At 42.5% G+C, this 288,358-nt stretch overlaps 1 protein-coding gene, 2 long non-coding RNA genes and 2 pseudogenes across 18 annotated transcripts; 4 read left to right on the forward strand and 1 right to left on the reverse strand.

The window, feature by feature from the left end:
• Positions 1-14,031: 14,031 nt before the first annotated feature.
• RBPMS (RNA binding protein, mRNA processing factor) lies at positions 14,032-190,380 on the reverse strand. Of its 14 annotated transcripts, XR_014137637.1 has the most exons (12): positions 190,362-190,378; positions 189,238-189,574; positions 111,944-112,021; positions 108,923-108,961; positions 107,605-107,667; positions 80,367-80,517; positions 40,590-40,720; positions 29,573-29,706; positions 27,666-27,735; positions 20,426-20,529; positions 17,640-17,716; positions 14,271-14,381 (listed from the first exon to the last, which is right to left on the reverse strand). XR_014137637.1 is itself a non-coding variant. In XM_081795631.1 (10 exons), the coding sequence occupies exons 1-10, from the start codon at positions 190,373-190,375 to the stop codon at positions 14,376-14,378; spliced, it is 1,023 nt and encodes a 340-aa protein (XP_081651757.1). In that variant the 5' UTR covers positions 190,376-190,378; the 3' UTR covers positions 14,271-14,375. The 14 variants fall into 14 exon arrangements, 6 of the variants coding, with proteins under 6 accessions (XP_060509136.1, XP_081651757.1, XP_060509135.1 ...); XR_014137636.1 differs by lacking the exon at positions 17,640-17,716; XR_014137639.1 differs by lacking the exons at positions 17,640-17,716; positions 189,238-189,574; positions 190,362-190,378 and adding exons at positions 121,435-121,489; positions 121,652-121,686.
• LOC132691637 (hypoxanthine-guanine phosphoribosyltransferase pseudogene) lies at positions 133,359-134,334 on the forward strand (annotated as a pseudogene).
• Positions 159,679-165,961, forward strand: LOC132691640 (uncharacterized). 2 transcript variants are annotated; one of them, XR_009615919.3, is made up of 3 exons: positions 159,679-159,845; positions 163,123-163,196; positions 164,440-165,961. It is a non-coding gene; the product is annotated as an uncharacterized LOC132691640 (long non-coding RNA). The 2 variants fall into 2 exon arrangements; XR_009615918.3 differs by lacking the exon at positions 159,679-159,845 and adding an exon at positions 160,845-161,225.
• On the forward strand, positions 189,811-203,419 carry LOC132691639 (uncharacterized). 2 transcript variants are annotated; one of them, XR_009615914.3, is made up of 4 exons: positions 189,811-190,099; positions 190,359-190,971; positions 200,236-200,393; positions 202,776-203,419. It is a non-coding gene; the product is annotated as an uncharacterized LOC132691639 (long non-coding RNA). The 2 variants fall into 2 exon arrangements; XR_009615913.3 differs by lacking the exons at positions 200,236-200,393; positions 202,776-203,419 and having other exon boundaries at positions 190,359-194,380.
• Positions 203,420-264,967: 61,548 nt separating this feature from the next.
• Positions 264,968-265,273, forward strand: LOC132693188 (large ribosomal subunit protein eL31 pseudogene; annotated as a pseudogene).
• The last annotated feature ends 23,085 nt before the right edge of the window (positions 265,274-288,358 follow it).

Raw genomic sequence — 288,358 nt, forward strand, 5'->3', positions numbered from 1 at the left:
TGGGCTCATGCCATCTCCATCGAAGGTGGATCCAGTCTTCTGGCCAACGTGAACATCACCTTTACCCTGTCCCGATCCTCCTCATCGGATATGACCGTGATGTTTTTCGGGGGGAGGCTCCCTCTATCTCCTCTCCCTGTCACTGGCCGAGCTCATGAGAGCCGTTATCTAATCCGTGGGTTCGTAACAGTTATGGTAATTTATAGGAAGTCTGCGTGGTTGTTCCAGCCTTCAGTGGCGGACTACCTGTTTCCTTCCCTCTCCTTGTTACATGGTGTGGGAGTCCTTAGGGTTGATCCATACAGTCCGCATATCATAAATTGAAATTGCAGTGGATTATAAAAATCAGGTTCAGTGCTCTCAAAAAAGGTGTGATGGCAAACCCAGAGTGGCAAGTACTCTGTGCAGATGATGAGGGGTTTTTTTCTGTTTTAGTTTTTATCCTTTCTATTTATTTCTCATCCATTTACATAGTCCTCTTACTGCTTACGTCTTTCTTACGTGCCAGCCCCAAAACGTGGCCCCAGAAGATGTAAAACTAAGGCTCCCCATGGTAATTTACTTGTTTATTTAAAAGCTTATTTTTTTATTTTTGAGAGAGAAAGAGCACGCAGGAGAAGGTGAGAGAGAGAGAGAGAGAGAGAGAGAGAGAGAGAGAGAACACCCCAAGCAGGTTTTGCACTGTCAACGCAGAGCCTGACACTGAGATCATGACCTGAGCTGAAATCAAGAGTTGGACGCTTACCCAACTGAACCACCCAGGTGCCCCTCCCCACGGTAATTTAGAACATGGGAAACTCAACATGCCTTTGTTTCAGTTCTTTTTTTTGGGAGGGGTGGGGTGGGGGGGGGTGGTTTTGCCAGTAAGGAGAAACTTTTCAAACATTAAATGTCTTATGACACAAAACTAGTTTTCTTGTGAAAATTCTGGTGCAAGCTTATCTCCAAGTATACCTACTTTTTTGTGGTCTATATACATCAGCCTGTTTTATTTTCCAGTCTTATTGAGATGTAACTGACATAAAGCATGAGTTTAAGGTGTACAGTATAATGATTTGACTTACATATATTATGAAATAACCACAAGAGATAATATCCACCATCTCATATAGATACAAAAAAATAGAAACAAATTATTTTTCCTTGTGGTGAGAACTCTTAGATTTACTCTCTTAATATATATCATATATACCTTTCATATATACCATACAGCAGTGTTAACTATAGTATATTACATCCCAATACTTACTTATCTTGAAACTGGAAGTTTGTACCTTTTGACCACCTCCATCCAATTTCCTCTGCCTGACTCCTGCCTGTGATACAAGTCTGATCTCTTTGCCTTTGAGATTTTATTCGTTTGGTTTCACATATAAGTGAGATCACATAGAATTTGCCTTTGTTTATCTGTCATACTTCACTTAGCATAATGCTGTCAAGGTTCATCGATGTTTCAAATGGCAGATTTCATCCTTATTACGGCTGAATAGTATTCCGTTAATATTATTTCATTCCATCCACAATTTTTATTCACTTCTCTGTTGATAGAAACTTAGGTTGTTTCCATGGAGATGCAGACAGCTCTTCCATATAGTTGTTTTTTTTTTGTTTTGTTTTGTTTTACTTTGGATGTATTCCCAGAAGTGGGATTGCTAGATTACATGGTAATTCTATTTTTTACTTTTTTGAGGAACCTCAATATTTTCTCTAGTGGCTGTATCAGTTTATAGTCTCACCAGTAGTGCACAACGGTTCCCTGTTCTCTACATGTCAGCATTTGTTATTTCTTGTCTTTTTGATGGTAGCCATTTTAATAGCATTAAAATGCCTCACTGTGGTTTTAGTTTCCATTCCCCTAATTATTAGCGATGTTGAACACCTGTTCATGTGCCTGTTGGTCATTTGTATATTTTCTTGAAAAGAATGTCTGTGTGGTCTTTTGCCTACTTTTTAGTTGGATTTTTTTTTCTTGTATCAGTTTTTTTGGTATTTTTGAATATTAACCTCTTATCAGATACATGGTTTACAAATATTTTTTTCCCAATTTGTAGGTCTTTTTTTCAATTTGTAGATTGTTTCTTTGCTGTGTAAAAGCTTTTTGGTTATATATATATATATATATATATATATATATATATATATATAGTCCCATTTGTTTATTTCTAATTTTGTTGCTTGTGTGTAGTATTCAAAAGATCATCATCTACCCATGTCAAGGAGCTTTTTTCCTATCTTTTCTTCTAGCAGTTTTATGGTTTCCACTCTTATATTTAAGTCTTTAATCCATTTTGAGTTAATTTCTGGGACTGGTATAATATTGAGGTCTAGTTTCATTCTTATATGTATGAATGTCCAATTTTTCCAGCACCATTTTCTGAAGAGACTCTTTTCTTTAATTGACTGTTCTTGGCTCCCTTGTCAAATACTAGTTGATACTATTTGATACTGTTTTAATTACTATAGCATTATAGTGTAGCTTGAAATTAGGAAGTGTGATGCCTCTGACTTTGTTGTTTTTTCTCAGGATTGCTCTAGCTATTTGGGGTCTTTTGTGGCTCCATATAAATTTTAGGAGTGTTTTTTCTGCCTCAGTAGAAAATGCCATTGGAATCTTGATAAGGATTGCATTGAATCTGTTAGTGTATAGGAAAGCTGCTGATTTTCGCATGTTAATTTTGTATCCTGCAACTTTACTGAATTTGTTGATTAGATCCAGCAATTTTTTGGTGGAGTCTTTAGGATTTTCTCTATTTAAAATCATGTCATCTGCAAATAGAGACAGTTTTACTTCCTTTCCAGTTCTGATGCCTTTTATTTTTCTTGCCTGATTGCTCTGGCTAGCACTGCCAGTACTATGTTGAGTAGGAGTGGTGAGATTGGGCACCCTTGTCTTGTTCCTGGTCTTCAAGGAAAAGCTTTTAACCTTTCACTATTAAATATGATGTTAGCTGTAGGCTTGTCGTATATGACCTTTATCATGTTGGTATGTTCCTTCTGTATCTGATTTGTTGAGTTTTTATCATAAATGGATGTTGAATTTTGTTAAATGCTTTTTCTGTATCGATTTTTTATATCATTCTGTTGATATGGTGTATCACATTGATTGATTTGCATACGTTAAAGTGTTGTGGCATCCTAAGGATAAATCCCACTTGATCGTTATGAAAGGTCTATTTAATGTGTTGTCAAATTTGGTTTGCCAGTATTTTATTGAGATTTTTTTGCATCTGTGTTCATCAGGGATATTGGCCTGCAGTTATTTCTAGTAGTGTTCTTTTTGGCTTTGGTACCATCGAAATGCTAGCCTTATAAAATGATTTTGGGATGTTCTCTTTGAGTTTTTGGAAGTTTGAGAAGCATTGGCATTAATTCTTTAAATGTTTGGTGAAATTCAACTTGAAGCCATCCTGGGTCCTGGGTTTTCTTTGTTGGGGGATATTTGCTTATTCAGTTTCCTACTAGTAATTGGTCTGTTTAGATTTTCTGCTTATTCCAGATTTAGACTTGGTAGGTTGTATTCTCTTGGTAGGTTGTATTCCTGGGGCACTTGGGTGGCTCAGTCTATTGAGCGTCGACTTTGGATCAGGTCATGATCTCACAGTTCACGAGTTCAAGCCCTGCATTGGGCTCTGTACTGACAGCTCTGAGTCTGGAGCCTGCTTCTGATTTTGTGTCTCCCTCTCTTTCTGCCCCTCTCCCACTTGTGCTCTCTCTCTCAAAAATAAATAATAAAAACATTTTAATAAAAAAAATTTTTTTTTAAGTTTTCCATTTTGGGGTACCTGGCTGGCTCAGTGGAACATGTGATTCTTGATCTTGAGGTAGTGAGTTCAAGCCCCATGTTGAGCATAGAGCTTACTTAAACAAAAACTTATTTTCCATTTCTTCTAGGTTGTCTAGTTTGTTCGTATACGGTTCATAAGAGCCTCTTATCCTCTGTATTTCTGTGGTATTTGTTGTAATGTTTCCTTTCTCATTTATAATTGTGTTGATTTGGATCCTCTCTTTTTCTTGGTTAGTCTAGCAAAATGTCAATTTTATCTTTTCAAAGAACCATCTCGTTGACTCCTCTTTTCTATTGTTTATCTGTTCTGTATCATATTTCTTTTTGCTCTAATCTTTATTATATCTTTCCTCCTGTTCACTTTTGGCTGAGTTCTTCTTCTGGTTCCTTAATGCTTGGAGTTATTTGCAGTCTTACGTTTTTTCTAAAGGTGTTTATTGCTGTGAATTTCGTTTAAGAACTGCTTTTGCTGCATCTCAAGTTTTGGTAGATTGTGTTTGCATTTTTGTCTCAAGATACTTTTTAATTACCTGTTTAATTTCTTCTTTGATCCATTGGTGGTTCAGGAGAGTGTTTAATTTCTATATATTTGTGAATTTTCCAGTTTTCCTTCTTTTATTAATTTCTGGTTTCATACCATTGTGGTCAGAGAACACACTTGGCATGATTTTAACCTTGTTAAATGAAATGTCCTGAGACTTAATTTTTGGCCTACCATATGGGTTATCCTAGAAAATGTTCATGCGTGCCTGAGAATGTTCTGTATATGTTTGTTAGGCCAATTTGGTCTGTAAGTATTGTTCAGATCTGCTGTTTCCTGCTGGTTCTTTGGATGATCCATCCATGTTGAGTGGGGTATTAAAGCCCCCAGCTACTAATGTTTCACTGTTTATTTTTCCTTTTAGCTCTGTTTTTGCTCTATATATTTAGATATTCTGATATTGGTGCATAAGTATTTATAACTGTCAGATCTTCTTGAAGAATTGACCCTCTTATCAATATATGATGATCTTTGTATCTTTTTATCATTTAAGAAAATTTTATTTATTTATTTTGAGAGAGAGAGAATCTCAATCAGACTCCACACTGTCAGTGCACAGCCTGACCCGGGGCTTGAACTCACAAACCATGAGATCATGACCTGAGCCAAAATCAAGAGTTGGACACTTAACCAACTGAGCCACCCAGACACTCCTTTACCAATTTTATAAGCCTATTTTGTCTGATAATATGTGCAGCTACTCTTGCTTTTTCTTTTTTTTTCCATATCATTTCCTTGAAATATCTTTCACCATCCCTTCATTTTTAGTATATGTGTATCTCTTTTTTTTTCTTTTTTTTTCTTTTTAAGTAGGCTTCATGCTCAGCCTGGAGCCCAGTGTGGGGCTTGAACTCACAACCCTGAGATAAGACCTGGATGCTTAGCTGACTGAGCGACTGAGGAGCTCCATTCTGTGTGTGCCTTAAGGCTAAAGTCAATGTCTCGTAGACAGCACTTCATTGGATCTTGTTTTTTTAAATTTTTTTTTTTTTTTTTTTTTTAACATTTATTTATTTTTGAGACAGAGAGAGACAGAGCATGAACAGGGGAGGGGCAGAGAGACAGGGAGACACAGAATCTGAAACAGGCTCCAGGCTCTGAGCTGTCAGCACAGAGCCCGACGTGGGGCTCGAACTCACAGACTGTGAGATCATGACCTGAGCCGAAGTCGGACGCCCAACCGACCGAGCCACCCAGGTGCCCCGGATCTTGTTTTTTAATAGGTGTTCTGTGTGTATCAGTTGCAGAATTCACTTAGGCTTAAAGGAATTATTGATGGGCAGACTTATAGTTGCTATTTTGTTAAATTTTTTAGACTCATTTTTGTAGTTTTATAGATCCATTATTCCTTGTGTCAAATTTTATTTTTGTGTCTTTTTTAAAGACACAAAATTTTTATTTTGTTAAATTTTTATTTATCTTGAGAGAGAGCACGGGAAGGGGACAGAGGGAGAGAGAGAATCCCAAGCACGCTCTGCACTAATAGCCACAACCAGCACGATGGGGCTTGATCTCACAAACTGGGAGATCGTGACCTGAGCCAAAGTCAAGAGTTGGCCACTTAACTGACAGAGCCACTCAGGTGCTCCTGTATTTTTGTGGTTTTTTTTTTTTTTTTGATGTCTTTTGGTATCAATATGTTTTGACTTGGTTATCATGCTCCTTTGTGTAATTACTATAGGTTTTTCCCTGTGATTGCCATAAAGTTTATATAAAATATCTTAAAATTGTAACACCTTATTTTAACCTGATAACTTCAATAGATTTCTCAACCTTACCTTTTACTTTTCCTCCTGCTCACACTTTGTTACTGATATTAAAGTTTATGTATTTTTAATACTGTGTAACTAATAACAGATTATTGTTATTGTTCTTTTTCCTGTTTATTTTTTAACTTTTAAACTAGAGTTCTAAGTGAACTGTGCACTGTTATTATCATGTTACAGAATCTGACCTTGACTATATTACCATTACCAGTGAGTTTTACTCTTTCTGTGGTTTTTCAATGTTAATTGGTGTCTTTTTACTTCCAAGAACTCCCTTTAGCATTTCTTGTAAGGCAGGTCTAGTGGTGTTGACTTCCCTCAGCTTTTGTTTTTTGGGGAAAGTCTTTATTTCACCATTTCTAAAGGCCAGCTTTTCCAAGTATAGAATTCTTGGTTGACAGGTTTATTTTTCTTTTGACATTTTGAATAGGTCATCCTATTCTCCCCTGGCTTGAAATGTTTCTGATTAGAAATCCTCCGGTGGTCTTATGTGGGTTCTTTGTAAATCATTTCCTTTTCTCTTGCTTTCAAAATTCTTTGACTTTTGACAATTTTTTTTAACGTGTCTTGGTGTATCCCTATTCAGGTTCAACCTATTTGGGGTCCTCTGGGCCTCGGGGTCTGGATGTATCTCTCTCCTAGGTTTGGGAAGTCTTTTGCCATTATTGCTTTAAATACACTCTCTCTTCTCCTTCTGGAATTCCCATAATGTGAATATTGTTTCTTTTGATTGTGTCCAGTAAATCCTGTAGGTTTTCTAACTCCTTTTCATTCTTTTTTTCTTTTTGCCCCTCTGACTGGATAATTTCTAGTGTCCTTTCCCCCAGTTTGCTGATTCTTCTACATGGGTGAGTGCTTTTCAAACTTAAGTTCTTCAGTGGGGTCACTTTATTTTCAGTTCTAGCATTTTTTAACGGTTTCTATTTCACTATTGAACTTACAGTTTTGTTCTTTGATTGTTTTTTGACGTTGTCTGTGTGTTCTTGTAATTCACTACATCTCAAAAGGAGTATCTGGAATTCTTTGGCAGTTCATAGATCTCCATTTGTCTCAAGACTGTACATGTTTACTTTGGCACAGACAGTTTGGTTTTCTGGACGTGTCTGCTGGTAATGTCATTGGGCAGGTAGGGCTTGCTGTCAGGTCTATTTCTTGAAGTCACTGCCCAGGCTCTGAGCTCAGGGGTGCTGGGGGTGTTACTGGCTGAGATCAGTCGGGTAGGACTGCTGGCTCAGTTCCCTGGCAGTGAGTCTATAGGATGGGCTCCACGGTTGCCTGGGTTCTGTGGTCAGGCTTTCTAGATGGTCAGGACTGGGTACTGTACTCAGTAGGCGGGGCTATGAATTAGCTTCTCTGCACTGGGAGGGCAGCAGGACAGGCCCCAGGGCCTGCCTGCACGGCTCAGTTTGCGTCCCCAAATCAGGCATGGCTGAACATTGAATTCCCTGGCTAGTTGGGGCCCATGGTTCTGCTCTGCAGATGGGGATCACGCTCTGTGCTCTCTGTCCAAGTGCTACTGTAAGCGGGTCTGTTGGATGGTCCATACAGCCCCCTGTGTGCTCTGGTGAGGTTCCCTGGCTGGGTGGGCTGAATGCTGTATTCAGCAATGGCTGAGGCTATGACTTAGTTTCCCTGTGCAGGCTTAGCAGGAGAACTAACTAGCTTAAAGGCCGGTAAGACTTTTTTTTAAGTGTATTTATTTACTTAGAGTGCATGTGAGCAGGGGAGAAGCAGGGAGAGAATCCCAAGCAGGCTCCGTGCTGTCAGCCCAGAGCCCAGCATGGGCCTCGAAGTCCTGAACAGTAAGATCATGACCTGAGCAGAAATAAAGAATTAGCCGCTTAACCAACTGAGCCACCCAGGTACCCCAAGACTCTGTTGACTCAAGCCAACCCACATGCCATGTTCTCTGGCTGAACAGGGCTACTGGCTTTGCTCTGCAAACTACTGAGGTCTGCCTGCCAGACTGAGCGCTGTGGGCTACGTGGCTTTCTAGCTATTCTGGCCAGGCTCTCTGGTCTGGCAGGGCCGAGAGCTACACTCACCATTGGCTAGGCTTATGACTCCACTCCCTCTAGGGCTGTAAAGTCTCTTCATTTGAGGACCCAAATCAGGCAGATCTGCACCCCACCGACTTCCCTGGTCATACTGTGTCACTGACTTTTGCAGATGAACAACAAAGCCGCCGCTAGAACTGCTCCTTGGGCGCTACAAGTGGGAATGTGGGCTGCTGAGATCCAAGTGCTGGTTGTTGCAAGCCCTTCCTCCCTGCTCTGTCATCATCAGAGTCTCCTGGTCAAGCTCCATAGATTCCCCTGAAATCTCTGTGTAGCCAGACTGGCATTGGGGCTCCTAAGAAGTGACCCATGACTGGGGAGCTTGATGGCCACCCTGGGCTGTTTTTCCCCTGGAGGAACCACAGGTCTAGGGGAGGGCAGTGCAGTCTGTGGGTAGCCGCTCCTTTATTCTTCTGATACGGTCTGTCTTGGACTCCGGGGTACAGGCGGGTGCTTCAGCCTTGCCTTTGTTGTGTTCCAGAATTCTCTGTGGTATTTTGTCCTCGTGTAGTTGTTCTCGTGAGGGGAAGCAAAGTCAGGAATGACCTATGTCGCCATCTTGGTGATATGGCCTGGAAATGCATTTTGGACATCTCAAGCACTTCAGCTTGTTTGGCAAGGAGACAGACACAAAGGCCCTCATCCCGGATTCTCAAGGTAAGATATTTTATTTCCAGGTATGTATTGCTAGTACTTTCTAGCCAAGCCTGTGCTCACCAGTATTGTAAACCAGGTTGATAACTGATTTCTGTTCTCTTGTCTAAATTCATTTCAGAACTGAGGAAATTGAGGTCTAGAGAAATGCAGTGTTTTGCTAAATTGTCACATGTGCAAATTCTGTAGCTTTACCTCATTCACTTGCATTTTGTGTGTGTGTGTGAAGCCTTGATCCGCTTTGCCTGCTGTGCAGCAGAGAATTTTCTCCATATACCCCTTCTTGTGGTACAGGGATCAGGTCACAGCCTTTGTGGGAAATTGTGACAGGGTCCCAGTTGTGTCTCACTAAGAAGAAATATTTTACATGGGCTTCTGGGCGTCTAAAACCATATCCACCAGAAATTCAAGTTAGAGTTGAAGTCCCATTCTTGCCTCTGCCCATTTCTGTGGCAGCTGCTGGGCGTTTAGAAGCAACTGGGAAGAGGGAAAAAAAAAAAAGCAACTGGGAAGGAAAAAAAAAGCAACTGGGAAGGGGTGTGGCTGGGTGAGTGAAATGGTGAAGACCATACTGATCTTCAACAGAGGACAGTCACCGGAGCTCTTAGGGGATAGCTGAGACAGATGCAGCCGTGCCCGGACAAGACATAAACCTTGAACCTGTGGCTGTCGCCATCACAGCCTGGAAGCATGGCCAGATGCTGGTGGGAGCTGGGACCCCTGGAGCAGGGTATCGACAAGAAGGCGGTGTGGGGCCTCCCACGGTTTCCAGTCAGTGTTCGTAGGGAGGGCGCAGCGAATGTGCAGTCCTTGACCCGTTTTGTGAGCCGTTTGAAATCACAAGCAGAGAAGACATGTTCTGGACATGGGATTATGGCATTTGGATTTATAAACTCCCCCTTTCCTACCAGCTAATGACTTTCCGAGGCAAAGGGGGTGAGGCTCCACCTCCCCTCTTCCCTGTAGCCACTGTTTTTATAGGTTTCATTTGTCAGGAAGATTTTGGGTTTCCTAGGGCTTCTTTGGATTGTTCTTAGCAAGCCGACCAGCACTGTCCCCGTGCGGCAAGGCTGGTGTGTGGACAGCGGCAATGGCTGGTCATCAATGCATTGCTGTCCTTGGGCGGGACGTTCCGTTCTTTCCCAGTGTGTGTTTTGGGAGCTTGTCCTGAGCTTGTCCTGCTAGGTGTTCTGTGGGCAGAGGGGGGACAGGTTCAAGGGCCTCTAAGTCACTTCTTACACTAATGGGATCCCTGCCCTGTTGCGGTGGTGTCGTGGTGGGGGAGTGCACCCTATGTGGGACTCAAACTCGTGACCCCGAGATCAAGAGTCACCTGCTCCACCGACTCAGCCAGCCAGGTGCCCCGAATGAGTGCACTTTGGAAACACAGAGCCAGAATAGGCCCTGGCATTGCCTGTTGACCTACCTTCTGGCTATAGTGAAGAAGAAGAAAGAAGAGCATTTCACAGAAGGACTTCAATTAGAAATAAATGTGGCTGGTGCCTGGCAAGAGTCTCCGCGGGGAGGGGGCTGGGCCTGCATGCTCCCTGGGACTCAGACCATGTGGTTTCAAGCAAGACCTTGTGAGAACCCAGTGACTTTCAACCACCTGGAACTGTGCAGCACTCATACTTCAAAAGATATCTAATGCAAAGACTTAAGCAGTTTTTAAAAGTAAAAATACAGGATGCCAAGGATAGCCTGAATTTGGCAAGACCAGCTCCGGAAACACCAACAGCAGGTTTACCTTGCACTTGACTTTTGTCAGGTTTGGCTTTCTTGCTGAGCCCCTCCCTCCCAAGGCCTGTGTTCTAGTTTTAGGGGAAAGCGGTCCTTGTTCAGGTAATTGTTGTAACGTGAGCATTTCTCCAAGTTTGATTGAGTTTAAGCATCTGCCCTGGTGCCGAGTCTGCTGGGGATTCTGTCTCCTCTCCCTGCCACTCCCCTCCCCTCTCAGAAATAAACATTAAAAAAGAAAAATCTGCCCTAATTTTCTAATTTAGTGCTACTTAGCCTGGTCAGAGCTTCAGGTGGATTTTAAGCAAGAGAGACGTGTGAGCAATGGAGGATGGAAAGCTCACTGTCATGTTTATGGGCAAAGTAAATTCTCATTTGTGGGGACGGGGCCACTTTCCTTCCTTACAGAGCGAGAGGTAGTGTGGTTTTGACTCTGGAAGTAGCAGGAAAATAGCACCTGTGCGTGGTGCTGTGGAAAAGGACAAAGGAAGAGGAGGAATTCTTGTGGCATTGCTGGTATCTTTGGGGACTTGGGCAGTTACAGATCCTGGCCAGTTTAGGGAGGCATGACTGCCACTTCAGTACTTCTAGAAGGTTCCGCAGCAGAGCTTAATCGTGGCAGTGTTCAATTTTTCCTAATTTGGGGCCTTAAGCAGTTAGCCACCTGCATATGGTTTTTCAACATCACAGCATTTTAGTGTAGGTGTCTTGACTACAGTTTCAGGTAACACTTCACCAGTGGCCAGTATTCTTGTGCCTTCTAAGAATGTTGGAGTGTGTGATGTCAAGAGAAAGTGTGGGACTTAGAGTTGAAGGTTAAGAGGAAACTGGGTAGGAAAGCTCCTTTTACCCAAAATCTGCATGTCCCTGTTGGTATGGGACACAGGGAATCCGAACGTGTTCCTCCTGCTACATGCACCGAGCCCAGAGCCCTCAGAGATAGCTAGTGGATTCCTGTTGCCCTGATACCGGCTGTGAAGAGAGACAGAATTCAAAGATGTCAGACATGCCTGCCTCATTCTCCAGAAGGTTCCATATGCCACACAACTCAGGACCCAAAGATGCCCGGATTTGTGGGGAACTCACAGATGACGGTGGTGATTGCCAGCTGGTCTAACATCTATGCGAGCACTGGGTCCGGTGAATATGAAGCCCAGAGATGATTACCTGGAAAATATGACTGTCATTTTGTAAGTTTTAAGGTTCTTGTTCAAATTTCTTTGAATTTGCAGTTTTACCACAGAGGCAGAGGCCTAGTATTTAATTTCAGGTGTCAGTTTGATAGCTAGTCTTGTGCTCACAAGTGGTACAAGTGAACACTTGTTTGGGAGCACTTGTTTGGGGAACAAAACAAACAGATGGCTGGCCGAGTTCTAGGAGCCTGCAGCCTGGGACGCTATGCACACGCACCAGAGGGAACAGACGTTTTTCTTCTCCCAAGTTCCCAACTCCAAAAGAATGATGGGATTCCTGCTCACCAGGTGACAGAAAAGGCAGTTTTTCAGACTGTCACTGGTCAGTGGGTATGTATCCGGCGCTCACGTTAGATCGGGAAATATCCTCCATTCTTGTTGCTTGCACGTCACCTGCGGCCATCAGCACAGTGCTGACTGGGGCGCTGGTCCACCCATCCTAAGGCCCCTTGTGAAAAAGCGGCGGACGTGGTGGTGACGTCCAGGGCAGGGTGGCCCGAGGCAGGCTGCAGAGGGACTCTCCTTCGGGGCGAGCCGCCCTCTGTTCCTAGGCTGCCTGGCCGGTGTGGTGGTCGAGGGGGGCTGAGGGGGGCTGTGTATTGGTTTCCTATGGTCCTACCGGGGCTCTGGGACATTGGGGGGCGTGCCTGGCCCCTGCTTCTGGTGGACAGTCCCTCTGCAAAAGGGAGGCAATCAGCGCCCACCAAGACTACCGAATAGTTACTGCTCGCTGTTGCCGTTACTCAGAATTGAGCACTGCGGATTTTCCCCTCCCTTTGGGGGGGGGGGGGGGCGAGTGATGCAAATCACTTCATTGTCATCGCTGTCGATTCCTGGCTCATCACTTAGTATATTTAAGTTGGCAGAAAACCAACCAGACCCTTCATCGGCTTCAGATCCTCTTGAGCTAAAGCTCTGCAGGCCGAGGTGGATGCGGAGGCTGCTGGGTGCAGCAACAGGCACGGGAAGGGTGGGATCTACCGGGAGCCTTCCTGCCGGCTCGGGAGGGCGGCCGCAAGGGGCGGGGGTCTCAGGCGTCAGCGTGTCACCGCATGCCCCCAGTCGTCGTCTCCGGCTGTCCCATCCCTAGACTCTTTCTTAGTCTGTTCTCAGCTTTCTCGGCGCCGAGAACGAGAAAGGAATCCGCTGGGCCGCAGCGGGGCGACGCGCTTGAGCTTGCAGAAAGGAATTTGCCAAGCAACGGTGCGACAGCTGGGAGAAGCACTTCATTTTTAAAAATGACGCTGGTGAGGTACCTTTAAACAGTGTATGAAAGTATAGTGGACTGGGTTGAATTTGTCTTCCTTAGAAACAAGCGTATGTCCGTCTCCCCCAAGGGCCAGGCGGTGCTGAAGTCCTAGCAGGGCTTGAACCACCTCAACCCTGGCTCTTCTTGTCCACTGATTTTGTAATGACCTTTAAAAGCTTCTTGGTATCTTTATTTCTAATGGAAAAGAAACGACCCCACACATCCCAGAACCAACCACATAATCATTAAAACATTTAAGGCTTCATGTTGTGAGCAAGCAGGCTTGTGTGATGTTTAGCTGTATTAGCAGCAGAGGATTTATTTTTACACACGGCTCTTTGGCCACAAGGGGGAGAGACAGAGTGGTCACAGGCTCCGCACCAGACTGGTTTTGAGGCTGCGAAGCTAGCTCCACAGTGTTCACTGCAGACGCCCACCGGCCGCGCCCTCTCTCCGTGGGCACAGGGGCGGCTGGCGTCACAGTGAGCACACAGGCTTTGGGAGAACATTCTAAGTGCTTCATCCGGCACGGTGCTGCCCAGACTCAGGAACGCCAGCTCAGTTCAACCAATGTTTTGCAAAATCACTTGGGAGATCAGAGCTGCCGCTGGCAGCCAGGCAGGTTGGGCAAGGCCACCTCCCTTCCCCCATGCCTGCTGGGGGAGGCGCGCGCCAGTGGGGGTCACACCCTGGGGAGCAGGATCAATGTAAGGAAACAGAACCCAAACCTGGGCCCCCCGTTTGCGTGGGCTCCTCCGGAGCTGCTGGGGCTGATGGCCCGCTCGGATCAGGAGTGCGGACCAAAGCCAGGTCTCTTTGTCCAGCAGTCGGCATGCCATCATGTAGAAGCTCCTGGACGCTTCTGACCGTCCTGGGGAAGGGTCCTACTACAATGGGGGAGTTTCGCCTAGGGCTGCAGGATGCAGCTCTGTCCCTCACACCACGGTCCTAACGTCCCCTGGACTCGAGCCAGGCAAGCAGATGGCTATACATTCACAATACGATTCCGGAAATTTTGTAACGTTTAAAAACATGCCTCAAACATGCGGCTTGGAAGAAAAAAATAGATATTTTTAATAACAAGCATTCAAAAGTCAAGCACAAAAAACTGATCCAACCCAGTGTATGATCACCCGTCCTCTCATACTTAAAATGTTTAGTATAAAAATACTCACTCTCTTGGTTTTATTGACATCTTTTATGTTTCGTTTGAAAATATCTCCAAACTGTACAGAAAGGTCAGACCATGCATTCACAAATAACACACTATTTCTTAAAATTATACAGTGTAAAAGAGTAAAACATTTTTATTATATTTTTTTCTTCGAGAAAAACAGATGTGTGATAGAGGCTGTGGCAAAGTCTTGAAGGGCTCAAAACTGGGCAAGGTTTGTTCAAGCCTGAAACAGAAAGAACACATGTGAGGGGAGACCTCGCCCTCCTCCAAGCTTGTGGGACCGCGCAGGGGAGAGTACTCAGGGCAGAGACCCCCGGGACATTCGTGGGGGCGTCTCTGCAGCAGCCTGTGTGCACAGATTTCCTGACCCTCCAAAGATCCCTCACGAGAGCAGCGACCTTCTCACCTTAGATACACGGGCAACGTATTTATCTCTTACCAGAAAACTTTCAAGACCTTCTTCCCCTGCACTTGCAAGGAAATGCTCACATGTGGTTTGCTTTGTGGCAAAAAAAAAAAAAAAGGTGGGGGGAGGGGGCAGTCTTGGATCATCACTGAGACTTTGCTGAGTCCCATCGCGGTCCTGTGTTTGCTTCACCTAGGTGAAGACTGCAGAACCTCTAACTCTGTCCAACTCCATTTTCTCGCCATTCTACCAACACGTCAAGACTCCTAAATTTATGGTTGTGGAAAAGGTACGTAAAGGGGCACCTGGGTGGTTCAGTCAGTTAAGCATCCAGCTTCAGCTCAGGTCATGATCTCAGTTTGTGAGTTCGAGCCCTGTGTCAGGCTCCATGCTGACACTGAGGAGCCTGCGTGGAATTTTCTCTCTCTCAAAAATAAATACAAAGGCACACAAAGGTCTATGCAGAAGTAGCTCTGCATACACTAGAATTTTGAACAGGGAAATGCTTCTGTGTGTGGGGGGGAGGAAGCTATAAAGAAAATGGCATTATTAGTAACCACCCATCTAACTTTCTGAAGTTAAACTGATGTAAGAGGATGTGTATTTAGCAGTAAATCCTGAAGTGAGAAGCATTCTGTGAACAAACATCACTAACCGGACGAGCTAATACTCCTATGCAGACCAGACCCGCCCAGTGCTGGCTGCACGTGCACTGCGACCCGGCAAACCCTGGCACGGCCTGGTTTGTAGATGACGGCAGAAGCAATGGGCCGCAAGTCAGAAGATCCAGCATAATTACCACAGACCTATGGATCACGGATCTGGACACTCGGAGCCTCAACTGTAATATGCGGGTGACACTCACCAGTCTCTCGAGCCCGCTGCCACTATTCAGTTGGTGCCAGTACATCAGTTAACTGTGCTTTTCACAGGCCCAGCCAGACAGCCCTGGGGTTGGAGATGCTCCCAGGTCAAGCTCTGCAAGGCTTGACCTCCATGACCCTCCACCCTTGCCTCATCTTCTCAGCACAGCTCTCTGAAATGGCAGGAGCACAGGAGATAGACTCCTTCTGGAAATCTCACTTTGACCGTTCTGCCTCCCCCAGGGGCCCAGCACAGGCAGGGGGATCACCGGTCACTCGGCAGATGGTCGGTGATGGAGAAAGCAGAGTGGGCCGGGACTGTGCACACCCCATCTTAGGTACACGTCACAAGACCTGTGACACTTGGCAGGGGCCGCTCTTGAGAGCTACATCCCATTGCCACACCCTGACTTGAACCCGGCTGGGGCACCAGGGTCCCACACTCCAGGCGTGTGCGGCACAGAGCAGCCCCGGGCAGGTGGCAGGGGCCATGGCGCCAAGCATGATCTCTGGGGCTGGAGCAGCTGACCTTCCCAATGACCCCGTGACCTCACAGTCCCTCAAATGCCTGACCTGCTGCCCTTGAACTACACTGAAGGAGCCTCCCCACCAGACTGGGAGGAGGCAGTGCCCCCTTGTGTCCCCGGGTCTGGGCGGCCACAGAAACGGAAACATGCTTCGAGGAAGTGGACACGAGATGCTCTCTCCCCTGCTCTCCCGCGGCTTGTCAGGTCTGGAATGACAAGTTCCACGTCATCCCAAACTTGATCATGGGCCAGCAGTCCGAGCTGTCTGTTGATTCCAGGAAGCCGTTTCTTAGGAACAGCAGTCACCCTATGGCTGTTCCTACTTTGGAACAATTCACAGGGGACGGCGCTTGGCAGCCCCTGGATGCTGGGAACCTGTGGGGCCTGCATGTGGGGCTCGCAGAGCGCCATCTTGGGAAGGCAGCCCAGACCCCACGTGGGGACACGGCAAAAAAAAAAGGGAGGGGGCGGTCTTGAATCATTACTGAGACTTTGCTGAAACCCAAGCTGCCACACTGCCTTCAGGGACAGAGAGGAAGGACTGAACGGACAGGCAGAGGAGCACAGGCCATGTTCCATGTGTGTGCACACCTGCCCGCGGGCTTAGGCTGGAACAGGTGCCCACGGTGTCCACCAGCCCTAGGCAGGGGCCCAGCGGGTCTGCCTTCTCTGCTCAACAACCATCCTTGGGTAAGTGCACGTTGCTACTGCTGGCCTTTCTGGTTCCACAGCCAGTTCCCAGACAATTGTCCCCATCGCTGTCAGCTGTGCCTTGGACATTGCTGCGGTGACCTCAAAGGCATCACCTCTGAACCCAGACTCACCATAACACAGCTCCAGCTCCCGCCCCCACCACTTGTGTCACTGTCCCTCCACCCGGCCCCTGGTGACACGGACGACTGCTAATTCCCGACACCACCATCACCGTCTTGGGTTTGCCTCTCCCGGTATGTGTTTCTAACTTGACTCTTGCCCTCAAAGCTTGGTCAGAACCCACTTTTGACAAGAACCTGTGGGACATATGCTTACATCCCCCTTCTTCTGTCCTCACAAACTCCTCTCAGAACTCGGAGGGAGTGCCACCTCTCTGGCCTTCCCTGGGCACTTCAGCCTGCAGGCCTTTCTCCTCGGCGTCCTCACGAGGAGTCCTCCCTGTCCAGGCCATTGGTTTGGCCTCCTGAAGGATAATTTTCCTAAGACTATGTCCTTGTTTCTCCACCCCAGACATCATTACCTGCGTGTAGCAAAACTTCCGACACTTGCACTCTGGGGCAGCAAAGGAGACAAGAACGATGGGTAATAAATGGCATGTGACCCTAAGACTTGATCACACCCCCCTCTGAGAAGCCTGTGCCTGGGGTGCCTGAGAAGCACCCTCAGCACCTGCATGGGGCAGCTCTGGCCCTGACGGGGGGCTGCCCCAGGAAGCAGTTTGGGGGGCGGAGGGGGTGGGAGGGTGCTTCTGGCTTCCCCAGACAATAAGCAGCCCACCCTGACCTCCCATCACTCTGTCCCCTTCCTCCTGCGCAGGAAGCAAGGTGTGTGGGGCTGGGTAATTTTGGCTGATTAGCAAGGCTTTGAGGTGAAAACCCATGGAAGGGAGGAGGGAAGAGAGAAGAGAGGGGAGGAGAGCTGATAGTTTCCCGAGCTTTTCCATAACTGTGCCGTGTAGATGTAATTCTCACATGGGAAAAGAATGCGTCCACATTGCCATAGATGTTCCCAGACTGAACAGAAGGTCAGAATGTGGCTATTTCAGTCCCTGTAAACAAGGAAGGGGTTTAGCTAAGAACGGAGTTCAAACCTTGGAATGTATTAACAAGGACATTTTAAACAGAACACAGAGACATCCGGGAACACAGCGCACCACGGAGGGGTGGGGGCTGGGGGGGGGGGGGGTCAGGCTCCGTTTGCAGGGCAGCCTCTCCCCACAGAGCCTTTCCTGAAGGGGTGGGGGCTGAACCACGCCGCGCACGTGACAGGACACACAGGGAGGAAAATGCACGTAGACAATCTAGTCTGGGGTCAGGCACAACAGTCTCCATTGAAGAGCACGGAGAATGCTGCTCTCTGAAAGAATATTCTACAATTCGGAAACATTTCGTGTCAGTTGTCCTCAATCAAAAAGGTCGGCCTGTGGCCCTCGGTGCAGGGGTTGCTGCTGGGTTTGGGGCCAAGGCACTTGCCGGCAGCTCAGGAGCGACGCCAGCCCTGGCCGTGGCTGCTCCTCCCGGACTCAACTGAAGCTCTTTCTCCCGACAGTGAGACTGTTTCCCCCATCCTTCTACATGCACTTGACCTATTTACTGGTGATTCTTCCCCAAGAGTCTCTCCAGCATGTATTCATTTCTCCCCAAAGTCAGGTAAGGAATATCCCCCCCAACCCAACTCCCAATGAACATGGGACACAGTTTTCATTTTATACCTGTTGGCCTAAAAAAATCAATTACCAATATTAATTTGTAATAAAAAGCCTAGCTACTAACATTTAAAAAGGCTCATAGTCTCGAGTCTCCAGAACAGTCTTCTGGAGTTGGAAACTCCTCCCCCACATTCTATATACACACCCCCAGCCACCTCTCCCCATGTGCACCCGTCAGCCCCAGAAACCAGCACAAAGCATGGGCCAGTAAGCTGCTTCCCCGTGTGGGTTCCAGCTCCACACTTAGCCAGAGAAGGCTCCAGCCTCCTCACGGTCCAGGCCCTCCGAGGGCTCATGAGGGCAGGCCAGAAGCAGTGCTAATGTCAGGCCTCCTCCAAACTCGATCTTCCACAGACGGCCCCAGAACTGGCAAGCCCCAAGGTGAACATGGCTAGTGCCGATGACACCTTGCACCCTGTCTAGCCCATGCTGGCCAGCAGCCCGCAACCCAACTCGGCTCCTTCCCGAGTCCCGGATCCACCCCCACCTCTTGTCTGCTCTGGGTCACCCCCACCTCTTGTCTGCTCTGGGTCACCAGGCCCTTCCGCTGTCTAAATGAAGTCACCCTGTGCTCCAGCTGCCGCTTCCTGATGGGGCTGATCCGCATTTGCCCTGAATTGCTGATGTTTGGGTCAATTTATTGCATTTAAAAAAAAATCATTCTAACTTGCTTCCAAAAAATTGTATGGGTCCTTAAAGTTTGCCAGAGCAGAGGGAGAAAAGACCCCAACAAAACTTGACTTTTAAGAAAGTTTTACCAGGTGATAATATCGGTAAGAACAGCATGGGCGTGGCTATTAAAAGAACCATGGCAAAAGGAGAATCTAATGTGTTAGAAAGCTCTGGAATTAGTGGGATAAATATTAGCCACCCTACATGACATGGAAAACGTTTACCTGTTGTAAGTTTGGTCAGTGGGAGAAACCCATCAGTGGGGGGAAAAGACCCCAAGTACAGGTTGCTGGGTTCCTGTCCAGGCAGGAGGAGGTAGGATCCGAAACCTGGCACCCGAGGTGTGTCTGCCAATGGACGGGCGCTATTCTGAGCAAGAAATTACCTAAGTCCCAAAAATGTGCTAACGACCTCCTTGGCTTGATCTGCTTGATTCTCTGTCCTTAGCAGGAATCTTGCCCTCTTTCTGACTCATCTTTTCTTGACAGGCCCCTTTTAGGGATGAAATTTGCTGCCTTATTTGGGCCGAGACATACCGCCGTTGGCCTGCCCTTGGCATGGCTGTTGTTCAAGGCCAAGTTTTCCAGAGAGACTAGAAGCCCCTCGTGTCGCACCCGGCAGGCCGGTCACCTCTGGGAACGCTACGTTATTGTTTTAAGACAACACATGCTGCTAGAAGCTGACGAATTAAGGAGGAACAGCTGATATCAACTGAAGAGATGAACAGATCACCAAATCACCAAAATCACCCTCATCACCCAGAAGGAAAGTCCAGAGTCGGGAGGAATTCAGTAAGAATCCTACCTCAGTTGTGCCCAAGGGCAATCACTTCGTTCCAAAGAGGGTCACAAGAATGTCTGAGTCATCGGGAAAGGGTTGCATTATGTTCAATATAAGTGGATTCATAAGTCAGAAGGAATATATACATACTACATCTAAAAAAGAGTCTCACCAAAATGGTTAATTTCCAAAAACGGTTTAAGGGCTCGAAGGGCAAAGTGTCGTTGATCTGTAAACCCCCTCAGGTGGAAAAGCTCCTTCCACAGGCTGTGGGCCAAGGCGGTGTGGACAGCCTTGCCAGGCATCGGCCCCACGAGGGAAGGGTGAGGTGCTGCGAGAGCCTGCTCTCCCGGGGTGCCCTTCCCTACGCAGGCTGGGGCTGGAGGAGCTAATGGAGAGCAAAGCCCTGACCCCGGCGCTCCCCACCAGCATGTCTCCGCCCAGAGCACCCATCAGAACCATCTGGGGGTGGGAACACCCAGACCGCTGGGCCCCGTCACCCAGGGCCTGGGACTACCTCCCACCCTGGTCCGGCACCCTGCCCGGGACATGCCACTTCCCCAGAGGACCTGCTCGGCCTCTGACCGTGGAACTCACCGGCACGCTCCAGTTTCGTAGAACAGCTCGAGTACGGTCGCCACCGCTGAAGATGGCATTAACACCCACAAGACAGATCGCAGCCACCATCACACACCTGGAACCTGCGATGGGGGAAGAGATCAGCCATTCACAGGGTGCAGTGACCTCCAGCCCGGGGCCGGCCCACTCTTCGGGTTCCCTGAGGCCTGACGGCCAGCCTGTTCTGAGGGCAAAGAGCAGAGAGCCAATGCCAAAGGGACCAAAGGCCTCTGATGCGGAGCTGGGAACAGGTACCACGTGAGAACGGCCTTACGCCAGCGGCACGGAAGCTCTTGGCTCGAAGTCTCAGGACGTGGTCAGAGGGGAAGGACTCTGGCAGTTGAGTGTGGCTCCCAGGGGGAAGGGCACCTGGAGAGAAGCGTGCCATGGGGGACGTGGTCTTCACACGCTCACTCAAGGGCACGAGCGTGTCCACCATGTGGTGGGGCAGAGCAAAGCTGCACACACAGTCCCGAGACCCGGGTCCCCGGGACCGCTCAGAAGCCCCATCGGGGAGAGGGCTCAGGACCTGAAGGCCCTCCCCCAGCCCGCAAAGAAAGGAAGCGCCCCAAACCCAAACAACTCCAGGAGCTGCCTCAGACCACAACTTTGGTCAGCCCAAGGCCATAAAAGCAATTCTCCAGGAGGATCCTGTGCGGTCACATGCACCAATGAGCTCGATTTTGCTCTAAGCACCTTCTGGAAAACACAAACTAAAACGAAACATTTGTGACTATATCCCATTCCCTAGGGTTTGAGAATTTTGAAATACGAAGGTGCTGAGATCCAGCAAATCATAAATTCTTAATATTCTTCTGCAGGCATGACTGCCTCTGAGCCAGCTGGTTTTCACGAGAATTCCAGGGCCGATGCAGGAAGCTGACTCCCGGCACAAGGACGCCAGAGGCTGTGTTCCCCGTAACAGGCCTGAATGTCGGGCCCCGGGCGGTGCTACTCTCCTTCCCGCAGAGGGGCCGATTCAGACACGCAGCGCTTCGTGAACGGGGGCGCACAGGGTGCTGCTGCAAACCTCAGGTTCCCCTTATGGTCTCACTGGTTTGCCGGCACGGGATGCAGCTCCCCCACACCCCACCGGGGTTCGGATGGAGACTGGACCGGGGCTGAACTGTCCTCTGGGATCACAAGTGAGGCTGATGGAAAGCCTGCCTTCCCAGGACAGCTCTCTTCACAGAACTAAGGAAAAAAGAAAGTTTTCCCCAGAATTTCACTTTAAAAACATTAAAAGAGAAGTAAATGAAATTCCAGTTTCCTAGGAAAGGTTGGGTCACTTGAGGACAGGAAAATAAATATGCGTCTTTGCAAACAAAACCCATCAGCGCACCGCACGTCCTCCACCTGATCCGCACGCGCCAAGAACTTTCGAGGGAGGGCGCCTCGGGTGCCTCCCAGGAAGGCCAGACCAGCACTGCACTTTCAGGAGGTCCCACCGCCAGCCACATCCCCCCAGGGTCTGGCAGCACAGGGCAGCACCACAGCAGCACCTGTTGCCGCGCCAGCTCCCCCATCCGCCATGGGCAGGGACAGTGCACGCGCCTGTCTGTTCTACAGGGACCCCGTGAGAGGGCGCCCCAAAGCATAAAACACCAGAGGCAAGTCCAAATTGTATTCATTTTCAACTTTACAGTGAACACGCAGGCCTTCTGAACTTCCCCTTCCAGCCGAGAAGGAGGGAAGGTTGGGTGGGGGGTGGGGCAAGGCCCTCGTAGGTGGCCCTGACCTTTTCTGTGAAGGCACCGGGACCCTATATCCTGGTCTTCAGACACAGCTGCCCTCTTTTGACTTCTCCCAGGGACCGTCAGGCAATTCTCCCGAAGCACGTGCTCAGGGGTGTTGAAGCTCTCCCCGCCAAACTCACAGAAAATAGGTAACGGGCAAAAGCAGGGAGATCACAGCTTTGGCCACACTTCCTGACAGGGGTGCTTCGTAGATGAGCTCAGTGGGTGCTTCTGAGGCTAGCAGATGTCTGTGGTGCCGTAGCTTAGGGCACTTTCGAATGCATGGCAGTGGCTGGAAGGAGTGCCCCGCACACAGTCCCGGACCTGGTACAGGATTTCAGGCCCGGCCCTGCCTTTACAACTCACGCAGGAACCTACCAGACCCCGGGCTCAGGAAATCAGAACCAGGGCACGTGGCTCCTCACTGGGAAAACGGAGACGCCGCTCAGGGAAAGCAAATCGGCACCCAGGGCTAAACTGCAAGCTGCCTGGGCATATTCTCTGCTCCAGCGTAAGCCTGCTGAGGCACAGGCCTGGGTGGCTTGGCAAAGGGGAAGGCAACAAGACTGGAGAAGTTAAATTCTTCTCTAAACTTGAGTTAAGTGAGTCTGTTCTGAAAAGGGCACCCACATAGCTCTGGGGAAGCTCTGGGTCTCCGCTTGAATGCTAAGTGCCAGGCTGACCCTGGCCCCTCTGCTCTCCTGTGACATACGGCGCCTGCCGGCCCATAACATTTACCTTCCTCCCTCGCTTGGCTTGTTTTCCCCTTAGCACTTCTTACCGCCTGACGACTTATGTTTAATTGTAGCGTATCAGCCATCTTGGCCCTGTTACAGAAAGCGAGCTCCATGCAGGCAAGGATTTTGTCTGCTTTCGTTGCTCCTGTAACCTCAGCAGCCAGAATACTACCTTGCTTGCTGCAGATGTTCACTGGATAAGTTACTGCATTAATGAATTTAAGTGAGACAGGAGATGCAGTTAACAGGAGGAAGGGGAGAGGCAACTCAGGCACAAGCACCGCCCTGGTTCCTGGGCACGTGTGCTGTGGCAGAAAGCATGGCACCTGGGACTCTTCTAGGGAGAAGGCAGGGGTCCCTGCAGGAGCCACAGTGCTGAGTTCCAAGCTCTGTCGTGACCTCCAGTGCCTGGGGCTCCCTGGACAATGGCAGCATCCCCAAGACCCTTGTGCTCATGGCCAGAGACAAACTAGCCCATTCCTCCCAAAACAAAACATAAGGAATACATACACACAGCTTTACATTCCAGTCTTATTTCTTGCCATGTCCTTCGCTCCTTTGTTGGTGCTGTAACTAACTACATGTGCTTATAATTTCTGTGCTATGGTCTTGGTCCATGGCCAGGGAAATTATAGGAGTTCTTAAAGAGCACCCTCCCATATCCACCCCAGCTCCTAATTTATTATTATTATTATTATTATTATTATTATTATTATTATTTAACTATATTTGGATACCCAACAAGAAAAGCTGTGTAACTTGCATTCTCCGTAAAAAGTTACTAAAAACCTGCTCATGCTGGGGGTGCCTGGCTGGCTCAGTCAGAAGAGCATGCGACTCTTGATCTCAGGGTTGTGAGCTCGAGCCCCACGTTTTGTGTAGAGATTACTAAAAAAAAAAACAACCCAAATTTTAAAATAAACAGGGGCGCCTGGGTGGCTCAGTCGATTGGGCGTCCGACTTCAGCTCAGGTCATGATCTCACTGTTCGTGGGTTCGAGCCCTGCATCGGGCTCTGTGCCCACAGCTCAGAGCCTAGAGCCTGCTTCGGATTCTGTGTCTCCCTCTCTCTCTGTCCCTCCCCCACTCTTTCTCTCTCAAAAATAAAAAAAAACTTGCCCATGCTTTCCTGTTCTCAACATATCTGGAAAATGGATCATTTTCAATGATTAGCACATAATCTGGGGTTGTCCACTTCATGGCTGGACCATTAGCAGAACTCTAGTGCTGTGCAGACATAGCTTGTAGCCAGACTAAACACCATCAAGCAAGATGATGAACAAACCAAAACACCAATTACACTTACACCTCTGATGGCCTTATTTATGCCACCAATGACAGTAAACACACGCACACCCACACGTGCCTCTGGGACCTTCCTAACAGGTTCATCCTGGAGCAGCCTGAGTGCTAACTCTCTTTAAAACGTGTATCCATGACGCCCAGCCGTTAGAACTCGAGTTCCTTAGGGGCACAGGCCTTGTTTACGTTTTTATATTTAGTACATAGCAGACACATAATATATGCTTATTTATAACATAAATAAATAAAGCTTGCTTACTTTTCTCGTCTAGTCACTGATTTCCCTTTAGAAATAGGTCAAAGTGAGTAAATGAAAACTCCCTGGGGGGCCCCTACGAAACAGGCCCTGACTGTTGAGGACCTGGAAGTGCGGCATCCCAGTGCTCCACACATTGGACGTGACGGCCATCTGAGTCTGCTTACTGGTCGTCCTATCTGACACCAGACGTCACTCCTGCTCTAGTTTTCTATTCGGGTGCCATCTCTCCACAGACGAAGGAAGTCTCCTCTGATGAACGGAGGAAGGCCACGTGGCCTAGTGGTGCCTCTGGTGGCACCTATCCCACATTTGGCCTTTTTGAAAGATTCATTTTATACTAAAACGTTTATTATTTCATCAGAACCATGGTTTTCAATTCTAATTTACATTTCCCTAAAATTACATGGCCTGGATTATTAGCTGTCTTGGAAAGGACTTGATCCAAGAGACTAGAAGGAACCTGAGTAATGGATCCACCCTGAACTGGTCTAACTTCAGGCAGGATGGGAGAGTGGAGTCCTGACCCCCAAGCGTGGTGGTAATGAGTACAATTATCCATCCTCTTTGCTAATACCTCTCCTCTGCTCCCTCTAGACCCCGAGGAAGGAGTCAGGCCCGTGGCCCAAGTTTAGCTCAGAACAAACGATGCATCCACAGGAGACGTCCCATCTGCACACAGACCCGACAGTTTCACCAGCCACACATCTGAAGGGGGAAACTGCTAGCTCGCCCTTCTTCAGCAGCCACTGCTGCCTCTAGATCTCTGGTAAGATAGGTCTGTGGGGAAGGATGATCTGGAACTTGGTGGGTGGGTATAAACAAAGTGCAGATCTTATTGGCTGGAACCATGCAACTGTTTAATGATCGTTCTTCCCTTGGCCTATATAAATGCTTAAAAAAATCCTTCCTCAGGCCAAATGCCACCACTATACTTTGCCAACTGAAACCGCCAAATTCAAGGATATTCTCCTCTCTTACTCAACTCTCCTACACCATTCGATACTGCTCACCGAGCAGCTCCCTGCTGCCAAACTTCCGGGCTCCAGCCCTCCTCTGCAACTCTGGTCACTTCATTCTCGATGAGCTGCTCATCCTCTGCTGACCTTCTACATCTTGGTGAGCCTCGAGGTTCCGTCCTGCCCACCTCTCTTCCAGTTTCCACAACTTCTTCAACCAGCCACTTACACTGAATGCCAGACCTATTTCAACGCATCAACTCTTTTGTGAGCTTCAGAATCTCCGGTTACCTAACCCACGCCACCTCCAGGTGGACACCTACCAGCCTCTGAAAACTGAGAGAGGAGCACAGTCGTGGGACACAGAGGTGCACACAAGCAGTGCCTTCTGGAGCCACATGACAGCGCTGTACCAGCATCATCCTGGGAATGGAGGGAAGGTCCCTCATGATGAAATGACTGAGGCTTTTCTAAGTGAAGAAGCAAGTGCTGGGGACACGCCATTTAAAAAATTAATTATGGGTATACGGATGTGGAACACGGACTCGGGAAGTCCTGGATGTAATGGACCCTAGAATACACCTCAAAGCTTAAAAATGGTTTTTTCAGGAAAAGTCTTCCCTAAACACTAAGTTTTTAGATTTCAAAAAACAGTAACACGTTTAAATTCTTTTTTAAATTTTTAAATGGACTGCTGACTTTTTTCTAAGAAACTACATTTAAAATATAATTGCCATTCACTAACATTACCATTTCATATAAAACAGATAACGGACCATAATTTCAGAATAAGGGACAAATATAAGTAGTTTTAGAAAAGGAATCTAGGGGTGGCTGGGTGGCTCAGTTGGTTAAGCATCTGACTCTTGATTTTGGCTCAGGTCATAATCTGACAGTTTCTTTCTTTCTTTTTTTTTTTTTTTTTTAAGTTTATCTTGAGACACAGAATGTGAGTGGGGGAGGAGCAAAGAGAGAGGAAGACAGAATCCCAAGCAGGCTCCATACTGTCAGAGCAGAGCCCGATGCAGAGCTCAAACCCATAAAACTGTGAGATCATGACCTGAGCTGAAACCAAGAGTTGGATACTTAATCGACTGAGGCAGCCAGGCACCCTTCATCATCTATTTCTTAGAGTTCAAGCCCCAGGTCGGGCTCTGTGCTGACCCTGCATTAGGTAGAGGTATGTACATAATTTTACAAGAACTCTTAAGCATTTCTAAATGGCTGAAGGTCTAGTTCATGAAAAGTTTCGTGAAAGTTTTTCTTCTGTTTTGTGAAGATATGATATAAACTAAGAGAACCGTAGACCATAGAACTGTAACATTACATAGACTTTCCTCAATTTAAGGCAGACTCCCCAAATGTACACACCATATTAGAGTTCAGAATAATGGTGCTTTGTATTTAACCGAAATTCAGTCAAGATACTGAATTAAAGAAGGCATCTGGAATCTTATACAAATGATATGTTTACAGGAAAAGAATTTATTTGGGGGCGCCTGGCTGCCTCAGTCAGTGGAGCATGCAACTCTTGACCTAGGGGTTGTGAGCTTGAGCCCTATGTTGAGCATACGGTTTACTTAAAATCTTAAAAAAAAAAAAAAAAAAGAAACCCCTCATTTGGTGGTTCTCGGAAAAGGCCTAAAATAAAATGGCACAAAGATGCCATTTTAGCATAGTGCTTCCTTCAGGATAAGAAACTTTAAGGAAAGCCTACTGGAAACAGCACACTGTTGGCCTTCAGTCAAAAGATTAGGTATTACAGAAAGATTAGAACTTACTCAAAGTTCTACTGTGCATGCATGCAGGGAAAGGTAATTCTGATAAATCGCTAAGACTCCCACGACACAGTACTACATGCACGGGGGGATGAGGCGCGCCTGTAACCGGACGAAGGTGGCTGTTCAATGCCAGCAGCAGGTGTGTCCTAGCCAGACGTGCGGACACCTGACGGGAACACTAGCACCGGCTGCTGATTTATGAAGTGGAAGGCCAGGCCTCGGTGTCTTAAGCTAGAGTACCACCTGTCCCTCTCCCTCGATCCCAGGAGAAATCTCCCAGAGAGACGCGGCACCACAGAGGAGGTCCGCGAGTTTACGGATGGCGGGAGGATGGCGGGCAGCCGGCGGGCAGCGCAGGTAGTGAGGCGGCTGTGGGCACAGGGCAGCGTCTGCTTTGTACGGGGTGCGTTTAGGCGCCTGACGGGCTGTTACTCAAGCCAAGTACTTACATAGTATTCAGCAGAACTGACGGGACTTCCAGCCCTGAGAAGTAGCCTCGGAGGGAGGGAGCCAGCGCATCTGGAAAGACATGTGGGGAGAAGGCAGTGAACCGGGGCTCCCAGTGGACATTCTCGTTCCTCACAGGGCATCCTGTCGGATGGCCACCCCTTCACTGTTCAAAGATGGTGCCCTTTTACATTTACCAGTGGGCAGGACCCCCCCCCCCCCCCCGGGGGCTGAAAAGTATCAGAACAGGGCCCTGAGAAACCTTCCACATCCCCTGATGAACACAGGGGCCGAGCTCTCAGCGAGGATCCAGCTCTGGAGCACGCCGGGTCCAGCAGCTCCCATGCTCCCACTGCTGGGCTAAAGTCTGGCCAGTGAGTCCGTTTCTGCACTCACTCAGCAAGGCCTGGGCTAGGAGGCAGGCTGCCTAATGGTTTTCTAGGCAGGGTGTGGAAACATCTACCTGCTTTGACAAGGAAGGGGTGGTTCACGACCCATCCATGCCAGTTGTCTGGCCAAGACATTTTTGAGATTCTGCTCCTGGTTCTTTTAGAAAAGGGTTTCTGGCCTCTCGGTACTGTGGGGTACCTGGTACCCCATGCCCTCTGCTCACTCTGCTGAGAAGGACCTGTAGCCCTTTCTCTTCCATTAGGTTTAGAAAGTGGAAGGCCAGCAACAAAACAAACGGATCAAGTGACGCTCTGTCCACTTAGCAGAATGTTCCCGGTCTTATGCTGAGGAAAACGTGAAGAAACAAACAGAAGGGCAAGTGCACTTTTGCTTTAACAGATATCCATCTGTTGGCAACGTCCGTTTTGCACCTAAGTCTTTGGACAGAGGCAAAAAAAGCCCATTCACCATGGCTCCTCTGTCCTGGAGGAGAGAACAAATCACACCAAAGAGATACTCAGGAGGGCTGGGTGGCTCCCTCCCAGTGTGACAGGAGGCGAAAGATGGATCTATGACCTGGGTCTGGCCCATGTTTCTAGAGTAGAATGCAATGCTGGAAGGAACTTCGCCCTGACAAACCTACTTCAATGGTTTAATAAAACAGACTTTGCCGGAGAACCCTCTTTTCACATGGCATCTTACATCTCCAAAGCATAAACAATAAAGCAGCATTCTGGGGGAGGTGGATAAATCAACTGATATCTGGGTATTCTGAAGGACATCCCCATGTGCACAGAACCCAGTGGGGTCAGGATCTGGGTTCAGGCTCCACTAGCTCTCATAACTTGACTCTAAAGGCTGGGCTGTGCAGGAGTGGGCCCCAGACAAAGCTGACACAGGATCCCTGGCCTTCTGTCCTGGCACACATGCGCAAGTCCTTAGCGTTTCCTTCTACCCCAGGACCTCTTCACAGGGTGGCTCTCTCCTCTCTGGTTCTGAGTCAGGGCGAAGGGCCATACCGGGAGACTCCATCCCAACCTGGGGCAGCAGCATCTGGCCTCACTTATTCAGGAAATGGGAACCTAAAAGGACCACAGATGCATTTTGAGCTTCTGCCCATACCAGGAATCATTCAAGGGATCTCCTGAGGGACTGTATCAGACATTCCCAGAAATCAGGTTACCAGCTCCAGAGGGCCCCCCCGCCCTCACTGTGAGGGGGCAAAGCTGTGTTCCCTGGGAGGCACCAGCAGGCACTAAAGCTCATTAAGGCAGGGCCAGGGTTGTCCAACACTCAGTAACAATTAAGAGAAGGGACCAGAAACTCTTTGCACGCAGGTACGCTAAAAAAGAGGTCACTTTAGGAATTTAGGAGCACATGGAGGATAAAGGAGAGAGAAATAAAGAAGGGAAGTGCGGAAGGACGGGAAGGAAGGGGGAGGGAGGAGTATAGGGGTGCAGGGGAAAAGGCAGAAGGGAGGAAAGGAAGACAGAAAGATAAAGACAAATTTCATACCTACCCATGGCTTATGGCTTTGTGCATCTGAATCCACTTGCTCACTAAGCAAAGGGCAGAGTTGGAGCTGCCTTCCTGAGACAGGTGGTAAAGGACAGGACTGGGACACAGCCCCGGGGCAGGTGGGGGGCTGGGAACCTAAACACACAGCGGGAGGGGATGGGTCTGTGCACGCTGGAGCCGGAGGGAGCACAGTGGTGGCGACTGGTGCTGCCTGGGTGTGGGGCTGGGGCTCTGAGCCCCATGAGGCCAAGACATGTTGGTGTTTCAGAGACACAGGAAGAGGGAGGTCTGACCAGGGGGTGGGGGCGCAGTGGATGGCATGACTGTTGGTGACAGTGACTGCAAGAAGGAAGCCCTTCATCTCCCACACACCCACCCAGCTTCAGCTAACCTGTCACGCATGCTGGGCCTTCTCCACCCACACAAGCCTCGCACGTGAGCACCGCAGTCAGCCTGGCCTAGAACCCCCAAGTACTCCAGGGTGATAAGCAGGCGGACTCTGGGCTGTGGGGTCCAGGATAGACGGTACTCAGCTCAGCTCAGTCCATTGGCTGATTCTCAGGGAGGATGTGGTGGTGATGGAGTCAGCAGAGGCCCTGAAATTCATGACTCTCGTGCACCATGGCTTGGACACCACTGCCCTTGCCAACAAGGTGGGCCCTTCTCACTGCACTACTTACTCCACAGACATCCAAGCCTGCCCCTCTTTCAGGTCCGAGGTGCAGTGGCACCCATTTGCCCGCAGAGGGCAGTGTCCCGTCCCGTCCCCCCCCACCAGGCAAGGATGAGTTTCTCCCCAACATTCCTGGGCAGCAGGGCAGGTAGGGAAGTTCAGGAGCAAACTGAGCAAATGGAGTTCCCAGCAGGCAGCTGGTCCAGGTGAATAAGCTGTTTTGTGCTAACCACTGCTGTCCTCCAGGGGGTGGGGAGGACACCCACTCGAGCTCCTTGTTCTGCTGTGGCTTTTGGCCCCAGATCACTAGTAGCCACTCCTGCCCATCGCCTAGCGGCTGCTTTCGTACATCATAAATGCTGGGGAAACTCGTGGTTCCCTGGACTCCCTCTCCATGGGCAATTCAGCAGGAATGAGTCTATGCAGTTGACCTTCCACGTAAGACAACGATCCTGTCGTGTGCGCACATGCTTGTGCACACACAGCCCACTCACAATCCTGCCTACAATCCCAGCAGCTTCTCAAGTCCCTGTAAGAACCTGTAATGACATATATGATCCAAACTAACACTGACTCTGTGCCAGAAACTGCTAAACACGCCATCAGATTATGACCTGTAAGTCAAGAAGCAACAAGACCCTGGGATGCTTCTCCACGAGAATTTAGCGATTACCACGAGTTCATTACCCAGTAAAGCTAAGGGATTACCACTAGAATTTACTATTGGCGGGGGGCACTGTTTGGGGTTCTACCATCACTCTTCTTTAGGCAGGCTTTTCTGAAACACGGTGCCCCCGAAGGATAACACTGAAGTCTCTGACACCTCAGCACGGCACCAGCTCCTGTGACTACTGAGAGGTTGGACAGGAGAGGAGAGCACCAGAAACAGAAATAACTCAGAGCAAAAATAAAATGGAATGCTAGAAAAAGTAGTGAGTATCCATAAGAGTAATTTCTATCCTCTTCCACTTACAGATGAGGAAACTAAGGCCCAGACAATTAAAACACATACAGAATTCCCATTTCCAATCATGTTGCCAAGGACAGGAGGACCTGGACTGGTCTCTACAGACCAGTCTTTCTGCAGTGATTTGCAAACAGCACAGTGTAATTATTTGCACTGTACTACCTCCTTCTGGTGACTGACTGCCATCCTCACACTTGCCTTTAGAAACAGTTGTGAGCAGTGCTTACCAAGGTGCCTGGCTCAATTAAAGGTAGTGACCATTAGTAAATGGTCCAAATAAAAAACTCCAAATAAATTGGTTTAGCTGTTTCCTTCTCCATGAAAGAAAGGGGTAAGTCTATGACCAGTGTTTCTGAGTGTGGTCCCTGGCCCACCAGCATCACCTGGGAACTTGTCAGAAATGCAGAAACCCTAGGAGAGAAACCAAAGCACCTGCATGTACCAAGCCCTTCAGGAGATGATGACGCGCACACCCAAGTTGAGACTCACACTGTTCCTGAGTGAGGTTTCCAAAGTGTGGCTGGAAGCAGGCCGCCTAGAGATGCTCTGTGGTCAAGTAAGTTTGAGAGAAATGCAGTCTCTGCCCCTTCGGCAGATTCGAGATACACATTAAGCACATTACAGACTCTGAGAAGTTCCACAATGAAGAAACTTATTAAACTTGATTTAACCCTGGGTTTCCCAAATTTATCTGACCACAGAATCTTTTTATTACGTAGCACCCGCGAGTGCTGAGAAGGCCCCTTCCAGTGGTGACTTTTGGTGGATCAAGGAGCTGAGGCATGCCAATATGGCATCCAAGTTTCTAGCTCTTAACACAGCTGATTACAGCGGGAAGACCACCAGCCCAGCTGGTGTTCTGGATGTCTAACCTAGTCTGTAAGACACAGCGAAGACTTTCTCACCTTTCCTGATGGAGATGCTGTATGTGAATACAGGTTTCCCTAGCACCGTATATTCAGAGCCAGGCTCTCCTTCTGAAGGCATGGAAATTCACGTTTCTACACTGTCTGCAAGATGGACCCTGTCTACCCTGCTGGGGCTTTCCCCACACTGAACCAACTGCAGCCAGACACTCACATTCTTTAGTTCTAACCAACCTTGGCCCACTCGCTCTAGGCCTAAGGATCCACTCTGAGCAGCATCACCAAATAAAGCAGGTCAGATCCTACAGCACACCGTGCTGAAGGCTTCCAGGCTAAGGAGAGGCAGCCAAGCCAGAAGCACGCGTGGTCCAAGAAACTACAAATCCATCAAAGAGACTGGATTGATCTGCTATACAAAAAAACCGATCATTTTTATGGAATTATAGGGTTCTTTAAAACTGCACTCCTGCCCCCTGCCATACCTAATAAAGTGTTCACCAAAATTGGAAAAACACTTTTCAGGAATTTCTGCTTCATGAAATGAGGCCCACTGAGGATCACTCTGAAGGAACATCCTTCCCCCATTCCACCCCACCCCACCGCCCTCCCCCCACACCAAACTGCCAGCCCATCCTCTTTCTCAGCAGACATAGAGGGCAAAAAACGCACTCACCATTCTTTACTACTTGTCTGGCATCTAATATTCCTTGCCTAGGGCCACTGAACAAGTTGCCATTATCTAGGCAAAGTGTCAACATCTACGGTGAATCGGTCCAGAGGTGAAGTCGGCCGTCTGACCTACCCTGACCTCCAGAAAGGAAGTGAGCAAATAAGCTCTGGCTGGAGAAGGTCACGATGCTCCAGCCCAGCCCAGAGCCCTGTAAGATCTCCCCATCTGAATGGGGGGACATTGCTGGGGCTTGGACCCAGGCAGCGACGAGGTCTAGACCTCCTGCTAAGACCAGTCAAGGCTGGGCTTAATTAAACGTAAGGCTTCAGAGATAATTTTCCCTCCTGAGCTTTTAGACTCTTTCCCCGTCTGTCCTAAGCACAAGCCAGGTTCTTGCTTCCAAAGAGGCATGTGAAATGTGCTCAGACATCCCAGAAGTTCACTCAAGACGCCACTCGGGTCGAGGGCACCCAAGCATGTAACATCCTGTGTCAGATTAAGTCCACAGCAGCTGCTTGTCATCCATATTTAATTCTGTCAGTCTGTTAATTTTTAACTATGTTTGCTATCGAGGGCCATTAGAGGTCCCAGGAGCCGAGCCCGGTGAAGCGAGAAGTACTTCATGGCAGAGTGGATGAGGCTTGAAGTTGGGGTGTCCCACTTTCCCATCCTGTCACGGAGTTCTGGCCTTCCCCCACTGGCAGCACAAATCCTGAATAAAACATGATCCCATTTGGAGTAGATTTTCTTTTATCCCCCGTCAGAATTGGTTTTCTTCAAGGAAAAGTTCACTTTCTTTTTACGAAGGCTACATTTTATATTTCCAAAGTTTCTTCGTAGCCCTGGTTTTGTTTCCAAAGCAGTTAGAATTCCCGTACTTCTGGATGGTACATGGGTGCCCTTTCCTAGGAAAGGAGGCCAAAAATCAGCCCCTGCCTCCCTCAGTGCCACAGCCACAGGCTGCCATTCTTGCTCTGGTAGCGAGGCCCGGGCCCTTAGGGTTCTCTTGCTAGGGTGCTCGTCTTGAGTCCCGATATCCTAACTGCTTCTAATGCTACAAAGGGAGGGCTCAGGAGCCTCTGGGCCATGGCAGATCAAGTTCTGACAAAAAGAAGGAAATAGAAGAGCTATCTTAATAATTACAACTCCATGCCAAGCATTTCACTCTTTCCCTTAAAATGACCCCATGAAGTAGGTACTTACTGATTCTTCCCACTTAAAGATGAGGAAGCTGAGGTTCAGTGAGGTTAAAATGAGCTTGCTTAAAATCCCAAAGTTAGCAGAGTGGGTGGAAATTATCATTAAAATCAGCCTGTCTGTCGGAGCCTCTGCACCATGGTACTGCGGTGGTCAGACCACATTATTTGTGAAGGGGCTCTCACTGCTGATGAGGTTGGGGAAGAAGACGCAGGCTCTAGAAAGCTGAGCCTTAACAAAGGACAAAATGAAACATGCTTTGTAAGAAACCCGTAAAACAGTGCACCAAATGAAGGTAACCCTGCTGCCCCCTAGCCAAGAAGAGGCCCACTTTGAGCCACGCTCTCAACCATAGCCATGGTGAATTCGAGGACTCTTGTTGGGATCCACAACCATGGCCAGGGCCATAGAGCACTAGGGGACTGATTCAGGTTTCTGAACAGCTGCTTGCAGTGTGGTGAGGTTTGGGTCTCAGTAGCAACAGCTCTGGCTAAAGGAACATCTACCCCATTAACTCTGGCAAACTGACTTTGGCCTGCTTCTGAAGAGGCTGGTGAGGACAGGCCAGATGTTTATGTCTCTCACTGCTTTGGTGAGGTGAGGGCTCCCGAGTTCTCCAAATACCAGACAGCAGAGGGGATGAGATGGACAGAAAAGGTAAGGAAGGAGAGGGAACCTGCTTGGTCAGGGTGGGATCCCCTGGGGGTTCAGCAACAGGCCATGGTTCAGCCAAGGCACGAGAGGTAACTAAGTCTGCCACCTGGAAATGAGGCTGGGTAGAATCCTACCGGATGGACTGTGGGAAGAATGAGCCAGAGAATCCGGGAGGAATGGGCAGGATGAGCTGTGGGTCTTTCTCTTCTCTAGTTTCTCTGATAGGAAAGCAAGATAAGACAACAGCTGGAAAGTTCAGGGACAACGGGTCTGAGTAAAGCCACATACAGGAACCATTTGGTCTCTCTGGGAGTTCAGCTGTTTCCCACTCTTGATCTATTTCCTGTCAGGGAGAGGTTTTCTCCCAGCAGGCGTGTCCGGACCCAGCTTCGGGGGGAGACTTCCTATGGGGACAAGTCCTCCCGGTGCTGACACAAGCTCCAGGACTCCGCTGCCGGATGGAGGGCAGGTGTGGTCACTCTGGTGGCTGTCCCTCGAGGTCTCGTTTATTCTTTCCGACCTCTGGCCTTCCGTTTGGCTGAAGCCATGAGGACTCTGCAGCATCAAGTGTTGTCAAGACGCGCTAGATGCCCTTCGTGCTTGAACTATCACAGCTTCACCAGTAGCCAGTCCTGGGATTCATTCTCCTTGTTGAAATTTCCTTGAAAGACTAACCTTTATGAAGCCCTTCCCATGTGCCAGGCACTCTTGTTCTACATGAGGGATTACTAGCCCTACTTTACTGAAGCCCAGAGAGGTTAAGGAACTTGTTCAGTCAAAGTCACGCAGCTCGTAAACGGCAGAGCCAGTGTCTGACCATGAAGCTCCATAGCCTTCACTTCCAACCCTTCCAAGGCCAGGCCCAGAAACAGTCCAGAAGCAGTGCTGGCCAAAGAAAGGGGGCTCTGTGCTCCTAAGTGGGAGACGCATTCCCGGAGCTCACAGCAGGCCAGCCTGCCTGCCCTAGCCTGGCCTCCGGGGGGAGTTAAGCCAGGTGCTCCTAGACCAGAAAGCTAACCAAATCAAGAAGCAGACAAGGCTAGCACACTCAGGAGACAGAGCACCCAGGGGCAGTTTCTCCTCACAGTGTGGCCTTCGTGGAGCTGTAGGTTGAAAGGGAAATGTCAGAGGATTAATAGTTTCATCGATGTCTACAAACAATTTAAAGCCTTGGGCTGATCAGCCCCCAAAAGCAATCTCTGCAGTCCTTCAAAGCTGTGGTCTCCCAGACACTCACAAGCCCTGGACTGCAGGAAGACAGTAGCTGTTGGAGAAAGCCAGGCCTCGAGGGACCAGGGTCTCAGGTGAGAAGTGCTGGTGCCATCCGGGAGGCACAGAAGCAAACGCCCCGAATCTCCCGACTCTTCCCTTACCTTTGGGAGGTTGGCCAGCCGGGTACGGTGCTGCAGGCCCTCCCATGGGTTTTGCTCACCAGTCCCACTACAGGACCAACCACCGTTCCGGCACTGGCTACTGCCTTCTGAGCAGGAGGGCAGAGGCTGAAAAATAAAGTGCCCTTCCTGTGGGAGTCCCGCCACGTGCCTGGGCAGGGCACGCCGCCGCCATGCTGCTGGGGCCGTGTGCTCACCGGAGTGCACACTCACACCTGCCCGGCTTCCTAGCTCCCTCGAGACGCTCCCTCTCTCATGGGCCACGCATTTTAAATCATACCCCATGCCACACCAGATGCCCTGGTGTCATCTCCACAGGGCACAGTGACAGAGGAGGTGCCTAACAAAATTTGTCTTCATTAAAAAGTTTCAAGATTCAGTTCTCAGAAGCTGCCTGTTGCTGCGGAGTCAATGCCTGGATACGGCGGTGGGCGGGCAGCTCTGGAGTTAGTGCCCGCACACCATCCTTGGCTCCCGTCTCCGCCCGTGATCTTTCTTCCGTTTGCCTGGGTCACTTTCCCACGGTCCATTTTCACATTGATTTTGGGTCTAACCTTTAAAGTATTTCCAATGTGTCGCAAGGCACCTCCCTAGGGGCGTGTCTTACCCTGGGAGGTTTGTGTTGGGATGTTAAAACCTTTTGTTTACGTGCAGGTGACGGGTTCCAGTCGTAAGCCCTGTAAGATCTGCCGTTAGGGCGAATGAGGCCTCTGAAGGAGAAACAGGTAACCGGGACCTGCTCTCTCAGCCCTACTTACCTGTAGAAGTTTCTGGCCCAACAACGTGGCTCTGGTCAAGGGTAAATGGTATTGTTTCTAGAATGTAATGAGAACAGTGCACTTTATTGGCTTCCTCTCTGCCCTGTCAGCAACAAGACCCAATGATTGCTAACAAGCAAAACCGAACCCAGACTGATAAAGCGGAGATGTGTGAGTATGACGTGACAGGAACCACTATGTTCTTTTGAGAGTCTAACTTTCCTAAAAGCCATGGATGAAACCTCCCCTCCTGTTCACAGTGACTTACATAATATATTTAATACATTTCAAATACCAAGGACAGGGTGATCATGTCTAAAAATGTTAATGATCTTAGAAATCACTTGTTGGCTGCATCATCTCTACAACGAATAAGGCAGTACTGCAGCTTACAGTCCCATTGCCTTATGCAATAATGCTTCAAAACTGGGATTTGGTGTCAAATAAGCTCTTCAATTTAGACCCGGAGGCACCAGACCACAGATGGAAGCTGGAGTAGAACTAGAAGGCGCAACTCGTTTTCAATGACACTTTCTGTCCCCTGGGTCCTCCTTCCTCTGGATCAGGGCGGACAGACTGGAAAGCACATCTATTTGCTTCAAACAGGCTTCCGATAGCCAACACACCATCCCCGTTGAAGCAAGATCTCCAGGTAGAGGCGACCCACAGATGCTAGAAAGAGAATCTTCCAATGCGCAGCTCTTGATGGTTCGGGAACCCAAGAAGAGACTGGCTGCGGCAGCAAGCCCTTGACTCTGGGCCAAGTCTCCCTGGGTGCTCTGAGGCCCTCTCCCACGAAGTGTGTGATCAGTGCCACGGCGGCCCAATTCTCCCACCATCTCAGAGATAACATCTTAGCTCCAAACTCGCATCATCATGAAAACAAAACGCTGCAGTCTACGTGAGATAATTTTTGCTCGGATTAAAATTTTTATTGAAATCTCTCAAATGTTACCAAGAAATAATTTTTGCAAAATGGGGAAAAGTAGCTAACAAGCAAATTCAACATGGGAGCTCCCTCTGCTGGTCTGCAGTAGGTTGGTATGTTACAAACACATTCCCAGAGACAAATCTAATTTGCTGGAGAAGTGGACAAAAGACAGGTGTGTTGGGCTTTGCCTCAGGAGAGAAACACTAGAAGAAAAAAAAAATCCAAGTCTCAAAACAGAGCACAACATTGCTAAGAAAAACAAAATAATATAAAAGCTTCTCCAAAGACATACAAGTAAGATCTCCAAACAAAACCAGAATCATCCACTAAGGGCATTGCTCCATTTGGTCTTCCCCACTGCTCTACCTCCAGTTAATAAAAATTCCCTCAGACCCTTTGGGTGAAGGTTAAGTTCTGATTCCCTTGTCTTTGCCTCCAAGTCTCTTCTTACAGGCTTCTCATCTACTGAGAGAAGAAAGATCCAAGGAGTCACTGGAGTGAGGCCTTTCCAAAATTGCATCAAAGAGTTAAGCTTTTGGTGAGCCAGCACTGAGGCGTGGAAAGAGCAAGGCCTGGGAGTCAGGTGACCTGGCTCCAGTCATGGCAGAGCCATTCGCAACTCTGGAGAACTCTCTCCATCTTCTCCAGTCTGTTTCCTCAACTGTAAAACAGGCCAGACCTGCTCATCGGTAAAGCCCCTACCAGTTCATTCCACGATTCTCATATTGGACAAAGAAATTTAAATAACCACATCTGTTCACGAGCCTTTAGGATACAGAACCCAAGCGTCACTGGGAATGACTCCAAACAAGTTGTGGGGTTGAGCACAAGGATCTCACTGATATCAGATGAGAGTTCCACCAACTCTAGGACCGATGTGGCAGAGCCAAGTGGATTCCAGGTTGGGAAAATCTTGAGATCGAGGAAGAACTCACAGGGGAGGGTGCCACCATGGGCAACACATCCCGTTTAGTCAAATGGTCGAGTCACTGAATCTTAGCACTGTCTCTCCCTAACCTTTGTCACAACGGCATGGGCTTTCTAATCTCTTAAGACTCTTTAGTTCCTTCTCCCACAACCCCAGATATACTTTGGATTTCATCCGTTACATAAAGGGCAAGTTACCCAGATGTTAGGGCCCCAAAACTACCATTCCCAGTCCTTTCTGGCCAATGTCAATTCTTGCCTTTCCAAGGTAACGGTGAAAGGCTTTGTTGCTGATTAACCAAAGCCATCAATATTCAGATGACTCCACAAACTTGGCACCATTTCATAGTATTAACATTTGCCTCAACTGTCCACCTGTATTTAAGCACTCTAGCAAGAGGAACGAAGACTTATCCATGGATGATGGGGGCGGGCCCACAAACAGAGGGGCCTCTTTGAGTTGCTCCCAGTCATCGACAAAGTTATCCCTGAGGCCACTACGAACATTTCGAGGACTCAGCAGAAGATGTGTCCACTGGCTTAAGTTTTATCCGTTCTCGCTCCCCTGCTACCTGCCAGGAGACCAAGCACTGACACAGACAAAGGTGGAAGCAATGGCAGGAAGGGAAGAGAAGGGAAGGGAAGGGGAAGCAGAGAGCACAGCTGATCTGGATGGAACCTGGGTCATCAGTCTTAGGACTGCTGCTACCAGAAGTGACGCTCTGTGCCCGGTGCTCTCACCACCACCATCTACTTTTCCCTCACTACTGGTACTGCTTGCTACCTCCCCTTCCCACACCGAGGGTCACCACACCGGGTGGTGCCTGGGTCCTCTCTCCGCAGTCTGCTTGTACGGGCCTGGGCAGCTGGGTCGTCAGCATGTGCACAAAGCACTGGTAACCCTGCTGGAAGAGAATGGGAGCATAGGCAGCCACCAACACTCCTGACCCCGTGGCCTGTGAGGATGTCAGCTGGGGGACCGCCCGTGCGTGTTTTATACAACACGGTGAATTCTGTACAACATGAAAGAGCTGTAAGTCAGAAGGAAGAGTATTCTGGGAAGCTGTGTATTTCATCCAGCCTTGTAAATAAACACAAAACAAAAAAACCCCACCTGTCTGTCTAGGCCAAAGCTTTTCAGAAACCAGGCTTTCCTGCTTTTAGAAAGAGTTCCACGTGCGCTAAGACAAATGAAATCTATATTCTCTCTTGCTGTTGATCGTCACTCTGAACACGAACATTCATTACTATTCCTTGCACTAGAAGCAAAACTACGAGCAACATTTTTTTTCCAGGGGAAGAGGAAGGTTGGTATGTAGATAGTAATCTTTGTGAAGAAACAAGGGAGTTTATAAAACTCAGGCTACTCTTCACTGAGAAGGAGTGGGTCAGATCAGAGACCTTCACCTTGACTTGTAATTACATTCTCAAAACTACACTGGTACCTCCTTTTATACAGGGTTTCCTAAAAGTGGAAAGAGGAACCCTTAATCTTTCCTGTAACACATATAAGACAGCACGCGGTCTTCCTGGAAGCTCCCAGCTTTCCCCTTTGGTCACTAGATCTGAGGGAACACGACAGCAGCGATCTCTCAATACACAGGTTCACACACAGACACGTAAGTCCTGCGACAAGTGGACACCTCCCTCTGCAGCCCTTCCGCGCAACCAGGCACACACGACCACGGTCTGGTGACGCCCTCTAGCTGGCTGGGCCCAGTCTCTCGTGTGTGATAGGAGGGTGAGATCATTAAGGAAGAGAGAGGTGTCATTTGGGGCAAACATCAGGCAGTGGGTGATATCATTGCTGTCAGACGATCCCCAAGTCCTGGAGTGTCAGCTTGATTGAGAGGGAATCATTAATCTCCTGCAGGTGGGTCTGTTAGCTTGGATAGGTGTTAGTTGTACGGTGTGCTCTGGGGAACCGGGTTTGAAAGGACCAGTGGTGGAGTGAGTGAAGTCGTGGCCGATGGGTATAAATTACCTGGGCATGCAGTGAAGCGGGATAGGTGAAAGCAGGAGGAGGTAGAGCAGGCGCTAGCTCCGCTGGGTACAGAGGGTACGGGGCCCACACTTCAGGGCTACTGGGGTAAAGTGCAGGCACTGTGAGCTCATCTGCAAGAAAAGAATAAGGGAAGAGTTAGTGGTTACCAAACAGCTGCTTTCAAATCAGAAACAAAACACCAAACAACCCCGAGCCCCAATCGATGTCAGGAGTCAAATTACTCTCATTCCTTTAATAACCTGCTGGTTTTGGTCCCCAAACTCTAAGCAAGGGAATGGTAAATACAAAGTGAAAAAAGGCAACAGGCATCTGCTGCCTGTCTGGCCTGCTGAGATGTCGGGCCTGGGCTCTGCCCCGGACACTCTGATGTCTTTCCAACTGGAGCTGGGGGAACACAAGAACAGTGGGGATTTCCTGCACAAAACCGCACACGTGGCCCTCCGAGGAAAAGAGGAAGAAAGACAACTGGTAGGAGATATCCCATGAAAACCCACTGCAGAGTCTCTGAGAGAATAATGGCTTACTGGCAGGACCCAAACAGACCTGAACTGTAGGACTTCTCTGCTTAGAAGTGTAATTACTGCTAACCGATAAGTCATGATCACCAAGCATTACCCATTTAACACTCAGAAGCACAGAGCCAGACGTTGTGCCTACAAGACATTTAAAATGTTAAAAATTCAGAGAATAGAAGTGAAAAAGGCTGGAGTATCCTGATTAAAGTTAAGCTCCACAAAGATGCAAATTAGAACATTCACAGTCACTGCTTACACAAACTATATTTTCTAGGAAAAAAAAGTGAGTCATGTTGCCAACTGACTGGTCTCAATCTGATTCCATTCAGGTCAAGCTGCAGTTTGCCAGATTGAAGGGCAAGTGCCCGGGGCTCAGAATGTATCAGGAAGCAATCCATTAAAGTAACAGCAAACACATGAGGGAGCGTCTCAGCAAAGGCAAAAATAACATCAGTCAATAGTTATGAATCTGGACTCTGTAAAGCAGCAATCTCAGTATGTGCTTTTATCACCTGTCAAAATCTGAAATCAAGTAGGCCAAGGATGCTACCCAGGACTGCTGAAGGAGTCAGGAAAAGGTGACTTATAAAGCCATTAGAGACTCTGCCATTCAGGACTTTCCAGAAGTCTAGAGTGCACGTGACCCAAGGTCAATCAAGTCATTTCACTCCTTCCCACACGGAAGAAGTCACCTTAGGCCTGCTTATTCCAGGTCTCACTCATTCTCGCCATCTGCCAAAACTCTGGCTCTGGGCAGGGTTTTTAGTGTGGGAAGGGGGCTGGAGACAGAACTTCCCTGAATGTGATGTGGCAACTGCTGTACGGAGCAACCGGAAAGCAGCAGAGCCTGTAGGTGCATGTGAAGCTGGGGAGTTTTTCCACAGCTGGCCAGCATGGCAAGAACTTCTGAAAAGATGGAGACTCCAGAGCTTACTAGGGACTATCCCTTCAGAAGGCAGCCTGTGGATCTCGACAATGTGGAGTGCTGTAACCATGGCTGGCCGGACTCCCCGAGTCCCCTTCTCAACAAGGCAGTTTAAAAAAAAAAAAAAAAAAAGGTCCTCCTCAGGACTTAGTGATGGGAATACAGACTGTTTGCATATCCAGGCTGGAAAGCCTAGCTCAAAGAGTAGACTGATATTATTTGACGGGGATAACAGTAGCATCATAAGCCTCTTTAAAATGATCAGGTCTACACCACCGATTTCCAGTTCTAGGGTATGTAGGTGTCTGAAGCTTCTGTAAGAAAATTCCTAACAGAGGGATTGGGAGAATGCTTAACAGACCTCTGTGTTTCCGGTCATGATGAGACCATATGATTTCCATTAGAGCAACTCTTGTGGGAGCCCCGCTTGTGGAAACTGTTGCCAGAACCCATGCCTCGGATTTCAAACAAACAACCATTCTCAGGAATGGCAAGCTATTATTGTTGTTGTTGTTACTGTTATTTCAGCTACCATGCTATTTTAAGACATTCTGAGCCTTTAAAAAAAGAAAAAGAAAAAAAAAGTCAAGAAAGTCTCAGGACCCAGCACACTAATGTCTTAGCCCATGCTTGCTCAGTCCTACTGTGACAGCAGGAGACTCTAAATGCCAGCAGAGAGGACTACGCAGGGCCTGCAGCCTGATGGCAGCCCTTCCTCATCCTGTTGCCTAATAGGAACTGGCCAAGTTGGGGGTGAAAGTTTTAAAAATGAAATGTCTTTTATGATATCTGATCCTAGAAATGGGGCATAAATTCAAGCACTCCCACGGAATTAAATAAAACTTTTTTGGCAAAAGCTACCTGATCCTAGAGAGAGAGATAGTGGAGATAGGGGGAGTCAGGGTTTCAATCTCAGCCTTGACAGATGGAATTTATGATTTCCAGACATTTCTACATTTTTATCCTACAGCATTACTTCCCACTGGGTCTAGACTGATGCTCGGAGACTATTCACTGACCTGCATCTGCACTAAACCTAGCCCAGAATGGGACATTTGGAAACAAAGTCCCCAACCCAAAGCTGCTGACGGTACAAGTCAGGTAGTGGAGTGAAGGCCTAAGAGAGACTGGAGCGAACTCACATTGGATAAATCCCGTCACACATCTCACCACCCTTCCCTTCTCCCCTTGTGACGCAATCTGGAGTTACCATAAATGTCAAGAGATGTGCAGCAGAGTGGGCTGGTCGGGAGGAAGATGAGCTCAAAACGTGCCAGTGGAAACGCTCTGAGCTGGAGGGCACTGGGGAGAGGAGGAGTCCTCAAAACCAAGTGCCCACCGGTTGGCCAGTGAGAGCTCAGGAAGGCAGGATCCAGCCTGCACCCCTGGCGCCAGCTCTGAGACTAGCACTTAGTGTGTAATAATGCTTGGTAGACTTAATGGGGCCTGGTGGAAAACTTTAAAAGCTGCTTAAAGATACACCACTGTTTTCTTTATTAAAGGAAAACTTAGGAAATATCCATAGGAACTAGATCTAAAATTCCCCAATCCTTCCAGTATTTGCCACACTAAAACAAAAACCATGAGCAAAAAGGAGACTTGAACCGGAACACATGTTACAGAACAGTAATTTTCAAAGTTCAAAATAAAAGCAGTTGGAACCCTTTCTTCAAACTAACTTTCCCCAGAATCCCTTTTTAAATAAAGTGTAGTGAATTTTGGTTGCCTTGATGGTGGGGTAGCTGGAGGACTTCAACCCCCATGTTTGTCTCCCAGGTACACCAGGGTTCCAGAGAACAATGAAAACTGCTGTTATAGCTGTGCTCACCCATGGAACGGTTTTTAATGCAAGTTCCTCTTGGGGCACCTGGGTGGCTTAGTCAGTTAATCATCCAACTTCGGCTCAGGGCATGATCTCGCGATTCGTGAGTTCGAGCCCCACATTGGGCTCTGTGTTGACAGCTCGGAGCCTGGAGCCTGCTTTGGATTCTGTGTCTCCCTCTCTCTCTGCCCCTTCCCTGCTCACACTCTGTCTCTTGCATTCTCTCAAAAATAAACTTTAAAAAAAAAAAGAAAAAGTAAGCTCCTCTTCCAAGTCTGAAGACTGAACTCATTCCTGCAGCTCCTGAAAAAAACCCACTGGAGGGAGGGAGGGCCATGAGCAGCCAGAGCAGGGGAGGAAACAAAGAACACTGGGATGACTTTGGGAATGACTGGGACAGAACCAAACAGGCTCTCCTAACACAGACTTCAGTGCCTGAAGTACTTTGGAATGCTGAGGGAGTCCTCAAGTGAGCGTTTAGGGCCTCACAAAGCGCAGAAAAATCTGACCCAGGAAGTACAGGTGAAATGAAAGGAAGAAAGGTGAATAAGCCAAGTCAAACTATTTACTCCTTCCTCTGCGCTCCCAAACTTTATCTTCATAGCTGCACTACGGCACCCACAGTGCACCCAGTCCTGTGAGTCAGTATTTCTCAAAGTATGGTGGCATCACCTGGGAGCTTGGCAGAAATGCAAATTCTTGGCTCCAGTACAGACCTACTGAATCAGAATTCTTCCCCCCCCCCCCCCCCCCCCCCCCCCCCCCGGTGAATCTGATGGATGCCTAACTTTGAGAACCACTGATACAAGTTGCCTTCTTGTCTTTCTTAATGGATCAAGATGCTTGAGCCAAGTGTTATGCATGTTGCTCTCAAAGAGCTTAGCACAGTACCTGCTACACAGCAGTTTGTTTAATGAATGGATGAAATACTTCGAGAGAGAAAATGCAAATGAGAGCAATGATTGTGGACTTGTTCTGTGAGAGAAACTGGAGGGTCAAAGCAGATCCAGCCTGACAGCACCTGCTTGGCCCAGAGCCACCACTAGTGACAGAGCAATATAGGCACAGTGGGGACAGCTGGACCAGGCTACGGTCACACCTGTGGCAAAGCAAGCCCTCACAGACACGTACATTTCACTAGGATGCTGAGGAATCTCTGAAAATCCACATACTCTCTCTTGGCAGAAGAGGGTAGTAAGCTGAATTTTGTATATTCTTTTTGGTTGCTAATGTGTGGTCTTGAGAAAATTAAAACAACTGAAGAGACAGGTTTTCCATAGCACAAGCCCTTCACACACACAGATGAACCAACAAAGGTGCGGGCAGCAGCAGGGGAGCAGATGGGCTGGCTCCAGTGGGTTTCACCTTCCTGAGTCACTGCTGATCCTGTTCAACTTAATAGGATGGGAAGGCTGAAAAAAAGAGAAGATTTGCTGCCCTGAGCCCGTTAGGATGACCACAGTTTGGCGGGGTGGGGGGTAGGGTTGGGGGTGGGGGGGAGAGAGACTCCCCTTGACTACATAGGCTCTTGACCCCCCAGTGAGGGGAGGGATCAGGGCCAGGGCTTTGTGTCTGGGCCTAATCCGACCCTCTGCTGAGAGGGTGATGGGTCAGTCCTCTCCCATTAGTCCAGATCCAGCAACATCCTTTCTCCTATCCTTTCTCCTTTCGCACCTCTGAAGGATACAGTTGTTGAGGGCTCACAATATACATCTGAATAAGCCTTTTTTTTTTTAGCATAAGAATATACAACCGTAAAAGCTCAAATTGTATTCTGGCAAACAAGGACTAGAAACTTCCCCAACTCCATCTTCCAATCCCTTTGAAAAGAAAAAAAGAGCAGTGTCTGACAGAGGTTTAAACAAAAACAGCTAATGAAGATCATCTTGTCTGCCTTTTCATTTTGGATGCGGAAACAAACATGCAGAAGGGCGAAGCTTCCGGTGTGAAGTCACACTGAAACAGATAAAGATGAACTGACTCTCAAAAGCAACAGAGAGCAAGAGGGACACGGATAATCTTTAATGGACTTAACCTGAACGCAGTTGAGAACACAAGGTCCAGGAACTTTAGGTCAGTATTTACTCTGCCTCTTGGATATTTTTACTTGGAAATATTCCACGGCAATCTCATACTCAACACGTCTGAAACTAAACACAGTCCCTCCCTCCCACTGCCTGTCCCCTTCGGTTCCAGATTTCAGTGAAAGATGCCAGTCAGATGCCCAAGCCATGGTGACCTGGTGGTCTTTCACCAAGGCCCCACTGAACCCGTCCCATCAGCCACTCTCATCTTAACTACCACCACCGGGTTACCGAAAAGGCCTCCTCACAGTCCTCCTGGCAGTCACGCTGCAGCCAGGACAACTTTGAAAACACAATTCTGCAATGTCACTCTCCTGATTAAAACCTTTCTGTGATTTCTCCTTGCTCCCAGGACAGTGTCTGATCTCCAGATACCACGGCCTAGAAGACTGCATATGATCTTGCCCTCATCTGCCTTAGCAGACCCGGCTCTCACCTGCCACCTCATCACGGTCTAGGATCATTCTCATTGCTGGACCATGCCCGTTCCTCCCCCACCTCCAGGCCTCGTACACACTAGCTCCCTCTGCCAGGGCATTCTCTCCTTTCAACTGCCTTAACCTGTATTCTTTCTTTAAAGGACTCTACTAAGATGTCACTTCCTTGGGTGGCAGGGAAGGAGCACCTTTTCTGTGTTCTGCTGCATCCTCTGTCTCCCAGGCACAGCACTTACCTCTAGGACTGCATGTTCTCACTCTCTGCTCACCCAGAGCCTAGCACAGTGGATCACAAAGTATCAAGAAGTCAACCACTTGCTCTATACTCGATAAAAACAACAGAGAAAAGAGGATATAACTTCTACCTTGCCCTTCAGAAGAGGAAACGATCAAACTGTAGGTTAATTCAATTCTATGTGGGAGACAAATATACACAGAAGAGAGACACGAGAGGATATAAATGTGACTTCTTAAATAAGATTATATTTCAACCCTGTTTTAATAACATGTTGTATTTGCATACATTTTCATACACAGCTAAGAGGGTGTATATCCATTATCATTCTGGATACTCATCCAAAGCTCTGGAGAAAAGGGCAGGAACTCTATTCAAGGTCTTACAGCTAACTCATAGTGTCTGAACTGGGACCAGAATCCCAGTCTCTTTGTCTTATGGTTCAGGCTCCCTTCCATACAGCATCCTGCCCACGTCCCCCCACATACCACCAGTGGTGGTGGTGACAGGCCTTAGAGCAGGGGTGGTCCTCATCTCTAGTTTTTGGCATACTCCGTTTACTAGAACAAACCTAAGCAGAGTCCTTAAGGAGAGCTTGCCTGATAAATGAAGCCTTGACCAGAAAAAACCAAAGGCTAAATATAATGACAAATTCCATTTTTGATGAAAAAAAATCAAATTTGAAAGAAAAAATAGATCAAGGACTCCCATTCACACGTATCTCACAAGTAGTTGGTCCATGTCTGTTAAGTAAACCCCTCAAAAATCAGTCTTCCAAGGCTGACTCTTTTGTAGACTATCCTATCAGGACACACTCTTCTCGTGTCAGGGTTAAGAATGCAGCATATGCCAGCTTCGGTGGCCCGGCACACTAACTAGCTCTGGCAGTGGGTTGAACAGTGTCCTCCCAAAATTAGCATTTACCTGGAAACTTTTTTGAAAACAGGAATTTTGCAGGTGTAGTTATTTAAGGACCTTGAGATGAAATCATACTGGATTTGGGGAGGGTGCTAAATCCAACGACTGATGTTCCTATTAGAGGAGAGGACACAGAGAAGATGGTGACGTGAAGCCGGAGACAGAGACTGGAATCACGTGTCTACAAGGCAAGGAATGCCGAGGACTGCCAGCAGCCACCACAGTTAGGAGAGGCATGAGAGGGTCTGTCGCTTAGAGCCCTCCAGGAGGAATCAGCACTGCTGACACCTTGATTGCAGACTTCTGTCCTCCTAAACTGCAAGAGAATTAATTTGTTTTCAGCCACCCACTGGTGGTAACTTACCGTGGTAGCCCTAGGAAACAGACAGTTCCCAGAAAAGGTCACATACTTTCACTGGCTCCCTAAGAATTACAGAAGTGTAAAGGAGGAATCAAAAGATTTGGTGAGAAGCTGAAAGGATGTCTTCAGCACCACCCAGCACAAATCACAACTGTAATTCTTCTGTTCTGCACACGGAGCTAACTGTACTAAATGCTCGAGACACCAAGAGTAATCAAGTGTGTGCTCAGGTCTCTTCTACTTCTATCTACTCTCTGTCATGGCCCTTGGCAACTTCCATTGTTTCAATTGTGAGTTCTGTTTAGGATAACCCATTAATCGGCAGCTTTGATGCCCACTCCAATGTAAACATTCCAAAGTCATCTAGCTCAACTCATCCAAAGGTGAACTGTCACTCGCAACCCATTTCTCTTCTCACCTCCCCACATTTTCCTTTATCCCATTTATTCAGCTTCAAGGTCTCCTTCATTTCCATGTCCAGACAACTGCTGAGTCCTAATAACAGTAAAGATGACAAAGATACCAGCAACAGCGACAACGGTAGTAACAGAGTAGTAGCTAATGCTCACCAAGCACATTTCGTGCCACACACCGTGCTCCTTGTGGAAGGTAGGAATATTCGCCCGTTTTACATGGCAAGGAAGCAGAGGTACACAGAACCACCACGTGACTCATAGCAGTTGACAGACCCAGGATGTGAATCGTGAATCAGTCATCTTTGTCCAGAATCCAACCCTTCACTTCCCGCCTCTCTATGTTGATTGCATTTCCACTACGCCTTACTTTTTTTTTTTTTTTTTTTTAAAGTTTATTTTGAGAGAGCAAGCGAGCGTGAGCACGCGCAGAGAAGGGGCAGAGAGAAAGGGAGAGAGAATCTCAAGCAGGCTCCAATTCTGAGGCTGAGCTCTGATGCGGGGCTAGATCTCAGGAACCATGAAATCATGACTTGAGCACAGATCAAGAGTCAGCCGCTCAACTGACCGAGCCACCCCGGAGCTGCTACCATCTCACCTCTCCCCTTCCACCCCTGCTTCTACTACCGAACTGCAGGTTCTCACCTACACTGATTTAGTAGCCTTTTGACTTTTAAACTGGCTTCCTGCTAACTTCCAGTCTCCCCACTCCACTTTTTTCTCTCGTAACACATATTCCTGCAGCAACTCTTCAAACCTGCAGGAAGGCCAACCTAGACCCACAAAATAAGGATGCCAAGGAAATTCCAAAATCAAGTTGGTCTTGATTCAGCTGGCCCAGCGTCCCTTCTCCTCCACTTAATGATTTTCTGTCATGCCTCTGAGCGGTCACTGCTCTCAACAGTCCTGTTCTTTTATTACTGCCCAGCTGTTCTACGCCAAAAAACTATCCAATATAATCCGTGGCTTTAAAAAGATGTGATGCCTGATCTGAGAGGTGGAGGGAACCCAGAGCAGAAGCAGGAAGAAAAACTGTTCCTCTGGGGACTTGCTTTAAGTCACTATTGTTATCTACTCCCGCTCACCACCGCTGGATACTTTCATTCGTCTTCCTTCTTGAGCGGTGCAACTGCAGGGATGAGGGTGCCCCAGCTCTTCCCCAGGCAATTCCCTTCCCAGACACGGGCAACTGAACTTGGAGGGTATTTTGCCAGCCTCTCTGAGACCATGGATTTCTTAACAACTGCAATCAAATCTAGAGTGTAACAGGAGGTGCACTTCCAGAAAGTGTTGGTTTTATACTAACAATACAAAAACATTTGCCCAGCTCCACTCTGCTAGAGACTTCGCTAAGCTCGGCGAGGCTGGACCACTGCAGCTGTACTCGCTAGTGTACCCTTTCAGTGTCTGACACAAAGTAGCCATTCAATGAACACTTGCTGAATGAATATACTCTCCCTTTTGCATAACATACCCACTCCCCCTCTTTCTGTACTGTCAGTTGAAGTGAGTCTGCTCCCTCTTTTGTTGCTGAAACAAGAGCCTCTTCCATCTATGGCAGATAATTTAGATTATAAAGGGATTTCAGTATCGTACACATGAGTGGTAGTGTGGCTAGTCAATGGGGTTGTTTGCATATCAAACAGGAATAAGGATATTTATACAGCACGTACTTTGTGCAAAATAGTTCACAGACTTGAACCTACTTCTTCTCCACAACATCTTTCTGAGGTAGGTACTGCTATTATTATCTCCATGTCACAAATGGAGGATGCTAAGTGATTAAGTGACAGGCCCAAGGCCACGCAGCTGGGAGTGAAGCCATAATTTGAACACAGACCATGTGGCTCCAGAGCTCCTGCTCTTAACCACTGTGCTAAAATGGTATGGGGCCCCTGGGTGGCTCAGTCGGTTGAGCGCCAGACTTCGGCTCAGGTCACGATCTCACCTCATGGTTCGTGGGTTCAAGTCCCGAATCGGGCTCTGTGCTGACGGCTTGGAGCCTGGAGCCTGCTTCGGATTCTGTGTCTCCCCTCTCTCTGCCCCTTCTCGGCTCACTCTCTTTTTCTCTCTCTCAAAAATAAGTAAATGTTTAAAAAAAAAATAAAGAAAAGAAAAAGAAAAAAAGAAAAAAAAAAAAAAGATGGTGGTTTTGCCTAGCCAAACACCTTCCCCCAAAACCATAAAGCTTAAACTCTTAACCAAGTTAGAAAAGACAGGTCACTACCCTGAAAAACAAAAGAGAAAATATTACTTCAGGGTGGATGAATATCTTAAGAGGTTAATTTTGAAAACATGGTAATTCTGATCTGCTTTTCTGGGCCATGACAATTATGTAATTAATACTTAAATTTATAAGAAAAGCATACCCCTGAGGTGATTTTCACTTGTTTTTACAAAAACTAGCTTAGAGACATGTGTATATGTCTATGTGTACATGAGTACCGAGTAAAGGAGAAAGAAGCCAGGAGAAACTGCAGGTCTGGATCACAGAGAGGGTGTATGAGAACCATCAACAACCTGTGCTGTACGGAGAATCCTGGAGGGCGTAAGAAGGAAGAAAAAGAAACTTCTTCCTTCATCTAAACAACAGCTAGCCTTTTACTAAAACTTCCAGTTGCTACTCACCACTTTTGGTAAGGGAAGAAAGTTGAAAAGGGAGAAGTATTTTCAAGAACATGGGGAGGGACAGGTGTTTTTTTAATGAAACAGCTACTTGGACAGAGGTCCACTTAGTCTGTGAAAACAGACCACCTACAAAACTATCTTACTAAACCATAATAAGCTCCTTGAGTGCAGGGCCTGGGTCTGTGCTGCTCACCACTGTATCCCCAGTGCCTAGCACAGTACATGTTCTAGAGCAGACGTTCAGTTTTTAATTAGTGCTGTTAGGCGTAAATCTTTGAGATAATTCTTAGAAAAACTAGGTCTAGGGGCACCTGGGTGGCTACGTGTCTGTGTGTTAAGCGTCCATGTCTGCTCTCAGCACAGAGCCTGCTTCAGGTCCTCTGTCTCCCTTTCTCTCTGCCCCCCTCCAGCTTATGCTTGCTCTCTCTAAAGAAAGAAAAAAAACCAAAAAACAAAAAAAAAAAACAAAAAGAACCTATGTCTAAGGTGATAAGCATTTTTAAGAACCTTGATAAATCTTACTCTGCTGGACTGTTTCCATATTATCTTCCCAATAAAAACAGATACATTTATACCAACTTTTAATATGACAACATTGGGAATTATCATTAAATACAAAACTAAACAAAACCCAACAATCTTATAAGCAAAACATCTCTCCATTATTTTGATGTGTATTTCTTTGACAGTTAACAAAGCCGAACTGATTCTCAGCTGGAACAGGTACTGCCTAAAGAAGTCTTCATTAAGGCATGTTGCACTCTTGAAAACCCAGGATGGACCACATATCCTTCCGATAGCTCCCTTAATAGTACGTGTGTACCTTGATCACTGCCCTCTATCACTCACACCGAAAATGAACTTTCTGTACCTTTCTTATTCCCCAAATTGTAATCTCCTACCCCCAGCACCTAGGTTTAGCACACAAAAGATATTCAATGACGTTTCTTAAATTTAACTGATATTACCAAGTGGCTGCAACTTCTTACACTATTCAGGAGCATGTAAAATTGAGAAACGTATAATCAACCCAATGATTTCTAGTTTAGCGGCACTGACTTTTAAGAAAACGTCAGTTTATATCTGTACAGGTTCCAGTCTAGATAAAAAGGCAGAAACTTGAATAACTTGTCACAGCTATCGGTCTTAAAGAGACTGAAATTGACTTAGGGAATGGAGTCAGAACTTCAAAACCTACCTTGGGGTACAAATAACACAAATCCAGACACACAGAAGCATTGTGGCCCATGGGCCGTGTGAGGGATTTCTCAATGGAATGTGTGTCTGAACTGAGCTCCTGCTCTATGAGCCAAGCAACTCTTTTGGTTCCCGCCATCTGTGTTCGCTGGCTGGCCTCAGCTATTTACCCTTGATTTATGCACAGCGAATGTCGACAATATTCACAAACCATTGGTAGAGCATAATGTACTGGGCTGCAGAGACTGCATAGAGATGGGTGGGCCGCACTAGCAAACCTGTCATCCCTGCTTCCACCTTCTTGGTTTCCTCATGTCAGAGCAATCCTGCTCTACAGCCTGTTCTGAAAAGAACTGTGAGTTAAATAGTGGTGGCTATGTCAAAAAATTACAAGCATAAATTTTACAACACATGAAAATGTGCCCATCTTTATGGGAACGACAACAAAAAATGGGCACTAGCTTATGCTAACATTCTGTATTCCCAAGAGGCCTCTCCAATCACCAAAAAGAGCGAGCCCATAGACTAAAAGGTGTCAGTCCCACGTGGATGATAAAGACCCACTGAGGTAAAATGCCATCATCTCTAGATATGGATAGCTGAAAAGTTCTACTGCTCCTCCTAGCTTCTCATGTGGTACTAAAATTTTGACTCCTAGAAATTCAAACTGAAATTACAAGTATAAAATCAAACAAATCAATTAACATAGAGAAGTTATGTATATCATTTATCATCTTCCTGACTGTGGTGGTAGGAGCACTCTACTATAATCACCACCAGCACGGCCACCCTAGCCATCCCACTGTCCTGGCTGTCAGTGCACTGAGAATTATGCAGCCAGAGAATCCGACATGGCCACAAGCCAGGGCCATCGAAGCCAAGAGGAGTATCGTAGCCAAACTGCATGTGTACCAAATGTAAAAAGTCCAAGGCATAAACATGTTTTCCCAAACTATTCCTGCCCCAGCCTCTAAATGGTATTTGGAGGATATAAGGAAGACACAAAATAACGAGGACACCTATTGCTCATGGCATCATAGTGATTGCTATTTGAAAGATTTTAAAAGTGACCTGAATGCCCAATCATCACCACCATTCTAAAGTAAGTCTTCCTTACTCAGTATCAGATGCCCGAGCACCACAATGCTGATGGCTATGGCGGAGGCTGCTAAGTGTTGCTCTGTGCCATGGTGTTTTAAACATCTCTTTCAGGGAGGCTAAAAATCCATCACTTAAATCTAGAAAGTCACATATTGCCAATTACTGTGAACTATGCAAAGCCTATAGGAACAAAGCCATCAGTAGACCTAGAACTTCCTGCCTACAGGTAACAACACTGCTAGCACACAGAAAACTCAGAAACGTGTCCTTTTCCATCTTCTCCAAAATCCTCCCTTCCTTTATTCTTGGTTTTATAATCTGGTGCGTCAGATCAAATCCTGAGTACAAAGCAAAACTTCACTTGTAGAAACATCTGTTGCTGTCTAAGAACTGCTTCTCCTCATCATCCCCTAGGCTTTCCGAGGTGACACGGGTTCCAGGGAGGACGATTCAACCTGACACTCTGTGATAGAAATGAACAATGTTTCCTGACAGTACTGAACCATGAGCCCGTGGATGGATGAAGAAACTGGACAGTCATTACTTAAAAAACAACAAAGAGAGACTAAGCAGGGCGCCTGGGTAGCTCAGTGGGTTGAGCATTGGACTTTGGCTCAGGTCATGATCTCACAGTTGATGAGTTCGAGACCTGTGTTGGACTCTGTGCTAACAGCTCAGAGCCTGGAGCCTGCTTTGGATTCTGTGTATGTCTCTCTCTCTGCACCCCCACCCCCGCTCATGCTCTGTCTCAAAAATATATAAACATTAAAAACAAAGACAGACTAAACTAGTTCTTAAACGCAGTTCAGGGCCAGCATGGATGAATAAAGTCCACTCTATCCAAAAATTTAGTCAGGGCTACTTTCTCTCAAATTATACCACCTCTTTGCAAAGAGTATTTACTAATAAGTACCTACTGTGGGTCAGATGCTGGATGAATACCATCATCTTTTATTTCTCCAGCCCAAATTCGAGGCACTGATGCTGAGCCACAGAAGGACCTCATTCTCTACAAACCTGAAACGTACTTCTTACTTAATTGAATATATCCAGTGATCGCAGGGTAGGGTGGGGTGGGGAGCAGAAGTTATACTTGAGGAACACTATGTAGAGATGGAACTCCTTATTAATTTCATAGTGCAGGCTATTAGGAAGATGTGATTTGTCATGCAGAAAGTGCTGGAAGAGCTGTAAACTTCAGGGAGTCAGCAGATGGTCACTGAAAAGAAAATTTGACAAGAGAAGAACAAATGACCTTTTTGTGTCAGAATGTGTCACATGAGGTAATTCCGGAAACGTGGTGAGTAGTGACTCAGTAAAGTCTCACCTGAAAGTCAAACCAGTGTTTCTCCTCTTTAAGGAAGTCTTTCAGTTGTAAATGTTGCTGGCTGCACAACTTTGAGCAATTTACCTAATTTCTCTGATAAAAATACAGACCATCACAAAGGTTCATCATAAAAAGTCACTGAGAACCTGAGAGGCACAGAGTAAGTGCACAGTATCATACAGTGTTTGTTAGCAAATAGCAGTGGCAGTAATCAACACGAACATAGGAAAGGAGGGGAGGACACATTCTGGGGGTGTAAATAATGTTATCTATGCAATAGGTAATCTATCCTTATTACAAGAAAATTCCTTGGTTCATCAAATTGTCTGGGGCCGTACCTGCAGGAGGAGGCAGCAGGGAGTGGTGCTTTGGAATGTGTGCCCTCAGCCACTTCTGTTTAACTCTGTTTTCTTCCTCATTCTTTGTGCCTCGTATTTACTGTTCAGCTCATTTTACTAGGAATGAGTTGATGACCACTGGAACCTAAAGGTTTAACTATAAGGCATTTCCTTTTTAATTTTTTAAATAACAAGTGCTCTTTTTTCAAGAGCAGAAGGCTTCTTTTAAAAAGAAGTCTCATTGTCCTTCAGCTTCTCTAAAGAAATCTCATCTGTTCAAAAGACCCACTTAACCTGGTAAGTAAAAGCAAACGCAGCCAGGCCAAGTACCTTTGCAGACCGATCTAGACTTCCCTGACCACTCAGTGCCACTGGCTGCCAGACCTGCAAGTTCCAACAGCAGCTCCAGGTGTTGATCCCTCTCAGCCCCCTGAATGGCCAGATTTTCCCTTTTTCTCCCCATCTCTCTCTGCCTCATAAAAATCAGATTTAGTGACATGTTTAAGAACAACATAACAAAAAGCCTACGTCTTAATTGTGCAGGAGGTTAATAGTCACACTGTTGACTTTCCAGTAAGATAAACAGTGCAAACTTGGCCAGCACTAATGTATACAACCCACCCTCTCATTCCTGAAGACCGTACTCATTCTTGGGATGTGAATGACAGCAAGAGTTCACTGGGGAGAACGGAGCATCCTAACCTGTCAGAAGCACTGAAATACCAAAAGAAAACTGGAGGAGTTTAGGCTGAGCTTCTTTATTTCGGGGAGTAAGTAATTCTATGTCATGAGGATCTTGAGTCTGTGATAAACAAATTACCCTCAAACTCTAAAAGGCTGCCTGTCAGTGTTAAGTCTTTTTCCAGTTCTACTCTGCCATGAAACTCAGGGAGATTTGGTGTGAGGCTCAGTAGGAAGGCTGGCTGGCTCTGGCCTGACTTCTGAGCCTTGGTGGATGATCTGCATAGGAGCTAAGGGGTTCATGGGGGTGCTTCACCTCCCCAGAGCCAGAAACCAGAACATCTTAGAGTGGAAAAGACATGCCCAAGCCATCCTGGTGCCTGCAAGATCTCTGGCAAATCTAGAAGTGGCAGCTGGTCAAGCATTAAGAGGATGGTCATACAAGGTTTTTAAAAAAGAATCAAGGAGGAGAATCTTACAGTTCAACTCTAGAGGCTGGTTAAATAACTATAAAATGGCATGAATTACAGCCACCAAAAGGGATGATGTGAGAGACCTGTATTTACAAATATGGACACATGTTAACAAAATACTCAGTGACAAAGTAAATAGATTACTGAACATTATGTATAATACAATCCCATTAATAGGAAGACACACACACACACACACACACACACATAGAAAGAGAAAGGAAGAGAGGGAGAAAGACACACACACACACACACACACACACACACACACACACACACACACACATATATAAATGCTTTGCATGAGGGATGGGCATAATGCTTTGGTATGTCGCCCTAGGTTTAAGCCAATTATCAGCTTTGTGACCTGGGGTAAGTTAGCAACTTAAGGCCAAGTTTCTTCATCTGGGAACTATTAAAGAGGAAGAAGGGGAAGGGAGGGGAGGGAGGGAAGTACCTGTTCTCATAGGCTGTCATGAAAATTAAATGATATGTAAAAGATTTCAACAGCTCTTTGTGATAGAATACATTTAATAGTATCACTATGATTTATCTCTGGATGGTAGATTCTGTGGATAAATAGATGCTTGAGTTCTTTTTTGCTCGTTATGCTTCCTGAGTTTCTACTACGACCACGTATTTTTACCACATAGTGTTTTGTTCTTGTTTCTTAAAGGCTTTGTAAAAATACAAAGAGACACAAGGACCATTTGGGGCGTGAAAAAAAGAGAACACTTATGGTTCCAATGTTACAAGAACACACTGGAAACGAAGTATGAAAACTGATTTCCTTCATGTGATAGTTGTTAAATGTCAGTAAAAGCACACAGAAGAAAAAATGTATAAACCCAGCACGAGCCATTAAAAAATCCCAACACGTTATACAACATGGGTCAATTCTGAAAATATAAAGAGAAAAAACCTAGACATTAAAGGACACATATATGGTTCTACTTAAATGAAATATCTAGAAGACACAAATTCAGAGAGACAAAACCAATTAAAGACTATGGGGGAGCATAGCAGAGAGGGAACAGGGAGCCTAATGGTTAGTGTCTTCGAAGCAATGAAAAAGTTTTGGGAATAGATAGATAGTGGTAATGGCTGCAAAACATCACAGATATAATTACTGCCACTGAACTGCACAACTCAAAATGGTTAAAATGTCAAGATTTATGTCACATACATTTTACAACAGACAAATAAGAGAGACTGATAATGTAATATAGGAAACCACACTGAACTGTGCACTTTAAATTGGTGAATTGTGGGGCACCTCGGTGGCGCAGTTGGTTGAGCATCCGACTTGGGCTCAGGTCATGATCTCACAGTTTGTAAGTTCGAGCCCCGCATCGGGCTCTGTGCTGACAGCTCAGAGCCTAGAGCCTGCTTCGGATTCTATGTCTCCCCCTCTCTGTACCCCTCCCCCTGCTCACGCTCTGTGTCTGTCTCTCAATAATAAATAAATGTTAAAAAAAAAAAATTAAATTGGTGAATTGTAAAAAATGTAAATTATTTTTTAAAATTATACTTTAATAAAGTTGTTAAAAACCCAAAACGACCTTAGGCTCTGGGGCCAGAGAGACTGACCTGGCTTTTGAACCCCAGATAGGCAACTTACCAACTGTGACCCTGAACATATTTTTAAAACTCTCTGAGCCTGACCCCTCATTTGTAAAATGAGGATAATAACTGTACCTTCACAACAGACTGTTTTGAGGAGTAAGGAGATAATATAAAGAGTTTAGTCAAGTGCCCTGGGAGCACCTGGGTGGCTTATAAGTGTCTGACTTTGGCTCAGGTTTTGATCTCCTGATTTGTGAGTTCGAGTCCCGCATCAGGCTCTGCACTGACTGTGCAGATCTTCTGTCCTCCCCCACTCTCTGCCCCTCCCTTGCTCACATGCCTATTCTCTCTCTCAAAAATAAATACATACCAAAAAAACAGCCCTGAATGAATAGCTGCTAATTATCATAATTATTTTTAAACTTCTCATACCTGAAGATTCCCCAGGGTCAAACGTGCTCTACTTACGGACTCCAGGTTTTACCAGCTCTCAGAACTACCACCATGGTAACAAGAAAGAATCCATACATACATCCTGGTTCCCCATTCGGGGACCATTAGGCAAACATACTTGCAGAAGCTCCACCGTCCTCATCGTACATGTTCCCATGCAATGCCAGCTACCCCTGTTCACAATCAAAATCTCACAGCAAATCAGAGGAGGGTCAGAAAACACACAGAGCAATACCTTACTCCAGGGCCTGAGCACCTCAGACAACCTGTCCTAAGCACTGGAACATCTTGCACAAGGACAGTCCATCACTAGACAAGGATTAAAAAAATTACAAGTATCTTTAGGGGTGCCTGGGTGGCTCAGTCAGTTGAGCATCCAACTTTGGTTCAGGTCAGGATTTCACGGCTCATGAGTTCGAGCCCTGCCTTGGGCTCTGTGCTGACAGCTTGGAGCTTGAAGCCTGCTTTGGATTCTGTGTCTCCCTCTCTCTCTGCCCTTATCCCACTCATGCTGTCTCTCTCTCTCTCTCTCTCTCTCTCAAAAATAAACAAAAAAAATTCTTTTTTTTTTTTTCAACATATCTTATTATCTCTCACTGTTCCCTCTCTTCCCAGAGCTAAACCTACCCTGTTCCTTTATCCTTTTCTCATAGCAACGCCTCTTTCTGATCTTTCAATCATTTTCCTCATGCTGGATCCCATCCAAGTTTTTCTTTTCTCACACAGTGCTGAGGCCCAGCATGGGATGCAGGGCTGGGAACAGTCTGGTAAGCAGGTCATAGAGCCCACAGTACATCCCGTGTGGGGCTTGGATGGTAAATTCTGAAAAGATCAGGCTGTGTGTGTAACCAGTGGCTGTAGACCAGTTGGTGGGTAATGTGACAGTAGTTTACAAACATCCCAGAGGGAAGAGAAACTGTTTGAAGAGCTGCCTCTGGGCCTTTCCTGAGAACTGATGAAAAAGACAAGCACGGAAGTTTGTTCGGAGACCTGGAGAGCTGGTGGTTGGGGTGAAGAAGAACAAATCTCATCCAGAATGAGGGAGGGAGCCCCCAAAAAGGTGTCTCAGGGCAGCTGTGAGATCACGGCTGGGGCCAGGCTTCCATGGTGTGGAGACTCCACACTGGCTCCCAGGGCTGTTCCTTATGTTAATTCCTCTGTCCTGGCTACAAGAACAGAATGAGAAGCCTGCCTGAGGGCTTACAGAAACTTATCTCAAGGTTTGTTGGAGAAGTTACTTTTCCCACACTCACTCACTCACTCACTCTTGAGAGGAGAATCAGGTTCAAAGGGGCAAATGGAGCTGGAAATAAATAAGAGAATAGAGATGGGGGTAGTACTGGGCAAGTTTTTTGGGAGAATGTGTCAGAAAGACAGGCTAACGTGTCCTTTTTAGGGTGGAGCCGCACAGCACTATCTGAATCATCACCCTGGCACTTTGGGTGATGCATCTGTAATCAGTCATTTAATTTTTACAGGATGAGAAAATACCTAAAAGCCACATCTCCTTCAAAACGCACGGCTAAGTTCTTTCTGATAATTCCTCTTCTTATAAATCTCTAATAGTTCCCAATTCGTTCTGAATCAAGGACAGCATAACTGATGAGGGTTTCCATTTATACCTTCCTTCCTTCTTCTCATACCTACCACACACCATCATTTCTCTGCCGCTTATCATTTCATGAACGAAGTTAATTCTTGCCACTAAATTTTAAGACTCATTCCCTCCACTAGCCTGGAATGCAATTCGCCTAAATAGAGGGACAGCTATACAGCTCAGAACAGTTTCCCCAAGGCTGTGTGTGCTTAAGAGCCAACTTCACAGTTTCCTAGCCTTCAAAGTCATTAACATAAAATCAAGCCCAAAACTCTGATCTCTGCAGAATGTCTTCACTTTAAGGACATCTTACACTCACCAACGCACCTGGGAAGCTCAGCTGGTTGAGTGTCCGACTCTGTATTTTGCCTCAGGTCACGATTCCAGGGTTGTGGGATCGAGCCTCATGTTGTGTTCATGTATAAGAACTCACTCATTCTGGAACAGTCTCATTCTTTCTGAGAACTATCCCCCAGAAATCTAGATTCTGAAGGGCTATCATATAAAAATGGGATTAGACTTGTTCCATGAGGTCCAGGGAGTAAAAATAGGTGAGTGGAAGTTTCAGGGTATACAGATTTGGGCCAGTTAGTAGCAGAACTGGAGCAGGACTTTAGCAAGTATTTATCAAACACTATGTACCTAACATTATGCAAAGCTCAGTCTTATTATTCAAGAAGCTGACAGACTACAGAGGGAGAAGGAGAGGTAACCGGAAATTTCTATACCGTGTGGCAAGGAAAAAAAACACAGTTTTCTACAGCAGCTACCAGCCCAGAAGGGCAATTAATCCACCTCTGGAGAGTCAGACAAGCTTTCTAAAGGATGAGACAGCTAAGGTGACTTCTGAAGGACAAGCAGCTAATTTACACAAAGACTGAATTTACAGCCAGGGAATGGGCACTAGGAGTGGGAAGGTCAGAGGCAGAGAGGACACAAGTGGCAGCATAGACTGCCAGAGCACAGCTGTGAGGGGACCAGTGTCTGGAGAAGAGGCTCGCGAAGGGCCTGTACAACACGCTAGGGAAGGGAGACTCTATCCAGAGGGCAGTGGAGCTCTTCTCATCACTAAAGCCATCTGCATCAATTAAAGACATCCTTTTGTCAAAAGGTCTGTTATCATAACTGCTACTAACCTGGGATTTAAACGCATCAAATATTTTAAAATATCAGTACATTTTGCACAAGTGGTAAGGAACTCTTTCACAGAAGTGTATGATGGTATTTGGGAGAGGACTCGAGAGCCAGAGGCTGGGAAGCCCTAGGCAGGGTTGTGAGGACCAGCTGGAGGGGCTGTCCCCAGTGGCAGAGGTGGGAGCTCTCCATGGGTTGGTCCTGAACTAGCAGCCAAGCTGGCCTTAGGGTCTGTGCCCCATCAAACACCTTTCTCTCTATATGCCAGGATTCACCTCCACACAGTCCCCTCAAGGAGTTTCCATTCTCCTAAACTAAAATCTTGTTAACAGATCCACTTAAGGGAGTAACACAATTCTTTCTAGAAACTGGGGGAAAAAAATGCTCTTCTGGTTCCACTTAATCATTTTAAGTCACTTAATGTTTCTCAAGTAGAAAGTCTCACACTTTATCTGATGGTTTGTATTATGGCTCCAGAATTTTAGATGACTTCAGAGAGGAAGCCAGTGAACTTTGAAAGGACATCATTTACATTTGTTTGCCGTATCAGGTAGCACTTAAAATATATAAATGGGAAGATGTGGGCAAGAAAAACAAAAAGATTTCTAAAGTTTCCACAGGATTACTGTAGATCTTTTTATTTGTGTGGGGGGGGGGGGTGGGGGGGCTAAATGGAAAAATGATTATAGGACTTACAACATTTTAAAAAGAGTCACAGAGTTTCCTGTTTGCACATCTCTTTTGGCATTTGTTAATATCAGAGTCTAGGTCTTGGGAGAGGCCAATATATTTTAGACTTTTAAAAGTTCACTTGGACTTAAACTAGAAGTGGGAGATGGCTAATAGCTAAATTTAGCTTCTATGCAAAGTTACTACATTCAAAACTTAGCTCAACCTTTGAGGGTAACTATTTGCCAGAAGTCAAATTAAACTGCTATTTTAGGAAAAGAACTTAAATGAAACAGGCTTGAGAAACATTGACTATATAATAAAATGGCTTTTGAAATACCTTTTAATGACAAGATTTATCAAACACATCTAGATCGAATTTCTTCAGAAATATAGCTACTGATAAATGAAGAGAGAAGTGTTAGAAAAAATGTTTAGGTGAATGATGGACTAAACTTGGAATGTTCCCACAGGATCCCAGCTTTGGTACTTTTTATAGTGTTAAATAAAAGGTCTTTAAAGGGCATGGATGAAGGTGCTACGAAAAAGTCTTTGTGGCAAAGTCTGAAATTAGGATTCTAAGGCCATTGATGTTTTTGGTCAGTGTATTTTGAAAAACACGTAAGATCATGCAATGCCCTAAGTAATGATAATCAATGGTGGATCATTATAAGCATCAGGGAATCAAAATGAGAGGAGAAACTGGGAAATATCCTGGAAGTCATTTTTGCATGTTTAAGTCTCTGAACTGTTCACTTTCTTTCTTTAATCTCTCACCTTGTCTTTATTTCTTCCCTTCTACCATTTATAAGTGGAGATGAGAAACTACCTAGGGCTGCGAAAGAGAAGGAAGCTGATGTCCTGTACAAGATTGAGAAATGACTCCTATACTCAACTCTAGCTACTCTATATGACCTTAGGGGAAACTAGGACTCTCAAGTCCCAGACGCCATGTGTATAAACTAAGAGAATTGTGGTACTCCAGTACACGGCTGTTGGCTACATAAGTTGGTATAATCTTTATACAAGCTCTTTGGCAAATGTATGGCGGGGGGGGGGGGGGGGGGGGGGGGGTTTGTTTTTTGTTTTTTTTTTTAAATTTCATGAAGGGGCGCCTGAGTGGCTCAGTCAGTTAAGCGTCTGACTCTTGATTTCGGTTCAAGTCATGATCTCACGGTTCCTGAGTTGGAGCCCTGCGTTGAGCCCTGCATCGGGACCCCGCACTCTTGGCTTGGAGCCTGCTTGGGATTCTCTCTCTCCCTCACTTGTGGGCTCTCTCTCAAATAAATTAAAAAATAAATAAATTTCATGAAATACAATTAAAGGGAGTAAATAACTACACACAAAAAGGGCTGGCAATTAACCAGCAGATGTAGGTAGAGATCTTCGACGGCTGTTACCATTACATAGGGGGAGACAACTAATCACTGTGTGCCTTCTGATGGAAGTGCATATTGCCCTCGACCCCCAATCCTAACCTGAATCTGATCAAGCCTCTGTAACTACTAACTTAAAGAAAATGCAGAAAACAGAACCATGCTAAACACCACCACAGAGATGCAGTGAGCATCATTCACACTGTAAGAAATTAAAGGATAAACAGTCTGGGTTCCTCAGCAAACATACTGTAAGGGAAAAAAAAAAAGATTTTTATAAGGGACCGGCCCAATGTCAAAATGGTATAGATTTGGACCTTGATTCAATAAACTGTTAAAAACAACAAAACATCAGGCTAAGAATCTACTTTTGTATGTTTGAAATTTTCTGTAAAAGTTAAAAATAAAAAATTAGGAGATTATTAAAAATGGTTAACACTGAAAGCAAGATAACAATCAACTTGTAAATGTGAACTCTCTCTTGTCTATCCTCTTGGTTATTGGTTATTCCTCCACTCACCAGAACGTAACAGACCAAGACACGGTTATGATATCACAATTTGTGTCTCTATTAAGTGTTAACACAATTTCTGGGCTTTATAAGAGCCCAGGAACCAAGAAAAGAAAAAGGTATTTCTGGAGGAACCACATTCCAAATGACAATCCAAATGATGCTATGCTTAAGCCTTGAGCTTCATGCCCTCCTGGTGTAGCAATGTGCCATTATGAAGCACTTAATACATTTCAAAGCACATTATCTCATTTTATTCCCACTATAGCTCAGTGAGGTCAAGCAGAACACAAATTCATCATTATTTTAAAGAGAAACCACCAGCTGTGAGGGATGCTCACATTATTAATTTTGAGGGGGAGGGGAAAAAAGAAAACACAGAGCTACCTACCATCTTCTCCTTCAACCAAATGACAAAGAAAAAATTATCCACTGAAAATTAACTACAGTAGTCAAGGAAGCACTGCTCTTCTTACATAGACAACCAATAAAGAAAATTAGAAATAGACAAATGAGGGGCACCTAGCTGGCTCAATCGGTAGAGCATGAGACTCGATCTCAGGGTTGTAAGTTCGCTCCCCACTGTGGGTACAGAGGATACTTAAAAATAAAAATCTTAAAAAAGAGGAATAGACGAATGGAAAAATAACTCTCTCAAATTAAATGACCATTCAGTATCTGACAAGAAACTAATTTTATTAATAAACCATTAAAACGCCATGCCATTTTGCCTATCAGACAGAATGAATTCATTTATATATGATAATATCCCCAGCTGAGGGGGAGACAGGAAAATAGGCATTGTCATATAAAGTGCCTACTAAGTTTCCATCTCTGTGCTAGGCACCATACTTACTGATGCAAGCAGTCCACTCTTCACAAACATAAGATGAAAAACTCAAGTAAGTTCAGCCTCAGACTCAAGTGTGTAGCCTTTGTGGGGAAAAAGTCAGTGAACCCAAATAGATCATAATGGAATCATAGATCCATACTGTCTTGATTCTAGAAAGCCACCCCATTTTCAGTGGTATTAAAGAGACTGCAAAGAAACAACTAAAGGGCTTATACAAACAAAGAAAAAAATGTCAAACCCTCCCATATCACTGCGTATCTTCCCATCTATACATTTCATCCCAGGGACCAAGGTCAGGTGTTAAAACAAGCATAGGAGACATGTTCCAGGACTATTCCCATCAATGACACACAGCTACAAAACTAACATTTCACACTAATCTAAATATTTAACTTTCTGTCCCCTGAGCTTATTTTTAAGGCGTCTAGTCAAAAACACTGGTCAGTCTGTTTTATGTTTATATGCATAATTCAAAAACACTTCTTATGAAATAAATTTCATTTCTTTTTGATGAACATTCTATTATATGTCCCACCTTTCCATTTTTAGTTTAATTTAATGGGGGGAAATTATTGGGCATGTAGAACTTTTTTTCATTACTCTTCTGTTCACATATTTTTTAAAATTAAGAAGGAAATTCCCAATCCTATCTAACTACTAGTAATCTCAGTGTTCTACTACAGTTCTTAATTAAGGAATCTGAATTTAAAACAATACAAAACAACATCAATCTATTTTCTAAAAATCTTAACCTCAACAAAGTTGTAATAGTGGCCATTTCTGTAGATAGAAAAGTTGCTTTGATCCAATAGCCAAAGAAACTCATTATAATCCAAGAATGATAGGTCCTACTCAAGCACTTGGAAAACACACAAAGGTGCAATGCACCAGTCCTGAATCACCAGCCAGAAAGACTCTATCATTCATAATGATGATGGAGATTACAAAGCCCCGCCTGAGGCGGAATTTCCTTCCTTCAAAAAGATGCTATGATTCCCTGCCCCCATGCAGAAGTAATGAATGCAATCCACTGAAACACCCTGAAAATACAGAAACCCAGGTTCATTAAGACACTCAAAAACAGGGAAAGTGAAAGAAAAAGAAAAGTCATACACCCCCCCCTCCCAAAACAGATAAATGGGCACCAATCCCTTATGTTCAAAACTGGCAATAAAAGGAAAGAATTAAGCATTTATTTTGCTCCTCAACTTTTTTTCTGATGAACAAACTAACTTTATTTCAGGGAAAATGAACATAATTAGGAAAATCACTCTTTTCAACCCCTAATCAAGTAACGCAGTAAAGATCAATGGATAAAGCCATGAAAATGAAGTTGACAGTCACTTTTACAATGAAGGCATCATCCGATTACTACTTGAACACAGGCCCATTTTGACATCACCACAGAATGACCCAAACACTGGTTACTTCATAATGTAGTACCACATGAATGAAAGCACACAGCACCACCTAGGACTCCTTAACCAAACCTTTCAAATCTAATCAAGACTTTTAATTTGCAGTAAATAAAGGGGACACAGACACCTAAAGGAAGCAAACAGAAAAACCCAGGACTTTTTTTCTCAATATGGCTGATACTTTTTTCAACAAAACAATGGCATAAGAAAGGGGGAGGTGGGGGAAGGGAACTACTCTAGATGAAAAGACCTTTAAGAGACATAACTAAATGCAACATATGGATATACTTTGAACAATTCAACTAGAAAGACTAGGAGGAGGAGAAAGAGAGAAGGGATATAAAAAGCAAGTTGTGGTGTAATCTTGATAAAGCTTAAATATGAATGTAGATGGGTTTCTGGGGTTGATTCTCTCTACATTTTGGTATGTTGAAAACAAGAGAAATAAACAGAAATAAATCTACAAGACCCCAATCTCCTCTGTATTGTGGCCCAAAAAACAAGTTTCTTCTGTAAAGTAGCCAAGGAGACACGAGAAGGGTCCTAAGCTGTAGGTGATTCAAGTCACCAGGGAATGTTTTCATCAGTCCTGTTATGCAAACACGCACACCCCTGTACTTAAGTCACAGGGTAATGAGATTTTTTAATAAAGGTTTTCCTTTCCAAGTAAATTCAGCCTCCTAGGTGAGGAACAATAGGCATGCAGAACCACCACAGAATCTTTCTCTGCCCATGAGGAAAGGAAAAAACCAAACCAAAAGAGCATTCCACTTACTCTCTGCAGGCTTTTCTCCATCTGTCAAATAGAGACAATACTGCCTTACAGTTTTTATGAAGGATTAGCACTAATATGTGTATGTGCCTGTAACTGGCCCCTGGCAGTGGCTCAAGTAAATGACAGCTTATAAAAAATCACTTGTAGCCAGTTACCTACAATCTCAAGATCCTGAAATTTGCAACCACGTGGGCACAGAAGATGACACTGCCCAGCCCAACACATTTATTTCAGCTTTGTGAGACTATGACTAAAGGACCCATCCAGTAAACCTGTGCCTGGAATTCTAACCTACAGAATCGGTGAGACAACAGATGTCATTTTAACCCTCACCCCCAATCCAGCCTCCTTTATCAGCTTGCTTAGTCCATAAATGCTTATCAGAGATGCCTAAAGCACTGTGCTGGTGCGACGTGCTCTGTGAAGGAATAAAATACCTGAAAGGGTCCCGTGCTGTTCTTCTGGTATCTACGGATGCCCTGGATTCGGCACCACCTTCCAATCCAGCGTGGTCACCCTCTATTTCCTTCTGTGCATCTCTCCAGCCTCACTAGACCACAAGCTCTTCTTTGATCCTTTCCTTCCTACACTTTCACACAAGCCACCCCCTCAAGTCTGTAGATCACTTCTGCATATTCTCTGCTTACTGAAATGTTTCTCACCTTCAGATACTAGGTCTAGAGACCTCCAGGAGATCTTTTCCCATTCTCCCTAATTACCAGCATTATCATCTGCACACGGCATTATCTACGATTTCACTTTAGCACTTGCTCTGCCTTCTACTGCAGCCATCTACAGGCTGGTTTCCCCTACAAAAGTGTAAAACACCTCAAGAACAGAGCTGTACCTCACTCAGCTTTTTATCTCTCACCTCCCCTCAAATGTTTGCTAAACTCAAGTGAGAAAACTTAACCGGGAACTCAGCATAATTTCCTGCACAGAGCTGTTAATGTTTGACCAGGTTGATCTCCTTGACCTCGAGACAGATATTTAATTAATTAATTAACGTTCCTTCACCCTCAGCCACTAATTAGATTATTCTGTTCAAACCAAGATGGTGCTTCTGGCTCCAACTCCACCGTTTCTCAGGACAGCTAAAACCCTAGCAGCTAATGAAGAGGAGGATGATGAAGAACCCGTATTTGCACCAGCTACACACATTACACAGGAGCTTGAGATTTTCAGTTCACTTAACTCTCCAAGCAACCATCACTTTTGCTAGGCTTTTCCCCAAGGAAAAGAGCCTTGATTACATGATATTCTATTGTTACAAATCACCTATATATTTATGATATGTAAAATGAGGCCTAGAGCAGAGAATGAAAACAGGCATCAGAGCTGCATGTAATAATATATAATCCCACTCAAATATAAAGATGTGTATCTTTGTATGGCTATTCATCACAAACATTAAAACGGTTATCTCTGGATGGGAGTGGGGATAATTTTCTGCATTCAGTTATAAAATACAGATATTACATGACAAAGATGTTATACTATTAGAAAACCAGTGACTTTCAAGATGCCTCAAACCTCTGTATTTAAAAGTATAGCTCATTTGTAAAATTGTATGTTAAAAAATACAAAGTAAATACAACAGAATTTAATAGCATGTGTCTTTAGGTTTAGGAACTTAAAAACATTAATCCCCCTCCCTTAATCTTTTCCAAGGTTCTTCGGTGAACCTGTATTACATCAGGTAATGGGGGTGTGGTGGGGGTGATTAAATAGTTTGGAAAGGTACTCAGTCCAGATCCATTCCCCCAAGGAAGTTCTCCCAGAATGAATGGGAAACATATTATCCAGCTCTTAAAACCACCACATATGCAGCTATTCTTGGGAGGGTCTCTAGAGAGTAAGTGGCATAAATAGAAGCCCCTAGTCAAATGGGAGGCTGGCATGTGAGCCTGCAGACCTCCAGGCACTAGAGGGGCACTGTTTTCCTCCAGTCTAGCTCTGCAGGGCTTATGCTGCTGCAAACTTTTTTTTTTTTTTTTTTTAAATCAATCAACATTTAGCACTTGCTGTGTTTTTTTTTTTTTCCTTTAAAGTTTACTTATTTTGAGATAGAGAAGGGGAGGGTAAGAGAGGGATAAAGAGAGGGGTTGAACAGGGGAGGGAGAGAGAGTCACAGACAGAATGAATTCTAAGCAGCCTCCACACACTGTCAGTGCAGAGCCTGATGTGGGGCTCAATCTCATGAACCTCGAGACGCAAGATCATGACCTGTGTTGAAATCAAGGGTTGGAAACTTAACCAACTGAGTCACCCGGGTCCCCAGCTGCTACAAACTTAATCACCTGCCCCAAATCTGTAATAGCTATCTGGTAAATGCAGGTTTCCATGCCCCCAAACTATGGTTCTATCATATTAAAAATTAAAACTTAAATTTTAAAAACATTTATCAACTCATTTAAAAAACCAAGCCCATTACATATTAAAATAATATGTTTTACGAAAAACAACTACATATACCAAAACAAGTAAGGATAAAACTTCAATATCTGGTGCAACAGAAGACAACTTATTATCTGCTTATTATTCTTATTATCTGCTTTTAATTCAATCTATTGCAATCTATTGCAATGTACTGATTGTAGTATATGAAAAAGAAAACATAGCCTCACCGGTGAAATCAGTGATTATTAATGAAATTCTTTTAATGAATAAAACGAGTTGACATTTGGAAGATCAGTATAATTCAGTGACCCAGTATTTTCCAAAAGATCAATGTGTCATCATAAAATCATGCATGAAATGGAATTTAACAACATAAAAAGCTCATGGATAAAGTTTGATTCCACAATGCAACAAATCTTTTGGTGTAATATAAACAAGGAATATCCACAATTACCTGTAAAAGATATTGAAATACTTCTTCCTTCACAAGCTACCTATCTCTGGGAGGCCATATTTTTAAATGGATTAAAATTTTTTTAATTTCAAATTTCTTTAAAAAATAATTTTTTTTAATGTTTTATTTTTGAGAGAGACAGAGACAGAGTATGAGAGGGGGAGGGGCAGAGAGAAAGGGAGACAGAATCCAGAGCAGGCTCCAGGCTCTGAGCAAGCTGTCAGCACAGAGCATGATGCAGGGCTTGAACTCAGAAAACGCGAGATCATGACCTGAGCCAAAGTCAGGCACTTAACTGACTGAGCCACTCAGGCGCCCCTAAAAAAATTTTTTTGAGAGAGTAACCAGGCAGCAAGCAAGCACAAGTAGGGGAGAGGGTCAAAGGGAGGGAGTGGAGGGTAGGGGTGTGTGTGGGGGATCCCAAGCAGGCTCCACACTCAGTGCAGAACCGGAGGAAGAGCCTGGAATCATGACCTGAACTGAAATCAAGAGTCAGATGCTCAACCCACTGAGCCAGGCATCCGTTTTAATTTTTAATATGGTAATATGTACCTTCCCCATTTTGTCAAAAATATTGTCAAGTGATGTGTAATCAAGAATGGAGATGGAATAAAAATATTTTTTACCTCTTCATCAAGGACATTCTTAGATGAAACTGGTTTCTTTTTTTAAACAAAGCATGGGACAGTACAGAATACAATGATGACTAGTGCAGTTTGGTGCCACTGTCTTGACATGTACTAAGGTGCCAGTAATTACGCCCACTGCTACACAGGGAGAAAAACAAACCACTCTCGTGAAAATAGTTTAGACTTCGGGGACTCCTTGAAAGGGTCTTGGAGACCAACCTGGGGTTGGCAGAAAAATACTTTGAGAACTGCTGTACAAGAAAAGGCACCTCTTTAAGGATTTACAAGTGTGTGAAAAGGAAGAAGGGAAGAAAGAAACAGGGAGACTGAATCAAACTTTAACTGAGAAATGCTCTCTTTTTAATGAGTGAGGAGAGTACATGGCCTTAAAAGAATTAAGTCTATGTTAGCTGTTCCTTCTGGAATGTCCCACTAAATTAACTCCTTTATTCTTTCATTTCTCTGCAGATATAATGAATAATTTAAGTTTACAAAACATGAAAGTTGGGGCAGTTATTTGCATTATAAAAGAATCCTGTGATTTCCAAGGAGATTTGACTTCCTGAGTTCTTAAGGCCTTTGTTTATAGCTAATCAATGATTAAACAAGAAACAAATTCAAAGCATAATGTTAACAGCCATTGCTAATCAAAGATAGGCTACTCATTAAATTGTATCATAAGTAAATTGGATAAGATTTGCTGATCTACACAGTGCTGCAATAACTCACCTCCCACATAAAACAAGATATATATGGAAACCACTTATCACATCCATTACCTAATATTACTTTAATATTGTTAAACTTAGTTATTAAAATTTACACACATTAAGCAAAAACTAGGAATGTGTGCAGGTTTGAGATGACAGAGGCAGAGACGGGCTGTAAACACTGGTGTGGTGTTGTGAATTTGGTTTTTTTTAACGCAAACAGTATTTCTGATTTGTCAAAGTGGGACATACGTGGAAATAAGCATTAATTAGGATATCTTGGTTTCTAAGAGTATTTTGCTGTCCTCACTGACTGCAGTTTTGTTTCATGTTTTTATTTTTCAGAATGTCCAGGGGCCTAAGCACCTGGTGCCCTCACACATATCCTGAGTGCCAAATCCATGTCCTGCCTGATTCTTGACAATGGGCCTTTCTCTGTGATGTGAGAATCCGGCCCACAAATACCTGGCATTACTGGGGGTGAGAGGCTCGGCAGGTCAATCATTATAAAGTCTCAATACCCAGAATGGAAATCATTGGCATGTTTCTGTGAACATCACTTCTGGTAGCTTCAAACTGGTCCACAACAAGGACAGAATTCCTAGACACTCCCACTGTGGAGTTGCTTTGTAGGGAACGGGGGGCACATGATCCAAGTAAGCACAATCCTGCAAGCTCACCTTCCATACTTTGATGTCCTGGTCTCCTTTCCACCGGGAAGCCAGCTGCCTTCTGTCTCCTCCTGGTGTCCATCTCCTGGCCCCTCTCCTATATCGCTTCCCAATGGCTCTGACTGCCCAAAGACTCCCCATTACTGCTGTTGTCCACAACTTCCGCATCACATCCGGGCTCCCCCTCCCATCAAAACCCTTATCAGCAAGGACAGAGGTAAGAAAAACGGGTGAAAGAATAATCTGTGGTCTCACCACCACCAATTTCTTTTCCCAAAACTTAGTGTTAGTGAAAGTGGGGTGGAGGTCTGGGGAGGAGGGAAGCTTCCTTCCTAGGAGCACCACCTCCCCAGCAGGGTATTTCCTAGTGGCATTTCAAGGCATATTAAGAAAAAAATTCAGGCAAGGGCCCTCCTCACCACCACTGAATTTCTTCCTCTATGTTAAGACATTTTATGGTGTCCTTCCATTCCTGTCTCCCCAGTGCAGCTTCCAACAGCTTAAGGAAGGAGTGTCTTCCTTAAAACATGAGGCTGCCATGCTCAACAATCTCCATTCTCTCCCCACCAATTATTTAGAAAAAATTTCTCGCCGGGGGGCGCCTGGGTGGCTCAGTTGGTTAAGCCGGCGACTTCAGCTCAGGTCATGATCTTGCAGTCTGTGGGTTCGAGCCCCGCGTTGGGCTCTTTGCTAGCAGCTCAGAGCCTGGAGCCTGCTTCTGATTCTATGTCTCCCTCTCTCTCTGCCCCTCCCCTGCTTGCTCTCTGTCCCTCTCTCTCTCAAATGATAAACATTTTTTAAATGAAAGAAGAAATTTCTCGCCAGGCACTGAAGACCTTCACCACCACCTCCACACCTTCAACATGAAAAGCCCTTAAAAATAATGCTTCGGGTACACAGTCCTGGATGGAAAACTGGTCACGAGTAAGTAAGAAATGAGGACGCTGGGATTATATGCTATAACCAAACAAAACCAGAAAACCTGACACACCATTTTTTATACATATATGCATAAAATGTATGTAGAAACGTATACAACGTAACGTTAACAGTGGTTATTCCTGGATGGTAGGGAAACGTATTTTTAACCTTTTAAATTTCATTTATGGTTTCCTTCTCTAACAATAAAATGAATCAGGCATGGTCATTTTACAAAATGAAACTTAACTATTATTTTATAAAGAGAAGAATTAAGAAAAAAAATATATTGGGGCTTATTTCTCAAATGCAGAAGAGCCCAAATTGTGATCATGTGGTTAACATACCTATCTCCAACTCAAATCTTTTATCTCCCTAAATAACAGACCCAATATCCAGTTAAACAACTCCTCCTATTTCTGTGTTATTTTTATTTTCAAACAATTGCAGGACTAGGTCTCTCAAACCCTTCCTTTATGTCAGGAGCAGGCAAGGTTTTCAATCTCCTTGAAAAGTAATATTGAAGGGGTGCCTGGGTGGCTCAATTGGTCAAGCATCTGATTCTCAATTCTGACCCAGGTTATGATTTCACAGTTCGTGAGTCTGAGCCCCACATCAGGCTCCATGCCGATGGTGCAGAGCCTGCTTATGATTCTCTCTGCCCCTTCAGCACTGTCTCTCAAAATAAACTCAAAAAAGAAAAAGTAATAGTGAAAATTTTTCTGCAGATTGCTCATCAATCAGCCTTTTGGGACTTTACAAACAGGGATCACCTAGAGATCACGGAGTCTGCTTAACTAAATTGGTGAGTATGCTGTTTTCATACTATCATGATTCCAAGAGGAGTGTACAGATGAAGTCTAAGGATCTGAAACTATCAATGTAAAACAGAGCTGTAGTATTGCCTCTTGCCATTCATGCTCATTTCCATTTCCATCTGAATGATGGGAAACACTTAAGTAAACTGCCTGCATATCCTCCAGTATAAATCAAAGAAGTCAAATACCCTCCTCTTTGCTGATGATGCCATTATTCATTGAATTGAAATACTTAAACTGTTGAAAGGAGTCACTCTTATTTTCTGAAATAACTCAGAATGAAGTACACCAAAACTAAATAAAAACCCTACGGTTCAATTTGGTCAACTATATAAGAAAACATTTTACAGTTAATGCATCCTGATCATCAAAATCTGATGCTTTAGGGGCGCCTGGGTGGCGCAGTCGGTTAAGCGTCCGACTTCAGCCAGGTCACGATCTCACGGTCCGTGAGTTCGAGCCCCGCGTCAGGCTCTGGGCTGATGGCTCAGAGCCTGGAGCCTGTTTCCGATTCTGTGTCTCCCTCTCTCTCTGTCCCTCCCCCGTTCATGCTCTGTCTCTCTCTGTCCCAAAAATAAATAAACGTTGAAAAAAAAAAAAAAATTAAAAAAAAAAAAAAAAATCTGATGCTTTATAGAATTATACGGAAGCCTGACTTTCACTGAGCAGTGACCTGCCCTGAAATCTCCTTAGATGCAGGCATCTGGGGTCTCTAATAAGATCATATTTAGGAGCACCTGGGTGGCTTAGTTGAGCATCTGACTCTTGATTTTGCTTCAGGTCATGATCCCAGGGTCTTGGGATCAGACCCTGTGTTGGACTCTGAGCTGAGTGTGGAGCCTGCTTAAGATTCATATTCTCTCTCTTCCCGCCCCCCACCTCCCTCTCTCTAAATTTAAGAGATTAAAAAAAAAAAAAATCATCTTTAAAGGCTTAAATGAGTTTAAAGCACCCCTAAGGAATACCTTAAAAACAACTCAAGCCAAAGCTCCTGGTGGGCTGTAAGTTAGCAGTGTGACACAGTGAGGCCTAAAATGAGCTGTGAGACTCCGGGCTTTCTTAGGTGGAAAAGAGGTATTTTGGCCACACTGTTCCGAAGGATTAGAATAGTAGGTCAGTAAATGGCTGCTTGCTTTCTTCCCTATCCGTTTAATAAGAGGCTGCAGATCATTCCTTCAACAACCTGAATTCCAGCAGCAGGCTGTGCTCACTTGGGACACCAGGCCTTCCACCAGGGTCTCCCACCACTCCTCCTGCTCTAATTCTAGCGAGGGATCTGTGTCACTATGAACTAGTACCCTACAGCAACGGCAACACAGAGGCTGTGGCAAAGGATTATGAGAGCCCAGATGTCATTTTTGGCCCTACAGGCCATTTAATCTCCCTGGGCATCAGAATTTTACCTTAAAGGTAAAAGGGGAAGTTGAAGGATGCTGAAATTCAAAAACTGGATAGAGATACTATACACCAAAATGTTAATGGTGGTTATCTCCGGTGGACCTGGATGACTTTTATTTTCTTCTTTATATTTTCCTGGACTGCTGGAATTTTCCTCTGAGAAGCAGAGGAAACCAAAACTTTCCTCTTATCAGAGTAAACTGGAACTATTTGTTTTTATGAAATATAAAACACAAAAATCTAAGGAAGTTTTTTTTTTTTTTTTTTTTTTAATTTATTTATTTTGAGAGATGCAGAGACAGAGCGAGTAGGGGAGGGGCACAGACAGGGAGAGAATCTCAAGCAGGCTCCTCAGTGTCAGGGTGGAGTCCAATGCAGTGCTTGAACCCATAAAACCGTGAGATCACGATCTGACCCCGAAACCAAGAGTCAGATGCTTAACAGACTGAGACACCCAATGCCCCTACGGAAGTTGCTTTCCATAGCAAAACAGTCTTGCCCTTATCCCTACAGAACACCTGCAACTTTGTCTTTGCCTTCCCTCCCTCTGAACGGCTTGATTAGGTCTTCCTTAGGCATAGTCACTGGCTTTCTAAATGACCCCACTTGTGGAGAGCAGTGTGGGATACACAGCACCTTGTACTTGGAGGCACCTGCATATTTTCAGAGCAGAGCTGGGAACTGAACAGCACTTTCAAACAGCACATGCTGTGTATGCTGCCTTGGAAAATGCAGGTACCCTGGCTCTGTTCCATGGGCACATGGAGCTTCAGATCAAGCCCTGGGTGGCCCCATCCCACAGAGGCAAAAATTAACAGATTTTAGGCTTGTGGAGTGTTGTCCCCAGAAGCAGAAGGGCACTTGCTAGGCATTTTAGAAGTTTTCTGAACTTTCCTAGGATCTTTTCAGACATGAAACAGAAAATTCACTTCCACACAGCCAGGGTCAGTATTGGATGAATGGGAAATTCCAGTGGTATGGCAGAAATCAAGGAAGTGGTCTGATTATTCACCAAGGGATTATGTGCTTACCAGGTATTTAACAAGAGTATCAGTTCAATAGAGCATTTTTCTTTTTTTTGGCAGGGAGGGGGGTGTGGAGGAGAGGGAAACAGAGGAGTGAGCGGTAGAATTTAACTTTACAATTCCTTGCTCTGCTGGGGATTCTCAAATCTGTGCATCAGAATCACCCAAAGAGTTTTTAAAAATGCAGAGCATAAGTCCTAGACCAGACCCACAGAATCAGAATCCCTGGGGTTGGACTATGGGAATCTGAATTATTGCAAAGTTCTAGAGCCTTTTGATACTTACTCCCTAAAATTAAAGTTGAATGGGTAAAATCTGAGCAAATGCTCTGTACGTATTGGCTGCCTCCACCTTTAAAGCCACTATGATAATACGGTATGCCACAAGCAGTGCAAACAGACCAAGAGCATGGAGTCAACTATATTCCCTATGTATTGTGACAAAACTTATCAAAATAGAATTTAAATATGTGCATTTTATTGTTTCCCTGTCATGCCTCAATAACACCATAATTTTTTAAAGTTCCAAATGAAAAAGCACAAAATAAAAAATCTGTAGCATCTTGATTTTACATGTATTCCTAGGTGCTAGATGCAGAGTATACAAATGCAGAAAAACTACAGTCTCAACTATGAGGAACAGAAGGCACAACATATATGTTCTTACACGCACATATTAAACAGTCATGGAGTAGTCACTCTTGTGAATGGGGCCCTCTTATGTTAATTAATCCTCACAACCCTATGGGTAGGTATAACTATTACTGCCATTTTAGAGATGACACAACAGAGAGAGGTTAAGTAACTAGACCAAAGGTACAAAACTAAAAAGTAACAGGTCAGAATTTAAATCCAGGCTCTATCACTTGATGTGCTAGCCTGTTCGAGCTGCCGTAACACAATACCACAGACTGGGTGGTATGGATTTTCTCACAGTTCTAGAGACTACGAATTCTAAGACTAAGGTGGGGACACATTTGGCTTCTCCTGAGGCCTCTGTAACTTGGCTTGCAGATGGCCTCTTTCTTACTATGTCCTCACCGGCCTTTTCCTCTGTGTGAACACATCCCCAGCGTCTCTTTTTCTTCAAGGAACCCAGTCATATCGAATTAGGGCCCACCCTAATGGCCCCATTTAATCAGGTCTTTAAAGACTTTATCTCCAAGTACACTTGCATCTAGAGCCACTGAGGGTTGGAGTTTCAACATAAGAATTTTGGCAGAACGCAATTCAACCCATAATGCCTGATGACGGTGTAACCTCAAAATTACTGGATCTCCCTAAGGCCTGTTTCTTCAAGTGTCCAATAGCGCTAATGAGAATCCAAGGAGATAATTCATGTGAAATGCTTAGCAGTGTCTGGCACATCATTTTACAGATGAGAACAACACTCAAGAGACGGTGATTTGCCCTGTTTTCGGCTCTAAAGTGGAGTTCTTACCCTATAGAACCCTACTTTCCTGTACAAGCAAATGTATAATCCAGCAGAATTTTATATAATTTATAAAATTTTTGTATCTCTTACTTCTTGCTTTCTCACGGTACTTTTCTTACTTTATTATAAACAAGGGAATAAGTTAAAACTTCATTAGGGAATTATTTCGTTAGTAAAGTATACTACACTTTCCTGGAACCGTATAGGACTTTCATTCATCGTCTCTCCTAATTTACAAAGACAGTCAGCTATAGTCACAGTGATGATGCCTCAGAAGATCAATATTTATTTTTAACTATTAAGAAAGAAAAGCAACTCAATGCTTTTTTTAAAAAAAATTAAGATTGTACTTTATGTTTGCCTGGTACTCTACATAGTATATCCATTTAATCCTCAACACAATCTTAGGATCTTGTTTTATTGAGCTCTCCTAACAAGCACGTGAGGAAGGTATTATTCCCATTTATAGCTGAGGGAACAGGAGGAGCAGAGCAAGGTTCAATGTTTTTCTTTAAGGTCACAGAGCTTCACAACGACAGGCAGAACCAGAACTCTTACTGACATCTTTGAGTTTAAGACCAAGGTTCTCCATTTCAGGCCACTATCTGCCTTGGCAAGTACAGTAGCTGGTTTTCTCATTTCCCATTCTCTACACAGAGCAGGTGCTCAGCAAATAAGGCAGTCTGATTTGGGGCAATCTAGACTAAGCTGTAAAAAATCTTTGACGTCCTTTATATGGGCCAAGTTTCCTGACAACTTTGACCACCACCAATCCCTTGGACTAATAGCTCTTTTAAGGAACCAACCAGTCTCCTTCTTCCCCAATATTCAGCACACTGAGTGCTCATTAAAGTTCAACAGGTATCTGAGAAATGAGCGTTCAAGTAAACTGTTGTGTAATAGAATCTTGCATGTTCTTCCTTTAGTGATGACAAAGGGCACTTTTCAGCCACAACTATATAAAAACATCAACAAAAAGAAACATTAAAAAACCTCTCTGTTGGGGCACCTGGATGACTCGGTTAAGCGTCTGACTCTTGATTTCAGCTCAGGTCATGATCTCATGCTTCATGAGCTTGAGCCCCAGGTTGAGCTCCACGCTGACAGTGCAAAACCTTCTTGGGATTCTCTCTTGCGCTCGCCCGCCCTCTATCTCTCTCTCTCTCTCTCTCTCTCTCGCAAAATAAATAAACAAACAAAAAACCTCTCTCACAGTCTATAACAGAGAAGCCTACAGGGTTTTTCTAGGCCCGCAATTCAAAGATTCCACTGCAGTCTACTCCTAACAGTGGTTGAACTGACCACCACACCTTGAACACCAATTACAGGCACAGTGCAATTGGGAATCACCAGTGAAGAACCACACCATGGTGTTTTTAGTCTACAGCATGCTCTCAGGGAAAACAATTTGGCATATGTGAGAGGGAAGTTCACGATTCCCAGAGGGAATTGCAATGGATGATAAGGTCAATCTGAGTCAGAGTGGAATTGCTGTTCATCAAGGCCCCTATGCTGTAAAAGGGAGCTATATTAAGAGGTATCATGACAACTTTTATTTTCTCAAGAATATACTGGTGTGTGGATTTTTTTTTTTTTTTTTTTTTTAGCTTCAAGTTTGTTTTGCCATAGCAGCCCAGGCAAGTTTTGCCTGTGCCATGGAAACTATCTGACCACTTCTGAGCTGTTCTGGATACAGGGAAGGGAGGTGGGCAGAGCTGGCCAGAGTGGTGTCCTGAACTCCACTTCAAGCTCTCTTTCAACTTCAGAGACTTGTGGATGTCCACTTTTTCACCTCTGTTGCTTCTGTGTACCCTGTCGTGAACTATCACCTCCCTGGCTACCAATTTCACAGAGCTTTTATAAGCAGATTAAAAAAAAAAAAAAACTGAGGTCCCAGAACAAAAGCATTCAATGAAGAATTGAAAGGGTAAGTATTGCCAGCATTACATTTGCTGTCTGAATTCATCTTTTCAAAGCAGTCTTAGATCTGAAGCAGCAAATTTACTAGAAAACTAAAGAGGTACTCCAGGTTTTCTCTTCTAAATCAAGGTATCTCACAAATACTTTTCCCTGACATCTAAGGAGAGAAGAAATCTCAGAGGGAAATAAAGAGGCATACAAATAGAAAACTCTATAAATGGCCAAACTAAAATACTAATCTATCCACTTATAACTGCAATTAACATTTATTAAATACATGCAATATACAAAAGGTACTGAACTAAATGCTGTAAGGACACAGAATCATTTAAGAAATGTCTGCTCATCTTCCTGTAGTGCATCTGTGCCATAAGATGAAACTTGTTTAGAAAAGGTTTCAGGTTTCCCTAGGACATGGAAGAACAAAACTTTTTCTCTATTATGACTTCTGGCCTCACAGAAAAATTTTAGAACACACTAGGGAGAGAAAACTCTTACCTGTTAGTTTCCACTGACAAGCGGCAGCACTCAAGAGTTACATGGCTACAGAATGACTATAACTTCCATAATAACCTAATTAAATCTGACACACACATGACATGGGGGGGAGAAAGAAACTCACGTGCCCTTCAATTTCAGTAAGAAAATTTGAAACGTACCGACAAGGAAAGCAGGAGGAAGATCAAGATCATGTGGTTTGGAAAGAAGATCAAGAACGATAGGGCAAAAATATTCCAAATAACAGCAAGTCACTTGGGATTGCTTGAATGCCCTGCCATATTAAATCACATATGGCTACAAAATGAAAGGAAAAGTTAAGGCCTATCTCACGCCTCACTTATGCTACTGATTGAGTTTGAGAAAGAAAATTAAGACAATCTTTTCAAGTTACTCAATCAAAGGCAAAACTGTAGGCTGGCCATTTAAGGGAATAAGCTCATTAGGTGGGGTAAAACACTTGTTTAGCAATTAGTGTCCTTACCCAATTAATTTACAACAGGAAGCCCTAAATTTCCTTAAATTTATCAGTATTGGTTTGCCAGAACTGACTGTTCCAATATATAAATTCTTTGTGTTTACTTTTCCCTCTGGATTTATGGGCTCAACTGTTCTCAAAAACAGAACTTTTTAATATCTGCTTCTTTCACTTTTAATATTCTACTTTCCCAAGCCACAGAACTGATGTTCTTCAACAAATGAAGTAAAATGCCGAGAACCAACTCTCATATCCAGGGATGGGGGAATAAAGAAGGGTTTATACCCTCAGGCAAACAGAAACACCCTTACAATAAGGTCGAGATGACATTAAGGAAATATACAGCACATCAAATGAAATTTTGTAGTAGTTACAGTTCTCATCCAGCTGAACCACCTTTTAGGGCAGCCAATCATGAACAAGATTCCTGTATTTGGAATTAAGACAGCAAGAATAGACAGCCTCTCCACAGAATTAGAAAATGACACTCAGCCAGCTCTATGTCCTGTGGTGTAATTTCACATGCAGCACACCAACAATTCTTGGTTATTCTTTTTTTTTTTTTTTTTTTTTTAATGAAAAGTAGATTGACTTACATGGCTCTCTGGCAATGAACTGAGGTACAGTGTTGGGCAGAGGAGTACTGGGGTTTGGAGTCCCTACTAGTTTGTTCTTGGCCATCTTCGTGTTTGCCTTAGCAAACTCTAGTCGTAGTGTTTGCGGAATTTCAGGATCGAAGCGGATGCCCTTTGGAAATAAAGAACAAATGGAAGATGTTTTCATTTCCTTAGAGTCAAACCGGAATGGTGACAAAATAAACACACCAGTAAACCCTGGCCTATCAGGAAAAAAAGGTCAGTAAGAACTCATTCTCACTACTTACACATAATATGTGAAAATCTGTAATACAACATGTCTAGAAAGTCAGGGGAGATTTTGTTTACTTAATTCAAAAATTTAGTTACATGTTTTTTCAACTATTTCTTCTTGAACAAAAACCTTCAGGATCAAGTTTTTGGCTTTTTTTTTCTTCTCCTTAAAGTTTGTTTATTTTTGAGAGAGAGAGAGAGAGAGAGAGAGAGAGAGAGAGAGAGAGAGAGAACACGAACACAAACGGGGGAGAACCAGAGAGAGGGAGACAGAGGATCCAAAGCAGGGTCTGCACTGCCAGCACAGAGCTCAACGCGAGGCTCGAACTCACGAACCATGAGATCATGACCTGAGCTGAAGTCAGATGCTTAACTGACTGAGCCACCCAGGTGCCCCAGGTTCGAGTTCTAAATATGGACCAGCAAAGTCCTAGTAGAGTTAAAAACCTCAATTAATGGCTACCAATAAGAATAATTAACGTAAAGCTCTGTACAATACTGGAAATCACGGAGACCCAGGCCCTGACAAGTGTTCTGATACTGATGTAAAACAGTATTATCCTTCAATGCCTTAGTTTAATCACCTATAAAGAAAATTCCCCTCCCTTTCTAACTAGAGGGCTTTCATAATGGTGATACATGTAGTACTGAGTTATTAAAACAGAAACTGAGATTAAAGATTTCAATGTAACTAGTATCATTTAATTCCAATTAGCTAATAAATTTATATAAAGCCTTACTGTCTTGAGGTGGTAACATCCCAGTTTGGATTATAGCTGGCTTACTAGCTACATGGCTAGAGACAACAGATTATATGGGCCAAAGAGAGGGTAGTAATTTCAATTACCCTTGACCCTATTATTACAGTTAACCTAAAACAAAACATTCAATAAATCATAAACATTATAAAACACAAGATTTAGGGCAAGATAAATCTCTTTTGAAACCCTCCTACTATTCAAGAATGCCTCTGTTACTAATCATAATAAATAATCTCCTATTTTCCAGTGCTATGCATTCTGGATCCCAACAACAGTAACAAAAAGATATCCCAGTATAGTATATAAATGTGCATCCAAAACAGGCTCAGGTCCCACATCTGTCTGCATGGTATGCCCTGGAAAGGGGGTGGATTTCTGAAAATGAGTATCCTAAGAACACAGGTTTTCCATTTAGTGTACATGTGAGCTTGTGGGTCCCAAAGGCCCCTTTCTACATAATTAGCTTGACAAAAGAGCAATTTCCACAAGAAATTAGTAAGAATCTTTGACTCTGTAGACCAGGATGAACAACTCTGAGCTTTACAGGTTCAGCTCCAAAGATGAGACAAAGAGCCTGTGACTGGACAGTTAACTGCAGTAAGAGAAATAAGGGGGGAGGAAGAAAGAGAGCTCCTCAGGGAGATACAACAAAAGCCACAGAGCCCTGACCTACAGACATCCTGGAGTGGGTGGAATTTCTTTGTGAGCCTGATTTGTCCATTCTCTGAGAAGAAACCAACCGAAGGTAGCAACAGGGGTGGGCGGGAAGAGAAGGAATCCACTCTGCACAGCCCTAACCAACAACAAAAAGCAAAAAGGGGGGGTGCCAGTTGTAAGAAAGGTAAAAAGAAATTCTTTCCCTAACAGTTCTGTTTTTATTTCATTTTAACTTAGGAAACCTCAGTATTATCTTGCCAAACACATAAATGAGGAAAAAGAGTAAGGCCACATTCTGAAGCAGAGTTTGCTTTCATCCGCTTCCACGTAAGAGCATTTCACTCTATCAAAGCTAGTATCACAACAGAATAAATATTTCCAAATATGGACCCAAAGAGCTGTGGTCTTTGCTGAGACAAGTGCAGTCCCTGGCTAACGGTATGCTGTGCCTATTTACACAACACCCCATCAGCTACACATAGTAGCAATCTGCCAATCTGCCATCAATTTCAGGGTGTCCTCCCTGGCACTCCACTCCACCAACCTTCCCGTGAAGAAGGATTTTTTTTTTTTTTAAGCCAACTTTTATTGTACTTGCTGCTTCCCGAAGAAGGAACTTTCCTAAACCTGAGCACTGTGGTCCAGGCCATTGTAGCACGAGAAGAGCATCCTGGGACCTCTCAGCGGTCCTGTGGAACTTCTAGCCTCAGATAATGAGGCTGCACATCTGAATTCCATGCCTCAGCTCTTCCACTGGTGCTCCAGAGTCAACAGAGGCTCTGCACAACATGCTTGCCTTTTACACCGCTTGGACTGATGGCTCGTGTCCTAAAACATGCTGAATTAAGCCTCCCCAACTCCCTCTTCATACCCCTCCTCTCTGCGAGCTAAAATAACACCACCATCATGTTCCAAATCAAAGTTCCAACTCCTTATTTAAAAAAAAAAAAAAAAAAAAAAAAGGCAAGCTCAGAAGTTAAAATGACCTAATTTGTTTGGCAGCTTATTCAGAGGCCGGAGGCTTAGAATACAAGCCACATTCCTCTAACATCTTTAGCAGCAATACCATATTTGGTAATCAATATCCTGCTCGGCTCAGTTTCTATCCAGAGGGATCAGCCAAGCCAAAAACATTTTAAATGTTAAAGGATGATGGGGGGTTGTGGGGGTGGGCAGGGGTAGGGAGAGCATGGAAATGGAAGGAAACAGGGGAGAAAGATAAAAAAAGAAGAAGATAGATAAGGAGACCTGAAAAAATAAAAACACCTTGTGCTTTTAATTAAAGCCTAATAAGATTATTCTCTGGCCAGAGTGATTTCACATTAAATGCTGTAGGTGAAGATTACTGCCAAGTCAAGAGGGGACTCGGTGCCTTTCAAAATCAACTTTTTCCTTTCTTGCCTATACTCTGCCAAAACTCTTCTCATAACGAAGAGAAATCTTCTTCTTACACCTGTAAATGGTATCTTATTTACATGGTCACCAGAAGAGTTTCTGGATAGCAATATGATATCAATTTGAGAATAAAGCTACTCAGAAGCCACCCAATCTGATGGACTACACGGACAGCCAAAAATCTCTTCAAGGACAGTGACCAAACCAACACAGGTTCACCATGAACTACAAAGGTTGAAATCCCTACCTAGGAGGTACAAAGACAGTGCTGACAAATAACATATCCTTAATAGTCTCGTATTCTTAAGAGTCTACCAGGGCAGTTTCAAATCCTATACTTTGGTGTCCCAGACCGAATGTTGAGGTCCTGCCAGGATTCATATATTGAGGCCCTAACCCCCAATGTGATGGTATTGGGAAGTAGGGTCTTGGGAGGTAATTAAGTTTAGAGAAGATCTTAAGAGTGGGCCCCTAAGATGGGGTCAGTAGTATACCCTTAGAAGAGGAGGAAGATACACCAGAGATCTGTCTCCAAAAGCACACACCAAATAAAGGCCACACAAGTACACACACAGTGAGAACTACAACCAAGGAAGAGGATTCTCACCAGATACAGAATCTGCTGGTTAACATGATCTTGGATGTTCTAGCCTCCAGAACTGAGAGAATTAAATGTCTGTTGTTTAAACCATCCCAGTCTATGGTATTTTGTTATGGCAGCCCCAGCTAGTCTTGCTAACATGCTAACAGTTTTCTTTCCTGTGCCATAGTTTCTAAAATGTTTCACAGTATTCTTTCTGAACACTCTGTGGCCTCATATAGATAAATTTCCCCTTTCCCATCAGCCAATCTCCAATTCCACCTTTTCCATCATCACAGGTGATTCAACCCACAGGAACAGTCTTCTTCAACTGGTGTATGGCCTGGTATTTGATCACTAGAAGTCCTAAGAATTCAATCTCAAAAGCTACAGAGAGCAATTAGCAACTCCTAAAGAAAATTCAGATTCTGCATTTACACACTGTAATGCTTTAAATTCAAACTCAGTTATTGCATTCAGGACTATGTTGAAGGAATTATTTTAAAATACCCTTTTCCTCTTTCTCTTAAATGTAAATAAAACTTAACTATTTGTAAACAAAAGTTAAAAGGTTTTTCTGAATTGTGGGCTTAAACCTCCCAATGCAAATTTGTGTTTCCTATTTAAATTGGATTAAGATTATAAGCAAATCAAAGAGCTTAAAAATGCCATTTATTGCTCAAAAACTCTATCAAAGCCCATAATCCTAAAAGGATAAGGAAAAGGCTAGTATATAATACACAGAAGGAAATGGGCAAGGTGAAGTTACCAAATCCTGAAGACTCAAGCCTCTAGGGATAAAGAGAGTCACTGTTAAATGAATTTCTAGGTCTTCCAGTGACTTGAAGACAAAATGGAGAAAATATTAATTGAATATGCACAAAGCCCACATCCTAAGTAGCTCCCCTATTTCTCTAGCTATTGTGATACTGGCTTCTTGTGTATACTGCCTGGTACTGGAATGATTTATTGGCTGCAAATCATGGATTTGGGACCATATAGGTACAACATCTTCCAACTCCTTAGTACTGTCACTGGTCTTGGACTAACGTTATCCCACATGAGTGAGGATAAAGGTTAGGAGTTTAGGGGCGTGTGGGTGGCTCAGTCAGTTAAGTGTCTTACTCTTGGTTTCAGCTCAGATCATGATCTCACAGTTCGTGAGTTCAAGCACTGCGGCGGGCTCTGTGCTAACAGTACAGAGCCTGCTTGGGATTCTCTCTCTCCTCTCTCTGCCCTTCACCTCTCAAATTAATAAACTTTAATTTAAAAAAGAAAAGGTAGGATGTATTCACTAAATAATGGGAAGAAAGAGGAAAAGAGCGATTCTAGAATGATTAGGCTATCCTTAGAGACCTTCCTTCATATATGCAATGTGTGGTCCTTGATAGAACGAAACAGATGTAAAAGACCTTTTGTGGAAAAATGGAGAAAACCAAATACAGAATGGGCATAGGTGGTATTTAGGAATTGTCAATATGTGATATTATAGTAACTTAGGAAAATGTCTCTAGCTTTTAGTACTAAAATACAAAGACTATAATGACAAAATGTAATGATCCAACATGCATTTACTTAGAAACACTTAGGAAAAAAAGATGAAGGAAATGTGGCAAAATGGTAAGTTGGTAAATTCTGGTGATGGGTTAAGAGATGTTCATTACTATATTCTTTACCTTTTGGTATGCTTAAAGTTTCATGATAAAGAGTAAAAAACAAAACAAAACAAAATTTGACCAAGCACATAAACCTTGTTATGTGTGAGACAAAAGAATAAATGAAATTAAGTTTCTACCTTGAGGGAGTTCAGAGGTCACACTCGGTGGAGCTGTATAGGTAAACTAATGGTTAAACAGATAAACACAATGTCTACGGCCTTGTGAGAAACACAGCCAAGGCAGAAAGTGACTGGGAACAGGGGAGGCAAAGGCATCATAGAGGAAGTGATGGAAGAGCAGAAATTTACCGGGTGGCAGTCCAGGAAAGGGCTCAGCAAAGTTGTGTGTGACAGGATGTAGAGAAGGGTTGAGTATGTGCATGTACATGCATGCGGGGCAGGGAGATAAATGACTGTACAAGCAGGCTAGGGTGAGACCACAGGACCTTTTGTGCCATGAGGAAGAACTCTGGAATATGAGCATAGCCGAGATGCTAAAATTTTTTAAACTGAGTAACTAATACAATGAGGTTTAGTAGATCCATGATTCTCAAATGTTAGCATGACTCAGAATCATCTAGTTGACTTCCTAACAACAGAGTCCCACACCTCCAGAGTTTGATTCAATAGGTTTAGGATGGGACCTGAGAATCTGCATTTCTAACAAGTTCCCAAGCTGATGCTAATGCTGCTTGTATAGGACTATTTGAGAATCACTGTAGTGGAGGGTAACTCCAGTAGTGAAAGGGCAGCTGAAGTGAAAGCAGACACTGGAACAGACCAGACATGAAGCAGTTAGAACAGACCTGGAAAGAGAGGGTCTCTGGGATGGCTGCTTGGCTTGCTGGTCCTTCTCTGGGAGGGCACCCAGAGGCCAATGTCTGCTGAGCCCTTACATCCTTAGCAACAGCTCTGACTATTCAAGGGACAGATGCTGTCCAAAGTGACCATATGTGTTTTTTTCTTCTGAGGATTTCAACCTTACATATTAGAAACATAGAAAATGGAGGTGGGCTGGCATTAAGTCACCATAACGGTCTCTTCCTCCAGAAAAAGTCTCCAAATTCCCGTCACTGAGTGAGGTCTTCAGAGCCCTCCTGATGCCTGACAGAGTCTTATTTGGTACAACCTTCAAATCTGTAAGCTACCAGCTATCCCAGTATCTTTACAAATAGTACTATTAAAGTAAGTCAGTTTGTCAGTTCTTGACGAAGAGTTTAAGGGACAATGAAAACACTCATTATTTAGAAAAAATACTGGTAAATAATGAGGCAAAGCTGTACGTACGTGTACACACACACACAGATGTCCAGAGCAACAGAAGGTTAAAAAAAAAAAAAAAAAGATTGTCAACAATGTTTAATGGATCTGGGGGTGGGGAGAGGAGATTATATATTTGTATGTGAACACTTTATCTGTGTAAGCCCATGAATGTTCATGGTGAAACCAACTAACCTGTTAATAGTGGTAACTCTGGTGGTGACAGCGGGAAGAAAACATCTGTTTTGTACTGTTTAAGTTTCTTACAAATACGTTTAAAGTTATACATCTGATAGATTAAAAAGAAGAAAGGGAAAGAGCTCACAGAAGGGATTTTCCAGGGAGTGCTACAAGAGGCAGAGCAGAACCAATACAAGACATCCTAGCACACAGCACTCAACCAGCTATATTAGTGTGTTATTTTTTTAAAAATATTTTCAAGTAACTTCAGATTTATAGAAAAGTTGCAGATGTAGTACAAAGAATTCCCATATGCTCTTTGCCTAGATTTCCTCCACATAATTTTGTTTCCTCCCTGAACTGTAGAAGAGTAAATTGAAGCACGATGTCCCTTTACCCTTTACAGTTAGATTTCCCAAAAGCAAAGATTATCTGTTTTCCTGATCCAGGACCTAGTCCAGAATCATACACAGCATTTAGCGGTCATCTCTTTAACTCTCCTGGAATATCTTCCTCTGTCCTTGTCTTCTGAGACCTTGACATTTTTTTTTTTTTTTTTTTTTTTTTTAGGAGTACAGGCTATTTTGTTGAATGTCCCTCAATTTGGGCTTATCTGATTTGTTTCTTGATTAGATTCAGGTTATGCATTTTTGGCAGGAATATCACAGAAGAGATGTGTCATCTCAGTGCACCATATCAGGAGGTACATGATGTCATTTTTGTCCCATTACTAGTGATAACTCTGATCACTTGCCAAGTTTCTCCACTAGTAAGGTTACTTTTTTTTTTTTTTATAAAGATCTCATAAGGAGATACTTGAGACTATATAAATATCAGGTTTCTATTAAACTTTCACCTACTAGTTTTAACATCTATTGAAAACTCTTACCTGGGGCAATCATTACTATTGCAGTTGCCAAATGGTGATTTGCTAATCTCATCATTCCTTCAATATTTATTTTCTACTCTAAGGAAAAGCTCTTATGCTCCATTTATTATTCATTCATTTATTTGTTCACTCATATCAGTACTGATTCATAGCTTATTTGATTTTATAATTTATAATTACTATTCGTTTTGGTACTCAGATTGTCCCAGATTTGTATGTACGTACACATACTCACACACACAATTTTCACATCTGTATCTATTTCTCTACATCTATTCAGATATATTAAAAAGACAAGTTTGTACTGATAGCACCAATCCCAACCTAACACCACTGGGTTAATTCTAGTCTCCCCTTTCCATATTTCTAACTCCTCCACTGCATCCTAGAGAGATTGTCCACTATACATTTACTTATTTGCTCAATACAGGAAGGCACACTAAGTATTGTCAGAATTGCTATAATAGTATTAACATAAAAACAAACCTGTTATAACTAAAGTTCAATATTTACAGTTCTTTTTGACCTTTAGTCTAAAAGTATATGGCCAGTACGTATATTCAAGAATTATTTGGGTAAGTTCTCTCCATTCCCTCCCACCTTCAGTGTGATTATATTACTCATCTGAAATACAGTCAGATTCACTTATTTTGGTATTTTATCTATGTATTCATAGCAGGTTAACTGTTTTTACCACTTAAGTTAAAGTTGATTCAACAACCCACTCATCAATTTTATATATGCAGGCCAAAAAGCAGAGGACCTAGCATTTTAACATCCCCCTGCCACCTGTTATGACTTCCTGATATACTGAACCTTTAAAAGAAAGCATTTAAATAACCAAACATTTCTAATCAAATTTATTGTAGTTAATTTTTAGTTTTCAACTTCTAACTGAAATATGTTGAATGTTTTTATTTATTTTTTTTTTTTAATTTTTTTTTCAACGTTTATTTATTTTTGGGACAGAGAGAGACAGAGCATGAACGGGGGAGGGACAGAGAGAGAGGGAGACACAGAATCGGAAACAGGCTCCAGGCTCTGAGCCATCAGCCCAGAGCCTGACGCGGGGCTCGAACTCACGGACCGTGAGATCGTGACCTGGCTGAAGTCGGACGCTTAACCGACTGCGCCACCCAGGCGCCCCTGTTGAATGTTTTTAAAAGGGGGCAAGAGAAAGGAAGGGTAAAGATAACTGGAGCTAAAATTGCTGTAATCAACACCGCTGCTTTTATAAAAGGTCGGTGAAGTTCATGGCCTGAAGCCGGGGGAGGGAACATTCTCAAGGCTGAACTGTGTTCAATGCCTGGTTTCTCCTGGTGAGTCGCAGCCTGAAAGCCTTTACAAAGTCCCAATACAGACAAATTCATCAAGTGTTTTAAGATTATTCCATTCAGTGAATGATATGAAAACCACTGGCAAGTAACAGGCCCCCTCTACCACTCATTCCATGGTCAGTGGATGCTGCTCTCCTCTGGAGGACAGTCACAAGTAACCCAGTTATTTAAAAAAAAAAAAAAAAAAGGTCATTTCCTATCAGAATCTCCTAGGCATTTCACATATACCCCTTTCAGACCAAGTAATCCAGTGGATCGGATCGGATCTGTATTGGATGTATTAGATCAGATAAAACGTCTTTGTGTTTTTGTTTTTTTTTGGTCAAAGACAAGTAATAAAGTAGCAGCAATTTAGTAAGATTCAACTTCATATGCTCAAAAGAGATTCCTGGTTGATTCTAGTAAGTTTTTTACTGCTCCTTTCTCCACACCCAACTCCAAATGAAGACCCACTTCTGCTCTAAAGGAATGTGGGGCATCAAGAAAACCCTGCCCAGCCAGGCGTCTATGCAGAAAAGGAGAAATAAATGCCTGTTAAGTTACAGGTTTTAACCAATTCATTCAGACTTGCTAATACAGAAGGAGAATAATCTGTCACCAGAAACTATACATACAATAAAACCTCAGTGCCTAAAAATCCATTTTCTTTTGTAACAATCTGCTCAGTTCTTCCTTAGCCTTGAGAAACTTCTGACCTTCACAAACGAAGTCAGTGAAACCCCCATCTTGTGTCCAGGAAATAAGAAACCAGAGGAAAGGAGCTCAAATTAAGGTCAAACTTAGTAGTTACCGCTCTCTGACCTCATAATCTAATCTCGGTACCTGGATCTTGTCGTCTTCTCCCCACTCCACACCTCCCTCCTTATCTTGGTTTCTGGTACCAAACCACAGATCTGAGAGCTGGAGTTCTGATGTTCCTCTTCAGGTTTACCCAAGCAGTGACCCCAATAAATCTTCAGAGCTACGTCATAACCTGCTGTAATAAACTCTGAGACTCAGAGCTCCACCAGGTGGTAGCTGATCTACCTGGTCTCCACTGCTGGCCATCCTCACTGAGCCTCAGTTATACCTCTTTATGCTTTCATTTCTCTTTTTGAGGGTAGTGATTATTATACCACAAGCCAGAGGAAATGAGTATGGTGGGACCAGGGCATGGGGTGGTGGGGATGGCGGGGGGCATGGGGAGGGGGGGGATTGAGTTCCTTCGAAATTTTCAAGATCAAACAGAGAAGCTGAAGATTGCTCATGTCTGTAAACAGCAGTACATTAAACAGTATCTATGGAGAAGAAGAACCAATTTAATTCTCAGGAGTAACGAGAGACTGGCATACACCATAATAGAGATGAGGTATAAGCTTTGTAAAGCATTCATATTCTAATTTATTGAGATCACAGATGTGGTAGAGTATTAGTAACTATCCATTTTCTCAGCAATCTTTTGGCTTCTTCCAAAATTTAGTGCTCCAAAACCAGTTTCCACTGCTACAAGAACAAGCTGATAAAGAAGCTAATAAGTAGGACAAGCTGATAAATAAATGAGAGAATGATTCTTATTACCTAAACGTTGTACTCCAAAGATTTCCAGTCATCATGGTATGTGGGGGAAGATATGGCCAAGAGATGGACAAGCTGGAAGTGGCTTAATTATACTATACTACATTAGAACGATTTTTCATCCCACCACAAAATGTATTCGAGTCCTTTCTTTCTAAATAACCCAATATTGGAATCTATTTTATTTATGACTTCGGTTTCTATTTAATGTTAATTTAACTAAAAATTAAATGCTATTCTGAAACTTATTAGAATATCATATGCTATTCTTAATAGCTTTATGAAATATAACTTACAACCCTAAATTCACCCTCTTGGGTACAATTCAATGGGTTTTCATATAGTCACAGACTTGGACAACCATCATCACTACAGAGCTTAGTACATTTTCATAGCCCCCAAAAGAAACTCTGTATCCATCATCAGTCACTCATTCCTCTCTCCCCTCAACCCTCCAACCAGGAATCTACTTTCAGTATCTGAATGTGCCTACATTCAGAGCATTTCATATAAATGGAACCGCACAATACATGGTCCTTTGGGACTGGCTTCTTTCACACAGAATAACGTTTTCCAAAGTTCATCCATATTATACCACGTGAGGTATATTATACCACATGAAGGAGAACTTCATTTTTACTGTTTCATAATAATCTATCGTACGAATAAACTGTATTTTGTTTATCCTTTTATCGGTTGATGCACACTGGGTTGTTTCCACTTTTTTGGCTGCTATAAACACTTGTGTATAAGTTTTTGTGTGGATACAATTCTTTAAGAGTAGAATTGCTGAATCATGTGGTGACTCTATGTTAACATTTTTGAAGAACTGTGGAGCTGTTTTTCGAAGTGGCTATACCATTTCAACCCCATGACCAATGATGGAGTGGCCCAACTTTCTCACACCTTCCTCTACACTGGTTATTGCCTTTTTATTTTAGGCATCCTAATAGATGTGAAGTGGTATCTCACTGCATTTATCCATGCTGTTACATTTTAAAACATTTTATAAAGAGGGCTAAGAATAAAAGCCTCCTATTTTCAAAGAGCATTTGGCTACAGGAAATAATCTGAGGACCACAAATCTTTCAACATAAAAAAAAAAAAAAATGAAGTTGAAAGAATTAACTTTTACCTTTTAGAAGTTAAAAACAAAAGTTAGAAATACAAACTGTTTTCTAAAAATTGACAGGTCATTCCTGCCAGATAGGAGGAGGTAAATACATACTTTAAAGATATTCTGAAGTCTGAGGGAACCAAAATATATTTACAGTTTTCTGAGTATTGTCAGTTTTCTCTTCTACAAGCAGCATAAAATACTCAGATTAGAAACAGACTCGAGGCAAGGGACATGCAAAAGTTTCCCTAGGAGTCTGAAAACAATACATTCAGCTGGAGCCTTAAAATGACTTAAGATAAGCCAAAAAGAAACATTCATCTATCTAGGTAATCTGTTCTGGGGACGAAGCTCAGAAAAAAAGTGTGGAGGGAAGTTCAAGAGTTGCATGTAATAAATATAAATAGAAAAGATGACTGGAAAAAGGAAATAGGAGTGTGGGGGAAAAATGAATGTCACAATTTCAAAAATTTCTTCCAACATATCATTTCTGAAAACTACGAATTTTTTTTTTTACCATTTATAAAATGTAATTACCATTTATAAAATGTAATTACCATTTATAAAATGTAATTACCATTTATAAAATATAAAAAGACCACAATTGTCTGAGTAAAGATCACAGGAAGCAGGTTGCTAGAAGAGGTCTGGGTCAGGTTCTCTGATGCTTAGTGGAGAGCTATCTACATAAAGCATGAAATTCATAAAATTTTATGACTTAATTTTTGGGACCACCTAATCTAGTAGTTTTCAATCATGGGTAATGCTCCTCACTGCCCCTGTCCCCCACCCACTCCCCAGCTCTTTAGGGAGACTTGGTAACGTGTGAGAGTGTTTTGGGGCTGTTACGAGACTTAAGACCATACTGGAATTCAGTGGGAAGGAGGCAAGGATGTTAGAATTCTACTACAAGGGCAGTCTGATACAATATAAATACAGTCTCAACCAAAATGCCAGTATCTTCCAGATGAAGAAATTCTTCTGCCAGATGAAGAAATTAAGATCCAGAAAGGTCATGTAATCCACCTAAATTCATAGCTGACTGGGAGAATCCAGAATTCAATTTTCTGATCCCCATGATTGTGTACACGTGTACATTACAGTTCTGTGAAGTTCTTTATCTTACAAAGACTGCATTATTTTCTGAAAATAATGGAGGTTGTTGTTCAGTTTCCACTGTGTTGAAATTTAGGTAGATGTGGGATCCCACAAGGAATGAACAAGCGAGGAGAAGAATCTATCACATGTGAACCATATTTCATACTTTCCCTAAATAGGGCATTGCTTGCAGAAACATCAGGACTGTTAACACAACAGCCCATGCTGCTGGGTCACTGCCTATTGAGAAACTGAGCAATTATGCCTTGTTCTTTTTCTTAATCCAACTACCTCAAAATCTTTGCTGTGGATTTACCTTAGAATACACTGACTTATTACTCACTGTCCTCCTTGCCTAAACACTCATTTGAAAAGAAGGGGTCCCTCTCCATTGGCAATATATCTGGATCATACCTGAATAAAGCGACCCCTCTCCCAGGGCTCTCTGTAGGTATATGTGGCCCTTGGGTTGAAGCTGAGCTATGCATCCAGGTACAGACAATTCCCTGCTCCATGCCTACTAGAACAGTCTTCCAAGTGAATATGAGGTTTTTAGAGGCCATTTATCCTTGTTTTTAGCGCCTTGGGAAAAAAATTTTTTTTTGTATAATTTTGTTTCTAAACCAGATGTTCCATAAAACACAATGACACTAACCTGTTTTGAAAGTCTTAGTGACAAAGGAATACGTGTCCACACCCAGTCTGGAATGTCTCTAGAGGTTTATCCTTGATTTTTAGCCTATGTAATTTCTCCCCAGATAACATGTGACAAGCTCAGTTCTTGGTGTTCTAACAGAATCAGTCAGCCTGGCCACAGGAGAGAAACCCAGTATCATCCTTCAGTAGGCATCCTGGGTCTGGAATAAAAGGATTTTAATAGTATTTCCTAGTTGACTAGGCCACTTCCTAGAATACAGGTTTTATTGTTGGCATCATTTTTATTCATTTCAATAAAGTGCAGCATGCAAACTCACACTCTCTCACTAAGCCAGACTCCTATGGCAAAATGCACAAAGTAAAGGATGGACATGCCCCAACAACAAAAGGAGGAAAACCTTGTTTCTATTCCCTCAAATCCAGGACTAGATAAGAACTAGGAGAAGATGGTCCTGGTGGGCCCCCTTCCCTTTACTGGTGAAGGAAGCCAAGAAAAAAAAAAAAAAAAGGTTCCCAGAAATATCAGCTATAGTTATAGTGACAAATACAAAAGAGCACCCCAAATGAAGGTCATAACCAATTTTGGGTGGAATCTCCTCCCAAGTAAGAGGCTTAAATTGCTACAGTTAGGAGTATGCTTTGGAGTCGGCCTGCATTCAAATCTACCTCCATTGCTGATCTTGGTTATGTTGCTGAACCCTTCTGTACCTCAGTTTCCTCAGCTATCACAACTGGAAATGAAAACTGTCCTCATCTCATAGAGTTGCTTTTAAGAAAATAGCTGTGTTGGCGCGCCTGGGTGGGTCCGTCAGTTAAGCATCTGACTTTGGTTCAGGTCATGATCTCAGGTTTGTGAATTCAAGCCCTGCACTGGGCTCTGTGTTGACAGCCTGGAGCCTGCTTCAGATTCTGTCTCTGCTCGCTCTCTCTCAAAAATAAACATTTAAAAGAGAAAAAAAGAAAAAAGTTGTGTCAATGGTTAAGGTTTAGCATATGATAAACACTCCTGTGGCCCAGTGCTCACCAGCTAAGGAGCTACCACTATGGATTGATAAGGATTTCTTCTCCTTTGTTATTTCTGGAAAGGTGCTTCCCCCACTCTTAAAAGAGGAGATTCATACACAACTGTGGGATTCTCACAACTGGACAAAACAGGATTATCTGAGCTCTTGTCCAAGCTAGTACTATGTAATTTTGAATTATTCTTTTATTCCACCTGGTTTCATTTCCCCCAACCACCCTTCCCCCCCTCCCGCCCCCAGCAGGGAGCTGATGCCTGTCCTCTTCCTCTTGCCCATTTCTGTTAGTTCACATAATGTGAGTACCTTTTGGGGGACTGACTGCTAACTGCAGAGACTGGATCTACTTTCTGAGAGAAGCAGGTAGAAGTACTTCAGAGGTATCTGGGACTCCATCTGGACCATCCACCCCAGCTAAATTTATTTCTTTTCCACTAATGCACACTTTTTGTTAGCCAGCCACCCCCTGTGTACATAACCATGCCCTAGGAGAATCTGCTTTGTATAGGATGACTGTAAAGTCATGACAGGGTCTTTGAAGAAGCTATAAACTCCATCTTAAATATGTCAACAGAATCAGAGTCAAACAGAGTTTATTTTCCAAAGGGTTGAGAGGGCATGATTGTTTGAACTTTTGCCACTATGTTCTCAAACTGTCCTAAAAAGGATGATCGAAAGACCTGGGCCCTGACAATGTTAGGAAGGGGAGGTCTCCACTTCAAGCACAGTTACCCACTAAAGCAGTATTTTACAGTGATGCTTTGAAATAGATAATGTTATGTGGAAAGAAACATAGGCCAGAGTGCAGAAGGTATCCTTTCCTTCAGGAATCCTGACATTAATATTTTCACTCTGAGGACTTTGAAGGTAAACAGAGGTCAACTGCTCTGGTAGAGAAAAAGGCACTTTTTAGAACCCTTCACACACGAACACCAGATGCGGCTGGTGCTGCTAGCTGTCCCCGTCACCGTATAGTCCTAATACCACACCGCCCCAAGTTCTCATGATCGGGATGACTACACCGGTAAACCATCCCCTCTCCTCCCTTTGCAGGGGGAAAGGCAGCAGCTACAGGACCATCTTTTACTCTCACTACCTGCTGAACGAAGCCACTCAACAAATGACACTACCAGTGAAAGCTTGAAAGGAAGCAGATCCTAGGTAGTATCTTCATCTAGTTAAGGGTTTGACCCGGACAGTATCTTGAAAGAATATCAAAACAAACTTGTGATGGTCCACATCTGCTTCACGTTGGCCTGTTACAATCCAGTCTGATGTTTGTTGCTCCACTCCTCAGATTTTTAATGGTTAGCTTCACTCATTTGGGAAATAAAGACGTTCTGCCTCAACCAAGTCCGTCCCACAAGCACTTCCCACAAGTACTTGTCCAGAGCCTTATGGCTATCATAACAAAAACTTGAGTCATAAAACATAATGTGCGTCAGTGTACAGGATTTCTAGGTAATATGGTTTCTGTAAAGTCCAGATCATAGGCTTCAATCAGTGAGTTTGGCATGGAGGAAAAAACCTAAACAATAAAGCCAATAAAAGAAATCACAACCCTATTCTTAGCCATAGTCTGTATTACTAAACCAGGTCAGTTTAGGAAAAGGCAATCATACTAATTACAAACTAATCTTCTAATCATTGAAAAGAAGGAGACCACCCTGCTTCTCTAACACATATTAGGCACATGCCAGGCAAAATGAGACAATAGATGTGTGTGGGTTTGTATCAAAATACCTTATGAACTCTTAGATGATTAACACTGCAATATAATGAATCTTAGAGTTCTAAAAACCAAGTATTCTTCGTCTATATACAAAAGCATATGAAGAGTAAGTCCTACTTGTAAGGTAGGCAGACTAAGAAAATACATTTAACACATTCTTCTTTTAGGTTGACCTGAAGTGCTTGTTGGATCATTTGAAGAGCCAGCTTAACATTCTGTATCTTCTTTAAGGATCATTCTGCAAAGTTTACTTTGAACCTTTATTAGTGGCTGATGCAGAAGAAACAAAAGAGATGGAGGGAGGAGAGGGAAAACAAGTGCCGATATATAAACAAACTCTACAACTGAAAAGACCATTGCCTCAACTTTCCAAAACCATTTTGGAAAGACTTCCATTTAAAGATCAGACACAACAGCCCACAACAGGCCTCCAAGTATATTTTTATAGCCTTGTTCCTACTTTCCAGTTTTTCATCAATGAACACTCCTCCCGTCAACAAGATCCAGGGGCATTTCCTACATGATGTATGCATAACCTATGCACAACCAAGTTTAGGTCATCTTAAAACTAAATACCAATAGGAAGTAGAAAACGTGTACATAGGTGTTACTGATTTTTAAGCTGCATAACAGGATAACGGCAATTCTTTAGGAAGGTTGTATTACATTTAAAAATAAGTATTTTTGGAAATCAACTTTACTGGGGGCAAAAATGAGTGCCATCTATACTAATAAATTATTTGGTTCTCAAAGTCACATATTAATACCACTACAGAGGCACCTGGGTGGCTCAGTTGGGGAAGCGTCCAACTTCGGCTCAGGTCATGATCTCACAGTCCGTGAGTTCGAGTCCCACGTCGGGCCTGGAGCCTGCTTCAGATTCGGTGTCTCCCTCTCTCTCTGCCCCTCCCCACTCTGTCTCTCTCAAAAATAAACATTAAAAAAAAGTTAAAAAAAAAAAAAAAAAACCACTACAGATAAATCAATTCATGGGTGGGAAAAAAATCTATTTTCTGATGAATACAGTAAAAATATAGAAATAAGAAAAGAGAGGAGCATTTGCTCCTTAAACTGGTTTTTGAAAAAACTATCTAGCACAGACCTTCCTTGCAAGCTCTCTTTCCAACCAAGAGTTTGGGGCTTAGGCACAAGTTAGTAAGAAAGAATGTAAACAAGTCCAAACTTCAGAAGTTCATTGCAAAGTACTTCCTGCGCTGCACTGAGAACAGAACTAAAATAGGTCAAAACTGATCTCACCTCTGAGCAACTTAAATCAGTGCTCTGCCACTGTTCTAACGCACTACCTCAGGCCATTTACTGGTGATCTAACAAGGCTGAGGCTAAACCTCTCTGCAAAAAGGCTTGTCTGACAATTAACTAAGGAATCTCACTGGCTGCTAAATAAAGAATTTATATGGAATGGATGTGGGGTCTTTGGTTTTAAACAGATTCAACTGGAACCTGAAATGGACAAAAGGAGGGGGGGGCGTTGGTTGGGCTTGCAATATTTTGAAGGCTTGAGAATATTAAGGACCATATTGCAACTCTGTTTCCCAAAAAAGCTCCAAGAAAGGACTGATAATCAATTTACTGTTAATTATAATACAAATAAGTCTTCAGAACTACTCTGAATCTAGTGGAATTTGGGATTCTACAGACATTATTTTAAAATCAGACTGTAGCAAAGGGGGCTTAAGGAATGAAAACCAGTCCTTTGTGAAGATCATCATCCACATTAATTACCAGAATTCTTACTATTATTGAGTGCGAGTGGCTTTAAAATTATCTATCGCATTTACTTTGATCCTTATGCCCTTTGAGATAAGTACTATCAACAGAATATTAATGGGAGGAAAACTGCGGTCCAGAGGAGGGTCTTGAATCAGTAAGTGGCAGAATCTGGATTTGAACCAGGTCAGCTTGACTGACACTTTTATTACACTGCCTTTGACTAGAAAGTCTCTCAGACATGATAACTGGTTACCAAGAAGCAACTTTCTGTTCTCCTCTCTCAGTCTCAATTTAGAGATTTAGGCACCTTTTCACAGGTACCAACACAGTAACACTTAATGTTCTACAGAAATACACAGAACTACCCTACCAAATACACAGTAGGTTTTTAGTATTTTGGTGAACACCCCTACAGATAAACTAAGATGACATGGTAAAGTGCTGGAAAAGTCAACATCTTCCTACTAGTTAGGTAGGACCTTTCTAAACCTAAAAAGGTTTCCTCCATTAGGGTTTTCATTTATTTAGCATTCTAAGATGTGTAAACAGCCTGATTCTTTCATAACCTTGTTGTTTGCTTTTTTTCATTGAGGTGTAGCCAGGACCTGTAACCCTCAACAGTTTCTTCTGCCTTCTGTTCAATGTTCATTTGCACAATTACATTGGCCTTCTATATGAATATTAAAATTCTATGAAAAATTATACTGTAATATTGTGTGAATTCTTATTTTTATTCATGCTTTTGAAAGTACAGTAACACTTTATATTATACTCTGCCTGTTTTTGCTCCTTTATTATAAACTACCCTGCTTGAGAACATGAATTCCTTTCCATTTAAACTTATTTTCATTTCCAATAATATGTTTCCAAATTTATTCTTTAAGTCCTGTGTATTTATTCATCCATTTACTTTTGAGCGATGGTTTACGTAAGGCAAATAAAGGTCAAAATGGATTAAAAATGATTCAAAATACAAGAGAACCAATGGTTACTAGTTTACACTAGAAATTTTCTACACAACTGCATTCTCTAGGGGAATTATTTAGATCTTTTAATTTTAAATTTTAAAACATTAATCTTTAAAATTAACTTGCCCCACAACGGCTAGAAAACAAAAACTTAGATCCTTCTATTCAATGTCCAGGTAACTCTAGGTACCACTTAATTTTTCAATAATTCTCTATTGAAATTTACTACATTTTTAGAAATTTTAGTCCTAAAAGTATCTTTCATGGTTTATTTTTGTATAAATATTAGCATTTTGAGACAGTATTATTTTTAAGATTGTAGATTAGTCCGTATAATCATGTTCATTAGAACTATTTCTTATTTCTCCTAATCCCATATTTACAATGCAGGTTATATAGCTATCTATCTTCATATTCCAGAAGCATTTACTCTATTTCTCCTCCCCTTTATTTTTATGTACATAAAAGTCCTTGACTATTATGGTTCTGTAATTTTAAAGATTTTAATGTTCCTATATAATAATTATTAAATACCCATTAAAATGGCATGAAAAGGCTACACTAATTATAAAGAAAGAAAATAACTCATAATGTATGTACTTGTGAGGAAATAAGAATATAGCCATTGACAAATGTCTTGTCAAAACACTCTATTCCACTTTAAGGTGGGGGGGGGGGGGTCAAGCCCCATCCCTACTCCCCAAGTCTTTAAAATGTTCTGAAGCATTCCAGTTATACAGTAAGACAAAAGCTTTGTGGGCCAAAAGTTAAAATCTGTGCAGAATTTCAGAAAGATTAAGCCAGTGTGGAAGCTCTGTAACCCCTAGTCATTAGGATGGTATGATCATTCACTAAAAAATAAAAAGTGATTTTACAATAAAGAGTGGATTTCAGGGGCCAAAATGTGCTGCACTGCAGAAAAATCAGCAATGTGAATGGCCTAGAGAGCTTTCACTCTAAAACTGGCCCAGCTTCTTAGCAAGAGTCCTAGCAAATCACTCATTCTTTGCACTTCGTGTTCCATAAACACTAACTTTATTTTCTACTTACATTTACAAAAGAGGCAAATAGATTCTCAACATTTCTGAATCATCTGAAGAACCATGGAGATAGGTCAATACGAAATAGCTATTTAAAAGGGAGTTTAAGTTTAAACAAGTTAGGTCCTCAGAAAAGGCTGCAATGCAAAGTCTGAGGGCTGTTTCACATAGCCATGTGATAGCTGATGAACTTGAGATTTCCACACATACTTATCACTGGAATATAAATCAGTTTATATGTGAGAATCAGTGGCTCTTCCTGCTTGTTTCCTTTGGGGATGATGTTAACGTTTCTTAGCATTTTTTAAAAAACATTTTTTAAAGAGCAGGGGAGGGGGCAGAGAGAAAGGGAGACACAGAATCTGAAGCAGGCTCCATGCTCCGAGCTGTCAGCCCGGAGCCCGGAGGTGGGGCTTGAACCCACAAACCGTGAGATCATGACCTGAGCCAAAGTCGACTGCTTAACTGACTGAGCCACCCAGGTGGCCCTACATTTCTTAGGATTTCTTTTAGTAGCATTGTATTGTCCAGTTTCTTATGTGAATGCTTAATAGATTTAAATAACCTACTTTTCTTCAGGCAAAGACTCTAATTAGAAATTTAACAAATTCCTTGCATTCATCTTCATTAGTTGTTTTTCAGAACAATTTTTAAATTATGTGCTGTACCATCCTAAGGTTTTATAACAACCCAAAAATGCAGGACCACCGTTGAGAAAAGCACAGAAAAATAATCTGACAGATTCTAGAACTTATTAAACAATCATTTACTATTTTTACTTTTTTACATTGTATTTGGGTTATGAGTCACTTTTGGTGATGTAACTTTTGTGGAGAACCTATCTCAAATTTTTTTGATGGGGCTAGCTGGATTGAGTGTTTGTCAAGTCCCAAAGTGCACCGGGTTGAGAAAAAAGACAAGAGTCCAATAACCCTGCATCACAGCAACTCTATACTGACCGGCACAGACATAGTCCCAAACCCAGTGACGTCAAATGGCTGCCTTAGAACTTTGCAAGTCAAGAGTAAGCAGTTATAAACAGATTTAACAGATAAACATTAGATCGGACTCATGATCTCATCTGGCAGCCTTGCATATTTCCCATCCAAAAGTCCCAGCTGGGATCACACTAATTGGGCCTCTTCAACCATATTGAGCAATAGGCAAAGAGAAATTTAGGGAGAAAATTTTAAAACTGATAAGAAACATATTGACATAGTGCTTGGTGAGGGGGAGCTGAAATACACCATCTGGATGCTTGTGTTTGTGAAAACTTTTGTTTAGTGGAAATAATTCACCTAACTCACAAGCTGTACAAATATTAAGATCAAAAGTCCTAACTTGCACAACCTATCAGGAAAACCTGTGATACAGGAAACAGAGACTGTTGTCCAGACTTCTGTCAAACCAAAGCCAAAATATCTTTGTGCGACCAGTGCCTATCTTGACTGCCCTGGTGTCCCTCAGTACTCAGAGTCTGTACCAGCACTTTATGGCCACATCTTTTCACTAAGAAAGTATACTCCTAGTAGAGGTTCACATTTAGAACATCTACAAGTGTTTTGGCTTGATTTCCTTTTAACACTTTTGGAAGTGAATAATATCCCTGTGTATGAGGAGGAGTCTGGTATAGAACTAACGGATTCATTAATGCCATACTGTTTGGTAATTCGATAGTTGGAGAGCTAAAGCTATTCAACAAAATTGAAATTGTGTACAAGGCTGGAATCACTGTGATATAAATAACCATAGTGTTTACTTTAATGCCGGGAATTTATGTGGATGGAAAAGCAAAAGTTTCCCTGGATTAGATGGGTTGTTTTCTCAACATGTGACAGTATCAAGTACCTTTTCAACATGCTTTCTTAGAAATTAAAGATTTTCCTAAAAATTCTTTTTACCATACCCGCTACTGAACTGATAAATTTCCTCAATCATTAAGAATTTAATACTACATACCCTCAATTTCTCTTCATTTTCTCTTTATTAAGGCTTCTTTGCACTGTAAGTCTGCATGACTGCACTTTTCCTCTTCAAAACCAAACTGCTTTTTAATTTCTATTCCAAGGTCTTTTTAGACCTTGAGAAAATACCATTCCTTTTTGTCTTGCATACTGTACATAAAAGAGCACAAATCCTAAGTCTTAACTTATTAAGGTTGAATCATGTAAAGGTTGGGGTTTTTTCCTACCCTTCTTTTATCAACAGGTAAACTAAGCTATTTAATGGTAACACAGTTCTATTGATTAGAATTGACATCACAGAAATGTTACTAATCCCTGTTAAAAGAAACAGTTTCTGTCAGGTAGGATTCCAAAAGAACCCAAATCTATGGAAATCAGTCAAAAAGCATTTATCAAGAACCCAATCACCACTTCATACCTACTAGGATGATCCTAATTTAAAAAACAAGTATTGGGGAGGATATGGAGAAATTGGAATCCCATATACATAACTGGGGGGGAGTTTCAAATGGTGCAGTTACTATGGAAAGGTTTGGAAGTTCCTCAAAAAGTGGAAGATAAAATTACCATATGAGTCAGCAATTTTACTCCTAGGTGTATAGCTAATGTAACTGAAAAGAGAGACTCAAACAGATACTTGTACACCAATGTTCACTGAAGCGTTCATTATTCACAAGAGCAAAAGGGTGAAAATAACCTAAGCAAACATCGACAGATGAATGGATAAATAAAAGATGGTAGACCCGTATAACAATATATCAGCCAAAAAAGGAACGATGCTCTGACATAGGCTACAACATGGATGAATTTTGAAAACATTACACTAAGTGAAAGAAGCCAAACACAAAAAGGACGAATATCCAGAATAGGCTAGAGACCGAAAATAAACTAGAGGTTAACCAGTGGCTAGAAGGAAAAATTGGGAAGTGCTGATTAACAGTTACACAGTTTGGGATGATGAAAAAGTTTTGCAAACAGATATCGGTGATAGCTGCACAACACGGTGAATGTAATTATACGCCACTGAATTGTGCACTTAAAAAATCACTAAGATGGCAAAATTTTAAGTATAATTTTAAGAATGACATCAAAACTCATTGAATTGCACAATTTTTAAGCGCGTTTTTAATAGTTAATTATTTTTGAGGAAGAGCGCAAACAGGGGAAGGGCAGAGAGACAGAGGGAGACACAGGATCCGAAACGGGCTCTGAGCTGACAGCAGAGAGCCCAATGCAGGGCTTCAACTCAGGAACTGCGAGATGATAGCCTGAGCCTAAGTCAGATGCTTGACCCACTGAGCCACCCAGGTGCCTCGCTGAACTGTACACTTCAAATGGATTGTATGCTATGTGAGTTATATCTCAATAAACTTAAGAAGAATCCAATAGACTTGGGGGGTACAATGATAATTAGAGATATTTTACAACAACTAGTATAATTGAGAGAAAGCCAATTATCGTGTTTATCTAGGCAATGTTTAGTTGTGAAGGCAAATTGTAGTGATGGTACAGTTTGATTGCATCAGACTTCTCTAATTCTGATATAATAGTTTACAATAGAGTCTATAATAAAACCTAGCCCAGTAACAACTATATAAAATTAGGGGAAGAGGTATTTCAAACAAAATGGCACATATACTCCAGAGGTTCACACACAACCTGTCAAGGTACGGCTGACCCTTGAACAACATGGGTTTGAACTCTGTGGGCCTACTTACATGGAAAAAAAAATCTTTTTTTTAATAAATACAGTACTGTAAATGTATTTTCCTAACATTTCTTTTCTCTAGTTTACTTTATTGTAAAAATACAATACACAATACATATAATACAATATACAATACATATAACATACAATATGTGTTAATTGACTATATTATCAATAAAGCTTCTGATCAACAGTAGAATATTAAGTTTTGAGGGAGTCAAAAGTTATTGATGTGTTTTTGTTTTTTACTGAAGGGGTGGTCAGCCCCTGATCCCTGTGATGTTCAAGGGTCAACTGTACTTTAGATGAGTGATTCCCAAACACCAGAGTAAGACAATGCCTGTTATGGAAACTGACACAAGCAAGGACCACAACAAGCCTGTGGATCTGAAGTGTTAACTACAAATCACTCTTATTTATTAAAACAAGATTTCAGCGAGGCAACAGTGGCAATATTGGGGTCTTCACAGTTGGTAGGAAGCCAGGATGGCTTATTCTCACCTCTGCTCAGGGCCTTACCCTTACACCTGCTCTATTTCCTAAGTTTCTTTTTAAAACTTGCACAAATTTTTACTAAACCAGGGTAACTCTCAATATTACTCACCATATTTGATTTACATTCCAAAATTATAAACAAATCCTAAAGATTACTAGACACTTTGGTTTATCAGCAACCCCTTCCATCAGCATGAAAAACAGTAAACTGCCAGTATGGAAATTACAAACGTGTATAAAGGGTGAAGGATAGGTCAGATATTTTGCTGTCAGATTAAAGAATGGATGGGGCTTCTAATCATGTGGATTAATGGAACCATAGATAACCTGAAGGGAAGTCTGGGTTTGGGTTATTTTTAGCTTAAGTTGGGAGTTTTTGCTGTAAAAACAAAATACAATGTATTTACTTTAGAAGATTTGAATAACCTCCTGATAAAAGTTCAATGTTACCACTTAATTCACTGTGAACATGTTTTTCTGTAAAATTATCAAAATGACTTAATCCAAAAATGGAAGAAAGCACATTTAAAAATCAGTCATTTGGGAAAAGACTGATTATTAATACTAATAACCAGACAGTAACCATGACTGAGAAAGACAACAAGAGAAGCATGGAGAAGTGGTTCATAACACTGTGAACTATTCTATATAGAGAGACTTACTGGACTGAGGCTTTAGTTTTTCAATTGTAGAATAAGACAAAACATTACAACGTGGAACTTTTCCCCAAAGGAATGTGAGGAAAAGCTTGTGAGAGAAGCCTGGACAAATGACATGAGAGGAGAAAATTTTCTAACAGCTAGGAGTACCGTATGTTTTAAATTCACCTATTAGAAAAGATGACCCTGAAAACAGAATATGTGGGATCATAGAGAGAATGTGTCAGCTTCACGATTAAGTACATTGTCCTGAACGGGCCCATTTTCTCTGTAGAGAAAAGAAATCCTGCTCCATTGTCACATAACACCAAACTTTATCATGACCGTTTGTCCCAGACAATATGCATTAAATAGTCTGTCACCGCCACCAGGAAAAACACAGCAACATTCCATGGACGAAGCAAGCATCAAGATGTTGTACAAAGGAGACAGGATGAAGATACAAAAGGCTTACTTCTAGTTGCAGTTTTAATATGCTTCCTGACTGAGCCATCCATCCTTTCCAGGTCTCCATTCCCAGAGCTGTAACTACAGGATGGTTTCTAAGGTACAAAGACCTCTCATGCTTTATATATAAAAATTAAAATGTCAAGAAAGAAATCAACCAAGAGCTCAATAAATGCCCTGCACTCATAAGTCAGCCTCTGAGCAGAAGCAAGCTCAGGTTCAATAATCCATAGGTAAATATTAAGAGTTACCCTTAGGTCCATAGAATAGAATAGAAGTTGAACTGTTTCACTTGGAGTGCTTCCCAAGTTACCGTCAGATAACTCTGTCAGATGAGAGAAGTCCACTTTATATAAAAGCCTAGTGTTCTTCAGACAGTAAAGCCATAGAAAACCCATTCTGTAAACAAGCTTCAACTGCTGTTAACTTCCTTTATAGGAACAACAACAAAGAACATGGTGGCAAGAATGAAAGAACACCGCCATCTAAACAGAATCAGTTTTGATATGCTTAAAATTTGTTTATATTGAGAAAATTCTGGCTATATCTATGTAATGGTAAAATCAAAACAATTTTTACATTTTAGTGTGTACCACTGGTATGCAATAATTGGTTTACATTTTGTTCTGTGGAAGACAAACAGGGTGTGGAAGCAGTTTTTCTCACCAGAAGGTTACTTTATCCAAATCCAGGAAAATCCTGAGCTCCTCAGAGCTCCTGGATTCCAAAGATGTTCCAGAACAACAAGCAAACCATTTCATCTGAGAGTGTGTACATTTTTTCCAAAGGTTAAAAACCTTTCAAGATCATGTCACAATGACACCATTATGATGACTAAACAGACCCCCTGGAGGCCCTCTGCCTTGGCCCTCGGAGTCTCCAGGACACCAGGTCTCCCCTCCAGCCTTCCTCGGTATGGTCTGCCTTAGCACCCAGGTGCTCAAAGGAGCAGCTGGGAGGGGCACCTGCAGGTTCCAAAGCAACACAAAGGTCTATACCATCACACTCAGACCGCAACAGTCTAGGGGCCACTTGCCTTTTAAGAAGTACCCTAAATCCTTTTGGCCACTTTCATCAATCTTATTCACAGCCAGTTAGGCCGACTGCCTGAAGCAGGGTGGATCCAGAATTCTCACTACAACTCTTAACCTCAGGATCAGCCCTCAGCATCTAGAACTCAAATGCTGCTTCCTTTCACCTTCTCTCAGCTTGGTTCCTCTTAAGTCGTTTTGTTTCCCGGCATACTAAAGGGGGAAAATATTTGCTAAAATAAAGCTGGCAAGTCTCAAAACATATGTAGACAAGAAGCCTACAAACCAAACACAGGTATCTCTATTCAGTTACAGCTGACAGCCATTTATTATAGCACAATGTCTTTGGGGAAAACCAGGATAATAAAGACTATAACCTTAAAATGAAAAGAAAAAAAAAAAAAAAAGGCCACATACCTAAAATGTAAGTCTCATGAGATGAGGAAAGCCAAGATTTTGATCTACTCTTGGGTTAGCCTTAGCCTTTGAGAATATAACAATGGCTAAACTAAACTGCACATGACCATGGGGACTGATTGGGCCGAATTAAAATAAGGCATTGTCAGGTATTTTGAACATTACAGTAAAAGCTGGAGAAGAGCAGGGCATTGTTTAATAGTTTGCACATGTGACCACAATTCAAGGAAAAATCTTTTTTTTTTTTTTTTTTTTTAATTTTTTGATGTTTACTTTTGAGAGAGGAGAGAGAGACAGAGCGTGAGCAAGGGAGGGGCAGAGAAGCAGACACAGAATCCAAAGCAGTCTCCAGGCTCCAAACTGTCAGCACAGAGCCTGACGTGGGGCTCAAACCCATGAACTGTGAGATCATGACCTGAGCCAAAGTCCAATGCTCAACCGACTAAGCCACCCAGGCACCCCAGGAAAAATCTCTTTAGATAGCTAATTGATGAATCCCTCCCTATCAGATTGAGCAGTCATATTCCATCCATGTGATTCCTGTCCAAAGAGGTTGTATTACCTCCCCCCACCTCACAAGGAAACACCAATGATTACATCATCACTACTTACATTCAAAGCATTCTTTGCAGCTTCTGCTTCTGAGCGACTGTCAAAACTGACAAAACCTACGGGCTGAGGAAAGAAAAAAATATGAAGAAAAAACAAATCAGGGGATATATATTTTTCTGGGTCAAAGGTGATGTCAAACTGAAGAGCTAAGATAAAGAAATGACCACAGGCAATGGGTAGAAGAAATAAGAAAGCCAGTTCAAAAGAATCATGACGCAGTGGCTTAGCCAAATTTCTAACATGAATCAAAAGGGATTGTGAGAGTGGTTCTTCAAGGGCACAGCTGGGGATTTAGAGAATCATAAAAAAAAAAAAAAAAAAAAAAATCTAGAAGGGGTTGGAAGGTGAGCAGCAGTGAACAAGAGAATAGAGGAAAACTTGGGTCAAGAGGCTCTACTTTCCTAAATCAAATTCACTGTACCTCAGTTTCTTCATCTTTTAAAATGGAAAGAGAACCGAATCACCTTTTGGTACACTGTAAGTGCAAGGAATACAATGACACAATGATAAAAGCCCTGTACTCTCACTGCATGATCAAATTTACAAAATGCATTTCCATGGCAAATCCCAAGGGATACCTTAAAAAAGTTTAACTAGCTGGGTAAACCAAATTGTTCCAACTGAATAGAGAGGAGTGATAATCCCTTTGGACTTCTAGTCCAGAAAGATGCTTGCAACACAGCTTATTTATAATGAATCAGAGAATATCTTATTGAGAGATGAAAAGTGACTCTGAGAGGTGAGCATGCTAAGTAAGGTATTCAGCATTTTGGGGGCGGGGGAAGCATATAGTTAAAAATCTTCAAGAAGCTTCTAGAAGCTATCAGGGTCATGGATTGCCACCCTCCATTCTGCACCTTTTGTGCTCCACTCTAGACTTGGGGACTATGCCTGATTTTAGCAGTTTAAAACACAAGAAAGACAGCATGAGTCCTCATCAACAGATATTTATACACTGCGAAATTTTGTCTGTTATATGTTTTGTTTTGTTTTTTTAAAGGAAGAATTGGGAATAAAGTGGGTTTGGATAATTTGTTTTGAATATACAGACCAATCCCAATATAACCATGCTGGAGGCATTACGTTTGCTTTCCTCAGGGACAGCCTCAGACATCCTAGCTGGAGACAATGGAATATGAATCATTTTCCTGTGCTAATTCCTAACCAATCTCACCCTTAATTTTAAGTCAACAACAAAACTCAAATCCTAATGAGAATTAAAAAAAGAGAATGCTCAGCCCCAGTAACATTCCTGAAGAAAGTCAATTCAAATTTATTATAGAATTGGATCATTTATATGCAAGTTTGAAATTCTTACCTGCTTAGATGTGAGCTTTATAAGAGAACCCTCGTAGCCCTGAAAATTAAGAAGAACCAAATTTAGACCAAAAAAGATAATAAGAAAAAAAAACAATTTAAAAAAAAAAAAAAGTTTTTTTTGAGTGAGCGAGCAAGGGAGGGGCAGTCAGAGAAGGAGAAAGAATCCTTCAAAGTAGGCTCCATGCTGTTGGCACAGAGCCCAAAGCAGGGCTCAAACTCCCAAACCACGAATGAGATCATGACCTGAGCAGAAATCAAGAGTTGGAGGCTTAAGTGACTGACCCACACAGGCACCCCCCAAAAAACAATTTTAATAGCATCTTGCTCAAGTAAAAATGAGTCCTTTGACTCCTGACCATCTAACTCTTCTTACAAATGCTTCTTAAGGTAACTGAGAAAGCAAATTTTACACACGCATGCACACACACATCTACCTATGCTTCCACACTTAAGGCCTAAAACAAATCAGATCCTGAAATTTATGCACGTATCTATGTTTCTTATCCTTTTTTTTTTTTTTTTCAATGAAATTATATAATAGTAGGAAGATGGGTTCCTGTCAACAGGTCTTTTTCATTTTACAGAACTAAGAGAGTGAAGGGAGTAAATTCAGTAAGATAGGAAGTATGTGATGACTTGGTCATGTGTTTGCTATAAAATAACATGAAAACATTACGAATGTACTAGGTAGAACTACTTATGCAAAATTTCAAAACTGCCAGGAAAAGTTTAGCAGGTAGTGATGCTAAATTCTGTTGAGTTATTTTGCTTACTTATTGAAGCAGCCAGTTTTCATGCTGTTATTCCGACTGGAACATGCAAAAACTCCCTGTTGGCTTTTTACTGCAGCTCATCCTCAAGGAGGATAGAAACCCTCCCTTTTCACTCCTTCGCTTCGCCCCTCCTGGCTCCTCAGGATAAGGATAACAAAGTGTGTTTATTTCTGAAAATAATCAATGGCTGGTGGCTTGTACTGATGGATGACACAAGGGGGAAAAAAACACCACTTGACATGATTGACCACCACACATATCAGTGCCAAGACAGATTTGCAGACTAGGGTCAGCCTCCAGGGACTTTAATTAAAAGAGGGTTGTTGGGAATGTACCAGGGTCCTGACTCTAGCGTTGGGGTTTCTGGGCAGGATGTTGGGATTGATTCTTCCTCGTATCTTCCCAACGGAGAACTATGTTACCAATTAGCTACTGTAAACATTTTACCTCAAAGGCCTTGAGCTCTTCTGGCCAGAGAGGTCATGATTCACAGTCCTGCCTCTTCCTTTTTCAAGGTGCACTGTCTCTGAAAAACTTGGAGGCTTAAACACTCTGGAGGCCTCAGAGGCAAAGGACAAATGGATATTTCACTCAAGTACAACACCACGGGTAGCGATATATTGTGCTCCCAAGTCACAAACAGAAAAGCAGTATCACAGACTAGTTCAGAACATGGATGGCAGAGGCAAATTGCTTGGGTTTGAATCTTAGCCCTGCCATTTGTTATGTGTGAACTGGAGCAAAATTTATTCAGTTATACAAGTTTCACTTTCCTCATTTGAAAAACTGAGGCCAACCCACCTGAATTGAGTGTGGTGAGATTTCAATGGGGGTAATTCATGTAAGAAGCTTGCTGGCTAAATCTCTCTATAACACACAAAAACCTAACAGTATTCTGTCCTTTTAGATGATCAAATCAATTAAAAGGGACAGACAGTAGAAATGGCAACCCTGCAGAAGATGTTCAGGAAATCCTATGAAGTTGACACTCTCCTCACACCATCATCTTTTCTCCCCCACTTCCTCTCAGCTAAGCATGATTAACCCTTCTGTTTCCCTCTGTGCTGTCATCATTGTTACAGTAAGGGGGTAAGGGGATGGCTATCAGAATCGAGGCAGGTCTATTAATACATGGTGCCTTCCTAGCACATAAGCTAGATTCTTACCTTTGCTGGTTTTTAACTGGCTGCCCCTTCAACCTTCTTTCTTCCTTTCCTACCCAGATGTTTTCAGCTGTCACATCCTACTCTCTCCTTCTCCCTGAGAAGCTGAATTCTGTCCCTCAATCTGTCTTGCCTCTGTGGCTGGGGTCATGCTTCAACAGGATGGATGTTTCATCATTAATCAAGATGGCCCACCACCTAATCCTAAATGTGCTCCTGGACAGGCACTGCTGCTAACATGTCCTCACTGACCAGCTCAGACACAAGCCCTGAATTTATCATGACTTCTACATGCTCTCCTTGAGGGCCTAGGCCTCCAGCCCACAACGTACCCGGCCCCATCTTTCTCTTATCCTGCACACAGGTTAGCCTTCAAGGTTTCTCCTTGGTGGTCCAATTACCTGTTACGTTCTCAATTCTATCAACGTTAAATAACTATCTCTAAAGTGATTTTATCATGATAGTCCCAATGGACAGGCAACTGTGTTAAGCATTTCGTGATGTCCCAGCATACCAAGTAATTCTTTAAAATTCTGTTTTACTTTGTATGAGATTTAGGACATTGTTCTCACAGAAAAAGTAATGGTGGTTATGTTCTTTGTCTAAAAATACTTAGTTTAAAAGTACACTTAACTTATATATCTAAAGAATAATATTAACAACAGTATTCCAACTAATAAACCTTGTAGGAATAGGGCTTGACTTATATTACTGCACTGGCAATATAAGTAACAGTAATTGATGGTATTTTCGGTAGTCTGCACTCAGAAGAATACTCCCAATTGGCAGATGATAAACAGGGAGGACATGAAGCCTGCTCTACATGCCAAAGAGTCCGATGCATGTCCACATTAGTAAAAGAGACTTTTCTAGATTAGCTGTTGGGGAGGACAAAGGCAATTTCAGCCATTCCTAAGACCATACACTGGAACTGAGTGATTAAATCTTCTTTACTGACCAACCCTGTAAGAAGGTCACTTTACAAGATGCTTTCTCAAACGTATCATTTCTTCCTGCAGAAACCCCCATGAAGCTTATACACATACTTTTTGTCGTTTATAATTTCTCAAAGAGAAAAGGTACCTTAAATGGTCTGAAAAGCAGATAGAGCTCCCGAGGTTTGATATCCAGAGGGAGACCACTGACAAATAGGGTCCGGACCTGGAAAATAAACAGAAGTGATCAAGACAGTGAACAATCCAGAGAACAGCTATCACTTGTAATCTCAAAAATACATTCCTTCATATACTTCACGAGTCCTACCCAGTTCGTATTTTTTCCATAACCCAACTAACATTCTAACATTAAGATGCCAATAAGCAACTCCTGAATATTTCTATGGAATTACTCAGAGTGAATTACCCCTGGCTGATTTAAGTTTACAAACTTATTTCTCCTTTCCCAATTAGCCACTACCTGGTTCTAACACTATGAAGGGAAGAGAAGGTCTACAGAGTTAAAATATGAGCTTAAGAAAAACAGAAGTCATGAGAACAGCAAATCTACCACTTGTCTGGTCTATATCAAATGACTGCAAAACACGGTTCCAAAATAAAAATCGGAACAACGTTTGGTTTTTCATGTTTGTCCTTGCCTCTCCCTCGTCGGCATTAACAATTAATTTTAATAAATGTAAAAAGTTTGTTGCATAACCCTAACATATCTAAATAGTAGACAAAATGCATAACTCTCCATCTGCTCAGTTCCAAAACAGCAGGGAAGACTTCACTGACCTATACCCCATGAGGCCTAAGGTACAAATTATGTGATTAATTTCTACCAAAATACAGAACACTGATGACACACTTTCATTTGGGAGGATCAGAAAAAACATGTTAGCATTTGACTGGGAACTTAAAGAATAGGTAGAATATTATCACACAAAGTGTAAGAGGAAATGGGCAAGACTCAGAGGCAGAGAAAATACTAATAACCAAGGCAATGAAGAGGGTGATGGCACAGTATATTCTGGAAGAAGGGTAAGCCAAAACTGAACAGGTATCTGAAGAACAAACCACAGGGGGCATCAAAAGTCAATGCCTCAGGAATCTGGTGTTCACTGAATTGGCAAGGAGAAATCACTGAATTATCATCACCAGGTTTTCTTTCTACTTATTTTAGTGTTTTGTGTGCCTTCAGTCAAGTTTTCTACACCTTCCCACACACAATGAGATATAATGAACATGTAACATTGTGGAAGTTTAAGACGTACAACGTAATGGTTCAATATACTTATATACTGGTAATCACCACCATAGCGTTAGCTACTGTGTCACATAAGCAACCATTTCTTTTTTTGTGGTGAAAACATTTAAGATCTACTCTGACTTTCCAGTATAAGGAATACAGTATTGTTAGCTATAATCACAGTGCTGAGCATTAGATACCCATAACTTCTACAATTTCTAGCTGGAAATTTGTAATCTCTGGCCAACATCTTGTGTCTCCCCCATCTTGATCCCCTGGTAACCACCATTCTACTCTATTTCTAGAAAATTTGACTCCACCCCCACATATTCTATTCTTCTCTACTCAGGCTGATACAATTTGATGAAGTTCGGCATTAGAAATCATGTTGCTACCTTAAGAAAAATTCAATGCCGTATTGTTAACCATCTATAAATCTAGATTTTTCCTCAGTGCAAAACTGGGAGATTTTCTAGAACCCTAACACTTTCTATTGATTCTGGTTGTGAAGAAGCAAAAAGCAGGCAAGACCCTTTATTGACCCAGCAGACAGTAAAATATCATGCCATTTGCATGCAGGTGTGTAATCAACACTATGATGATGTAAACAGCCTCAGAATCATGAGGGCCTTATTTTTATTCATTCATATTTTAGATAACTTTATTGTGCTATAATTGATATACAGTTGACCCACGAACACAGGTTTGAACTGGTCTACTTACAGGCACATTTTTCCCCCCAATACAGTTTAGTACTGTAAATGTATTTTCTCTTCCCTATGATTTTCTGAATAACTTTTCTCAGCTTATTTTATTGTAAGAATACAGCATACAAAATACATAACATACAAACTATGTGTTTATGTTATTGGTAAAACTCCTAGTCAATAGTAGGCTATTAATAAGGGAGATAGAGGTTACATGTGGATTTTGACTGTGCAGACGATCGGTGCTCCTAATCCCCCCAGGGATCAAGGGCCAACTACATAATAAACTGTACATTTTATTTACAATTTGATAAATATTAAAAAAAAAAAAAAACTTAATTGAGAGAGTGTGCGTGCACATTCATGACCAGGGGAGGGGCACAGGGGGAGAGAGAATCCCAAGCAGGCTCCATGCTGTCAGTGCAAAGCCCAAAGCAGGGCTCAATCCCACCAGCCGTGAGATCATGACCTGAGCCAAGATCAAGAGTCAGATACTTGACCAACTGAGACACCCAGGCACCCCTACAATTTGATAAGTTTCCACATATTATAACCTATGAAACCAGAACAACAATCAAGATAATTAACATATCCATCACCTAAGTTTCCTGCTACCCTGTCCTACCATCCACATCCCCAGGCAATCACTGATCTGTGCCTTCTGTCACTAGGATTATGGATGGTGCAATGGTTTATACAAATGGAGCCATAAAGTATGTATTCTTTTTGGCTGGATTTTTTACTTCAGCATAACTATTCTGAGATTCATCCACTGTTAATAGTCTATTCCTTTTCATTATTGAGTAGTATTCGGTTGTATGGATACACCACAGTTCATTTATCCATTCAACTGATGGGACATTTGGGTTATTTCTAGTTTTTGCTTTTACAAATAAAATGGCTTTGGAGATGAACATGCATCGATTTGTACAAGTCTTTGTATGGATATATGTTTTCTTTCTTCTTGGTTAATTACCTAGGAGTGGAAGAGCTGAATGATATGGTAGGTATAAGGCTTAATTTTTAAACAACTGCCCTTCAATTCCTTCTTTTATGGCCCATAACATGATAAATGCTGTGTATTTAAAAACAAATGTGTATTCCATTGCTCTTGGATAGTACTGTTTTACAAATGCTGATTAGATTCAATTTACCTTTTGCCTTCTCCCGTCTCCCTCAACTTTGCCAGAGATAAAGACTCCTTTTTCCAGGAACTTTGTTTTACCAAAGCTAAGGCCAAATTACTGACAACTGCCAAAGACACAGATGATGAGGGAATCCTGTATTCAGTATGCCCTCCCTGCCATCAACAATGTTCTTCCCACAGTCCAAGTAAGTAAACACCATCTGTCCCTGGCTGCTCTAGCCAGGACACTCTGGAAGAGAGGGAATCCCAGCTCCCATTCACTCAAATTTTGCTGAGTACCCATTATGTCTGTCATTATGCCAGGTACTGACTGGATTACAGATTTCCAAGGAAATAATGTAATAAGCAGATTCTATGGTTTAAACACTGGAGTACCATTTGTCCATTAGCTATGTGACATATTAATTAAAATTTAGGGAGTTAACTTAGAAAATAAACTACCATTTATAGTATTGTTCTAAAGAAAAATACTTTACAAACTTACAAGTCAAACAATTTACCAGCAAAATAGAAATCTGGGGGTTATCAAAATATGACTTGATATAAATCAAGGTTCAGGGGCACGTAGGTGGCCCAGTCGAGTATGTGTCTGACTTTGGCTCAGGTCATGATCTCAACGGTTCCTGAGTTTGAGCCCTGCAACAGGCTCTGTGCTGACAGCTTGGAGCCTGGAGCCTGCTTCAGATTCTGTGTGTCTCTCTGTCTCTCTCTCTCTCTCTCTCTCTCTCTCTGCAACTCCCCCGCTCACATCCTGTCTCTCAAAAAATAAAAACGTTAAAAAATTTTTTTTAAATAAAGGTTCATTTACATCAAAATGCAGTATTATGCAATAAAAATTATGTCTAAGAAAAAGAATGTTCAAGGAAAAAGTACAAATAGTTTGATTTTATTCTGTAAAACAGCCCACACACATATGTATTGAGAGGTATAACATGCGTTTGCAGGACATATACACAAAAATGGGTATATTTATATGGGTTAGCCCTGAGTGGTGGAAGAAGTGATTTTAATGTTTATTAGCTTATTTATACTTTTTTTAATGATATGCATGTACTAGATAACTTTATTTTGTGGAGAACTGCCTAGATTTTTTTTATTGTTTTCTTTAGGAAACTATAAACAATGTCAGTATTTACATCAATAAGAATTTTTAAGTTTACAGAGGAAACTTTTAATGTAAACATTTCAGAATTAGAAGTGATGCTGATTTTAGTATCTCAAAGTGTTATACATGAAAAAAAATTGAACTCCCATTAGCCCTAAGCTTGCCATGCACTCACAGATGACAAGAGGCTCAAAGCAGTAATTCTGTTCAAACTGGAGGCAACTAAAATGTCTAGTATTTTACTTACACATGGACACAAGTTACATTTCCTATAATCTAGTGAATCTGTTTCAAGAAGCTGCCAAGATATCTCTTCTCTCACTGAAGAGAGATTCTCTCCTCTGACAAAACACATTGGCTAGGAGAAATAATTTTCAAATAGTTACATTATATATTTATGAGTACAACTAAAGCTCACAAATACAGTGCTTGGAATCTACATGCTTTGAATCCTTTTTAGATCTCCTCAGACTAGGACATTTAAGTTAAAAAAAAAAATCATGGATAATGAATGGAAAAAACTCTTCCTGAATATCTAACTCATGCTTTTTTCCTTGTGACTGGGCTCTAGATCGTGGATATAAAAAAAAAAGGGGGGGGGGGGAGGTGCCTGGGTGGCTCAGTTGGTTAAGCATCCGACTTCGGCTCAGGTATGATCTCGCAGTTTGTGAGCTCAAGCCCTGCGTCGGGGACTCTGTGCTGACAGCTCAGAGCCTGGAGCCTGCTTTGGATTCTGTCTCCCTCTTTCTCTGCCCCTCCCGCACTCACGCTCTGTCTCTCTCCCCCTCGGAAAGAAAATAAACATTAAAAAAAAGTTGTTTTTTTTTTTAAGACAAGTTTAGTTCCCCCCCATTCTTCTCACCCCCACACTTTTTTTTTTTTTTTTTATCTTAACCATTATATAGCAAAACATTTGTCTTTACCATGTCTGTGGAAATCACAAAGGTAAAAAGCATGCTTCTTGTTTGCAGGGAGCTTAGGACCAGTGAAGGAGACAGAACATACAAATAAATATGATAACAGAAAGCTTAATTCATTCACAAAGTAACCAAAAGTGAAAGAAAGTTTGAGACACATAAATGATCAAACAGTCAGGAAAAAAAGGTCCCCCAAAATAACAAATGAATGATACCAAATGAACTTTGTGGCAGGTCAATCACTGTCCAAGGCAGCCCTTAACATACCAGAAGTGTCTGTGGATACAGATGTGCCTGGCGCTAGCCTCTAGCATCACAGATGTTTACTTTATCAGACACATGGGGAAACACATTTCTTAGTCAAGGACACAACATGCCTCATAGAAGTGAAAGACATGAAGCTGCTGACAGCTCTATCCCAAAGGGACTCTGATGGATTCTGTGGATGTACCTCCGATTTCATCTTTGCCACAAAAGAACTGAAAGAAATGCCAGGGGAAATCTCCTGTGCTGGACAGTAAGAGCAAGGAGACTTCTTTGCTCACTTATCTGGCATTCCCTCTAGAGGCCCTAGTTACATTTTGGATAAAACTAACCATGTGTTCTTCAGTGGCAGTGCCAGTTCCCACCAGAAAGACAAGCCACGTTTCAGTGACGGACTTCAATAAACTCTAATTTAGTAAGTAAAGTCATTGTGTCAGGTTTGTGTTTTCCTGGACAAAAAGGTCAACGTAGGCCTTGAAATGGAAAGATCCTATGTTTAACAAAGAACACACATTATCCTGCAGGTAATCTAGACATTAAAATATAAACCAACAAACGCTTCATTTCAGTACACAGCAGGAATCACACTTTACAGCCAGCGGCCCTATCTGGTAAACACCATAGCGGCCAAAGACTCTAGGCCTACGGGCATTTTCTGTGTATGTTTTTTAGGTGTTTATAAGATGTTAGGGATCACTTCTAGCTGCTCTGAGCTGACCTCTTGAGGTACATCTCAAATTCACAGGATTGGGAAAAGCTAGTTCTCATTTTCTAAATGATTCATGATTAACTACGGAAGTCACTAATTTGCATCATTCTAATGAGTGAAGCCCATAGGGTACTTCTATCTATGATAATCTATCCCCTGCAAGCTCTCTATCCACCTACCCAAATTCTTAAACCTATAAATGCAAACTCCAAAAGAAGCTTTCAAAGGTGCTATAGGTTTAAGTCTTTCTTTTGGGGTACCCATTCTTATCTGTAAGTATACTTGTGTGTTTCAAAGGTCTTTCAAATTGTTTTAGAGTATTTGGTACTCTTATTTGGTAGTAAGCATAATCCTAGGCACAGAGTGTACAGTCTATAAATCTCTCTTGGGGGGCGCCTGGGTGGCGCAGTCGGTTAAGCGTCCGACTTCAGCCAGGTCACGATCTCGCGGTCCGTGAGTTCGAGCCCCGCGTCAGGCTCTGGGCTGATGGCTCGGAGCCTGGAGCCTGTTTCCGATTCTGCGTCTCCCTCTCTCTCTGCCCCTCCCCCGTTCATGCTCTATCTCTCTCTGTCCCAAAAATAAATAAAAAACGTTGAAAAAAAATAAATAAATAAAATAAATCTCTCTTGGATTACTTTAGAAATCTACAAAAGAATACTGTATATTCACAGGAGACAATAAATGCTCGCATGTCGACACCTCTTGGCTGACAACATGGTAAACAAGAGGAGGTAACCAAATTTCCCAGGCACAACCTAGATCAGTATGGTTACAACATCAAATGACAAATACTCATATGACAAAAAGGCAGAAAAGGTTAACATTATTAGAGACAAGTTTAAAAGAAAAGGAAAGGAGATAAAAAGAATCACAAGCAAGGGAGAAAAACGAAAAAGACTGAAAACGTAGACCAAAAGACAAACAGATCACAAAAATTCAGGACTGTACACGCAATAACATAGAGAGATCAATATATGGTTACTAGTAAAATCACTCCCATTTCAACTTAATAATGATTTAAATATACTTTTGTATAAATAAATCCCAAATCCACTATGAATTAACAATCCACAAGGTTTTTTGAAAAAATATTCAAAATTACTAGCTTGCACATTTAAAATGATGAGTAGATAACCAGGTCTACTGACAAAGGCTCCTGACTATTAAGTGAAAAGGCAAACACCAGAATTTGTCTATAATCCCAGTTTAATTCTTTTAAGTGTTGTTATGAGTTAGTAGATGCTTAAGAAAAAAGAAAGGTACTGAAATAATGTTTACTAAATTACTGTTCTGTCAATAGCAGGGAAGGTGGAATTATTACAGAGAACTTTAATTTTACGTATTTATACACATAGGCATTTAAATATTCAGAAGCATAAACCATTTCTTAAAAAGAGAATACACACAGCCCACAGAGACCTCCTTCATTTGGAAATAGGAACCTTGGGTCCAACCTATCCTTCTGTCCTTAGCTGGTCTCATTTTTCTGCCTGTGGCTCCATAGGGACAAACCTGATCCAGCAGAAGTATATATATTCATTTAATTTGCTTCACATTCCAATTCTGACAAAAGTCAGTGTTTCTTTGTACCTTCACCAAAAATAAAATCTAACTAAAAACAGGCATCAATGACTCTAAATTAAGGGCCTAGGAGCAGGACCATCCTCGCTTCAGTCAAAAGGGTCTCTTGGTTTGTCAACACCCTACTTCCCACTAAAACAACAACACAGGGATCATGCACTCTCCAACTCCCAAGGAAGTGCCAGCTTTCTTCTGGGAGATCATGTAATATAAACTTGGTTTCAGGGACAGAAAAGTTAAAGAGCTCCACATATCTGTGCAGCATAAACCCCATAGCACTGGGTTGTTTTAACACACAAGGCAGGGGAGGAGGTTCAGAGCCCGGTTTTTAAATTTTACATACAGATTATTTTACTCTCTTTAAATAAAGTATTGATGGATTTAATTATTTGCTTCTTCTGTAAGCATCACCTGAAACAAAAAACTCCCAACAGTGAATCCTGCTGAGGATGGCTTTGTCATCTCATTTCCAAAGGCTGCTTTGTTGGCCTGCTATGATTTCACATTCATGTATTGCCACTATGAAAATGGATTACCACAATCATTAAAATGGTCTGCCAGGAATTTTATTCTGGTTGCAGCTCAAGAGAAACTGACCGGCCTTTGGTCAAGCTCCAGTTTCTTATTGGCATGGATTTCAAGATGGGATAAGTGGTCAAGTTCCACTCTCCTGGCCCTCTACTGGACTTAAAGACACATTCCATTACTAGCCCTGGGAAGGTTACGCTGTGGTTCAGGAGGCCAGGGTGCTACAGACACCAAGGAGCGATTAACCATGGGATAGAAGAGTTATTACCATGTTGTTGTTATAAACTCCCAGGTTTTAGTTTTAGATTGATCATCTAAAACGTAATTATCCATATTGCAAGTCTTCCTAGCTCTGAGGGATCCACTAGTGTTTGCCCTGAGTGACATCCCGTTGTAGAAGATCAGTATCCATAGAATAACCAAATTTAGAGTCTTACTTTGGGCCCCTGGACACCAGGGTACCTTTGCCAAAGTGATCAGAAAGTTTCCAGTAAGATCAGGGAAAGAAGGAAGAAGACTCATGGGAGCACATACAGAAGTAGAACCACCATGGTTCCATAAACTCGTATGTGCAGGGCTCAGAATATGCAAAGGAAACAGAGACAGCAAGTTAGCACTGGGTACACCACACCACTGTGTTCACTGAGGAGATATCCTGGCCCAATCCAATGTCAATTTATAGTCAATCAGATGGTCTCATCATCTCCCAGGTTTATACAACTGCTTAAGACCAAAGTCCAACCTAGGCCATACCTCACGTCTGCTATATATCTAAAAGGATAAGAGATAAATCAAGAATTTCTAGGGTCTGAAACTACCCAAGAATAGGCAGATGTGTCTGTACATGTGGGCCCTTAACCTCATTATTAAGAAACTTCCTTAGGCCTGTCAGATACAAAGGGAGGTGGGTACCAGAAACAAGTCAGGAATTTAGAGTTTCCCAGGAAACTACATACATAAATGTGCGCATATAAGAACTCAACTTCATTAGGAAGCTCATGGTTGCTGTCCAAAATAGTATATGGTTGTCAGGTTCCTAGAGTTCAATAAGAAGTTCCTTATAAAATCAGGATGCTTTACCCCCTTACCTCTAGTCCTCTCCTTATCGATGCTGGCTTCCCTTAGTCCCTTTTAAGTCAACTTTCTGATGGCTAACTCTGTTTCAACCTTGGATAGCCCACATAATCCTACTCTTCATTCAATTATACTGCCTGCATTGCTAAAACATGAAGATTTTCAAACATATTCATTAATGCTGTGTATTGTAAACTGAAGTTTGCATTTTAATCCCCTAACGTGCACTTGCCCTTAGGATTTTAATCCTATAGAGTACGATGAAGTTGAATGTCCGAAAGATTATTCTGGGCTATCCGCATACAGCCTTTTCCATGCACTGACAAAATGAAGTACAAGCGGAAGAAGAGCTTACCAAAATCTCAAGCCCTTTCTTTCTCCTTCTGCATAGTTCAGATGACTGAACAGATCTGCTTCACAAAATAAGAAAAAAAGTCATTCCACCTCTCCCAGCTATACAGAAAAAGCTATCCCAAGCAGTTTTTTGTAGTCACAAAGTACCCGAAAAAAAATTCAGAATCAGGGGCTATGGTCCCAACACTGCCCAGGGCTGTAAAAGATTTGTTTTTTACCTTAAGTGGATAAAGTTCATCTGAGGAACTTGATCCCACTGTGAACTTCAGTTTGCAGCGCACTCTTAATAACCATCCATAATGCACCACAGTTCTAACGAACTAGAAAGCTGTGGGAAAAAGTTGGTTTCCCCATGTGTAGTTGTGAGAAATGACTCCATATACACTTCAAATTCTTCGATGCCAAGTCAGTTCGCCTTCAAACTGAATGTTCTTCCCCATATGATAGTGGTGAGCATCCTAGTACTTAACAGTAGGTGCCAAGTATTTGTATAAGGAACTAAATGAGTAAATGTGAAACTGAGTCACAGTACTAGGAATGAGGCATAAGAGAGAGCCACATAATTTATGAACATCCAGATATGGAGGAATATGAGGAAATAAAATTGTGATTTTTATACACATTCAACAGGATAAGTACTCAAGACAGTAAAGAGGATATGTACTAAAACAATAAATAATAAGCACTTATGTGGAACCACACTGCTGGGATTCAAATCCCAGTTCTGCAACTCACTAGCTATGAACCTTCATCTGTCCATTCAGAAATTTCCTCATCTGGGAACGAGAGACAACAATGGTACCTACTTGTGGCAGTTTTTAAATATGTCCACAGCATTTTTTGTACTCTTCCATTCAAGAGGTGAAGCTGGATTCTCCTCCCCTTCAGTGTGGGCTTCACTTAGTGACTCACCTCTAATGAACAGAATACAGCAGAAGTGATAGCATGTAGTTAGCATGTAGCATGTAGTCTGTTAACTTCAAACACTGGGTCAAACAAGGCATTGTGGCTTCTTCAACAGAAGCAGGCCCTCTTGGATCATTTGCTCTGGGGGAAGCCAGCTGCCATGTCATACTGATACTCAAGAGACAACATGGAGAAAAATTTAGAGTTTGAATTCGCCTAGACAGGAAACTAGATACATAAATGTGTGCATGTGATAGGAACTGAGAGGCCTCTGGTCAAAAGCCATGTGATGTGGCCATCTTGGAAGACCTTCCAGCCCCAGTCAATGCTTCTTATGACTGCAGCCCCCAGCTAACAATGTCCTGACTGTATCCTCAAGAGAACTTGAGCTAGATCCACCTACCATAGCTTCTCCTAAATTCCTGACCCTTAGAAACTGTGAAATAACAAATGTTTAAAACCACTAAATTCTGGGGTAATTTCTTAACAAACTTGCTGGAAGGATTAAATAAATTAATAGGAAGTGAAATGCCTCAAGTTCAGTACCAGGTTCTCAGTAAGGACTCAGAAAATTTTATCTGTATTAAAGTAGCTTACACCACTCAAAAGAAGATGCATTTTTATGCTCCAAAGGCAAATCAATCCTAAGAGAGGCTGCAACTGATAATACTATCATGCAACTGTTACACACAGGCTTAAAATGGGCGAAAGGTAAAAAGTTTGCACAGTAAAAGGAAGTAACATGCTTAAGTATTTTCCACAATATGAACCTCAAAAGTGTGACTTAGAGTCCCTTTTATTACCAATCTCTCTACCTCTTTAGAAGGCCAGGAGCAAATTCCGCTCTGGCCAGCACCCTACCCCCCAGCTGGTCATGCATCCTCAACTCCTACTTCCTCATGTGACAAGCGTTAAACAAAGAAGGAAGGAGAAATCTCTTTTCGTTCTATTAAAGATTTTAAAAAGTATCAAGGTTAATGGTTTAAGTATTCCTATCAAGGAGAAAACAAATTTTGAAGTGATATTAGGCAAATTATCAATCTCTAAAATCTTTAATTTAGACATAACAACATCTGCCCTCTTCCTACCTACTTTTACGGGAAACTGAAAGTATGAATTAAGTGGCATCATTCAAGGTACATGAAAAGTATAGTTTACTCAATTTGAGAACATTTCTGATTTGTTTAATCACTACTTTTTATTGTATACAATATTTTAGCTACATTATACATTCGATTAGTATCCAAAATTCATTAAATCATCCACTTGCTTAACATTCATCGTGGATTGAATCCTCTCATCGGATACAAAAATAAAGAGAATACCTACGTTGCAAAGGATGTGAAGAAACCCTATGTCTTAGATACACTGCTGGCAGGAATATAAAAAGGTACAATCACAGTCTAGAAAACAGTTTGGCAGTTTCTTAGCAAAAAATGCAATTACCGGTGTGTGCCTGGGTGGCCCAGTCAGTTAGCGTCTCTTATTTCAGCTAGGTCATGATCTCACAGTTTTTGAGTTCAAGCCCCAAGCTGGGCTCTATGCTGTCAGCAGAGAGCCTCCTTGGGATTTTCTCTCTCTCTCTCTCTCTCTCTCTCTCTGCTCCTCCCCTGCAAGTGCACTTGCACACTCTCTCTCAGAAATAAACTTACCAAAAAAAAAAAAAAAAAAAAAGCAATTACTATACAACCTAGCAATTGCACTCTTGAGTCTTTTTATCCGAGAGAAATGAAGATTTATGTTCACACAAAAACCCGTACACAAATATTCAGAAACCTTTGATTCATAATTACCAAACAAATAAGCCAGATCTCCTTTAAAGGGTGAATGGTTAAACAAACGGGTATACCTCTGCCATGGAATATCACTCAGCAATAAAAAGCAATAAACTATTAATACAAAAAAACATAGATAAATCTCAAGGGAATTATGCTGAGTAAAAAGTAAAACAATTCCTAAAGGTTACATACTGCCTGATTTTTTTTATAGGACATTCTTGTAATGATGAAATTACAGAGATGAAAAGCAAATGAGTTTGCAAGAGTTAAGGACAAAGGAGGACTAAGAGGTGGAGGGGGATACGCAGTTTTATGAAGGCAATGACAAGGATTCCCTGTGGTAATGGGGCTAATCTATATAATCTTAAATACGGTGGTGGTGGATACACACACCTGCACATGTGATAAAATTACATAGGACACCACACACACAAAACTGGGGAAATCTTAAGAAAATGAGTGGATTCCATCAATGTGAATTTCCTGATTGTGATATTGTGCTACAAGATGTTTTACAAGATGTATCATTAGGGAAAAGGCACACAGGATCTCTCTGTATTACTTCTTATAGTATATGAACTATCAATCATCTAAAAGTTTACACTACGCACGTAAAAAAACTAACACAAACGGGGCACCTGGGTGGCTTAGTCTGTTGAGTGTCCGACTTTGGTTCAGGTCATGACCTCACAGTTCAGGAGTTCGAGCCCCATATCTGGCTCACTGCTCTCAGTGCTGAGCCTGCTTCGGATCCTCTGTCCCTCTCTCTCTGCCCCGTCCCCGCTTGCACTCGCTCTCAAAAATAAACATTAAAGGGGCACCTGGGTGGCTCAGTCGGTTAAGCGTCCGACTTCAGCTCAGGTCATGATCTCACAGTCTGTGAGTTCGAGCCCCGCATCAGGCTCTGTGCTGACAGCTCAGAGCCTGGAGCCTGTTTCGGATTCTGTGTCTCCCTCTCTCTCTGACCCTCCCCCGTTCATGCTCTATCTCTCTCTGTCTCAAAAATAAATAAATAAATGTTAAAAATTTTTTTTTTAAAAATAAACATTAAAAAAAAAAAAAAAAGCCTGACAAACCTGACAAATAATTACATAAACATTAATCAGGACATTTATATCAGCTGGTAAAACTAGGATGTGAAACTATATAGTTATAAATTCCTTTGCATTTCCAAGCTCTATCAGAAGACTGGTCTTTTCTTCATTGATTTTTTTAAGTGGCAAGATATTATATATATGTAATAAATGTATATATTTATAATATATATAAAAAAATGCAACTCTTAAAGGAAGTGTGTTGTACTCAAATTACAATTTTCTTGATGTATTCAATCACTACCTTTTATTGTAGTACATGATATCTTAGCTATGTTCTACTTTGATTATATCTCATTCAAGATAGATCTCACATGATACAGGAAATTAAAATATTTTGAATTGATACATTTGCTACTTTAACTATCATCAGGGAAAAGATTAAGAGGGTCAAGCCCAGAAAGTTCAGAGAACACAGACATATATGCAGGCTACATCCCATATGAACAAGGCTTTGGTAAGCTCTCTTAATAACCACCTACTTTTCTAAACCTGTTTGTGTGTGAAAATTTATTCAGCCAATACTTGTTTGCATTTAAAACACCACATGACTGAAAGACGAATATTTGGAATACAACCTACTTTAAGTTGGCTACTTCCTGTAATTCATAAATTAGTTACTTTCTTCAAACACTGCAAAGCGCAGTGCTTATAATGTGTTCTTCCAGTAAGAGTAAGCTTCCACTTTTAAATTTAGATTATCATAGCTTTTCCAATCACAGGAATTTCCAAATCCAGAATACCTTCAATGTATTTAGGCCACAACTAATAATTCCACAGCCTACTACAGGAACTACCTTTCCAGTGAGACGCTATTTGTTCAATTTGATAACCGCCTCTGTCTGTAAACCATTTATGTGGTCATTTGAATCAAGTCAGTATTAAGTTAATATATTACTTATGCGTATGTATAATTATGTAAATAGATGCAGGCGTCTGAAAACTCGGCAGGATTTTTAAGTAGAACTGTATGTGTTGCTCAGGCACAATGGAAGACCTAACAAATGTCAGAAACAAAGAAATGATGAGTGAGGTTTGAGGAGCTGAGAAATAACCTATATTAACAAAAGTAATACATGCTTTACAGATGGATCTAAACTATTTAAAAATGTTAGATATGTAATCTGAACTCCCACAGCACAAACTTTTCAATTACTGTAATGGAAGGAAAATACCACTAAATTGAACCTAGTGGTTTAATTCCCATCTCTGCTTCAAAACTAGCTGTTGAGGGCTTGGACACTGACCTCTCTGAGCCTCCCTTTCCTTATTGAGAAAGCGAAGGTGTAGGACAGTCCGTCTCCAGGTTCCATTCCGAGTCCACAGGTCCAGTGAAAGGATGGGTTTTTGGTAAAGGCATTACCAGAATCAAAGGACATCAGTCAAGAAGACCTAGTTCTTGCCACTGAGAACTTTTCAATCAAGCCACTGAAATATACACATTTCACTAGATATTTATGTATATTTAAATTGTATTTTTTATTTATGATTCATGTAATAAAACATAGTGACATCGTAAACCACACATTTCAAGAATTCAGCAGAGCTGTCAGCACAAAGCAAGATAAATGGGCTAAAGAGCTACTGATGTGCAGTCAGTTATCACAAACACTGACCTAATGGTCATGATTAAATCTATGTACGCTAACAGCACAGTATTTTAAGCACACAAACTCCAGAGCTAGATTGCCTGGATTTGAATCCCAGCTCCAATGTCTATTATCTGAATAATCTTAGACAACTTACAAACCAAACAGAGCCTCAGTTTCCTCATCTATAAAGTGGGAGATATAAAACTTACCTCATAAGGTTGCTAAGAGGTTTAAATAAGTGACTATTTATTTGTAAAGCATTTAGAAAAGTACCTGACACATTATATAAGTCTTTGTTAAATAAGTAAACAGAGTCCTTCCACTGCTATCTAGTTAACACTTCTTGCTGATGGGGTAGAATAAACACTAAAGAATGAAATTATTCAAATCCAAAAACTTAGAGGACTTCATTTAGCCAGCTGAAGAGACTCTGAAAAGTTACCCATAATAAACAGTATTCTAAAAGTAGCTATTAAATAAAAACCATGGGGCAGCTGGGTGGCTCAGTCGGTTAAGAACCCAACTTCAGTTCAGGTCATGATCTATCTCATAGCTCATGAGTTCGAGCCCCCCATCAGGCTCTGTGCTGACAGCTTGGAGTCTGGAGCCTGTTTCAGATTCATATTCTCTCTCTCTCTCTCTCTCTCTCTCTCTCTCTCTGCCCCTCCCCTGGTTGCATTCTATCTCTCTCAAAAATAAACATTAAATAAGTAAATAAATAAATAACATGACCACTGCGCAAACTGCGTATCATCAAAGACAAATATTTCATTATTAATAGTGGATTTCCAGAGTGAAATGCTGTTATTCACACTACCTCTACCACTTTCACTCCCTTTCAGGAACCTGGAATTCCTTTCCAAGTTTAACATGGTATGCACCTGTGACATAAAGTACTTGTAAAGAGCACAAACCAGTGCATTTTACAGAAACCAGCTCATTATTTTCCATTTTGTGAATTTCAAACAGCTAAGGCAGTTTCCAAAACTGTTCCTTTCCAACTGAGGAAAAATTCTCAAGATTGTCAGAGAACCTGGGGCATGTGAAGGATTGTTCAGAGTGGACATGACTCAACCTGTCGGTGATCTTCCCTAGAACCTGGTTGTGCCAGCCCAGCTCTAGCCAGAATACAGACTCAGATATGCACATCTAAAACAGTTATCACAGTTCCAGAGAGTCTGTGCTCTAATATGACCAAATGAAGATACAACCAACATCTCAGATATGCTGCTGTTTTGCCAAAACTTCTCAATTGTTCTTCCAAATGGCTATTCTCCTAACCTATTTATCAAAGTGTAATTTATTTGGCACCTCATGGAAGAATTTCCCTATGTTCTGAATACAACAGAATATAAAACCTCACCAGAAATCTAAGACAATGTATGTATATACCAAACTACAATATACGCATGACTTAAAAAAAAAAAAATCTTTTTAGTATGCTTAATGCCACATATGATACCTTTTTTTTTTTTTTTTGCTACCTGAAATTGTATCACAGGTACTATGAGCCCAGGCAAGAGGACTATGGAACCCTAACTTCATACCCTCCTCCTTCTGACACCATCCAGCTGTAAGCAGTGCTTGGACAACTGGCCCACAACCTTTAGATGACCCTCTAAGGCTAGCACAAGCATCATTTATTTTCTTCCACATGTCTTAATCTGCGGTGGAAAGTACACCGTTCATCAAAAAATTTAGGTTTTATCTGCAGTCACCTTATGGCTCAAAAATTTCTAAAAAACAGAATAAATGTATATACATACACACACACAAGATTTTAGAAAAGACTATAACAGAACTATTGTTTTTCTGACTTCACAATCAGCACTACTAACAAAATCGGTTTCCTTACCACATAAACATTCCATAAATATGATTCCCTTCTCTTCTGCCACTTTTCTTCCTTCCCTGAGCACTTTCTTGCTCTAATGGGTGAATCTTAACACCACACCTTGCTTAATTCTAGGCTAACAGCCTTTTCTTTCATACTTATTCTTCACTTGTGTAGAAAGGTTACTTCTGGACTTAGAAGCCCAAATCAAGTCTTCTCTTTTGCCAAGGAAGGAGGTTTCTTGCAAGTGCTCCAATTCTCTCCTTCCTTCTTTGAACTCCTGTTGCACTGCTGTACCACAGTCATGTGTCTCATTCTGTTCCCAAACTGCTTCACGGGCTTTAGTTAAGTCCTTCCCAATTAAACCATAAATTCCTTGAGAGCAGATACCATATCTTATTCACCTATCACTATAATCTTGAATTAGGGATCTAAATCTCCTTAGATTAGGGATCTAAGTTTCCTCCTGCATCTGACATTTAAGAATGATACACTCATCCTGGAGAAAGTCATAATTGGGTGTTATTTAAATTATTGCATAGAAAGGTCAGGTTTTAATTCTAAGAGGAAAAGGCTCCCTTTTTATCTATCCATTAAAAACAATTAAGGGGCACCTGGGTGGCTCAGTTGGTTAAGTGTGGGACTTTGGCTCAGGTAATGATCTGGGGTAGTGAGTTCGAGCCCCGCATCAGGCTCTGTGCTGACAGCTCAGAGCCTGGAGCCTGTTTCGGATTCTGTGTCTCCCTCTCTCTCTGACCCTCCCCCGTTCACGCTCTGTCTCTCTCTGTCTCAAAAATAAATAAACGCAAAAAAAAAAAAAAAATTAAAAACAAAAACAATTAAGAACTTAAAACCAGGGGCACCTGGGTGGCTCAGTTGGTTAAGCATCCAACTTCAGCTCAGGTCAGGATCTCACAGTCTGTGAGTTGGAGCCCTGCGTCGGGCTCTGTGCTGACAGCTCAGAGTCTGGAGCCTGCTTCAGATTCTGTCTCCCTCTCTCTCTATCCCTCCCCTGGCTCATGCTCTCTCTGTCTCAAAAATAAATAAAAACATTAAAAAAAAAAAAAAAAAAAAAAAAAGAGGGGCGCCTGGGTGGCTCAGTCAGTTGAGCGTCCGAATTAAGCTCAGGTCATGATCTTGCGGTCTGTGAGTTTGAGCCCCGCATCAGGCTCTGTGCTGAGAGCTCAGAGCCTGCTTTGGATTCTGTGTCTCCCTCTCTCTCTCTCTGCTCCTCCCCTGCTCATGCTCTGTCTTTCTGTCAAAAATAAATAAACATTAAAAAAATTAAAAAAAAAATTTTAAACCATAAATTTATAAAATATAAGAATTTGAGATCCCAAACTAGGTAACATTACTTAATTTAATCATGGTTTTACACAAATAACAGATTCAGTGGTTTCTAAGACTGTTTCTTAAGTATTACCTTTTTGTCTTAATGTTCAAGATAAAAGGAGGCCTCTAATCCTAAATTAGAGGTCAATTTTGTTTCTTTCTAAAAACCAGGTTTCTGGGGCCCCTGGGTGGATCAGTCAGTTAAGCATCTGATTCTTGGTTTCAGCTCAGGTCATGATCTCACAGTTTCGTGAGTTCGATCCCTGCATCGAGCTCCATGCTGCTTGGGTTTCTCGATCTCTCCCTTTCTCTCTGCCCCTCCCCCCCCCCCTCACGCTGTCTCTGTCACTCTCAAAACAAACAAAAAAAAATTAAAAACCAGGTTTCTTCTGCGAAGTTCAGAAAAGATGGCTCATGAAGTGTTTAACTACAAGGAAAAGGGAGCACCATTTCTCTAAATAGTAATTATTTAGAAGTTTCACCTCTGAGGTTAAAGCACATTCAAGTTTTAAACGTGAGGTTCTTTGATAAGAGATGGCAAATGCCAAGTTTAACCCCACCCCATTCCCTCCACAGATGCTTGCCAAGCACACACTCCTCAAACACTCCTAGATGCTTGTTACTTCACCACCTTAGTTAGATCTATCTCTCCTCTCTCCACAGGTAGAATGGACATACTACTGACCATCTTTAAGGCATTTTCAAAGGAATATAGAAAGCATGAAAGAACTAATCAAGTACTGTTAAATCCCTGACAGACACTATTATACAGTACTTAGTTATCTCCATTTCCGATTTTCAGTAATACTAAACTCACAATCCTGAACTGCTTCTCTCATGCTCTCAGGGCACTATATGTTCAAGAAAACCAAAAGGGAGGCTATTAAGAGCTCCAAAAAATATAATCAGAAAGCTAATCTTCCGGAGAATAGGTCACATAATTCAGTGTTTTACATATGCCTGATCGCAAGAAAGCCCAGACTGTTGGTCAGAAAATAGATCTTACCTCCTGAAATTCTGATTCAGGCTTAGGAGCCTGAATTTTTAACAAGCAACAGATGATTCTCCTGATCAGACATATTTGGGAAACATAACACATCACCAAATCCACAGGAAGGTTTTCTAGTTTTAAAAGAACATACAAACGACATTCAATTATACTTACTCCCAACTGAGATGAGGTTGTGGCCCCTGAAAGCTTCTCACTGCCAAATGCCATAGGGCCTGTTGCGAAGGCATTGCTTGATCTTGGAGCAGAGGTCTTTGAGCCAGACCCAGAGTGAATTTCACACAGGCAGAGAAGAATCAGACCCTTTTGTCTGAGAAACAGATTTGCAATTATATTTTATGAGGTACTCCTGCATTTATTTAGGAGGAAATCACTCAAGCTGTGCTTAAACTAGTGACACAATGAAGTTTTACTATGATCCTTTATTGAAAATATTGAGAGTAATTCTCCTGAGACACTCCCTAAATTTCTGAGATGTTAAAAGTTTGCGGGTGTTTTAAGTAGCCTGAGAAGCAGATCAACGAGCCAATAGGCAAGGAGTGATTAATGAGAACTTACTACTTGTAAGAAGTGGTAAATCAGTATTCAAATTTGTCACATAGAAATTTGTTAAAATGTAGACCGATTCAGCAGATCTAGAGTGGGGCCTGAGATTCTACATTTCTAGCTAGCTGCCAGGTCCACAGACCACGCTAGAAAATTTCTACGGGAAGGATCACCCAAATTTAAATGTGCCTAAGGATGACAGGGACAACACGATTACTTAAAATGAAGATCCTTGGTCTTCATTCCTGGATATTCTGATTAAGAAAGAACAAGACCTTGGAGGCTGCAATCTTAGCAAGAGCTTTAGAGTATACTGCTTTAGGCAGTGCATAGAACCCACACTGAGAAATACTACTAGAAAAGTCACAAAGATTAGTAAAGTTTGGTATCTCTTACAGGATAGGGGAAAAAAGAGATCTGTGCCAAACAGCCATGCTTCAAAGACAGTATGAGATACTTGTTAAGAACAGTACTCATAATTTTCCCTAAAAGTTGTAAGACACTGACATTTTGGAGAGGAAGAGATTTTAAAGTTTTAATTAACGAACAATAACTATTAAGTATGAAAAGGACAATTTCTATATAAAAAGCTAAGTATCCCTCATATGATACAAACAAATGCCAGGAGCTAACGTCATGCAGTCTGATATAACAAATGATGGTTTGATGCTAAAAGCTATTTGTCCTGACGTATGTCCCACAGTAAATACTATAAACATCCTGTTGACTGGCAGAAATAGGAGGCACAAAAACCATTTGGCATCTTTACCCAGCATCACCACAGAAGTCAAAGATGACAGAATTACAGGAACTATACAGAAGGAAATGAAAAAACGTACCATTTCTATGCACTAACAGAAAATTCTTGTGAGTAGAGGTGGGGAGAGCTAATAAATTTAGATGCCAACAGTCCTGTTCATCTAGTATCTGGACGAAATGCCAGTGATGAATATGTGCTCTAACCTAGCAACTCCCTATCTCTTCTCTGCATGATAGCTAGTATTTTGTTTACTATGGTTTGGATGCCTGTCAATGGTAATGCCCAGTTACAATCATGTCCGCACATCAAACATGAATTAGTCATTCTGTCCTGCTTTCCCATTGGCTGGACTTGACGGACCTTAGTTTCTTGGCCACCTCTGAATAGAGGTAACAGGCCTCTGTGGAACACCCATACTTTTCATAGCTAAGCACTGACGACTGTACAATACATTCTAATCATCACCTTCCTCTTAAGTTCAACCTATAGTGAGTTAGCAGAAATGTAACCTTGTTGAGGCAACTGACAAAAGGGGAAGGTAGAGCACTACAATGTACACCTAAAATTAATGTAACACTTTGGGGCACCTGGGTGGCTCAGTCGGTCGTGTCTGACCTCAGCTCAGATCTCACGGTTTTTGAGTTCAAGCCCCGCATCAGGCTCTGTGCTGACAACTCGGAGCCTGAAGCCTGCTTCAGATTCTGTGTCTCCTCTCTCTACCCCTCCCATGCTCATGCTCTGCTCTCTCAATAATGAATAAACATTAAAATAAATAAGTAAATAAATAAAATTAATGTAACACTGTATGTTAACTATACTGGAATTAAAATTAAAAAGAGTAAGGTAGAGTGATATGAAGGAAAAAGCACTGAGAAGGAATTATAAGTTCTATATGCTAGTACTAATAACCTTTGACCACTGCTTCATTCCTGAAAGCTGCTGAGCAGAGATGTAACATCTGAGAAAGTTAGAAATACTAGAACTAAAACAATGATGAAAAAGAAACACGGAACAACTCTATAGTGGTTCCAGATTAATGACCATTCCCAAATCAACACTGCACCCAGCAAACCATTCTGCAGTCCCCAGAAGACAGGAGAGATTTGTAGTATTAACTAACAATTTGACTTTTAAAAACAAAAGGGTGTGGGGCACCTGGGTGGCTTAGCTGGTTAACTGTCCAACTCTTGGTTTAGGCTCAGGTCATGATCTCAGGTTTCACGAGTTTGAGCCCCGCATCAGTCTCCTTGCTGATAGTGTAAAGCCTTCAGAGCTCTCTCTTTGCCCCTCCCCCATGCACGAGTTCTCTCTCAAAAGATGAACTTTTTGCTCCTCCTCTGGCTGCCCTCAGCACGTGTGCCCATCAGCTCTGTTATGGCGACCCACACCCCAGCATTGTGATTAGTGATGATGAACCAGGTTATGACCTAGATTTATTTTGTGTACCTCATCATTACGCTGAGGGTTTGGGAAAGGTGTTTATTTCTCATGGACTAGTTATGGACAGGACTGAGCGTCTTGCCTGAGACATGTTGAAGGAGATGGGTGGCCATCACATCGTAGCCCTCTGTGTGCTCAAGGGGGGCTATAAATTCTTTGCTGACCTGCTGGATTATATCAAAGCATGGAACAGAAATAATGATGGATCCATTCCTATGACTGTAGATTTCATCAGACTGAAGAGCTACTATAATGACCGGTCAACAGGAGACATAAAAGTAATTGGTGGAGATGATCTCTCAACGTTAACTGGAAAGAATGTCTTGATTGTTGAGGATATAACTGATACTGGCGAAACAATGCAAACCTTCCTTGCTCTCTATGGTCAAGCAGCATAATCCAAAGATGGTCAAGGTTGCAAGCTTGCTGGTGAAGAGGACACCTCGAAAAGTGTTGGCTATAAACCAGACATTGTTGGATTTGAAATCCCAGACAAGTTTGTAGTAGGATATGCCCTTGACTACAATGAATACTTCAGGGCCTCGAATCACATTTGTGTCATTAGTGAAACTGGAAAAGCAAAATACAAAGCCTAAGATGAGATTTCAAGTTGAGTTTGGAAGCACCTGGAGTCCCCTTGGAATCACCAGTCCCATGTTCTAGTTCTGTGGCCAGCTGCCCAATAGAGCTTTTTGCATGTATCTCCTAAGGATTTTATCTGTTTTGTATTTTAGAAATGTCAGTTGCTGCATTCTGAAGTCTTTATTTGCACTATGAGCATATAGACTATCAGTTCCCTTTGAGTGGACTGTTTGATTTGTGAATGAAAAATCTCTTAAACCACACCACTATTGAATGAAAATAATGAAATTGTATCTGTAAGAAACATTTAAAGAGAAGATATATTAGTTTTTTAATTGGTATTTTAACTTTTATACATTCAGGAAAGAACAGAAGTGACTGAATATTGGCAATTATACTACTGTGTATTTAGAAGAGGAAGAAACAGTCAGTTTTCCTATCAGTGACAGCATCTAAGGTATTGTTGTGTTGGATAAGCCATACGTCCTGGAATTATTTTACTGTTTCAATAGTATCAACTGTATTTTCTCACTTGTTCAGATTATTTCTGGTGAATCTTTGTCAACAGTTCTTTTATTTTTATTTATTTTTTAACGTTTATTTATTTTTGAGACAGAGAGAGACAGAGCGTGAATGGGGGAGGGGCAGAGAGAGAGGGAGACACAGAATCGGAAGCAGGCTCCAGGCTCTGAGCCATCAGCCCAGAGCCCAATGCGGGGCTCGAACTCACAGACCGCGAGATCGTGACCTGAGCTGAAGTCGGCCGCTTAACCGACTGAGCCCCCCAGGCGCCCCTGTCAACAGTTCTTTTAAATACAAATCAGCAAATTCCAGAAAACTTTACCACATTTTGAATTGTTCAGTGTAAAAATCCTTACAATAAAGGCCGTCTCTTTAAAAAATAAATAAATAAATGAACTTTTAAAAATTAAAATAATAGGGGCGCCTGGGTGGCTCAGTTGGTTAACTGACTCTTGATTTCAACTCAGGTCATGATTGAGCCCTGGGTCAGGCTCTATGCTGATGGTGCAGAGCTTGCTTGGGATTCATATTCATTCTCTCTCTCTCTCTCTCTCTCTCCCTCCCCGCCCCCCCTCAAAATAAAAATAAATATTAAACAATTTAAAAACAAGTGGGTTAAATACCTCCAGAAATAAAATTAGACCCCAAAAGCCACAGAAATCCCCAGTCTCTCACTCGTTCTTCATTCTCATCATATACATCCATCACCAATAGACTGTTTCTTGTTGGGACACTCTTGTAAAATGGCAGTTTTCCCTGAGAAAAGACACTAGCCTCATTCACACCTCTAGAGAGCCTGAAATAATGGGAACTATTTCCAAAGAGAAAACTGTTTGGGGGGAGGGGGAGATAATAATCTACATCTATCAGAATCTTAACTTAGTTCCTGCACAAGGCATTCTTGCTTTGCTTGACAGACAACCTTCACACAACCTATACCAAAAACACCCACTAAATAACGAAAGACATTTCTGTCTTGCCTAATCAATAAAACCCCAGGAGTACAGACCCTGTGTCAGTGGCAGAATACCTGATCTACATCATTTTATAAGTGAAGTTTATCAGACAGAAGGTTAGGAAAGTATGAAAAAGAAATCTCCTGAGGCTTAAGGCACTGGGACAGCAGGTGTAAATCTAAAGACTTCAGGAGCCCAAGCCAGTGAAACGTGTTGTGGCCTGCCTACTTCTGTTACAGAACAGGTTATGAAAAAAACCTGCTATGTTATAGGCGCCCAGGGCCTGTTCAAGACCCCAACATTTCTTTTGGCATGCAAGTGATTATTCTACCTCCAGGGCTTTTAAAACACTCTACTTTTAAACAAATATTAAAATGCTGGCTAGTTACCATACTTATTGATGTTTTCTACTCATTTTAATATATGCAGTAGGGTTTTTGCTAAAGAAATACACCTGCCTTTCATCAGGGAGTATCATAAAAGGCTAAGGAAAAATAACTTCACTCCAAAGTTTTTCTATTTTTAAATGAAATGTTTTCCCTCAGTTTAAGAAAACATTTTTACTGCTTTCAGGCAATGAGAAACCAAATCAAACCATAAGTGACAGACCAATTAATAGCTATACTTACCCATGTTGTTACGGAAGGCCATGCCAGCCAGCATTTATAACTCCTGTTATTTTTTCATAGTACTGCAGTTCTGGAAATATTATGCGGAATTTTATGTGATGACTTCTATAATCCAAGTACCACAAATCCCAAGGCAGGAACTGGGACTGAAGATCTCAGCTGGGTGGAAAGAAACTACCAAAAGCTACCATTCACTGGCCACCTGGGACTTCCCAGCCAACATCACAGCTATGGGCATGGGGTTCTGCTCACTCTCTAGCCCCTACCTGCAGTGGCCACCCACAGTGTCTGTCCTACCTTCCTTCTCAAAGTCTAGTTCTGGGTGTTAGGGAATAAAAGCAAACAGAGTTTGTAACCATCCAGAGTTGCCACCAGACTAAGATAAGGATACCTGGAAGAGAATATTAATCCCGAAGTTGTCCATCTATAAATTCATTTCATGCTGAACTGTTTAATAATTGTTTCTTAGGAACTACCATACAAGGGATTGAATATTCTACCTCCAGGGCTTTTAAAGCAGTGTATTTTTAAACAAATATTTTAAACAAATAAACACTGACTAGTCCTCATACTTCCTGATTGTAAAGTGACTAGATAGAACAATCTAAATTTTGTAATTTTAACCCATTCTCCTACCCGTTGTTTTAAGAGGAAAGTTATTTGGGAGAAGGAAACCATGTCTTAATTTATTTTGATGTGGCAACCTGCTTTCCATCTGCGTCTCTTGTAATACCTCCATTTGTTTAAAAGCAAGATAAACTGTTCTTTAACAAGGTTTGGAGCCCTGCTTCTAAACAGGACATCCTAGTTGACTTAGAGTGTAACTAAATGTAAATTGTAATTTTTCATGATTTTCTGTTGAAACCAAATTCTGCCCATAAAACCGTATACTCTGGTCCTGAAGGAGTTCTTTCTAAAACAATGGAAAAGTACTAAAGAGACTATCAGAGAAGCATAAACTCCCTAGAATCTGGCCTCCTCGTCACATCTGAATAATTCTGCTCCTCCCTGAGGCCCAGTTTCTCCCTATGTGGGGTGGAGGCAACAATGCTCGCTTCTGTCTCCTGAGAGGAAGTGGTGTGTGAAGAGGACAGACTTGATGGCCTACTAAGAGCCACAGGGAGAAAGGGGACATTATTCAAGTTGCTTCAAGATATCAGAACATATTCTTAGCCCCACAGGAAGGGCCAAGTCAGAAAATATCACGTTAGAGGTTTCCTATTTTAACTAAAAACTCAAGTTTAAAAATGCTACAAAGTTTGTCGTTCGCATTTTCCTTTCTATTTCTTTTCTTTGACTCTTGATCAGGCTCAAAAAATTTAAGGAATAGATGCCAGAATGGTAAACTATTCAAAAGCCTGATAATGTGGAATTAGCACTGCTCTAGAAACCATTTTTCCCTGGCAAAAGTCACCTGTCATTCTTCTCCAGCATTACTACCTGAATGAATATAAACACAATGTGCCATATCCCCAATTTCTGAGGAGATTTTTAAAAAATGTTTGTGTGTGTGTGTACGTGCGTGTGTGTGCAAGGGATAGAGAGAAACACGCATGCACAAGTGGAGGAGGGGCAGAGAGAGAGGGAGACAGAGGGTCCAAAGCAGGCTCCCCCTCTGTCAGTGGAGAGCCGGATGCAAAGCTCCACCAATGAGAATGAAACTCACCAATGCTTAACTAAGCCACCAGGTGCCCCCCCACACCCCCCAGTTTCTAAGCCTAACTTCAACTCCAGAGAACACGCAGGAGGGATGATAGACAAGATAAACAATGGATAGAAAAACCTATTCCTAGGAGTATGGTCTCACAAAATTTCGATTAGACATGGGGAAGAAATGAAGAGTATATAGAGTTGTATACAATAGTTGCCAAACATTACAAGCATTTTATTACATGCATTTAATCTGAACTTCAACCAGATAAACTAGGTCTTCTCTCTGTCCCAGTTTTATACACGAGGAAACTGAGGCTCAGAAAGCTTAAGTAACTTGTAACAAACTATAAAGTGACAGAGCCAAGACTCGAACCTTAAACTTTCAAAATCTGACTCCTGAAGTCGAGGCCTGTATACCATTACACCTATTTCTACCCACTGTTCTCTATACTTTTCCAAATTCTTACCAATTTCTACCAGCCACCCCCTCTTCTTCAGCACTGCTGCTTCCATTTCAAATTCTATACTTGATAAGGTGCCTTGATGCCTTGACTTGAACTTGAGAGGCAACGTAGTAAAGAGGTGGAAGGAATAGAAAGGGAGCTGATTTTAAGACTAGTACTGAAAAGAGTAAGAGAGTTGATCCTCATGGCAATGGTAGGAAGAGCACAGGGGCCAAACCCTGGAAAGACGTCACTTTGCAACCATCTTGTGGTGTTCCACCAAGAACGTTAGGCTGTACGTTATGCCGTGCAAAGCAGGACCTTCATACATGCTTAATACTACAGCATTAACACAGTATGCGGAAAAACGGGCACAGGTTAACTAACTTCTGTTTCACTGACCTACACCACATTAGTTAAATCCTAGTGTTCTAATTAACAGAAAAGAATTACACGAAAGTCACCTATAGCCAGAAAATAGATCCTTTTTTTAAAATGTTTCATTCTGAATTCAGCAGTGGACACTGTCATCGTAAACCATTTCAGTTGTTTCCTTATCTTGGCAGAACCCACTTACTTCTAACAGCATGTGTATGTGTTCTCACACAAAATCTAGGAACACCAGAAGACTATGGCTTTCGGGCAAAAGGACAAAATGAACTAAGAGGCTTTTGAAATCTCCTGTTTATATCAGGGAGCGGTCTATAATTCATCATCTGGCAAAAAAATGTAATCACAAATGAAGTATGTGACACTTATATTAACAGCAATGTTTAAAATTTCCCTCAAATAAATGCTATATAACATTCTTTTTTAAATGATGTAGACCTATATTGCAGATATAGAGTTGTCCACGATATACTGCTAAGTTAAAAACACCATACAGGTAAAATTTTGTATACTGACACAATGAAGTTCTAAAAGTATCTCAATGAAAGTCAGATGCAGGACTTTTATTTTTTAACCTTTAGTTTTTTTGTTTTGTTTTGTTTTTTTTCCACCATGTATTTCTTAAGAATTAGGAAATCTCTCCATGTGTGACCAATTGGAAGGAAATTCTTCTGGGCTATCCAAGAGTTGCACTTTATGGATCCCAATGGTTGTAGAGTGGGTGAATCTTTTCTTATTTTGGTAAATATTGGTAACGATGACTATCCACAGTTAACTAAACACTGCATATAATATACACTTTAGTAAGAACTGCCTGTTTTCTCCAATATCTATTCTTCCTATTTCAGATTTTAGCTGGGCACACAATTTCTCCAACTCCCTTACTAGGATTATATTGCCAAGGTCTGACCAATGATGTGATGTGCTGCCTGCAAGTTCTAAGTTGTGCCTACATAAGGGGAGCATTTCTTCCCTCTTTGCTGTTGTCGAGACAATATGATGGTGGGAACTGGAGCAGCTATCTTAGACCATATGATGAAAGCTACCTGTTAAAGATGGCAGAACAACAATATAGAGTCCCTGTCGAATACAGACCCACATACCTACCATGAACCACTATTCTAGACTTTCAGGTGAGAGAAAAAGGTCTATTATGTTTAAGCCACATTTTGTTTATTTGTTGCTGCAGTCAATATCCTACTGCATGCATGTGCATATACATACCCCAGGAAGTTATTCTCAGGCTACAAGTAAATATCATCCCTTTTTTAAACGTAAGTTTATTAAGCTGAGGACTGAAAAATTAACCTAACTCCGCTAAATCTTTAAATAAAAAACAGAAAAAGCTGGGGAAACTGGGGAGCCTGGGTGGCTCAGTCAGTTGAGCATCTGACTTCGGCTCGGGTCATGATCTAGCAGTCCATGAGTTCAAGCCCTGAGTCGCATCGGGCTCTGTGCTGACAGCTCAGAGCCTGGCATGCTTCATTCACATTCTGTGTCTCCCTCTCTCTCTGACCCTCCCCTGCTTGCATGTTCTCTATCTCTCAAAAATAAACATAAGAAAAAAAAGAAAACAGAAGAATCTAAAATATCTTATTTTTTTAGTTAACCTCCTTGGTTTCTGAGTAGCTAGTTTGAAACAAAAATGCCTCCCCCTTATCAATTGCTGGCCTTGTTTCTTGTGAAAGGAGTAAAAGATTGAAAATATTGGGAGACTGCTAAAAATAAAATGTACTAACTGACCTAATGAATTAACCACAATGAAAGTTAAAGTAAATCAGAAGTTACTAAACACAATATAAAATCACCTTTAAAATTAATATACCACATTACTGTAATATGAAACAGTAACACATTAGTTTATATTAAAAAAAACAACAACAACAAGGTTTACTTCAAGCAGGTGTTCTTTGGCAATTGTGAACTATCCAAATAATGTTTGGTGTGTCATATTGGTATGTTTCAACTGATTTCACTGCCGCTTTAACAAAATCCTCACACAAATACATTTATAGAGAAACTGAAGAGGCATGGGCAGCTCAGTCAGTTAAGCAGCCAACTTCAGCACAGGTCATGATCTCAAAGTTTGTGGGTTCGAGCCCCACATCATGCTCTGTGCTCACAGCCTAGAGCCTGGATACTGCTTCAGATTCTATCTCCCTCTCTCTGCCCCTCCCTGGCTCATGATCTGTTTTCTGTCTCTCATAAGTAAATAAAAATGTTAAAGGAAGGAAGGAAGGAAGGAAGGAAGGAAGGAAGGAAGGAAGGAAGAGGAGGGACTGGGTGGCTCAGTCCGTTAAGCGTCCAACTTCGGCTCAGGTCATGATCTCACAGCTCATGAGTTTTGAGCCCCGCGTCAGGCTCTGTGCAGACAGCTCAGAGCCTGGAGCCTGCTTTGGATTCTGTGTCTCCCTCTCTTTCTGCCCCTTCCCTGCTTGCTTGCGCGCTCTCGCTCTCTCAAAAATAAACATTAAAAAAAAAAACAAAATAAATCATAAATGTTAGGGAGAAAGAAAAACCTAAAAACCTCAATTATCTGCTTTCCTAGAGAAAATAATTCTTTTTAGGAACATATGGATTACTGATTTACAGGTAAAAACAGAATTTATAGTTCAGACAACAGTTCAACAAACTAATCTAGAAGAAGTTATTCTCTTGAAATATCTAAATACCTATGTCTTTACTTTTGTCAAGGACTATTCCTTTCAGACATAAATATAACATTTCCCTTGAAATGTTAAATTTGTCCTTTTATAGAGTATACAGTTTCTGCTTCCAGTATCTGGTTATCTTGTTATTCTTTCAAACATTTCCACATTCTCCTTCTGGTCAAGCTTCAACCAGATAACACATGTATTAGGTAGACAAAGAAGATGAAAATCTAAAGGTCAAATTATTTCCTACTATAAGAGCTTTAATAGATTCTCAAAAGGTTTTAATAGGATAAGATGTACCAGATTTTCAGGCCAATCATAACACAGCCATGAGTTCACACAAAATATCTAACCCCACAGACATAAACTCAGGAGGCTCCTCCCTTTGGACAAGAAAGCTAAAATCTTAGCAGTGCTTAAGTTCCTTTAAACTTAAGGTTTTCTACACCACTAGATGTCCCAAAAATGATCCATCAGGAGCAAAGCAGATCAAAAGATTAAGATCCACAGGGTGGCTTTCTCTGTGTGCATAATTTAAGGTGAAACTAAGAGAGGCAAGTCAAGGCAAAAGCCACAAGTGACAACAACAACAACAAAACATTTCAGAAGTTATTTAAAATCTTTGAAGATGTACTTAAAGATCTTCTATGAGGAAGTAGGAAAGGCAAAGTAGAGTTAAGAGGAACAGAGAACTTTTATGTTCCATCTCATCCTCTTTCTTGTTCTTCTACAACTGGAAGAGTAGACTTGAAACCCAAATGCGATAGTAATATGTGAAAAATACATATGGTTACGCGTGGCTTCCTACCTTGTCCACTTTAAACTACAAAGATTTAACGTCTATTTAACATTCTTATAAATAATGGCAAACCAAAAGTTATAAAGTATAGGAAGAAATCAGTTTTGCACCTAACATTTACATGGTGTTTACAAATGCTTTGTACATGTGAATCCACAAACCCTAATCCACAATTCCAAAATCTAAAAGCTCTCAAAGTCTAATTCGAGTTGAAAAGAGAGAGGTTGTATGTGCAAACTCAATGGGTGGCAAAGCAGAACCTGAAGTGTTTACTTATGGTCTTAATTTATCCCACTCAGTGTAACTATTTGCTTTACTACAGACATAATGTGCTTAATTATTAAAGTGCTACCTTAACCTCACTGTGCTTATTATCTTTGGGTTACGTACTGTGTCATCTTTCAAAATCTCAAAGATTCTGAGGCACCTGGGTGGCTCAGTTGGTTAAATGTCCAACTTCAGCTCAGGTCATGATCTCACAGTTCATGAGTTCAAGCCCCACGTCAGGCTCTGTGCTGACAGCTCAGAGCCTGCTTCCAATTCTGTGTCTCCCTTTTTCTCTGCTCCTCCCCTGCTCACTCTGTCTCTCTCTTAAAAATAAATAAACATTAAAAAAAATTTTTTTTTTTTAATTTGAAAGATTCTGAAGCACATCTGGTCCTGAGGATTTCAGGTAAGGAAGTGTAGACCTGTATGAATTCAATTACCCCTACCACAAACCTGTGAGATAGAAGCTATTTTTCAAATGAGGAAACAGAGGGTTAAAGAACCCACCCAAGGTAAAAAAGATGATTAAGTATTACAGCAACTCCAACAGTTCAAAGCCTGCATTCTTAACCATTACCTATGCAGACTTTTCCTTCTACATTACATAGATGAGATTTTTGGTTTTCCAGCCATAATTAACAAAATTAATGCAGAAATCCTTTTATTTTTTTCAATCTTTTAAAAAACCATCGTTATGCTTCAGAAAAAAAGTAATATATTTTAAGGTAAAAAAACAACTTTGGACCCACTCTAATATTTTTAAAACCACCAACATCCTCCAGCACATTCCTCCAGATGCAGGTCGTGAGTCAACAGAACATTAAGTGTCACAACTGTCCTCCCTACTGAGGAGCTGCTGCTAGCATTATGAACAAAGGTGTCCAAGGACAATACCATGGTTAAAAAAAAAAAAAAAAAGGTTATAGTGTACAAAAAATTAATGATTAAGAGTCATCTCACCAGCAAGGTGGGCTAATCGCCAAATCGTTCTATAGCCTTTCCCAAAAGTCCCGGTTCAGTCACTCCCAACACTCAAAATGCCATCCTCTCACCTTTCCCTCCTCCGGTTTCACGAATCTTAAATACAACCCTTGCAAGTATTTGGGTTCTCTGCGCCCCACAACCTTCTCCCAACATGGCGCAGGCTGAGGCGAAGCTACCGGAAGTGGGGCTGCGCACCTCTGCAGTTGGCTCCTCCCAGAAGGCAGTGTCAGTTGGGAGGAAGGCAAAAGCCGGCAAAGAGATGAAGACCTGAGACTCAGTCTCACTGTTAACAAGACAGGAAGTGTTCCAGGAAGACGCAGGGTTGAGGGCGGAGGATGTGGGAAATGCAATTAAAATGGACAAGGGGGCGCCTGGGTGGCTCAGTCGGTTGAGCGTCCAACTGCGGCTCAGGTCATGATCTCACAGCTCCTGGGTTCGAGCCCCGCGTCGGGCTCTGTGCTGACAGCTGGGAGCCTGGAACCTGCTTCTGTCTCTGTGTCTCCCTCTCTCTCTGCCCCTAACCCACTCACATTCTGTCGCTCTCAAAAATAAACAAACATTTAAAAAAATTTTTTTAATAAATAAATAAAATAAAATGGACAAGGATGTGGGGTGCCTGGGTGGCTCAGTATGTTAAGCTTCCCAATCTTGGTTTTGGCTCAGGTCATGATCTCACGATTGAGGAGATGGAGTTCCCAGTTAGGCTCTGCGTTGACAGAATGGGATTCTCTCTCCCCTCTTTCTCTGCCCCACCCATTCTCTTTCTCAAAATAAACAAAGTTAAAAACAAAACAAAACAAAAAAAAAGCACCAGGCTGTGACTCGCCAAGAATGTTTACAGAAACAAGATAAAGCGCCACCAAATCGGCATTCTGCAGCTGCCAGTCAGAGGAGAGGGGGTGAGGGAGGAAAACCTTCCAGTGACATGGTAGTGTTACAAAATGCAGGGCAATGGTGAAAAGCCACTAAAGATCTGGAGAGGCAGAGAATAAGAAAAATGTAGTGTAAAGAATCTAAAATGTTTTGTATATTTTGGCTTATTTATGCCTATATCACCAGCAGGAACATTTGGCATATTAAAGGTCCAAGAAAGTATCCTCTAAAATTGTTAGTCCCTGCATGTTCTTTGGTCAGAACTTACCAGTGATCTTCTATACAAGTTTACTTGATTCTCTAATGATCTGTAGTCAGCATGAGGCAGACTATAAAGTTCTTTCTGATACAATATTAAGACGATACAGAAAATAAAAAACTAACACTGATGACAGATCTATCAAACATAAAATACTGGATTTTTTTTTCTCTTTTTGAAGGGTTCATCTCTCAGATTTAACAGCAAGGAATCACTTTGCTACTAAAGACTTTGAAACAAAGAAAGGATGGAAATTAGGCATTATGATGGAAGAAGTGAAATACTAGACAGCTGAGTAGATCCACCACCTTATCCATCTTCCTGGACTGTATAGTATCTGGAACATTTCCATAAATGGGCAAGAAACACCCTGGTGCATCGACTATATAGGTATACATGTTGTTTGTAAACTTGTAGGACATGAATGCATTCCCCACAATCCGTTCTACTGAACATTATTTTTTTTGTATCAGCATAATAGTTGTGCCAAGTTTGAGATGTGCAACTTTAGTTACCATAATGTTGCACTGCTTTCTTCTACATGGGTTAAAAAGTCCCATACTGGCTGTAATGAACATCAAGAAACAAACCTATTAAAAGTGAAAGAAAACAGGGACGTCTGGTGGCTCAGTCGGTTGAGTGGCCAGAGTCTTGATTTCCGCTCAGGTCATGATCTTACATTTCGTGGGTTCAAGTCCCATGTTGGGCTCCACGCTGTTAGTTAACAGTGCAGAGGTACTTGGGATTCTCTCTCTCCCTTTCTCGGCCCTTCCCCTGCTCATGCTCGCTCTCTCTCTCTCAAAATAAATAAATAAAACTTAGAAAAATGTTTTTTAAGTGAAAGCAAACAAATTTAAAACTCTAGCTTTTTTTTTTTTTTTTTTTTTTTTTTTTTAGGGGCACCTGGGTGGCTCAGTCAGTTGAGCATCCAACTTTGGCTCAGGTCATGATCTTGTGATCATGAGTTCAAGCCCCACATTGGGCTCTGTGCTGACAGCTGAGAGCCTGGAGCCTGCTTCAAATTCAGTGTCTCCCTCTCTCTCTGCCCCTCCCCCTGCTCATGCTCTCTCTCAAAAATAAACATTAAAAAAAAACACTCTAGCTTTTTAGACAGCACACAAATCTCATATTTGTACACCCGGGGACACTGAAAACTTTGATGGTTATGGTTAGTGTTAAACACTGACAATTACTATATAATAATAATAAAACCATAAAACAAGTGTTGCTGAAGATGTAGAGAAACTGAACCCCTTCTGCACTGTTGTAGGAATGTAAAATGGTGCCCCCTCTATGGAAAACAGTACAGCAATTCTTCAAAAAATTGAACATAGAATTACCCCATGATCCAGAAATCTCACTTCTGGGTATACATCCAAAAGAACTGAAAGCAGGATCTCAAAGAGATGTTTCATGTTTACAGCAGCATAATTCACAATAGCCAGGGATGGAAGCGACCCAAAAATGCCCATCAACAAATGAATGGACAAAGAAAATGCGGTATATACATACAATGAAGTATTATTCAGCCTTAAAAAGGAAGGAAATTCTAACATACGCTACAACATGGATGAACCTGAGGACAGTATGTTAAGTTAGATAAAGCCAGTCACAAAAAGACCTACTGTATGACTCCACTTATGTAAGATATCTAAAGTAGACAAATTGATAGAAACAAAGTAGAGTGGTGGTTGCCGGAGGCGGGGGGGGGGGGGGGGGGGGGGGGGGGGATGGGGAAATGGGGAGTTGTTTAATAGGTAAATAGTTTCGGTTTTGCAAGAAAAAGTTCTGGAGATGTTGTACAACATGAATACGCTGACTCTAACTGAACTGTACATTTAGAAAATTGTTAAGACGGCAAATTATATCTTTTTTAAACCACAATTAAAATTTTTAAGTTATTTTTTAAAAAAAGAATCTGGCAATTAGCAAGACAGAAGTGAATGGAAGATTAACTGTAAGGAAGAACTTTTTACTCCTTTTAGAAAAACAGATCTTCAGTGGCGCCTGAGAGACTCGGTAGGCTGATTGCCCAAATTTGGCTTAGGTCATGATCTTGCGTCGTGGGTTCGAGCCCCGCATTGGGCTCTGTGCTGACAGCTCAGAGCCTGGAGCCTGCTCAGGATTCTGTGTGTGTGTGTGTGTGTGTGTGTGTGTGTGTCTCGCTCTCTGCCCCTCCCCCACTCATGTTCTTGCTCTCTCTCTCTCTCAAAACATAAAAACTGTTAAAAGAAAAAAAAAATTAAAAACAGATCTTCAGAATGTCAAAAGATTTTCCCACCACATTCCTTTTTTTTTTTTTTTTTTTTGGAGACAATCACTAGAAGGTCAACCTACTTAAGGCTCTCTTTGTAAATAAAATCAGTGCCTCCACATCATTATACTACCCTGAGAAAGGACTCTCAAAGGAAAAGATTTTGCTTTATGATCAAAATTACTTCATTTCTTGGAATTTGCCAATTCACGATTCCTCCAACTCGGCTTTAAGATCCAACAGGAAACATGGAAAAAAAGAACACATCCTTTCCTTTTGGCTTTGTGATTAAAGAGATTTGCTTTTAGATGATGCACACAAAATTTATCCTCCAAACATTATTTCCTTGAAGATGGTGACTGATTACAGTTCACGTTAGCTTCATCTAAAATAAGGAAGGCCAAAATAACCACAAGTACTATAGCATCAGACTATTTTTGATATTTCTAAGTAAATTCAGATAGTTCTCCACAGGAAAAAAAATTTTTTTAATAAGACCACATCTTCCTATCTCTAGCTCTGGATAGAACACAACTTACCCTAAATTGTAGCATATCCACGCTAATACCATCACTAATGCAAAGGGAAACAGAAACATAAAAAGATAAAACATAGTATCTGTACTTGAAATGCCTCTCCCTTTACCCCCCCACCCCACGTGTTAGGATAAAGAACTAAGTAATACCAATTGCAGAGGTAAATGGGAATTCTCCCTTTCCTCTGTAAAAAAAAAAAAAAAAAAAAAGGTAAAATCAAGTTATACTTTTGCTTCAACCCATATTTCCTCAACCCAAGTCACTTACTTAAAAGTTTCAGGTAAAATGGTGTTCATGTTTCAAAAATGGCATTTACCCGAAGGTCATTCACGTAAAATGGCAGCTCTTGTTTTTCTTAACCCTTGAAATAATGACTATCATCAACTTCTGATTCTATGGACTATCAGTCTACTCCACAACACAGGAGGACAGAAGGGACAAATCTACTTATATTTTGCACCTAATGAAGGTTATAATAACCATCCTAAAACTTGGAAAGAAAAGTTGTAAGACAAGCAGTTGGCTTAGAGATTTTACAGACCAGGGTGCCTGGGTGGCTCAGTCAGTTAAGCATCCGACTTCGGCTCAGGTCATGATCTCACAGTTTGTGAGTTCAGGTTCCATGTCGGGCTCTGTGCCGACAGCTCCAAGCCTGGAGCCTGCTTTGGATTCTGTGTCTCCCTCTCTCTCTCTGCCCCTCCCCCCCCCCAAAAATAAGCATAAAAAATTAAAAAAGAAAATTTACAGACTATTTAGAGAACCCTGTTAATTAACTATTATTTTACCAAAAGCCATCGGGCTATTTATCAACAAGGGAAGAGGAAGATGAGAATGAAAAATATCCAAATTGTGCTCTAAGACAAACTTGAGCAGATAAGTCATTTCCTAAGTGAAAACAATGTAATTTCTGTTTGTTTTAAAGAGCATTCAAAGTTTAATGCAAAATTCTTCTGAAGTAAACTTGTTTATCTAACTGGAGAAGATCAATTTTAATGTTTGACCTATAATCCTGGCAACTCTAGGTGAAACTGCTATACATATAACAAAGATTGTAAACATTTAAAGGTTCATTACTTATTCAATTACATTCAGGAAACATTTATTAAGTGCCCAAGAGCAAGGATCTCTGGTAGTATAAAATCCAATCCTATCAATTCAACACAATGAATCCATCGCTTTCTTTTTCGGAACAAAAACACAAGCAAACCATAACTGCATGAAAGGAATGCAAGGGCACTCTAGGCAAAGCTGTGGCAAACCACACATACACCAGCCTTGGAGAAGCAAGGAGACAGGTAACTTGCTTAACAACAACAACAAAAAAAACTAAAGTCTTAAGTAACAGTTATGTTAAAGAAACAGGATACTTGCCAACCTGTTCCGCAGCTCTTATCAAGCTGTGCTCAAGACCACAAAATCCTATCTGAAGACTGGCAGGGACAAACAAGCTGGAGACCCAGACATGAGCAATCAGGCCTGTTAAGAAACTGGAAACTACAGCATATATAAATGGTTGAAGAAAGTAAAGATGTGTAGCTTGAAGGGGAAAAAGGCTCAGAAAAATCTGACAGCACATTTAAAATATTTTTAGAGCTCCCCTGTATAAGGAGTAGGTTTATTATTCCAAAAACATTTTTGTGCCTTGTATCAATATATTGTTGATTCAAATAAGCTTGCCAAAGGTTCTTTTTCTCTCAATGACTTACCTATGAAACCTCGAGATCATTCTTGAGGTAGTCTTCCCTAACTCATCATCACCCTACCCCCCACGGACATACAACCCTGTACATACATCCCCATTTGGCTGCTGTCTCCCCTAGCAACCAGTTATCTATGCAGATCACCGACACAGTACTCTTGCTTCATAAGGATTATTTTTTTAAATGTTTGTTTATTTTGAGAGAGAGAGAGAGAGAGAGAGAGAGAGTGCGAGCGAGGGAGAGGCAGAGAGGGAGACAGAGAATCCAAAGCAGGCTCCGCACTATTGGCACAGAGCGCAATGTGGGGCTCAAACCCACAAACCATGAGATCAAGACAGAGCTGAAATCAAGAACATCTAACCAACTGAACCACCCAGGCACCCCAAGGATTATTGATTATGAACGGGATTCTAAATTATAGCAAAGGCATAGAACTTATAAAATCATGTATCATAAAATACTAGTAGTACTGGATTATAAAGGTCTATGATATTTATCAAAGAGAATTAACCAAATCAGAGAGCAACACACCTTAAAAGGCCTCCAGAGAGCATGTATTCTGAATTAGCACCTTCACAAGGAGTTAGCAACCACCTGGACCACATGGACATGTGTCTTTGGAAATTTGGCCCTTAGAAACATGTTTTAGGACATTTTTCATTTTGTATCATTCAGCCTTGCTTACACTATAAATTCCTTGAGGATGGAGAGGTCTTCCTTTCCCAGTCCCATGAGAGCTCTTAGTTGCTGGTTAAATGGAATTTCATAAACAGCTTGCCAATGCAAAAAAAAACAAAAACAAAAACAAAAACAAAAAAAAACAAACCTATACTTGGAAAACGAAATTGTGTTTGTGAGGAAGGAGTTATTTTTGCAAATATGGTAGAATCAAACACCAACTTCTTTTTCTGTTTTTAGTGGGCACAAAAGACCACTCATGGTTACCCCCACTCTCATAATAATCCTTGATACAACTAACTTCCTAAGGGTTGTAAAAATTAAAAGATCCCAGTTCTATTACTAGGCCTAATACCAATCACAGAATTTCAGAGTTACTTTAACTTGGAGACCGTCTAATGTAGCTCCCTGATTTTACTGCTTAGAAAGGTAAAGGGACTTATTGATTTAGGTCTCTAAAAAGGTAAAAAAAAAAAATTGCTTAAACTACAAACAAGTAAGCTCGATCACCTCATAGAAGTCCCTACGTTGGTCCAGGACCACCTGAGATGCCTGAATGCTCATTTTATTCTTGAAGTCATTCATACTTGGAAGGTATCATTTAGAGAATACATAAATAGGACAAGAGTCATGTATATAATGACAAAAATCAGAACATGGGAGTTTAGGCCAACTCAACACTTACAATGAGCCAATTATAAAAACAACTACCAGGGCACCTGGCTGGCTCAAGCCAGTAGAGCGTCTGACTCTTGATCTCAGGGTCATGAGCTCAAGCTCCATGTTGGGCATGGAGCCTACTTAAAAACAACAACAAAACAAAAAACTACCATTTCATGAATTCCTGAGTACTAGACGGTTGATCTCATCCTATGCATATACTAGCTCACGTAATCATCCCCATGATTCTGCCACTGCAAATATAATTATCCCTGGTTTACAGATGAGACAAATGAGGCTCCTTTTACCCAAAGAAAAAGCCTCAAAACAGAGTGTGGGTTTAAACCCAGGCCTGTCTGACTTAAAGCCTGTGCAACACTATGTTGCGCTACCTTAAATACTATCTTGTGGTTCCTGAAAACTGTTTGTTCCCTAGGATCACATCTCCAAATGTTTGGAAAGGCATACACAAGATGGAAGGTGGTATTGTTCAGTGCAACAGGCGAGGGTCTAGAAGCCTGGCCCACCAGAGTCCTGATCCATCATTCAGTGGTTCTGAATAACCAGGACACGCAGAATAGACAGGTTTTAAGAAAAGCTTAACAGGGGCGCCTGGGTGGCTCAGTCGGTTAAGCAGCCGACTTCGGCTTGGGTCATGATCTCGCAGTCCGTGAGTTCAAGCCCCACGTTGGGCTCTGTGCTGACAGCTCGGAGCCTGGAGCCTGGAGCCTGTTTCGGATTCTGTGGATTCTGTGTCTCCCTCTCTCTGACCCTCCCCTGTTCATGCTCTGTCTCTCCCTGTCTCAAAAATAAATAAAACGTTTAAAAAAAAAAAAAAAAAAAAAAAAGCTTAACAGGGCAAACTTTAAGAAATGAAATTATCAGTTATTCCTAAGTCATTGCCCTTAAAATTCATAGAACCTGATAAACTATTCCCAACTACATAGGACAACCCTAGAAAGAAAAACCTCACCCTCCCCCCCAAAAATATTTTAAAATCCAAACACAGAACTCTAGATTTTGCCTCCCTTGTAGGTGTTTATTTTGTTTCACAATTAAGTGGCCATTGGAAGAATAAGTTTTTTCAAAGTTCTGGAAAGTCATCTTAAATTAGGCCCCGGAAAGAAATGGAATCTCTTTTAGTCATGACTCTTGTTTTCTTTAAAAGTTCATGTTTGGGTCAGCCAAGTTTTAAACGGTAAAATTATATTGCTGTGTTGTTAGTCAAGTTTGGGAGTGGGGCTGGGGTGAAGCCGCTAGCTATTTGGATCACTGTAGGGCAGCTTATCTGGTTTCTATACTGAAAGAAGGGTCTGTCTATTCTTAGGCAAAAGACATCATCATTTTAGAGGAGCAGAAGCTTGCACTGGATTTCTATCGAATGATCCACATGAGAAGACTCAAGAGAAGTCTAGCTCTCTAAATAAAAGCTGTTTTCGGAGTGTGTGTGATTTTTCTTGGGTCAATGGAATGTCAAAGCTAAAGGGTTTTTCTTTTGTTGTTTTCCTGTGTTGCAATTTAGCCAAATAGAAAACAATTGTGTAATGATTTTTTCCATTTATTTATTCCTTGCCTTATCCTAACAAGAATAAAGCGGTGAATAACAAATAATGAATTTAAACTATTGCTAAGTTACAAATGAGCCAGAAGCTGTACTTGCTTTTATTACAATAGCTATTACCCTGATTTTAAGCTAGTCATACAAACCTGCACACCACACTCTCACACACTATTAATGAAACCCATCCGACTTTAACATTACCATCTTCTTTAACTACCTTCATGGACATAGTTGTCACAGTCACAGGAACTAAGGAAGTTCCTCAGACTTCACAGTTCCAGACTTCACAGTCTGGGCAGGAATTAAGTAGGCCTTGCTATCAACATTTCCAGTGGACATTGAAAGAAGTTGTGAGCACCGCTCTGGTCAGTACCAGATCAGAAGAGATCCAGGTAAGGCTGTCTTGAGTAAAACAAAACAAAACAAAACAAAACAAAACAAAACACACACAGCAAGGAGATGCAGGCTACTTTGCTGTTTTCCATCTAACCAAAGACTCTGAGCAGTTAACTCAGAGTTACTTCTAGTTGGAGTGTCAGTTTAAAGAACTATAGGATGTTCTGTCAAATTCCATTAACAAATCAGATTGGTACCCCCCTCCCCACCCCCCGACACATGTGCACACACACAAAAAAGTAGTCTTTGGGAAGTTAAACCAAAAAATGTTTAAGCTCTCACTTGATACAATAGAACTGTATGATCGGTAATAACTATACTGATAAACACCATTACTAAAAGAGCTACAAGTTAATGGAAGCAGACCTTGGTTCCTTTTAAAACCAATTTTATGTATTTATAGACTACAGGTAAATCATACCCACAAATCATCACTTGCCCATGCACTGCAATTATCTGCTTCACTTTCCATTGCTCTCATTTAAGAAAAAAGCCTTGTTTTACTTGTCTTTAAATTCCAGCCATTTACACAACGCTAAGCACATGGCAAGTGCTTAATTTATCTTTTTGGACTAAAAGAACACATAGGAATTTTTAAAATTCATAGCACTTTTGGGGCACCTGGGTGGCTCAGTCGGTTAAGGGTCGACTCTTGATTTTGGCTCAGGTCATGATCTCACGGTTTGTGGGATCAAGCTCCACATCAGGCTCTGCTGATGCCATGAAGCTACTTGAGATTCTCTCTCTCCGCATCTCTGCCCCTACCCCACTCCCGTGAGCTCTCAAAATAAACTTTAATTTATTTTTTTAATGTTTATTTATTTTTGAGACAGAGACAGAGCATGAACAGGGGAGGGCCAAAGAGAGGGAGACACAGAATCCGAGGCAGACTCCAGGCTCTGAGCTGTCAGCAGAGCCTGATGCGGGGCTTGAACTCACGGATGCTGAGATCATGACCTGAGCTGAAGCCGGACGCCCAACCGACTGAGCCACCCAGGTGCCCCATCAAAATAAACTTTTAAAATTCATAGCACTTTCATCCATATCTAAGTCAAGACAATAAAGATGAAACGAAGGCTACAAATCTGGCTTATTCAATATGATGTTAATCCACATATTGTTAAACACATGTAAAAGAATCACTGAGACGATTACCCCACTCTATCCAGTTAGTAACGGAGCTACTCCAACTCAAACAGGAGTCTCTCCACACGGCCTTTTTAAAATGCTGTCACTATAGCATTTCTGTGGACATATTTTGTAATGTACTTTAGGGGAATGGATCAAAAATTATTAAATAATTCATTAAAAGATTGGCTTTCTTTATAAGATCTGAAAAATGTGCCCCAAAAGTACATCTCAGGGATACACATAACGAAGCCTCTTCTTTGCTTTCACCTCTCAAGCACAGTACGCTGTTTCCACGTGACAGCAGAGAATCATGACATCGACTTGTTTCTTCCCTTCAGAGATACTACAGGCACAGAGCAAGAAGTAGGATTCTGTCCTATGCTGCCAACAGTGGCAAAGGGACATACGTGATTTCACATTTTTTAAAATTTGCCAAGTTTATGCATAGGTTCTATAACCATACAGTTAAACCTCAAGTGCAGTTTTAGAAATCAAAGTTATTAGGGCTAGGGCACTTATTATAAATTACTATTAGTTTCTTCTAAAGCACTCTCCCTCTTTTGCTTTAAAAATATTTTAAAAAGCACAAATTGACCTACATCTTGAAGGAGACCACAGCAAATGTATATACCATTTCTTAAAACTATAGAAACCTGGAGAGAATAGTACAATTTATTGGGCTGCTGAGCTTAAACTATGTAGACACCAAGAAGCCAAAACATGAAAGGAAATGGCTGCAAGAAGTTGATAAAAGGGATCTTGCTGGGTGACTTGAGGACACAATTGCTTAAGAATGTATTGAGACTGGGGCGCCTGGGTGGCTCAGTCGACTTCAGCTCAGGTCACGATCTCCCGGTTTGTGAGTTCAAGCCCCATGTCAGGCTCTGTACTGACAGCTCAGAGCCTGGAGCCTGCTTCAGATTCTGTGTCTCCCTCTGTCTCTGCCCCTCCCCCACTTGTGCTCTGTCTCTATCAAAAATAAATAAAATTTTTAAAAAATGTATTGAGACCTACTATAACTGGTTAAACTTTGATTATAAAATAAGATTACAGACTGTTCTTCTATTTCACTACAAAAATTGGGGAACATGTATATCAATCATTGGATGGTATGGTTAAGGTTTCCAACACTGTCATTAACTTAATGGTTTTGCTTTTTTTAAAGAGGAAAACAACCTTTCCAGGAGGCCTGGATTTCACGGCTTTTAATTTAGGCAAAATTCAGTTTTGAAAGTACAAAGGAGATGCTGCCTAGGGAATCCAAGAAGGCTCTCTAGAAGCAAGCTTGTGCTTGAAGACAGTCAGGCACTCCTGCACAGAAAGTGGCCGCCTAGGCACTCCAACGTGCTCCCCGCCCCCAGCCACCCAGCCACACATGTGAATCCACGTGAGGACCAATGGCATAGTTCCACATCCATGACATAATGTCATATGGCAAATCACTCCATCTTTTGGGACCTCAGTTCCCTCATTTGTAACAGAAGAGGCTGGACTAGTCCCAGTTATAAAGTAGGACTATTACAGTCATGAATTTAGGAGGACGCCTCTATCCTGCCTACAAATCAAACACCCTAAGGAAAGAACTCCTTCAGTGATGTTTTTCTCACCACCTATGACTTGTCTTAAAAGCAAAAGCAAATGTATGCACTCTATTTCCAGTAAAACAAAACAAAAAACAAAAAAATAAGTTGTATTCCCCTAGTACCTACTTCTAAGAGGCTGAAAGCCCTCAGATAAAGGGCAGTTAACACTGATACAAAGCAAAGAATCACAGACTGTAGGGAGGTGCACAACAGCACGCCTCTTTGGGGTGCCTTACAAATGTTAGATTCATTTATCTCATCTACGCTGGGATTTAAACCTGGAGAACACAGAATCTACTAAGCTTCTAGATCTCTAGTGTGATCTCCAATTATGTGGATTTTTAAGAGCTTTCCCATACGCTCAATACTACTTAACACTAAGATTAAACGTCACAGTGATTAGCACTTGAATATTTTGCCATGGGTCAGGCACTACCTACATTGACTCCACCCTCCTCTACCCTTCCCTGTCTCACAAGCCTACAGCTAAGGAAACAAGAGGCACAAAAAGACTAGCTTCATCCCAAAGTCCCAAAGCCAGAGTCTGAATCCTGGCATTCTATCCCCATGACCCACCTGTTTAAATGCTGGATGGCAAACATATCAAGCACCTGACAATGCTGGATGATCAAAGATGATTAAGACAAGCACTCGGTTTACAGATGGCAGAGGCTGCCAAACATATAAAAAATAATTACAACATGATATGTGTGCTGTAACCCAGGCCTTTAAAAACTGCTGTGGCAACAGAGGAGAGAGAGACTGCCAGGGGAGTTCAGAAAGGCTTTCATTGAGCTGGGTATTGAAAGATGAGCAGACATTCCTGGGGTACAGGAAGAATGGAAAGGCATTCTGGGTACAGAACAGCATGTGCCAAGGTACATAAAGGTGAGAGAGCTCCAGTGTGCCAGGAGGGGAGGGAAGGCAGGGCAGGAATGGGGAGCTTTTACAGACTAGCAAACTGGACCCCTTTCAGCATTTGTTCCTATCTGGCTATGGCAGCTAGAAAGCAGGGTCCCCTTAACAGCTCTCTCCTACAGTGACAATACCTGGTAGGGTCTGAGGGAATGTTTTTCTTCTCTTCCAAGACTCACTTCCCCCAGAGTCAATAAGACTCTAAAGTACAAATAGTCCTGGGATGCAAGCAGTAATATAATAAACCAACCAGTTAGCTGAATTTTAGAGCCAGGCTATCTAGGCAGTAGAGGGCACACAGAAGAAAGGGCAGTAAATTGGCCCCCATGATGAATTGCCATAAACTCGACAGCCTAGGTGCGTGGTCCTTAAGGGGTCAGGAACAGCAGTGTGTGTGTGTGTGTGTGTGTGTGTGTGTGTGTGTGTGTGTGTGTGTGTCTCTTTTCTGAGGAGAATACCAGTACGTTTCACCAGATTTTCAAAGTGATCCATGGCCCGAAAAAACAATCAGCGCTCTCCATACAACTTCTAACACCTATGGCAACCCCCTAAGACACGACACACCGCAAAGCCCTCCCTCCTTCTTGGGCCTTACTTAAAACTCTGACAAACACTGTAACTTCAGACTCTGTTCAAAAGGCCTTTAAGATCTGAGGTTGTTATTGCTTGCCTAACGTGATTCAGGTCATAGCCTACCACCTGTTCAGAGCCCCAAATGTTCATGATTTACCTATAAGACAGAAACCCTCCAATTTCTAATTTTCCTAAGGAAAACCTTCTCTCTAAAACGGTGAAAACAGTGACGAAATTCAAGAAGCTGGATCCCCAGGCCAGGTACTTAATTAACTTCTCAACTAATATTTAAAAGAAAACTTAAAAATAAACCACACTTCAGTGAAACACACTTTAATTTTCTACCACAAGATTAAAAGGATGACTGGCCCCTGAGGAATAATCATCACCCTGGAGTCTGAACACATGAAACCTTGTTCACAGGTTGGCGATTTGGGCCCTGGTGGAACATAAACAGTCAACCCAGCATCTGTCATCATCATCACATGACGACACACATCACCAACCTTTCCACATACATATCTTCTGTTGTTAGACTTCACTCGATTCCTGTTCAGCCCATGCTGCCATCTCTAAAGCAGTGCACAGGTCAAGGCAATATAGGCAACAGGTCATGAAAGAGACAGAAGCCTTCAGGTACCTAGCATGCCAGGTGGCAAGGAGCAGATGGTGGGTAAGAATATCAGTGCTGGGAGTGGGGGAGGTGGTGCTGAGTGGCTCAGTTTAGCATCTGACTCTTGATTTCAGCTCAGGTCGTGATCTCGTGGGTTCGAGCCCAGTGTAGGGTTCCCTACCCACAGCTCACAGTGTGGAGTCTGCTTGGAATTCTCTCTCAAAATAAATAAATAAACTTAAAAAAAAAAAAAAAAATACCAGTGCTGAGGGGCACCTGGGTGCTTCAGTCAGTTCAGAGACTGACCTTGGTTTCTGCTCAGGTCATGATCTCATGGTTCATGAGTGCAAGCCCCACATAGGGGCTCTATGCTAACACCGAGGAGTCTGCTTGGGATTCTGTCTTGGCATTCTCTCTCTCTCCCCCTTCTCTGCCTCTCCCCTGCTTGCTCTCTTTCAAAATAAATATATAAAACTTAAAAAAAAAAAAAAAAAAAGTCAGTGCTGGAGTCAACAGTAGCCCAGGTTCAAATGCCAGCCTTATGATGAAGCTGTGTGAGTTCAGGCAAGTTACTTACCCTCTCTTCTATTTCTTCAAGTATAAAATGAAGATCATAGCTGTGCCTTGTTATAGGATTGTTATGAGAACTTAGACGTTAATGTTTAGAACAGTGTCTGGAACCTAGCTAGTATTTGAGAAGTATGCTAAATCATACCGTAATTCCTTGGTTAAGGAAACTAGCTATTCCAACAAAACTGAGAAAGAAGGCAAGTCCAGTAACAGGCAAATATCCAGAGTTAATTTAATGTTCAATGTGAAATAAAACACCGAAAATAATCACCACACTGCAAATACTTTAACCGTCAATGGAATGAAAAATATTTTAAAAATCGGGAAAGCAAAATTAAACTCAAGAGACATTCAGTGATGTCCTACCACACGTTAATCACCATGCTGGATATTAGGGATAAACAAGTTAAAGTCATTGTACATACACATCTTAATTACACAGGAACAGAGAATACTGACAGAGTAAGACTCATGCTTACATGCACGGAAATATTTTTTTTAATTTATTTAATTTTATTTTAATGTTTATTTTTGAGGGGGAAAGACAGCAAACGGGGGAGGAGCAGAGAGAGAGAGAGAGAGAGAGAGAGAGAGAGAGAGAGAGAATCCGAAGCAGGCTCCAGGCCACCCAGGCACCCCTACACTGAAATATTATTGAGGAATGCAGACTGAACTTTTGAAGGAGGATAGAAATTTCTAAAGTAATAATGGAGTAAAGCATTACTATTTAATAATGGGCTGATGCTATTCTTGTGTTTTCTCTGGGAAAATAATGCAAGAGGCACAGAAATTTTGGAAGCTGAACAGTGCCAAGGAGAGCCAATGATGTAATTGTTATTACAGCATAAACTGCTCTTAAAGTTTAGTATGAGGTAAAAATAAGAGCTTCCTTTCTAGATCAGATTCACTGTGCCATGTGTTTTGTATACATTACCTTGTGATTCCATGAAGCTTTATCATCCTCATTCTCTTACAAAGAGATGAAGAAACGAAGGTTTAGAGAGGTTAAAAGTCACTAGCAAGCATAACAGACCTTATGAACCTAGTTATGAGTCCAACATAACCATGCGCCTTCAGTAACTAGTTTATAATTAGGTGTCCAATGTCACAAAATCTCAGCCTACTGATTTTTAATAACCTGTCCTCAACCACTTTTCAAGGAGAACCCCTTTCCAGATAGCTCTGCATGTGCTGAACACATTAAATTCTAGTGACACACTTTCTCCCTAATTTTTGCTACAATCTATCCAACCCTACTTGTAGATCTCGTTATTCCCAATTTACACAGGAAGAACTAACCTCAGAAACATTCAGTAGCTTGCCCAAGATAATCGCATTCAAAACCTACAATGGTGCACTCCCAAGCTCAAAGCAATGGAAAGCTCCTCTCAATTTTCTGAATGCAGATCCAACAGAAGCTCTTCACCATCATGCTGTTCTTCTCAACTGACCCGTGTGACTCTGTCCCTGAAAATCTAAACTAAGATATTCTCTTTCCAGGATGTCCCCTCCACCCAACCCTTGGCCAATTTACTCCACAGATTCTGTGGTCCTGACAGACACCAGTGGGCCAGAGCTAGAAGTAGAAGAGGAAAGAAATGAGGAAAGGCTGTAGGGAAGAAATGGAAGAAGTGGCCATTCATCCCACAGTGGGTTTCCCCTCAGTTCCTGGAAGCCTCACCCATGCCAAAAACTCCCAGGTTTCCCCTTGCAGACCCGTGCTCACCAGGTTCCCTCACAGGTAGCTAGGCAACCAAAGGCAACATACACAAAGAGCACAGAGCTGCCAAGTGCTACCCCGCAGGGTCTTCAGACGAAAGCAGAACCGGGGGCCTATAAATATCCGCAAGGTGACAGAACACACAAACAGATAAGGGACAAATACTACAGATGTTTTAGAGTCTGGATCTCCAGCCACAGTAAGAATAAAGACAGGCCTGGTAAGGCACTGGTGGACAAATAACTGGATGGCTGGGAAACCAGATAGCAAAGCCCAGGGCGACTCAGTACCGGGGATAGATAGACCACAAGTGAGGCTGAACAACTCTTATTACCACCACACGAGGGTCTAAGGCATGCACTTTGTAACATGCATTGCAACTGATCACAGGCCTTTGAGGCAGGTCCTGGTTCTCAAGGCCACTTTGGATACATGAAATGAACAGATAAATTATCTCTACAAAATGAACTGTGAATTCCACAGGGGCTCACGGCAATAAATAGGAGTCCCTGCTGTAAAGAGTTTCCTCTGGCACAAACAATAGACAAACAAATATTCATTGAAGATGCAACTTTGTTTCAGCCAAACACATCTATTCAATACCATGAGGAACTTGTGATCTTTCCATTTCTTTTTAAAGAAGGAGCTGTTTTCATTTTTCCTATGGCTGCTTGGGTGTGAGTTTAGTTTACAACTGAGAAGTGAAGACAATGAGCCCAGTGGAAGGATTTCCAAAATCTACTCTCGGATAGGTCTAAATGTTCAGAAACCTACACTGGTGTTTCTCTTGCACGGCAAGTTCCCCCCAGAAGGAGGTGCCATGGGGTCCCATGCTTCAACAAAGCCTAGATTTGTGTATAAAACAACAGATTAAATCCTACACAACGCAGCCCAAACACTACTGCTTCTAAGAATTTTCCTTCAATTTCCAACCCAGGGATAACTCGTATTTTTATCTGGTATAGCAACTAGCCTTTTCTTTTTTTTTAAAAAAAAATTTTTTTTTTTAACATTTATTTATTTTTGAGACAGAGAGAGACAGAGCATGAACAGGGGAGGGGCAGAGAGAGAGGGAGACACAGAATCTGAAACAGGCTCCAGGCTCTGAGCTGTCAGCACAGAGCCCGACGCAGGGCTCGAACTCACGGACCGTGAGATCATGACCTGAGCCGAAGTCGGACGCTTAACCAACCAAGCCACCCAGGCGCCCCATCAACTAGCCTTTTCTAACTCCATGTTTATTAATACCTTCCACTTCGCCCATGCGCTGTTTAGAGGGTACTGCACGTAGTAGGTACCCAGAAAACTTCTCAGAAGTCATCTATGTGATGTGCTTTCACATTTAAGAATACTAAATACTGTATTTGGATAGGACATCCGTACTTCAAGGAATCTTTAATGGTTAACACATATGCACACACAAAAACACTTTGGAGGATTCATGAAAACGTCACTTGGAAGAGAAAGCCAAATAATGCCTCCATTTTCTTTAAGAAACTTACTTTAAAAATGATTGCTGCAGAGGGGCCTGTCCAGAACTAAAGTTAAATTAGCCTGGTAGCTGCTGTCTGGTGATAACTTTCTTCATGCCAGGAAGTTGGTGAGTATGTGATTAAACATGTTTCCGCCCCTAGCTCCACCCTAGATGCTATCAGTTTGCTAACAGAAGGTTCTGCAGCTGACCAGCTCCTCAAACCACTCCAAAAAAAAAAAAAAAAAGAAAAAAGAAAAACAAAACTGTGCCAATTTTTTTTACACAAGTTAATTATAAACTCTAAATCCCCTCCCATGTGTGTACTTTCTACTCCTCTTCACAATACGCACCAATGTAAAGGATGGGGAAAAATGGCCATTTCCATGACTCCAAACAAATATTTTAAACTTATGAGATCGCTAAAAATACTAACTACCCTGTGAATTGATGCCAAGTTTTTTTTCTTTTTTCTTTTTTTTTTTTTTTTTTTTAAGACAGCATGCATGCAAGCAGGAGAGAGAATCTTAAGCACACTCCACGCTCAGTGCGGAACCTGATGTGGGGGGCTCAATCCCATGACCCTGGGATCAGGACCTGAGCCCAAATCAAGAGGTGGACGCTCAACCAACCGAGCCACCCAGGCGCCCCTGACTGAATGAATATGAAACTCGCAAAGACTTGGCAGACTTGCATGAGCATTTTCCTTTTCTAAACCTCTATTCAAGCTTTGTTAAAGTCCTTAAGTTGATTCCTTGAGTGCTTAATTTTCCCAAAGTACAATTTTTTTATTCATGTTTTTTTTTTTTTAACGTTTATTGACAGAGAGAGAAAGAGAGACAAACAGAGAGACTGTGAGCTGGGGAGGGGCAGAGAGAGAGGGAGACACAGAATCTGAAGCAGGCTGGAGGCTCTGAGCTGTCAGCACAGGGCCCGACGCGGGGCTTGAACTCATGCACCGCGACATCATGACCTGAGCCGAAGTCAGACACTTAATGGACTGAGCCACCCAGGCACCCCCTCCCCCCCAAAGTACACTAACTTTTTCGTTGACATAACAAAAAAAAATCCGCCAATGGAGTTTTGCTAAAAGTTGGACCCATGATCAGTTCAAAAACTGAGAAATACTTCTATACTTCATGAAAAAGTTCCCTATCTAGCTCTATGACCTTAAATCTGCCATTACATACCTTTCTGGTCTTCAATTTCAATTAGTGATTGATCTCTTTGAACTATGATACCATACTTCTTTAGTATTGTATGATTTTAGAACATTTTTAACACTTTGAATTGGGCTTTGCTATTTGGTGAGGAAAGTCCCCCTTCACTGTTCTTTTTCAAGATTTTCTTGGCTTTATATACATTTAGAAGTCCAGTAGAACTTTAGAAATAGTTTGTCAATTTCTTTTTTTTTTTTTTGTCAATTTCTTTTAAAAATACTTTGAAAGTTTTATTGGAACTGTATTTAATTTGTAAACTTGGAAGAAATGGACAACTTTAGAATACCATCCAGGAATATAGTCTTTATTTTCATTTATTCAAGTCTTTTATGTCCTTCAGAGTACAGTATTCTTCAGGTAGGTCCTGCAAATTTGTTTTTACTGCCCCTCCCCCCAAAACTGCCTTTTTCATTGTTTTCTGATTATGCTGGTACACACTGCTTTCCTGGGATTTTGTGTTTATCTTGTCCAGCCACCTTACTAAAGTTTGTTATTAGTTCTATTTTTTCTTTTCGTCCAATTGATAAGCTTGGATTTTTAAGGACATAGTCACGCTGACAGTAACACTGACAGCTAGAGCCTATCTTTGAAAGACCTGAAAAAAAAAAAAAACAAAACTAGGAAAAATATTTCCAAAATACCTGTATTAGACAATGTTTACAATCAAGACTGCCTAGAAATCAATGAAGACAACCCTAATAGAAAAATATCGATAACTAAATTGTTTAAAAAACTGAAAACTGGTAAATGTATTAAAATGGTAACTTCATTAATAAAAATACAAATTAAAATAAAATTTTTTTCAGCCAATGATTGAAAAAAAAGATAACATCTATGCTGGAAAGCATATGGAAAAATGAATGCGCCACATTATAAATTGGTAAGTCTTTTTAAGGCAATTCAGCATTATCAAAAATTAAGGGCGGGGCACCTGGGTGGCTCTCAGTTGGCTGAGCGTACAACTTCGGCTCAGGTCATGATCTCACGGTTTATGGGTTCAAGCCCCGCATCGGGCTCTATGCTGACAGCTCGGAGCCTGAAGCCTGCTTTGGATTCTGTGTCTCCTTCTGTCTTTGCCCCTACCCTGCATGTGCTCTGTCTCTGTCTCTCAAAAATAAATAAATGTAAAAAAAAAAAAAAAATTAAAAAAAATTTAAGTGCACATAACTCATCCAAAAATTTCATTTCTAGGAATCTTTACATTATACTCAAGTTCTAGAGTTAAAGAGTAAATTATACAATGCCTTATAGTTAAAAAAAAAAAACCTTAAGAATCCCATAAACTGTCCAATTATATGTAGTTCATTTATTCAAATCCGTATAATATACACAAATATAAATTATATTTACTGATGTAGCATATGTCCTAAAGAACACATGGACAAAATTTCATTTTTGTTTAGGTTTATTTACTGAAAGAGAATGAGCGGCGGGGGGCGGGGGGGAATTCCAAGCAGGCTCTGCCCTAGCAGTGCAGAGCCCAATGTAGGGCTCAATCTCATGAACCACAAGATCATGACCTGAGCCAAAAACAAGAGTTGGACGCTTAAGCAACTGAGCCACCCAGGCTCCCCAAATTTTCCTTTTTTTTTTTTTTTTTTTTTTATAGGAAAGCCTGCAGCTCACTAAAAATTTTCCTTTTTTAATTGTAAGAATATGTATGGTTAAATTCTAACAATGCATAAAATACAATTCTACTTTATTAGAAATACCTCACACCTGTATCTGTATATGAAGATGCTTCCTGCAAATATCATTAGTAACAACAAAAACACTAGAAAAGGCTTGATGTCAGTCAGCAGGAAATATATTATGGTACATCCAGTGAAATACCATACAGCTATTAAAAAGAACGAGCTACTGCTATACACTGATATGGAAGATCTAAGATTTACTGTCAAGTTAAAATAGAGGGAGCAAATCATGTATTGCATGTTAGAAAACATTTTTATCTGCAGCATCTAAATGAAGAGAAAGATGCATATTAAAATATGAACTCTGATTACACTTGTGCAACAGAATGAGGATGGGAGACTGAGAACATGAAGTTATTTTCTGCATGTACTTCTGTAGTTTTATATCTTAAATAACAAGTACTTACTACTTTGTAATTTTTTTCACAGAAAAATGAGGAGCCATGGTATTTATGGTTCTCTGCAACTTTCTAAGTTTATGAGAAACAGGTGTTCTGAGGAGTCTCCATGTTGATTTCAGCTACTGATAATCAGTTATCTGGTACTGAGTAGTGAAGATTCTCACGGACAGTGAGAAAAAGAACAGAGATGGCATCCAACAATTCCAAACATTCTGGTAAAAGCTTAAATACCCAGTCAACGTGATCATTTTCGTTCTGTGTCTCTATGAAAGTTAAATATCTCAACATTTTAACAGACTTTTCAGTGATCACGAACGCAAGATTTTATTGTATTCTTAGATAAGGTCAAAAGATCTATGTGTTCCTATGAAGCACAAGCTTCCCCCACCAAAAGAAAAACAATAAATGGAAAACATCAAGAGGGCAGAAGGAGAGTAAAAGAGTGGATCTCTAAGACTGGAGAGCAAAGAACGTTCTATTTCCTAGGGATTAACATTTACACAAACACTGACTACACTAATGGAGGGCCTTATCCACACTTTATCATTTTGTTTAGTTTATCTGGATGATGATGCGAAACAAACCCAAAATGAAGGAGGGACATGGCTACTATCTACGCAACTCTTCCAACTCATAAGTCACCGGTATATCCAGACACCAGACTAAGTCCTGGTTCACAGGGATTTCCCAACTCTGAAAATCCCACGTTGCAATAGAACAGGCCTTGAAATCTTACAAAAGGGGTTCATTGTGTTGAATTAAAACGTACCCCTACACACACAGTAATTTTAAGCAGAAAACGAACACAAAACCAAACTGACAAACCCCAGAAGAACTTATTTTAGATGAAGAAATCAGATGTTCTCCCCTCTGTACGATGTGCTTCACGCACAGTTCCAGCAAGGAGCCATCCCTCAAAGTCTGGCGGAAAAGCAACCTGAAACACGAAATACCGCAGGCCGTCCACGTGCCGAACACCCAGCTAGGCACAGTGTGTACGCGCACTGCCATCTAACACATCAAGCAGTTGACCTCATGGTCCTAGCCCGGGTTTTCTCAAAGACAAAGTCATCGCAGCCTCCCAACCAAGCCCACTCCGAGACTTGTCTTGATCCCTCCCCATCCCCCTGAAGCCTGTTCCCAGAACCTAGTGTCTGACCTGGTAAGTGATAAAAATGCTTACCGAATAAGTGAACAAGATGGCATGTTATTAGGGCAGTGTGACAAAAACCCAGTCTGCGGGACAAAGTATTGCAGAGGAGACTACCTGGCAAGGGGGTGCCAAAGGTTTTAAGCAGAATGACAGGGCACATTTCCATCGTTTTGAAAGGTTACCCTGACTGTGCCGAAGAGCTAGGACCATAGGGAGGCACAGCTGGTAGGTATAGCAGTGCAGAGAGCCTTGCTGGTAGCCTGAATGGAATGGTAAGGGAGAAAGGTGGAGAGAAGTCAACAGATTTGAGATTGGGGAGGCACAATTGTCATGTTTGGTGATAGACTGGTTAGGAAGGGAAATGGAAGAGGTGGGAAACTGGCTCAAGAGTGGCAGATGTGGAACACAGGAGGTTTGAGGAGGAGGACAACGACATTGCAGGTCCTGGACATGCTGAGTTTATCAAAATGCACAGGAGACAGCCAACTGGAGGTGGTACAGACACCTGGCTATTTGACTCTGAAGCTCAGGACAGAACCCTGGAACAAAGGACATCCTCCAAGGGCATGCAGGGTAATAAGAAATAAGACACAGGACAGAGATTCTGAGGAATGCTATCATTTATGGACCAAATCAATGAAAAAAGATGAAAAGGAGAAAGTAGAAGCAGGGGCACAGAGGCAGAGAAAGTCCATAGAATCATGGAAACCAAGGAAAGAATGTTAAGAACAGGGAAGAAAAAAAAAAAAAAAAAAAAAAATCCAAAAGTCAAACCTGTCAGTAGTGGGATTTTACTCTATTTTCCTAGGATGCTTAATAATATTTATTGCTGAGAGAGAGCATGAATGGGGGACGGGCAGAGAGAGAGGGAGACACAGGATCTGAAGCAGACTCCAGGCTCTGAACTGTCAGTACAGAGCCCGACGCAGGGCTCGAACTCACAAATCATGAGATCATGACCTGAGCTGAAGTCGGCACTCAACCAACTGAGCCACCCACACACTCCTGAAAGAAAAAAAAATTTTTAAACAAAAACTGCAAAATGTCTGCTATAATATCTCCATAAATTAAAAAGCTAGAGGTGCCTGGGTGGCTCAGTTGCTTAAGCCTCTGACTATATAGCTCAGGTCATGATATCGCGGTTTGTGAGTTCGAGCCCTATGTCGGGCTCTGTGCAGACAGCTCAGAGCCTGGAGCCTGCTTCAGATTCTGTGTCTCTCTCTCTCTCTCTGCCCCTCCCCTGCTCGTGCTCTGTCTCTCACTCAAAAAATAAACATTAAAAATTAATTAATTAATTAATTAAAAAGCTATAGTTGGGGCCACTGGGTGGCTCAGCTGGTTAAGTATCTGACTCTTGATTTAGGCTCAGGTCACAAGCTCACTGTTCCTGTGATCAAGACCCACCCTGGCCTCTAGGTTGTCAGTGCAAGCCTGCTTAGGATTCTACCTCTCTCTCCCTGCTCACACACTCTGTCCCCCTCTCTCTCGCTCTCAAAATAAACTTTAAAAAAAAAAAAAAAAAAAGAGCTATAGTTTACAATCCACAGGACATGTGTTTTGAGTTCCTTTTCTGGGTCTGGTGATCTATCTGCTCCGGCTTCATGACCAGTGACACACATTGCCCAGCCTCCTGGCCAAGGTCTGGAATCCCAGCAGAGCAGAGCTGGCTGGCCTACACACCCATGGTCCAGTGACCTTGGGTTCATTAGCATATTGTTCTGATCAAATGAGCTAACCAGTCACAGACCCTGCCTACTTTGTCCCACTTCCCACAACTACTAATGCCGAACCAAAATTCCCCAACTCTGCACCATTTCCTATAAACAAGAGATTGCCTATAAACATTCACTCAGATACAGGAGGTCCAAGGCTCACAAAAAATGTTTGTTTATTGCCTCTAAAAAGGACTTATGTTTACTTACACGGTACCTGCCCCAGCAAGAAGTGTATCATTAATGAGAACGAGGGTAGTCCACTGAGCCATCATAGATAGTAACCAATGACCTGTTGTTCTGACGACACTAAAAAAAAGGGGTATGACCAAGATATTTCTAAAAGCTCACCAAGGATATAAGAAATAATAGTCTAACCTTCTACCCATCTTTCTTGACCAACAACACCATTTTGGCATATTTTACATTTTTTTAAGATTTTATTTTTGGGAGAGCGCGAGCATGTGAGTGGAAGACAAGGGTGGGGGAGAGAGGGAGAGGAAAAGAGGGAGAGGAAAAGAGGGAGAGGAAAAGAGGGAGAGGGAGAGAGAGAGAGGGAGAGAGAGAGAGGGAGAGAGAGAGAGAGGGAGGGAGAGAGAGAGAGGGAGAGAGAGAGAGAGAGAGGGAGGGAGAGAGAGAGGGAGGGAGAGAGAGAGGGAGGGAGAGAGAGAGGGAGGGAGGGAGAGAGGGAGGGAGGGAGAGAGAGAGGGAGGGAGAGAGAGAGGGAGGGAGAGAGAGAGGGAGGGAGAGAGAGAGGGAGGGAGAGAGAGAGGGAGGGAGAGAGGGAGGGAGGGAGAGAGGGAGGGAGAGAGGGAGGGAGAGAGGGAGGGAGAGAGGGAGGGAGAGAGAGAGGGAGAGGGAGAGGGAGAGGGAGAGGGAGAGAGAGAGGGAGAGAGAGAGGGAGAGAGAGAGGGAGAGAGAGAGGGAGAGAGAGAGGGAGAGAGAGAGAGGGAGAGAGAGAGAGGGAGAGAGAGAGAGGGAGAGAGAGAGAGGGAGAGAGAGAGGGAGAGAGAGAGGGAGAGAGAGAGGGAGAGAGAGAGGGAGAGAGAGAGGGAGAGAGAGAGGGAGAGAGAGAGGGAGAGAGAGAGGGAGAGAGAGAGGGAGAGAGAGAGAGAATATGAATGAATCCCAAAGCAGACTCCACAGTGTGGAGCTGATGTGGGACTCGATCCAACGACCCCGGGATCATGACCTGAGATGAAACCAAGAGCTGGACATTCAACTAACTGAGCCAACTGGATGTTTTTGTTGTGTTTTTTGTTTTGTTTTGTTTTGTTTTGTTTTGTTTTAATGAAGTAAACTCTACCCTCAACGCAGGACTCAGACTCCCCACCCAGAGATCAAGAGTCATGTGTGTACTCTGCCGACAAAGTCAGCCAGGCACCCCTGTCATTTCTTTTTTAAGAGGGTAAAAAGAATGAATTTACTTCAAAATAATTCTTGGGATAAGAAGCTTACCTTTCCAGAAAACTTAAGAACTTTGGATTATTTTGTTCAAGTGGATTTTACTATACTTGGTTTTCAGAAAGAAAGAATCACAGAGATGGGGTGCTAAAAATAGATGTGACAAAGTGGAAGGAAAGTACTTGTGAGAGCCTGACTAGCAATTAGCAAAAAGTGGTATCGCCAGTATTAAAATAGGAAATCTGAACCCATTCCGGGAACAAGGTCCTGGACTGCCACAGTCATGTAGCCTCACAGGCTGGCCCAACTCCCCAACAGAAGTCCCTGGGCCCAGTGGACAGCCTTATAAGGCAACCATGCTCAGGGAGAAGATAAGAACACTGAGCACTTAACATTTCCACAGGCCTCCACAAATATTAACTCGTTAGTTCTCACAGTATCCTGGAAGAGCCCAGTTACTATCATTTCCAAGAGATGGGAGAAGATAGATGCCTGACTGACTACAGTTAATTATGCCCAAATGGGTAAAGGAGCCAGCAGCTCTCCTTAGGTGCTGAGTTCAGGGCCAGGCACGCCTCAAGTCGTGTCAGGAACAGAGTAAACGCTTTCCTAGTAATGAACAGGAAGGAAGAGGAAGATTTTTCAACTTTGACAGTGAGGAACAGTCTCCACCCTCTCTCCTCTACCTCCCACAGGGTCTCCATAAGATTCCAATCCATAGAATAATTAAGACTCCTGGGACTCCTGGGGCACTTGGGTGGCTCAGTCTGTTAAGCATCTGATTGTTGGTTTCAGCTCAGGTCATGATCTCAAGGTTCTGGAGTTTGAGCCCTACATGGGGCTATGAGCTGACAGTACAGAGCCTGCTTGGGCTTTTCTGCCCCCCCCCCCTCAAAAATAAATGAATAAATTTTTTAAAATACAGTAATTAAGACTCCTACTTGAACAGCCTAGGAGAAGATACAAGCAAGGACTAAAGACATGGCATGTCAGAGGATAGGAGACTTGCTTTCCCCAAGCTGGTTTCCATCCTCCAAAGGGGACACTTGACATCCATCTCTTTACTTTCACAAATAAATTTGGCAACTGTGATTATAGTGCCTGTAAGAAATAAGACCACTATCTATACAGGTTGGAGGGGATTAAGTGGCCTTCATAATTCTATTAAGAAAATTGCAATGTAATTGTTATCAAATAAGGTTTCCTGACAATCTACACCATATAACATCTTGTGATCAGGTGCTGGAAATATACAAGAGTAGAATTTTATATATGTGTGTGTATACATTTTTAAAATCACCTAGAATGTAATCTCTGCTAGAATCTCAAGTCTCCACAATAGCAAGACCCTTAGTTTTGTCCATTGATTATCCCCCACTGCCTACTGTGTGTCCAGCACAAAGCCGGTACTCAATATGTATTTGCTGAATAGTCTTAAAAAAAAATGAGCTCAACATCCAAACATACATAGATACGCAGGAAAGGGCATAAGTACATATACTAGGTAGCACATTCAGTAGCTAAGTCAGAGACTGACATAATCGTCCTATGGAAGGGAAAACCACAGGGTAAGCCTGGAAGGAAAAAAAAGTAAGTGCACGGAGAGGACAGAAGAGTGCATTCTAGCCACCAGAGGATCAGGAACTTGGAGGTAGAACACCTTTGTAAGAACACAGCACCCAAAAGGTGGCAACAACTTAAAAGTTCATCAACTGAACGAATGAACGAATGAATGAACAAAATGTGAATGAATGAACTAAATACAACAAAATGTGGTATAGATCCATGCAATGGAAATGCTATTCAGCCATAAAAAGGAACAAAGTACTCGAGGCACCTGGCTTGCTCAGCCAGTAGAGCAGGTAACTCCTAATCTCTGTGACATGAGTTTAAGCCCATAGGGCACAGAGAGGTCTTTAAAAAAAAAAAAAAAGGAACAAAGTGCCAGTTCATGCTGCAACATGGACGAACCCTAAAATATCATGCTAGGTGAAATAAATGAGACACAAAAGGCCACCCACTGTATTATTCTATCTGTATAAAATGTCCATAAATAGGCAAATCCATGGAGACAAAAAGCAGATTTGCAGCTGCCAGGGGCTGGGAGGCAGGGTTAATGAACACAGGTTTGGGTGTTTGGGTTTTTTTTTTTTTTCCCTTGAGTGAGGGGAACAAAAATGTCCTAAGATTAGAGTCATGATGGTTATACAACTCTGAACACACCAAAAATTACTGAATTAAGGGTGCATTTTAAGCTGTGAATTGTACCTCAACAAAGTTATTAAAAGAAAGAACACTAGACTAGCTGCTGGGCTGGAGGCTGAGGAGACTGTGCACACGGACAGAGAGCAGACAAGTTTGGAAATGCAGAGAAGGGCCTGAGCATGGGGAGCTTTGAATGTCAGCGAAAGAAATCTGGATCTTATCCGCTAAGGACAACAACAACAAAAAAGAGTGGGGCCAGTGCTCTCCAGTCTTCAGAGCACTTTCATATACATTAGACCCTTTTGATCAAGGAATCTGCAAATGTTTTCAGATGCTGGCTGATTTACGGGAGTAACACATTTGGAAGAATCATCTGCCATGAGTGTCGAATGGACTAGGGATGTGAGAAAGGCAATGGAGGCTAGGGGTGTAATTCGGAGTCCAGACCAGGGGATGGAAAAGATGGAAAAGAGCAGACTACGGCGTGAAGTCCACGGCAACCCAGATTTTCGGGAACTAGAGATGCTATGTATAACTTGGTGACTCACCTCCTGGAAAAGAAGTTGCCACATTACTGATCACTGAGGATTTGGGCAAGTCCCGTATCTCAAATTCCTCTGTGAAAGCAGAATTCTAAGAGGCACTAGGTTCAAGAGACCCCTTGATCTCTTTGGAATATACTTCTCTGAGGAATATTCCTTCCAGACTGGCAATGAAGTTCAGCACAAGAGGACCGATTTTTGAACTGCTATCGGTTCAAATTCAGGTTTTGGTATTTATTAGTGACCTAGACCAAGTTATTCACCTCTCTCTGAGCCTCAGGTCCTCACTTGTACATCAGAAATAATGGTGGTTGGTATCCACATGATAGAGTTAAGAACTAAATACAAGAAGCGATGTAAGCAAGGTCTAGAACAAAGTAAACAAGATCCCCTGGTTACCCAATTTTCTCACATCGGCTATATTTTTTAATTTTTTTTTTAACATTTATTTATTTTTGAGAGATAGAAACAGAGCATGAGCGGGGAAGGGGTGGAAAGAGAGGGAGACACAGAATTGGAAGCAGGCTCCAGGATCTGAGCTGTCAGCACAGAGCCCGATGTGGGGCTCAAACCCATGAGCTGTGAGACCATGACCTGAGCTGAAGTCAGACACTTAACCGAGCCACCCAGGAGCCCGGAGCTATGCTTTACAGCACTTATCAATTTGTGAATCTATCCTGACTTGTGCTTTTATTTGCACAATACACACTTCCCCACTACACAGAAAAGTTCCAGGAAGGTCAAGGACAATGTCTGTCTGCTGCCCACTGTATCACCAGGGTTCAATACTGCAGGAGGTCAGTATCTTTGGAATGACTCACCTAGGAATTCTACATTTGGTTTCTAAAGCCAAGAGACACTGTGACGGATAAACAGCCATGCTATCCTATCCAGAATAGCAGCAGGAAGACGCAAACAAGTATGGTCACGGAGTAAATAGCTGCATCAAGGAAGTGAAAGGGAGAATAGTCAAAGAGGAAAATGCTTTATTTTTCCAGATGCTAATCTGAACAGTCTATTGTAAGCCTAGTGGGGGAAAGAAAAAAAAAAAAAAAGACTTATGATATTGGCATTGGGTTCTGCAGGTTGTAGATCTATCATCTGTGGAACAGGCCCGGCTGGGGAAGCCAAGGACAACTGACAAATACAAGTTCTTTATAATATCCTGATCTTTATCATTTTCTTATTTAATCATCAAAAATTAACAGCCAATAAGGTTTCTCCTTGCCATATAAATACACCCACGTTCGTTCCCACCTCCATATACATATATGATAGTAATTCCTACCCCAGTACCCATTTCTACCCATTTCAATCCTGCCAGGTCAACAAGGCTCAGCTCCTTCCTCCACAAAGCTTGTTTTACTCTAATCCACACTGATCTCTTTGAATTTCTAAGCCCGGTCTGTATTACGCAACTTGTCAATTTATATAGGAACTCGTATTATTTTCCCATTGTTTTCTGTGTTGACTAGGTCTTTCCAAGTAGGAAAGGAAGTCGGCAGGAAAACTGCTTTTCGGTAACCACCTCTACATCCCCACCGAACGGCCAACACAACGCTGGGTTCAAGGCCTGTCTTCAGCCAGGACTAATGACTGTACCCCAGGGGAGATGAACCTCTTCACTGAACAATGTTCCCTTCACCGACTCCTTCGCCAGCTGTCAAATGAAATCAAGGCCGCCAGGAAAAGAAGGCACGTTTTTATTTGCAAAATACTTTCCAGCTCCTTTGAGAAAGGCATTACATGCATATAAATTCAGTGTTTCATGACCTCCATGGGAATTTACCCTGAAAGACTGTTAGATTCAATGCTAAATGAGATGCAAATTCCATTCATATGTAAGAGTCAGGATGAGTCAAGATTGAGGTTTCCATTACATCTGCTCGTTTCCTAGAGTCACACTCTAAGAACATGTGTGTAGGCTTTGTGGAGGGTGTGTGCTCTGTAGGAATGTTCTGTTAACAATTAAAGAGGCCTTGTGGGCTGATGTTGCCCTGCCTGTACAGGGAGACCCTAGCTTTACTCTTCAGATAGTGTGGGGTTCTGGCTACACTGTGGGCACCCAAAGTGAAAACCACCCCGTGGGGAACATGAGGTGCCCTGGTGGCCACTTGGACCGAGGAATACTCGGAGTAACTTCGACACTGGAGCTTCAGACTCTCAAGTTAGAGAGGAGGAAAACATTCAAGCTAGTAGGTGCGCTGCACATTCCATCCACACCTAATAAAAGGCACGGTTTTAACTTTATAAAAAAGCTCCTTCCACGGATGTCCTCATTAGCTGTCCTCCAAAACTTCTGTCAAACTGACCGGTGTGTCCAAGAGTATCTCTATCCTCAAGAGCACCCCACAATGTGACCAGAAAAGCAGAGATAGGTCAAATCTACCAGTTCTGAGGCACAGGGTTTCCACGGCATAACATCTCTGAAAACGAGATGCATTTTACAATTCAGTTTTTAACTGGCAGTGTTAGTGGTTCACCTGAAAAATGTTGGGAGTGATTCAGTGAAATTCTATGTACATGCACACAGAACAACGCCTGTAGTATTGGCCTCATCTCTAGCCATGAAGTTTATAGCCAGCAATACAGATCAACGACCTAATACACAAAGATCACAAAGTCAACACTTTTCAATGTGTTCAACTGAACTCAAGAAGGACAGCTCCAGAAATGAAGCCTTTTAGTGCGTACAGCTATACGAGAAACAATTGAGAGAGGTCTCAAAATGGGGTGGGGTTTTTTGTTGCTGTTAAAATCAATATGTAATATCTAAGTACAGATCAGACTGGAATATTAATTACGAATCACACAACACAAACATGGAAAAACTCCACTGTAGAGAAGCAACCTTTGAAACATTTAAAAACTTCAGGGGCAGGGGATGCAGGAAAAAGGGGCCTGCTGATAGTCTTGGTGGGAGTATAAATTAGTACAAGCTTTCTGAGATTTGGCAATAAACATCAAGTGTCTTAAAAAGAATGCATGCCCTTTGACCCAGAAATTCCAGTTCTAAGAGTTTAAGCTTAGGAAATCACGAAGGGTGCACCCACAGACTTAGCTAGGAGGCTGTACAGCACTGTTTATATCACAAAGCTGGAAACAAGCTCCAGGCTCAATAAGGAGTAGGTAAAATATATTAAGGCACATCCTTATGGCATAGTATGAAAAATTAAAAATGAGGCAGCATGAAAAAAAAAAAACAAAAAACCGAGGCATAAGAAATGTACCCACTGGCACGCAAAGATGTTCATGACATAATGCGAAGTTTCAAAAAAAACTGAATGTAAACACTTTCATAGTATGATCTCATCTTTGTTAAAATAGAGGGGAGTGTGCTTGTATAGTGAAAAAAGGACATAAGAAAGATACATACTAAAATATTAACGCTAGTTGTGGAGAAAGGAATTAGTTTGTTGTTGTTGTTTCTTTACCTGCGTTTGCTGAGGGTGGGGGAAGGAGAGGAAGGGATAATGTGGGTGAGATTTATTCTCCGGTAAGAAAAAAATGAAAAGAAACTTGGGACACAATGTGATCCAATTAGGTGAACAAATTGGCTTAGGAATCTTAGAAAGAAGCTCAATCCTAAAAACCAAATAAATTAAAAATCCAATGGATTCATTACCATTATTTTATTTTAATCTCTAAAATAGAAGCAATACATTACTACCCTTCCTCTGAGGAATGTTGGGGGAACCGACCGGGCGAATTAAGTGCATAACAGGATTTAAAATATGCAAAAATATCCCAGGAGGAAATCTCTGTCGTACACTGAAGCTATGCTGTGGCCCAGTGCTGCAGAAGTGAGTACTACAAATCTCCAACACAGCGACAAAAAATTACATTAATATCCTAGTGCTCCCAACAAAGACAAACCACCTCAGGACTTTACAAGGAACAATACACTTACTCTTTATCCCATCCCTATAGGAAACATTTCCTCTGAAAATTAATCCATTAGCAATGGGTAGGAAGGGGACGTATTTACAGCAGTCTTTCCAAGGGAACAGGATTGCAATTTCAGTTTGGAAAATCTAATGCATATTAGTTTTATGGAGAGACTTCAGAGAGCACTGGAATGAGTGGAAGGTCACATTAATGGATTTTTTTTTTTTTAAGTTTATTTATTTGAGAGAGAGAAAGAGAGGAAAGAGCAAGCAGGACAGAGAGAATCCCAAGCAGGCTCTACATGGTCAGCGCAGGGCCCAACGTGGGGCTCGAACCCAAAAACTATGAGATCAGGACCTGAGCCGAAGTCAGTAACTCAACAGATTGAGCCACTCAGGCACCCCCACACTAATGGATTTCTATGCCTGGGTCTCCTGTACAGAGGACTATCCAAGCTTTGCCTGGGCTACCTTTATTAAGGAATAAAGAAAACCACACTTTTATTGTTGACTTCGGGATAAGCTCACACCAATAGATTTCTCTGCATAACCATGACCCATGATATACAACAAAAGATATAAAAAAGCAATTTTCATGTTGATTAAAGGCCTGTAGAGCTTTTGGAATGGAGAGGAAAGGGACAGTTGCTAGTTAAAACTTCCCAAATATGTATTTGCCCAAATCAGAAACTCACAATATTCCAAAGCCCATAAGCATTTCTGAGTCTGCTCCCTCCCCACTGACTTTTGTTTTTGTTTTTAAGATACAGAGTCAGCAGGCTGGGTGCACTATGACCAAATGGCAACAGATGCTGGTCTTGCAGAGGGCAAGACACTTCCCTTTGATCATCCAAGAACACGGAGAGAATGCACAAACATCCCTGGATCAGGCCATTTTCACTTTGCTTCAAGGTCTACCAAGTAGTTGCAGGAATGAGAAGAGTTACAGAAAAAGCTGTTCCTTCACCCAGTAAAATCAGATACACTCCACTCCTGAGGAATCCATCTAAACTAAGAACTAACCTATGTAAAGTATGCCAGCTTGGGAATGTTTAGTATCAGTCACCATGCTTGGAAGGCTGATGCAGAAACAGTTCTCAAGGCAAAGAATTCCAGTGCCCTGTGTTGCATAGTTATAAGCAGCTTAAATGGAGAGGGGTAGATGATCACTGGTAGTTTTATCTTTTCTTTGTAGAAATACAAGTGATGGTATCATAGATAACTGGAAAATAGCAGATACTTTAAAAATGAAAAACATATGCCAAATGTAGATTGTACTTAAGCCTCCAAAAGAATCTAAGTCAGTGCAGATCTCCACATCTGTAAATGAGTAACACTACAACAGTAACCTTTCTCAAAAGTTTACGTATTAAGAAAATGAGAAAACCTACCAACACCTCAGCCTGGAATTCTCCATGAGAATAATTCTTCCCTGTAAGCCCTGGAATTTACAACAATCAGGTCTGTTTGGGGTAAACGATACTACACCCCTTAATTCATAATTAAGATACAGTGTTCCAACACATTTACTACATGAACAAAGCCCTTTCACACAGGGATCAGAGGAGCAGCTTGAACCTTCTCTCTGCTGTTCCACTAAGTTATCTGGTGCTGTGAACCATGTCTCTACCCTTAGCACACCAGTACCCACCAAATACATCAGCAGGCCTTTCTAAAAATATAGCTAAAAATATAAAGCCCCAAAATAGTGATGTAACAAACAATGTTCTTTGAAAAGATGTGTCTGTCGTTTTCAAGTGTTCTGAAAACTAAACCACAAAACCATTTTCAACAAAGTGTGTGTTTCTAATTATTAGTGGGAAGATTTATATTCCTGGAAAAAAAACAATGGTACGCCTGGAAAAGAAGTTCACTGCAACAAGTCAGCAAGAATTTGTAAAAGCAAAATAATTTTGATAAGACATAACTACTTCGTTAGCAATAGAAATCCAGGATCCTGCTGTACAAATCGTGATCTAATGAGCGGTCACTTTAAAGCTAGGTGAGGGAGCATTCCAAAACAGGGGCAAGGCCCCACATTTCTTCACATGGGCCCCGCTATCTAATGCGGCAATGATTACAAATCCCCTATTAGTCAAGAGGCAGAAGTCACTAGCTATTACTGGGTCATCCCTTCAGACTTAGAAAAATGAGAACAGTTAACACAGTAATTCAAATCTTTATTTATAAACCCGCTTTTACTTACGGAGACCTAGATCATACAAATTGTTTCTCCCCCTTTCCTCATTCTCTTTCTGCATTTTGCTGGTGGTGGTTTTTCAAGAGTCCAGATTAAAGGTGAATGTCACACTGCGTGTAATTCTGCCTAACCTGATCCCTTCTTGCCTCTTGGAGGTATGAAGCCACACTATCCCAAAGAGCCACCCCAGGCCCTACTCTTAAACCGCTCTGGCACTCAGAGCAGGTACTGCCTGGCACCTGGGACACTTGGGAGGGCAAGCAGGCAAGGGATCTTCTGCTTCCGCCCCACCCCCCCATGAGGATGGCTAAAGCAGAGATTCATTTCCTAGCTCAGGTTTTCTGCATAACCCCTCCTCAAAACACAAAGACTCAGGATGGGCCTTAAAAAGTCCTTTTGTTTAGAGAGGGTCATTTCCTGCCGTTAGCTCACACCCAGAAACTCCCACCCATTTCTCAAGGGGAAGCATTGACTTTCTCAGTAAAAAACAACAACAAAGCAAAACAAAATTTCAGGCTTAAAACCACCTCCCCCCTCCCCAACCCCGATGGAACTGGGCTAGCAAGCCCCCAACAACAGCATTCTATACCAGGATTCAGAAGCGGAAGGGGAACGAAGCAGAAACACTGGAGTGGAGTTACGATTCTTCTCAGGCACGGCAGGCGTTATCTGTCCTATCCCCACAATTTGTCTGAGGAAAGGAGTTTAAATGTCTACGCAAGCAGCTTAAAGACTTGTCCTAGGTCCCTCAGCAAATAAAAAAAATTTTTTAATTAAAAAAAAAAAAAGTATTCGATTTGGTCAAGAACTAGTAAGAGTATTTATATACCATTGTCTCTAAGACCAATAGACCATAGATGATGGTTAAATTTAATAAAGTTTTTCAAGGTCAAGCATTAGGACACAAATGCCATAAATGGGGATAAATCCAACGGCCTGTATTTTCATCAGTGCATTAGTATGCTCAATTAACAGGCGGTCTGATGACCAAAGTAATGATGGCTTACATTTTTTTCTTCCTAAAATGTCATCTGTTCTGCTTTACGGTGAATAAAAAACAGTTTTGAGTCCATAAGGCTGCCAAGTAGTAGAAATTGTGTTTCCAAGTTGCCTCCTCCATACAGGTTCACAAAGCCCAGATTAGGCTGTCCCTCATGGCAACCCATACAGGTGCTTAAAGGCTGGATTCGTCCAGCTAAAGCCTGTGTTATCCTGAGCTATGCCCTTTGTAGGCAAAAGGAGGAAAGCATATTGAGCTTGGGGCTAGACTAAATCAAAGGACCGAGTGCTAAGTCTATCTCCAGATCAATTCCACCTGGGTTATTAACAGTAACCCTTAACAACCCCACAGACAACTGCGGAACGGGAATCCAATTCATCCTGCCCTACTTTTCCTTATCACCCCATGTGAGGCCCACATCTCACTCCTGGGTCTATGGAATTAGGTGCTAGGTTTCCATTCTAACTGGACAAAGGCAAGGATTCCTTTACGTGTGCAAAACTGCTACGTAGTACCCCCCACCAAGGACCTAATCACTTACCATCTAAAATTTCTGGCTTAGAAACTAATATAAGACTGTTAACTAGCTGGAATTAAAATAAAAACTTTATAAATTTCTGGCTTAAAAGCAGGTGCTGACTTTCTGATATAATTAAGTGGGGATAGGCATCCAGAAATGATCCTGAAGGTAGTAATAATTAAAATGTAATTCAAAACTGCTGGAAAACATTTAGGACTACGTGATACATTGCACAGGCCTCAAGTTTGACTGGTTCATTCGTATTCCAGTCATTTAACAAATTTATTGGGCAGTTCCAGGCATTGTCATAGACATTGAGAGTTACAGCCTTAACAAGACAGAGCTCCCTGCTGCCTAGGAGTAACATTCCAGGGGTAGAAGACAAGTACATAAGGTAGTAACAGTGAATAAAAACTAGCTGGAAAATAAAAGAGGGATAGGATAGTGATTGGGAATGTGGGTACTTTAAACTTAGAGATCAAAAGACTTCTCTGGGTAACATCTGAACTGAGATCTCCATGAATGACAAGGATGCTGCTGCCTCATAAATATCTGAATGTAGGGATTTTTCAGGCAGACAGGATAGCACGCACAAAGGCCCTGAGGCAGGAACAAGTTTGGCAAGTAGGAGATACCTAAATAAGGCCCAAGCAGCTGAAGCATAATGAATGAGTCTGTGATTCCTGGTAGATGAGGTCAGAAACCAGCAGGGCCCAGATCACATGAACCTCGTGCACCACTGGAAAAATTTTAAGCTCTTACCCACTGGCAGTAAAACTTCAGACAAATTACTTAATCTCTCAAGAGCCTCAGTTTCTTATTCCTAAACCATGGGATGATAACACCTCATTTGGTTTGTTCAAGTACAGCATTTAAAAACAGTAGACACGACTCCGTAAATGCTTAATGTGCAAAAAATCCATTCAGGCTTTTACAAGTTTGATTATCTTTGGATATGCACCTGATCAACTCGCCAATTTTCTTACACCTATTAAGACAGAAAAGGAAATTTTTGCAACAAAAATGATCTCCATGTTCGTTAGCTCTAACAGTTCCTTTGCTCATCACTGGGAAAGGGCTAGGAGGCTCTGGAAGAGAAAGAATGGGGCTTAGAGTGGAGGGGGGAAAGACGGAATCAGACCAGTGACTTGGCCTGGTAAGCGGCCTACAGGACTCCAGCACTTCAGGTATTCCCTTCTGCTGATAAGCAAGGCCCTGAGGAGAAGTTAATTACCAACGTTTTCAGTCTCCAGTCACCCAGCATCCCTGAGCAGGCACAGGAAGGAAGTGTGCACGCGTGCGCGTCAGAGAGTGAGAGAGACAGAGACCCCTTATCCAGCCCCCAAACACATCCTGTTGGCTTAGAGGGATACAGTGTTTAAAAACAGATGCCTCTTTGGAAACTCACACATTTTTAAGTCCTGTAAATCACACATGCTGGGTAAAGTAATTACACTTCTGTAGCACTTCCCCTCTGCGCACAATGGAAATTCTGGTACTTCTGTAATAAGGTAGCACTTTCTGTGCTGTGCCTTCTCCCAGGAGGCCTCCACTGCCCATCCTATAGGTGGGCAGAAGAGAAATTCTCACAAAACAGAATCCTGTGGATTCAAGCAAAGCCATTTTTTTTTTTTTTTTTTAATCTCTAGGCTTTCTCTTAGGATAATGTTGGCCACCTACCTGCAGACCTAAGGAGTCAGGAAGAGCAGGGGAACATCATTTAAAAATCGACTCAGGAGAAACAAAGGAGTTGAGGGTACAAACTGGTCTCTTACTTGCATGGATGGGTGAGATGTACCTCAATTTTCAGACTCCCAGATTTCTCATACCTTTGCAAAATCGCAGGGGCCCACAGGACTGAGGTAGGCTGCTTCAGCATTCCTTCTGCATTTTAAATTTGTGTAACAATACTGTATTACACCCTGGAATTTGGAACTATCTTCCTGGTGTGACTGGCATTTATTACGGCTATTTCCTTGTTTCCTCCAGCATTCTACATTAACGTGCATCATAATGGGTGCAGCAGGGTTAAAACCTATGGGAAATACAAACGCAGGTGGTTGTTTTTCTTAAAATTCCCAGACCACCTTTCTTTCTCCAAGGGTGGACACTTTCTTCAAGTGAGCAGCAAGGGCAGCAGACTTTTAGGAAAGCACTAAATGAATCAGTAGAAAATATGACCCAGAGAAGAGGGGAGTTCAAGGATCTGCCAAAAGGCGCATCTTACTCCCTACCCAAATAAATTCCCCCCTCCGCCAAAAAAAAAAAAAAAAAAAACTTGAGGAAATTTTTTCTTACAAAAACACAAGCATCTTTATCAGTCCCAAACCCATCTACAAATCTTAGGGTAGCTTGATTTTCCCCTCTAGTCAAGGCACAGGGTTGGAAAAAGAAAAGTTGGAGGAGTCAAAGTCCCGGAATTAATGCAAACTGTAGAGGAAAACGATTTCCAGAGACAGTTGATGAAAGCCAAAACAACAAAAAAGTGTATGGGAAATACTGTATATGCCTAGGTTTTTCTAAGCTCCCTTCCCACACTCAGGTTTTCGAATGGATAAGCACACTGAACACTATTATGTTATAACCTAGGCAGATACAGAATGCACTTTTATGTCCCTAAAAGTGCTTTAAAATATTTTGCTTCACTTTTTCCTGCAAATTTCCAGCTCCCCTCCCTCCAAATTTTTTTGTTTTGTTTTTATATACCTTTGAGTGTTAAGTCAACTTTCTCTGTTGTTGCCCACCCTTACGAGGTTCCCCAGGAACCAGAGTCCCCCACCTCTCCAATTTTCCAGGTGCTCATTCTCGTCACCCACCTTTTCAATTACCGGCCACGTACTCGAACTGTTCTGAAAATTGTCGAGAACAGACCTCTCCTCTGCATCTCAAACCCATGTTCACCTCCTCGTGGCCTTTTCTTCCTTCTCCCCACCTGTCAACCCCTCAATCTGCTGTTTCAACAAATACAACCACCATTTAGCTGGGGGTCCAAGGTGGTCCAAAAGAGAAACTCAAGAGGCTTCCCGAATGAAACTCCCAGTCTTCCCTCTGCTGACAGTTAACTGAGGCCTCTGAACACCTCGGGCTGAATCACCACTGTCAGCCACCAACTCGAGACTAGGAGTCTTGCAGTACCAGCCTCTTCCCAACCCTGTTGCAGCTGCTTTGCCACTGTGAAGTCCCAGAATGCCAGGTCCCCGCTACGCCGCAGGGCAACTCCAATCACAGAGTGGATTCGATGTCCTGGCCTGGAAGGCCAGCTCCTCCACCTTCTCTCCCACCAAAGCCTCCCCTGCCTCCAGCTTCATCCTTAACTTCCATTCCTCTCCCTGCCATGCCTTGTTTGCTCCCCCCAAAAGTTCTTTTAAGCCTCTGTGTCTTCATACAGGCCAATCTCCGCCCCCCCCCCCCCCCACAGTCTCAACCCCTTCCTCATGTGGCAAATTCTTGAGAATCTGAGCTTCAAATGTCACCTCTCTGACACAACCCCTCCACCCTCTTTTCCTTGCAGTGTTGACTGTGTTCCCAACTCTCACTCCATGTGAACCCCACGCTTCGTTCTACCTGTTGACACAGGGTCACCATTTCCACCACACCCTGGAGCAGCAGAAACCAGCTCTCCTAGCCCCTGGCACCCTCAGAACCTGCACTTAGAGTCCCCTCCCCATAAAAAGACCTTCACCACCATCATACCACCTCCCCCAGCTCACCAGGAGGGTAAAATAATGTAGTGTGTGTATAAAGTGGCCAGTACCTGGTAAATAATGCAGAAGTCAGCAATTATGATTTCCTGCGTGAATACATTAAAAAGATTTCTGAGAATTTCAAAAAATCAAATATTCCAGTATATTTGTATCAGCAAAAAAAAAAAAAAAAAAAAAAGGACAAACCAGGCAACAAACCAGGCAACTTCACTGTGATTAGCTCAAACCTGCAACCTTCCGCCAGGATGCAGTCTTGCCCTATCCCAATGCACTGACGGGGTTTCAAATATTCTCCCAGTACTCTCCGAAGACAGGGATGTAAGTGCAAGGAGTCGTTACCCAAGTTATCCCCACATATCTGATCAACTCATCCCCATCAAGGGATGACATCCTCCTCTCAACAGCATCAATTTAAATACCTGCTCCTAGCTGGCCTCAAGCCCACTGAGCCATGCAGCCACTTTTGCTCTAGCTATTATTAAGGTTCATTCCCCTCATTCCTTCTTAAGTTTTTTCTTTGACCAAAGCAAGCACTGTTCAAGAGGAACATTTGCATTCCCTTTCCCCTTCCCCCAGGCAGACACTAAGGTGCCAAATGAAACTGAACACAAACATTCCAAAGTGGCTGTCACACAGAGCAGGCTTGTTTGGGAACACAGGGAGCTCCGTGCTCTTGCACCTAACCAAAGCTTCCAGAAGTCTGCGTCCAAAAGGTCAACTTGAGTTTCACCGCACAAACCAAATGCTAATGGTGAAAACCCAAACGCACCCCAGAATGAGCAGGCCCGCGGAGGCTGTCACACGTACCAGGCACGCTCACCTGTGCACTCCAGTGGAGGCTGTGGACGGCAGGTGGAGAGAGGTAATTTGCCAGCTGCTCCATCCACAGCTTCCCTAAATCCCCAGTAGGCAACGGACCTCAGTATTAAAGGTGTGGCTGCTTATTAACAGCTCACCTATACACAGTTATCATCACCAGCCCTACCAATGAGGATATTTCACGTTTGTAAACTATGTGTTTATAAAGAATCATATATGCATATACGTGTCAGTATGGTGTGTGGTATTTACTGGTACTGGGGTACGATCTTTTGGTAGGTGCTGAGTGCTGGGAATACGGTGATAAGATGGCATCGATCTTTTTTAAAAAATTACATGAAAACAGGTAATGATCCAGGAGTTAAATGAAGAGAACAAAGTAACTCCTACTGGAATTCTGAGAAAACCATTTCTTTGGAATGGAACATTCAGGTGATGGTAGCCTGCACAATGTAGGCTGAAACTTGGCTCCTGCCTTGAAAGCAGCTCAGGCTAGATCAAGAGGGAAAAGATGGCTGAAGCAAATAGTTTATGGAGCACAGGGGTACATTAGGGCAATCCTGAATGTCAAGTTTGGACTCTGCTATATAGAGAACAGATCAGTGCCGAAGGACCCATCAGAGGACTGAGCAGTACAGAAGGACAGATTAAGACAGCATGTTAGAACAAGGAGAGCAGCTAAACATCACTAAAATGAGCCAGGATAAAAGGAATGAGGGAGATAAATACTACAAAGAAAGGCTACAAGGAAAAGAAGAGTCTGGGTTCCTGCAGCAAGGCTTGCGAGCAAAACAAAACGGTTTTGTGACACCTACAGATATGGCAAAAAAATTTAACGAAATAGTCAACGAAAAAGACATTTGTTTTTTGTTGTTTTGTTGCAATTTCATTCACATGTTCATTTTAGAAAATCTAGAAAGCACAGAAAAGCACTGGCAAGTAAATAAAAATTATCTGCGATCCACCAGATAATTTTTATTGTATTCTGTTTTTTAGCTATTCAGGGTTTTGGGGGGGGGGGGGGGTTATTTAAGAATTAGCATCACATACGGCGCCCTGGGTAGCTCAGTTGGTTAAGCATCGGGATCTCAGGGTTTCGAGTTCCAGCCTAGCATTGGGCTCCGCGTTGGGCATGAAGCCTACTTAAAACAAAAAAAAAAAAATTAAAATGTAGTCAGAAGCTGGAAGAAAAAGTCAGTTTCTCCCATACTGCCTTCAGAGGGAGTGTGGCAATGCGGACAAACTAATTCCACATTTCTGGCCACTAGAACTGTAAGAATGCACTTGTTGCTTTGAGCCACCAAATAAATAAATAAATAAATAAATCTGCATATACATATATATTCTGTAAAAACATTGCTTTTCATGGCTACCTAATATTCTCTTTCAGAAATTATACCGTGACTTAATTAGCAATCTCCTTGGATAAGACATAGAAGAATCTTTAAGAATGTTCCCTACCAGAAGTAACAAATTGATGAACATATTTTGACATGGAACACCAAAGTCCTCCAGAAAGCTGCATGGGTTTGTATCACTGCTGCAAATCCGCACGTGCCCACTTACTGCACCATCACCAACACTGAACACTGTCCTCGAAGCACAAATTACCCTGAGCCTATGAAAATCATTTCTCTACCCTATCAAATCTCTACCCTATCAGATGATCCATCCAACAAACAAATGCCATGGAAATAAAGACTGCACAAGAGCACGAGGGTGTAGGAGGGAAATTTTAAGACCATTTCTGGAAAAATAGTAATTCAGAAGTGTATGCCATATTTGCGATGTTCACGGAACACTTTACTAGGAAATCTTCACGTTTTCATTTAAAACACTATCACCAAACTCTATTCCAGGGCTGCATTAGATCTGATTTGAAGTAACAGACTCCAAACGTGGATAAACTGTATAAAACCATTTGGCACTTTGTCCAAGTCATAATGTAGATTAATCTTAACACCCGATTGAAAACCTGAGGTTGCCACACACTGATATGATACCCTTTCTGTGTGCCAATTAGAAGAACAAGTTTTCCTTCATGACCCCAATATTTGGGCAAGATTACTAAGCACTTTCTTTTTAAGGTATTTTTTTAAGTAATTTCTATACTCAACGTGGGGCTTGAACTCACGACCCCGTGATCAAGGGTTCCAAGCTCTTCTGCCTGAGCCAGTCAGGAGCTCCACTAAGCACTTTAAAAGTTAAGAGGTAAAGATTTGTATTCGCTTGTAAAGAACCAACTTTACAGGATTCCTGCCCAACATCTGCCAAACATCTTTTCAGTCATTTATCCAACAACGCCAAGTTTTTGCTTTTCTAGTTTTAAGTACAAGTTCAGATCAATTTAAGGAAAAATTGCTCTTTGACACTAGGGCCTCAACATAATAAAACACCTTTTAGAAAGGATTTGTGATCAGTCTGAAAAATACTACATGACTTGGATAAAAGTAAAAATAAAACCAAATTACAGATTTATCTGATTTCAAAAACAAAAACAAAACCTATTTTGAAAGTTAAGTGATCAAAAATTTCTATTTACTACCAGAAAAAGTCTTGATACATAAAAACTCAAGACAAATAATTGAGTCTATTATATATACATTAACTTTAATAAAGTCTAGTCCAGTATAAACTGCCAAAGGTGTTTAAAGACAATATTACCTAGTCCAAAATTACATGCAAATTCTAGGAATTATTTTACTAACTGAAAAATGATATAAGAAATTACCTAACGCCCTATACATAAGCCTTACAAATCTCAGATCCCAGTAAGATTTTGACAACTGGCTTTTCTTTAATGGGACATCTTGCAGAGAAATACACATGTATAGCACACTATAATCCAGAAAGCCAGATGTATTATCTCTGTCACAGCTAGCCAAAGCTGAAAAAGAATTTTTCCTCAAAGCTTTAAATACTATCCAAAGCAGAAGTCTATGTCCTGTCCAAGTTCTCAAACTTCCAACCCCAAAAAGCTGCAAAAATTCTCCTAAATCCTGGACCGTTCAGTCTACACAGTCGGAACCAAATAAGTGTTTCGGCGTCACTTATTTCAGAGTAAGCTTCAAAAGCTCTCAAACAGGGCTAACGTGTACTGGGAGAGAAGAGGAACGCATTTAAAAAAATAGAAAAAAAAAAAACCCTTGGATTCTCTAAAGTGGTAGAGAAAGCCTAAATTACCCTTATGTTCTAGGAAATAAACTATTTTCTCTTAATGATGATTGGACTTGGCTTTTCCAAGCCATCTCAATGGCCACCAGAAACAACAAAACACATTTTTCCCCTCTCTTGTCATTATGTGTATATACATTTTATATGTGTGTGTTCTGTTTATGAGACTCCTCAGCCAAGGCTTTTAAATGTGTTGGAGAACAAATTGCTGATCGCTGGGTGGGCAGGGAAAGGGTCCAGTGCGGTGGTTTTGTATAATGCTGAGCACATTAATGGGACTCACCAAATACCATATTTATTTTACTTGTGGTTTTCAGGGTTAGAAAGAAAGAAAGAAAAAAAAAGAGGTTAGAGTTTATCAAAAACAAAACAAACTCAAAACAGGGAATTAGGGCAAAATTACCTGGATCATTCAAGGCCTATTTACTTTCTTTTCCTGAATTTTTAACATTATAAACCTTCTCTCTTCATGGCGTATCTGTCTTTACACTCCACCTCTTCTACGAGTTGGGCTCTGAAATCTTCCTAACTGTCCACTTAGTTTTAAAACAACTGTCCTGCGAAAACTTACACGTCATCAAGCCACATGCCATTCCCACCTGAAAAGGGACATTGTCAGGGCAACAGAACAGGTAAGAGGCAGTAACTGCACTAAGTTCACCTGTGGTTCTGTACTTGCACACCTCACACATTAAGGCGCCCCAGGAACAGGGCCGACACCTCAGTCCTGGTGGCAGTGAGGCCGAGATGGGTTAAGTAAAAGAAATTTGACATTTCTCTCAATTTTATCAAGTACGTTATGGTTTTGGAACATATAAACCTCTTTTTTTGCTACCCACCAGAAGCCAAAAAGCCTTTGGTTTGCCTGGTTAACCTTTCCATTTGGCAAGTGTTCTCAATGGGGTGAACAGAGAAAGATGGTTCCACACAATACATCCGTACCCTTAGAAATAAACAGATTGCCCATCTAAGTGAAATAGAGAAAGGTTTCTGAAGTAATTGGTGTGTTAGGTGAATTAGATACAGCAACTCCTTAGAAGCACACTGGTCATTTTTTAAATTTTATTTCAGTGGTAGGGAAAATAAATGGCAAAGGAGCCCGAAGATTCAAGAAAAAACTGGAACTCAAGTCTCCATCTCTTTGAAAACGAAGGAGGAAGGTCAGTAGTTGTAAAGAACTAGCATGTAAATAACACTTGCCAAAATAATAGGTTAAAATAAAATGCAATTATCCTCAGGTGTGAAGGCAATTTTCAGCTTACTACAATTCAGGTGGGTTGCCCCCATACGACTGTGCTAAGAGTAAAATCTTGTGTTTCGCATTGATTTGCATGGTCTTCATTTAAAACGTTCCCTTTTCACAAGTGGACAATGAAGGCTTACCCTTACTAAATTAAATCCTCCCCAACATTCGGTTTCACTATCAGAATCTTAGTTGGCGCAACACATTATCTCCATAATAATCTCAACCTCCTAATCAGTTTACCATTCTGTAGACTTCATATACTGGGACACAACACTTGTAAGAATGCTTTACAGTTCATGTCTACATGCATACTTTCTTGCATCTACACACACACACAAGTTCTTTTTAGAACGTTTAAGAACTCAGCTATGTGGGATCTTCAAAAGTAGGCGAAAAAAATATTGTTTCTTGGACTCCAGATAAATGGCTTTGTTCCTACAGGTACGTTAATCGGATACCACAGATACCTAACTACAAAATTCTGAAACCCACAGTTACCGAATTTTGTTTCTACCAAAGGAACGCTCCGCAGCCGCAAGTTTTAATGTTGTTACGGACGCATCACATAAAATTTACGCTCAGAAGTCAAAGTCCTATTAAAACAGCCTCGATGATCGTTTGGTGAATTGTAAAGTTTTACACTCTTTTATTCTGCTCCCCGCAACCGCATCGCCCCTAAATTTACAAAACCTAATCATCCAGATTTGGGGTCTTTGACTCACCAGAGAAGAATGCAGCTGATGAGTTATCTATTAATTCGAAATGCCTCGGCTGGAAAGATATTTCACCAAGAACTTTTAACACTGAGGGGGGAGGGGGGGCGGAGAAGGTAGGGAACAGAAGGTGTCTCTTGACGAGAACTCGCCCCGAGTTCCTTCCTTACACCACACAAACACACTCCACAACTTCCAGACCGGGTCGCAGAATTAAGACCTGACCCTCCGGGTCCCAGTAAACGGAGGTTACCCAGGAGCCAGCTCTCGATTCCGCTTTTAAAATCCTACGCAAACAAAGCTGAGCATTATACTTACTAAAGTCTCCGAAAAGTCCTTAAAGTTACGCAATTTTTGGAACCCACAAAAACTCCCTCTCCGAAGAGAGCCCCTCTCGGGGCCACAATCTGGGGCTGTGCCTCGGGACAAGGGCAATTCCCAAACCCTCGGCTGCGGCGCCCCGGGGCCGGCCGGCCGCACTCTGGAGAAAGCCCGCGCGTCTGGCGCCCCAGGTCGTACCCCCCGCCGCACCGAGCCCCCTCAGTACCTCTTCCTCCTGAAGGTTGGCCTCGTTCGGGGTGTTCTCCTTCTCGGCTTTGCCGCCGTTGTTCATCTTCCCGGTCCTTCCTCGCCGGGCAGGGCTGGGGCGCGGGGCTGGGCGAGGGCGCGCTCGCCCACTTTTCCCTTCCCCGGGCGCCGGGGCTCCCTCGGGCGGGCGCCGCGGGCTGCGGGGGCTGGAGCCGGGGCACCGGCGGCTCGGACTCCCGCGGCGAGGCGAGACTGCGGCGGCGGGCGACCCAGGAAGTGCGAGGGAGAGACGGGGCAGGGCGAGGCGCGGGCCGACTGGGAAGGGGACGGAGACAATCGGGACCCGGGAGGGAGACCTGGAGAGAGAGGGCGGGCGCAAGGGAAGGAAGGAAGGAAGAAAGGATGGGGCGAGGGCGCGCGTCCCAGGAGGGAGCCCAGAGAGTCGGGGAGGTGGCCGAGTAGGGGCTGGGGGCGGCCGCTGCCCGAGCCTAGCGGGGGCCGGAGGGAGGGGGCGAGGGGTGCCCAGACCGAAGGAGGAGGAGGAGGTGCGGGGCGCGGGCCACGGCTGGGACGCTGGGACCCGGAGAGCCGCTGAGTGCGCGCTCCAGGCAGGCTCTGGGAAGTACGGGATCCAAGCAGCTCCCTTTCTCTCTCTTTCCTCCCTCCCCTCTCTCCTCCCTCTCCTCCTCCTCCTCCCCCTTCCTCCCTCCCTAGACGAGGGCTGCCGGGTTTAGCCCAGAGGGACGGGACGCGGGACTGAGAAGCCCCCAGCGGGAGGAGGGGCTGCGCCGGGGGCGGCTGCCCCGCGGCCGGATGGCGCGCGCCGGGGAGGGGCCGCGGGCGGCAGGCGGAAGCGGCCGACCCCAGCCCCCAACTCCGCGGTAGGTCGGAGGGCGAGGGCCGAGGTGGGGGAGGGAAGGAGGCCGGGTCCTCCAGCTCCCTCGCGCCCCCGTGGGCCCCGGTGGCCGGGCCGGGCCGGAGTTGGCGAACTCGCGTGGCGGTGCGCGCCAGCTTGGAGAGGGGCTTCGGGGAGCCAGGCCGGGCCAGCGCGACGCCCGGGAAGTGTGATGGGCTACTGCCGTGGGCTTGCTTCCCGCGGGGATTCGCACCCCTATCCCTAAGCCTGCCCCTCCTTTTCAGTACCGGCTTACACCCATTTCCTGCCTTCCTAGTTGGCAGCTTGAGATGACAGGATGCGAGGGAACGAGCGACGTCCTGGGGCCCCCCGCTCCGGGCCAGCGTTTTCAGGACACAGCTTCAAACCCCCCGCCAACGCCGGGTCCTCCCAAACCTTCCAGCCTCCCCGCACCGGCCGTCGCTCTCCGCGAGGCTTTACGGGCCCCTGCTCAGGCTCCTCTCACCGCCTTTATCAGGCCGTTCTGGAATTATTTACCTGGCTGCCTCCCTTACTCTTCTGGAGAGCCTCCCTGCTAGACCACACCGTGCCCTGTTTATCTTTATAATCCCACGGCCATTTAAATACGCTACCTGGTATATAGGAAGCAATCAGTAAATATTTGTTGGCTAAGTGAATGTTCCTCACAGCCCGCCGAACTGGAGGCCAACACAGATGATCTTCAGAGAGGGTCAAAGCAGCTTGAAGAAGGAAGAGGGCTCAGCATTCTGGGAGGTCAGCACAGCACGCCTGTTTATGCACCAACCTCGGAAGGACTGTGGGTTTCTGTTTCCTCACCTGTGAAATGGAAATAGTTCCAGTTACCTCCCAGGGGGTTGCAATCAGAGGACATGACAGGTTGGTACAGCTACAGCACCCAGCATCCATTCCTGCCCAGTTTAAGTCGACAGTACATGGAACCTAACGTTATTAAGGAAATTTCCACTTTTCCGGGGTCATAGAGAGCTTCTCCATTCCTGTATCATAAACACAAATTTTAAACTGCTTATATCAGTAGGTTCTCCCTCACTTCCCATGCCCAGGAATTCTCTCACACAGCATGCTGTTCCTTTCCAGCACAGCACCAATCACAATTTCTAATTATTGGCTTGCTTCACTGTTTATCTCTCTCTGCCCCTCACCCCCCCCAACATTCTTCACCCTATACTGGTTTAAGTGCTGCTAGGAGTGGGGTGGGGCTGGGGGTGAAGATAAGACTCCTGCTTTTAGGGAGTTTAAACTGGTGTCCTAGAGACAAGATGCCCAAAACAACTCCAGGGATTCTGGTTGAAATTGTAGAAAGCAAAGAAAAGACTTGTGTTCAGAGCATGGTGACAAAAAAAAAAAAAAAAAAAAAAAAGAATGGTAATAATTCGATTTACCTATTGGATTTTCCTTGGGTTGGGGGGTAGGGGGAGTCGGAAGATTTTGATAGATTTAATTGCTGTCCTGATGTCATGTCTCTCTATGGGAGAAAATGTGTATGTTGGATGAAAATAAACCAAGAATCTCGAAATTGCAATGGGAGTTCGGAAGAGGCAAGGGCCACAATTAATCTGGAAACTTGGACAGCCCAGTCCATTCCCAATCCCTCCCTCAGTTACATAAGGAACCACGAGGGGGCAATGTCTTCCTGATCAATGGCTGAGTGGTGGTCTTGGCCCCTGTGCCTCCGATACTGCCGGCACTTTGCCCTCCTTGGCCAGTGCCTGTTACTGAATACACTCCACAGAAAGATATTGTCTTGCTGGAGCCTGGCAAAGGCCCAAGAAAAATGACAATTGATCTAGTCATTGATGGTTCCAGTCAGACTCCACTTATGAGTAGGTGGAAGATGTTGTAGGATTCCAGGATGCTGGGAGAACCTCCCCTACCCCCACCCAGGGAAATGTGGCTTAATTCCAAATGTAGAACCTGATTCCTTTGTCTTTAAGCCAAGCCAGCACTTTGTCCATTGTTAACAGTTAAAAACCTCTGGGATAAAAAATGAAAATACGGGCAATGAGAGAATCTTGATTTGTTCATTGTTGTGTTCCCAACATCTGGATAGTGCCTCATGCATAGTAGGCATTCAGTAATTATTTTTGAATGAATGAACACATTAAATCTTATCAGATATTGATTCTCAGGCATGAATGACATCATCAGATCCTTCCAAGACCCTGCAGAAGGGTCTGAATTAGTGGAGGTGTCTCAGCATGGAGAGCCCCCACGAGGGCACTAGCAGAGTCATGGTAGTGATCATTAGTCGTTATTTTGCAGGGGGAGACCCTAGGTAGAGAACATTTGTGGAGACAACTGATGAGATCTCAAAAATAAAAAATCCCACCACTCAGCCGGTCCACCTAACACATCAGGCAATTAACAATACAGAAGGGAGGCCTAGAACATATCCCAATGGTAAGCATGACATTCAAGGTGTTTTCAGAGAAGTATATGGGGATGGGGGTTATATGCCATGAAAAGAAGGACTCCTGTTTTCTGTCCTTCCCATGAAGAATGGCGTAGACTTACCTGCAAAAACAGTAGGGTCATACAGTACCAACAAAACCCAATGAAAATCTGTAAATAGACTTTGGCTGTTTATAAAACTTAGGGGAAAGGGATCACTCAGGATATAAGTGATCTTTCTGACCTGTTTACTACCTCAAAGAAAGAAAGTTTCAAAACTGAGATCTCAGCAGCACTAGTTTCCAGTCGCCCTACAAGCTACCTATGAGACAACAAAGGGATTTTGTATCCTAGGAAAGTAGGGCTAATGACCACGAAACATCTGCTTTCTCTCCTGCCCACTACTTTACCGCTTTGCTTCTAGCCTGCAAGGTTACAGACTAGATTGAAAGGGAAATATTGTACGCACCTGTAGTTTTATTACTTATCTCTGTTTCTCTGGCAGTGTTCATTCTGAGGCTTGCTTTAAGAAATCCAAACCTGTAATTACATCTTAAATGTCTCTGGGAATTGCAGACATTGAAGATCTATTTTGAGGTAGTTTGCATGGCATGGGTTTTGTGCCTGTGTTGGCAGCAGAAAGCTACAGTATCTACCACGTGAATTGTGATTATCTGTTAACACTTCTGCCTCCTCTGCTAGACCCAAAAAGTTCTCGAGGCCAGAGGCTATGTTTTAGAGTTTTGTCATCCTTGACATCTCTCGCCCTCCCCCACCCCCAACACCTCCAGGCCATCATCATCTTCCCCGATTTTATTTATTAGTTTATAATTGTAGCTTTAAAAAACACACAACCGTATTTGCCATTCTTCAGCGCACAGTCCAGTAGTGTGGAGTATATATATTCACATTGTTGGGCAACATCCTCTTGATTTTTACCTCCTAAATAGTGGTGAGATTCAATCACTTCCCTCCGATCTTTTGTGGAAGCCCTTGCAGCCACGTGGAGAGGCTCGCGTGGAAGAGAAGTAGGTCCCAGACTCACAGCTCCAGCTGAACGCTCTCCGAGGACAGCTGGTACCAATTGCCAGCCTTTTGAGTGAGTTCTCTTACAAGTGGATACTCCAGCCCTGGTTGAGCTGCCCCAGCTGATGCCACACGGAAGAGAGATGAGCTGTCTCCGGAGTCATGCCCAAACTGCAAAACTGTTAGCCAAAAAGTAAATGCCGTTGTTTTAAAACACTGAGTTTGAAGGTGGCTTGTTATACAGCAATAGATAACTGAGACATAAGTGCATATCTAGAGGTAACGTCCTGGTGTGTAGAAACTTAGAACATGTGGCAGTGGCTTTGGGACCAGGTGGAGGATGGAAGCTGGAAGAACTTTGAGGAATCTACTAGTGAAGAGCATTACTATGGGGCAGTGTTGTCATAACAGGCTAGAGAGAGGGGACCCAATTTATCTATTGGAAAAACAAATCAGCTGAACAAGATTGCTGGTACATGTAAGATAGAAAAGATACCTAATGAACAAGTGGATCTGGTTAAGGAGATATTTGGATAGATGTTGTAAAGGTTGAAGAATTTTGGGGGGCACCTGGGTGTCTCAGTTGGTTAAGTGTCCGACTTTGGCCCAGGTCATGATCTCAGGTTTGTTGAGTTTGGGCCCCGTGTCGGGTTCTGTGCTGACAGCTCAGAGCCTGGAGCCTGCTTCAGATTCTGTCTCCCTCTCTCTCTGCCCCTCCCCCACTTGCTCTCTGTCTCTCTTTCTCTCAAAAATAAATATTAAAAAACTAGAAAAAAAAAAGGTTGAAGAATTTCTTTCAGATACTTATAGTACAAGTGAGATGAGCCAAAAAAAAAAAAAAGAAAAGAAACTGTTCAATTTTTATCCCAATTTAGAGGAAACATAAAGAAGCCAGGACTTCCTGGGTTTGAAATAAAACTGTCGTTCCTAGTTTCTCCAGAGGACAAAACTCTCAAAATAAGAAATGGCCTCGGAGCAAAGGTCAAATCCAGGGTGCGATCATGAAAATACGACCTTTGGGCACCTGGGTGGCTCAGATCATGGTCTCTTGGTTCTTGAGTACAAGCCCCATGTCGGGCTGTGTGCTGACAGCTCGGAGCCTGGAGCCTGCTTCAGATTCTGGGTCTCCCTCTCTCCCTGTCCCTCCCCTGCTCACACTCTGTCTCACTCTCTCAAAATTAAATAAAAATTTAAAAAAAAAAGCGGGGGGTTGGGAATATGGCCTTAGGTGAAGTTCAAGACAAGGGTACAGCTCAAAGATCCTGTGGTAGGCAGCCTCCACCATGGCCCCCAATGTTCCCTACCTCCTGGTCTTCAAGCCCTTGTGCAGTCCCCTCCCCTTGAGTGTGAGCTTGCTTTTAATGAACAGAGCCTGGTAAAAGTGATGGATATCACTTCTAAGATCAGATTACAGAGAGACCATGGCTCCCTTTTTACACACCCTCTTTGCTCTCTCACTTGCTACCTTTGATGGAAGCCAGCTACTGTGATGCCAGTGGCCCTAGAGAGAGGCCCATGTGACAAGGAGCAGTGGAGGCTTCCATCCAAGCACCAGTAAGGAAATGGCACTTTCAATCCAACAATGCACAAGGAACTGAATCCTGCCACCAACAACCATGTGACAAGCTTGGAAGTGGATCTTCCATAACTGCAGCCTTAAATGACACCTGTTATGGACTGAATGTACCCCCCCCCCCAAATTCATATAATGAAGCTCTAACCCCCAATGTGATGGTATTAGAGCCTTTGGGAGGTAATTAAGTTTAGATGAGGTCATGAGAATGGAGCCCCCATGATGGGATTAGTGCCCTTATGAGACATCAGAGCTTCTGTTGTCTGCTCTGTGAGGATACAGCGAGAAGGTGGCCATCCCCAAACCGGGAAGAAGCCCTTCACCAAGAACTAGACTGGCTGGCACCGTGATCTTGGACTTGTGAACTTCCAGAACTATGATATTTTGTTATGGTACCCTGAGTTGACTGAAACAAGACCACAGCCCCAGCTGACACTTGGTTGCAGGTTTTGAGAGACCTGAGGCAAAAGACCCCAGCTTAAGCAGAGCCTTGGTGTTCTAATCAACAGAAACTGTGAGGTAATAACAGATTGCTGTTTTAAGCTATTAAGTTTGGGTACCTTGTTATGCAGCAATAGATAAATTGATAACTCAAAGATTTAAGGTGGTACCAATAGATCCTTTCAACTAGATAGCAGGGCTTCTAAAAATCTGGATGGTGTTGCCCACACCAATCTCACACTGGCCCAGTGCAGAGAAGGGCCTCCGTTGGAAAGAAATAGGAGTATGGCTTTTGCCTAAGGGACATGATTATAACTTGAAGTATACGAAACCTATGGCTTTTAAAGGATCTCTCCTAGCTTGCACTGAAAAAGAGACTGTTCATAATGAAAAGAGGCCTCTGGAGCTACAACTTTACAGGCAGGAAGCAGGCTGAGGATGCTACTCATCTGCCATGATGGGTTGTTTTCAAAAGGGAGGATGACTCAAGATGGAGCATAAAGCCCCTGAGAATCATTTCCAGAGAGCAGGAGTGAGCCAAGTGAAGGAACTGGTGTCATTTGAACAGATGAATTTCAGAATTGCTATGGGTCACTTTCCATGTCCCTCTCCTTTTCTTCCCTTTTTGTATTTATTTTTTTGGGGGAGAGTGCAAGTGGGGGAGGGGCAGAGAGAGGGAGACAGAGGCTCTGAAGCAAAGTGGGCTCTTCGCTGACAGGCTGACAGCAGCAAGCCCAATGTGAGGTTCTAACTCTTGAACCGTGAGGTCATGACTTGAGCCCAAGTTGGACGCTCAACTGACTGAGCCACCCAGGTGCCCCTCTCCCCCCGCCCTTTTTTGTTGTTGTTTTAATTTTTTTTAATGTTTATTTATTTTTGAGAGAAGAGTGAGTGAGCAGGGGAAGGGCAGAGAGAGAGACATAGAGTCCAAAGCAGACTCCGGGCTCCAAGCTGTCAGCACAGAGCCTGATGCGGGGCTCCAACTCATGAACTGTGAGATCATGACCTGAGCCGAATGGGATGCTTAACCAACTGAGCCGCCCAGGCTCCCTGCCTCTCCCCTTTTTGAATGAGAGTGTCTATTACAGGTTTTCTGTCCCTATCTTACCATTAGATGTTGAGTGTGTGAGAGACAGATACTTTGTTTAGTTCACTGGTCTCCAGATCAAGAGAATTCATGTCTGAGGAGCCATAGTCAAGGAAGGACGTCTGCAGGAGCCACACCTACATTTAGACCCCATTTAAAAGGGGATATCCTAGACCAGCAGTTGGCAAACTTTTTCTGTACAGGACCAGAGAGTAAATATTTGAGGCTTTGCAGGTCAAATTTGTGTGATGGTTCCTATTCTTGATTTTGTTTTTTATACCCCTTTAAAAATATAAAAACCATTCTTATCACAGGGCTGTACAAAAATAGTCCACAGGTCAGGTTTGGCCCTTATTCTGTGGTTTGTTCGCCCCCATCCGAGACTATGAACAAATGTATAATGGGATGGATATTTTCATGTTTTAGAGGGAAAGATAAGTGTATTTTTTATATGAGAGGGACATGTATTGTTGTGGCAATATGGTGAGTGAGTGGTAGTAACTAGTCTTCAAACATGGCCCCCCAAAATGTCACCATTTTGTACATGCATTGCCACTCTTGCCATCAAGAGTTGTAACTTCTGTGCCCTCCCCTTGAATCTGAGCTGGGCCTGTTTCTGCTTTGACGAAGAGAGTTTGGAGGAGAAACATTCTGGGAATTCTGAGCCCAGACAGGATTCTGTCTGGCAGCTCCTGCTTCCTCCGTCTTGGAACCCAGCTTTCATGTAATGAGAAATCCCAAGCAGCCACCTGAAGAGGCCCACATGGAAGAAATTCAAGCCCTAGCCGTCTCCCCAAACCCCGCTACCCACAGCTTCATCGGAGCTCCCTGTGACAGCCCATGCCAGCCACCAGCCTTGTGAGTGAGCCATCTTGGAGGTAGATCGTCCACACTGAGCCACTCCAGCCGATATCACATGAAACAGAGACAAGCTGTTGTGTCAGAATCCTGACCAGACTGTAAACACATTTGTGAGCAAATTAATGATTATCACTTTAAACCACTAGGTTTGGGGGGGGGAGGGGTACTTAGGGAGCAATATATAATGAAACCACTAGGGGAGGGAACAATGAAGGCAAGGCTCTGGAAACCAGAACGCAGGGGGCATTCTCAAGGATCAGCAAGGAGAGTAACCCTTGACACGAGTTCTGTCTATAAAACAAGAATCACAAAGGCCATTTCTAGCATATACTTGTGCTTCTGGAAGACAGTAAAGTGGGAAAATATAGATGGTCCCTTCAGAACTTTAACAAAAATTGCTGACTACAATGATGATAAATAGAAAACAACAAAACCAGATTGAGGTGTGGTTGTGGGTCAGTTGGCAAGGCCAACTTATAATTAAGTGACTTTTCCTATTTCCAACTTTATAGCACATGGAACTTGAATTGTGCTTCAGGAAAATAATAAATTAGCAATGCCTCTGGCCTTTTGGAGAATCACTTATAAACAATCAAAGGTCAAATGCTAAATTAACAATTGTTACAATTAACAATTGTCTACAATACTCTAACTTGTCTGGAATGTGGAGAGACTACAAGTGTTAGGAGGAAAGACTGAGGATTTAGTTCATTTAGTCATTATTAAGAATTGCCCTTTAGAAAGAAATCTTTAATGGCTAGTAAAGTAGATTTTTTTTCCCACCGGACAAGCAGTGAAAAAAAAAAAAAAAAAGATGGAAATGAAAGCCATTTCCAAAAGGGAAGGTACATAATTTGACAAATGATTGAGTGTAGGGGTTAAGGGAAAATAAGACATTTGAACTAACAGGCAGGTTTCAAGGCTTCAAGGATTTGGTGATGCCAATTCCTAAATGGAAAAAAAAAGAAAGAAAGAAAGAGAGGTGTTCAGGGATCCCTGGTTTTATGGATAAGGAGCTCAGCATCAGGCATATGAGGCTTGCTAGTGTCAGAATTGCACTGATTATTGGAAAATGAGTCCGTAGCCCGGAAGAAATAGGAGATAATGTATATAATTGGGTGCCATCTGAATTGAAATCATAGGTGAGCTTCAACAATAAGAGGTCAGAGAGTAGAATCTTAGGAAATATCTAAGCTTAGACAGAACAAGGAGAAAGACAAGCCAAGAAAGTGGCCAAGCAGTCAGATGTAAGAGAACAAGACCACTAATAAAAATAATAGCAGCTGACAGCATCGACCAGGAGACCGTGCTCCAAACTTTACAGGGATTGTCACATTTTATGGTTTCAAGATGGCAGGCTAAACATACACATTTCTATCCACTCTGTTCCAAATCCTCTGATAAAAACATGAAAAGGATGTGTTGTTGTCATCATTATTTTAAGGCATAAACAAACAAGGATAAAGAGAATGAAAGAAAACACCAGCAATACAGTTTGGGCAACTGCAAAGCATGTAAACAAACATGGAGAAACCCAATCCTAAATCTGATGGGAGAGCACTGAGAAGCAACCTTACACTGAGGAATCCCCCAAAGACCCAGGGCTTGACACCAGCTGGCACCTCGCAAGTGAGAGTGAAAATGGGGTTCTCACCTGGAGGCTTGATCGAAGAAAGTAGTTTGCACCCAGATTCTTCTTTTTTCCCACATTTTGTTATTCAGTTAACATCTTAAACTTCTCCCCTCTTTTTAGGCTGTCCAACAGGAAAAAGAAAAACAAGCATTTCTTCATTTTTATTAGAAGCTTATTTCTCTTCACATGAGAAGAGTCTTATCAAATCAGCTTTAGTGTAAAATAAATATATACATTTTTAAGAGGCAAAAAAATAGGACTAGTTAGGGAAGATAAGCATCACTGGGTGAAAATTTGCAAAACTAGATCTTTTCTGTGTGTGTGTGTGTCTGTGTGTGTGTGTGTAAATTTAGGGTCCCGGTAATCCTAAACATTGCTATAATTTTCACTCTAAGTGACCCACTTTATAATGTGTGCCTTTTTGGAGTATGATTAACTGTTGTGAATGTAAAGTGAACATTCGCTGACTGAAAAGTTCCAAAACTAGTGGCTGGATATGTTCATCTTGGTCCAAGATGTTCTCTGAACAGTGTGTTTCAACTGATTTATTAATCAGTTTAATTGTTTTAAATTTGGTATTTAGTTTTTAACATGTATTTTAAGTGGCATCATTATTTACTAATACTTGATACTTGCTTTTTTCAGTTATACACGTATTATGAACATTTATCCAAATCAAGACATCTAGGTTTTTCCTGTCTCATCTTTTTTAAAGCTTTATAGAATTCTACTGTGTGTGCACAAGTTCTGTATGGATGTACATTTAAGTTGCTTACAGTTTTTAATGTTAAACAATACTATGGTGAACATCCATATACAAACATCTTTGTACATTGATTATTTTCTTGGAATGCATTCTAAATAAATTACTAGGTTAGATGGTAGGCAAGTTTAAGTATTGATATTTTATGGTTAGAAAATTTATGCAATTTACACTTGCTCTTACAGTATCTCAGAGTACCCATTTCACTGCAACATTCCCAACATGGGAAAAACCTTTGTTCATTTTGTCAATCTGTTGGTGAAAAATATTACTCTGTTTTTATACCTTTATGTAGGTATGTATGTATGTGTGTTTTTTAAATTTTTAAAAATATTTATTTATTTGAGAGGGGCAGAGAAAGAAGGAGACACAGAATCCGAAGTGGGCTCCAGGCTGTGAGCTGTGAGCACCAGGGCCCAATGAGGGGCTTGAACCCACGGACCACAAGATCATTACCTGAACTGAAGTAGGACATCTAACCAACTGAGCCACCCAGGCACCCCACGTATGTAAGTATTTTTAAGTAAGTTCTATGCCCAACATAGGGCTTGAACTCACAACCCCAAGGTCAAGAATCGCATATTCTACCAACTGAGCCAGCAAGGTGCCCTGAAAAATATTATTCTTTTAATTTGTATTTCTCGATTGTTATAGGGGCTGGCCATCTTTTCATCTGTTTATAACCATTTGGAAATTGCCTATCATGTCTTTGTGTATTTTTCTAGTGAGATGTTTGCCTTTTTCTAATTGATCTTTGAAATTATTTTGCTTATTCACATGTTCCACAGATATGACTGCTAGGTACCATATAGATTCTTAGGATTCAGTAATGAACAAGAGAGCCACAAACCCAACCTTCATGGTCTAGACGATTTGTTAAGCAGTTACAGTAAAATGGAATGTGTGCTATAACTGTGGAAGTTCAGATATCTAGGGATTTCGTAAATGTGGCAGATACATACTCTGGGTGGTCAGTAGAAGCTTCTAGGAGGATGTGACATTTCATCAAGTTCTTTTTTTTTTTTTTTTTTAATGTTTATTTAGAGAGAGAGAGAGTCTAAGTGGGGAAGGGGCAGAAAGAGAAGGAGACGCAGAATCCGAAGTAAGCTCCAGGCTCTGAGCTGTCACCACAGAGCCCCATGCAGGGCTCGAACACAGGAACCCCGAGATCATGACCTGAGCCAAAGTCGGACGCTTAACCTACTGAGCCAACCCAGGTGCCCCTCACCAAGTTCTAATGGATGAGCAGTAAGGACTAGTTAAAGTAGGAATGGTTGGAGTGGCTCCAGCTAGCCTGAAAAGGAAAGAGAGGGTCTTCGGCTAGAGAATTGAAAAAAAAATAAAGAATGCAGAAATGAGAGATGAGCCTAGAAAGGCAGAGGGGGCCAGATTATTTGAGTTTGAAATCTTTATTAGTTACAGGAAGTGATTTCACCTTTATCCTAAGGCAGTAATGAAGTGTGTTCATTAGGATGTTTTCAGCTGCAGGTAGCAACAACAAAAAACTCAACTAAAAGTGACTTAAACAAGGAAAACTTTTTTTAACATTTCACATAATGAGAAGTGTGGTCCCTGGGTGGGTTCATCTTTCTGTCTGCCATTCTCTGTGTGGCACCTCTTCTTATTGTCCCATGATATCTCCTCTTATAGTGCCCAAATCGGTGCAGCAATTGCAAGGATCAGATCTTTACAAAATTATGTTCAATGGCCTGGAAAAGGTAGGCTGAGTCTGTGCAAACAGGGAAGAAAGTCTTTTCCAGAAGCTTCTAGCAGAATTCCCCATTCTCATTGGCCAGAACCCAGTCACATGTGAACTCCTAGCTGCGCTGAATTCTGGGAAAGTACATATGTGGCATTTTCACCCTTTGAGATGGGAAATGGCTTCTATCTGCAGAGAAGGAAAGGAAAGGAAGAGTCAGAGCTATTGGGTAGGAAACTATCAGTGGTGTTCTCAGCATTTGAAGGTTTTGAGCAAACAAGTGATGGGATTACGTTTACATTCAGCTTTCTATTACTCTAGGTCCCCTTGTTTCTTTCACTTCACTGTCCACCACCTGCATCTCCTACTCTCAACCACCCCTTTTCCATCTCATCCCCCTGGTTGTTTTAGGCATAGTAAGCTCACTCTCTACATTATCTCTAAACATTCACGACACTGATTTAACTCTGACAGAATTACCTAACACAATGATATCTATAGTATCTGGCATGAATACTTCAGAAAGTGCATTTGTTGATCTAAAAAATGTGCTAAAACAGGGGCACCTCGGTGGCTCAGTCAGTTAAGTGTCCGACTTCCACTCAAGTCATGATCTCACAGTTTGTGAGTTTGAGCCCCGCATGGGGCTCTGTGCTGGCAGCTCGGAGCCTGGAGCCTGCTTCGGATTCTGTGTCTCCCTCTCTCTCTGCTCCTCCCCTGGTCATGCTCTGTCTCTCTCACCTTCAAAAATAAATAAACATTAAAAGAAAATTTTTTTAATGTTCTAAAACAACTAATATTTGGGGTTTCACGTATGCTCAGGTATGCCTGGTATTGCCACTTGTATCTTAACCGAAACTTACTTAATTTCCATTATTAACATAAGAAAATAATACATTCACTTAGGTTGTGTGACTGGTACACAGTGGACTAATATTTGTAGAATGAATAGTTTTTAAATAAATAATGGTCTCTAATTCCCCTCTTTACTTCACCACCTTAAAAAAAAATAAGAGCAAGCATATGAGTTTGCTAGAATGTTTATTGACTTTTAAAGACTAAATAGCGTAATAGCCTCATCTGACACTTCTGTTATAGCTGCTTATGCCTATTTAAAGCATGTGGAAATCATTATAGGCAGACTTGGCTAGATCATTTCTTTTTCTTTTTTTCTTTTTTTTATTTTAGAGAGAGGGCAAGCACATGCAAGTGGAGGAGGGCAGAGAGAGAGGCAGAGAATCCTAAGCAGACCCCACACTGTTAGAGCAGAGCCTGATATAAGGCTCGATCTCACCAACTGTGAGACCATGACTGGAGCCGAAATCAAGAGCTTAACCAACTGAGCCACCCAAGTGCCCCAATTCTGGTTTTTTTAGCCATGATGCAAGTCTGCTGAATGGTCTTTCAAGTTAGAAGCCACCTCAGTTGAGCATTCTAGAAAATGTTTTTTTGAAAAGCCTTATTTTCTCAGAAACTGTCTGGAACTTATGGGGGCTGATCTTGATTTCTGGCTGACTGGAGACCATCACACTTGCTGTCAGAGATTCTGAGCTACAACCAATAACCTGGTCTGATTCAACAAATTTTGTTTGCATCTTGAATGTCAATCTGAACTGAACAGTAGCCAGTGAAGAAAAACGGAGGAGTGTGTATGTGGAGATTACGGAAGTAGTTTTATCCCTTGGCTTCTGTCACAGAATCACTAACAAACACTTTAAGCACTTGTTGATACTTTCAATAACAGAGGTTTAGAAATGAATTACAAATGAGTTCTTCATACTGGCTACTATTGAATAAATGAGCTTTTTGAGGTATATATGATAAAATATGAACAGTGGTTTGAGATCATGGACTTACTGCTTAGTGTTGATTTGTGTTTCTTTTGAGTGAAACTGGTGTCACAGAAAATGCAGCAAATTTCAAGACAGGGCATCTATGTTGAGCCCAAGCTCTGCCCCTTGTTAAGTATCAACTTTGGGAAAGGTGTTTCATTTTGCTTAGATGTGGTTTCCTTATTTGTAAAACTGGGCTAGTGATAATGGCGTGCCTCCTGCTCAGAGCTGCTGTCAAGACCACAGGAGAGAGTGCACATATTTATTTCAACAGAAGCACAACCACAAGTTAGGACATAAGTTTTCAGTCTGTAAGCTCCTTGACTGATACGCTTGCATGTGACCACATAAAATAAAAGTTGACGAAAGCCATGTTTCTACAATATGCTGTGCAATGCGAAAATAGACACTGCTGCAGGGCGCCTGGGTGACTCAGTCAGTTAAGCGTCCGACTTCAGCTCAAGTCATGATGTTGCCATTCAGGAGTTCGAGCCCCGTGTCAGGCTCTGTGCTGACAGCTCAGAGCCTGGAGCCTGCTTGGGGTTCTGTGTCTCCCTCCCTCACTCTGCCCCCACCCCCCCCACTCATGCTCACCCACTCTCTGTCTCTCAAAAATAAATAAATGTTTAAAAAATGTTTTAAAAAAGAAAATAGAGATTGCTTCTCTGGAAAATAACTCAGCTAAGGGCATGGTGAGCTTCTTCCATCTTTATGTTAAAATATAGTCATCCGATTAAAAGGTATATCCGTGATTTGAAAAGGTTGAGTGGGATGACCCTCAAAAAAAGTTCCAGATGGTTAACTCTCATGTGTGCCTGACTAGGAGCCACAGTCCACTGCCACTACCTAGCATTACGGGAGAGGAGCATACCACATACTGCTAGCCTGGGAAAAGATCAAGAGGCAAAATGCAAAATATAGCTTCTACTGAATACATATAACTTTTACACCCTCACAGAGTCAAAAAATCATTGAGTCAAACCACTGTAAGTGGGGCACCATCTGTATGATCTCACAGTCATGGGATTAAGCCCCCCATAGGGCTCTGCCTTGACCATGGAGCCTGCTTGGGATTCTCTCTCTCCCTCTCTCTGCCCCTCCCCTGCTCACACTCTCTCTTTCTCTCTCTCAAAATAAATAAACTTAAAAAAATGGATTAAAGATTTGAACAGATACACAAAGAAGATACATGAACGGTGATTAAGCACATGAAAAAATGCTCAACATAATTAGTCAATGGGGAAATGAAAATTAAAATCACAGTGAGATCACATTATACACCTATCAGAATGGCTAAAATTTTAAAAACTGAGAATCACCAAGTACTGATGTGGATGTGGAGCAGCTATAACTCCTGAATTGCTGGTTGGAAAACAATTCAACAGCTTCTTATAAACATACCATATGACTCTGCAATCCCACTCTTAAAATTTATATTCAGTCAAAAACCTAATAGCATTGTCTATAACCTTCAAAGACTGGAAACAACCCAAATGTTCTCCAATTGGTGGATGGATAAACACAGTATGATATATTCATGTATTAAATACTACTCAGCAATAATAAAAAAAATACCAATCTTCTCAACAACTTGAATGAATCTCAAATGCATTTTACTAAGTGAAAGGAGCTAGACTCAAAAAAGCTATATAATGAATGATTCCATTTATATGACCTTCTGGAAGAAAGACATAAAACTGATCAGTGGCTATCAGGGGTTGGGGGTGAGAGAGGGTTGAGCACAAAGGGATGGCAGGGAATTTCAGGAAAGGGGGAGAATGATAGACATGTGAAATGTGCTGTTTACACAGGGTAAATACATTTTTTTGTTTGGTTGGTTGGTTGGTTTTTTGTTTGTTTGTTTGTTTTAAATAGGCTTCATGAGCAGTGTGGAGTTCAATGTGGTGCTTGAACTCAACGACACTGAGACCAAGACCTGAGCTGAGATCAAGAGTCAGATGCTTAACTGACTGAGCCACCCAGGAGCCCCTCCCCCCACCCCTGGGTGAGGTTTCTTTAAGACAACAGAATGCACCTCAGAATTGTCCGATCAAGGAGTGAGAATATTGGAGTATTTATCCAAGAACTCTCACCCCTCTTGGATTAAAATTACTCTTGGGGGCTTTCCCTCCCTGGTACTTCCAGCTTTGTCTGGCACGTGAGCTGAGGAAGCACACAAGAGACTCAGGTACTGTCAGTGATCTCAGGGATGGATTGAAGAGATATTTGGTGGGCATCCATAGCATCTGCTGCAATATTTCAGTTAACACATTTTAAAGAAAACACTCTCTTTCCTGCTGAAGCATGACTTGAGAACTCTATAACCCTTGGTGTCTAAAGATAGTCTCATTAAGTCCATTAACACCATATAACCAGCCTGTGGTTCAGTTTCCTCCTGCATGGCTAAGTTTGTACCTTCGGGGTTCCTACTCCTTTCATTTTCCAGCCCATTCTCCATGGTTCTGTGCAGCCATACTACATGTAGCTCTTTTTGACAGAAAGGTAGAAGGCATCTGACAAGATTATACTTGGCTATGGATCAGAGCATCCTGTACCCTTAAGAAACATTACCACGTGGAGGCAAACTCAGAGGCAACCATTTCTCCAAACTCCTATTATATTAGTTTGGTGATACTTCTACAGGGGAAAGAGTAGACAGATGTCAGTTGGACTCACTAGGTTGCAGATGATAGACACTGGTGACAGTCTAAGGTACCTGACTTAGACGGGATTTATTGCCTCTTGGAATCCAAGAAAGTTTTGATACATGAAGGTAAGGAAGCATTAAGAAACATGGAGGTCTCAGGAACAACTGGAAGCAGGGTCTTAAATGTCTCTGCTTCCCTGTGTCAACTCAGTCCTCTTGCAGATTTGCTTTCTCCACATATCAGAACATGGCTGCTGGCAGCCCCCAGTTTTATATCCTAGAGGTCCAGTATATAAAACTTTATATCTAGTCACTAGAAAAGTCTGAGCTGACTCTTTTGATTCCAAGTCAAAAATAATGAGGAGGAGATCATGGCTTAGCTTGCATCAGGTGCCCTGGGTGGGTCAATGAGGAGCTACAAGAACCAGCCACTGCCACAGGGATCATCCCTCTGCAATAGGGGATATTGTTCAGAGTAAGAAGTGGTGGTGCTTGGCAGGCAAAAATAATGAGTAACCACAAGAAAAATAATGTTAGAGTCAAGAAGCAGGATACTTTTATATTGTCCAAATCAAATGAGGTCTGCATTAAAAAGGATAGGCTGGTCAATGTTACAGATCAACCCTCAAAGTTCTATGATTTATTTCTCTTTCACATAAAGTTCTGTGTGGGTAGGATGGTCCCCTCCCGTATTGCATCAACCCCATCTAGGACACATGGTTGCCACAGAAGTGGAATCAAGGGTAAAGGAAAATGCATGAATTCCTAATTGCTGTGGGCCCATTGACATGTGTCACTTCTTCATAGTCCTCTGGCCAGAACTAGTCTCGTAGCCCCACCCCACTGCAAAGGGGGCTGGGAAATGTGGAGAGCACATGGGTATTTGGTGAGCACTAACTGTCAAAAGTCATCATTCCTACTCAATAATCAAATTGTTCACAAAAGACAAGAGTGGTCAGGGGACATTTGCCAGAGAAGGGAGAATTTGTTTTGTATCTTAGAGGACACTTATGACTTGGCTAATTGGAGGGAAGAGAGAAGGCAGTAGAATTCCTTGGTGCTCTTAAAGGACAATAACGAGTCCAATTTAGTAGGGTGGAAATTTGCATAAAGGCAAGGTTGAAGAACTGACTGGGGCACAATTGCAGAAGGCCTTGAATGTCCAGCTAAAGCACATGGCCATTAATATGTAGGAATTGGGGTACTACTGAAAGCTTTTGAGCCAGAAGCTAACATGAACAACATGAAATTTTCAGGAAGTTTAATCTGGCAGCAACATGTAGTGTGGCTTATATTATTCTATGCACAGTCTAAATGCGAGCATTCTGTTGACCTCAAAAACATTCTTTGGAGGACTTCCATATCTGGTAAAATGGCAGGCACGACAACCTGAAAAAACATCCCATTACAAAACACCTCAGATATAAGGAGAGACAAATCCAGATGGCACTGGAGCCTCGTTTCCTCTCCCATTTCTGTAGCTTAGCAAGTAGCTGCTTCAGCAGGTCTATGTTAGTTCAGCAGAAGATAGCCTTGCCAATGGCTGAGGTCCAGAGCTTCCTCCTTTAGAAAGAGCTAATTTCCTTGAAGCTCCTATTATCATATTATAATTTCCCTATAAATTAATTATGCCTTAGGGCACCTAGGTGGCTCACTCCATTGAGTGTCTGACTCTTGATTTTGGCTCAGGTCACGATCCCATGGTTTGTGAGATGGAGCCCCATGTCGGGCTCTGGGCTGACAGCGCAGAGCCTGCTTGGGATTCTCTCTCTCCCTCTATTTCTCTGCCCCCCCCCCAATAAATAAATAAAATAAATTTTAAAAATTAAAAAAAAATTGTGCCTTGTCTAAGCACACCTACACTTGTGATAGTGGAGGGTGGGGGGATCCGTGCACTCTGCAGATTCTTTGCCTGTAAGTTCCCCAGCAAACCTCACATTACAATTACAGCACATGTTGCTAGTGGTGTATATCTATGCCCTTTACATGGCCAAATGAACATTTTAAAAAATGCATATTCAAGCTGGTAACAAAGAACATTCTCAGAAGCCAAAATTAAACTCCACAAACTGGGAAGAGATATTTGCAACCAACAAAGAATCAGTATCCAAAATATGTGAACAACTCTTAAAAATCAATAAGAAAAAGACACACAATTCAGTGGGGAAATGTACAAAAGATGAGAACAGGTAAGGAAGAGAATGAGACATACGAAAATGTTATTAGTAATCAGGGAAATAGAAAATTTAAACCACAACATCATTTTATATTTTATGTTGATAGAAAATTTTAAATGTACAATTTCCCATATAACCTGCATTTCATGGTAACCGAATAAATGAGGGAAAAGCTCGCTTTAGAAAAGTGTTCTAGCTAATATATGAAAAAGGAACAATAGCATCTCACAATTTTACAACCCTAATGAATTAATGAACAGTGACTGCTGCCTTTCCACACAAAACAGACACAACCAAACATTGTGTGCCTTCTCATGGAAGAATGCACCACGACTTACAAAATGCTCTTGTCAGAAGCTAGATCCTGAATCTAATCAAGCCTCTGGATTTAACAAATACATTACTGGAAATAGGGAACAGAGGAACATGTGAAATGGCACCAGGAAAATGCATTCAACTAAACCCAGACTGTGGGAAGCTGGTTTGTCCATCAAACAAACCGCAAGGAAGGAAAAAGGATGGCTTCTATTTGGACCCTGATTTGAGTGGGCAATAAAACAAACAAAATAAAAACAAAAACAAAAGCATGTTACAATTGAAGAAATGTAAACATCGACAGCTATTTCATGATGTTAAGGAGTTATTGTTAAAGTTGGGTGTGATAGTGCTATCGTTCTTATGTTTTTATAAGGTCATACAAAAGAAACTTTTTGGGGCGGGGGACTGTAAATACTCTATATCTGGATCAGGGTGGTGGTTTCACAGCTGGAGGCATGTGTAAAATTTCACCATACACTAAACTGTCCTCTTAAGATTTGTGGACCTGACTATGTAAGTTTTACCACAATTTTTAAAAGGTAGAGTCTGTTTTTTTTTAAGGATATATTCTGCAGTTTTAAAATATGAAGTGATTTTAGCTTTAAAATACTCCAAGATGGCCCATGGAAGATTGGCCATGACTTGGTAAGTGTGGAAGCTGAAGGATGGGTGATAAGACAATTTTTGCACGTTTGAAAGTTTCCGTAATACAACTTAAAAAAAAGTTTTTTAAAAGTTTTTATTTATTTTGAGACAGAGAGAGAGCAGAGGCAGAGGAGGGGCAGAGAGAAAGGGAGAGAGAGAGAGAGAGAGAGAATCACAAGCAGGTTCCACACTGTCAGCATGGAGCCCAATGTGGGGCTCAATCTCATGAACCACAAGATCATGACCTGAGCCGAAACCAAGAGTTGGTTGCTTAACCAACTGAGCCGCCCAGGTGCCCCAGCTTTTTTTTTTTAATGTCTTGCGAGATAATGTTGCCAAGGATGTGGAAAAACAGAAACCCTCATACTCCTCTGGTATGAATGTAAGTTGTAAATTGAACAGCTATTTCATATTATTCAGTAAAACTGAAGATGTGTATATCTTAATACTCAGTGATTTGTCTCTGAGGTTATAAACCTAGAGAAATACTAATGCCACAATCAGATATGCGTGTACATGTGAGACAATTTCACACAACATTGCTTATTATAAACCAAAATAAAAAGGGAAGGAGACAACTCAAATATTAGTTGGCAGGAGAATGAATACATAAATGATGATATATCCACACAATGGAATTCTATATAATGAGGAATGGATGAATCTTACAAATTAATTAGCAAATCCTTTATAAGTTGCAGAAGGAAACTACAGGAATACCATTAATTAAATGTTCAAGATATGCACAATAGAATGATGTATTTTCGGGGTACCTATATATGTGGTAAAATTATAAAGAAAAGCAGGTGATGGAGCACCAGGGTGGTTCAGGTGGTTGAGCAAGTGACTCTTGGTTTTGGCTGAGGCCATGATTCCAGGGTTGTGAGATTGAACCCCTCATGGGGCTCGTGCAGAGCATGGAGCCTGCTTAGCATTTTCTCTCTCTCCCTGTGCCCCTCTTCCCTGCTCCTGCTCTCTCTCTAATAAAATTTTAAAAAATTAAAAAAAAAAAAAAAAAAAAGGAAAGCAGGTGAATGATAACCACAGGGTACAGGCCTATAGTGGCTTCATTGGGTCTGATAATATTCTTTTCAGGCTGGGTGATGGGTGTTTGTTTCAACACTGTTATTTACTCCACATATATATTATAAAAAAAAACTTGTGTAGAAATATCTTATAATCAAATTATTTTGGAAAGCCTTTTCTGTTGGTTCAGCAGTCTTTTTTTTCAAGTTTTATTTATTTATTTTGAGAGAGAGGGAGAGAACATGAGCAGGGGAGGGGCAGAGAGAGAGAGGGAGAAAGAAAGAGAGAATCCCAAGCAGGCTCCACTCTGTCAGTGTGTAGCCTGATGTGGGGCTCGAACTCAAAAACCATGAGATCATGGCCTGAAGCCAAGATCAAGAGTAGGACATTTAACTGACTGAGCCACCCAGGCACCTGGGGTTTGTCTGTCTTAAGACCAGGCTTATTGGCGGTGGTGTATGCGATGCAAAAAACACTGGAACATCAGGAATTTGGGAAACTTGGTGTTTTGACACAGCTGTGCCACTGAATAGTCCTGTAACCTTGCACAGTTCACTTAACTTCTCTTAACTCAAGTTCCCTCATCTAGAAATTGGCTGAAAGGCATTTCTCAACTCTGTTCTTCAGAACACTGCTTCTAAGATATGTTAACAGGTATTCTGTGGTAACAACAACAAGGTTTTGTAGTCAAATTAGTGTGGGGAACTCTCGGTTAAACAATAGTAAGAGGGTTTCCCTATAGCAAGATTTCACAGAGACTTGAATATACATTGTGAGTTGTAAATCTGCAAGAGAGTGATAGAGAATTTCCCAGAGTAGTTAACCACAGAATTATGTGTATCTGGGTATGTATAACAGCTCTTCAAAGGAACATAGTTTGGGAAATCCTGGAATAGTTTCCCTCTAAGATCTCCTTCAAATCTGCAATCTCAGATGACCTTTACTGCGGGATGTATGGCGAATTGTTGAAAAGACATGGGAGCTGGGATATCCACGAGGAGATTTTTGCAATGGTCTAGGCGTCAGAGCTTAATGACCTTAATAACAACGTGGTAACACGGATGGAGAGGGAGGGGCATAGTCAGGAAACGTCGCTAAGGAACCATGAGGCAAGGCTGAGCACAAGGCCACCCCTTGCCTGGTTAAACTCTATACAGCATTGCTGGTCAAGCAAAACCACAGTGGTTGATTGTTGCTGCAGTGACCAGTTAAACCACCCTGAACCTAGCGGCGACTTTGCAACACGTGGAATATTTTTATTTATTATTTATCTGTTATTTATTTATCTATGCATTTATGTCATGTTGACTTATTTTGAGAGAGAAAAAGAGTATGAGCAGTGGGGGAGGGGCAGAGAGAGAGGTAGAGAGAGCGAATCCCCGATGCAGGGAGATCATGACCCACGCTGAAATCAAGAGTCAGATACTTAAATGAGGCACCCAGGCGCCCCTGTGTTCCAGAGTTTAAAGTGACTTCCCCTAGGTTACATAACTCAGTAGAGTAAAGAGCAGAATGGCTCGGGCCTTCTGATTCCTGGTCTAGCCTCTGCACATGACACCCTGAGATCCGAATATGTGCAGGGAGCATGAGTGCCTCACCAAGGACTCAACCCAGTTTTTACTCACATCAACTTCAAAAACCATCTTGTGCCGTACAGCAGATATAAAGTGAGGTGGGTGTTATGAAATCAAGAGTCTTGGAACCAAGCTAGGATAATAGGTGCTTTCACCCTAGATAACCACCTCATATCTGCCATTAGTAACATTTGGGGATGTGGATGCATTAAGGAAAATCCGCCACTGCCACTGCTCCTACTGAAGAATAACACTGATGTCATACGTATATATCCTATTTTGTGTTTTCCAAAATGCTTTCACATATTTTATTTCATTTTATTCTTGCAGTCCTGGGAGGAAATTATTATTTTCATTTTAAATAAGAAATGTATTTCTCCAAAGGTGAATGATAAATTAGTGACAGAGAGAAAACCTGAATCCAGATTTCTTTATTTTTATCCCAAGATTCTTTCCATTAAATTACACTTGAATTCCAATGTATTGATTAGTCTACCATATTGAATCAAAATAATGATTAAACAAAAATTTCCAACGGGCATATGTTCTGTAAAAAGTTCTAGCTGGCTGAGATCCATAGGTTTTAGAAGCCCTGATTATCATCAATGTCAGCCAGATAAAACCATGTGGTTTGGAAATACAGAGACATTCAAGAGGGTACCGTGTAGGATACTTATCATCTAGCTGCATTTTGGGCAATCCTTGAGTTCCATCTCAGTTAGCTAGATTACCTGGAATGCTTAGTGAATTTTATCAAACTGAAAGTCATGCAATCTTCCTATCCCAGCCCTTTCATCAATACTAGTACCAAGATAACACCAATTTTCAGAAGGAGGCGTAGAGCTTTCTTTCTGGACCAGGTAGTGAAGATTCATTTTTCCCTGTTCTTCCCCATGAAGCACAATTTTAAACCCTGGAAATAACAAAAGAGATCCCTAAAAGGTAGTAAGGAGAAAGCGAGTAAGTTTGGTACTCTGGAACTGGAAGAGCATATATATGCCCACCCTACAGAAGAAGGCAAGCCAGACCTGGCATTCTCTGATCTCTAGGCTGGTAACAGAGGGAATCCCAGGCAGGCTCATTCCTCCCCCACAATCGACTGAAATTCTGATATGAGGTGATTCTGACACAACTAGCAATGGGGCTCAATTTGGAGTTTTACCAAAAATAAGTGGCCAGGGAAAACATTCTTATTCCCCAATGGGTCTGAGACTTCCCTTTCTGCCAAGAGATACCAAGGCAGGTAGAACCAGCCAAAGAGGTCCAGCTACAGCAGGCAGATTTGTCCCTATGGGCCCCTTTGTCCCCATGGGCCCCAAATCCTTCTCTCCCACCCAGAGTCACCAGGTGTCATGAGGTCAATGTTTCTGTCCCCCACCTCCCACATTCACATATTGAAGCCCTAACCCCCAGTGCGGCAGTATTTGGAAATGGGACCTCTAAGGAAGTAATTAAGGGTAAGTGAAGTCATAAGGGTGGGGACCATATCCAATATGATTAGTGTCCCTACATGAAGAGACAGAGACCCCAGGGAGTACCACCCCCTTCTCTGTGCACTCAGAAGAAAGGCCATGTGAGGACATAGGGAGAAGGGAACTGCCTACAAGCCAGGAAGAGAGGTTTCACCAGATACGGAATTTGCCAGCCCCCTGATCATGGACTTCTAGCATCCTGTCTTGGCCTGTTCAGGCTATGATAACAAAATGTCACAGACTGGGTGGCTTATAAACAACAGACATTTATTTCTCACCGCTCTGGAGGCTATGAGGTCTATGATCAAGTTGTCAGCATGGCCACCTTCTGGTGAGGACCGTCTCTCTGGTTCATAGCTGGTGCCTTCTACCTGTGCTCTCACATGGTGGAAGAGGCAGGGGAACTCCTCGGGACTTCTTTTATAAGAATAAGAACTCTAATCCCATTCATGACGGCTCCACCCTCATGACCTAAGCACTTCCTAAAGGCTCTTCCTCCTAATACCATCATCTTTGGGAGTCCAAATTTCAACATATGAATTTGGGGGTCACAAACATTCAGACCATAGCACCTCCAGACAGAGAAAATAAATGTCTGTTGTTTAGGCCACCCAATTTGTGGCATTTTGTTATGGCAGCCCAAACTGACATATGGAGTCAGGACAGAATGGGCAAGAAGAATCCAGCAACAGCAAGTGGTCTGGTCTAAGAAGCCTCCTTTCCCCTTATAGGCCAAGACTCTCTTTCTCTATCCAGAGTCTGGAGCAGCTGGGAGGAAACTGTTAGGAGGATCCTACCACACTTCTCCCTCAATGAGATGTACCCACAGGGGAAAATAATTTGCCCTTTCAGGAGTTACCAGCAGGGACCAGTGGGAGTCCCAGTGACACTAGATAAACCACTGAATAATAGTGCAAAGTCTCTGGAAATTAAACTGCTTTTGGAACCCCAGTCCAGAAAGGTAGGCCAGGACCCACGTGCTAAACATAAACAGGGTGACTGTTTGTTAAAATCAATTATTTAAATAGGATCTGAATCCCTTACATAATACACAAAATGTCCAGAATACAATCGGGAATCACCCAACCTTGGGGTGCCTGGGTGGCTCAGTTGGTTGAGCACCTGACTTCGACTCAGGTAATGATCTCACCGTCCATGAGTTCAAGCCCCACATCAGGCTCTGTGCTGACAGCTCAGAGCCTGGAGCCTGCTTCAGATTCTGTGTCTCCCTCTTTCTCTGCCCCTCCCCTGATCACACTCTGTCTCACTCTCTCTCAAAAATAAATAAGCATTGGGGCGCCTGGGTGGCTCAGTCAGTTGAGTGTCCAACTTCAGCTCAGGTCATGATCTCGCGGTTGATGAGTTCCAGCCCTGCGTTGGGCTCTGTGCTGACAGCTCAGAGCCTGGAACCTGCTTTAGATTCTCTGTCTCCCTCTCTCTGCCCCTTCCCTGCTCATGCTCTGTCTCTCTGTCTCAAAAATAAATATAACCATTAAAAAAATTTTTTTAAATAATAAATAAAAATTTTAAAAAATTAAAAAAAGAAAGAAAGAAAGAAAGAAAATCACCTATCCTTTGTGCTGACAGCATGGAGCCTGTTTGGGATTCCCTCTCTCCCTCTTTCTGCCCTGCCCACACAGCCCCCACTTGCTCACTTGCACATGTGCACACACATCCTCCCTCTCTCTCTCAAATAAACATTTTTTAAAGAAAAAAAAATCACCCATCATACTAAGAATCAAAAAATCAAAAACAAAAACAAGTCACAAGTTGAATGAGAAAAGACAATCAACTAATGCCAATAGCAAGTTTAATAAAATGTTGAAAACATCTGACAAAGATTTTAAAGCAGCCATCATAAACATGCTTCAAAAATCAATTATACGGTCACCTGGGTCACTCAGTGGTTTGAGCATCCAACTCTTGATCTTGGCTTAGGTCATGATCTCACAGTTCATGAGTTCAAGCCCTGCATTAGGCTCTGAGCTGACATTGTGGAACCTGCTTAGAGTTCTCTCTCCCTCTTTATCTGCCCCTACCCGATTTGCGCATTCTCTCTCTCTCTTTCTCTCTCAAAATAAATAAGCTTTAAAATTTTTTTTAATCAATTATAAATTTTCTTGAAATAAATGTAAAAAAATTTTTTTCAGGAAAGAAATACAAGTTATAAATAAAAAGAACCAAATGTAAATTATAGAACTGAAAAATATAATAACAGGGGGGAAAACCTTATTGTATGGGCTTAACAGTAGAGTGGAGATGACAGAATCAGTGAACTTCAGAACAGAACAATAGAATGCATCCAATCTAAGCAACAGAAATAAAATAGCCTGGAAAAAAAAATGAACAGAGCCTCAGGGACCTGTGGGACAATAACAAAAGATCCAACATTCATATAGTTGGAGTCCTAGAATGCAAGGGAAAAGCAGGCTAAAAGAGAATTCGAAGAAAGAATGGCTGAAACTTCCCAAATTTGACCAAAGTCACAGCCTACAGATTTAAGAAGCTAAGCAAAACCCAAACAGGATAAATCCAAAGAAATCCATGCCAAGACTTGGATTTGAAAACCAAAAACAAAGAAACAAATCTTGAAAGCAGGCAGAGAAAAACAATGCATTATCTATAGGGGAACACTGACTCAAACGGCAGCAATTTCTTATCTGAAATCATGGAGACCAGAAGGAAATGGGACAATAATTTTCAAGTGTTGAGAGAAAAGATCTGTCAACAGAATTCTATATCTGGTGAAACTCTCCTTTAGAAATAAAAGGAAATAGAAGCATTCTAAGACAGGAGAACACTAAAAGAATTTGTCGTGGTCGAAACTATCCATAAAAATTGGCTAAAGGAAGTTCTTCAAACAGAAAGGAAATAATGAAAGAAGGGATTTGGGGGCATCAGGAAGAAAGAAGGAACAAAGAAAAGAACAGAAATCTGAGTACATACAACAGACAATTCTTTCACTCATGAGTTTTAGAAATCATATTTAATAATTAGAACAAAAATTATAATACCATCCGATACTCAAGGCAATAGTATTTAAAAGAGGGAAAGTTGGGGTGCCTGGGTGGCTCAGTTGGTTAAGTGTCTCTTGGTTTTGGCTCAAATCATGATCTCGCAGTGTGTGAGTTTAAGCCCTGCATTCCACTCTACGATGACGGTGCAGAGCCTGTGTGGGATTCTCTATCCCCCTCTCTCACTGCCCCTCCCCCTCAAAATAAATAAACTTTAAAAATATTATAAAGAAATCAAGAGGAAATCCTAAAAAATATTCAAGTAACTTGAAGGAAGATGAGAAAAGAGAAGCAGAGTAAGAGAACAAACAGAAACAAAAACAGAGGAAACAAACAAAAAACAAACAACAAAATAGCAAACTTAAGTAGTAACATCAACAAGTACCTGAAATGCAGTGGTCTAACTATACCATTCAAAGACAGATTGTCAGAATGGATAAATCCACTCCAAATTCAAAACACAGATAGATTGGGGTGCCTGGGTGGCTGATTCGGTTAGGGCTCCAACTTTTGATTTCTGCTCAGATCATGATCTCACGGCAGCTCGTAAGTTTGAGCCCTGCCTCAGACTCCATGTTGATGGTGCAGAGCCTGCTTGGGATTCTGTCTCCCTCTCTCTCTCTCTCTGTCCCTCTCCTGCTCGCTCTCTCTCTCTCTCTCTCTCTCTCTCTCTCTCAAAATAAATAAATAAATAAATATTTTAGGAAAATTAAAAAAACCCCACACACAGATAGGTTGGGGCGCCTGGGTGGCTCAGTTGATAAGCATCCAACTCTTGATTTCATGATTCATGAGATAGAACCTCGAGTTGGGCTCTGCGCTGAGCATGAAGCCTGCTTGGAATTCTCTCTCTCTCTCCCTCTCTCTCTACCCCTCTCCCACTGGTGCTCTCTCTTTCTCAAAATAAATTTAAAAACAGCAATAAACAAAGCACAGGAAGGTTGAAAGTGAAAGGATGGAAAAAGATGTATCATGCAAACATTAATTTAAAAAAGCAGAAGTGACTCTGTTATCTGATAAAATAAGCTTCAGACATTTGAGGTAAAAGAAAATTACCAGAGCCAGAGGGGGACCTTCATAACGATAAAATTCTTCCAAGAAAACACACAATTATCCTAAATGTGTATGGACCAAACAACAGTGCCTTAAAATACACAAAGTAAAAACTGATAGAGCTGGAAAGGGAAATAGACAAATTCACAATTATAGTTGGGGAATTCAACCTTCCCCTCTCAGGGGATACAACTATTGGCCTGATATGAAGTTAGCTAGGGTACAGATCTGAACAACACAATCATCCAGCAAGATTTAGCTAACATCTGTAGAAGACTCCTCCAACAATAGAATATACATTTTAAAAATATTTTTCGAAACATTTACTGAGATAGATTAGATTATACCCTGGTCAAAAAAACAAACTTCAATGAAGTTAAAATAATTAAAATTATACTGAGTGTATTCTTTGGCCATAATGGAATTGAAGTATAAATCGTTAACAGAAAGACAGCAGGAAAATCTCTAAACACAAGAAAATCAGACAACACATTCCTGAATATTGTATGAGTTAAAGAGGAAGACTCAAAAGAACTAATAAAAACTACACAGAGGGGTGCCTGTCTAGCTCAGTTGGTGGACTGTGGAACTCTTGATCTCAGGGTTGTGAGTTCGAGCCCCACACTGGGTATGGAGATTACTTAAAAATAAAATCTTAAAAAATAAATATTCAGAACTGAATGAAAGTGGATACATAACATATCAAAACATGTAAGATGTAGCTGATTACTGATGCAGTGCTGAGAGGGAAGTTTATAGCACTAAATGCTTATATTAGCAATGAGGAAACATCTTAAATCAACAACCTAAGTTCTTCCCTTGAGAAACTAGATAAGGAAGAGCAAAAATAAACCCAAAGCAAGCAGAAAGAAGGAAACAATAAAGAAATGAGCAGAAATTAATAAAATTGAAAATAGAGAAAAATCAATGAAACAAAAAGCTTGTGCCCTGAAATGATTGATAACTTTCTAGCAAGACTGAAAGAACACAAATAAAAAAGAAAGACACAAATCACCAATATCAGAAATGAAGTGGGAAATTAAAAAGTTAATAAGGAAATAAAATACTTCACTCTCATAAACTTCGAACTTTGAAGATATGGACCAATTCTTTGAAAACCACGAACTACCAAAACTTAACCACAACAAAATAGACAATCTGAATAACCATATAACCACGAAATAAATTGAATGCATAACTACAAGGCTCCCCCACACCACCTTCCAAAAACCAAAAACTCCACATTATGGGAGTGTGTCAAAGGGACAAAAGAGCCAGCTGGAAGGGCCCCCGATAGCAATAAAATTAAGTAGTATTACTTTATAACCCAAAATGCATTTCTAAGAGTTCATATAAATGATTGAATAAACACATAAAAGAGGGAGAAGACACCAATCTCTCATGCAGAGTAATTTCAAATACTGTATATAGATATTCTGCCCTCAAGGAGGGGGAACATAACTCCCTACTATTTAACTATGAGCTGCACATAGTGACTTCTTTCTAAACAGTACAGTATGGAAAGGGGGGGGGGAGTACAAGTACATTTATCGTGGAGAAACCTAACAAACAATACCTCACCCAGGAGATCAAGGTCAATATCAACAATGATAATTCATGTTCATAGTATATCTCTGATACGATGTGATGAAAATGGCACTTTACCCCTGTGGTCTTCTTCCCCCAAACCCGTAGCCTCAGTCTAGTGCTGAGAAAAACATCAGACACATTCTGGTGGAGAAAAATCCTACAAAACACCTGATCAGTATTCCTCAAAGCTGTTAATGTCATCAAGAATAAAGGAAGTCTGAGAAACTCATAGTCAAGAGGAGCCTAAGGAAAGATGACAACTGAATGTAATGTGTTCTGGATGATGGAATCCTGGAACAGAAAAGGGCTAATAGATAAAAATTAAGGTAATTTGAGCAAAATGTAGAGCTTAGTTAATAATAATGTAGCAATATTTTTCAGTAGTTATAATGAATGTACCATACTAATTTAAGATGGGTATAGGATATATGGAAACTTTCTGTACCATCTTCTCAATTTATCTGTAAATCAGAACTGTTTTTAAAAGTTAAGTCTATTTTTTTAAAAACTCGCCCACCTCCAAAAAAAAAAATCTTCAGCCTCAGATAATTTCACTAGAGAATTCTACCAAATGCCTAAAGAATTAATACCTATTTTACACAATCTCTTCCAGGAAATAGAAGAGGACACTTACCAATTAATTTTATAAAGCTAGTATTACCCTGATAACAAAATCAAAGATAGTACAAGAAAAGAATACAATAGGCCAAAATCTCTCATAAAAGGAATTATGAATCATGACCAAGTAGGATTTACTCTAGGTATATGAAGCTGGTTCAATATTCAAACATCAGTCAATGTAATCCACCATATCAACAAGCTGAAGAACAATCATATTACCATATCAATTTGTTATAGAAATCCAGCAATGACACATGGTTAAACTCTCAGCAAGTTAGAAATAGAGGGGAAAAAGAACGCCTGGGTGGCTCAGTCGGTTGAGCGTCCGACTTTGGCTCAGGTCATGATCTCGCGGTCTGTGAGTTTGAGCCCCGTGTCGGGCTCTGTGCCAACATCTCAGAGCCTGGAGCCTGCTTCGGATTCTGTGTCTCCCTCTCTCTCTGCCCCTCCCCCGCTCATGCTCTGTCTCTCTCTCTCTCTGTCAAAAATAAATAAACATTAATTAAAAAAAAAAAGAAATAGAGGGGAAATACCCAAATTTGATAATAGCATCTACAAAAATGTTTAGAGCTAACATCATACTTAATGATGAAAGAATGAAAGTTTTCACCCTTAGACTGGGAACAAGGCAAGGAAATCTGCTCTCACTAACTCTTATCCAACATAATACTGGAAGTTCTAGTCACTGCAATAGGCAGGAAAAAGAATTAAATGTAGATGGATTAGAAAGAGGAAATAAAACTACCTCTATTTGCAAACAACATGATTCTCTATGTGGAAAATCCCAAGAAGTCTACAAAAAAATCTCCTAGGAGGCTCCTGGGTGGCTTAGTTGGTTAAGGGTCCAACTCTTGATCTCAGCTCAGGTTATGATCTCAAAGTCTGTGAGTTCATGCCCCACATCAGGCTCTGTGCTGACAGTGTGGAGCCTGCTTGGGATTCTCTCCCTCTCTCTCTGCCCCTCCCCTGCTCATGCTCTCTCTTTCTCTCTCTCTCTCAAAATAAATAAATAAACATGAAAAAAATTGTAAAAGTCTCAATACTAAATGCACATGAGCATATAGAGAAACTGGGTCACCCATATGCTGCTGGTGACAATGTAAAATAGTACAGCTACAATGGGAAAGAGTTTTGCAGTCCCTTCCTTCATTCCTCCCTCCCTTTCTTCCTTTCTTTCTTCCTTCCTTTCTTTCTTTCTTTCTTTCTTTCTTTCTTTCTTTCTTTCTTTCTTTCTTCCTTAAGTAATTGCTACACTCAACATGGGGTCTGAACTCATGACCCCCTAATCAGGAGTCCTATGCTTCACCTACTGAGCCAGCCAGGCACATTTGGTAGTTTCTTATAGAACTAAATGTGCATTTACCATATGATCCAGCAATTATACCCTTGGGCATTTGTCACAGAGAAATGGAAACTTATATTCACACTAAAACTTTTACATGAGGGTCCCCTGGGTGGCTCAGTCAGTTAAGCAGCAGAATCTTGGTTTTGGCTCAGATCATGATCTCACAGCTCATGAATCTCAGCCCCCCATCGGGTCCATGCTGACAGTGTAGAGTCCGCCTGGAATTCTCTCCCTCCCTCTCTCTGCCCCTCCCCCACTCACTCTCTCTGTCTCTTTCAAAATAAATAAATAAACTTAAAAAATCATTAAAATATAAAATAAAGGGTGCCTGAGTCGCTCAGTCGGTTAAGCCTCCGACTTCTGCTCAGGTCATGATCTCGTGGTTTGTGAGTTTGAGCCCTGCGTCAGGCTCTGTGCTGACAGCTCAGAGCCTGGAGCCTGCTTTGGATTCTGTGTCTTCCTCTCTCTCTGCTTCTCCCTAGTTTGTGCTCTGTCTCTCTCTCTCTCTCTCTCTCTCTCTCTCTCAAAAATAAATAAACATTAAAAAAATTAATAAAATAAAACTTTTACATGAATGTTCCTAGAAGTCTTATTTGTAATAGACAAAAACTACAATCAGCCTAGATGTCCTCCTATAGGTTAATGGTCAGTAAACTTGGACTATCCATATTACAGAGTACTATTCAGCAATGAAAAGGGAATGAACTATCAATACCCATGACAACTTGGGTCAATTTTCAGGGAATTACACTAAGTGTAAAATGCATACTATATGATTCTATTTATGTAAAACATTTTTAAAGTTTATTTATTTATTTTTGAGAGAGAGAGAGAGAGAGAGAGGGAGAGAGAGAGAGGAAAAACACAACTGGAGGAGGGGCAGATAGAGGGAGACACAGAATCTGAGCAGGCTCTAGGTTCTGAGCTGTCAGCATAGAGTCCCATGTGCGGCTTGAACTCATGAACTGTGAGATCATGACCTGAGCCGAAGTCAGACACTTAACTAACTGAGCCACTCAGGAGCTCCTATTTATGTAAAACTTTTTAAGTGACAAAGTTTTAAAAACAGAGGAAAGATGGATTCCAAAGTAAGGGACTTGGGGATTCGGGTGGGGCAGGAAGGAAGTAGAGATCATTTAAAGGGGCAATATGAAGATGATTCTCGTGGGGTTGGATGATAAAATTGTATAGAATTTAATAAATACACATGCACACACTTGAGTATCAGTAAGACTAGGGAAATCTGCATAAAATCAGTGGATTTTAGCCATGTCAATTAACCTGGTTGTAATATTATACTATAGTTTTGCAAAATATTATTATTAGGGGAAACTAAATAAAGTATAAGGAGTCTCTTGGTATCATTTCTTACAAATGCACATAAACATACAATTACCTCAACAAAAATTTTAATTAAAAATGTATATAGACCTAGATGCCATGGTCATTAGCAACAGGGATGATTTTGCAATTGCTTAGAAGGGTAAATAACAGGAGCTCCTGGGTGGCTCAGTCGGTTAAGCATACGACTTTGGCTCCGGTCATAATCTCACAGTTCACAAGTTCGAGCCTCACTTTGGGCTCTGTGCTGACAGCTCAGAGCCTGGAGCCTGCTTCACATTCTGTGTCTCCCTCTTTCTGTGCCCCTCCCCTGCTCACTCTCTCTCTCTCTCTCTCTCTCTCTCTCTGTCTCAAAAAAAAAAAAAAGGGTAAATAACAGTATACAAAAGGAAGAGAAAGGAATTTGGAGAAGACAGTCAAGAAAAACAAGTAAGAGAGAAGCTGTAAGAAATGCCTGCTTGCACCTCTGAATTTTGGAAGTATGGATAACATGTTTAGTGGCTAAAAGTACTGACATTCCCTCATCATTCCCTGACTGTCTACGTTTGATTTCTGATTCTAAAAGCAGCTGGTCTACTTGTATTACAGGTATAGAGCTCTGGATGCATCTGGATCTAATTTGATGGAATTCTCTCCATTTTAAGATGGGGGTATATCTTATTCCCCTGACTTTCAGTGTATAACTCAAGCAGTTTTAAACATTTCTGGCAATGATTAATTTACTTTTGATTTGTCATGTGCAGCGCTGTAATTATAGGTTTCCCTTCCAATCTTTTGACTGTGCCTCTTGACATAAATGGTTTACCTTGAAAATGGTCCAGTGTTTCATAAATGTATCCACATAAGGAATGATCAAAAGGCAATTCCTCCTAGTTTTCATCTTCCTTGTCAGTGATCAGTCATTTGCCAAAAGTTCTTCTTTCATGTCCTTGAATCTCCTGTTTCTACCTCTGAGATCATATTAAAGACCAATGGTTGAAAGCTGATTAGAAATAGCTTTGTGGTGAGGTGCTTGGGTGGCTCGGTCAGTTAAGTGACCAACTTCTGCTCAGGTCATGATCTCAGGGTTCATGAGTTTGAGCCCTGCATTGGGGTCTCTGTTGTTAGCACAGAGCCTGCTTTGGATCCTCAGTCTTCTTCTCTCTCTTTCCCCCTCTTGTGCTCCCACACATGCTCGCTCTCTCTCTCTCTCTCAAAAATAAATAAACATTTAAAATAAGATAGTAATAAAATAAAATAAATAGCTTTGTGGCAAAGTGTTTCACCAGCTCAGCTGTATCTCATGATCTACGGTCTTTTTTATTTTTTTAATGATTTTTTAAGTGTTTATTTATTTTAGAGAGAGAAAGAGAGTGAGCAGAGGAGGGGCAGAGAGAGAGGGAGACACAGAATCCCCAGCAGGCTGCAGGCTCAGAGCCTGATGCGGGGTTTGAACCCACAAACTACAAGATCATGACCTGAGCTGAAGTCAGACGCTTAACCGACTGAGCCACCCAGGCGCCCCATCTACAGCCTCTTTTAAAACATCAGATGCTAGAACCTTCCCCATGCTTAATAGTAATAATATTTAATTTAATTCCATTAACAATTCTATGAAGTAAAACTTCACTGATATTATCCTAATTTTACAGATGAAGAGACGGTGCAAAAGATAAATGACTTGCCTAAGGACACAGATAGTAAGCCAGCACGCTGGAATTTGAACCCAGGCAATCTGACTCCAGAATCTATACTCTTGACCTCCACGCCTCTTGTAGTTCCTGAATCAGAGTCTCTGAGGGGTTGGTGTCTGAGTATCTCTTAGCTTATATAAAACAAACAAATCTCCATAGTGTGAGGTTTGGGACCTCTAGGTTAAACACTATTTTGCTGGAAATGCTCATGAGCTGAGGGAGGGGCGTGTGCTCAGTTGGGAGTTAACAGCTTCTTGCTGACTGACCTGGTTCTCCCGAAATAGGTACCATCTGTTATGGTGAAGTATTTTACATATATCTTCCCCTTACAACTGCCCTTCCAGGTAAATATTATTATCCTTATTTTATAGATGAAGAAACTGAGGCTTGAAGTTCATAATGTGACCCAGGTTGCTCTCAGCAAGTAAGAGGCAACATTTAAACCCCGAAGCCCCGGGGGCGCCTGGGTGGCTCAGATGGTTAAACGTCCAACCTTGGCTCAGGTCATGATCTCAAAGTTCGAGTTCAAGCCCTGAAGCAGGCTCTGCACTGACAGAGCGGAGCCTGCTTCAGATTCTCCTTCTCCCTCTCTCTCTCTCTGCCCCCTCCTCCACTAACTCCCTCTTTCTCAAAATAAATACATAAACTTAAAAAAAATTAAAAAACAAACTCTGAAGCCCAAGCTCTTAACGTTACTGCTTCTTCCGTGAAAGGTCTACCGGTCAATCTGGATCAGCTGGTTACAGCACCCGCTCTGAGGTATTAGCAAAGTGTTCCCAGAGGTGCTTTGCGATTTCTCAAAGCAGGACCATAAATGTGATTAGCCTTCAAGACTCCAGGGGAAAATTGCAATGGTGGAGCCTCAGGCACTGTGATAAATCTATAGGAAAGATTCATGGGGGCCAGGAGGTCTGCTCAGCACCTTCCAGATGACAGCACCTCAGTGGACGTGCAGCCGGTGGGTACCCACCCACTCATCCATCCGCAAAGCTTCCCTCTAGTGAAACGAGCTGGACCTACCTTGGTCAATCCTCACTCTTCCTTTTCCTTCTTCAGATCTACCACGAAACTCTGCCGTGTGCCATAGAGCGTGGAGAAGCTTTGAATAAAATGTTGTGGGCATGACTGTTAACGTTTGCCCGATTTAAATAAAACACTGTTCATCCTATTGTATATAATGATGAAACTCATTAGCTGCATAATAGCTTCATGCTCCCTGGTCTAAAATACAGAATAAGTTCAATATTAAAAATTAAAGTCAATCCATCAAAATCTAATGGCTAAGTAGGGATATTAAAAAGTAAGAGGCATTATTTGGATCCATGCAAAACTGTCATGGGATTCATGAAAATAATTGGCAAATTCTGACACAGGACAGAGCCTGAGGTAAAAAATAAAGCCTCATGCAAACCAAATCACAGATTTGTGGTGTCCATTTAGTATAAGGGCTCACCTAATTATACCTGAGTCTCAGCTTGATTGAGTCATTAGCCCCTCCCCACCTCTCGGCCAGCTCTCTCTCAAGATCACCTGACGCACTTGGACTAATTTGAGTCTGGAGTGATCCAGACTGTTAGTTACATCATCCAGGGGCTCCCTCTGTTGACTTTGTCTTCAGCTCATTGTAAGATTTTAATCATTCTCAAGTCTTCCTGGTTGGGTTTCTGCCTACCTTAGCGAAGAAGCCTCTGTTGCTATTTGTTATTAAAACTCGTTTCCGTTTCACAGCATTGGTATGTCTTCACATAACTAAACAGTAAATGAAGTACTGAATATTCAGTCTTGGTAGATTTACATGACTAATTGTTTATATTAGCTTAATACTACCCTCAAGGGGTAGTTTAAGGTTTTCTCCTTATTCTTCAGGGAATTATATTTGATGACTCTTGAATTCTTGGTCATTTATCAGTTCCTTTAATCACACTAGTGTTCTCTCCGGGCGTCTGCATGGCTCAGTCAGTTAGGCGTCCAGCTCTTGATATCAGCTCAGGTCTTTATCTCAGGGTCTTGAGTTCAAGCCCAGAACTGGGCTCCACACTGGGTGTGGAGTCTACTTAAAAAGAAAAAAAAAAATAAAAATCACAGTAGTGCTCTAAAGGCATAAGAAAAAGAACATACCACATTTAAAGGTGGAAAAAGAAAATCTTTTATTTTACTCCCTGGTTTATATTTTGTAAATTAAAAAACAATTTTTTTTTAATGTTTGTTTTTGAGACAGAGACAGAGTGTGAGCCTGGGGAGGGGCAGAGAGAGGGGGAGACACAGAATCTGAAGCAGGCTCCAGGCTCTGAGCTGTCAACACAGAGCCTGATACGGGGCTCAAACTCACAAACCATGAGATCATGACCTGAGTCAAAGTCAGACGTTTAACGGACTGATCCACCCAGGCGCCCCTTTTTAATTTTTTTTAATGTTTATTTATTTTTGAGAGAGAGAGAGCCAGAGTGCGAGCCAGGGAGGGCCAGAGAGAGGGGGAGACACAGAATCCGAAACAGGCTCCAGGCTCTGAGCTGTCAGCACAGAGCCCGACGCAGGGCTTGCACTCACAGACTGCGAGATCATGACCTGAGCAGAGGTCAGCTGCCTAACCGACTGAGCCACCCAGGCTCCCCTAGTACCTAGTTTAAGAGAGGAATATGGATTTGGTCCTTTTAAACTATATTTTTCCTTTAAAAAGTTTATATTCTATTTTATGATTGTAAAGTAATATAAGCTCATGTTAGAGTATTTGAAAATAGGTAAAAGAGAAAAGAACTACCACATAGAATTCTACTGCTCAAAGATAATCTCATTTGAAAATTTTGGTTTATTTATTCAAAGTGATTTTTTTCCTTCTGCACACTATTTTTAATGAACTATAATCATAATGGACATCCAGGTTTGTATCCAGCTTTAAAAAAAATTTTTTTTTAAGATTTTATTTTTAGGTAATCTCTACACCCAACATGAGGCTCAAACTCACAATCTCGAGATCAAGAGTTGCATGCTCTACCAACTGAGGCAGCCAGGTGCCCCTGTATCCAGCTTTTTTTTTTTTTTTAATGTTTTATTTACTTTTGAGAGAGAGAGAGAGAGAGACAGAGTGCAAGTGGTGGAAGGGCATAGAGAGAGGGAGACACAGAATCTGAACAGGCTCCAGGCTCCGAGCTGACAGCACAGAGCCCGACACAGGGCTCGAACCCACAAACTGTGAGATCATGCCCTGAGCCGAAGTCGATGCTTAACCGATGGAGCCACCCAGGTACCCCTGAATCAAGCTTTTTTAAAAATATACATTTATTTATTTTTGAGAGAGGGAACGTGTGTGAGTGGGGGACGGGCAGAGAGAGGGAGACAGGATCCAAAGCAGACTCTGTGCTGACAGCAGAGAGCCCAGTGCAGGTCTCGAACTCACGAACTGTAAGATCCTGACCTGAGCCGAAGTTGGACGCTTAACCCAGAGTCACCCAGGTGCCCCGCCTTGTATGCAACTTGTTAAACTCCACATTATAAAAAGTATTTCCCCGTATTCTTTAAGAAATATTTTAAGGAACTAAGATATCCTGTTGAACAAATAGGTAATAGTTTGCACAAACATTCAAAAGTTGTCAGTTTAGAAGGCAAACTGTGGAGCCATCTTGAGTTCTTCTTTCATGCTACCCATCACATCTATCTTCCAAAGAAGGCCTGCTAATCCTTTCATTTGTCTGTATTTACTCCTTCTCTATCATTCTCACAGTAGTGCAGGACCTTGTCATAACCTCCTAACTGATTTCTACGCTCCAATTTACCTTACATACCTCCCGTTGTTTGGCTCATGCCGCCGGCTTGAACACCTTACAGTGATTTGTTTTTATTTTGCTTATAGGATAAAATCCAAAATTTTTAGCAGGCCCTCTGGACCTTCCAAATCTTAACCCAGCCTATCTTTCCTTCGGGATTATAGTGACTTCCCCACATAGATTTTCAGCTCTAGTCGGACTAGTTCATTCAGTTTTCCACACTCACACCTTAAATGTTTCCCTCATTTTGTTCCTTTCCCTGTGCCTTTCCCACACCTATAATGCTTTTCCTTCCATTTGTATCAAAATCTTATTCATCCACCAAGGAATCCCCATATCTAGTCTGTTGGGAGTCTGAAAGGATTCCCTAATAAATAGCATCTCTTTGCCCACATTAAGAAATTTGAGAAATAAAACAGAGGAGATATGGAGGCCAGGATATTGAAAACCTTATAGTGGCTTTATTGATAACGAAGGGTTGGGAACCTGGATGGCTCAATCAGTTAAGCATCTGACTTCAGCTCAGGTCATGATCTCATGGTTCGTGGGTTCAAGCCCGGCGTTGGGTTCTGTGCTGACAGCCCAGAGCCTGGAGCCTGCTTTGGATTCTGTGTTTCATTCTCTCTCTGCCCCTCCCCTGGTTACCCTCTGTCCCTTTCTCTCAAAAATAAGTGTTAAAAAAATTAAAAAGAAGAAGAAGAGGTGAGGGCCAGATGGAAAGAAGAAAGCAGACCCACTCACTTGGTCTTGAGCAGTGCTTAGAGCTTAGTCATTGCTGGCGGGGGGCGGGGGCAGGGGGGGCAGGGGGAACTGAAGAGAATATTTGCTCTCTGTAGCAGCCCCCTCCCAAGAAGGAGGGCTGAGATAAACACTTCTCATAGGTAGAAAATATCAGCATTGAGGAAAAGGCTTCCACAATCTAAGGATCTATTGCTACAAACTGGTACCAGCTTTTTACCACCAAGTATCTCCCAAATGCAACCACTTCCGTTCTCCAGTGCCACCATCATCCATGGCTTGGACTAGGGCAATTGGCTGTGGTTGGTCTCCCACACCCTGTCCGGAGCTCTACGAACAGTCATTCCCCACATTGAGGCCAGAATAGCATTTTTAAGATGAATCTGATGGTAAGCCTTCTTCCTAAATCCCTTCAGAGATTATCACTGCTCTTGGGATCAAGACCAAAGTCCTTGTTTACTAGACCCTGAAGGTCTGGCTCCAGTCTTTTCTTATTCTTCCTTTTTGCCTATCACTTTTGCTCTACCTCCAGGGGCATTAAAAAAATTTTTTTTTAAGTTGTCATGTTTACTCCTATTTCAAGAGCTTTTCTTGTGCTGTTCCTTTTATCAGAAATACTCACTTCTCTTTCTTTTTTACTTTTCTTTTTTCTCCTAGTTGACTCCTACTCATTTATAAATCCAAGCCACCACATCCCTTCCACAGAGAAGTCTTCCCTGCCTGCTCCTTTATGCCCTCATAGTTCCCTCTGCTTCCTTGATACAACTTACCATGAGTAATTATTAAATAATTGTGTGATCACTTGATTAATGTCTATTTCCCTCCTAGGCTCCCAGAGGACCCATGGACCATGTCTGTAATGCCCACTCTTGTGTTTCCCCAGCAATTAGCACAGTACCCAGACCTCAGAGACACCCAATAAATATTTATTGAATAAACAAAAGCCCAGCTCAACTTGAACTTCCTCTGTTAAGCCAGAAATTTTCTCTCCCTCCTCTGAAATCCTACGGCTCTTGAGCTCCCTACCATTCACTCCCATGGCATTTATGGCGCACTGCCCAGGAGAGTGTCTAATTGTACATGTCTTATCTTCCCAGCTAGATGGTGAGTGCCTGTGGGCCAGGGATCACAGCTTCCCTGCAATTGTAACTCTCCTAGTGGCCAGCCCAATTTCCAGCCTCTGACATGTGCATTGTAACAATTTATTCAAAGAATTAATAAAGATGTTGGCTTTTCCTTTTCTGTCTGTAGCAGAGTTGGTAGCGATGGGAGGAAGTTATAATTCCCTGATGTTTGGCAATGCAACAGAGACTGCATTTTATAGGTTGGAGCTAGGAAAAGATATTAGGATATTGTCTTTTTATTGCAAGAACATCTTCTCTGCCAATTTGCTTGGCAGAGCAAAGGATTTTCTGTAAACACAGCAACTGGTTCTAATTTTATGCAAAAAAGGAAAATATGACCCCAAAGCTGCAGATTCACATGAAGCTGAGCTGTTTTAATTTATTCATTTGAGTTATATGGTGTTAAATTTGTTTGCTCATGATCGTATGCGTTCTCATTACAACTGTAACTCTTTCAACCTTCAACTCTTCACGCATCATCATAGTGGACGATATGGGGGCAAGACCGTCAGCAACATGGAATCAACCAGCCCAAGCCAAGGGTGCGGGTGAACCCTGCAATGACCAGATGCACCGGGCAGGGCCTGCTTGCAGAGAAGTACTGAGATTCCTGAACCTTGTCAAGCATTTCCCCCGAGGCATGGTTTTCTGAGAAAGTGCTGAGTCAAGGAAGAAAGATGCAGACAGACCCGAAAAGAGACCAAGGCAGAAGGCAGTGTGCCCAAAAAGTATAGATGACCTGTGAGATGGTTGCCTGGTGGGATGAAGACAGTGGTGTGAGAAACACGGTACAGTGAGGGTGAGGCCCTTGGTATAGGAAACCAAGTCCATGAATCTGGGGATCCAGGGGACACCCCACTGACAGGTTGGAGGAGAGCTGGGACAGTTCCTGAAGGGTTCCAGAAGAGACCACTGACGCATCCCTGCCTCTGAGATGCTCTTACCGTTTGGTTCTTTGCAGATGGCCAAACACGTAATGGACTTGAAGGACTTTAAATTACACATGGGAAAGTATAGATCTGGATGATATCTAAAGCCTTGCAATACTGGGTAAAATATGAAGACAGTATGTCCAAGCTTCAACCAGAACGGGAATGCATAAGTGGAGGGGGAGGTTAGGAAAAACCATCACGCAATATGCATTTCCTCCCTACTCGGAAACCTTCTGCCCTCCCTTACTACCTGGCTCTGTATGCCCTCTGGTGGTCTTCTACCTGGATTACACTTCCTCAGCACCTTCACGATGGGGCTGGCTTTTAAGTGGGTTTTTTTTGTTTGTTGTTTTTTGCTTTGTTTGTTTTTTGTTTTTCTCTAACCCCTCTCTACTCACCCTTAGCTCCGTGCTCTGTATCCTGGAGCCTGACGCCCCTCTCCCCAAGCCCATGCCAAACCAACTCATGTCTGGATAAGGAGTATGCAAGTTAAGAGCCTACTTGCCAATGACGTTGAACTGCACACTGTTCAGAGTGAGGAAAACACATTCTTGCTCTTCGGGAGTATATAAGCTAAAATAAGACAGGCATAGAAGAGACATAACAAGTGACTACATATGGGAGGAAAAGGCACAGAAAAGATAATATAGTGTCAGAGGCACCTGGCTGGCTCTGTCGGAGGAGCGTGAGACTCTTGATCTCAGGGTTGTGAGTTTGAGTCCTACATTGGGTATAGAGATTGCTAAAAAAAAAAAAAAAAAAAAAAAAACAAAACAAAAAACAAAAAACAAAAAACACAAAAACTTAAAAAAATGAAAAGATACATACTGTGGAAATCAAAGTGTTATCATCACCGATGACACTTCCTGTACACATTCTTCCTAATCCACTTGGGACCTCCAGCATCGCCCTATGAGGAAGACTCCTGATATTCTGTTCCAAACTCACTACCTCACTCAACTTGACATTAGAAACCATGATCGTGTCCAGTCTCTGCTTGACCATCTCACTCTTCGAGATGGGAACTTTCCAAACTGAATTCCTCACTCTTTCCCCAGCCTTTCCCTTCTCGGCTGGTTATTCTGTACCTCTCCCAACCATGGACTTTATTTTAGCATTTTACAGGTCGTCAAACCTGTCCTCACACTTGAGCTCATTAATTTTCCCGGTGGCCCAGGCTTGGAGCCTTGTAGCATCAACCTCAACTCCCGTTTCTTTACCATCCCTTTTCTTAAATTTGCCACCCGTGTCCTTGGTTTGATCTACAAATAGTGTGATTGTCATTATTCTTTTTTTGTCCCCCTTGAGAAAAAAGAATGATCTCATTTATGTACATGGAGAGAGCCAAAGGGTTTTTGGAAACTGAGATATCTGCTATTGAGCTTAGGCAGGGCTGCAAATTCAAAACAGAGCCCCAGTGAAATGCAAGACTTACTAATATAATGGAACATAAATGGGTTGATTCTTGTTTATTTTTTTAAAAAAATAAGCTTACTTATTTATTTTGAGAGAGACGGTGCAAGTGGGGTAGGGGCAGACAGGGAGAGAGGGAGAGAGAGAGACTCCAAAGCAGGCTCCACACTGTCAGTGCAGAGCCCGATGCGGGCTTGAACTCATGAACTGTGAGATCATGACCTGAGCTGGAGTTGGCCATATAACTGACTGAGCCACCCAGGTGCCCCAGGCGGTTCTCATTTATTGATTTGATGCACGTATAACATCCACGTAATAAAATCCCATTTGATTTTCTTTAAAAAAATTTTTTTTTTAACGTTTATTTATTTTTCAGACAGAGAGAGACACAGCATGAATAGGGGAGGGGCAGAGAGAGAGGGAAACACAGAATCTGAAACAGGCTGCAGGTTCTGAGCGGTCAGCACAGAGCCCGATGTGGGGCTCGAACTCACGGACTGCGAGATCATGACCTGAGCCGAAGTCGGACGCTTAACCGACTGAGCCACCCAGGCACCCCCATTTGATTTTCAAAATAAAAGGTAATAGTTCAGTGGGCCCTTTTAGAAGTTAAATTTCACCGCTCATATTTACCCTCATGGCAGTAGGTATATAGCACACTAGACTAATTCCCTGCTCTATTCGGTTGGGGGATATTTTGCTGCTAGAAACCCTTCCAAACAGCACTGAGAAGTCACGTTAAATTCAATATCTACATTTTATTATGTATTTATTTTAATTTTTAAAATATTTATTTATTCTTGAGAGAGACAGAGTGCAAGTGGGGCAGGGGCAGAGAGAGAGAGAGAGAGAGGGAGACACAGAATGTGAAGCAGGCTCCAGCCTCCAAGCTGTCAATACAGAGCCCGAGGTAGGGCTTGAACTCATGAGTCACGAGATCATGACCTGAGCCGAAGTCAGACGCTCAACCAACTGAGCCACCTAGGCACCCCAATATCTGCATTTTAAATCAGACAGCTAACCAGTAGAAGAGAAAGACTAAAGGCAACAGATTTCTGGGCAGAGGAAGGAAGAACTCCAGGCAAACAGAATTTTGAGAGAAAGGCAAGCCAGTGCCTAGAAGATGGATTAGTTCATAGACAACATCCATGGAAGGAGACGACTTGAATTGAAAAATACCAGTGAAATGTAGAGAAGACAGCTGCCAATGGAAACATGAGTGTGGGCAGCGCTAAGCAGGTTTAATTCATTCAAGGAGTCTCACATAAAAGGCAGCTAAAGAAAGTGTCTCAAATATTTTCTTAACTGTTTCAAAAGTGTTTCAAATATTTTCTCAACTGTTTTGAATATTTTCTTAACTTGGAAGCCCTGCTTAGTGTAAAACATGACAAGAGAAGGGCTGAGAGACAAAATTACTGATAACAACTTCTAACAATAGAAAATTGCAATACACTTGGTTTACAAAGGTTGCACTCTTAATATGTCTTAACACCAGATTCGCATGAGTATCACATTTATAGCAATATAAACTGTATAACAGACCATATGTGTATCCAAATATTTCAGTAGCAATTCTGAGCTCATGAGACCTGCTGTACTTTGACTTTTGCTAACCTAATCTTTGATGTTTTTGGATACAATTCATTCAGGTACCCAGAATGTTTCTTATTCCACTGCAGCTCACTTCCCCCTTTCTTTTGGTCTTGGAAAACTCCCTAAAAATCCATCTGGCTGGTTCTGATCACTTTAAAATGATTAAAATGTTTCCTTTTTTGTCGAGAGGGGGAAAGCTGATGCATTTTTACACTTAAAACTGAACAATGACTTTGTTTTTAATGACTTTGGCATGTACTAAATTTGGTCGTAGATGAAGAATAAGGTCTTATATAAAGAAAGCAGATTTTGAGTATCTATATTTGTGAATGTTTTTAAAATGTCTTTCTGCACATACCCAATGCAGTCTGCTACTTTTACTTAAATATGTTACTGTCCTGGGTGCCTGGGTGGCTCGGCTCAGCGGCACCACAGTTCATGAGCTCGAGCCGTGCATTGGGCTCTGCACTGTGGAGAGCCTGTTTGGAATTCTTTCTCTCTGCCCTTCCCTGCTGTGTGCGCGCTCTCAAATAAATAAACCTTAAAAATAAATAAATAAATAAATAAATAAATAAATAAATAAATAAATACTGTCCTTTTGCCTATGGTCATTGTATACATGATGCACTGATAACTTGATTCTATAAACAATAAAATTTGAAAACAATGAGGGCGCCTGGCAGGCTCAGTTGGTAGAACATAGGACACTTGATCCCTGGGTCTGGAGTTCAAGCCCCACGTTGGGTGTGGAGATGGGTGTGGAGATTACTTAACAAAAAGAAAAGAAAAGGTACACTATGTTATCTAAGTCATTATGACGTTTTAAAAACAATTAGGTTCAAGGGGTGGCTCAGTCAGTTGAGTGACTGACTCTTGATTTTGGCTCAGGTCATGATTCCAGGTGAGGGTATGGAGTCCTGCTCACCACGAGCCTGCTTAGCATTCTCTCTCTCGCCTCCCCTGCTCCCTCTCTCTCTCAAAACAAAAAACAGTAATTATAATAATAATAATAATAATAATAATAATAATAATAATTAGGCTCCAGGAAGAACTCAATCGTACTTCCTGATATGAATTTATGAGACTAGGTTACAAATCTTCAAGATACTTTTGGCTAACGGAGAAGAAAGGAAAAGGACACTTAAATTGTAACATCTGAATTACAGAATACTTCATTATCAAGAGATAATCAGTTTTATCACTTAGTAAACATACAGTAGCTTGAACTGATGACCTATCAGTGCTGTCAAATACAAGACTTCGGTGTGATAAGAACCGATCACATAATTATGTATTTGATACTCCCCCAACATGGCTTAAAAGTGAGTGAAGGTTGACGCATGCATACCTTTCTAAAACTGGGAGGGACTCTGAGTCTGTTTACTTTAATTACTGCCCTGACCTTGGTGAGAAACAGAATCATACAGCTACCTGGTAATAATGCCAGGTCAGGTTTCCAAATATGGGACGAGCTTCCCTCTGCAGGAGCCCAGAACTCAGGCCCAGTCCAGGCATCCTTCCCTCCCGGAAGACCAGAGCCCAGAGAGAGGCCCCCACACACACAAGTATTGAGAGAGAACTTGAGAGACCTCGAGCACAAGAATACTCCCCTGAGGAGCCTGATGGAGGTGCCACTATCTCTGTGAATGAAAACAATTTCATTCACAGCTTTTACTTCTAGAAAATGTGTCATTTTATTGAGCAAATTCTGTCTTGTTGCCACATCAGCCATTAGCCCTTTTCCACACCACACCACTAAAACCATATCTTCAGACTGTGCATGTGTTTTTATAATTTATTTTTATTTTTATTTTTAGAGAGAGAAAGGGAGGGAGAGAGCAGAAGAGAGGAGCAGAGAGAGAGAGAATCCCAAGCAGGCTGCACACTCAGCGCTGAGCCCGAGTCAGGCTTCAATCCCACAATCCTGGGATCATGACCTGAGTCGAAATCAAGAGTCAGATGCTTAACTGACTGAGCCATCCAGGTGTCTCTGTGCATATCTTTTAAAAATACAACCTCTTTACTCTGAACTTGTAGCTTATTACACAATTCCAAGAACTTAAAAACAATTGTTTAATCCAAGTTGATATTAGATTAATTCTCCCATAGCCTACCTTTGTATACTTAAAGAAGATAAAGTGTTTTTTTGCCCTATTATATTCTGTTTTGGATTAAAAAAAATTTTTTTTTAATCTTTATTTATCTTTGAGAGAGAGAGAGACAGCATGTGAGCAGGGGAGGAACAGAGAGTGAGGGAGACACAGAATCTGAAGCAGGCTCCAGGCTCTGAGCTGTCGGCACAGAGCCCAATGCACGGCTCGAACTCACAAACTGTGAGATCATGACCTGAGCTGAAGTCAGACACTCAACCGACTGAGCCACCCACGGGCCCCTGTTTTGGATTTTTAATCAACCCATCTCAGCTGTTGAGACAATACTGAATCCTGGCACCTTCTAAGACTACGAGGAAACCCTCATGTACAGCAGCTCTCTCCTAGGTATTTTGCTTCTGTTGTGTAGTTTCCTTCTCATGAAGTTTTTCTCCTTTTCCTGAAAGTCAAAGAAGGAAATTGAAGCTCACAGAAGGTGCTGCAGCTGGTGAGCAGGTGATGGGATGCCTGGGTGGCATTTTCCAATATGGCAGCAGTCTCTCATAACCTGGGGTCAATAGTAAACCTGATAAACTGGTATTTCATGTTTCCATTTGGAGGCTGACAACACTATTGGAAGTGGACCAAGGACAAACACCTCGTAGGTCCCTGGGATCGCTCTGTTTTCGGCTCATGCAGGGCGAACAACTGGACTCACGGAGTCCACGACCTCCCGTGGAGCCTGCATATCTCCTCTGAGCAAGAGGATACCGCGAGAGATTTTGTTCGATGTCTATCGCAAATCATGGTACATCGTACACGGCCTTTTCATGTTTTTTTACACTTATCTTTTAAAATCTTAAAAAAAAAAACTGAAGTAGGGGGTCTGGGTGGCCCAGTTGGTTAAGCATCTGACTTCGGCTTAGGTCATGATCTCATGGTTTGTGGGTTGGAGCCCCTCATTGGGTTCTGTGCTGACAGCTCAGAGCCTGGAGCCTGCTTCAGATTCTGTGTCTCCCTCTCTCTCTCTGCCCTTCCCCTGCTCATGCTCTGTCTCTCTCTCTCTCAAAAATAAATAAACATTAAAAAAATTAAAAGAAATAACTGAAATTAGTTTGGTTATACCTTTTATTTGTTCCTTTTCTTGGTGCTAGTTTACCATCTGTTTTTTATAACTTTTTTTGGGTTTTGCTGGGAATTAAAATCAAACACATTCCAGTCTACCCTTTCTGGAAAATGTTCTTCTCTTGTTGAATTTTGGCACATTTGGCCGCTACCTGTTTTAAGTTTGTGAATCATTCTTGAGGAAGGCTCAAATTACTTTCTTATAGTACCATGGGATGCATTTCATGTTGCTTTGAAGTTAAAGCGACAAGGTTTTCATGTTAGAAGTGTCTTTGCTATTCCTGGTTCTGTTAGAAAGACATCTTTCTCTTGTAATACTTTTTAATGCCCAACTTTACTAGCCCTGGGATTATCTCTCTATAAACAGAGTCAAGGGACTTTCCTCCTCACTCTTTTTTTATCAAAGATATTCAGAACTGAAATGAGCGTTAACTTTACCTCTGAGAACTGCAGTGGTTTTGCTGTCTTCCACAAGACCCTAGAATGTGAGACAAGTTTGAGTTCAAGGGCAGATTTGCAGTTCTTATTTTCAATCTAAAGTGTGTACTGGGTAGGGTGCCTGGGTGGCTCAGTCAGTTAAGCGTCCGATTTCGGCTCAGGTCATGATCTCACGGTCTGTGAGTTTGAGCCCCGAGTCGGGCTCTGTGCTGACAGCTCAGAGCCTGGAGCCTGTTTCAGATTCTGTGTCTCCCTCTCTCTGCCCCTCCCCCACTCACACTCTGTCTCTGTCTCAAAATATGAATAAACATTAAAAAAAAAATAAAGTGTGTACTGGGTGATTTCTCCCGAAGCTTACTTGTCATATGAGTGAACATAAAATGCAAGTGAAACTTAACAGCAAAGGGCTGGTGTTTTGAACTCCAAACTTCTGAAGATTGAGTCTGCCGGCTGCTCAGCCATGTCGGCCATTGTAGAGACACCACCAAGGGGCCTGCTGGTCCAGATGGATTCACTTAAGGCACCAGAACCACTTATTTGCTCCCTCTCTTCTTCACGCTCTGCCCTGCATTCCTGACAGCACTTAGCTCGACCTAATGGACAGAATGTGATTCCCAGATGATACCACATCATAAATCCAACCTACCTACTATATATTAACATCTTCGGTGTGCATGGAACCTACAACGAGCTCATTCTGTTTCATTCTGAAACAGAGCAGGTGTTCTTGCTGGGCGTTTGAACAAGTTTAGAGCAAATCCACAGTTTCTTTACCTCCAGGTATGGGATATGGTAACCCTGCTCAGCTAAGAGTGCTCATCATTGGCAGGACGAGTGGGTGGTTTGTCTATAACTGTTAATCGTCTGGACTTTGAGTCATCTGTAACGGTTGCCAAGAAGCCTCGATCAAGGAAAGCAGAGTGTATGTGAGGCATTGATGGAGATCTCAATTGTCCAATAATAGGAAAGCTCTTCTTAGGGCCAGATGTCCGTTCACTGAGTGTATTGAGTACCTAACACGAGCATAGCTCTGGTCCAGGCTCTGCAGAGGGCATTTTACACATGCATGATGGGCTCCAAGGGTGTCTGAAAGATGGTTTAAGTTTGTCCTTGGGTGTAGGGGGCTTGGGGTGTCATGTTTTGTGTCTGACAATATGCTTTCCCCTCTTCTGTGCAGACATCTCTTCTCAGTCTTCAGCTCTTGGGATAGATCTGGTTTCTCTGAGATGCCTGGTGGGCTCCTGATCTAAACCAGTCATCTACCTCCTACCAACAGCTCCCTCACACCACCTTGCTTATTTTTCTGATGACATGAGCCACAATTTGTAATTAGATATTTGTTTGCTAGTGTGTGTATTTTCTGCCTCATACTTGTTTATTATCTCACAAGCTCAGAGACTCTGTCTGCTCCTTATTTTCTTTCTACTGTGTCCCCAGTGCCTAAAACACAGTGCCTAAGTGGTACATAGCAGATTCTTTATAAATATTGAATCAGGGGCATCGAGGTGGTTCAGTTGGTTCAGCATCTGACTTCGGCTCAGGTCATGATCTCACAGTTTATGAATTCAAGCCCCACATCGGGCTCACTGCTGTCAGCGCTGAGCCTGCTTTAGATCCTCTGTCCCCTTCTCCTTCTGTGCCTCCTCCACTCACACATGCTCTCTCTCAAAAATAAACAGTAAAAAAATATTGAATTAATGAATCAGTCATTAAGTGCTAGCTAGACTGAAATCCAATGATGAGAGTCCTTATTTCTTTTTAAGTTTATTTATTTGTTTTTGAGATACAGACAGTATGAGTGGCGAGGAGCAGACAGAGAGGGAGACAGAGAATCCCAAGCAGGTTCCATGCTGTCAGCACAGAGCCTGATGCGGGCCTCGAACTCATAAACCATGAGATCATGACATGAGCCACAACCAAGAGTCGGATATGTAACTGACTGAGCCACCCTGGTGCCCCAGAGCCCTTATTTTCTTTAAAGCTTCCTTTTATAAAGTTTGTTATAAAGTTACCTATATTTAAAAATTTTATTAATCAACTCTTTTAATCTGGTTTGGGAAAAGTTGCTCAAACCTCAACTCCAATATCCACCAATAGACCTAAAAATGTTTCAGAGATGGTGGTATTTATCAGATATCCCATTCCCTTAAATCCTGAAGGGCTGGTTTCTATTGCAGCTTGCCCGCTATTATCAGACTTACTTCTCAGTTGTAAGAACTATGGTCTCCAGAGTGAGTGTTCACTTTGAGGGCAGTGGGCGGTGAGGGAGCAAAATAATGTAAGGAGTTTGGGAAGAAAATATTGGAACTTCTGTTTATATACTTTTTTTGAAGTTTATTTATTTTGAGAGAAAGAGAGAGTGCCAGTGTGTGCGGGGAAGGGGCGGAGAGAGAGGGAGAGAGAGAATCCCAAGCAGGCTCCTCAATGTTAGCGTGGAGCGCTGTGTGGGGTTCAAACTCACGAACCGCGAGATGATGACCTGAGCTGAAGTTGGAAGCTTAACCAGATGAGCCACCCAGGCGCCCCTGTTTATATACTTTTATCAACAGATAAGAAAAAATTAAACTTTATGAATATTTAATGTATGTTTTGACAGTAGCTCATGTATAAATTTGTACATTGGGAGCCTGGGTGGCTCAGTTGGTTAAGCGACTCACTCTTGATTTCGGCTCAGGTCACGATCTCTCGGTTTGTGGGATTGAGTCCCCGGTCGGGCTGTGCTCTGACAGCATGGAGCCTGCTTGGGATTCTCTCTGTCCCACTCTCTGCCCCTCCCCCACTCACTCACCCTCACACACACACGTGCGTGCATGCTCTCTCTTTCAAAATAAATAAACTCAAAAAAAATTTGTACATTAACGTACATACAAAGGGGGTACATATTTACATGTTCACTTTTTTTTTTTTTTTTTTACTGATAGGAGTTTTTAATCTAAAAAGTATGGAAGCCACTAGACAAGAACATCATGTTTATGTGAGTTCCTTGAAGGCAGGGATCATGGCTAATACTTCTTTGCATTCTTCAGATGGCCCAGCATAGTGATTGGAAGACACCAAAAAGTGATGGATAGTTGTTTGCTGGATTTTTTTCCCCTCATTAATCATTTGCTTGATTAATGAGGTCAAAGGTCACAGATGCTGCTCATTTCAGGACAATTAACTTTTCACCGGAAAAAATAAAATCAGCAGGTGGTAGCTCTGGGCTGTCTGTGGTTCCCCATAGCACTTTAAACACTTAGGATCAGTCCTAGGAAAACAACTGAAAACAGACGTCCCGTTGACATGGGTCAATAGAATTATCTCAGTATATAAAGGGCAGAATATTCCATATTCAATATATGCTTTCCCCTCTGGGCTTCATGAATCAGAGAAGCTGTACCTGCCCCCTGATTGAAGCATAAAGCCACTTAAGTTGGCAAATGTGAAGCCGGAGGGTCATGGGGGCACAGGCTGTTAGTTGTTACATGTTGGAAACTTCTATGCTTTGCTTACATACTTCTGCTGGTGTGCCACTCACTGCCTCTTTTGAACGACTCTCCTTATATTGACTTGAACTCTGCTCCTCCATAACTTCTGTTCATGAATCTCAGAGCTTCCCAGCTCCAAACAAACCTCTTCCACATAAATGCTTCCCAAGGGCTTTAAGAGCACTTCTTGTTTCCCCAACAGGTTTTTCTGTTGCAGGCCAGAAGTCCTTAGGCTTCTCAAGCTTCTTCCGTAGCCAGGGTCTGTAGTGAGTCCACATTCTAGTTATCCTCCTTAAAATGAGGTTCAGTTTGTCAGTCTCCCCTGGGGTGCGGTGCCTAGAACTATATGTAATTATCAAGACATAGACTGGGGAGTATAGGCCAGGCATCCCCACCCCCCCAAACTGAGCTCTGCATTTCTATTAAGTAGATGAGTATGGAGTTGGGGCTTCTTGTAGACACATCACGTGGAAGACACACATTAAACCTTCAGATCAGGAAATCCCCTCTCTTCACCATGACCAAGATATTTGCACCCCTATGTTTATTGCAGCATTATTTACAATAGGCAAGATATGGAAGCAGCCCAAGTGTCCACTGACAGGTGAATGGATAAAGAAGATGTGGTGTGTGTGTGTGGAATATTACTTGGCTATAAAAAAGAATGAAATCTTGCCATTCATGACAACCTGAATGAAACTAGACGGTATTATGTTAAGTGAAATAAGTCAGACAGAGAAAGAAAAGTACCATATGATTTCACTTATATGTGAACCTAAAAAACCAAAACAAACAAAACCAGACTCATAAATGCAGAGAACAAACTGGTGGGTGCCTGAGGGGAGGCAGGCAAAGCAAATAAAGGGTATTAAGAGGTACAAACTTCCAGTCATAAAATATATAAGTCACAGGGATGAAAAGTACAGCATAGGGACTATAGTCATAGTATTGCAATAACATTGTATGGTGACAGATGGTGACCACACTTACTCTGGTGAGCATTTCATAATGTGTAGAATTGTCGAATCACTATGTTGTACAGGTGAAACTAACATAACATGGTTTGTCAACTAAAAAAGAAAAGAAAAATGGAATGATGAATCTTTTTTGCCCTTTCTTTCCCCAAACCAAAATTCAGAATTTTCACGGTACTGTGGACTTCAGAGGGAAAAGTGCCGTAATTTGGAGCACCAGCTATTTGCAGCTCACAGTTCACTTTGGATCCTTATCAGTGAGGACACATGTTGATTTATATTTCGTAGACAGAATGTACACTCTCTTTTGCATTCTTCTCTTTTCTCTTTCTATGATGTTACACATGCATTTTGGTGTCTCAACAGAATCTGCAACCTTAATTCCTTTTATTCGCGACATAACGTTCCAATGTCTTAATGTACCATGGTTTCCATAACCTTTTCCCAATTTTGGGCATTGGGCTGCGTCCCGTTTTTCCAGTTATGAATGGTGTTACCACAAACATCTTTGTGCTATTTGCTTTCCTTTCTCTTTTGCACATTTCCTTGGGGTGTATTCCAAAAATGGGACAATTGGGTCAAAGTGTATGAACAGTTTTATAGCTCTTTTTATATATATGGCCAGACTGAGCTCTAGAGGGGGTAGATACTTTTCAAAAGTCCTAAATAAGACAATGGGGCCTGGAGGAACTGTAGCTTGACTTGAAAAGTAGTTCTGCCTGTGATATCAGAACTCCTTCCTCGTCCTCCACCCTTAGCTCCACGGTTCTACACGTGAGAGAGAGGGTGTCAAAGACAAGCATCCTCAGTAGGCCTCTCTGTTTTACCCAGAAGTGCATCTTGCTTTTCTATGAGACAATTTTTAACTCTTGAGAGATTGCACAACCTGGCCCAGATTCTAATCCAAGTTTTGCCAGCACCTTGCTGTGTGCTCTTAGATAAGTCACTTCATCTCTCTGAGCCTGATTCCTTCCTCATTTGTACATGAGGTTACATGATAGTCCCTACTCAGGGTTTTGAGAAGATATTTATACAGTGTTGGGCTACTGCTGTTGCCCAAGAGCCACTTGTGTGAGGGGACCATGTGTTTCTCCTTTCTTCTTTGTACTGCTGGGTCCAGCTCTGCACTTGCCCCTTGGTTGATAAATAGACATCTATTGTGGAATGCATGGACTGTCTTCACCCATGATCTTGATTGATAGTGTTTGGGAACTGGAAGAACATGATAGAAAAGCTTGTGAAATAATATATCTTTAAAGTGTGAAGAAAGGCCTGCACTTGAATGTTTGTAGGACGTGCCAGTTTGGGGCCTGTACTTTGATTCATTCACTGAGTCTAATGTGATCCTGTAGGATGAGCATCTCCAGTTTCTTTTTTTATATTTTTTAAAAAGTTTATTTATTTATTTTGAGAGAGAGAGAGAGAGAGAGAGAGAGTAGGGGAAGGGCAGAGAGAGAGAGAGAGAGAGAGAGAGAGAGAGAGAGAGAATCCCAAGCAGGCTCTGCACTGTCAGCACGATGCTGGGTTTGAACTCACCAATGCAAGATCATGACCTGAGCCAAAGTTGGACGCTTAACTGACTGAGCCACCTAGGTGGCCCTCCAGTCTTTCGAGACCTCCAATGGTGTAAGAATTTGTAGACAAGATGGGCTGGAAGCTCAGTGAGAGAGGTCAAAGTAAGCTGTTTGTTTCAGAGAAAGCTGCTTCCAGGTGAGGTCCTGGGTCTCCAAGTCTCCAGGGTGTTTAGAGCATCCCATGGTCTCTGAGAGGGATTGGGATGACGGGTTCCAAACCTGCCTTGCATCTCTACACTATCCTTCCTGCTACTGAAGAAGGACCCAGAAAAGTGAAATGATGCTTGTGTAGGTGTCCGCTTCCACTGGGTAGAAATTTCTTCCATTCCTCAATGTTCTAGGTTGATAATGGCCACAAATTCTTCCTACTTCTCCCATTGAGAGGTAAAGTCTAGTGCCCCTCTACTTGGAGCTGAGCTGGCCTTTGTGACTTGCTTGGTTGGGAAAAATGCTACATAAGTGACATTCTGAAAAATTGCAGCTTCTACCTAAGTCTCTTGGAACACTTTCCCTCGGAGCCCTGAGCCACGATGTAAGTCCTTGAGTACCTGGAGACTCCATGCTGTAGAGGCCAAATGAACACGCTCTGTGGTAAGCCGTTTAGTGAAGTCTACCAGGGCTCTAGACATGTGAGTGGAGCCATATTGGACCTTCCAGGCGAGGCCATCGCCATCCAATCACACTGACTGACTTCAGTTGATGTCGTGTGGAACAGAAAAGTTGTCCAGATGAACTCTCCCAGATTCTTGACCCACAGAACCATGAGATAGAATGTTGTTTTAACCTGCTAAGTTCCGGAGTGGTTTATTATGCAGAAATAGGTAAGTGAACATCAGGGTTACCTGGGTTGTGCTGAGCCTTGGCTCTGCTGCATGTCTTTTACTTAGCTCCGCTCAGCAGAACTTGCACTTGGATTTGTGATCCCCCTTCTCACTGTTTGGACTAAATATCAGAGGCCATGCAGAAGTCATTGACGTCAGTCGTTCCATTTGACAGGATTCCCTAAAGGTATTTTGGGACTACAGTCTATTATCTATGATCTCTTGTTGAATTTTACAGTCAAATAGGGCAGGAGTGGGCAATATTCCAGAATCCCAGCTAAATGGACTCTTCCGTTACGTTTAAAGAGGAAATGACAAAGCAAAAATCCCTAGAGCTGTCCCTGTTAACCTAGTCCCCCAGCCAGTTACATGTGGGGTGACTCTATTGTATGGCAGCCCCATTCTGAGAGTCTCGAATCCTAAATGAGGACCTGTTTAGAGCACCCAGATATTCAGGACAGTCAGTACATCTTCTTGAGTGCTTTCAGCTTTCTTCAGGTAACGCAGGAGATTTTATTTAAATTTATTTTATCTGAATTTATTTAAAAACTTGAGAAGGCTAAAAATGTGCATTCCCTTGCTGATGTTTCCATGTACCACATGACTCTTAGCAGGGCCCAGACACATAGGAAGAATCCAAAATGATGAAATTATTGACTTTCCAGTTCTCAGGCTTCTTTGCCATAGCATGACAATTATTAACTAAGAAATTAATCATTAAGGGTATTAGTGGAATCAGTCCAATTGGCCACATTGCTCCTTACACAATGGAACTGATTAACTTCTGGCCTTGCCCAATATCCCTGTTGAACATAGATGCAAAAAATTCTCAAAAAAAAAAAAAAAAAATACCAGCAGACCGAATTCAACAATACCTTAAAAAAAAGCATTCACCACAATCAAGCAAGATTAACCCCTGGGTTTCCAGGGTTGTTCAGCATTCACAAATCAATCAGTGTGATACAGCACACCAATAAGAGAAAGAATAAGAACCATATGATCACTTCACTAGATGCAGAAAAGCATTTGACAAAGTACAATATCCATTCATGAAAAAACCCCTCAAGTAATTACTTTTATTTTTTATTTCTAAATTTACATCCAATTTAGTTAGCATATAGTGCAATAATGATTTCAGGATTAGATTTCAGTGATTCATCCCCTATGTATAACACCCAGTGCTCATCCCAACAAGTGTCTTCCTTAATGGCACTTACTCATTTAGCCCATCCCTCCACCCACAACCCCTCAAATTAGTTTTTTTTTTAATTTTTTAATGTTTATTTATTTTTGAGAGAGAGAGAGAGACAGAGTGCGATCTGGGGAGGGACAGAGAGAGAGGGAGACACAGAATCTGAAGCAGGCTCCAGGCTCTGAGCTGTCGGCACAGAGCCCAACGTGGGGCTTGAACTCACAAACTGTGAGATCATGACCTGCGCTGAAGTCAGATGCTTAATCATCTGAGGCACCCAGGCACTCAAAAAATTAGGTTTAGAGGGAACACACCTCAACATAATAAAGTCTACCTATGAAAAACCACAATTAATATCAGCCTTAATGGGGAAAAGAATGAGAGCTTTTCCCCTAAGGTAAAGAACAAGACAAGGATGTCCATTCTCATCACTTTTATTCAACATAGTGCTAGAAGTCCTAGTTACAGCAATCAGACAACAACAACAACAACAACAAAATAAATAAAAGGAATCCAAATCAGTAAGGAAGAAGTAAAATTTTCACTGTTTGCAGATGACATGATACTATATATAAAAAATCTGAAAGACTCCACCAAAAAACTGCTACAATTGATAAACAAATTCAGTAAAGTTGCAGAATACAAAATCAATGTACAGAGGAGTGTCTGGCTGGCTCAGCCAGTGGAACATGTGTCTCTTGATCTTGGGGTAGTAAGTTCAAGCCCCATGTTAGGGATAGAGTTTACTTAATAAAAAAAAATTCTAAGAAAAAAATCAATGTACAGAAATCTGTTACATTTCTATACACCAATAATGAAGCAGCATAAATAGATATTAAGAAAACAATCCAATTTACAATTGCGCCAAAAATAATAAAATACCTAGGAATAAACCTAACCACATAAATGAAAGACCTGTACTTTGAAAGCTATAAAACACTGATTAAAGAAATTAAAGATGACACAAAGAAATGGAAAGACATCCCATGCTCATGGATTGAAAGGACAAATATTGTTGTCTATACTACCCGAAGCAATCCACACATTTAATGCAATCCCTATCAAAATACCAACAACATTTTTTTACAGAACTAGAACAAACAATCCTAAAATTTGTATAGAATCAGAAAAGACCCCAAATAGCTAAAGTAATCTTGAAAAAGAAAAGCAAAGTTGGAGGCATCACAATTCCCGACTTTAAGTTATATTACAAAGCCGTAGTCCTCAAAACAGTTTGGTACCGGCACAAAAAGAGGCACACAGATCAATGGAACAGAATAGAAAACCCAGAAATAAACCCACAACTATATGGTCAATTAATTGTCAACAAAGCAGGAAATAATATCTAATGGGAAAAAGACAGTCTCTTCAACAAATGGTGATGAGAAAACTGGACAGCAACATGAAGAAGAATGAAACCGAACCACTTTCTTACACCATACACAAAAATAAATTCAAAATGGAATAAAGACCTAAATATGAGACCTGAAATCATAAAAATCCTAGAAGAGAACACAGGCAGTATCTTCTTTGACAGAAGCCGTGGCAACTTCTTCCTAGATATCTCTCCTGGGGCAAGGGAAACAACAAAAATAAGCTGTTGGGACTACATGAAAATAAAAACCTTCTGCACAGCAAAGGAAATAATCAACAAAACTGAAAGACAACCCATGGAATGGGAAAGGATATTTACAAATAACATATCTAATAAAGGGTTAGTATCCAAAATATACAAAGAACTTATATCACTCAACACCAAAAACATGGGCAAAAGGCATGAAGAGACATTTCTCTAAAGAAGACATCCAGAAGGCCAACAGACACATGAAAAGATGCTCCACATCACTCATCATCAGGGAAATGCAAATCAAAACCACAATGAGATACCACCTCACACCTGTCAGATGGCTAAAATCAACAACACAAGAAACAACAGGTGTTGGTGAAGATGTAGAGAAAGAGGAACTCTTGTGCACTGTTGGTGGGAATGAAAACTGGTGCAGCCACTGTGAAAAACAGTATGACGGTTCCTCAAGAAGTTAAAAACAGAACTACCTTATGATTTAGCAGTTGCACCACTAGGTATTTACCCAAAGAATACAAGGACACTAATTCAAAGGGATACATACACCCCTATGTTTACAGCAGCATGATTTACAAAAGCCAAGATATGGAAACAGTGCAAGTGTCCATCAACTGATGCATGGATAATGAAGATGTGGTAATATATACACAATGGAACATTATTCAGCCATAAAAGAGAATTAAATCTTGCCATTAGCAATTATAGAGAGTATAATGCTAAGTGAAATGAGTCAGTCAGAGAAAGTCAAATACTATATGTTTTCACTCCTATGTGGAATTTAAGAAATAAAACAAATAAGCAAAGGGAAAAAATGAGAGAGAGAGAGAGAGAGAGAGAGAGAGAGAGAGAGAGAGAGAGAGAGAGACAAATCAAGAAACAGACTCTTGAGTTACAAAGAACACACTGATGGTTACCAGAAGGGAGGGAGGTGGGGGATCGGTTAAGAGACAATGGGGATTCAGGAGTGCATTTCTAGTGATGATCACTGGGTGATGAATGGAAGTTTTGAATCACTGTATTGTACCTGAAGCTAATATAACGTTGTATGTTGACTAACTGGAATTAAAATAAAAATTTAAAAAAAACAAGGGGTACCTGGGTGGTTCAGTTGGTTGCATGTCCAACTCTTTTCTTTTAATTTTTTTTAAACTTCATTTTTGAGAGACAGAGAGAGACAGAGCAGGAGCAGGGGAGGGGCAGAGAGCGAGTGAACACAGGATCTGAAGCAGGCTCCAGGCTCTGAGCCGTCAGCACAGAGCCCTACACGGGGCTCAAACCCACAAACCATGAGATCATGACCTGAGCCAAAGTCAGACACTTAACCAACTGAGCCACCCAGGCGCCCTTAAGTGTCCAACTCTTGATTTCCACTCAGGTAATGATCTCACGGTTCGTGAGTTCCAGCCCGGTGTTGCACTGACGGTGCAGAACCTGCTTGGGATTCCCTCTCTCCTCTGTCTGTCCCTCCCCTTCCTCCTTGCCTCTTTCTCCCTCTCTCTCTCTCTCTCAAAATAAATAGATAAACTAAAAACAAAAAACAAAAAAAAAACTTACACTTCATCTTGACCTTCATTCAACTCTTCCAAGCAGATTCTCAAAGGTTAGTATTTCTATAGTGATTCATTTCTTCTTCATTCATTTACTTTTTCCACCCATGCATTTATCTGCTTATTCAACAAGCATTGATTGAATGCTTAAAATGTGCTCGATACTGTGCTAAGCCTCTGAGATGGAAGGTGAAGGGCACATGGCTCTGCTCTACAGGAGCTCACTGTACTTAGTAGATCCTCAATAAACAGTTGCTGAATAAGTGACCTTTCTCTGAGAGGCCATGTTGCGAAAATAAAGCTCAGAGAAAATAACAAGCACCAAGCTAGACAATCACAAAACAAGAGACAACCCAGGGGAGTCTGACTCTGCACCCTGACCATATCACTGTACTTCTTTTTGCTTCTGCTCTGTTCTTACTGCCCTTCCTCTGTGTGAATCAGACATTGATCTAAAGTTTGAGGCTTCACATGTTCATGCTGAAAAAGTCCTCCTCTGAATTCTACCACATGATGTCTCCTTGCTTCAAGGTGTTGCTTACTGGAGGATCCTATTGACAATTATAGGGTGTTCTCTTTATTCTGTTATGGAAAAGCAACAGCTGTATTCCAACAAAAACAAAACACAGCTCAGGAGGAATTTTAATCCATAAAAGATGCCAAAGTCTCTCTCAGAGAGCAAGATAAGGCCGGTCTTATCTTTGTAGCTAAGTGAGTTGGTTGGCACTGAAAGCGTGCTGAGGGGCCCTGTCATTTAAGGAGCCTGGAAGTCCTGAAGCCCGGGGTGTAACTGCACTGTGGGTACACCTTGGAGGCCTCGGAACCGGAACCGAAGAATAGCCTGAAACCCAGCTGATTGAGTAGCAACAGGGCATTGCCGCTGACTCCACCCCTCACCCAACCTCCTCTTTTAACAATGACCAGTCCTGCCTTTAGAGCCCTTCCCCCTTTTCCATTCTGAGCATAGACATGCCAATCAAAGCCAGGGTTCCAGAAGATAAGGAAATGTTTGGCCTATACCCACACCAATAGAATGGGACAGTGATTGAAGCGATTCCCAAAGGCAATTACTAAAGAGTCCAACATTTATCGCAGCTCACTTTTTTTATAAAAAAATTTTTTTAAATGTGTATTTATTTTTGAGAGTCAGTGAGAGAGACAGAGCACGAGTGGGGGCGGGGCAGAGAGAGGGAGACAGAATCCGAAGCAGGCTCCGGGCCCTGAGCTGTCAGCACAGAGCCCAAGGCAAGGCTCAAACCCACCAACCGTGAGATCATGACCCGAGCCAAAGTCGGACGCTTGACCCACTGAGCCCCCCAGGCACTCCTACCATAGCTCACTTTTAAACTAGTTCCACTGCCCAGGAAGTCTGACGTGGCTGATGGGAAAGTTCCCCGAGTTTCAGAATAGAGACTGGTAGGCCCCATCCAGCAGATGTCCTGGACACTCAGCCAGGGTGAGTAGGGTTGACCTTGGTTTCCAGTTTAAGGGACTCTGACTCTTGGCCTTCTTTTCACGCATTCCCTTGACTTCTCTGTCAAGAAGCACTCGAACTTCCTTTCACCTCGGACTCCCGGTCTTCACTCTGTGCTAGGAGTCAGGTGGTGTCAGGATGGAAGTAGCACGGTTGGCTCCTTCTATGCTGCTGCTGACCTGCTCCCTCACCCAGTGACTAGCTTCCCCCTGTTCTTCTGCCATCTCTCTTGCTGATGTCTGCGAGGGCTCTCTCTCCGCCTGTTCTCCTCCTGACGTCTTGTACCCCTTCCCATCGCGCCCCGGAGCACCTGAACGGAATCTTGCTGCGGCAGTACTGGGAGTCATCACGAATTGTTCTGAATTAAGTTCATTACAAAAATATTAGACTTCTAGGGGCCCCTGGGTGGCTCAGTCGGTTAAGCGTCGGACTCTTGATTTCGCCTCAGGTTGTGATCTCACAGTTTGGGAGGTGGTGCCCCGCCAAGGGTTCCGCACTGAGAGCGCTGAACCTGTTTGGGATTCTGTCTCAGCCCCGCCCCTGCTCGCGCAGGTGCATGCACACACGTGCACTTTCGCTCCCTCTCTGGCAAAATAAATACATAAACTTAGAAAAATATTAGACTTATGGAATAAAAAGAGCTTTGCTTAGGAAAAAAACATGTTTTTAGTGAGAGAAAAAGCAGGACATAAAATTGTACAACATAGCATAAACCTGGACTTAAGTTACTTAGAAGAAATAACAATCCTTAATGTGTATGTGCTTAACAACAGAGCAGCAAAATATGTGAAGCAAAACTGATAAAACTGCACAGAGAAACTGCAAGCAGATGAATGCACTGTTATAGTTGGAGACTTCAACACCCCCTCTATCAGTAAGATCCAGCAGATGGAATATCAGAAAGAACGTAGTTGAACTCGACAGCACCATCAATCAGCCGGATGTAATTGACGTCCATAGATTACTCCATCTAACAATGGTGGGATACACGTTCTTCTCAAGCTCACATGGAATATTTACCAACATAGATCACATTCTGGACCATAAAACCCACCTTAACACGTGTAAAATAAGAGAAATCATACAATGTGTACTCTCAGACCACAGTGGAATTAAATTAGAAGTCAAGAACATAAAGATACCTTAAAAGTCCCAGAATATTTGAATGTTAAGCAGTACACATCTAAATAACACATGGTTGGGGGCGTCTGGGTGGCTCAGTCGGTTAAAGTGTCCGACTCTTGATTTTGGCTCAGGTCATGATCCCCTGGTTCATGGGACCAAGTCCTGCATGGGGCTCTGTGGTGACAGCACGGAGCCTGCTTGGGATTCTCTCTCTCTGCCCCTCCCATGCTCGCTTTCTCTCCCCGCGGCCCCCCCCCCCCCCACTCTTGCCAATGCACGCGCGATTGCAAAATAAATAAATAAATAAATAAATATTTAAAAATAAATAACACATGGTTCAAAGTATAAATCTCAAGAGAACTTCTAAAATTTTGAACTAAATGAAAATAAAAATGTAATTTTTCAAAATTTATCAAAACATGGAGGAACATATGTGTGTGTGTGGGGGGGGGGGGGTGCACCTGGGTGGCTTGGTTGGTTGAGCATCGGACTCTTGATTTCTGCTCAGGTCATGATCCCAGAGTTGTGAGGTCAAGCCTCATTTTGGGTTCCATGCTGAGCCAGCTTGAGATTCTCTCTCTTTCTGCCCCTCCCACCTCTCTCTTTCTGTAAAACACACACACACACACACACACACACACACACACACACTCCAAAACATCAAAAGAAGCAGGACATAAAATAGTATAGTATAACATAAAATTAGACCAGAACAAAGAAAAGAAATAGGCCCATATAAATATCAGCAAATGATCTTTGACAAAGGAACAAAAGCAATATAATGGAGAAGATGGTCCTTTCAATAAATGGTGTTGTAACAACTGGACATTCACATAGAAAGAAAAAAATCTAGACACAGACCTTATATCCTTCACAACAAAATAACTCAAAATGGAGCAAACCTAAATTTAAAGGCAAAACTATGAAACTCCTAGAAGATAATAGGAAAGAATACAGTTGATCTTGGTTATGACAATGACTTTTGAAATATAACACCAAAGACATGATCCATGAAAGAAATAATTTAAATCTGGACTTCCCTGATATTAAAAACTTCTGCTCTGCAAAAGACTCTGTCAAGAGAATGAGAAAATAAGCCACAGAATGGTATAAAATATTTACGTAAGACATCTGATAAAATAATTATTAACCAGGGGCGCCTGGGTGGCGCAGTCGGTTAAGCGTCCGACTTCAGCCAGGTCACGATCTCGCGGTCCGTGAGTTCGAGCCCCGCGTCAGGCTCTGGGCTGATGGCTCGGAGCCTGGAGCCTGTTTCCGATTCTGTGTCTCCCTCTCTCTCTGCCCCTCCCCCGTTCATGCTCTGTCTCTCTCTGTCCCAAAAATAAAAAAAAAATAAAAAAAAAAAATAATAATAATTATTAACCAGAATATGTAAAGAACTCTTAAAAGTCAACAATAAGATGAACAGCCCAATTAAAAAGGGACAAAATATCTGAACAGACACATCCTTAGGGAATTGCAAAGTTAAAGGATGAGATATGACCGCACACCTATTAGAATGGCAAAAATCCAAAACGCTAACAACACCAAATGCTGGTGAGGCTGTGGGACAACAGGAATTCTCATTCATTGCTGGTAGGGATGCAATATGGTACAGCCACTTGGGAAGACAGTTTGGCAGCTCCTTACAAAACCAAATATATACTCACCTATGATCCAGCGATTATGTTTCTTGGTTTTACCCAAATGAGTTGAAAACTTATGTCCGGGCAAAAACCTGCACACTGATGTTCATAGGAGCTTTGTTCATAATGGCCAACACTGGAAGCAACCAAGATGTCCTTCAGTGGGTGAGTGGAAAAATAAACTGTGGTACATCTAGACAGTGGAATATTATCTAGGGCTAAAAAGGAAATGAGCTACCAAGCCATGAAAAAACATGGAGGAAACTTAAATGCATATTACTTTGTGAAAGGAAGCCAATCTGAAAAGGCTACATACTGTCTGATGCCGACCATATGACATTCTGAAAAAGGCAAAACTATGGAGACAGTAAGAAGTTCAGAGGCTGGGGGAGAGAGGAGTGAATAGGTGGAGCACAGGAATTTTAGGGCAGTGGAGCTGTTGTGTATGATACTGTAATAATGGATACATGTTGTTACATATTTGTCAAAACTCACAGAATGTACACCTCATTCACAAGAATGAACTGTAAACTGTGGACTTTAGATGATAATTACACATCAATATTGGCTCATCAATTGTGTTAAATATACCACTGTGGTGCAACTATTTCAATAGCATAAATGAGGGTATGGGAAATATGGGAACCCTCTGTACCTTTCTCTCCATTTTGTTGTGAACCTAAAACTTCTCTAAAAAAAAATAAAGTCTATTTAAAAATAAACACAGGGGCACATGGGTGGTTCAGTCAGTTGAGCATCTGACTCTTGATTTTGGCTCAGGTCATGATCCCAGGGTCACAGGATTGAGCCCTACATTGGGCTCCATGCTGAGCAGGGAGCCTGCTTGGGATTCTCTCTCTGTCTCCCTCTGCCCCTCTCCCTCGTTCTCTCTCCCCTGCCCCCAATAAATAAATAAATAAATAAATAAATAAATACACACAAACAAAAACCAAAACATCAAAAGAAGCAGCACATAGGAAACGATCAACAAAGCTAAAAGGCAACTGAAAGAATGGGAAAACACGTTGGCAAATGACATCGTGGATACAGGGTTAGTATCAAAGATATAAAGAATTTCTCAAACACAACACCCAGAAAACAAATAATCCAGTGAAGAAATGGGCAGAGGACATGAATACACACTTTTCTAAAGAAGACATTCAGATGCTAACAGACATATGACAAGATGCTCAGCATCACTCATCATCAGGGAAATACAATCAAAACCACCATGGGATACCACCTCACACCCGTCAGAATGGCTAACGTGAACAACTCAGGAAACAGTAGATGGTGAGGATGTGGAGAAAGAGGAACTCTTGCACTGTTGCAAACTGGTGCAGCCACTCTGGAAAGCACTATGGAGGTTCCTCAAAAAATTAAAAATAGAACTACCCTAGGACCCAGCAATTGCACTACTGGGTATTTATCCAAAGGATATAAAAGTGCTGATTTGAAGGGGCCCACGCACCCCAATGTTTATAGCAGCACTATCAATAATAGCCAAATTATGGAAAGGGCCCAAATGTCCATCAACTGATGAATGGACAAAGAGGGTGTGGTAGATATGTACAATGGAATATTACTCGGCAATCAAAAAGAATGAAATCTTCCCATTTGCAACAATGTGGATGGAACTAGAGTGTATTATGCTAAGTGAAATAAGTCAGAGAAAGACAGATACCATATGATTTCATTCATATGTGGAATTTAAGAAACAAAACGGATGAACATAGGGGAAGGGAAGGAAAAACAAGATAAAAAGAGAGAGGGAGGCAAACCATAAGAGAGTCTTAAATGCAGAGAACAAACTGAGGGTTGCTGGTGGGGTGTTGGGTGGAGGGATGGGTTAAATGGGTGATGGGCATTAAGGAGGGTACTTGTGGGGACGAGCACTGGGTGTCTTATGTAAGAGGTGAATCACTGGGTTCTGCTGCTGAAATCAATACTACACTGTATATCAACTAGCTTGAATTTAAATAAAAAAAATTTTTTAAAGGACACAGTGACTATCTCTGGATGGTAGAATTACTGCTTACTTTTATATTTCGTTTTGTCTTCCCAAATTTTCTATAAAGAATATGTATTACTTAGAACAAGCTGATGGTTGCCAGAGGAAAGGGGGTGTAAGATAAACAGAATGGGTGAAGAGGAGTGGGAGATACAGGCTTCCAGTTCCAAAATGAATAAGTCACGAGAATAAAAGGCACAGACTGTGGACTCAGAACTAAATGCAGTCAAGTTCCACCCCTTAGGTAGCTAATGTGACCCAGCAAGGCACTTAGCACGGCCAGCTTCAGTTTCTGTATCTGTAATTGAGGATAATAAAACCTGCCGCACGATAGTTGTGTGTGTGTGTGTGTGTGTGTGTGTGTGTGTGTGTGAAGATGAAACTACACAAGGAGTATAAATGTGCAAGGCGCCTGGAGGATGTTCAATATGGATTAATTTCTGAGCCCTTTAAAGATATTTGGGTATTTATGGGTTCCAAGGAGATTCTGTTGGGCATACACAAGGCCTTTTGTTCATTCTTCACCCTTTCCCGTCCCAGCATTCCTGCTGAGACAGACACAAGAGGCGTAGGGCGGCCCACCCCCTTTTCCACGAAGCCCCTCCATTTTGGAGGAGAGAAGGGAGCCCTAGAAAGGAAGCCATGTAAACATTTCTACTTTGAAAACCCTACAAAGCGCAAGGCTCTGGACCAAGCTGATATTTGTTCTTTTTCTCCCTCTGCTACCCTTTAAACATGTTTCTGTTTTCCTGTCCCAGCCTGAGGGAAAGGCCAAGGGTACATGGCACCCGAAAATAGCTGCAGGGCCAGAGTCTTACATGAGGATTTGGATACACAATGGGCTTTGGACAGACAAGGAGGAGACTGTTGCCGGCATGGGGCAGCAAGGAAGCGTGCCCAGAGCCACAAGGAGGAAGGGAACAAAGAACTGAGTCTCCTAACAAGCCTGGACCAAATGAGGTGGGATTGGGGCCGTCATGAGCAGAAACCACCAGTCCCCTCCGGCTAAGGGTGAGGTGTGACAGTGAAAGGAAGTAACAACAGAGGGGACTTAGGCTCTTATTCACATTCAGTTTTGCTCTGAAGCATTCCAAACATGGTGGGAACAAAACCTGTCTGGAAAGGATTGTTATCTGAGGCCACAGCAGGACAGAAGGGACAGGGGGAGGCCCTCTGGGTGGTGATGGCTGATGGCTCAAGAGACCATTCCAGCTTGGAGATAAGTGAAGGCAGGAGGTCAGGGATGATTCAATGGAAGTCTACAGAACTGCTTGTTCCACCTCTGACGTATTTTAGAGAGAACTTTGGTGCTGCATTGGCCGTTTCCTAAAGCTGAAATAGATCAGTTGCTGTCAGATTTCCACTAAAGACGGGTCCCCTTGCTCTAAATTTTAATTTCAGAAAACTTGCCCATTCTTTCTTACTTCTCTAATTTTCACCGGCAGAATAGGATTTTAAAAGATAAGAAAATGTGAGTTAAAAAACCAATGACGGTCACATACTGAAGCTGTGCAAGCAGTGTAGCGAGAGATGACGACAAAATTCTATAGGCACCTTTTAATGAGAAACCTGACTCTCTTACCTTTGTCACCTTGAGTGCCTCCAGCCAAATTCCCTTTTGTCCACATGGCCTCTTCCTGTGCGTTCGGGTGTAAGGCAGTTCCTGGAGGGCAGGCAAAGGACGGTGTGGCAAATGCACCCTCAGCATCACCCACATTCGCTGAGCATCACGAGGATATGAAGAGGTAGGGGACTCACTCCCTGCTTTCAGTGACCTTATATTATACTCTTGGGAAGCGGAAGAGTCTTTGACATTTTGAATAAATGGACTATGAGGTTACGGAGGACACCACTAAGAGGTAGATGGGTCATCTCTGAGCTTGGTGCTTTAGACTTTCTCCCTTGACCTTCCAGACTCTATAGCAACTCACCAAAATGTTGTTCTGAAGGAGCAAGCAGTGTCTTTCTTTGCATTTGCTGTTCCCTCTGCTGTTCATGCCCTTCCCTCAGATCACAATGTGGTTCACTCCCACCCCCCACCTTCAAGCTTTTGTTCGAATGTCATTTGCACAGTAAAACCGTGTTAGGGTTTGAATTGTGGCCCCACAAAAGATGTTGAAGTCCTGACTCCCAGGACCTGTGAATATGACCTTCTTTGGGAAGAAGGTGCTTCCAGATGATCAAGGTATGGTGAAGTCATTCATTACAGTGGACCCCTAATCCAATATGATTGGTGTTCTTTTTTTTGTTTAAACATTTTCTTTTTTTCTAAGTTTATTTATTTTGAGAGGGGAACGGGAAGGGCAGAGAGAGACAGAGAGAGAGAAAATGAGAATCCCAAGCAGGCTCCGTGCTGCCAGCCCAGAGCCTGGCACGGGGCTCCATCTCACAAGCCCGGGATCATGATCTGAGCTGAAATCAAGAGTCAGGCGCTTAACCAATTGAGCCCCCTGGGCTCCCCTGACTGGTGTTCTTATGTAAAGGGGAAATTCAGACACAGAGACAGACACATACAAAAGGAAGATGGTGTGAAGGCACGAGGAGTAGATAGCCATCTACCAGCCAAGGAATGTCTGAGGTGACCAGGAGCGAGGAGACGGATAGGAACCAGGCCTCAGAAGGAACAAACCCTGCTGAGACTCTGACTGCACACTTCTGTGAGACAACACGGTTCTCTTATTCGAGCCACTCAGTTTGTGGTACTTGATCAGAGCAGCCCCAGAGAGCAAATACACCTTCCTTGACCCACACCGTTTAAAATTGCACTCCCTATACCCTTTTCTCCAGAGTACTCGTTACTGTCCAACACGCTGTCTTTTTAGCTATTTGCTTATTTATTCGTGTATTTGTTTATAGTCTGTCTCCCTCAGCTAGAATGTAAGCACCATGAAGGTGGAGACTTTTGTACACAGTCTTCACATCTTCTCAGCATCTAGATTCAGTCTTGTGCCCGTAACTGTCGAGGTGCACGAGGCTCCCTCTGGTCCTCCCCCAGGTCCTCCCCTCCAGGTGAGGAGTCAGTGTGGCCAAGTGGATGTACTTTCTTGATGCAGGTGGTCCAACTTGGTTAATACCTACCAAATACTCACTTTTCGTAATAAAAATGGTTTACTTTTTGGGTAGAGTTTTTACTAGACTCATTGAATGTTAAAAGCTGAAAGGAGTCTTTGGTGATCATAACATCCAAACTCCAATTGTATTAGTTAGGAATATTTTATTGTGTTTCATTTCATTTCATTTCATTTCATTTCATTTCATTTCATTTCATTTCATTTCATAGGCTCCACATACAATGTGGAGTAATCTCAACAATGGTCCAGTTCATTTTCCCATCTTTCTCTGCCTTCTACACTGCCTGTTATAGATCAAGGCCAGGTTCTGTGTTGTCATAAGATGATTACCAGCAAATTTCATGGACTTTTTCATTCATGTCCAGGTACATAAGAGCATCCGTGTACATCACTTCCATGGAAAGATGAAGAAGTTTCTTTCCTTGTAGTCTCTAGCAAATGTCCCCTTGTCTTGCACTTCATTGGCCTAGAGTGGGGTATTTGCCCCTCTTTGACCAATCACTGCGGCCCACAGGGTGACATGATGTGGTGACTGGTTTAAGCCAAACTGGATTTGTCCTTTGTGATGGTTAACTTGACTGGGATATGGGGCTCCCAGATGTTTGGTTAAACATTATTCTGGATGAGATTAACATGTGAATCAGTAGACTGAATAAAGCAGATTGACCCCCTCCCCCCCAATGTAGGTGGGCCTCATCCAATCTGTTGGAGGCCTGACTAGAACAAAAGGTGAGGTAAGGAAGAATTTCTTCTCTACCCGTTCCTGAGCTGGGACATCAGTTTCTTCCTTTACTCGTAATGGAATTCATACCATCAGCTCTCCTGGTTCCGCAGCTTGTAGACAAGAGACTGTGGGATTTCTCAGCCTCCATAATCACATGAGCCAGTTCTTTATACCTCTCCCTATCTCTCTCTCTCTCTCTCTCTTTCTCTCACTTCTGTTTCTCTGGAGAACCCTGACTAATTCACTCCTGGAGCCAAGAGTAGGGTCAGATTTTCCCAAAGGGCATTGACTGCTTCAGCAAGGAACATATGACTGACGAGAACTGGGATTCTTGGTCAAAAGGAAGGACGAACAAAAACTAGTAGAGAAAAAGAACAAGCATCCACTTCACTTGAGCTTATCCTGTCTTGAGTGGTAGAGCCAGGTCCGGCACTTACATCTCTACATTCCATACTGCCTTTGATTATTTATTGCTTATCACGGGCAACTCACTGAGCGAGGTGCTGTGGGAAAATAACTCCCCAGAAGAAAGCAGAGATTTAGCGTGACGCGGAAAGCACACGTGAATCGTTACAGAGGAACATAGTGTAGAACGTACGCCATCAAAAAGAAAGAAGTAGGGCGTTGTTCCCGATGGAAAAGCTTCCCCGTATAGACACCTAGTGCCTCCTTCCTTAGTAGACCGGCACACCATGTGTTGCACTGTGTGCCGAGAATCCTTAACCCACGAACTATGGGTTTCACAGACCCCATGCATTGCACAATATTTCCTTAAAGTTAACACGTAAGATGAACTAATACGGAGAAAATGTAAATCTCTTATGTCCGGGACTCTTACCACATTCTTTAGAAAAACTAAAGGCTTAACTGAGTAGTGTATTATTCAAACTTAAGTTTTAAAATGTGCCCTTGAGCCTCCAGGAAATATTCCTGAAATATTTTCCCCTACATGGGATAATGTCTAGTGAGAATTTTCTTCCTTCCTTAATCCTAAAATAGTTTACTTTTTTCACATCTCTCTGCTCAACACCAAAGAAGGGGCATGACTCTTTTTTTCTGAATTTAATGTACTGTGGTTTTAAAAATACCTAGCCTGGGGGCGCCTGGGTGGCTCAGTTGCTTAAGCGTCTGACTCTTGATTATGGATCAGGTCATGATCTCACAGTTCATGGGATCGATCCCTGAGTTGGGCTTTGTGCTAACAGCATAGCACCTGCTTGGGATTCTCTCTCTCCCCCTCTCTCTCTGCCTCTCTCCTGCTCACACACACACACTCTCCCTCTTTCAGAATAAATAAACATTAAAAAAAAAACAAAACCAACCTGGTGCACAGAGCATAATGGGTCCTGTATAAATGCTTGTTAAACCTGGTTCTATAGCTATAAATGATGATCATGTTGTCTTCTCTTTAAGTAACATCTGTTTTCAAAATCTCCCTAGCTAAAGGTTTCATTCCTCTGTGCTGTTTAAATGGAAGTTACTAATCTCTTCACTGGGCTCCTTCTCTTGGGCACCTAATATTAATGACTTCATCAAACATTGCAAACTCAAATTGCAACAGGGGCCAAGCAGGCAAACAAAGTAGTAAAGCAGTTATGATCAGCTTTCCAGGTAGGCTAATACCAATCTTGACATGGCATTGATTTTTTAGCATCCCCCCCAAACTGAGATAATTCAACACAGTAACGAGAAATTATTAACCTATTGAAAATGTTGGAGATATAGGAATGAGCATTTGAATACTAAGAGCAAAACAGTATTCCAAATTCTCCATTTCCCGCAGAAGATCTTCTTCCCTACCATCTACCTTGCTTCTCGGCCTTCTCAATCCCACATAGGCTCCATATGGATATCGCAGGTTCCAAAATCAAACAAGGACAGAACTTGACTGTGGGGTGCACGTGCCCATCTTTCTTCAGGTAGATTCCATGCAGGAGGAATAAAGTGTGGTGAACACTCAGCATATTCACCATGCTGAAAGCCAGAGACCACAGGGAAAGGACTACAGCAGGCAGCCTATCCATCAGATGTTTTCTCTTCCCAAGAGTGCACTTTATACGTGGAGGGAGCGCTTTGAGTACAGGATGGAGGAAGTATTAAGAGATTCCAGAGTGGAAATTCTGACTATCTCCAATCCCTTTAGGATTATTTGCCTCAAGACAGTTGTAAAACTCTAGCTTTCCAAAGATCCTTAAACATTTGACTGACACAGAGTGGATGCCCTTGCCTCACCATAGAGAATGAGGTGTTAACTTCCAAGAAAGGAGCTAAATCAAATGAAGGCCTGAGGCGCATTCACTCTCTGTGGCCAGATACTGTTTTTTATGGTAAGTCAGGTTATTAGGAGATACCTTTCTGCGAAGAGCATCTAAAAATAATGAATAAAAAAGTTTTAAGATCTTCATAAAAGGACCACATTACTGATGAGATGGAAAAGAAATATCAGGCCCAAAGCGAAAAGAAAGCAAAAATCCAGCGGTAAACAGAGCTCTCTGAACTACTTTTGTCCTGATGGTATTTGAGAATTTGGCCTGAGACAGAGCAGTGGTTTTCACAGACTCATGGTGTGAGAGGCACAGATGCTAGGTCCAGGGTCCTCTAAACATAAAGATTTAGTGGAGGCCTTCACATTAAGGGGGACTCTCAATAGTGAAACCACCTTCCTGCTTTCACCCCTGGGGAGGGTGAGGAGATTTAACTGGGCCAGAAGGAGCAAGGGAGAAAACCAAAATCCACAAAAAAAGTTATAACTACAGATAGTTACTCCTGTGGATTCAAAAGACTTGAGTGGGCTAAGAAACTTGAAACCCTAAATGAAGTATAAAGTGGTAGCGGACAGAAAGGTACCCACCCACACGCCTCAAAGAAACAAATTCAAATTCTCTTAGACCTTCATCTTCGACCATAGAACATCTCCACAGATAATTTTCTTTTTTTTCTTGTTTTAAATAAATAAATATATGTTATATATATTTATATAATTACATAAGTTATATAAATATATATAACATATATTTATTATATATTTAAATATATATTTATTTATTTTGAGAGAGAGAGAGCACATGCACAAGCAGGGGAGGGGCAGAAAGAAAGGGAGAAAGAGAATCCCAAGCAGGCCCCACACTGTCAGTACAGAGCCTGACATGGGGCTTGATCTCATGAACTGAGAGATCATGACCTGAGCCTAAATCAAGAGTTGGATGCTTAACTGACTGAGCCATCCAGGTGCCCCCACAAATAATTTTCTAAGGGCAGTGAGCAGCAGATAATTAAAAACATTCAAGCCTACAAGGAAACCAACGGAAGTAACAAAGAGCCACAAAAAGACCCATATAGATGTAGATTAATGAATTAGCAGTTATAAGTTACTATAAAAAGTGTCAGTGCATTTAAAAAATAACTAACTTTAAGTTTATCAAAATTAAAAGCTCAGGGGGTAGATTAAACACAATTAGAGAAACAGTGAAACAGAAAAACAATTTTTTCTAAATGCAACACAGAACCAAAAGATGAAAAATGGGAAAGAGGGTTTGAGAGACACGCAAGATAATGTTAAATAGGAGTTCTAGAAAAAGGGAGAGAAAGAACTAGGCAATATTTAAATTCATAATAACTGAACATTTTCAGAACTGCCAGACACGTATCCAGAGATTTGGTAAACCCGTTAAATCCCAAGCAGGGTAAGTAAAACATACTTAGGCACATCATGCTGAAGTTGCAGGAAACTAAAGATAAAGAGAAAAATCTTAAAAGCAGCCAGAAAAAAAGAGAGAAAAGATTGACTTTAAAGGAGTAGCAGCTCAGCTGACAGCAGATTTTCAACAGCAAACAATGGAAGTGAGAAAAACAGTGATATGCCTTTAGTGCACGGAGAGAACTAATGTGCCAGCCTAGAATTTTTCTATCTAGCAGGGGTAAAAAAAAGTCTTTCAAGAATAAGGACAAAGTAAATACTGCAGAGAAATAAAAATTGCTAGTTCATCACTAACAAAAGCTCTTAAAGGAAATGCTAAAGAAAATGCTTGAGGCAGGAAGAAAAAAAAAAAGGTCCCATATGGAATGTTTGAGACACACAATGAGTGAAGAGCAAAGCAAATGGCAGACACAAATGAACACTGACAATAAAATGTTGGAATAATTCTTGGTTGTGTGTTAAAAGTTGACTTCATGGGACGTGTGGGTGGCTCAGTCGGTTGAGCTCTTGATTTTGGCTCAAGTCGTGATCTCACGGTTCGTGAGTTCAAGTTCTTCATAGGGCTCTGTGCTGACAGTGCAGTGCTCGCCTAAGATTCTCTCTCTCCCTCTCTCTGTCCCCCTCCCCCGCTCTCTCGCAAGCACATGTTCTCGCCCTCTCTCAAAATAAATAAACGTTAAAAAAAAAAAGTTGACTTAAACTATATAAAAAAGTCAATTTATAAGTAGGTAAGGAGGAATGGAATTTAAATGTTCTGAAGTTTTTGGATTGCCTGAGAGGAGAGGAAAGATGTTGATTAACTTACACTTTGGTGGGTTATGGGTGCAGGTTGGAATTTCTAGGGTAACCACCAAAAGAATAGAAGCAGAGTGTATATAACTTCCAAATTAATGTGTGTTAGAGAGATGGAATAATGCAAGACTCTCAGTTAAACCAAAAGAAGGACACACAGTGTAAACATCCAAGATTACACCATTTCCATCTAGTTTTGAGACATGTTGGAGACATGGAAAGAGAAGACTGTCTAACTCAAATGATTTTGCCACACAGACAGTTGAGACCCTTGACTCCAGCTGTATTAATTAGATTCTCTCACGGGAACTTAATAACATGAACAGAGATGACAATAGGGGTAAAACACATGATAGCAGCCGCTCCAGAAAATCTCCACAGCCCCTGAGGTCGCTGAAGGAAGCCCCTGGTCCCTGTCCCCTGGTCTCCCTGACCCCCAAGGTCAAGCTGGCCAGCTCTTCCTAGGTGTGAGCTCTCCCTTGTTCTTCTTCTTTTTTTTTTAAGTTTATTTGTATATTTTGAGAAAAACAGAGACAGCATGAGAGGGGGAGAGGCAGAGAGAGAGGGAGAAAGAGAGAACACCAAGCAGGCTCTGTGCTGTCAGCCCAGAGCCCCATGCAGGACTCGAACTCATGAAACCATGAGATCATGCTGAAACCAAAACTGAGAGTTGGACGATTAACCGACTGAGCCACCCAGGCAGCCCATCCCCTTGTGCTTCTAATACATTCTACCACCAATCCCTTCCCCCACATCCTCTTCTTTTTTTCTTGCTTAATTGGCCTTGATTCCGTTGAAACAAAAGAAACTTAACTGATGCCAAGAACCATTGTGGCTCATGCCAGAAGTATCTTCACTCTGTTACACAAAATTCCAAATGTTTGGCATGGATGGTGAGTTGTCTTCTTAGCAACGACAATCTAAAATGCAGCTGGAATCTTTAACTTATATCAAATATGCAAGATGAGGATCCCCAAGATGTAACCCAGATGGGCTGGGCCTCCCATGGGGAGCCTTGGCTCTCACTTTACATTCACTCTGAGGCCCTACTCACCACTATGTCATATCCTCCAAAACATAGCTAATACTACAACACATTAATAAGAAAATTGGTGTTCTGGTGAAGAATTCTTTGGAGTCTAGGAAAGAGCGGTCACATCCCATACATATCATCAAGCAGACACTTAATCCATTACCCTATCAGACATTTTCCCTCTTCCTACCAAAGAGCCCACCTCTGCCAGTTGCCTCTTTCTCTTTTTTCTTTTCTCCCACCCAACTTGTTTTTAAATGTTTATTTATTTTATCTTTGAGAAAGAGACAGAGACAGAGACAGAGCGTGAGCGGGGAAGGCCAGAGAGAGAGGGAGACACAGAATCTGAAGCAGGCTCCTGGCTCTGAGCTGCCAGCACAGAGCCCAACGCAGGCACAAGATCATGACCTGAGCCAAAGTCAGATGCTTGACTGAGCCACACAGGCACCCCATCTCCCACCCAACGTTAAAAGTTCTCTTTGTTCTCTTAAGAAAGTCAGCCTTTAGTGGCACCTGGGTGGCTTAGTTGGTTAGGGTCTGACTCTTGATTTCGCCTCAGGGCCTGCTTGGGATTCCCTGTCTCCCTCTCTCTCTGCTCCCCCTCTCAAAAATAAATAAATAAATAAATAAATAAATAAATAAATAAATAAATAAACAAACAAACATTTAAAAGAAAAAAAAAGTCAGTCTTTAACCAGTTTGTATACACCATTCAGCAAAAGAAAAACCCTGGTAGTTAGCAGAACAGCATATCCCTTGGGAGTGGGGATCTTGGTTCTTTTTACCACCTTATCCGATGAGTTCTTCCTCAATGAACAGAGTCCCTCAAGTATGGGAACTCTATAGCACTCCTAGCACCTTGAATAATGGCCTGGCAAAATAGACTTTTCATAAAGAGTTTGTTGAATTAATTTCATGTATCTTTGTGTACCTTTGTAGAGCCTAAAAAAGATCAACACATGAAATGTGTGCTTGATAAGTGGTCCTTGCATAGATGAGTGCCTCACTTCTATTTAGCTCTTACTCAATATTCTGATGCTGGACTAAGCTCTACAATGTATTCAAAATTAGAGGTGATCAGCTTTTCCAACCAGGGCCAGGCAGAATGGCTCCCCCAGAGAAGGGTAGCAAGAAGAAGGGCGATTCTGCCATCATCAAGGTAGTGACCAGAGAATACACTATCAGCATTCACAAGTGCATCCATGGAGCGGGGTTCAAGAAGCGTGCCTCTCAAGCATTCAAAGAGATCTGGAAATTTGTCATGAAAGAGATGGGAACTCCAGATGTGTGCTTTGACACCAGGCTCAACAAAGCTGTCTGGGCCAAAGGAATAAGGAATGTGCCATACTGTAACCATGTGTGGTTGTCCAGAAAATGTAATAAGGATGAAGATTCACCAAATAGGCTCTAGGTGTTGGTTATCTACGTACCTGTCACCACTTTCAAAAGTCCACAGGCAGTTAATGTGGATGAGAACTAATGGCTGATTGTCAAATAAAGGTATAAAACTGCAACAACAAAAAAATTAGAGGCAATCAAATTAATAATGCACATACTAACAGAATAGAGCATTAATGCAATGTATCTATGGATTAAATTATGTTGCTTTAGTGCTCCATGCTAAGGGTGTGGGCCATTTAGAAGAAAGTTTGGAATTGAGAAGAGCAGTCTAAATTTCCATTTCAAAGATGGTGGAAAGGTAGATAAGCCATGGAAAGGGCTTCATTTCTATGGATAAATGTCTTTAAAATTTTTTTTAAAATATTTATTTATATCTGAGAGAGAAAGAGACAGAGCACGAGCAGGGGATGGGCAGAGAGAGAGCAAGACACAGAATGTGAAGGGGCTCCAGGCTCTGAGCTGCCAGCACAGAGCCCAACGCGGGGCTCGAACTCACAAACTGTGAGTTCATGACCTGAGCCAAAGTTGGACACTTAACCGACTGAGCCACCCAGGCACCCCAATGGATAAATATCTTTAAAAAATGACTATTGGAGGGTGCCTGGGTGGCTCAGTCAGTTAAGTTACTGGCTTTTGATTTTGGCTCAGGTCATGCTCTCACAGTTTGTGAATTCAGGCCCCACATCTGGGCTCTGCATTGACAGTGTGGAACCTGCTTGGAATTCTCTTTGCCTCTCTCTCTGCCCCTGCTCTCACAGTTTGTGAATTCAGGCCCCACATCTGGGCTCTGCATTGACAGTGTGGAACCTGCTTGGAATTCTCTTTGCCTCTCTCTCTGCCCCTCCCCTGCTTGCATGCTGGAATCAAAATACATAAATAAACTGAAAAAAGTGATTACTGGGTTAAAAATAAAATTCAGGGGCACCTGGGTGGCTCAGTCATTTAAGCACCTGACTTCGGCTCAGGTCATGATCTCGCGGTTCGTGAGTTCAAGCCCCGTGTCAGGCTCTGTGCTGATAGCCCAGAGCCTGGAACCTGCTTTGGATTCTGTGTCTCCCTGTCTCTCTGCCCCTCCCCTGCTCACACTATCTCTCTGTCTCTCAAAAATAAATAAACGTTAAAAAAACATTTTTTTTTTAAATAAAATTCAGACTGTGTCTAGACAGGGCCAAAATATTTAATCTAAATAGAATTACCAGATAAAGTACAGGATACCTGATTAATTTGAATTTCAGATAAACTACAAATAATTTTTAGTATAAGTATATCCTATGCTGATACATAGTATGTATACATAGGATATACTTATACTAAAAAGTTTTCACTGTTTATCTCAAATTCAAATTTAACTGGGCATCTTACATCTTTATTTGCTGAGTCTGGTGACTCCAAATCTATGGGAAAAAAATATTCAGTGTTTTGTCTAGATATTTGATTGGTGTCTCATCTGGATAAATTAATCCCCTTTTCATATAGATGTTTGTTGTGTAAAGTGTTAAAGGCCCACTTTGTCCTATTCTTACAACTCTTCACTCCTTTCCTCCCTTAACCATAGTGTTCAGTTGAAATAAAAGATTTTTCTTGCACCCCCCCCCCCCCTCCCAGCTCTCAAGGACTCAAGAACAGAGGTTCTGGGTAATTCAGTTATTATTGACTTTCAGTGGAGGTGATATTGATAAAAGGGGTCAAAATGATTACTCTGAATATTGGAGATCTCAAAGTGTGAAAAAACTCAAAGTGAAAAAATCCACTCATCCTTGATATACTTTCCGATCTGAGTCACACAGCCCTGGCCATAGGGACCATGCCAGAAAAGCCGATCTTCAGGAATATGCCCAAAATTCTTCATACTGAATAATGACCAACATGGTCAAAGGAAACAAAGATTCTCTCCATAGAGCAAATCCACAAATGCTGGGAATCAAGGTACAGGATGTTGGTGACAGTGGAGGGGAGGAAACTGATCAAAATACAGAGGAATCTGTACACTAATAAATAGCTAGAGATGGGCTCGATGCCATTTTGTTGTTGTTGTTGTTGTTGTTGTTGTTGTTGAGAGCCATATGTATACACCTGGGCATTTTATCAACCCATTTTAATTGGAGGTAAGGCCTATCTAGATTAGAGGGAAGTTTGATTTTAAAGGCCCCTTAAGGAAGAATCAGTTTCCTGCAAGTATATATTCTACTTGGAATTAGATTGACCAAGTGGAACTATTAAAAGTCCTATTTTAATGAATAGGTAAGAATAAGGTACATGGTTAAGATGACAAAGAACCACCCTGAGTGCTGATTGACTTTTTATGACACCACTACATGGAGAATGGCTCCAACGGGTAGGGAGAAGCAAAGACACAGAGCATGTGTGCTGTTGAATTCACGTTTCTAGTTCGTTCTAGTAGTCCCTGAGGCCCAGCTGTTTCCCTGTACTTCCCACTGCCGTGTGATCTGCGGTGTGTGTTTGCCTAATAATTTCTCTTTTTGGCCTGTGTTAGCTATGTTCCTGCCATTTGTGATAAAAGCATCCTGAATTGCCCCACATGGTATGCCACTGCTGTGCTGTTGCTAGGAGGCTTTTACCCTTAAGAAGCTTACAGTTTTGTCTGTCAACCATAATACAGGGTGGAAAGTTATAAATGTTGCAAGAGGATTCAAGAGCTATAAGAAAGCAAAGGTGGGAAAAATCTCTTCTAGCAAAGAGGGTCTAGGGACAATTTCTTGTCAGTGATGGCTTTTGAGCTTGCCTCTAAGGTAAGATAAGATTTGATCATGTGGCAATGACAGACAGAAGGCCCTGAAGACAGAGAAAATAATGTAAGCAAAGATTTAGTGTCAGACAAAATGGAGTATGTGTGGAAAACAGCCATGCCTGGCAGGTCACATAATTTAGCAGCAACGGGGAAACCTGAAGATTTTTACGCAAGAGAGGAATGTGGTCTTTGGAATAATAAATCCAACACGGGGTTGGAAAGGAGGAAAGGATGGGTTGTGCAGTTAGGAGCTTAGTACAGTGTTCCAAGCTGAAAACAACAAGTGTTCTAATGAGGAGAAGGCTGACAGGGAGTGGAAAGACAGGAGGAAGCTCCTTATGTCAGATAATCCCAATGTTGTCTGTAAAGAAGGATCTCAGGAGAGAAAGCAGGGGACAGAGATGAGCTGGGCCTCAGGGAGTGGAGTAAGAGCCTCGGAGGGCTCTGTGTGGGGGATGAGAAGGAGTCAGAGGTGACTAAAACACTGCCAAGGGCCACTGAAGTCTTCCTTGAGGTTAAATAATAGGAACTAGGTGCCTGGGTGGCTCAGTTGGCTAAGTGTCCAACTTTTGGTTTCAGCTCAGGTCGTGATCTCACTATTGGTGAGGTTTGAGCCCTGCATGGGCCTCTGTGCTGCCGGTGTGGAATCTGCTTGGGATTCTCTCTCTCCCTCTCTCTCTGCCCTCCCCCACTCTCTCTCTCTCTCAAAATAAATAAACTTTAATTAACTAATAGGAACTAGAAGTAAAACCAGCAACCAGCCTCCTCAGTTGGTGGTCTTGCACCAGAGGAGAGAAAATGGAAGGCACAGCTTACGCAGCATAGGGACCCCTTGAAGTCTGTGAAAGAGAAACACAAAAGGAATGCTGCAGCGAGAAGCTTACAGAAATGCGTGAGGCCAGGAACGGGCCTCCCCCATCCCCCACCAGGGGATTGCGTAGCTTGAAGGTAGGACATCTCTGGTCTGGGTGAGGACACAAGCAAAGCCTGGAGGACACTCAGAAAACAGTGAGAAGAGAAGTGATAGGATCATTGGTTCAGTAGGAACAAGGGAAGTGAGGTCCTGTGGAGCTGAAAGGAGAATGTCTGGACTCGAGAGCGTGGGCCTGGAGTGGTTCTGTATGATGACCTCTTTGTGTCCTGATGACATAAAATCGGTGGAGATAAAGGTCTCTAGGCCAGAGACGGCTGAGGAACTGTTACAAAAGGATATCTAGGGGGTGCCTGGGTGACTCAGTCAGTTAAGCGTCCTACTCTTGGTTTCAGCTCACGTTGTGATCTCATGGTTCGTGAGTTTGAGCCCCATGTTGGGCTCTGCGCTGAGAGTGTGGAGCCTGCTTGGGATTCTCTCTCCCCCTCTCTCTGCCCCTTCCCCACTGGCACTGTCTCTGTCTCTCTCGAAGTAAATAAATAAACTTAAAACAAAAAAAGGATATCTATAGATGTTTCTAGAAGGGGGAGGAGGGAGAGAGTAGGACACGTGAAGGCCATCCTAGACAGTGGTAGACAGGAAGGATTGCGAAAGGCGGACGGGCAGAATGGTGTGGACTTGCACAGGGCTCGCTGAGAGTCGATGAGGGAAGACAGAGTCAGGAAAGAGAGAGAAGGAGGGACAAGGAGAGGCGCTTCACGGCCTGTCAGCTTGGAATGGGGAAGGCCGGAGACAGGAGGTATGTGTTGGAATGCGGCACAGGGCGGGGAGGACGGTGTCAGCCTGTAGATAAAGTCAGCTCCTTATTAAGGTGAGGTAATGAAAGGAGCATCTGAAACAAAGATGAAGGATCTGGGATGGTTTATTTCCAAGAGCTGGCTGGTCTCCCCGGGCGCCCTGAGGAGAGCTCAGGCCGAGCTGTGGAGGAACAAGAATGCAGAACGAACGTGAGCTTGGTTGACAACAGTCCACAGTGAGTTTAACAAAGTGAGAGGTGGCTCGAGACTCACACTGATGACCAGGAAGCAGATACAGGAAGATGTATTCTCCCGAAATTCTTTTCAAGATTGTTTTCACTAGTGGGTACATATTCTCCCTCCCACCCTGGAGACCTTTATTTGCTTAGCAAATCCAAGCGTGTGCGTACCTATGCCCGTGTGTGTGTGTCCGCGGGCATACGCGTGCATGTATGTGCGTGTGTGCACAAGATAACAACGGCTTACTGCACCTTTGCTATGTTTGGAGATGGGGGCCGGTGTCTCCTTTGTGATCCCTGCAGTAGACAGTTGAGTGTAAAAGATTCCAGAGCAAATAGATGCTTCCCTGACTCTCTTATTCAGCCTGCTGGAAAAGAAACAAAAAACCAAAGCAATGTCAGTTCTGACTGAGAGCTGAAAGTGGAAGCAAAGGTTATCTAAGGACCACCTTAGGAGATAAGCTCAAGTTCCCTTCATGGCATATTCTTTCCAAAGTCTCATGATCTGAAGATTTCTAGCTCCTTTTGTCTTCTCCCTACAGCAGGGGAGAAGGGAGAAGGTGACGGTCCCTCCTCTGGCCCCTTGCTGGGAAGGACACCATTACGAAAATAGAGGGGGACAGACCTTTTTTTTTTTTAATGTTTATTCATTTTTGAGAGACAGAGAGAGACAACATAAGTGGGGGAGGGACAGAGAGAGAGGGAGGCACAGAATCCGAAGCAGGCTCCAGGTTCTGAGCTGTCAGCGCAGAGACCAATGTGGGGCTCGAACTCACGAACCGCAAGATCATGACCTGAGCACAAGTTGGACACTTAACTGACTGAGCCCCCCCAGGCTCCCATGGACAGACCTTTTTGAACACCCAGCAGTGCCTTGTGATTTGAAGCCTCAGGAAAGCAGCTAAAACAGTAGGGAAGCAAATTAATGCAGTGACAGGAGCAAAGGCATGAGAATGTAAGTGAGCCCCATAAAGGCTGTGTTTGCAAAGTATGTAGGGCTGTACTCACAGATGTGTGTGTGTGTGTGTGTGTGTGTGTGTGTGTGTGTGTGCGCATACTCATGTGCATATGTGTGTGAACAATCCTCTGCAATAAAACACGTGGTCAGGAAAAATGTCTGCTTTCTTTCATAAACAGAACCAATGTGCCCGGCATAAAAGGGAAGAGCATTTTATTAAGACCTCTTCTGAGAGTACAAAAACCTCTCTCCAAAGATAAGGAAGGGGTTTTCCTTTTTCGTGAAATATAACTGGTCTCCGGATCCAGCTCTCCCTTCACTTTGCCTTGGCCCCAACAGCTTTTCTTTCTGTTGTTATTTTTAACAGAGAACACAAGTTTCCAGTTGACAGAGTCCACGGTCAGCTCCTTCACTGAACATTGCACAAGTGACACAGGCCTCTGGCTGCCCCTGTAAATAAACAGGGCAGGGGACACCGGAGTGTCCCAGCAGGTCCCTCCAAATGCCCCTGCCGGCGGCGTGGCCCTTCCTGGAGCCCCACTCGGGAGGCAAGACGCGGTGGGGCCCCTGCACCTGAGGCGACCCGGGTGCGGTCAGCAGAGACCTCTGTCCACACCAGCACTCCTTCGGAATCTGTCCTGTGTTAGTCAGGAATGTTCTTCAGATAAGGAACTGAGCAGAATGCAGGCCCTCAATCAAAGTTATCCAAGGACAGCAGGGATCTTTATCATGTGGCAGGCAAGGGCAGGCATGCTTCTGAGACTCCTCAGCGAGAAACCCGAAAACGACGATGACACAGAACGCACAGACTGAATTGTGGAAGAATGTGGCCAGGGTACTTTCTCCAGGATACCTTTGACCTGGAACTGCAAACAACCACTTATTTCCTTGCCTCGCTCCTCCTATGAGAATGACCCCAAGGGACTGCAGATTACTTAAAGTTATATTTAGCAAGTCATGGAGGCGACTAGTTAGCTCCAGTCAACTAGCCTTCCTGCAGAGGCCTGGATTCCTTCATCTTCTCCCTCTGCCTCCCCTCCTAGTCCTTCCTGCTGGCTGACCCTTAACCCCTTCATGGCTTGAGGAATCCCCTGCTGGCCCCAAACGTCCAGAACAAGTGCCCAGGTCCCCATACTTCTCCCTTGGCAGCCTGAAATTCCGCTCGACAGAGTTCTTTCTCTCTTGGAGCCCGAGTATTTTTTGCCATCCAGTGTTTCCTAATAAAATGATGCAAGGACCCTTGGGAAGAGACATGACTCAAGCTTTTATCAGCTCACAGACCGAAGAAATGGGCACAAGTCATGGCTTTGGAGGAGAGAAGACTGGCTGGAGACTGAAGAAGATGACTTCTGGCAAAAACGAGAAGACTGATGACTCCCTAGGATCCACTTTAGTGGAGCAGAAGGAATGAAAAAGAGCATAAACCCACAAGGACAAAGTGAGTGGAAGAGGGCACAGAGGACAGAGTACATGACTTGATCTCAGCTGTGAATAAAGGTCACGATCGGGGAAACCCTGAACATCGATGTAATCGAAATCTGTGAGAGGGAGGAGGGGGCGCGGGCGGGAGGCTGTGGGGGTGAAGCCCCGGGTCTACATCTGCTGTCTTAGAAAGGCATAGTCCACGGAAGCACGGAGAGATGATCTCTGAGCAGGCTTGCATTTTAGAAACGCAGAATAAATGGGGGGGGGGGGAGGGGGGACCTGAAAAGAGGGGGATTAGAAGCCAAAGGAATGCAGCAAGGACTCTTGCTTTCCTTTCAAATTCTAGCGGTGTTGGGGCATGGGGCTGCCTCAACCGGTGGAGCATGTGACTTGCGATCTCAGGGTCAGGAGTTTGAGCCCCAGGTTGAGTGTAGAGATTACTTAAATAAGTAAGCATTTTTAAAAGTCTCAAATTCTAGCGGTGTTTAGTTTTTAGACCATGTGATGTGTTTCTTTTTCCATGAGAAAAATTAAAATGTAGAAACGTGACAGAAATGAGATGGAGTAAGAGGGAATGCCTGGGATTTCAAGTTCCTCCCCAGGGCTGGCTGGGCTGGCGTGTTCCTGACCCTGAGCCACGCAGAGACTGACTCCACCACACCCTTGAGAGGAGGGCAGAAGGCCCTGCCAGTGCTTTTCCGAAGTGTGACTTAGAATTCTCCGGAGTCCTTGTTTGGCTTGAAAGGGGGCAAAACTGGGGTGAACCCGGAGGACTGGAAAGCTGCAGGTCTGCGGGGCGGGAGAGAGGGAAAGAGGAACTTGCAAAAGGCAAGTTCCAGCCGAAGAATTTGCATCTTCTTTGCTTCCCAGGGATTTCTGTTTTCCAAGTTCGCTGAGGCCACAAACCAGGCCCCTCAGCCTTCCGGTGACGGCTCCCGCGCAGCGACTGCACTTGGGGACTCAGCAGCACCTGCAGGAGGCACCGCGGAACGGATGTGCCCGGGAGGGCGGGGCCTGGGCCGGCAGGGCCCAGGGGCTCAGAGCCTCTTCCAGGACCCCACAGGCCCCTGTGCTCCGGTGTCTGGGGAGCTTGGCCTGGGTGGGCGAGCAGGTCGTTGACTCTGCAAACCCAGCTCCCCCCTATAAACCTCCCACTGCTTCTCCTTAAAGCTAAGAAGTGCAGTAAATAAACCCCGGGACCTGGCTGCCAGGATCCCCAGGCTGTAACTCACAAGCTACCACCCCTCAGCATCATCCCCCTGGCAGGAATGATGCCTAGGGGGAAAACAAATTGCAACACTGTGCATGGGTAGGACTTGCAAAATGCATCAAATGAGATAGTATAAGGAACTCAGCAAAGCCCCCCAATATCCAGCACTAAAGAAAATCTTAGTTATGACTATGATAATTATTAGCACCTACTTTGGCCGCGAAATGTGCTAGAAACGGTGATACTTTTACGCTGTATTCTCTTACCGCAATACACGCTTTTCATCTTCTAACTAATTTTTAAAAGCTTAATAAATCCATTGTTTGATTATAAACAAATCCCTGGATTCCAGACCTTTCAGCTTTGTAATGCATGAGAAATGAAAGGGCCTATGTTGCCCAAACAAGCTGAAAGGAGAGTTGATAACCTTCTGGAACCAGCTCTCTTTGTCCTACAGCTGACTAGACCTTCCGACTACCCGTCCTTGAAGACGATGTAATATTCTACTGAGCGAACCTGTCACGTTTTTTTATAATCATTCCCCAAGTGCTGAACATTTAGATTGTTTCTTACTTTTCAAAGTATTTATGATGCTGGATAAACATTTTTGTTCAAAAGGCTTTTTTTCCCCCATATTTAAGATTATTTCCTGTGTTAGAGTCACTACAGGGAAATATTTAAGGGGAATGAAGAGTGTAAAGGGCTCTTGAATTTTATTCCCTAGGTGTTGTACTAATTTATAGCCTTACTGAGACTATTCCCATTTTATTGAACTCTTGCTAACATCAAATACTATCATTTTAATATTTAATATTTAGTATTTTAAAAAATACTTTTATTTATTTATTTATTTATTTATTTATAAATGCTTATTTATTTTTGAGAGAGAGAGGGACACAGCATGAGTGGGGGAGGGGCAGAGAGGGAGACACAGAATCTGAAGTAGGCTCCAGGCTCTGAGCTGTCAGCACAGACCCTGATGCGGGGCTCAAACTCAAGAATTATGAGATCATGACGTGAGCTGAAGTCTCACACTTAACCGACTGAGCAACCCAGGTGCCCCCATTTCAAAAATAATTTAATTATTTTTAAAAGAAAATGACATTTTCTTTTAATAATATTTCTTAAATTACTAGTGAGTTTGAACATTTTCTTATATGCCTGCTAATTCATTTTGAATCTTCTGTTCATATTCTTAAAGCAATTGTGCCTCTTTGAGACCAAATATGATAAATATAAATATTGATTATCCAGATCCTAAAACATCATACTGTTAATTACTTGACTTTTATTGTTTTTTTTTTTTTTTTTGCATTATTTTCCTACTTTGCCTTAACAAGCCCTTATGGCTTATTGGTCACAATTTTTAAAATTATGAAACAGTTCATGTATACAAAGGTATGTGTTATACATGTGAAGGTATAAACATTAATTTTCAAATGAGATAATTAGGGGTGCCTGGGTGGCTCTTCGGTTAAGCATTGGAGTCTTCATTTTGACTCAGGTCATGATCTCACAGTTCAAGAGTTTGAGCCCCACCTGGGGTTCTCTGCTGTCAGCGCAGAGCCTGCTTCAGATCCTCTGTCTCTCTCGCTCTCTGCCCCTCCCCCACTCTCGAAAAATAAACATTTAAAAAAATAAAATAAGATAATTAAAGTATTAAATAAAATGCTTGTAAAAACATTAGACTTTCACTTATTGCTATGATGGAACCAGAGTTCAGAGTTCCCATCCTACCTTAACCAATTAAAAACATGGGGGAAAATATATGGAAAAAAGCAAACCATTTTTCGGTCACTAGACAGCAGACAGTGTCTTGACAGTGACCCCTGAGAGAATGCAAATGAATGAGATGAGCCCTAAAATCACCCTCTCTATTACCTGGAGAGAAATTTCCAGGCCAAACCATAGGGAGAAGGAATCTAAGCACATCCTGAGCTGAGGAGACAGAACTGAGAATTTGGGGAGGCCAAGGCAGCTAGAATTTGTAGGGTGGAGGACTGTAGAGGACAGAGTTGCCTAGAGAGGGCGCTCTAGAACCTGCCATTAGTTCTTTGGATTTCTGCTGCATGCCATTCACGGCAGGACACTAAATGAAGCTGGAGGAAGTTGTTGGGGGGAGTTCTTTTTGTGATTCTTTTTTCTTTTTTTCAAGATCTGCTTTATTAGTTTTTAAATGTTTATTTTTGAGGAGGGGGAGGGGCAGAGAGAGAGGGAGACAAAGGATCTGAAGCAGGCCCTGTGCTAACAGCAGAGAACCCCAGGTGGGGCTTGAAATCATGATGACCGGAAATGATGAGCGGAAATCAGACGCTTAACTCACTGAGCCACCCAGGTGCCCTTCTTTTATTCTTGCAACTTCTTCCAAGTTTGAAATTGTTTCAAATTTCAAAATAGAAAGGTGTTTTAAGTGAAAGGATGTTAAATGGTATATCATGCTAACATTTACCAAGAGAAAGGGGGAGTGTCTGTATTAATATCACACAAAGTAGATTTCAGAGCAAAGACTTGCCAGAGATAAAGAGTATCTTTTTATAATAGCAGTGGAGTCAATTCAACAAGAGCACATAACAATCCCAAGCATTTATGCCCCATGGATATTTATTTCCAGTATCTTTATATTATAAATATGGTGACAAAATTCACATGTGCAATAAGAGGCAATATATTATAGGTGAATTTTGTGTCTCTCTTGAATCTCCATTCTCTGTGATATCAAGAGACAGAATACTCAGCTGTAGATATTTTCAGTCATTTCAGGTTTAAACTTGGCCATTTTGTATTTTCCTTCACTCTCTACCTCTACAGAGATGATTCAAGTTCCAGGGCTTGATGTGGTGGCGGCAGCTGGTCCTTCATCATGGGCTCACCCAGGTCACTCCTGAGGTGTGCCGTTTCCCATCAGGTCTTGTTATCACATCTGTCTTCCGGGCATGCATCCTTGACATCCATATCTTAAGATGGTCTCTGGTTGTTTGTCCATGCACTCTATACCCTCATTGTAACGACCATGGGCTATTAGAACTGGAGAAAAATTGGAAGGTTACCTCGGCTGTTTCTGTCTAAGCCTACTCTGTTGGTTCACGGGGTTCCAGTAGAAAGTGGGCATAAAATCTGTCCACTCTTGGACTCCAATAATGTATATGGAATTCTATTGTTGAGTGAGCATTAAAGAGGGAACAGGGTGCCAAGACCAAATTAAGAGGTGAGCAGCATCTTATTCTCTTATGGTCTCTTTAACTCTCTTCCTCTAGCCTGGGAATCCTTGTCTGGCCCTCCCAGGGAGCGATATAGTCCAGCTCTTTGTCTGCTCTCTTTCTAGTCAATTGTTTATGGCACAAATTTTAGATTCTTTCATAGTTTTGACACTTAAAAACTAAGTTTTTGAAACGAAAAACTCCTTTATGTCTCAAAATGTCCATTAAAAATTAGGTTTCCATTCTTTCCAAATACTTCAGGGGTAGATCATTGTTTAGTTTTCTTAGTCGCTTAAACCAATACGTGTTTATTTTCTTAATCAGAAGTTGAATGCAGGTCTCACTTGGCTAAAGTCAAGGTGTTGGTAGGGGTGTGTTTCTTCTGGAGGCTCTAGGGGACCATCTTGCCTTTGGCATCTCCTAGAGCAGCCCACATCCATTGGCATGTGGCCCCTTTCTCCCCCCAAAAGTTACCAGCACAGAGCTGAGTCCTGCTCATGCCGCCATCTCTCTGGTTCTCTCTTCTGCCTCCTTCTTCCATTTATCAGGATCTTGGTGATTACATCGGGTGCAGCACGATAGTGTCATCTCAAGATCAACTCATTGGCAAACGTAATTCCATTTGAAACTTCATTTCCCCTTTGTCATATAACCTAGTATGTTTATAGGTTCCAGGAACTAGGGCATGGACATCTAAAGGGGGGGGGGGACATTATTATGCTCACCACAGGCAGGCCTAGCTTCAGCCAATTAACACGATCCATTCCTCTGGCTACAGTCTTTGATGTATAGTTACAGGCACACAGCCTTATCATGGTATACAGTCATTGGTATAGCCATAGATGTATAGCCTGATCCAGTCCAATTAGACTGAATGTCAACTCTAGCTAAGAATGCTGGGACAGGAGGACTCTCCCTCTTCTTCTAGACCTGGCCTGCCCAGTACAGTAGCCAGTAGCTACTTGGGCAATTGAGCACTTGAAATGCAAGCAGTGTGACTGAGATGTTCTGTTAAGTGTCGAATACACACGGACCATTGAAGCCTTAGTACAGAAGAGAACATATGTAAGATATGCTATCAATAATTTTTTTAAGTTTATTTATTCTGAAAGACAGAGAGACTGTGCACACACTCCCCTGCGCGAGCAGGGGAGGGGCAGAGAAAGAGGGAGTGAGAGAGAATCCAAGCAGGCTCTGCACTGACAGTGTGGAGCCTGAACCCACAAACTAGGAGATCATGACCTGAGCCAAAACCAAGAGCCAGCTGCTTCACCAGCTGAGCCACCCAGATGCCCCTGTCATCAATCATTTTTAAATGATTTCATGTTGAGATAATATTTTGTAGATATTAGGTTAAACAGAATATATTATTGGAATTAATTTCACTCTTTCCTTCTTGTTTTTTTAAACATGACTACCAGAAACTTAAATCACACACTGTGGCTTGCGTTATATTTCTACTGGGAAAGGCTGTACTAGATGGTGTTGAGAATAGAAGTGAAGGCTGGGACTACCATAGCAATTTTTGTCTGTATGTGGGAAGTCAGCTTTGGATGAAGCTGCAAGTGAAGCAGGCAGAGCCGAGAGAGAAAGAAATTGGCTACTTGTTAACATCACTGGGCCACTGGTTCAACCAACCGCGAGCCATCCAACCATAATCTTTCCTCTCTAACGTCCCCACAGACTTTCTATCCCCTCCTCCTCAGCCCTACAAGTCAACACTCGCCCTTCCACTCAGAGACTGCCTGTGTTAATGTTTATTCTTCCCAACTGAAGCCAACATTCTATTCCGGAATGTGTAACTCAAATTGAGTTGAAGTCAAAAAGTACAACAATCATTACATCATCCTGTGAGCAGCGTCCAGGATGTGTTTGCTCGCAAGACAGAGCAGCGGGGAGGGGTGACTTCCCACTTCCTTCTTCTGGCACCTTCTTGATTTCACAGTCCCTCCTCTCATCTTCAAGACTTTGGAGGATTTGATCCCTCTCCTTAAACGGCCATTGCCAACTCATTCTCACAGCATATAGCTGCCAGCTCCTTGAAGATGAAGCCCTGTGGCTTCCCTTGTCGTTTTGCACTTCCTGGCCTTTTTGACCCCTTCAGCTTTGGTCTGTTCTGCGACTTCCACTGTGTAGGATTCTTTTCAATGCTGTAGGACTGAGCAAGTTCATGGTCAGCACCAGCAGCTCAAGTTGTTCTGTAAGCCTCCTGTTATTGCTGTCTCCTTCCGTTCCAATGGCCTTAAAGCTGTGTCTGTCTGCCCCTAAGCAAACTCTAGGATGCCTTAGAAAACTGTAGACAAGTTTTCAAAATTAGAATAAAGCTTTGCCAATAACAATACAGAAATCCCATAGGCGTAAGGTGAGAATGTCACAATAACAAAAACAGCATGAGGCTCAAAGCAAAAGCCCACCGGAGCAGCCATGTGCTCTTGCTTCAAAAGTCGTCCAGGCCTGGCAAGCTTTGTGTCCCCAAATATAACGCAAAATTTTCTGTGTCTCTAATGTTGTATTGTGCACCAGACTAACATTGACCCAGTTTACCTTTATTTCTAGGGAGGCTTTTGTTATGGGGGTGAGGGCAGGGAGGAATCACAGATCTGAGATACGGATATTCTAGGATATTTTCTATGTCATTGCATGCTATTTTTTGCCAAAAAAAAAATTAAATAGCTTTTTAACAATTCAGAGGTTATTTCATTTATGAATAGAAGTAAGATTAAAATTATTCAAAGACCTTATAAAGACTCTATGACTAAAACAGGCTGTATTAGAAGTTAGAAGTGGGATTTTGCCATTGTTTGATTGCATTATGGCCAGGGGCACAGGACTTCCTCAAGCCTGTGGCTCACACCTCCAAGGGGCTGATCTGCTGGGAAGAAAAGTCGAATGGGAAACAAAGCATGACTTGGTAATCGTTGGCCAAGTCCTCCATACTCCCAAATTGGGTCGCGTTGGTGAACGTGGGTTGGAGAATGTGGCTGAGGCCAGGATGACACAGTGGGACTTTCTGTTCTCTGCCCTCTTGTCCCTAAGATGGCCTCAACAGAGCTGCCTTAAGCTAACAGACCCACCCCAGTGCAGGGAGAGAGGAGCAAGGACAGAGAGACTTGGCCAGACTTGACCACTCAGGGAAACTGAAATTGGCCCTTTCTTCTGCTTATTATCTCAGCAGGCAGGAGGCAGAAAGGGCCTAACACTGCCTGGAAGAGGAAGCTGTTTCAGAGAGTGCTTACCACAGGGGAGCAGAAAGTGTGAGGGGGAGTGCCATGGTGCCATAAATGACAACTTTTAAAATGCCTCATGATGAATCATCAAATTTACCCTCCCTCTGCATAAAGCAGAGCTGGGGAGGGGCACAGAGAGGGGCCAAAAGGTGAGCTGGGGGGAGTCTGCTCTCTGAAAGTCAATACTTAGCATGGAACCTCATACCTAGGAGTAAACTAGCAGCTATTTGCTACTTGTTTGTGGAATGAGCATCTTTGTTCTTATTTATTATGGAGTTATCAACTTGTATCTTCATGCAATGCTTAATTGAGCGTTTGTAATTAAAAATACTTTTTTGTGTGTTTTATTTATTTTTGAGTGAGTGCATGAGCAGGGGCGGGGCAAAGAGAGAAGGAGGGACAGAGGATCTGAAGTGGGTTCTGTGCTGACAGCAGTGAGCCCAATACAGGGCTTGAATTCCCGAACTGTGAGATCATGGCCTGAGCTGAAGTCAGGCACTCAACTGACTAAGCCACCCAGGAGCCCCTGTAATTCTTTTTAGAGAATTTTTTTTTTTTTTTAATTTTTAGAGACAGAGTGCATGAGGTGGCAGAAAGGAGAGAGAAAGAGAATCTTAAGCAGGCTCCATATGGAGCCCAATGCAGGGCTAATCCCACAACCCTGGGATCATGACCCGAGCCAAAATCAAGAGTTGGACGCTCAACTCACTGAGCCACCCAGGTGCCCCAAGCATTTGTAATTTTTAAGCTATAATATCTAGCTCTTCCCTTCAAAGAGGTTGTAATCTAATTGAGACGATACATAAACACAAAAAATTTTATTTGTAAAGATTGACTTAAATGCTGAAGAGAATAATATAAGACATAAAGCAGCCAACGGCTGCTCTCCGGTAAGTTTTAAGGACAATACTTACTGAAGCCTTTCCAAAGAAGGATGACCACTGAGTGAGGCTGGCCAGGGAGAGGCTGGGGGAAATGAGATTTCAGCTGAACCTTATAAGACAGTAGTTACAAGTTAGAAAGGAGAAGGGAAGTTGGGAGAATGTTCCAGGAAAGTATAGGGAGGACCAAGGTTGATTCCAGAGACGGTGAGTAAAATCATTTGACCAGAGCAGAGAGTTCTTCAGAAGAACTGTGGAAGGTTGGATTGACAGGTTATGTTGGCATCACATTTTGAAGGAGTTTACATGCCAGGCTAAGGGATTTGGACTTTATTTCTAGGCAATCAGAAGCCATTCAAGGCTTCTAAGCAGAGTTACAACAAGATCAAAGGGGAGTTAAAACCAAGTCTTTGGAAAATAAGGCTTAAAAGTAATGATATAGGAGTGGGTATGTTTTTCTTCTCTATTAACATTCTGCAATGATTTAGTTTTCATCATTCAAAATTATAATCAAGTCTTTTCTTGCTAAAAAGTAGAAGTGATTTTCTTCTTGGTCTCTCTATGCTGTGTTTCCTCTTTGAGAGCCTTCTTGGTTTTAAGCATTTGTTTTCAATTTGCAATAAGTTGAGGTGTCAGACTAACTTGCTGTCCCTCTTGTGATTCCTGACCAATAGAGTGTGGACACCCCCTTACCATAGGCATAAGATCTCCACTGCACTTAGCTAGAGAGTCCCTTGCCATGGGAGATCATGAGTTGCTCCTACAAACACCTAATTAGAAAACTTTGTTTCTCTTCTTCCATAATCTCATCAGCAGAAAGGAGTAGATATTTCTAAGTCAGTTCATTTCCCCACCAAATACACAGAGAGGACTCACTGGCTTTTTACTGGACTCCTGTCCCGGCATGTAGTACAAGGGTCCCTTCGAAGAAGTTATGCTGGGGGGGCATCTGGGTGGCTCAGTTGGTTGAGCATCAGACTCTTGATTTCAGCTCAAGTCATGATCTCAGGGTCGTGGGACCCAGCCCTGTGCTGGGTGAGGAGCCTGCTTAAGATTCTCTCTCCCTCTCTCTCTCTCTCTCTGTCCCTTTCCCACTCGTGTGTGCTCTCTCTCTCTCTCTCTCAATAAATACATAAATAAATAAATAACCAGATAAATAAAAATCAGATGCTATGCTGGGAAGGTATCCATGCTGCCAACCACAGAGCTGACGGTGTGGTCGTGTGGTGGCTTTGCGACGTCAGCCTGGCTGAGCTGCCCTACGTACCCACTACTCTCCTTCCCGTATGTTTCTAGCTGGGGTTGGCCACAAAAGGGATCTGCGCAAGAACTGGAAGATGGGAGTGGAGCAGTAGCCATGTCTACTCTCGGAAGGTCCAGGCAAGCCAGTCCCTCTCACGGCACACGCCGGTTTTTGTGGATCCAGTGGCTCCACTGTAGGGAGGGAAGCAGACTGGCAAATGCCGCAGCTCCCGTGGGCTCTCTTTCTCAGCTCTTCCACATCCTAGACCTAGGCCAGGTCCCAGTGTGGCACCATTGCCAGAGCACCGGCCTCTCCTACAGGCCCTCCATGGTGATGGAGTCAGGGGCTTGGAGCCGGGGTTCCGGTGAGAGGCAGATATGCTTTCAACTGCCCCTCCTGTCTGCCATTTTGCACTCGTCTTTCCTTCCCACCGCTCTGCCTAGCACGTGGCCCCAGGCACAGGAGGAACAGCTGGACTGAGACTGTTTCACCCGCTCTCTCAGTTGAGTTAAATCTCTACAATAAATCCCTTATTTGATGTCACTCCTAGTGGTTCTGCTTCTCGAGTTAGTGCTACCTCGTACATGAGGTTTTCCCCCAAACCAGTCATGATACCCCTAGATTATATGGAGACACTTAGTACGGTAAAAAGAGCACAAGTTGGGAAGTCAGATAAGTGTCACAATTTCATCTTTTCAACCAACTTGCTGTGTGACTTTAGTAATGTCACTTAACCCTCCAAATCTTGGTCTCATCGCTGTTTTTTTTTCCTATTTTTTTTTTTAATGTTTATTTATTTTTGAGAGAGTGAGAGAGACAGACTGTGAGCAGGGGAGGGGCAGAGAGAGGGAGACACAGAATCCAAAGCAGGCTCCAGGCTCTGCGCTGTCAGAACAGAGGCCAACGCAGGGCTTGAACTCACAACCTGAGCCGAAGTTGGGTCGGAAGTTAACCGACCGAGCCACCCAGGTGGCCCCTCATCACTGGTTTCAAGGGGGTTTTGACTAGGTGGTCTCTAAAGAGGTTCCCAAGTTTAAACATACAAGTGAACATATGATATCAAAGTTTATTTTTAAGAGTTTCTGAACTCTTTAAAAGCAGTTGTGAAAATTACACTGTAACAGAACTATTACTGACTGGTTAATTCTAAATTTTATGACGATTCTTCTGCTACTCAGTTATGGTAAACACTTTCTGGGGCACATGCAAAATTCACAATTCCTCGTTCTTTGGGAACTGCCCCTGGTGCATTAGGGTAGGTCCCAGGCAGCCATGTTACTATTATATGGCCGCCTCCTCCCCTTGGCTGTTACTAACTAGACCAGAGGTGGACACCTGGCCCAAGGTGGACCTCAGGTTCTCCCTCCTGGAATTGAGAATTGGGACCAGAAAACTGCTGGTCAGCCTCTGTTGGTGCCCCAACCCCCAGAAACACTGGGGTGGCCATGTTCCCATGTTCCTCCACGAGGTCCAGAAAGGCAAGAAAAATGTGTCTGAGTTGAGAAAGACAGTGAGGCATGTGCCCACAGAGAAGCAAAGAAAAGAGGTATAGAGAAAGAGTCCTATTGGTTTCTGGTCCTAGCCTGGCTGCATTCCTGCCCTTGGTTCCTTGAGACAACTTGTGGTTTTATTTTTTCCTCCTTTCTGTTTATGCTGGCTCAGGTTCATCTTTATTACCTGTCCTCAAAGAACTTTAACTGATAAGCCAGTAAGAATATCTGGGGTGTTTTTTTTTTTATAGAAATTAGTTTAAAACTGCTTATTGATTCTTATTATGCTTCTTCATTCAAAGCAGAAACTTTGGTTTTGAAAAATTACACAGCCCTGTTAGAAAATGGACATTTTTGAACCGCTAATGACATTTATCTGATAGCAACGGTAAAAACTACTTCCTTAGCATCAGCCTCTTGCTCTGTGGCAAACAGTCACTAACCCTCCAACTGAACATTCTCCTACAAACACATAATGAATCATTAACGGTTTCATATTGGAGCACTGGGCTTGGCACATAAAGGTAGGGTTCAGGTCCCAGTACTGCCATTCACTACCTGTGTGCTCTTGGGTAAGGGCGTAAGGTCTCTGGCCCTCAAATATTCCATCTACTGCATAGAAACAATCCCTTCTTTACAATGTTGCCGCGTCATTTAAATGAACTGCTACATGCCAAAACACTATAAATCATAAAGCTCTTTACTAATGTGAATTTGGAATACTGAATATTTGAACAACTGTGTTGACATATAGTAGAAAACACAAGCAAGAGAAGGAAGACAAAGGAAATACTGTCAGACAATGGGCTTTCAAGTGGAGTGCCAAAACCTCAATGGAAAATTCCCTTCTCCACCCAGTTTAGCTAAAATAAGAGTGACTGTAATAACAGAAATGAACTCCTTCTTCATGTTTACACTAAGGTAGAGAAGTAATGTTGCTCTTTCCTACAATCCAATCATGCAAACATGGGTATAAACAGAAATTCTAGCATACAGACTCAAAGACATGTTTCTAGAGTTTTAGCTCAATGAGATGTGACACATCATCTATATATACAAACACTTCTATGAAGGTACATAACACCCTATATATGGTATACACATATTTACATGGATGGCGAAGATTCCAGAGTGAGAGGCTAACTGGGATAACCACTGGGAACCCATACATGTTCAGGCACGCCTGAAGGGCCTGGATGTGAGACCACCCAGGATCTATTTACGTAAGGACCTGAGATGAGGTACACAAGGGACAATGATGGGACATGCTGGACACAGAGTAGACCCCCAAGAATAGGATCACCTGCCTTTGGGAAACAGAAATCTGCGAAGCCCTCCTTGCCCCAGACCAATGTGTCCATAGAGGAAGAGGGGCTATAGGTGCAAGCCTGTTGGCCCTAGAACTGCAGTTTAGGGTGGCAGGGACAGCCAGTTCCCTACAGTGTGCTGCACTGGTGTCACCCAGATGTCCTCAGTATCCCTCTCTTGTGACCAAGAACTAAGAAGACAGCTAGAACCATAGAGTCTGTGTGGGCCAAGTAAGAGTGTAAGAAAATACCGGTGAAGTCATTTCCTCCTCACTTCAATATGGTGCCTGTTTATTAAAAGCCAATAAGGTAGGGGCACCTGGCTGGCTCAGTCGGAAGAGTCATGTGACTCTTGATCTTGGGGTTGTGAGTTCGAGCCCCACGTTGGGTGTAGAGATTGCATAAATAAATAAAACTTGAAAAAATAAATAAATACGATACAATAGAAGCCAATAAGGCCTATGGAAACAAGAGATGATGAGGGGCGGCACCTGCCCATTGTTCTCTGGCTCGCCGACCCCACCAGCTCACGTCCACCTATCTCCCTCCACTCTGCATCTGGCCATGCCCATGGCAACCTCCTCCCCACCCAAGGGTGAGGCTGCTGGTACTAACAAACCCCTCTGACTCAATTCAAACGCAGAGGTTTGCATTCACTGTGCCATAGCAAGCTGGCGTACCGTGACTCCTCACCATGGTGATGTGGTCTTAACAGGGCAGACAGCGTGATCCTTTAATGCATAAATCATGTCACTTCTCTGCTCAAAACTCTCTAACGGCCTCTTGTCACACTCAGAGGAGAGTCCCTCCTGTCCTCATCTCCATTGACTTCTACTTTCAGAGGGGATCCAGGTTTTGTGGGGCCTGAAGCTTATACAGTTTGGAGGGCTTTTTAAGAGATATCATACAAAATTATGTCTGGGCATGAATATTTATTTACAATGAGAAAACCAATCACAACAGATTAAAAATCTTCCCAACTCAGGGCTCCTGGGTGGTGCAGTCAGTTAAGCAACTCACTCTTGACCTCGGCTCAGATCACGATCTTGCGGTTCATGGCATTGAGCCCTGCATCAGGCTCTGTACTGACAGTGTAGAGATGATCTCTCTCTCTACACTGCTGCTCTGCTGCTCCCCGACTCGTGCTTGCTCTCTCTCTCTCTTTCAAAATAAATAATTTTTAAAAATCTTCCCAGCTCAATTTTCCCTTACCTAGATCTCTAAAAAGCTGAATGTCAAGTGTCCAACACTATCCAGCTTGGGGGGGAAGTGTGATGGAGGGGAAACAGAGGAAGACGGAGTCAGCAGTCATAATTAAGTGCAGTTGAAATACCTTATTTTTGTAAATTTTACAAAACGTGTGACCATGTGAACGCACCGCTAGGCTTCTCTCAGGGCTTGGAGGGGACCCAGGCAAGTGAGGAGCCCTGCCTGGGCCCTTTGCTGCTCTAGCCATGTTGGCCTCCTTTGTGTGAAATCAGCAAGTCGTTCCCTTTTCAAGCCTTTGCCCTTGCTGTTGGCTCAGCCTGAGATATCTGAATGCTTTCCTTGCTCATCTACATCAGGTCTCCGCTCAAATGCCATGTGTCAGAGGGTCCTTTGCAGACATTCTATATGAAAAATAACCCCCAATCCATTTCCATCCCTCTTGCCCTGCTTTATTCCTCTCCCTGCACACATTAGCTCCAGATATGCTATCTAGTCCTCTGCTGGCTGTCTCCCCCTACTAGAATGTGAGAGCAGAGACTGTTTGCTTCACTGCTTTATCCCCAGCACCCACCACAGTGCCTCGATAATGGTAAAGGATCGGTAAATCCTTGTTGAATCGATAAATATATATATATTTTAAGATTTTATTTTTTTTAAGTAATGTCTACACCCAATGTGGGGCTCAAACTCACAACCCTGAGATCAAGAGTCACATGCTCTACCCACTGAGCCAGCCAGGCGCCCCTGAATCAGTAAATATTTTGATAATTACAAGTATTACATTGCAAGTACTTGTTGACAGGCCTCTATTAGCCAGTACGATTCTTGAGAGCAAGGGACTTACCATCCCTGCATTTATTTATTCAACAAAGGTTTCTGAGCACTCTTTGTGTATTATCAGTCTCCTAGAGCTGCCATAACAAAATATCACAGACAAGGTGGCTTAAACAACAGAAATTTATTTTCTCACATTTCTGGAGTCTGGAATTCCAAGATCAAGGTGCTGTGAGGCTGGGTTTCTGTTGAAACCTCTCCTTCCAGTTTGCAAATGGTGCCTTTTCACTGTGTGCTCACGTAGCCTTTCCTCTGTGTGCACCCATGTGAGAGATCTCTGTCTCTCGCTGTGTCTCCTCTTCTTACAAGGATACCAGTCCCATCAGATCAGGGCCCCATCCTCATGACTTCGTTTATGACTCACCCTTAATTACCTTCCTAGAGATCCTGTCTCCAAATACAGTCACTTTGGGGGTTAGGGCTTCAACATGAATTTTGAAGGCACACAATTTACCCTGTAACACCATGTCAGGTGCTGGGGATGCAGTATGACCAAACCAGTCCTGACTCCAACCCCCATGGAATCTGTGGCACATACTCCAAAGAGTAGAACCTGATAAAAATGCTCAAGATGGGGATATGCTGAAGAGAGAGTCAGAAAGGACTCCAGGAAGCAGGAGACACCCATAACAGCAGCAATAATATTAGCAACATTGATTTCATACTTCTATGCACCAAGGACCATTGCAAATAAGAAACAACAGGTAGATACTATCATCCTCACTTTACAGCTGAGTTAGAGAGGATGTACCCCTTGCCAAGTTCGTACAACCAGTACATGGCAGAGATGGGATTCAAACTCAGGCAGTCTGCTCCCACAGCCACTGTGCGATAGAAGGTTTGAGAACTGCCCCATTCCCCTCACCTTACAGACGAAGACCACATGACAGTAACAGCTATGTGGCAGGCTGATGTCAGGATTAGTGACAATGTCTGTAAAATTACAGATTATTACACTGATGACTCCCAGTGAGTCAGGATCCCTGGTAATCATGGTATTCATGCCTTTGGGTAGTCTCCTCCCACATTGGCTCTGGGCTTGGCCTTCTGACTTGCTTGGCCGATGAGACACAATTGTGACACAAGCAGAGGCTTGATAAACACATTGGGGCTTACCCTATTGGAATCCCGATGCCATGTAAAGAAGTTTATCCTAGGGAAAAAGAGAGGTTGCAGTCTTCTAGGTATCCCTGCCAGGTGGGGCTATCTTAGACCTTCCAGCTCTAGCCAACCCACCAGCTAAATGCAGCTTCCTTTTTTTGTTTTTAAACCAAATCTTTATTTATTTTTAAAGTAAGTTCTATGCCCAATGTGGGGATTAAATTCACAACCTCAAGATCAAGAATCGTATGTCTACTGACTGAGCCAGTCAAGCGCCCCTAAATGCAGCTTCTTGAGTTAGCCTGAGCAAGACCAGCAGTAGAACCATCCAGCCAAACCACAAAATCATGAGAAATA

The sequence above is a fragment of the Panthera onca genome, chromosome B1 (assembly GCF_046562875.1).
Source record: "Panthera onca isolate mPanOnc1 chromosome B1, mPanOnc1 haplotype 2, whole genome shotgun sequence".
Taxonomy (NCBI): domain Eukaryota; kingdom Metazoa; phylum Chordata; class Mammalia; order Carnivora; family Felidae; genus Panthera; species Panthera onca.

Bases quoted from the DNA above. Each gene is read 5' to 3' on its own strand.
- RBPMS (XM_081795631.1), bottom strand. The intron at 112,022-189,237 runs GTACTGAGGGGG...TTTATTTTCCAG, and splicing joins CCAACCTTCAGGAGGAAGAG to GTCCGGACCCTATTTGTCAG. The intron at 107,668-108,922 runs GTAAGAATTTCA...TTCTTTCCTCAG, and splicing joins TAAAGCTCACATCTAAGCAG to CCCGTAGGTTTTGTCAGTTT.